The sequence below is a fragment of the Prionailurus bengalensis genome, chromosome D1 (genome assembly GCF_016509475.1).
Source record: "Prionailurus bengalensis isolate Pbe53 chromosome D1, Fcat_Pben_1.1_paternal_pri, whole genome shotgun sequence".
Taxonomy (NCBI): Eukaryota; Metazoa; Chordata; class Mammalia; order Carnivora; family Felidae; genus Prionailurus; species Prionailurus bengalensis.
Window position 1 is genome coordinate 108688114 of NC_057346.1, and position 273787 is coordinate 108961900.

At 51.9% G+C, this 273787-nt stretch overlaps 18 protein-coding genes and 1 long non-coding RNA gene across 33 annotated transcripts; 13 read left to right on the top strand and 6 right to left on the bottom strand.

Moving 5' to 3' along the window:
- Window positions 1-431: 431 nt before the first annotated feature.
- ARL2 (ADP ribosylation factor like GTPase 2) lies at window positions 432-7396 on the top strand. Its single transcript, XM_043581650.1, has 5 exons — window positions 432-958; window positions 4077-4187; window positions 4283-4445; window positions 5949-6029; window positions 6925-7396. Exons 1-5 carry the CDS (start codon window positions 894-896, stop codon window positions 7057-7059), a joined length of 555 nt encoding a protein of 184 aa, XP_043437585.1. The 5' UTR covers window positions 432-893; the 3' UTR covers window positions 7060-7396.
- A 3527-nt stretch (window positions 7397-10923) lies between these two features.
- Window positions 10924-21931, top strand: SNX15 (sorting nexin 15). The gene is made up of 8 exons (XM_043581653.1): window positions 10924-11160; window positions 17107-17142; window positions 17343-17463; window positions 18994-19109; window positions 19210-19357; window positions 19684-19827; window positions 20804-21061; window positions 21384-21931. Exons 1-8 carry the CDS (start codon window positions 11062-11064, stop codon window positions 21488-21490), a joined length of 1029 nt encoding a protein of 342 aa, XP_043437588.1. The 5' UTR covers window positions 10924-11061; the 3' UTR covers window positions 21491-21931.
- Window positions 21932-22237: 306 nt separating this feature from the next.
- SAC3D1 (SAC3 domain containing 1) lies at window positions 22238-32493 on the top strand. Of its 2 annotated transcripts, XM_043581652.1 has the most exons (4): window positions 22238-22461; window positions 22638-23218; window positions 24323-24812; window positions 32466-32493. In XM_043581652.1, the coding sequence occupies exons 1-4, from the start codon at window positions 22358-22360 to the stop codon at window positions 32476-32478; spliced, it is 1188 nt and encodes a 395-aa protein (XP_043437587.1). In that variant the 5' UTR covers window positions 22238-22357; the 3' UTR covers window positions 32479-32493. The 2 variants fall into 2 exon arrangements, with proteins under 2 accessions (XP_043437587.1, XP_043437586.1); XM_043581651.1 differs by lacking the exon at window positions 32466-32493 and having other exon boundaries at window positions 22241-22461; window positions 24323-24926.
- NAALADL1 (N-acetylated alpha-linked acidic dipeptidase like 1) lies at window positions 25288-36186 on the bottom strand. Its single transcript, XM_043581654.1, has 18 exons — window positions 35972-36186; window positions 35718-35890; window positions 35512-35633; window positions 35029-35151; window positions 32844-33127; window positions 32653-32757; window positions 31862-31947; window positions 31635-31754; window positions 28920-29005; window positions 28772-28835; window positions 28620-28687; window positions 28303-28394; window positions 28131-28221; window positions 26778-26859; window positions 26521-26694; window positions 26358-26445; window positions 26158-26250; window positions 25288-25811 (listed from the first exon to the last, which is right to left on the bottom strand). The coding sequence occupies exons 1-18, from the start codon at window positions 36169-36171 to the stop codon at window positions 25625-25627; spliced, it is 2238 nt and encodes a 745-aa protein (XP_043437589.1). The 5' UTR covers window positions 36172-36186; the 3' UTR covers window positions 25288-25624.
- A 6005-nt stretch (window positions 36187-42191) lies between these two features.
- CDCA5 (cell division cycle associated 5) lies at window positions 42192-54347 on the bottom strand. 2 transcript variants are annotated; one of them, XM_043581655.1, is made up of 10 exons: window positions 54180-54347; window positions 53871-53965; window positions 53727-53792; window positions 53612-53647; window positions 49805-50239; window positions 44421-44534; window positions 44105-44211; window positions 43811-43909; window positions 42770-42836; window positions 42192-42619 (listed from the first exon to the last, which is right to left on the bottom strand). In XM_043581655.1, exons 1-10 carry the CDS (start codon window positions 54223-54225, stop codon window positions 42440-42442), a joined length of 1245 nt encoding a protein of 414 aa, XP_043437590.1. In that variant the 5' UTR covers window positions 54226-54347; the 3' UTR covers window positions 42192-42439. The 2 variants fall into 2 exon arrangements, with proteins under 2 accessions (XP_043437590.1, XP_043437591.1); XM_043581656.1 differs by lacking the exons at window positions 42192-42619; window positions 42770-42836; window positions 43811-43909; window positions 44105-44211; window positions 44421-44534 and adding an exon at window positions 48032-49617 and having other exon boundaries at window positions 54180-54342.
- Window positions 54348-54439: 92 nt separating this feature from the next.
- ZFPL1 (zinc finger protein like 1) lies at window positions 54440-58770 on the top strand. Its single transcript, XM_043581658.1, is given in 9 exon segments — window positions 54440-54611; window positions 54928-55037; window positions 55334-55445; window positions 56841-57034; window positions 57143-57215; window positions 57289-57351; window positions 57354-57434; window positions 57685-57808; window positions 58316-58770. Coding segments are annotated over 8 exon segments (936 nt in total). The 5' UTR covers window positions 54440-54611; window positions 54928-54935; the 3' UTR covers window positions 58503-58770.
- On the bottom strand, window positions 58741-59435 carry TMEM262 (transmembrane protein 262). Of its 2 annotated transcripts, none has more exons than XM_043581660.1 (3): window positions 59220-59435; window positions 59001-59100; window positions 58741-58893 (listed from the first exon to the last, which is right to left on the bottom strand). In XM_043581660.1, exons 1-3 carry the CDS (start codon window positions 59379-59381, stop codon window positions 58817-58819), a joined length of 339 nt encoding a protein of 112 aa, XP_043437595.1. In that variant the 5' UTR covers window positions 59382-59435; the 3' UTR covers window positions 58741-58816. The 2 variants fall into 2 exon arrangements, with proteins under 2 accessions (XP_043437595.1, XP_043437594.1); XM_043581659.1 differs by having other exon boundaries at window positions 59208-59435.
- A 4417-nt stretch (window positions 59436-63852) lies between these two features.
- On the top strand, window positions 63853-85053 carry VPS51 (VPS51 subunit of GARP complex). The gene is made up of 10 exons (XM_043581661.1): window positions 63853-64361; window positions 64828-64957; window positions 80560-80706; window positions 80787-81006; window positions 81141-81858; window positions 82258-82473; window positions 82663-82881; window positions 83546-83667; window positions 83757-83844; window positions 84669-85053. Exons 1-10 carry the CDS (start codon window positions 64137-64139, stop codon window positions 84927-84929), a joined length of 2346 nt encoding a protein of 781 aa, XP_043437596.1. The 5' UTR covers window positions 63853-64136; the 3' UTR covers window positions 84930-85053.
- Window positions 85054-85171: 118 nt separating this feature from the next.
- TM7SF2 (transmembrane 7 superfamily member 2) lies at window positions 85172-89867 on the top strand. 2 transcript variants are annotated; one of them, XM_043581669.1, is made up of 10 exons: window positions 85172-85425; window positions 85821-86017; window positions 86101-86155; window positions 86524-86718; window positions 86801-86904; window positions 88275-88394; window positions 88482-88650; window positions 88863-88943; window positions 89038-89160; window positions 89480-89867. In XM_043581669.1, exons 1-10 carry the CDS (start codon window positions 85374-85376, stop codon window positions 89638-89640), a joined length of 1257 nt encoding a protein of 418 aa, XP_043437604.1. In that variant the 5' UTR covers window positions 85172-85373; the 3' UTR covers window positions 89641-89867. The 2 variants fall into 2 exon arrangements, with proteins under 2 accessions (XP_043437604.1, XP_043437605.1); XM_043581670.1 differs by having other exon boundaries at window positions 85231-85253.
- A 156-nt stretch (window positions 89868-90023) lies between these two features.
- ZNHIT2 (zinc finger HIT-type containing 2) lies at window positions 90024-91442 on the bottom strand. Its single transcript, XM_043581672.1, has one exon. It carries the CDS (start codon window positions 91267-91269, stop codon window positions 90073-90075), a length of 1197 nt encoding a protein of 398 aa, XP_043437607.1. The 5' UTR covers window positions 91270-91442; the 3' UTR covers window positions 90024-90072.
- A 2193-nt stretch (window positions 91443-93635) lies between these two features.
- On the bottom strand, window positions 93636-94995 carry FAU (FAU ubiquitin like and ribosomal protein S30 fusion). Its single transcript, XM_043581674.1, has 5 exons — window positions 94886-94995; window positions 94549-94631; window positions 94302-94446; window positions 93981-94036; window positions 93636-93807 (listed from the first exon to the last, which is right to left on the bottom strand). Exons 2-5 carry the CDS (start codon window positions 94621-94623, stop codon window positions 93682-93684), a joined length of 402 nt encoding a protein of 133 aa, XP_043437609.1. The 5' UTR covers window positions 94624-94631; window positions 94886-94995; the 3' UTR covers window positions 93636-93681.
- An 88-nt stretch (window positions 94996-95083) lies between these two features.
- Window positions 95084-98665, top strand: MRPL49 (mitochondrial ribosomal protein L49). Its single transcript, XM_043581673.1, has 4 exons — window positions 95084-95233; window positions 96172-96322; window positions 97119-97243; window positions 97356-98665. Exons 1-4 carry the CDS (start codon window positions 95156-95158, stop codon window positions 97500-97502), a joined length of 501 nt encoding a protein of 166 aa, XP_043437608.1. The 5' UTR covers window positions 95084-95155; the 3' UTR covers window positions 97503-98665.
- Window positions 98573-106140, bottom strand: SYVN1 (synoviolin 1). 6 transcript variants are annotated; one of them, XM_043581663.1, is made up of 16 exons: window positions 105782-106140; window positions 104787-104935; window positions 104466-104558; window positions 104222-104374; window positions 104033-104081; window positions 103519-103622; window positions 102759-102885; window positions 102559-102658; window positions 102399-102464; window positions 102187-102303; window positions 101930-102093; window positions 101524-101652; window positions 101270-101428; window positions 100997-101183; window positions 99847-99995; window positions 98573-99767 (listed from the first exon to the last, which is right to left on the bottom strand). In XM_043581663.1, exons 2-16 carry the CDS (start codon window positions 104916-104918, stop codon window positions 99661-99663), a joined length of 1836 nt encoding a protein of 611 aa, XP_043437598.1. In that variant the 5' UTR covers window positions 104919-104935; window positions 105782-106140; the 3' UTR covers window positions 98573-99660. The 6 variants fall into 6 exon arrangements, with proteins under 6 accessions (XP_043437598.1, XP_043437599.1, XP_043437597.1 ...); XM_043581664.1 differs by having other exon boundaries at window positions 105921-106119; XM_043581662.1 differs by having other exon boundaries at window positions 105587-106119.
- Window positions 106141-106147: 7 nt separating this feature from the next.
- Window positions 106148-114340, top strand: LOC122484001. The gene is made up of 2 exons (XR_006297514.1): window positions 106148-106466; window positions 112810-114340. It is a non-coding gene; the product is annotated as an uncharacterized LOC122484001 (long non-coding RNA).
- A 16963-nt stretch (window positions 114341-131303) lies between these two features.
- Window positions 131304-180519, top strand: CAPN1 (calpain 1). Of its 5 annotated transcripts, XM_043581680.1 has the most exons (23): window positions 131304-131309; window positions 136536-136539; window positions 153988-154255; window positions 154417-154486; window positions 154763-154881; window positions 156619-156752; window positions 156843-157011; window positions 157861-157944; window positions 158298-158383; window positions 158726-158800; window positions 158940-159100; window positions 173835-174016; window positions 174744-174755; window positions 175565-175776; window positions 175881-175920; window positions 176487-176552; window positions 176643-176700; window positions 177471-177535; window positions 177923-177991; window positions 178226-178304; window positions 178893-179009; window positions 179329-179387; window positions 179726-180519. In XM_043581680.1, the coding sequence occupies exons 3-23, from the start codon at window positions 153989-153991 to the stop codon at window positions 179750-179752; spliced, it is 2151 nt and encodes a 716-aa protein (XP_043437615.1). In that variant the 5' UTR covers window positions 131304-131309; window positions 136536-136539; window position 153988; the 3' UTR covers window positions 179753-180519. The 5 variants fall into 5 exon arrangements, with proteins under 5 accessions (XP_043437615.1, XP_043437614.1, XP_043437611.1 ...); XM_043581679.1 differs by lacking the exons at window positions 131304-131309; window positions 136536-136539 and adding an exon at window positions 152401-152518; XM_043581676.1 differs by lacking the exons at window positions 131304-131309; window positions 136536-136539 and adding an exon at window positions 152895-153157.
- On the top strand, window positions 140866-146178 carry SPDYC (speedy/RINGO cell cycle regulator family member C). Its single transcript, XM_043581681.1, has 7 exons — window positions 140866-141572; window positions 142421-142606; window positions 142865-142923; window positions 143630-143715; window positions 143817-143988; window positions 144071-144413; window positions 144606-146178. The coding sequence occupies exons 1-7, from the start codon at window positions 141542-141544 to the stop codon at window positions 144638-144640; spliced, it is 912 nt and encodes a 303-aa protein (XP_043437616.1). The 5' UTR covers window positions 140866-141541; the 3' UTR covers window positions 144641-146178.
- Window positions 180520-181625: 1106 nt separating the features above from the next.
- On the top strand, window positions 181626-205860 carry LOC122484004 (solute carrier family 22 member 20). Its single transcript, XM_043581682.1, has 10 exons — window positions 181626-182610; window positions 182686-182789; window positions 184227-184381; window positions 186743-186911; window positions 187420-187543; window positions 188920-189035; window positions 195869-196083; window positions 196271-196379; window positions 196574-196777; window positions 205301-205860. Exons 1-10 carry the CDS (start codon window positions 182236-182238, stop codon window positions 205395-205397), a joined length of 1668 nt encoding a protein of 555 aa, XP_043437617.1. The 5' UTR covers window positions 181626-182235; the 3' UTR covers window positions 205398-205860.
- Window positions 205861-223228: 17368 nt separating this feature from the next.
- LOC122484005 lies at window positions 223229-230566 on the top strand. Of its 2 annotated transcripts, none has more exons than XM_043581685.1 (2): window positions 223229-227462; window positions 228094-230566. In XM_043581685.1, the coding sequence occupies exon 1, from the start codon at window positions 223404-223406 to the stop codon at window positions 224928-224930; it is 1527 nt and encodes a 508-aa protein (XP_043437620.1). In that variant the 5' UTR covers window positions 223229-223403; the 3' UTR covers window positions 224931-227462; window positions 228094-230566. The 2 variants fall into 2 exon arrangements, with proteins under 2 accessions (XP_043437620.1, XP_043437618.1); XM_043581683.1 differs by having other exon boundaries at window positions 228261-229201.
- A 14137-nt stretch (window positions 230567-244703) lies between these two features.
- On the top strand, window positions 244704-271857 carry POLA2 (DNA polymerase alpha 2, accessory subunit). Its single transcript, XM_043581686.1, has 18 exons — window positions 244704-245524; window positions 248721-248845; window positions 249334-249425; window positions 250018-250075; window positions 254634-254740; window positions 256742-256935; window positions 257810-257898; window positions 259139-259294; window positions 260155-260217; window positions 260997-261039; window positions 264377-264501; window positions 264799-264837; window positions 265568-265641; window positions 268662-268770; window positions 269279-269385; window positions 270190-270249; window positions 270507-270633; window positions 271355-271857. The coding sequence occupies exons 1-18, from the start codon at window positions 245446-245448 to the stop codon at window positions 271505-271507; spliced, it is 1800 nt and encodes a 599-aa protein (XP_043437621.1). The 5' UTR covers window positions 244704-245445; the 3' UTR covers window positions 271508-271857.
- Window positions 271858-273787: the final 1930 nt, after the last annotated feature.

Here is a 273787-nt window from a genome sequence, read left to right on the forward strand (position 1 = left end):
CATAAGCTTAGCTCACCCTTCTGACTTTACAGTTTGCCTGGCCCTGGCCTCATTTTCTTCACTTCTTCAGGACTTGAGCGCTAAGGTAAAGAACCAAACTCTTGGGACAGTCATTCATTCAATAACAAATATTGAGTAACTACCATACGCCAGTCATTGTGCTAACCATCGTGTGCGTCTCAATATTCTCACTGGCAAAATGAAGACCAGTCCTTCTCAAACGAGAAATGATGGGCATCCGAGGCAGAACAACTCTTTGTGTCATCTAAACAACAGGAACTGTATCTTGTCATTGGGACAAGCCCAAAATGCTCCCGCACATTTCGAAACGGCCCCTAGGGGGCATTTTCGCCCGCGACGAAGAATCCCCGGCCCACCCTCTGCGAGTCCAGGAGACGGGGAAAAGGGGAGGCCCTGTAACTGGCAGGTTTAGAATGATGCCGAGACCTAAGATGAGCAGGACCTGGGTCATGTTTCCGGGGAACAGGGCCTTACACTGGCCCCCGGACGAGCTTGTCAACATCCTTGGGGCTGTCGATTCCGACTCCTGAGTCACAACTCCTACCCCCTGTGCAGCCAAGATACAATCCAGGTTTCCGTTCCTGGCCGAGTCTGGGTTCCTGGGGAAGAAGGAATGGCGGTGCCCTCGTCCCCCAAGCCCTCGGGAAGCGAAGGGTTAACGCAGGTGGCCCCGCAGAAGCCCCTAGCACCGCTAGAGGGACCATCTCGGCCCCACCGCCAGGCGGCTTCGCGGTCACGTGGGAGCGAGGGCGGGACCCAGCGACAGGCCGACCAATAGGTTGCGCTGTCGGTGGGCGTGATAGCCAATAGGAGCAGGGAGAGGGGTCCCGGGACTAGGAAGAAACGGCGGCCGGGAGGGGGCTACTGGGACCATGGGGCTTCTGACCATTCTGAAGAAGATGAAGCAGAAAGAGCGGGAGCTGCGACTGCTCATGCTGTATCCTCCTGGACGCCGGAGCCGCGAGGGTAGCGGGGGCCCCGCCGGGCGGGCGGTGCCAGGCGCCCCCTACCGGGCGCGGGGTGCGCGGCCGGCGCGTACCAACTGCCCATTGTGCGTCACGCACGTGGGCCCTACCAATCGCTCTAGCGGGGTGGGGGGGCGTGAGGAGGTCGTACCACCGGCTCGGGGCGGGGGGTCTCCGTTGCCAAGGCCAAAGGTGAGGGCCTACAGGCGCAGCGGCTAGACTAGATATCCCTATGCAGGGGGCGGGGAGGAGGGCCGGAGGCGACTCGGATGCCACCACCCGTCGGTCTGGCCCGAGCGTGAGGCCGCTGTCCTCCCTGGCTCTGACCTTCCTCCCCTGTCCGAGGGTGCCAGACCCCGGCCCCGCCCTCAAGGTCGGAATCCCGGGGGCGTGCGGGCCCCGCCCTCGCTTTGGGGGGGGGGGAGGCGGGTGTAGACGCCTCGGGTTGTTTTCACCCCTGTGTCCAGCTGGCCGTCTGTGTGGCCCCGCGGCCGGTCGTTATCTCCTGTCCCTTCCCCAGGCTGACTGCGTGTAGGCCCGAGGGCCCCGCCGACCTTCCGAGTCCCGTTAACAGGCGCCTGCACGCCTTCTGCCCCCTCTTATCCTGGCCGCGTCGGGACTCCGCGATCCCCGAGCTGGGCGGGTTTCACCCAGAGCTCCCCTAGCAGGGGAGAAAAGACATTTAAGTGTAGACATAACTATAATAGTCCCATCATGTCTCTTTTAAAAAGCTCTCTTTTAGAAAGGCGCCGAGAATCCACCCATCCAATTAAATATTTACTGAGTGCCTACTATGTACTAGGCACTCTCCTAGGGGCTGGGGTAAAACAGCAAAACCAAACCCCACCGTCTTGGACGGTCCATAATGCTGTGGGGAGAAAGCAAATAGGTAAGCTGTATAGGACGTATGGGGGGGAAAATGCAGTTTAAATAAAGTGGTCAATGAAGGCCACAATGGAGAAATTGACAGTGGAGTAAAGATGAGGCGGTGAGGACTGAATCACGTGGATATCTAGGGAAATTTGTTGACGCAAAAGGAACTGAGCGCAAAGGTCTGGAAGGAGGAACTCAACGGGTGTGTTCAAAAGAATGTCAAGGAGGGCAGTGTGGCTGGAGAGAGTGATTACTAGATTACGAGATGAAGACAGAGGGGACTGAAGGGCCTTTTGGTTTTTGGCTTTTCCTTTCGATGAGAAGTGTGGAGAGGAAGCATGATCTCAGGTTAGGTGTGCCATTGCTCCGCCACAGGCGAGATAGGATGATGGCTTGGATCAGGGTGGAAGCAGGGAGGTGATGGAAGATGGGGAACATTTTGCCTACAGGCCTAGCAGGAATCGCTCCTGGATTGGGCACAAAGTGAGAGGGAGAGCCAAGTCAAGCCTGACTCTGGGGTTTCTGGCCAGAGCGGTTCGAAGAATGAGGAACCACTTGCTGAGATGGGGAAGGGGGGCAAGGAGCAGGTTCAGAAAGAGGAGAACTCAGGTTTGGCCACGGAAGATGCCTCTGAGACATCCTCTAAGTGCCAGATGGGCAGCTGAAGAGAGGGACTGAGTCCAGGGGAGCAGCTGGGTGGGATGTGTACTTTTAGGAGTCATTCGCATAAAGGTGGTATTTGCGGGGCACCTGGGTGGCTCAGTTGATTGAGCTTCCGGCTCTCGATTTGGGCTCAGGTCACGATCTCTTGGTTCCTGGGTTCGAGCCCCACATCGGGCTCTGCACTGGCAGTGCAGAGCCTGCTTGGGATTCTCTCCCTCTCTCTCTCTGTCCCTTCCCTGCTTGTGCATGTGCTCTTTTTTTTTTTTTTTTTTTTTTTTGGCATGTGCTCTTAAAATTAAAATAAAATAAGCTTAAAAAAGAAAAAAAACCCAGATGGTATCTGAAGCCATGGTCCTGGGTGAGAGCTCTAAGGGATGAGTGTGGACAGAGGAAAGGACCGAGCTTACCTAGATAAGAGGTCAGGGCGATGAGAACCAGGTGAGGCAGTGGAGGAGGGGGCAGGCCACTGTGTCAGGTGCTGCTGATGGTGCGGGAAGACGAGGCCTGGTTACTGCCCAGCAGGAGAAGAACACGAGGTGTTTAGGTACCTTGGTAAGAGCTGTTTCAGGGAAGCAGTGGCAGCAAAAGCCTCAAGAACGAGCAGGAAGGCAGAAATTGGAGAGGGTGCTTACAAACAATGGTTTTGAGAAGATTTGCTGTCAAGGGAAGGAAGTAAAGGAATAAGAGGGAGAAGGGATCAAGAGAGGGTGACGTTTGCTTCTCCTAAGGTGGGAGAGACACCAGCCTGTCTGCTGATGGGAATGATCCAGTGGATGATGGAGTTGGAGTTGGAGTTGGATAATCGGAGGTGAAGGCTGGGTCTCAGGAGAACTTCTTGGTTCCCCCTCATTCCACTGGTTTGAGTCGCCTGGGCCCGCTCCCAGCTGCAAGCCCCCTCGAGCGTTGGAAGGACAGAGGAGTGTGGTTCCCATTTGTTTGCGCACTCGGCAGCAGAGGGTTTGGAATGTTCCAGAAACAGAAAGGTGAGGCTGGCTACCTCCAGATATTTGCTCCTGCTGTTCCCTCTGCCTAGAATGCTCTTCCCTTAGCCCTTTGGAAAGCTGGCTTCTTATCGTTTGGGCCTCAGCCCAAGACCCCGAGAGGGGTGCCCGAGCTAACGGAAGCTCCTGCAAAGGCCCTCCCCGAAAGCCTCTTAGCTGCATTCCTTACTCACCAGGAGCTGACGGTACCTTGATTCTCATTTGTTTGCACTCTGTCGCCTGTCTCTACACTGGACTAGAAGGTGCACAGGGTGGGGACTTTGACTCTGGGGTACCCCCCCCCCCCAGCACCAGAGGAGGGCCCGGCACATAGTCAGTATTCAATAAATATTGTAGAGCGAATGAAGGAATCTTCGGTCAGGACGAGATGATAAAATCTTTATTTCTTGATACCTTCCCATTTCTCACGGGCCGATAACTTGGGGCTCAGGCACGTGCTCAACTCATTTGATACGTGGCGGGAAACGCTTGGTCCCCTAAAAGAGGGGCACGGCGGTGATGTCACCACCCTGGGCAGAGCACGGCGACTTCTCCTTAACCTGGTGTGCCCCAGAGGCCTGGACAATGCTGGCAAAACAACCATCCTCAAGAAGTTCAACGGGGAAGACATCGACACCATCTCCCCGACACTGGGCTTCAACATTAAGACCCTGGAACACCGGGGGTGAGTGGGGGCCCTGCAGCGGGCTGGCCCAGAGTAGGGCAGGGAGGGCGGGCGAGGGGCCAGGCTGACCCTCTGGCCACCCCGTTCCCGCCCAGATTCAAGCTGAACATCTGGGATGTGGGCGGCCAGAAGTCCCTGCGGTCCTACTGGCGGAACTACTTTGAAAGCACCGACGGCCTCATCTGGGTGGTGGACAGCGCCGACCGGCAGCGCATGAAGGACTGCCAGCGGGAGCTCCAGAGCCTGTTGGTGGAGGAGGTGGGCAGGCTGGCTGGCCAAGCAGGGGGGAGCCAGGCTTCCATCCAGGCCCCCACATTCTGTGCACATACGTGGATGTGTGAGCAGATTGCCTGAGGGGTCCGTGACCCCAAAGGAACACCTGGGGGGGGGGGGGAGGGCTCTGTTCCTTCACTGAGCCCTCACCAGGGACCCACCCTCGGGGAGGCAGAGACAACCTGTACATTTGGCCCAGGGAAACCCGCAGTGCTGTGGGCAGGGCATGCTATGAACTGGGACCTGGGTTAGGGTTAGGGTCCCCGCGATGTCACCGCTCCACCACCCTGAACTTCAGTTTCTGCACCGTGAATGGGGCTCTCGGGAGGCTCATCTGAGGCCAGTGGGTGGAGCTTTGGGAAGCAGCGGAGCCTGGCTCGGGAGTTGGCCTCTCCGCTGTGTGACCTCAGGCAAGGCACCTACCCTCTCTGAACCTCTACTTCCTCGTTTCTGAGCTGGGCATTATAATTAGGGTGCTCTGCTAACTTATTAGCTGGGCCAAAACGCTTTAAGTAAAATTTTAGTTTTACAGAAAAGTTGCGAAGATAGCGAAGAAACAAATACTTTTCACTCCGCTTCCCCTGTTAACCTCTTATGCAACCACCCTGCATTTGTCAAAACTTAGAAAGTAACATTAGTAAGTCACTCTTAACTAGAGATTTTACTTGGATTTCACCAGTTTTCCCACCAATCTCCTTTTTCTGCTGCAGGATTTGTCCGGGGTACGACACTGCATTTAGTTGAAAACAAGGACACTTTTACGAATGAAAGAGGAAGTTGTTAATACTTACGCAGGGACAACAGACAGCAACAGGACTGTTCTGGGCACACAGGGACAGGTCACCTGGGGTAGCAGGAGCCACCTCCAAGGGGTGTCAAGCAGGTTCAGTGAGATCATGGATGTCAGTGCTGAGCCCTGGCCTGGCACCTCGAGGCCATTTGTCAGGGCTAGACCCACCTGCTTATGTGGAGGGACTCCCGGCGGAAATACACACGTGGAACTAACTGGAAGCAGAGGCCAAGAGTGAGGCCTGTGAGGGTAGTGCACAGTTAAAGGGCAACATGAACTTGGAAGAGGGAAAGGTCACTTCCAGCAGACCCCGTGGTCTCCAGGACAGTTGCATTCATCGCGCATATCAGGTCATGGGATATGGGAGCCGTTTAGAACCAGAGGGCTTGGGGATCATCGTGTCCGTCACCCCCTCCCCATTTATGGAGGAGGAAACTGAGGCATAGAGGGGAGAGGTGCCCACTGGGCCCCAGCCTAGGGCTCCGCACCCCCCCCCCAACCCGCTCCAAGTATGGCTGGACTCACAGACCATGGCCATGGTGCTACCCCACTTGGGCCTCTCCTACCACCCCAGGGCCTTGCCTTGATCTTCCAGGTAGATCTCTGACCCCACCTGCTCTGGGTGATGAGGGGGAGGGGCCGGGCTGCCCTCTGAGTCCCCACTCCCAACCCCCCCCCCCCCCGTTTTTTTCCCCCAGCGCCTGGCTGGAGCGACCCTCCTCATCTTTGCCAATAAGCAGGACCTACCCGGAGCGCTGTCCTCTAACGCCATCTGTGAGGTGAGTCCGGGCCTTGGCACAGGTTTGTGGAGGAAAGGAGGCACACGTTTTCTTTGTTAACTTGTTCGACAAGCATTTAGTAGCCTCTCCTGTGTGGCAGGGCCTATGCAGGCCACCGGAGAGTCAGTGATTAATGAGACACGGTTGTGCCCCACAGCCTGGGGGAGGGCAGGCCTGCGAACATGATCCGTCAGGACAATAGCAGCCAGCCAGTAGTGAGTGCTCCCATGCCAGGCTCTCTGCGTGGATTATCTTGACATTCAGTCCTCACCCCAGCCTCACGGACTAGGAACTGTTACTATCACTCTGTAGATGGCGAAGCACGTTTAGAGAAGCTAGGCGACTCACCCAGGGTCACACAGCCAGGGAGCAGACAAGCCCGGATTTAAACACAGGCCTCTGTGTCCCCAAATTATATCGATCCTACTTCTGATTCTAGAGCTTGAAGCAGCAGCATGAGAAAGAGTAGGGTTAGAATCTTGGTTCTGTCACTTACTAGCTGTGTGACCTGAGGCAGGTTGCTTAAGCTCTCTGAGGTATTCTAAGTAAAATGCCCAACAATCCCTGGCTCCTTGGGCCTTGGGAAGAGTGGATGGGAGGACGTTTGTGGGGCTCGTAGCACAATGCCTGGATCCTAGCAGATGCTCAGGAGCCTGCGTCCCTGTTCAGTTACTGAGGGGTAGCGCCGGTGGGGTTGGGTGCCGCCGGTGGGGTTGGGTGCCCAGAGCCCAGGTGCCCTGAGGGGCTGACAGATCTTCCCCAGGGGCCAGGGGAGGCTCCTGAGAGCAGGCCCTAAAGGGAGGCATGGATTTCCCGTGGGCCAGGAGAGGGAAGAGGCGGTGAGTGGGCAGGGCCTGTGGTCCCCAGGGCCCACCGTCATCTTCCCCCCTCCCAGGCCCTGGAGCTGGACTCCATCTACAGCCACCACTGGTGCATCCAGGGCTGCAGCGCCGTCACCGGGGAGAACCTCCTACCTGGCATCGACTGGCTCCTGGATGACATTTCCAGCCGCGTCTTCACGGCCGACTGAACCACTCCAGACGTTCCCCCCCCCACCCCCACACCTCACAGTCCAGCCCCCTCCCCCGGCCCTCATCAGGCACCATCCACGGGGGGGATGGCAGTCGGCCAGGCTGACTAACACCCCCCGCCCCACTCCGTAACCTGCTGCTGCTAACACTACCCACTGCTTCTCGGCGGCCGGCTCCCGTGGCCGGAGGGCTGCCTCCCTGGCTGTCACCCTGGCTCCTGACCCGGCCCGCCTGCGGAGGAGAGGGCTGGGGCTGGGAGGGGGCCGCCTCTGCTGCTACCAAGGCTGTGGGCCTCATCCTTTGCTCAGCTGTGAGAATAAACCGTTCCCTGCCCCACTTCCTGGTAGAGTCGTGCGTTGATCCAGCAGCTTTAAGACCCCCACCCGGAGCCCAGGGCGCAGCAGGGCACAGAAAGGAACGGGTCATTTCAATCAGAGGGTTAACCGCGGCAGTGTCACAGGGACAGACAAAGAATGAGGGGAGCACAGGACAGGGCGGCAACGAATCCCACTTGGAAGAGTCCAGGCAGGCTCCCCAGAGGGACTGACGTTAAAGGCGAGAAAGACACAGAGATTTGCTCCTAAACTGGTGTTAGGATTCCTTCCTGGAGAGGGAATGTGCAAAATCCGGGCTCTGTTAGGGTGGACGAGGGGAAATTGGCGTCAGGTAGACAAACTCAGAACATAACCTGTCCTACCGTGTCCTCTGTGTGAGACACTCTGTGGTCCCCGCGGTCCCAAGCCCTATGGTGCGTGAGCACACCCAGGCTCCAGAGCCAAACCCCAGCTCTGCCACTCAACGGATGATGCTGAGCAAGTTGCCTAACCTGTCTGTGCCACAGTGTCCCCGTCTGGGGGAGAGATCCGTGGCACCGACCTGCTAAGTTTGGGACAAGGACCAAATGGGTGGGTGTCTTGTGTGTCACAAGCACTGCACAGTGTTAGCTATAATTATCACTATTTGAACCGGTAAGAGCCCAAGCAGATCCAGTGGATGTGAATTCAGCCATCCACTGATCCAGATGAGTCATCGCAGGGTTCAAGTCCTCCGGGGGCGCCCTTAGTAGTAACCAGCATCCTTGATTTAAAGCATGAATTATGCATGGGTGGAGAAAAAGAAGAAAGTAACAAGGCCATACTCATTACCAAGGCTTGCAGATGGGGAGTGTGAGCTGTGGCAGAAAGCCTGCATCCTGCACTCAGCCCGGTGGGAACGTGGGGAGCCCTGCTGGCAGCGGGAATCTGCAACTTGCCTCCCTCTGCTCCTCCCGCTGATGGAAATGGTGGTGCTCCTCCCGTCGATGGAAGTGGTGGAGCTGGCGTCTGAAGGCCGGGGGCGGGGGGAAACTGATCTAGATAGGAACGGGGCTTTGTGGAGTTATTTCTAGAAAATGTATTGTAAGCCCCGGAGGGTGAAGGGGGCAACAGCTGAAACATCCGCAGTGTTCTGGTCTCAAGGCTGTCGAACGCGACAGCATCACGAGGTACAGAGCCCCGTGCTCCCCCAGAAGGCAGTTAAGAAACAGACCCACTGTAATTGCCTGGCAGTCCGTGAAACTGCACGCGCTCCCTGCGTGCTTGCACATAAACACCAGATGTGGGTCTCGTTAATGTTTAAGACCCTTTGTGCTCCCTTTCATACTTTGAGGCTCTTTGCTTATTTATATCTAATGGAACATGAAATAAAGGCTACGTGCAGACCCTGGCTGCCGCTACCCTCTCGCAGAGGCTCTGTGCCCCGCTTAGAGCCTGGAGCCTGCTTCAGATTCTGTGTCTCCCTCTCTCTCTGCTCCTCCCCCGCCTGTGCTCTCTCTCTCTCTCCTCTCTCTCAAAAATAAATAAATAAACACTTATAAATAAACAAAGCAAATGGGTCTGCAGAGGTGTGTACCGTTCAAGGGGATATCCCATCTCAGCGCCCTCCCCCACACCTCCTGGTTATCTACCCTCTGCCTGAGCCTCCACAAGTCTTATTTGGGAGTTTCCTTGACCTCTGTCTGGAGACCGGCAGTACGGTGGCCACACATCTGAGTTCCAGCACCAGGAGTGGCCATGAGCACTTGAGGGCCTGACTCACACTACTGCTTTTAAGCTTCACACCCTGGCGGCGGTGGTTATCAGTCAGGGTTCTCATCGGCCTGCCCCAGATACTGATCACAACTGCCCCCAGCCAACTGGATGGTTCTTGGAAGGACACCCGGAACTCATGGTCTCCCCGACGGAGGTCTCAGGATGCCAGACGTCAGGAGTGCCCAGGGGCTGGGCAGCTAAATCTGCGGCCAACACTGCACACCAGGAACAAATTGGTCCCCTTGCCAGACACTGTGCCCTCGGTCCCTCACTCAAGGTACTCAGGCTTCAGGAGAGAGTCCCCCACCCCGGCCCAGGAGCTGGGGCAAGGAAAGGAGCCAACACCTTCGGATTCTGCGGCAGGAGGCTGAAGGGCTACACATATAGAGAACTATCTTCAAACAAAGATATGGTGCTAACAGAGAGAAGGGGGTGAATGCTGGACAGGCCCAGAAGAGAAAAAAAGAAATATCCACTGCAGGAGATTCTATTATAAAACACCCTCTATTATAAACCTAGAGATGAGAGATTTAGGCTCCAGTAATTAAAGGAAACCCATACAGCTGGTAAGAAGTGTGACCTCAGGGGTGCCTGGGTGGCTCAGTCATTCTTGAGCTCAAGAGCCCCAACAGGCTCTGTGCTGACAGCTCGGAGCCTGCAGCATGCTTTACATTCTGGGTCTCCCTCTCTTTCTGCCCCTCCCCTGCTCACACTCTCTCTTTATTTATTTCAAAAATAAATAAACATTAAAAAAAAAAGTCATTTGCAACTATGTGGATGGAACTGGAGGGTATTATGCTAAGCGAAATTAGAAAGACAAATATCATATGACTTCGCTCACATGATGAATTTAAGATACTAAACAGATGAACAGAAGGGAAGGGAAGGAAAAATAATATAAAAACAGGGAGCAGGACAAAAGTAAGAGACTCTTAAAAATGGAGAACAAACAGAGGATTGCCAGAGGGGTTGCGGGAGGAGGGATGGTCTAAATAGGTCAGGGGGTGGGGCGCCTGGGTGGCGCAGTCGGTTAAGCGTCCGACTTCAGCCAGGTCATGATCTCGCGGTCGGTGAGTTCGACTTCAGCCAGGTCATGATCTCGCGGTCGGTGAGTTCGAGCCCCGCGTCAGGCTCTGGGCTGATGGCTCAGAGCCTGGAGCCTGTTTCCGATTCTGTGTCTCCCTCTCCCTCTGCCCCTCCCCCATTCATGCTCTGTCTCTCTCTGTCCCCAAAATAAATAAAAAAAACGTTGAAAAAAAATTTTTTTTAAATAAATAAATAAATAAATAGGTCAGGGGCATTAAGGAATCTACTCCTGAAATCATTATTGCACCATGTGCTAACTTGGATGTAAATTAAACTATAAACAAATTAATTAATTGATTAAAAAAATGAAAGAAAATGCTATCAAAAAAAAAAAAAAAGAAAGAAAAAAGAAGAAAAAAAGTGTGACTTCAGAACTTGTGAAGCCATCCTGCCTCTCTGGAATTCTCTTTTGCTTCCCCTACGTTTCCTGAAAACATGAATTATCGAATCCTATGGAGGGAGACAGGGAATGATTTGGCTACAACTGGCACACTTTGGACACAGTGAAAGGTGGGTGGATAGATGAAAGCAGAGAATTGGGAAGCAGAGGGGAAGCTGGCGATGCTTGATGGGGCGGGTTTGACCTCGGGTCCCAGCTGAACGATCCAACCTCCCCAGCTTCAACCCCCCAGTTCACGCTTTACCAACAACCGTGAACTTTTTAGACGCTCCCTGGCCGCCCGCCTGGGCCGAGAACTGCGCCGTCACTTGCGACTGCTCCCTAGGCCCCAGGAAGGAGGGCGCAAGCCTGGCTGAGGCGGTGGCTGGCGGAGGCTGACCCGGAGGGGCGGGGGCGGCGTGGAGGAGGCAGAGGTCGGCGGTCAGCTCCGCTCCAGCTCGGTTGCCATGTCCCGCCAGGCGAAGGACGACTTTCTGCGGCACTACACCGTCTCCGATCCCCGGACCCACCCCAAAGGCTACACCGAATATAAAGTGACCGCGCAGGTGAGGTGGGGCCCGGCGGGGACCTTTACCCTTTTAACTAGAGGGGGGCCGGGTTTTACCTTAAGGCAAGGAGCAGCTGGAAGCTCCCTTTTTAGACGACAGAAATGGATTTCCCCTTTAAGGGGAGGCTGCGGTAAGAGCCTTCGTTTACTTCTTTAGCCTTCAGGGGGCGAGGCCCTGGGAGGGCGCTGTCCTTTTAAAAGGGCGTGGACGGCAGTTCTTGGAGTGGGAGGGGTGGGTTCCCACGCCGGACGTGTGGTGTCTTCACTTCAGGCTGTGAATTTCTCTAAATTAAGAGGAAAGCTCTGTTCCATCCAAATATCAGTTCTCCAGTCTCTTGGAGTTAAGTTTTGTTAACTGGTTTGTTTGATGTTTACATAAAAGTTCCTTTTTAAAAGACTTTCATTTTTAATTCTTCAGAAAACACCGCTCTATGGCTTTAAAAATTCATACAGTTCAAAAGAATCTGAAGAGTAAGTCTCTATCTTCACGGTCCTAGCAGGAGGTCAGTAGATAAAGACGAAAGTTGACGTATGTAGCAGTAACAACGTTTATAAGCACAGTTTATAGATACTTGGGGGAAACCAAGAGAAAAATTAAAAAATGGAAGCAGTATAAAAGAGTACCTGTAGAATGACATACAAGAATTGGTTGGGGAAGACTTCGCTATAAATTGTTTTGTACCTTTAGAATTTTGAACTAGGCAACTATTAAACTGGTGCATTAGTAACTGTTAAAAGGATGCAGAAACTCAAAGATACTTCCAAAGTGATTTAAGTGCAGAATCCTAGATGTTTAAAATGAGCTTTCCCCATATCCTTTATGCCTTAACTTTGGCCTAAAAACACAAAAAGATTGCCCTTAGAAAGATGAGACGGAGGGGGGTGGGAAGGGTGTGGCAAGGAGCTGTAGCCTTTTCCTAGAAGTCTTTCTGTTGAAGCACTTTTAAACAAGTAAATGCATTGTTTTGATATATTTTTTGTAACTTTTAAAGATAAATAATTTTCCCTCCCTTACCATCCCCACCTGTCTGCCATTTTTGTGAGAGCCAATGCAGCTAGTTTCTTATTTATCCTTGCAGATAAACCCTATATTTAAAAGCAAATATGTCAGAGGCGCCTGGGTGGCTCAATCCGTTAAGCCTCCGGCTCTTGATTTAGGCTCAGGTCATGGATCTACTCCCGAGGTTCATGAGATCAAGTCCTGAGTCAGGCTCTACACTGACAGCTCAGAGCCTCCTTGGGATTCCCCCCTGCCCCGACCACCTCTGCCTCTACCCTGTTCGTTCTCTCTCTCTCTCTCTCTCTCTCTCTCTCTCTGCCTCCACCCTGCATTCTCTCTCTCAAAATAAACAAACTTAAAAAAAATGAGGTATGTCACAAAATTCTACTGACACTAATATTACACTTTATATTAACTTTATGTTGAATTTAAATGAAAACTTACAAAAGAAAAAAAAAAGATAATCACCTGACAAACCAAAAAATAATAAAAATTTTTAAAAAGACTATTTTAAAAAGCAGATATGTGTATCATTTTATTATTGACACACAGTGACGTACTACAAGTCACTTGCCGGTATTCTTCCTTTTTTTTTTTTTTTTATTTCCCCTTGTAAATTTTTAAAAACTGACACATAATTTACATACATATGCCCAAATCTCAAGTGCATAGCCCAGTAATTTTTACATTACATATGTATACGTCTGTGCAGGCAGCGCTCAGACCAGGATATAGACAGTCTTTTTTTGTTCCTTCCCAATCTATAGTCCTACTCCCACAGAGGTAACCACTGACCTGACTTCTCTTGCCACAGATTAGTTTTGTCTGTTCTTGAACCTCATACAAATGGAATCATCCACAGCAAGTACTCTTTTGTGTCTGGCCTTCGTCACTGTCTATATGGTGTTTTTGGAATTCATCTGTGTTGTTACATGTATAAGTATTCTTTTTTCACTGCCATGTGGTATCAGTCCCTTGTATAAATACACCACCATTTCTTTATTCGTTCTGCTGTTATTGGACATTTGGGTTGTATCTAAAAAGTGTTTTAGTTGCTACAAGTAGAGTTGTATGAACACATGTACAAGTCTTTTTATGGGCATGTGCACCCATTTCTTCTTGGTATGTACTTAGGAGTGGAATTAGTGGGTCATTTGATAGGTACCTGTGTAGTTGTTCTAGAAATTACCAGTTTGGGGGGCACCTGGGTGGCTCAGTCGGTTAAGCATCTGACTCTTGGTTTCGGCTCAGGTCATTATCTCCCGATGGTTGGTGAGTTCGAGCCCTGAGTAGGGCTCCGTGCTGCCAACGCAGAGCCTGCTTGGGTTTTTCAGTCTCTCCTTCCCTCTCTCTCTCTCCCTCTCTGCCCCTACCCGGCTTGTGCTCGCCCACACTCTCTCTCAAAATAAATAGACTTTAGAAATTACCAATTTTCGGGGCACCTGCCTGGCTCTTTCAGTAGAGCTTGGGGTTGTGAGTTTGAGCCCCATGTTGGGTGTAGAGATTACTTAAAAATAAAATCTGAAGAGGGACGCCTGGGTGGCTCAGTCGGTTGAGCGTCCAACTTGGGCTCAGGTCATGATCTCACGGTTCGTAGGTTCGAGCCCTGCATCGCGTTCTGTGCTGACAGCTCAGAGCGTGGAGCCTGTTTCAGATTCTGCGTCTCCGTCTCTCTGCCCCTCCCTTGCTTGTGCTCTGCCTCTGTCTCAAAAATAAACATTAAAAAAAAATTTTTTTTTAATCTGAAGAGAAGAGAAGGAAGAGAAAAGAGAAAGAAATCACTGGTTTTTAAAAGTGGTTATACTGTTTTATACTCCTGTTCTCACCAGCACTTGATATCATGAGCATCTTTAATTTTCAGCATTCTAGGCTGGTGGATGTGTAACATCTGATTGCACTATAATTTGCATTTCTCTGATGACTAATGATGTTGAGCATAGTTTCATAATCTTATTGGCCATTCAAACACCTTCTTTTGTGGAAGGTGCCTGCTCAAACATTTTGCCCAATTTTAATTTTTTTTAGTGTGTGTGTGTTTTGTTTTTTTAGAGAGAGACAGAGCACAAGTCGGGGAGGGGCAGAGAGAGAAGGAGACAGAATCTGAAGCAGGCTCCAGGCTCTGAGCTGGTGGCACAGAGCCTGACGTGGGGCTCGAACTCACAGACTGTGAGATCATGACCTGAGCCAAAATCAGACGCTTAACCGACTGAGCCACCCAGGCGCCCCTATTTTGCCTAATTTTAAAAGTTGAGTTATCTTTTTAGTATTGAACTGTAGGAGTTCTTTATATATTCTGGATATGAGGGTTTTTTTTTTTTTTTTTTTGTCAGGTATATATATTCCTCAAAAGTTTTTTTTTTTTTAATTTTTTTTTTCAACGTTTATTTATTTTTGGGACAGAGAGAGACAGAGCATGAACGGGGGAGGGGCAGAGAGAGAGGGAGACACAGAATCGGAAACAGGCTCCAGGCTCTGAGCCATCAACCCAGAGCCTGACGCGGGGCTCGAACTCACGGGCCGCGAGATCGTGACCTCTCCAGGCTCTGAGCCATCAGCCCAGAGCCTGACGCGGGGCTCGAACTCACGGGCCGCGAGATCGTGACCTGGCTGAAGTCGGACGCTTAACCGACTGCGCCACCCAGGCGCCCCTCCTCAAAAGTTTTTAAATCTAGTTTCTTTTACCCAACATATTTCAGGCAAGTTTGTTGTGAAAAGCAAAAGCCAGGGTTTTGGTCCTAGCTGTCCCTCTTACTTGCTGTGTGATTTTTAAAGAATTTTTATTTTTATTTTTTATTAAAAAAAAATTTTTTTTTCAACGTTTATTTATTTTTGGGACAGAGAGAGACAGAGCATGAACGGGGGAGGGGCAGAGAGAGAGGGAGACACAGAATCGGAAACAGGTTCCAGGCTCCGAGCCATCAGCCCAGAGCCTGACGCGGGGCTCGAACTCACGGACCGCGAGATCGTGACCTGGCTGAAGTCGGACGCTTAACCGACTGCGCCACCCAGGCGCCCCAAGAATTTTTATTTTTAAATTTTTTTTTTTCAACATTTATTTATTTTTGGGACAGAGAGAGACAGAGCATGAACCGGGGAGGGGCAGAGAGAGAGGGAAACACAGAATCGGAAACAGGCTCCAGGCTCTGAGCCATCAGCCCAGAGCCTGACGCGGGGCTCGAACTCACGGAGCGCGAGATCGTGACCTGGCTGAAGTCGGACGCTCAACCGACTGCGCCACCCAGGCGCCCCAAGAATTTTTATTTTTAACTGAGGTTTAGTTGACAGACGGTATTATGTTATTTTCAGGTGTACCACATAGTGATTCGACGCTTATGATGAAATGTTGACCACAATAAGTGTAGTTGACCATCTGTCGCCATAGAAAATTATTGCAGTATTGGGGCACCTGGGTGGCTCAGTCTGTTAAGCGTCCGACTTCAGCTCAGGTCATGATCTCGTGGTTCGTGACTTCGAGCCCCGCGTCGGGCCCTGTGCTGATGCCTCGGAGCCTGGAGCCTGTTTCAGATTCTGTGTCTCCCCCTCTCTCTGCCCCTCCCCCACTCCCACTCTGTCTCTGTCTCTGAAAAATGAATAAATGTTAAAAAAAATTTTAAAAAGGGGCGCCTGGGTGGCTCAGTCGGTTAAGCGGCCGACTTCAGCTCAGGTCATGATCTCGCGGTCCGTGAGTTCGAGCCCCGCGTCAGGCTCTGTGCTGACGGCTCAGAACCTGGAGCCTGTTTCAGATTCTGTGTCTCCCTCTCTCTGACCCTCCCCCGTTCATGCTCTGTCTCTCTCTGTCTCAAAAATAGATAAATGTTAAAAAAAATTTTTTTTTAAATAAAAATAAAAATAAATTAAAAAAAAAGAAATATAATACAGTGGGGGTGCCTGGGTGGCTCAGTCGATTGAGCTTCCGACTTCAGCTCAGGTCATGATCTCACAGCTCATGAGTTCAAGCCCTGCGTCGGGGCTGACAGCTTAGAGCCTGGAGCCTGCTCCGGATTCTGGGTCTCCCTCTCTTTCTGCCCGTGACCCACTCGCATTCTGTCTGTCTCTCTCAAAAATAAATAAACATTAAAAAAATTAAAAAAAAAAAAAAGGTGGGGGGGGGCTCCTGAGTGGCTCAGTTGGTTGAGCGTCTGACTTCGGCTCAGGTCATGATCTCACAATTTGTGAGTTCGAGCCCCGCGTCAGGCTCTGTGCTGACTGCCCGGAGCCTGGAGCCTGCTTCGGAGTCTGTGTCTCCCTCTTTCTCTGCCCCTGCCTCACTTGCACTCTGTCTCTCTCTGTCTCTCAAAAAGAAATAAAAATGTAAAAAAAAAAATTTTTTAATTAAAAAAAAAAAAAGAAATGTAACATAGCGAATACAGGGCCTTCTTTCCACCTCAGACCCCAGTCTGCCCTTCCAGAAGGTCACAACCCCAGTGATGGTTCTTCTGTGTTCAGGCGTGTTTGCCCGCAGCGTCTCCCTCACTTAAGGAAGGAGGGGCTCCTGGGACGGAACCTGATTCTTTGGAGAACCTGAGGTTCTTTGGTTTCAGTATGAGATTCAGGGACTTGGCCCTTTGAAGGAGCTGAAATAGTGCTCACTTAGGTGGTACGTAGGCCACAGTTGGAACGACGCAGAGAAGGTTAGTGTGGCCGCTGCATGTAATTCACGAAGGAACTGAGATCAAAGTTGGGCCGAGGACCGAGGGGTGTGGACGGGTCCTTAGGGACCCTCGCGTTGGGCAGATGACGAAACTGGCGTATGGTCGAAAAACTGCTCCAAGCCACACAAAGCCTCAAAGCCAGGACACCTTGATAGCCGTGGTCAACAGCCAAAGGCCACTGCCCTTTTGAGAGGGGGCTGGGAGGTACCTGGGGCCTCCCTGGATTTTACTGGGTGATGGGGTGTCAGATGTCAGTCTCTGGACTCACCTGGTTCTTGCCTTTCTTCCTCAGTTCATCTCAAAGAGGGACCCAGAGGATGTCAAAGAGGTGAGGCTCCTCGGAGGAAGGGGGACCATTCCCCGATTCCAGATGCAGGAGCAGTAAAGGAACAACTGATCACTCCGCAGCCCTGGGAGGAGGGGTGCTACGCCCCAATCTGCACACCCACGCTGGGGCCAGGCGGGAGGGGGGCGGGGAAGCCTCTTTCCACTGTTGCCGGCCTGGGTCAAGTCTTGTGTCCCCCTTAGGTGGTGGTCTGGAAGCGGTACAGTGACTTCCGCAAGCTGCACGGAGACCTGGCCTACACCCACCGCAACCTCTTCCGCCGCCTGGAGGAGTTCCCGGCCTTCCCCCGTGCCCAAGTGTTTGGTGAGTGTTCATCCTGGCATTCAGGCCGCAGATGGAGGGACAGGTGGGCAAAGGGGAGCCCTGCTGGTGGGGGCTGGATGAGGGGAACCCAGACCGCCAGCAGAGACACTTTTGGGGAGCTGAAGGGCCCCTCGAGACAGCCTCCTTCCACACAGGGGGAAACTGAGGCTCAGAGCAGCCTAGCCTTTAGTGTGCGTCTCAGGCCCTTTAACATTCCGTCTTCGTTAGCCCCATTTTCAAGACAAGGCCGCTGGGACGCAGGGTCATGAAGGGGCTTGGCCTGTAAATGGCTAGAACCAGAATGCCTCCCCACAAGCCGGTGTTTCCTCCAGACCCTCGCTGTCCAAAAGCAGCAGCTGTGAGCCAGACGTGGTGAGTCTGAGCTGAGGTGTGCCTGTGGGTTGAATGCGCACTGAAATCGAATGTAAATTATCCTGATAGCTTATCTATGGATCCCGTGTCCAAAGGAGATTATTTTGGTTGCTTGGGTGAAGTGAAACATATATATAAAGCATTTCACTTAATTCAATATAAAGATATTTATTTATATATTTATATTTATGTATTTATTTATATATTTTGTAGAGAGACTCTCTTATTTATTTATTTTGAGAGAGAGAGAGAGAGAGTGTGTGTGTGTGTGTGTGTGTGTGTGTGTACAGGAGAGGCAAGAGAAGGAGAGAGAGAATCCCAAGCAGGCGCCACGCTGATGGCTGACACAGGGCTCGAACCCATGAACCTTGAGATCGTGACCTGAGCGGACACCAAGAGTCGGACGCTTAACCAACTGAGCCCACCCAGGCGCCCCAAATGGAATATATTATTAACACCGAGCTAACCTGTTTCTTTTTACCTTTTTTTTTTTTTTTTTAACATGGTGACTAGAAAATGACAAATTACGTATGCCACTCGTGGTGTATTTCTGGGTGGCCGGGACTGATCCGTTACTTGCATCTGTAGACTCGCGTGAGCTACCCTTTCACAGCAAGAAGAAGGCTTGCTGCTGGCAGGTCATGCCAGGCTGTGGGCAGCGCAGCCAGCTGCTCCCCTGGCAGCATGATGACGAGGTCAGAGCTAGGTGACTCTGCAGGACATCTAGAACAGAGCAGGGCAACCGTAAACACAGAGCTACCTGCTCTGTGACCTTGGCCGAGTCACTTCTCTCTCTGAGCCTTACTTTCCTCTCCGTCACATCAAAACCGTCTGAAACTATTTTGTTTCTTGCTGGCTGTCTGCCCCGCCTGTCTAGGATGGGATATCCATGAGAGCAGAGGCCTTGCTTTTCTCTCTTTCGCCTTCTCAACACCAATCTAGCGCATTAGTAGGTGCTCGATAAACATCTGGCAAATGGATGACTAGGGAGCTCGGTCCCTGCTTGCAAGCACCCTCACCCCACCTCCCCGGGAGGAGCCAGGGAAGATTATGGGGAGGACGGCAGCAGGCTGCTGGGATCCTCTCCGGCTGAACCAGGAAAGTGACCCCTGTGGATCACTGCCTCTCTCCCCACCCCTTGCCTTGGGGCGGCTGCAGGCCGGTTCGAGGCCTCAGTGATTGAGGAGCGGCGGAAGGGGGCCGAGGACCTGCTTCGCTTCACGGTGCACATCCCTGCACTCAACAACAGCCCCCAGCTCAAGGAGTTCTTCCGGGTGCGTGTACCTGCTGTCCCTCTTCCCGGGTACCTGGGAAACCTACCTGCCCTCAAGGCCGCGCTGGAGATTTCCCCATCCCTGTCTTTCTCTCCCGCAGGGTGGGGAGGTAACCCGGCCCTCTGACATGTCCAGGGACCTACATATCCTGCCACCCCCTCTGATCCCCACACCGCCCCCTGAGGAACCCTGGTTGCCCCAGCCGCTCCCTGCAGAGAGGAGAGGCCTTGAGGAACTGGAGGTGCCAGGTACATGGCGGGTGGGGAGGGCGGCAGGGCTGGAGGGTCTGGGGGTGGTGATGGGCACACACTTGCTCCCCAGTAAAGATTTTCCCCAGTAAAAATTCTGGGGTGTGTTCCAGCCCCTCTACCATTAACCTGCTGAGGAGCTCTAGCCAGGCCATTTTCCTTCTCTAGGCTATAGTTTCTTAATCTGTACAAGGGGTACACAGCCCTAAACGTGGGCTTATCTGTGCCCTTGGGTGCCACAAGGATTTAATGAGAGGCAATTCCATTTTGAAAGCTGGGAAATGATAAGGACAGGCATGAAGTGTCACCAATGATCTATTCCTCAGCGGATCCCCCACCATCCAGCCCTGCCCAGGAGGCCCTGGATCTCCTCTTTAACTGTGGGAGCACCGAGGAGGCATCCGGTTCCCCTGCCCGAGGCCCCCTCACAGAGGCTGAGCTTGCCCTCTTCGACCCCTTCTCCAGGGAAGGTAACAAGCTGGGACAAGCAGAGGGGGGCTGATGTGGGGGCAAGGAGAGTAGGCAGAGCCACCAACTAGCTTGTGTCGTGCCTGTGTGAATCCTAGAAAGGAGCCCCCCTTCGGGCAGCTGGCAGCCTTAGAATCGGAAGCAGGTCCCCACCCCCCATACTCCCCCCTGCCCTGTGCCAGGGGACATAAGCTGGAGGCCCTTGGACAGTGGGCAACCACAGAGGAAGGAAATGAGCCACCTCCCACCGTGGGATCTCCTCCCCCCTGAGAAAGCTTTGGAACAGGCAGGGGTCACCCTGTCTTCGGAGGGTTTGAGTTCCTTTCATTGGAAGCCCAAGGTGGGGGTTTCCGGGCTGGCTTGGGGTCATGCTGCAGATCTTGAAGGCAGGAGAGGCCTGTTGATCGGGGAGGGGTGAGGCTTGGGCTCAGAGAGCAGCACGGGAGGCCCTGCAGCAGCTGCTGGCAGGTGGAGGCACCACAAGACCCCCCTGCCCCCGTGGAAGGGGGAAGGCCCCCCATGGAGGGGGTTCTCAACTGAAGTTGTAAGACCTGAGATTCTCTGAATCCCTTATTCTAACGTTCCAAGGTTTGGAGCCTTTCTATCCTTGGCCTGGTATGGTTGCTCTAGCATCCTTCCATTAAACTTTGTGGAGAGAATTCTTACGTTTGTAGATCAACTATAGTCAGGAGAGGAGTAGGCCCAGTGACCCAAACCTCACAAACTAATGTTAGTGCGCCCCCAAGGAAAGAATTAGGAAGGTCATTGTTTTTGTTTTTACAAAAGCAAAGGACTGCATCAATTAAATAGGTCATGGCTAGTTTGCTATGCACAAATGGCTCTTGAGTTGCTCAGGCACTGCTTCCCTCCACGTGGAACAGGTTGGTACCTTGATGGGCAAGAGGGTTCTGGGGATGGGCAGCAGGCCCTGGGAAAAGGAGGGCCAGTCTGGCCTGAGTCCTCCATATCTGATTGTAGAAGGTGCGGGCCCCAGTCCAACCCACCTGGGTGAGCTGGCAGCAATGGAGGCGGGGTCTGAAAGGCTGGACCAGGAACCCTGGGAGCCTGGAGGGCAGGAGGAGGAAGAGGAGGAGGAAGAACGGCCCGTCCCTGCATATCTGAGCCAAGCCACAGAGCTCATCACCCAGGCTCTGCGGGATGAGAAGGCAGGTGCCTACCCTGCAGCCCTGCAGGGCTATCGGGACGGCGTGCACATCCTGCTACAGGGGGTTCCCGGTGAGTAGGCCTGGAAGGTGGAAGGTCAGGCCCAGAGTCTCAGATGGTGCAGCGAAGGTGCGGGAAGGTGCAAAACAAGCAAGTCCAGGGGAGAAGTGTTGTCCCTGACCAGGTATATAACCTTGGGCAGTTTCTTTACCTCTTGTGGCCTCAATTTTCTTATTTGTAAAATGGGGAGAATAGATCTGATTCCCAGGGAGCGGGGGAGCAGCGGGGCGGGTGGGGAGGGGGGGAGATGCACGCTGATGCTCTGTGAACTGTAAGGGGCTGGACCAGGGGTTCTGAACCCAGGTGTCTCAGCTGAACCATTCTCTCTCCATAGGTGACCCATCACCTGCCCGCCGGGAGGGTGTGAAGAAGAAGGCAGCTGAATATCTAAAGCGGGCAGAAGAAATTTTGCACCTGCGTCTGTCCCAACTCCCCCCGTGAGAGGACATGAACCCCTACCCAGGACTAGCTCCAGCACTGCCAGCTACTCCCTTTTACTGTCCCTGGGGCCTGGCCCTATATCCTGGTCTTGTAACTCTGGGGGTCATTTCTGTATGTAACTGGACCAAGAAAGAGACAAATAATGAATTTGAAGCTCCTTGACCACATCTGCCACCTTGGAATCGGGACTCCTACTTGTGAGCCTGTCTTGTGTGAGCAGCATCTCTGGCCCTAAACGAGCTGTTTACCCATCTAGAACAGGGTTCTGCAAACTACGGCCAGCAGCCACATTTTGCCTAAGTGCCTTTTTCTGTAAGGCCCATGAGCTAGAAAGGTTTTTACATTTTTTAATAGTTGAAAAAAAAATCAAAAGAATAGTATTCTGTGACAGGTGAAAATTCCACGAAATTTAAGTATCTAAGAATAAAATGTGGAACACAATCAGGCTCATTCGTTTAATACTGTCTGTGGCTGCTTTCCCACTACACCAGCTGAGGTGAATAGTGGCAGAGTCGACTAATTCCAATCCGCAAATCCCAAAGCATTTACTATCTGCCCTTTGCAGAAAAAGTTTGCTGACCCCTGATCTAGAAAATAGGGAGAATAGTCTCCAGGGAAACAAGAGTAGAGAATGATAGCAGGACCGACTGAACCAGGTTATTGGGTGAAAAGGATGATGAAGAGGAACCCAAATTAGCGTTAGCCATCTTGGGAGGTGCCCAGACGCGAAGAGCGAGGGTTTGGCAGGCAGAAACCTGGGAAGGCGTGGCTCTATTCCTTCCCCGCCCCTCCTGCAAAGCGGTTGGTTGCGGAAGGGACTACAAACTGGTGTGTCATGGGAGTGGGCGGGGCTGCGCGCGGTGCATCATGGAGGCTTCAGGGACGCCTGAGCCGGAGATGGTGGCGCTGAACTACAACGCGGGGCGTCTCGGGAGTCCTGCTGGAGGCCTTGTGGGAGGGGACAAGATTCGGTGAGAGGACGGCGCTTGCCAGTTGGGCGGTGGGGACGCCAGGCCCCGGGCGGGGAGGCGGGGCCCCGCCACAATCAGCCAGCTCCGCCGCCAGAGTCCCCGCCAGCCCTCGCGTAGAATGGAGCGATTGGCCGCCGCGGTCCCCGGGATGCTGAGAGCCTGTCCTTTCCCCTCAGCCCACCCATGTCCGGCTGCAAGCTGCCGGTGGGCACGTGCCCGGACATGTGCCCGGCCGCCGAGCGCGTTCAGCGCGAGAAGGAGCGCCGCCTGCACCGCTTCGAGGTGGCGCCGGGGTGCCGCGGCGACCGGCCCCGCGCGGACCCGCAGCGCGCGGTGAAGGAGTACAGGCGGCCGGCCGCCGGCAAGGCCCGGCCCCCGCCGAGCCAGCTGCGTCCGCCGTCCGTGCTGCTGGCCACCGTGCGCTACCTGGCCGGCGAGGTGGCCGAGCGCGCCGACGCATCCAGCGCCGAGGTGGCCAGCTTCGTGGCGGACCGGCTGCGCGCCGTGCGGCTGGACCTGGCCCTGCAGGGCGCGGGCGACGCCGAGGCGGCGGGGGTGCTGGAGGCGGCGCTGGCAGTGCTGCTGGCCGTGGTGGCGCGGCTGGGGCCCGACGCCGTGCGCGGGCCAGCGGACCCGGTGCTGCTACAGGCCCAGGTGCAGGAGGGCTTCGGTTCTCTGCGGCGCTGCTACGCTCAGGGCGCGGGGCCGCATCCCCGCGAGGCCGTCTTCCAGGGCCTCTTTCTGCTCTACAACCTGGGTGAGTCCGGGTCCCGGCGGAAGGGCAGGGGGCGGGGGCGGGGGCGGGGTGTGGGAAGGGTGCCTCCCTGTAGACGGACGGTGGAAGCCAGGGAAGGAACGGGAAGCTCTACAATCTCACCATTAGCTCCCTCCCCATCCCTGCCTTCTAGATGTCTGTCGAGTCAATGCGCAAGATCCGCCGAGCCCCGACGTGGGCCTTCCGGACTGTCCATTCCCATATTTGGGTCTCGGGTGTTTTTGTAATAAAAGTGGAGAGGACAAGGTTGGAACGGGAAAATTCACCTAAGTGATTTTCAAACTTTTTTAAACCTGCAGTTCAGTGTTGCAAAGCAGCCATGAATATATGCCCATGAGACTTCTGACACAGAAGTTTCAAGACATTAGATCCTCCCTGTGGGTGGATGGTGCGTTCTAATACTATCCTATTTAATTGTAATAAAATGCTCTTGATTTCACAACCCACTAATGGGTCAGAAGCCTTAGTTCACAAAAGAGGCCCGAGGTTCCATTGTCTGTGATTCTCCTGGAAGGGAAGCAGGGGCAGAAGCTCTTTGAAGAAAAGGCCTCACCAGGTAGACAGGGAAGGTGTGGCAGAACGAGCTTCCTCATCTGTATCGCAGCTAGGGCAGTGGAGAAAGAGCTGAGTTTGAAGCCAGAAAACAGATGTGTGTGTGTGTGTGTGTGTGTGTGTGTGTGTGTGTGTGTCAAATTCTACGTACGGACTCAAGGACAGCCTCAGGCCAAGTCGTGAAATCATCTGGGCCTGGCTCCCTCATCCGAAAACAATGCTTCACTCTGCTAAGAGGATCCAGACTGTTTGAAGGGGCTCTCTCTGCACCTCATTCCAATAAGACTCAGGAACGGGCTGAGGGAGAAAGGGGGAGGGAAAGTAAGCTTGGCCCAGGGGAGGGGCGTGGCCAGAGCGGAAGGTGGGCGGCCCAAGGTCGGAGAAGGGCTTGGTGGTAGGCCAGAGGGGGTGGGCGTGGCTGAGGACCTTAGCAGGTGGGAGGCTAGGGTGGGGGAGAGGCCTAACCGGAGGCCACGGAACGTGGACCTGATCAGAGAAACACACTGAGCTGTCCCCCGGCTTCCGCCCCAACAGGCTCCGTGGAGGCCCTTCATGAGGTTCTGCAGCTACCTGCCGCCCTGCGTTCCTGTCCCGCCCTGCGCAGGGCCCTGGCTGTGGACTCGGCCTTTCGAGAAGGCAACACCGCCCGCCTATTCCGCCTGCTCCGGATCCTGCCCTATCTGCAAAGCTGCGCAGTGCAGTGCCACATAGGCCGTGCCCGCCGGGGAGCCCTGGCCCGCCTCGCTCGTGCCCTGAGCACCCCCAAAGGCCAGACCTTGCCCCTGGGCTTCATGGTCCACCTGCTGGCCCTGGATGGGCCGGAAGAGGCACGGGATCTGTGCCAGGCCCACGGACTGCCCTTGGACGGACAGGAGAGAGTTGTGTTTCTCAGGGGTCGCTACACGGAGAAAGGGCTGCCACCTGCGGGGACCTGCAGTGTGTTGGTGGCGAGCAAACTGGGAGCGCGCACCCTGGAGGAGGTGGTCATGGCGGAGGAGGAAGATGAGGGTGTGGCTAGAGGGAAGTCCCCTGCGTGAGGAGCTGTGCGCTCTCCCAGAGCCCAGGAATGGATCCAAGCACTCAGGTTTCTTTTCTCATCATTCCTACACAATAAAAGGAATTTGTTTTGTAGGGACAATAACTATAATTGATTTATGTGGGGGAGGGCAGGGGGTTGTTGAGACACGATAGGTATGTAGGGAGAGAGGAACCCAGCCTGGGCAAGGCCCTAGCCATCTTGGGCCTCACTTTCCCTGCTGGTCCCTGAGGGGTGGGTCTCGTGGTCGCTGGTTGGCATTATGCATCCCTTCCTTGCCTGCGTACCACCAAGAGCAGCTGGTGTGTTGTTTTTTTTTTTTTAATTTTTTTTTTTAACGTTTATTTATTTTTGAGACAGAGACAGAGCATGAACGGGGGAGGGGCAGAGAGAGAGGGGGAGACAGAATCGGAAGCAGGCTCCAGGCTCTGAGCCATCAGCCCAGAGCCCAACGCGGGGCTTGAACTCACGGACCGCAAGATCGTGACCCGGGCTGACGTCGGACGCTTAACCAACTGAGCCACCCAGGCGCCCCCACCCGCTGGTGGTTTTGACACTCCCCACCATCCCCGTCTCCGGATCTTCACCCTCTGCCGACCAAGATCCAGGACGAGGAAGGCTTGTCACTCCCTTCAGGGGTCCACAACTGGCAGGACCCTGAGCTGTTGTCTCAAGCTCTGGAGGGTCCAGTGATAGTGCCTTAGGTTGGCATCAAGGACGACTGGGGCACACCCAAAAAGAACTCGGGTGGGAGAAGGTTAGGATAAAGGATGGTGGGAGCTGGAGAATGAGGGCTGGGGTCAGAAGTCAGCCACAGGCCGCAGGGTGGCTGCCGCGCCCTCCAGGGCCACCACCAAGATGCTGAGCTGCCTCTGCACTTCCGCCCAGGCTGCAGATCCTAGGCTCGTGTTCATGGCCCTGGAGCAGGCATTGGCCAGGCCTGGGAATGTGGCTACGGAGCCCGTGCGGGGTGCCCAGAGCACATGGCTGCAAGCAGATATGGGGGAGATGCAAAGTCACTCAGGGACCAGGAGAGGAGGGAGCTTCAGCCTGGAGGGGCCCCTCTCTGTACAGCTAGGCACAAAAGCGCCTCCCCGCCGCCTCTGAAACCTGCGGCCCTTGTTGCAGTGGGGGTGAGAGATGTACGTTATAGCCCCAAGGTGACCTTGATTGATTTGCCTCCCCTCCTTTGAGGCTGATTCCCCACCTGTTCCAAGGGGCTGTCCTGTGCTCTAAAGGCCAGCAGAACTCTGACATCTCTCCGCCCTCAGATGGGTGCCCCTTGCCCGGCCCCCACCGCACAGCACTTCCCAAGAGCCCTGAGCAGGCTCACCTGTAGTATCGTTCCTCTGGGAAGGCTCGCGGGTTTAGGAAGGTCCGTTCCAGCAGCATCAGCTGGTCGTTGAGCATCCGGACCTGCAGGGGGCTGGAAGTGGCAGGACCTTGTCACCCTGGAACCAACAGCCCAGCTGCCAGCCTGCATCCTGCCCCGGAGGCCACCCTCCCAGACACCTGCTTGCTGCCCTTTCTCACTCGGGGGTGTCTTTCTGCAGCGCTGATACGTGTTGGCCCAAGGCCGCGGCTGCCCCCTCGAACTTCTCCACTGCAGTCACCAGAGGCCCTGTGGGCAACAGGCAGCATCTTAGCCCTGGAGGTGCAGGGCTCCCCACACCTCCATGTTAAGGGGGCTCCATACCCAGGCTGATGCTGTGCTGCTCCAACAGGACCCCAAGGTCGCGCTGGGCAGCCTGCAGAAAATTTCGGAGGGTCTCTCCGTAGTCACTGACGTTAAGAGGCAGAAAGAGGCTGTCACTGAGCCTAAGCAGCACACTCCCTGCTGTCCGGGCCACAGCCTGATGGCTGCTGAAGCCTGCAAGGAATGCCATCAGGCCAGGGCTCAGTCTTCAGCCCACCGCCCTCCAGCCTCAGGATTCCCCCTGCCCCCTTCCTCACCAGGATCCACAAATTTGTCCACGTAACCAAAGGTGTCGAAGGCTGTGTGGTAGGTGGGGTAGATCCTGGCCGAGGTCTTGCTCTAGGGGAACAAGGCCAAGCGACAGGCTTGAGAGGAGAAGCGGGAGAAGGCGAATCAACAGCGAGCTACAACACAGGGACATTATCTCGAATCATCGCCACGGGTATGAGGTAGGTTCTAGAATTCCTACTTTACAGAGGAGGAAACTGAGGCTCAAGAAGTAAAGTCACCTGCCTGACTCCAAACAGCTAAGAGTAGCAGAACCGGGTCAGGTGCCAGTTTCCTATTTCACGTGAAGAAGAGGGCTTGGGAATCAGACAAGAGGATTCAAATCCCAGCTCTACTGCCCTGCAGCAGTATAGCCATGGATGAGAGAAGTGGCTTCTTGGAACATCAAGCAGGGAGACGCAAGCTGGGCACTCCATATCCCTTATCCCATTTGACCCTCACACCAGTGCTATGAATCACCCCTGTTTTATACTGTTACTTAGTCTATTCTGGGGTAAACATTTTTGTCGTATTTTAAGATCTCTGGAATCAGGATGCCTCTTTGGTGGTAAGATTTGTTTCTCGGGGCGCCTGGGTGGCTCAGTCCGTTAAGCGTCCAACTTTGGCTCAGGCCGTGATCTCGCAGCTCGTGAGTTCAAGCCGAATCTGTGCTGACATCTCGGGGTCCGGAGCCTGCGTCAGATTCTGTGTCTCCCTCTCTCTCTGCCCCTCCCCTGCTCGCACTCTCTCTTAACAATAAATGAACATTTAAACAAATGTTTTTTAAATTGATTTTTTAAAGTAATGTCCACACCCAATGTGGGGCTCAAACTTACAACCCTGAGATCAAGAGTTGCATGCTCCGCTGAGCCAGCCAGGAGCCCAGGATGCTTTTTTTTTGAGAGAGAGAGAGAGCACAAGTCAGGAACAGAGGATTCGAAGCAGGCTCTGAGCTGTCAGGGAGCCTAATGTGGGGCTTGCACTCACGAACCATGAAATCATGACCTGAGCAGAAGTCAGATGCTGAACCTACTGAGCCACCCAGGTGCCCTGCCCCAGGATGCTTCTTAAGTCAATGTCACCCTACAACTAACTGGCAGTGTTGCTTTTTTTTCCCCCCTGAATAGTGTACATCACCATATTATATCTTAAAATCAGTAGTATCTTAAATTTGATAAATTGGCAGGTGAGCATAAACATGTTCAGAGAGGTTAAGACACTTGGCTGAGGTAGCACAGCTACTGAGTGGTGGAGCCGGATTCAGTCTGCACTAGAGCAGCTCTAAAAGAGGAAGGGGATTGTGGAGCAAGGTACGGAGCTGGGAGACAGGAGTGCCTGCTCACCCGGTCATAGGTGTAGGCGATGTCCATGGAGGAGATGCCCAGGAAGTGAATGAAGGGTGCGTAGTCGCTGCCGGCACCCAGAGAGCCCAGGCTGTGGAAAGAAAGATGGTCGGGTTGGAGGCCTCTGGGCCAGCCTGCCCTTCCCGGGCCCCTGTCCTGGCCCTGGGCTCACCTGGGAACCAGGCCGTATGCTGTGCTGCTACGGTTGAAATACCGGATCCAGTTGTCGTAGATGCTGAGGCCGTCGAGGCCCGGTGCGGGGATCTGACCCGGAGAGGAATCCAGTCTGGGGCTGGCCTTCCCCAAGGCCCAAGAGGCTGTCGTCCTCCTCTCTACCCACTAGAGTCTCCTTCCTATGCATAGCCCTGCGGCTCCTACAAAGCCTGCCCCCAGCCTCAGTCCCAACGCCAGGACCCTCTAATAAGTACCAGCTCCAGCCCCGCCCACCCCTCCTGGGACAGCCCTCCTCCCGGCCCCACCCCCTTTCACCTGTTTGGCCGCGGAGAAGATGACGCTCTGGACCGGGGGTGTTCCCTGAGCCCTCAAGGTGGCATTGGCTGTAGGAAGATCAGAAAAGCCTCTATTCAGGCCCCGGCCCCTCATTACCCGCCTCCCCCAGCCAGCCCAGCTGCCCTCCATACCAAACACGGAGATGTCCACGTTGATGTAGGCCACGGTGCGCTCTTGCAGCTTGCTGAAGAATTCCTGAGGGTGGGAGGACCGACGTCAGCTCAGCGGTGCCCTGCCTCGGGAATCCCCTTGACCGCCAGCCTTGCAGGGCTCACTCACCTCGGTGAATTCTGTGGAGCCAATGAGGCCAAACTCCTCTGCCCCCCAGCTCGCAAACACTATTGATCTGCGGGGCCGCCAGGTTCCTGGGGAGGGGGATAAAGGGCTGGAGGACAGGGTCCCCGGATCTTGGGGTCGCTTGGAAATATCGAGAACGTGGAGAGGAGGAAGGGCTGGACGGGGCGGGGCTGCCAGAAACAGGAGGTAGGTCCCAGCTACTCTCCAGCCCAGCCTTCTGGCCCAGGCTCCCTCTGGCCTCCTTTTTCCAGCCCCCGCCCTGTGCTGTGACCCCACCACAAAATTGCCCCCAATACCAATCTCAGGTGATCCCTTCTGCCAGGATGCCCTCCCTCCCCCTTCCTTATAGGCATGCTTTGGGTAGACATCCTGACCCTCGGCCCCCCCAACTGTCTCCTTCAAGCATCCTATGCCAAACTCTTCCGGAACCTTCTCCACTTGATAATAAGACACTGATGTTCTCCTTAGGGCATTATTCATATTAAGCCAGCCCTCAATGCCTTGAGGGAGGGACTGTTACAGTCTCCTTTTCGCAATTGACACTGAGCCACAGAGAAGTTAAATGACTTGCTCAGGGTTACACAGCTGGTAGGAAGCAGAGCCAGGGTTCAAATCCACAGCCCGGCTCCAGAGTCCAGGGGCTTCACTAGCTGCCCACACTCCCTCTCACTGCCTCTGGCGACCGCGTTTCCATCTCCAATCTCGATGCCACACCGCTCTTGCCGCAGTCTCCAGCCGCCTCCCAGAAGCCTTAGCAGCCCTCGCTTGCCCCTTACCTCCTCCAGACACCCCCTAACCCTCCACAGATGACACATACCACTACCACACGTGCAATGTGTGATCCGGGATTGGCCCTTGAACCAGAAATTTCTTTTGCTCTAAAGGTCATTATGAGAACAACTGGGACCATTGTTAATTTCCTGATTCTGGTCATTGTATGGTGGTCATGAAGGGAAATGTTCTTGTTTTTAGGAAATACACAGTTTATGGGTAAAAGTCCAGCATTTCTGCAACTTTCAAACACTCCAGAAAACAAAAAGAGAAGGAGAAAACAAGGTAAAAATCCTAATATCAGGAGTATCTGGATGAAGGGTGTCTAAGGCTTCTTTGTACTATGTTGGCAAGTCTTTGCGTAAGCTTGAAATTATTATTTTTTTTAATTTTTTAATGTTTGTATTTGTTTTTGAGACAGAGAGAGACAGAGCATGAGCAGGGGAGGGGCAGAGAGAGAAGGAGACCCAGAATCCGAAGCAGGCTCCAGCATCTGAGCCGTCAGCCCAGAGCCCGACGTGGGGCTCGAACTCACGGACCAAGAGATCATGACCTGACCCGAAGTCGGATGTTCAACCGACTGAGCCACCCAGGCACCCCGGAAATTATTTCAAAATAAAAAACTTGAACGGCAACGACAGAGACAGAAATTCCTGCCCTTGTAACGAAGGGGATAAAGCCACCAGCTCAGCCCCCCTCCACTTATCAGTTGATCTCTACCACGCCTGTGATCTCACATGCCATTTATGCCACCAACTCCCCAGTTTATCTCTGGAGTCTCTATTCTGACCTGGAGATCAGCACTTTCAACTGCCTGCTTGCCCTCTCCCCGGGGGGAATGTCTCCTAGGCCCCTCAAAATCCATGTGTGAACGGGCACGCATGTATAACTATGTGATTTGTGACATCAGTCATGTAAAGAGGAAAGACAGCGCTTTATAGCAGTAGAGTTTCCTATGAGATTAACTTGGTATCCATTCAAATTATGGAGTGATAACTTTAGGATGTTATAGGTAACGGAAGACGAACCAGTTCCAGAGATGCATGGGGGTGATGGTTGTACAACACAGAATATCCTTAATGCCATAGTTGTACACTTAAAACTGGTTAGAAGCGCAAATTGTATGGCACGTATATTTTACCACACACACACAAAAGCTAAAAAAAAAAAAAAAAAATCAACATGTAAAGAACTAACCTCACGTTCTTCCCCCTCGATCTGCCCTCTGACCCCAATTTGTTTTTCGTAAATGGCACTGCCATATATAGGTAGCTCAAACCAGCAATCGGGGAGCCAGGAGTCCTCCACTCGTCCTCTCCCGCACCTGTGACACCCACAGACCTCCTTCCCATTGCCCCCACCTTGGCCCAAGCCCACTATCCCTCCTGGCCCTGAGGATGCCAAGGCCTCTGACGGGTCCCTCCATGTAGGGTCTTCACTCCCCATAACCTCCCCATTTGGAGCAGGACAAACTGTGACCACGGTTGTCTTTACACACAGCCACTCAGGTGTTCACTGTGGGGTCTGCTGTGCCTAGAACTGGCTTGGCACGTAGTAGGCATACGGGACATGTTTGTTGAGTTAACGACTGCCTGTCATCCCTGCCTCAGCTAGGCTGAAGGCAGAGCCCGGGCACTGCCTTCCTTACGGTGGCACCCGGCTTCCCTCCACTGGAGGGACACAGGAGGCTCTCGGAAGCCACCGCGCGAGCTCCCCATGTCCCACTGGGCGACCGGAGCAAGGCCAGGGCTGGTGTCCGTGCAGGTCGTCCCCCAGGGCCCTCAGGGTTGGCACAAGTGGGCACTGGAGAGTGAGAGAGAGGAGGTGGGAGAGGACTGGGGGGGGGGGGGAAGCTGGGGGAGGAGTGGGCTGCGGGTGACCTCCTGCTGGGAGAGTCCCTAGACCGGGGACCGGGGGTTGCCTCACCCTTCTTTAGCAGGGTCCCCAGGACTCGGGAGAGCTCCAAGAGGACGGCAGTGCCACTGCTGGGGTCCACGGCCCCGTGTACCCAGCTGTCCCGGTGGTTTCCGTACAGCACGTAGCGGTCTGGAGAGAGGAGCCCAGGCTCAGAAACCAGGGAAGAAGGAGGGTGGGCGGGGCCAGCCGGGCGGAGCGCAGGGGGCGTGGTCAGGGAGCCCCGACGGGGCGCTCACCGGGCTCCACCGCCCCGCGGATGATCCCCAGGACGTTGGAGGAGTTCCGCAGCTCCAGGCGGTTGTGGATGCTCACGTTCACCTGGCTTGGGGAGCCAAGGGGGCGAGCAGAGTCTTGGCCCTGCCCGCTCCCCTCACAACCCAATACAGGGGAAACTGGGACCCAGAGCGAGAAAGGGACACCACGAGGTCACTTGTCCAGAAGTACCTGGAGAGGCAGCAAGGCTAGAGCCCCGCTCTTTAGAGTCAGTTCTTTTCACGGACTGACTTACTCAGGTGAGAGTATTTATTGGATACTTAGTGTATGCCTGCACCGTACTAGGCTCCGGGCAGGGCCTGAGACAGACACAGCCCCGCCCTTGGGGGACCTCCCTCCCCTGAGCGAGAAAACCACGAGGAAGACAGCACCTGCAGGCGGTGAAGGGGTGTGGCGAGGACACTAACAGGTTGACCTGTAAGAGGACACCTGGTGGCAGATGGGGGGAGGACAGGCCAGGAGTGGCAGGAGCGTGGGGAATGGTGTTCAGGCAGAGGGAGCAGCAAGCAAGTGCAGAGGCCTTGGTTTGGGAATGAGTTCAAGAGAGAGAGGGTGGCTGGAGAGTAGAGGGTGTAGATGAAGGGCGGGTGGAACCCCACAGGGCCTTGTGGCTTCCCCAAAGACAAGACAGATATTTTGGAGTCAGGGGAAGGTTGGGAGAGAGAAGAAAGGAAAAGGCCAGGCCTTGACGTGGGCAGAGAAGCATAACAAGGGAAGAGGAGAGGAGCCTTGAGGAAGCGGGGCCCCACCTCACCTGTCTGCTGGGAAGTCTCCATCAGGTCGGAAGCCAGGCCCCAACTTGTAGTCACAGCCCAGTGCTCCCTGCCAGGCAGCTGGGGCCAAGGTTCCCTGGAGGTTACTGAGGAGGAGGTGGAGGGTGTGGGGGTTGGAGGTTGGGGGCCACTGGATTGCGGGCAGGGGTCCCCGGGGGGCACCAGAGCTTACCAGAGAAGGATTTTTGCATCCTCAAAGCCAATGGGCTGAGTGGGAATGGGAGGAAATCCAGGGACAGTATCAGGGTTCAGGCGGAAGGAAGAAGGATTGGCCGGAAGGTAGGGAGTCAGAGGATCCCCAAAATACTCATAGTAGGAGCCTCGCTCCACCCCTGAGGGAGGCAGGCGCCAAGAGTTCGGAAAGGTCTGGCTGGCGGAGCTGTGCCCATCGTTGATGTCTGCGGGGTCCGTGTACACCAGCACCCCAGCTACCCCGTGCTTGGCCGCATTGACAGCCTGCGGGAGGGGGATGAGGCTGTGTTTAGGGGAAAGGAGAGGGGATGTCATGTCCTGTTCCGCTCCCTCCCTCACTGCGGCAGCCAGGATGGACCTGTCTTCCCACAGGCAAGATGATGCTCGCACAAGTCATTTACTGCAGCCCTGCTCGAGGGAGCAAAAGACCGCTGGACGTAGGCAGGTCGATGCTCATCAGCAGGGCTGTCACGTGAACAGAGGCATCGCACAAGGGCACCCTGGGCAGCTGCGTAGGAGAGCAGGGCCACCGCTCACAGGAGCCAAAAGGCAGAAGGAACCCAAGTGTCCATGGGCAGAATGAATGGATAAGCCAATGTGTGGTGTACAGCATGCAAGAGGCAATTACTCAGACTTGAAAGGCAATGAAGTTCTGATACAACATCGATGGGCCTTGAAAACATTATGCTAAGTGAAGAAGCCAGGCACAAAAAGTCAGTATTGTGTGATTCCTCTTATATGAGGTTTCTAGAATAGGCAAACTCATACAGCTGGAAGGTAGAATAGAGGTCACCAGGAGCTGGGGAGGGAGAGAGGGGACGTTATGTTTAATGGGCACAGAGTTTCGTTTGGAATGATCGAGAGCCCTAGAAATGGACGGTGGTGATGGTTTGCACAGCATTGTGAAGCTACTTAATGCATCTGCATTGTACTGTTAGAGATGGTTAACACAGTTTATACTGGTATATTTTAGCACAATGAAAACATAATAGTACATAAAAGAAAGAAAGAAAGAAAGAAAGAAAGAAAGAAAGACAACAAGGACACAATTTATGTGCCGATGGAGAATTAATCTCCAGGATGTATTAAGGTGAAAAAAAAGCACACCTTGAAAAGGTGGGTATAGTATGCTGCTTTTATACAAAAAGAGGGAGAAATAAAAATATATATTCATATGCATTTCTTCCAAAAGAAACTGTGGATAGATTCCTCTTTGGAGGATGGCATGACAGGAAAGCTTTTGCACTCTAAACTTTTTTTCTTTTTTAACTGGAAATTCTATAGTTTGTGTAATTCCATTATGGCTCTTCCTCTTTTCTCTTTTGCAGATCTTATTATGGGCACTTCTCTTTTTTTTTCTAAGTTTATTTATTTATTTTGAGAGAGAGCATGTGTGCAAGCGGGGGGGGGGGGGGGGGGGGGGGGGGGGAGGGGGCGGGGCAGAGAGAGGAGAGAGAGAGAGAGAGAGAGAGAGAGAGAGAGAGAGAGAATCCCAAGCAGGCTGGGAGCTATCCCACAAGGAGCTCAATCTCCCAAACTGTGAGATCAAGACCTGAGCCTGTGACCCCAGCTGAAATCTACATGAAATTTACTACCCTAACCATTTTATAGCCTGCTGTTCAGCGGCAGGGAGGACATCCACATTTTATTGCACTACCATCACCCCCACCCACTTCCAGAATTCTTCGTCTTGCACATCTGAAACTCTGTACTCGCTAAACCCTAACTCCCTATTCCCTTCTCTCACTCTATACGTTTAAAAAAAAAAAAATCCCGCATTTTTGAAAAACACACATGTGAACTACTCAGCCAAAATGTTTAGTTGAAAAGATGCAAGCCGGGAGGGAGGGCAACAGGAGGGACTTAAGTTGAATATTCAGGAGAACTTAGACCCCCAGAATATCAAAGTTTACCTGATCCATTTATTTCCTAAGGCTCAGAGAGGTTAGGGGAGGCACCCAGGGTCACACAGCACATCATGAGTGGTAACAGCACAAATATAGCTCACCTCTTGTGCCCCAGCCCAGGGCTCCGCAGGCCACTCAACCCTGCTCCTTCCTCTTCCCCTCTCTTCTTCCTGTCCTCTGCTGACCACCCCATCACACACACACACACACACACACACACACACACACCAGTTTCCTGCACTGGGGGCTGCTGCTCACCTTGGCCCCACGCCCTGTACCCCCATAGCGGGTCAGCGCGATGGTGCCTTCCAGTCTGATGCCCTGAGTCTGTAGCTCCATAAAGTCTTCTTCCGTTCCCCGGTTGGCGTAGACGAGGAGGCCCTGGTCCCAAGGGGAGGTGATCCTCAGAGCCAGGCCCAGGAAAGAGGGGGTGAGGAAAGGAGAGAGGGAGGCCGAGTGGCAGAGTGAAGGATTTTGATTCTATTTTCCCCGCCTCACCCAGAGCTTGTAAACTTCCCAAGAACGAACGGAGTCACATCTCGTTTCCTCTGGGTCCAGGTGCCCTGTAGTGGGCCTGACCTTGAACATGGGGCCATCAGCGTTTGTAAAATGGCTAGGCGATGGGCAAAAGGTGTGTCAGTGGAGTTTAGGGGGAAGGGCCCTGGGTCAGGAAGGGAGAATTTGGGGTGGAGCCAGAGGGGACTGGGCCTCGGCAGAGGGGAGGGAGTGTCCCAGGCCCACCTGTGGGGTTCCAGGGGGAGCGTAGGCGGCATAAGGTGGCACCACATCGGGGTCCCCCTGCTCCCCAGTCAGGTTCTGTTCACTCTGGCGGCAGGAGAAGAGGATGGTCCCAGTGGGACCCACTGTGGAGGAGGGGCAGCATCAGAGCTGGGCCCGGCAGGTCCCGCCCCATGGGCATCCCCAGACCTGAGTGGGAGGGACCTCACCGACAGCCACCCGGTTGGGCTGCTCCCGGCTGGGGAAGGACAGCAACACTTCGTACGTGGGGGCCTCCGCCGCGTCCAGGCCTGACTCCGGGTCCCGCCAGCGCTGCAGCAGGAGCTGTGCCAGCGCCTCATCCCGGGGGCTGGAGGCTAGGTGAGGCTCCCTGGAGAGTTCTCTGCGGGGAGACAAAGGGCCAGGCCCAGGGTCAGGGAGGCGCCTCTGGTGAACAGGAGGGGAGGGTAGACAGCCCTCTCACCTAAGGTTCTCTCGGATCTTGCTGGCATCCAGCTGCTTCATGACGGTCTCAAGGATCTCCAGATCCAGGTCCTGGGAGACCGAGATGCCGGGAGCTGGTGCGTCGGCCCCTTTGGGAATGGCAAAGTGGCCCAGGATGATCCCCAGGCCCAAGAGGGCAGAGGCCCCCACCAACCCCCCAAGCACCTTCACCCACTGCATCCTGTGGAGTCTTGGCCAGCTGGGGTCACTCCTTATAGATGGGTGTCAGGTCTAGTTAACCATTACCCCATGGGTGGCCCTGCCCTTTGGCCCTCCGCTGGCGGGGAGAGTCAGGGAGCATCCTGCAGGGAGGGCCGTGAGCTGTTCCTATCCACCTCCATATCTGCATCATTCACCGAAGCAACCCCCAGGGTATCAAGTCCATATGGGCACACTGAGGCCCAGAGAGGCACCAGGTCTCAGCCAGAACTGGAACTCAGAGCCACTGTTCAGAGCAAGGCTGGGCCTGCCCCCAGCCACCCCTGCCTCTGTCTCCTCAGCGCCCTTTGATTTCCAGCGCATTCAGCCCCCGCTGCTTGAGCAGGTTTTGAGTTCAAATGCCGTCCTTGCCGGATGTAAGCTGTGTGACCCTGAGCAATTCGTTTAGCTTCTCTGACTCTGTTTTGTTTTGTTTTGTTTTGTTTTTTTAAAGCTGTCAAACGGGGATAATAGATCTGTTTCACAAAACTGGTGCTGTTTTCATTAAACAAGACCACGTCTGCAGAAAAATCTAGCCCAGTGTCTGGCACATCATGGGAGCTCAGTACATTTTAGCCACTCCTGCCTCATCTGACTCCCTAAAATGCAAAACCTGGGGCTAAAGGAAGAAAGGGGATCCAGAAGAATTCTCTGTGTGTATCCTGCAGGGGTCCCAGCTTATGTGAGGAAGTGGAACTCTTAGAAAGGGAAGCCATTTCTTCCTTTGCAAGGTGACTTCCTCCTCCATCCTCTAACCCTATCTGCCCTCTCTGGAATCCATTCACCCGTTCATCCATCCATCCATCCACTATTTATCCACCCGCTCTCCTATTCCCCCACCCATCTATTCTCCCATCCAGCCACCCATCCATCCATCCATCCATCTACCCACCCAACTACCCATCCATCCATCCAACCATCCTTCATCCATCCATCCATCCATCCATCCTTCTATCCTTCTATCCTTCCATCCATCCATCCATCCATCCACCCATCCACCCATCTACCCATCCATCCATCCACCCATCCATCCATCTACCCACTAACCCATTTACCCATCCATTTTTCTATCCACGCATCCACCCACCCTCCCATCCATCCATTCCTTTATTCACTCCTTCTCTTATACCTGCAAGTATCCATTCATCCAGCTCTGTGCAAGACCCGTGTTAGGGCCTGAGGAGGAAGAGGTGCCCAAGACTTCAGGTCCAGAGGGGAGACAGGCAGGCTTTGGGCTCAACCATGTGGTCAGTGCCCCTATAGAGGGAGGACCAGTGTGTTTCCAGTGGGGAGAATGAGAAATTCTAAGAGGGAACATTTGAGGGGATCTTCCAAGGATGAGAAGGCATTCAGCAGGCAGAGAAGGCAAGGGGTAGGCCATCCGTGCAAATGGCCCAGCATGTGCAAAGGCTGAGAGGGAGAGGAAGACACCAAGTTCTCACTACAAATGTTGATTGGGCCCCTTCTGGGCCTCAGAGAGCCAGGCAGGGTGGAAAGATCCCTGGGGCTCAAGCTGTGACTCCTCCTACCCCCATGACCTATCTTGCCTTGGGCCTCTCCCCCGCCAGGCTGCAGCCCATTGATTGTCCCACAGATGCCCCAAGAGCTGGGCGAGCCGGGCAGGGTAGACTTGGTGTGTGTGTGATTTCACAGCCCACTCCCGGAGCAGCCCCCTTCCTGCTCACAACCCTGTTTTGTGGGCACCACCTGCCCCCCACCCTCCTGTGTCCATCCCCCCTGGTGCTACTGGTCAGGAGGACAGCATGGGAGGGCTATGGGGGGGTTTAGTGTGATCAGTGGTTCAGGGAGGCACACCAGGAAGCCACAGTTTTTGCAAGGTGGTTATCAGCATGCCAGATATGACCTTGGATCTTATCAGAAGCCTGTTAGTGTGGGGAGCGTACACATTCCTGAGGACCAGGAGGACTGTCACCACCTGGCAGGCAGTGGGAGGGACGTCAAGATCGGCTGATAAGTTGAGGAACAGACACGGTGACGACGGCACGAGGAACAGCCCCACGGTCCCACACCACCCCCTCCTGGAGGGATTTAGCCACTTGAACCTGTGAAATTACAGATGCAACACGTGGACAAGGGCATGTGACATCTCTGTGTGCCATCTGAGAACCCCAGCTCAGGCTGTTGGAGTCAGCTGGTGTCTATGCTGCATTCTGCACCGGATGTAAACCTGGCCAGTTTTCCTTTCCCCATCTTGGCTCGGTGGCTGGTGTGGCCCCTCCCTGAACATTTTGGATTGTGGTGTTGATGGAACCACTTAAGGTAGCTACCGCGTTCTCTTTATTTTCCCACCTCACTTGTTGATCCTGCTGCCTGCAGGAGTTCTCCTGTCCCTCCAGGACCCCTGATCCATTGATGCCAGCTCTTCCCACTTTCCCTCTCCTCCCTCCTGGTCTCGCCCAGCCCCTTACAAAGCCTCTCCACCACCGGCTTCCTCTTCTGCTTTCGTCACATTCGCTGGGGAAAAAAACCTGGCGCTCTGCCCACTCTGCACCTGCACCCTTGACCCTGAATGGGCCTGCAGAATCACGTGACCTCACTGGTCTTGCTTTACCTTTATGAGCCCAAACCTCAGGCAGGCTCTCAGCACTGCCCAGCGGTCCTGTTGTCTTTCCCTGGTCCTGGCCTGCTCACCCTTCCCCGCTCCCGGATGGAAGCTTCGCCCTCACTGAATCTCACTGAATCACCCTCGCTGAATCTCCGGAGCCCAGGACAGAGCCTGGTACGTAGGAGGCACTCAGCACATGCCCGTCGAATGGATGGAAAGCCGCCTTGGACCAACGCACCTCCTCAGCGTCGGGCAATCATGGCCCAGCTATCTGGGATTTAAGGAGCAGAACGCAGGGGGCCCGGGGCAACCCCAAGGGATACAAAAGGTGGGCTCAGAACCCCTGGGAAACAGACCCCATCTGAATGAGCCCCAGTGGGATCGCTGAGGTGGCCATGGGTGGGGGCCTGCATGACACAAGTGCCCTCGTGAGACGGGGATGTGGGATCTAACAGTCCTCCAGGGTGGGATGTTTCCAGAGGGTGCTGCTGCTGGGCCGCGGGATCAAGCTACCCTCACAGGCAGGAATAGCAGCCCCTTCAGGTGGGGGTGGGACTTGGGAGCCTGCTGGGGTACCCCACTCCACCCTGCTTCCACGGGGCCCCCGAAGCCACGTCAGAGGCGTGGGTAGATGCACCGGAAGTAGGCTACTTGCCAACCCTCGCTGCATGCTGACAACTCTCCGAGCCTGCACTGGGTCACCGGTCCTCGTGGGGGCCTCTGAAGTGGGCATGTTGCAGATAAAAGAAGCACGTGTGGTTACTCGGTCGAGGCCACACGGGCTGGCACGTGGCGGAGCTGAGGTTAGAACCCGGGAGCAGGACCTCTTCTCTCCAAAACTACACCACCTCTCAGGCTCCAGGCGGAGAGGGGCATCCCATTCTGCTCCTCACAAGGCGGAATCACGGGGACGTGGTTTGCCAACCCAGCCTCAGTGCCTTGAAGACAGAGAGGCCTGGACGATCGGGGGGGCACAGCTTGTGAATGGCACAGTAGTGTGTGTGTGTGTGTGTGTGTGAAAAGACCTGGGAATGTCCCGGGGCCCACATGGCTGTGCTGTGGGACCCCCTCCTTGGGAAGGCCTCCCTGCCTTGCTGCCTTGCTGTGTCAACAGGAGCGGCTGTAGGGACGGAGCTCAGGGCAGGACAAGGCTGGGGCCTCCGGGGCACCTGTCAGCTCTTCTGTGGTTTGGAGACAAATGCGCAGAGAGGGCTCTGTGGCCGACTCCATATCCTGCAGTGTTCACGTAGCCGCATACCTTTGCTTTCCCAGGCTGAGATGCTGGAGGCTTTCGGGGGAAGCAGGCTCAAAGGGGACCATGCTTCCGGTCCAACAGCCGTCTGAGCATCAGATGATTCCCTTCAGGAAAATGGCAGGATTGCTGTTTTGTAACAGCTGGGCCGCCTTCAAGAACAGGTCAGGAAGTGGGGGGGAGGGGCGGGGGGCACCTGGGACTCCTAGAACCATCCAGGCCCTGAGGGTGGAGTCCTGGGGGAGGCGGCTGCTAGGTCAGAGCTCAGCTCAGCTCTGATCAAATCAAACCTTCACTAATCAAATCTGTCGGGAGTTACTGGCCTGGGCGTGATCCCACCGGGGCTGGTGTAAGTCAGACTAGGTCTGAAGAGGGGCCGCAAACCTGAATTTCCAACCTCTTGGTTAGTGTTCCCTGCAGTGGGTATGAGGCAGAAAGATGGCCCCGGTCCTTTCGTGTCATACTAGAGAATTTCTGCCCAGTACATTTTATCACCCTTAGGGGTCATGGGGCTTTGAAAAACATTGCTCTTTTTTTTTTTTTTTTTTATTTATTTTTGGGAGAGAGAGACACACACAGAATCAGAAGCAGGCTCCAGGCTGTCGGCACAGAGCCCGACACGGGGCTCGAACTCACAAACTGTGAGATCATGACCTGAGCCGAAGTCAGACGCCTAACTGACTGAACCCCCCCTGGGTGCCCCTGAAAAACACTGTTCTATAGGATATTGACCAATATTGATCTAATTTAGAAATAGCAATCTTATTTCAGGATTCCTCCTGCTTCCCCCATTGACCCCCCCCCCCCCCCCCACACACACACGTGTCGATTTCTTGTATCCTCCTTTAAACTGGTTTCATCATCTTGATCAGGGAGCACGAGGCAAGCTGACAGGCCGCAAACACCCCCCTCCCCCACCAAGGTGGGACTTGTGAGACATTCCTTGGGCACTCCTGGCTGCCCGAGAACAAAGGAAAGGGGAAAAACAGATGGTTAACTGATAGAGATTAGAGTCCCGAAGGACCTAAAAGTCTCCATCACCCCTCCATAGTGAGGTGGGGAACAAAGGCAGAAAGAAATGGCAGCTAGAACTCAATTTCCTTCTAACCAGCAGCCCATTGACAAATAAATACTTGAGGCAGCAGAGTAAAACGTTTCTCCAGAAACTCCTTACAGTCTTAATGCTAATGATTTGCTGGAGAGAAAACCGCCTTAGCTTGACAATAGCTAGGCCTCCGGTAACCTTTGAGTCTTTAGCATATGAAAATCTCACTGGAAACTTCCCTGGACTTTAACCAGTCTCTCTTCAGGGTCCCGGGGCAGCTCTTCCTGCCCACGGGTCCTGTCTTTCTTGGTCGTCGGCTCCGGACCCCACGAGTCCCACAGTCACCCCAAAAACCTCATCAATCTTGCTGGCTCTGTCCTCTTCCTCCTTAAGGAGTTGTTTTTCTCTTTTTTTTAAATAAGTTTATTTATTTTTGAGAGAGACAGACAGCACGCAGGAGGGGCAGAGAGAGGGAGAGAGCATCCCAGGCAGGCTCCGCACTGCCAGCGCAGAGCCCGACTTCCGGGCTCGATCCCACGAACTTGAGCTGAAATCAACCGACTGAGCCACCCAGGCACCCCTCTTTAAGGAGTCTGAACACCAAACCAAATGAACCATGCTCCTGTCATACAGGAAGGCAGCCAGCCGCAGCCAGGGCAGGAAGAGTCCCATGGTTGTAGGGCAAGAGGTCTCACGAGTGTCAGGTGTTGGACCCCTGTGGAGCTCCCACTACCAGCCCCCACCCTTGCCCATGATTGGACTCATAAAGGAGAAGAGACTTATCCCAGGTCGCAAGGTGGGTAGTGGCTCTTCCAGACCTTCCCTAGTCTCTTTCTGCCCTTTGGAGTTAGACCTGTGGCCTCCATCCTTGGCGGGGGGGGGGGGGGGGGGGGGGGGGGGGGGTTGCTTCTAGTCCCACCCCAGTGCTTATCACAGGGACATTGCCCTTGAGGCTGACACCACCAGGCCTGGAACCTCTTCCAGGGTGATGGGAGTTCAGGGCCAGGGAACCAAGGCGGGGGGGGGGGGGGGGGGGGGCGGGGGGGGGTGTCTTAGAGGGGGCCCAGGGACCAAGCTCATTTTGAAGCTGGTGACCTCCCACCCTACCTGATTCCCAGGGCCCACAAACACGCGGGGAGTGGCTGCTCAATGTCGGAGAAGTTTATTGCTGGGACCTGCAGAGGAACTGCTGGAACGTCTTCCCGAGGAGACGACCAGTTTCCAGCCTCGGGCCTGGCCAGGGCTGACGCTGGTGTCTGTGGGTGGCGGGAGCACCAGGCTGCAGGACGAGTGCTGTCTCCTGGGAGCTGGGTTGCTACAGGCAAGGGGAGCTGAGTGAGCGGCTGGGAAGGCCTGCCCTTGCTCCCCACGTGCCGCAGGGGTGCTGTCAGGGCAGTGGGGAGAGCGCCACCCCCTGGACGGCCCGGGCATCCTCCGGGACAGCCTGGGCCTCCTCCGGATCGGCCTGGGCTCCCTCCTGGATGGCCTGGGCTCCCTCGTGGACGGCCTTCACCTCCTCCTGGAGGGCCTCTGCTTCCTCCTGGAGGCTCTTATATGACAAGTTCAGCTGGAACAAAAGGTTGCAGGGCCCAGAGGTGGGTACTGACCCCGGACAGGACTGTCTAAGGCCCGCTATGAGGCCCTCTAGCTGGGCTGAGAGGCAGGGAGGAGGGGGAGGCACAACGAAGAAAGGGGGGTCCCGGGCTGAGGGGCTCACCAGCCTTTGCAGCTTCTCCCCCAGGGCCAGGTTGTCTGCTTGGATGATGCTCAGTGACTCCCGAAGTCTAGAATGGAAAGGGACCTGCGTCAGCCCCCAGGCTCTTGTCCTAAGCAGCTTCCCCGCAGCGCCCAACACGCGTCTCCTGCCTGGGCTGTGTGACCTGGAAAGGCCACCTGGGAACGGGCTTTCACCAAGGGTCCTCTTGTCCTGGCAAAGCCATAGGTGGGGGCGGGTTCCTCTCCCCCCCCCCCCCCCCCCCCGCCCCAGTGACTCACAGCAGGAGACCCAGACCGAAATGAAGAGTGTGTCTTCCTCTTCTCCAGCAGGAGAAGGGCCGGCTGCTCTGTCCCACAGGCTAGCCATCCCAGCCTGTTGGGCTGCAGCGGGGACCATGACAGAATTCTGTGTGGTTCCAGGCCAGCAAGAGGGTCGGCCCCGGAAGTAGCCCGGCCCGAGTGCTCTGGGTATGAATCAACGTGCCCACCCCTCGGATCTCTGCTATGGGAGCCCACGTGCAGCCCGGAGGGAATGTGTCCCCCTGCCCCACTCCCCAAACCACCTGTCTCCAGGCAGAGGTCTGACCCTGGCATCACCATGGAGGGCCAAGTGGCCACGGAATTACACAGACTCCAGAGCCTGGCACCCAGAGAACAGAGCCCCACCCCCGTTGCTCCACAGACCAAACTGCTCCCTCAAGTTCTTGGACAGTTAAAGGTGGGGGTCCCCTTGCAGGCAGCCTTGCTGACCAGGCATGCGGGCACCCAGTTGCCCGATGGGAAAGAGCGGTCGCCTCCTGCACCTGTGGGGCAGGTTCCGCTCACACAGAAGGAGGGCACCGATGCTGGGGAGGGAGGGGACCTGCTGGCCAGTGAGGAGGTCATCCAGTGCAGAACGGTGAGCAGGCAGAAGAGGGGAAGGAGGAGGGGCACGCGAGGGTGCAAACCCACCGCTGTCAAGCCCGAGGCCCTGACCTCAGTGGGGGGGGAGCGGGGAAGCCCTGTCCCCCCACCCGCCCCCACCTGCTCCGGCCCAGCTCACCTCATGCAATCATTGTGCAAATGGCTGATTTCCTGTGAGGTCCGCCGGGCCCCCCAGTCTTCCTTGTCCAGGAACTGGTCCTCCTGGATCTCTGCGTCCCTGGGAAGAGTGCACAGCAAGGGTTGGACCAGAGGGTCTAGAGGCTGGGGGAGGGTCTGGGGAGGGGGGCAGGCCCAGGCCCAGGCCCAGGCCCAGGTCTGCGCATCTCAGGGCCGAGTCCTGGCCCAGGTCTGAATGTTAACAGAGAGAAGCACCCTCTGCCTCCCTCCCCTGCACACACTCACTCAGCCTTACCCCTCAGGGTCTTTGGACTCCTTGGGCTCCGCTGTGCTCAGGAGTATAAACAGGAATGTGACGGTAGGTTCTGGCTGCAAGTTCCGCGGTTGCTCTGAAGAAGACGGCTTTGGCAGAGAAGGTGCCATGGTGACTGAAGGGCAGAAGGCTGGCGGCCAGGGAGACTGGGTCCCCTCACACCGTAGAGCAAGACAGCGGGGCTGGTGGCCGGCAGTCCAGAGCTCCTCTCCGGCAGGGGAAGCATTTCTCCAGCCACCTGCCACCCTCCCTGCCACCCCTGCCGTCTGCCTTGGGAGGCCCTGGTGCTTCCTGTCACCTCTAAGACTGGCTCCCCGGAGACCTGAGGGTCTTCTGGCTCCTGCTTCTCAACAGGCTGCACCTCTGGCTTCACCACGGGTGTAGAGTGGGCTCTTCGTCTGCCCCTGAGAGACTGAAGGAGACAGAAGCCCGGTTGGTGAGGCGCGTCCGCCATCCTGCTGGTCTCCCCCTTTCCAGCCTTGTCTGGTTTTCTTTTTTTAATTGTTTATATATTTTTGAGAGAGACAGGGAGTTGGGGAGGGACAGAGAGAGAGGGAGGCACAGAATCCGAAAGCAGGCTCCAGGCTCTGAGCTGTCAGCCCAGAGCCTGATGCGGGGCTCGAACCCACGAACCGCAAGATCATGACCTGAGCCTAAATCGGACGCTTAACCGACGGAGCCACCCAGGCGCCCCTTGTCTGGTTTTCTTGACGTAGCCTGCGGTCTGGAGAGCCTCCACCACCAGTTCTGTCTAGCAAACCAGACCCCTCAAAGTTAGGATTACCACATTTAGCAAATAAAGCACAAGGAAGGGTACCAGGGAAATTTGAATCTCACATGAAACCGAATACTTTTAAAAGCGTAAGTATGGCCCACGCAGTGTTTGGGAAATACTTAGACTAAAAAATGATTCATGGTTTATCTGAAATTCAAATTTTACTAGGTGACCCGCATTTTATGTGGCAACATGCTACATGCTGGTAATAGTTTAGAAAACCGAACCCTTGCAAATGCAAGGTATAGGGGGTGGGGGCGTGACGGGCACCCTGTTGAAAGGAATCCTATAGAAGCTTGTAAAAGAGTGGAGAATCCCTCCCGTTTTGGGCATAGAAATCATCTATCAATGAGACACCGAGAAACAAATAGTGTGGCATTCAAGACCCTCTCTTATGTACACCCCTGTTTCCAACCCCCTTAATACGCCACTGTCCCTGAACAGGTCTCTGCTCAGACCGGCCAGGAGCCTCACTTCCCAACACCAGCCTGAGCTGCCCCCACCGCCACTCTTGCCCGTGCTGTTCACCCCCCTCCTGTTCCCTCCCTGCTCTGTAATCTGAGCTGAACCCCACTCTTTTCTCTGCTGAGCAGATGTACCTCCCCGGGACCCCCGTGGACGGGTTCACATCCCTGAGCCTAAATATGCATCTGTCTCTACGAAGTGATGTTACTAGCAGCTTCTCCCCAAGTGACAGGAAGTCTTTAAATATATATTTTTCAGTGTTTATTTTTGAGAGAGAGAGAGAGAGAATGCGATCGGGGGAGCACAGAGAGAGGGAGACGGGCTCTGTGCTGACAGCAGAGAGCCCGATGCGGGGCTCGAACTCACGAACCCTAGGATCATGATCTGAGCCGAAGTCGGATGCTCAACTGAATCACCCAGGCGCCCCCCGCCCCCAGGTGACAGAAAGTCTTCAGTCAATAGACAGAATTGTCGCCATTTTTCACTTTCAGATTTTCCAGAATCTTGCACATCGGCTGGCCTAGTGATAGAGGACAATCCAAGGAGAAGGCAAATAGTGACCTCCCGTGTGTCCTTCATACCGAGCTCCGTCTGGGCTTTTGACAGGCCCATGGGTCGTGGCAGGGATCCTATGTGAAGTCCTCTCTGCCGTACATTGAGCCTTTCCAGGTGGCCTAAAATATTATAATTCCTGTCCACATGATGTAAACAGAACCTTCGTGGCTGGCAATATCCTGCAGGAGTTCCTGTAACTCTCCAGTCATACCAGCGGTCCCAAGCGGGTAGCTCTGTCACTGGGTTTGATTTGTGTCCTGGGGGAAGTTGGCAGCGTATAACAAGATCTACAAAACTAGCCGGGACCTTTGCCCCTGGTAAGGTTGCTTTGGTAATGAGGCTTAAAGACACGACTCCCATGGAAATAAAAAATAATTTACACAGAGTAGCCGATTTATACCAAAGGGCGAAACTGGAAGCGGCCTCAAGGGCCCAAGTATAAGAAAAGGTCAGTAATCAGTGGCATGAACGTGACAGAACGCAGCTTACTCTGCAGTTAGTGGTCCCCAGTAAACTGTGCCGAGCTGCTTCCTGTGGGACAGGTCTGGGCAGGGTCCCGAGAGCACACAGATAGGTGATCGTGACCCGGTTCTGCCCAGGAAAAGCCCCCGGGGCTAGGGAAGGTCCCAGGTTCCCAGGTGAGCGCAGCACAGGGAGATGTGCCATAACAGAAGCCTGTCGACAGCCCCGGCCACGAAAGAAGGGAGCCACACATTTGGTTCAAAGCTCCAGCTAGATTCCGCCGTGAATGTGATGCTTGACTGTCCATAGGAAATGGGGTATCTTGGCACGGGGAGAGCGATCCAAAAGAGGGAGCGGCTTGGGCAGGCCGGTGCTGAAGGGCACTCCCACCAGGGCACAGTGTGAGCTGGCCTGGGCTGTGGCCCCCAGGTGACAAGGAGGCATGGAGAGACCTTTGTGTGTCTGTGGGTCGTCTGGGCCGTAAGTAGGAGTGTGGGGGGGACAAGGAGACACGGGGGGGGGGGGGAAGCCAAGGGCCTTGGGAGTGGAGAGGCAGGCGCAACTGACCCCCCTGCCAAGTGTCTACACCGTGTGGATACCGGGGAACAAGTGCAGGAGACGCTGTGACACCACAAAAGCCAGCCTCTCAATGGTCTGTACGAATGATTATCTTTTATCCCTTCGAGACCCTACTTTCCATTCTTTTGGGTGTTACACTCAGAAGTGGAGTTGTGTAAAGGGCTTTAAGCAAGGGAGAGACGGGCTATTTTTGTCTTCTAGGAAACTGAGTCTGGCCCCAGTGTGGAGTTTGGAAGTGAGAGGTAAAAAGGAACTAGACCTGCCAGGCCAGTGCTGTCCAATGGCCTTGGGACAGAGGGAGGCTGAGGTTAGGGCTGATGGGATGGGGCGAGGGCGAGCACAGAGTTGCAGATGACCCCCTGGGCCCCTTGACAGCAGAGCCCGACGCTGGGCTTGAACTCACAGTGAGACCATGACCTGAGCCGAAGTCGGATGCTTAACCAACTGAGCCACCCAGGCACCCTGAATTTAAGGAGTTAAAGCCCTTAATTTGTTCTAAGGGCCAGGAGGCAAGGACAAGTCTAAAGAGGAGCTGGAAGGGAGACTAGTTCGCGTCACAGGCCATCAAGCGGCACACGCGTCCCTGGGCGTCCTTCAGCCGGATGGGCGAACTGAACCTGTATCTTTGACTAGCCCCCAGGAGGCTCTGCCCCTACTGTCGTAGGGCACGGCGGCTGGGCCAATGTGAGAAGCTGGCTCCTTCGCAGGAGCCTCACAGGGGAACAGAGGCCGGCTTCTGTGAGGAGCGGGTCCCCAGGCACCGGGTGAAGCTGTTAGCAGCCCCACCTCTTTCCTCCTGGGACTGGAGGGGCTGGGGCTCCCTGGAGGCCCCCTTTCTAGGCAGTCCTGCCTTGAAGAAGCAAGTCCTGCCTTGAAGGGCCTGTTCTTGACTGGACAGAAAAAAACAAATGTGAGAGCAGAGCAGTGATCACGGGGCCACCAGAGGCCAGGCTGGCAGTCCCCTGCACAAGGGGACAACCCTGGTGACAGAGGTCAAAGAAGGCTTGGCTTCCTGGGCCTCCCACCCTCGCCTCTGCCTCTATAAAAACAGCAGTCTACGAATGAGCAGAAACTTTGTAATCAAAAAAATTTTTTTTATTAAAACGACAACACAATTTCCCCTTAAACTCTAGTCTTAGTTTTTCAGGAACAGCGAGAATTTGCAACGATGCCATCAGCACAGCACCTGGCTACTCTCGACTCTGCTAAGACACTTCCCACGTGTCCCACCCCACCAGCCATGAGGACAAGAATTCTTTAGCTGTCCAGCTGTGGAGCGTCCGGGCCCGTCCGAGCAAGGGGGCTTGCTTGCAGGGTCTGACGAAGCACGAAGTGTTGAACAGGAAGCCCGGGATTCCCAGGCCTTTTGAGGGCTTTCACGGGTGCCCACCGGGCCCGCGCCGGATCATCAAGTACCCTAACCCAGCATGCGTGCATCTCCCCTCTACCTCCACGGCCCCGTAAATGTCAGAAGACGTATGGCAGAAATCGTGGGAGGGCAGCCTCTGAGAGCATGCTCTTTATCAGCATTGAACCAAGAGAAGCAGGGGAGCAGGGCTCCCCAGAAACAATGAGACAACACACCCACGCTCACGCGCCCCATCTGTTCCTAACATCTCGTCAGGCAGTGTTCTCGTGTGAGCAGACACTAAGGAAGCTAAAACTGCCTCTGACCCCTGTGCCTTTCTGGCAGGCGAAAAGGCACCTCCTAGAACTTTATGGGTGTAGCTGCAAAACGCTAGCAGGACTAGGATTCGGATTGCTTGACCCTGTTTTCCCTCTACAGTGGAGTAGACTCTGCACTTATTTTGTAAGAAATAGGCTAAGCGACGATAAGGGCACCTCCCACCACAGCCCCTTCCCGGCCCTGTGCAGGCGTCCCCGAGGCCCGGGCCTCAGTTCCTGTGGCACCTAATGGCCACACCGATAAACGCACCCTCCTGGCCTCCAGCAGCCTGGCATTTAACTGAACAATCTCAGCAGCAGAGCAGACCTACAGAACAGCTTTCATAGTAAGAGCTATGGTCTCAGACCCAACCGAGGCTTCCCTCCCTCCTTCACAATGTAAAACTCTACAGTGTCCAGCTTCTTCCTCAGAATTCTCTCCTGGACCATCTACAGAATCTGAGAGGGAGCCCAAGCTTCTTGACGCAGATGGGCTCGTGGCCGGGAACCAAACCCCCAGGAGAAGACGATGCAGGGTGGGGGGGATGCCTGAGGCTCGGTGCGGCTGATGCAGAGCAGCCTCAATCCCCCACAGCGGCCCAGGTCCCCTCTCACCTGCAACCCCAGCCTTTCACCTCCTCTGGCTGTGCCAGTAATCTCTACTCCCTGGTGTGGAAACTGGCTGGACTCCCCTGGGAGGGAAGGAGAGGCCGGTGGGTCAGAATAGACATGGGACAGCAGTACGTTTCCTGAGATGCTGTCGCCGCTGCACAAGCTTTCAGAGGAGGACAGGCTTTGTGTGGTGACGGCACATGCACAGGTAACAAGACCAGGGGAGGTGACCCCAAGTGTCTTCTCTGCAGGGAGGAGGAGCTATGTACAAGGGAGGGGAGAATACGGCCCCCACGACATCTCATTCAACCAGGAGATCAAACTGCTCAGCAGCTTCGAACTCGGCATTCATGGCTGCAGCCCATTCATCCAGCTCTGATTTCTAGAGGAAGAGAAATGGGGGGGGGGGGGGGGGGAGGAGGGGACAGGTGAGTGAGGAAAGGGGCACGTTGGCCAGGGCATTTCTACCTATACCCTGCAGGTGCTGAGCCCCAGGCCAGCCTGAGTCCCGGCATGTCTCCCAGTGTGTCCCGTGTGCCAGCAGAGGAAATGCCCTGCCCCTCACTCACCAGGATCTCCGGAACCTTCTTTTTCTTTCGTTTCTCTTTCACAGCAGGTGGAGAGATTCCGGGGAGAGTGGTATCTGGGGCCCAGGGCTTCACAGGGACCCTGGGGACTTCGGTTAACTTTGAACACCTCACAGGTGAGACTCTGGCCAAGTCTTCTGACCCCAGCAGGCCCTCGAAGCCAAAGCAAGACCGGCGGCCTGGGGTGGAAGTGGAGGCAGAGCCGAGGGTCTCCAGCCGGCTGTAGGATCGCCTGACTTTCTTAGACATTTCCAAGTCTCTGGCGTCCAGGTCTTCCCTGGAGTTGGACTCGACATTCAGGGGGCACAGCACAGGAGTAGGGGTGGGGGTGATGGGGACACTGCTTGTCTTGAAGGGCTCCTCCCTAGCAGGCTCCTTGCTAGAAGGGTTGTTTTCCTTCTCCAAGAAAAAAGCAATCTGTACCAGGGCAGAAGAGAGAACAACTCCTTGTTACTTAGCTGTTATTACTTACTTCCAGAAAGGTCTGAGGAGATTCAGTGTGGAAAGACGCATAGAACACTTATAAAGGAAAAGACAGGACGAGCAACAAATCAGACCTTGAGACAAATTTGGGAAGGGGAAGAACAACCTGCCATCGCTTCTGAGTGCACTTCTGTAACGCAAGAGGACTTATCACCGCTTGGTGTTGTCGGCTCTGTCTCCAAACAACACGTGACCAGAAGCTGGCCAACCTCTACTGATGCAGGCGTCCATCACGGGTCGTCCTGACCAGTGCAGTAACCTCTTGACCTCTCTTCCTGCTTCTGCCTGTGCCCTCTGTGGTCTATATGTCACACAGCTGGCAAGAGTTTTCCTAAAATGTGCATCCAGTCAGTAAGTACCTATTGGTCACGGGCCCCGTTCCAGGCCCCGGGAGAACAGGGAGTAGAACAGAGAAAACCCGGTCTCCATGGGGCTTCCGTTCCCGTGGGAGGAAGACAGAGCTAACGAACAGGGAAAAATCACGTAGCACGTCAGAGGTACTAAGCGCTTCGGAAAAAAAAAAAACAGGACAAGATAGGACTGGGGGTGGGTTGGAATTTTAAGTAGGTGGAGCCTGCTTGGAATTCTCTCTGCCCCTCTCCTGCTTCAAAATAAAGAAATAAACTTAAAACAATCAAGAGAGAAAAAGAAGAGAGGTCCACGCGTTGGCTCCTTAAAAATTCTATTCTCAGCTCAACCGCGGCTTCCTCAGAGAAGATATTTCTTACCATAGAGCAGAGACCAGCCCCCCCTACCACTGCGATTTACTGCTGCCACCCTGACCTATCTCGTCCGGCAGCCACCACTCTCGGATTTTGGCTTGTTCACTGGTCAACCATCACCCCAACTGGAATATGAGGTTCTTGACAGCAAGGGGTCTTCGTCCGTCTGGGTGACCCTGCCTACGCCCAGCACCTTCCGCACAGCCCTGCGTGCAGCAGGCATTCCATAAATGCTCACTGAACAAATGTACACAAAATTCCACACTGAGCTTTCTGGCAGCCAAGACAAGGTAGGAAACAGGACAAATTCCGCCACTCTTGTGGTCTAACAGAAGTATGTTGGTTATCAAGAGAGACACTTCCTAGCTACAAGCACTAGAAATCTGCCCCAGGAGTCTTAGTAAAGGGGATGCTGAATACGGGTGCCTGGGTGGCTCAGTCAGTTAAGCACTCGACTCTTATTTAATGTTTATTATTGAGAGAGAGAGAGAAAGAGAGAGAGAGAAAGAGAGAGAGCGCGCATGAGCACACGAGTGGAGCCGAAGCAGGCTCCAGGCTGTCAGCGCAGAGCCCAACGCTGGGCTTGAACCCACAAGCCACGATATCATGATCTAAGGTGAAGTCAGACGCTCAACCGACTGGGCCACTCAGGCGCCCCGCATCCGACTCTTGATTTCGGCTCAGGTCATGATCTCATGGTTGGTGAGATCAAGCCCTGCTTTGGGCTCCACACTGTCAGCGCAGAGCATGCTGGAGATTCTTGTGCATGCGCGCTCTCCCCCTCTCTCTCCCCCCTTCTCTGCCTCTCCCCCACTTGCACTGTCTCTCATATAAACTAAAAAAAAGGGGGGATGCCGAACAAAATGGGGGTCACCCTAGACTACTTCCTCCTCATCCCCTACAGCCAAACAGCCGTCCAAATCCTTGCAGTTTTGATCAGTATATCATCAACCTAGCGTTCAACCAACAAGAATGAGGGATTACCACGGGGAGGCAGAAGTCCCCGCCCTCAAGACCACACGCAAATATTCTCAGGTATCTGTAAGGCCTAACGAGAACTACGAAGAGAAACACAACAGCGGCAGGGTACAAGTGATCAGGGAAGGCTTCCAGGAGGTGTCCTTTAAGCCGAGTCCCGTGTGATGGGATGGTCACGTGGTGAGCCGAGGGGCAGAGCATCACTTTGCCCTTCCCTTCCTTCAGGCCCCCGCCACGTCACTTCAGTCAAGTCCTCCTACCTGGCCTCGGGTCCCCAGCAGCAGGCTTTTTCCAACCCGGTCTCCACCCAGACCCAGGAGGGATTTTTCTGAAACACGCCAGCATGCCTCGGGGACTACCGACTCCCCAAAGGCTCCTGCGGTGCCAAGGATGGAGCCCAAGCTCCCGAGTGTGGCTTTCATGCTTCAGGAACTGCTCTGTCTTAGCCTGCTCCATCCCCTAACAAGATCGCCAAAGGCACGCTGAGCAAGCTGCCCTTCTGTGCGCCTCGGGATTTTGTGAATTAAGAGGTCGCGGCAAACACGGCTTCCTGTGCCCAAACACTACTGTCTTTAGAGACTCAGTTGAAACCTTCCTTCTTCTGTGACACAATCGCAGGGACAGCTAGTCTGGGTTAGGTGCCTTCCTGACCTCTAGTACTTTTCTTATTGCAGTTCTCAGCACACCAGGCTACTATCGCTTGCTCATCGGTCTTTCTCCCCGCCTGACTGGGAGTTCTATGTGCTCCTAAAAGGCAGCTAGCGTTTTCCATTTATTGCATCCCCAGGCACAGGTTTTCTGTTAACGAAACACCCTTAGTAACTCCTGCTGAACCAGGACAAATGCTGTACGTTTCTCTTACAACAACCAGTACTCACAAACAGAGCAGACAGACTGGAAAGGAGGAGGAAGAGTTGGGACACAGCTCAGTTCCTCAAGGAAAACAATATAGACTATTAGAACGCCACAAGGCCACGATGTATTATTAAGTCCAGAAAGAGTGCGCAACACGGGCGATGTATGTAGGTTTCCAAAGGCAACCTGTTTCCAAATACAGATGGTTCCCAACTTACTGATGGTCGGACTCAAAATTCTTCAACCTTATTACCGCGCAAAACTGATACACATTCAGCAGAGATCACAGTTCAAATTTTGATCTTTTCCCAGGCTAGTGATACGGGGTAAGATACTCTCTCGTCAGGCAGTTCTCGATACGCGATCACGGAGGGTAAACAATGGATAGAACGTACAACCATCCCATTGTTCGCTTTCATACAGAACTCAAGAAATTAAATGGTATCCAACTCTTTGTTATAAATAGGCTTTGCGTTAGATGGTTTACCCAACGGCGTGCTAACGTAAGTGTTCTGAGCCCGTTTAAGGCAAGCTTCGCCAAACTATGACGTTCAAAGGATTACGTGTATGAAATGCATTTCTGGCTTAGGATATTTTCAACTTACGATAGGTTTGTTAGGCTGTAACCCCGTCCTAACGGGAGGAAGATCGGTACCTCAAAACAGTTACCTGGGCAGATGGGAGCAGCCAGTATGCCCTGCCCCATTTCTAGAGTGCTCCCACTCAACTAAGCAGATGAAAATGAACTCACCCTTGGGCTCCTTCGAGGCGTGTGCACAGATGGGGTCTGTGGAGACAGTAATAACCGATCGCTTAGCCACCCCCAATTTTGGCTCCCAACCCACAACCCTTCTGTTAGCCCTCACCTTTACGGTATGGGCTACGATCTTCTTCAAAACGATGGGCTTTCTGACAGGAGCCGCAGGGGATGCCTGGAAAAGAGGAGTGAACATGAACTACACATTACTCCACCGGCCTCCGAGGCAGAAACTGAGGAATCCCGGGCTCACCTTGGGCCAGATTTCAGGGAGGGTGTTGGGGAGATCAGGGCCTGATTTCCGCTGGGACCTCCGCGGAGACTGAGTAGAAGACGGGGTCCTGGGCCCTGGGAAGAGAAAAAAGTTAGGAGGTAGGGGAGGGCTCTAAACCTCAGAGTCTAGAGAACAAGTTCAGGAGAGGGCGAGAGAAAGTTCCCAAACAAGCCCTTTGGGGCTTCTTCCCGGGAAGGAGCCTCCTAGAGCGGTGGGGGGAGGGCCTTCCTCACGGGGCTCCGTCCCTCAAACGGCTCGGCCCCAAGCTCCCGCGCGCCTTCCGCTCACCGGAGCGTTGGGCGGCCCCTCCGGACCGCGTTCGCCTCTCGGACATATTAGCCTTGGTCTCGATCTCCGCCACGGTCTCCGCCGCCAGGGCTGGCGCCAACCCGGAGGGCCGACGGAGACAGAAACGTTCGAATTACCCGCCTGGCTGGGAGGAAGCGGAAGTGACGCAAGGGGGGAGGGCCGCCGTGCTCAGTTTTCACCTCTTCAGCCGTCTTCACGTCTAGCGTCAGCAGGGGCGGGGCCAGTGGCAGGCTAGCGTCATCAGAGCGCGCCGCACCCGGAAGAGACGTGGCAGCGGAGGGATAATCAGAGCGGTCCGGGGTAGAGAGCGCAGAGCTCGGCTGAGCGCGGTGTCTGTCCTTCCGCGCCTCGGGCCAGCTCTCGCGTCTGTCGGGACCGGTGCGGCGGTCGTTCGGGAACACGAAGAGCGGGGTCTGTATTGAACGTGGGGGCGGGGCTTGGAGGGGGTGGGGCTCAGGCGGAGCCCCTGGGGGCGGGGCTGCTGGTATCGGAGAGACGCTGATGGAGGGACGTGGCGGGGGGCGGGATCCAGGAGGAATGGGGGGTCGCTAGAGGCGGGATTTGTTCAGGGGGCGTGGCCAGGGATGTAGCGGGGCAGTGGGCAGGAATTGGGGGTTGGGGCGATAATGAGAGGTGTCTAGAGGAGTTCAGAGTGGAAACCATCTGGGCTTGTGAGTTCGTAGTGGCGGACAACAGAATTCTCTGTTAACTCAGACTCCTTTCTCAGGGTCGAATATGGGACTTTGCAAGTGCCCCAAGAGGAAGGTGACCAATCTGTTCTGCTTCGAACACCGGGTCAACGTCTGCGAGCACTGCCTGGTAGCCAATCACGCCAAGGTGCGTCCTTCATGGGAGCGGCTGCGCAGGGCACTGGGTGGGCAGGCAGTATTGGTTTTCTCCAAATCTCTGAAGGGCCTGGGCTGGAATGGAAGCTCCAGGAGGGGAGGAACTTGGTTTATTTTGTTCTCGGCTCTATCCCCAGCCCTTAAGACAGACTCTATCTAGCACACTGTGGGCTCAATAAATGTTTATTGATTGGACAAAAGAAAGGATGATTCTCCTTTGTGATGAGAGACCAGCAGCTGGGCCTTGAGAAGATGGGCCCCAGTTGTGACCTCTCTCTCCCTCTGCAGTGCATCGTCCAGTCCTATCTGCAGTGGCTCCAAGATAGCGACTACAATCCAAATTGCCGACTGTGCAACATACCCTTGGCCAACCGGGAGACCACCCGCCTCGTCTGTTATGGTGAGGCCTGAGCACCTTGGGAGGGATCAGGACAGGCCCAGCTTGGTGACCAGTTTCCAGGGCCTCTCTAAGCAGCAGGGCAATGGAAACCACCCCCTCCCAAGCTTGGGAGGCTGGAGCCCAAAATTCTAGCCCTGCTACATTATTTACCTGCTATGCGAGCTCAGACAAGTCATTTTCCCTTTCTAGACCTCAGTGTTTTGCCCTAAATATTAAAGCTCCTAGGGTTTTTTTGTTTGTTTGTTTCTCGTTTTTTAAGTTTATTCATTCTGAGAGAGAGAGCGCGCGAGAGTGGGGAAGCGACAGAGAGGGAGAGGAGAATCCCAGGCGGGCTCCACACTGATGTCCCCCAATTCGGGGCTCGAACTCACAAACCCGTGAGGTCATGATCTGAGCCGGGGTCAAGAGCTGGACGCTTAACCGACTGAGCCACCCAGGCGCCCCTAAAGCTCTTCGTTGCTTACCTGCCCGTTTTGAGGATTGAAGGAGAGTCGGTCAAACCTGTGGTTATCATCATGACTGTGGGCAGTAGCTGGCTGGACCAACAGTGAGCTGAAGGGAGAGAGGAAGGGAGTTTCCCACAGTAAATCAGCAAGAAGAAGTCAGCAGTCACATGTGTCGTGACCTTGACCTGACTGCGGTGTAGGAGTCTTAGTTCCACTTTTTTGAAGGAGTGCGTGCAAGAGAGCTCCGTGTATGTATTTCTCGTTGTGTGTATGTGTGTATCTATATCCGTGAATTTAACGTGGGTTATGTTTTTACATGTGTTAACGGGTTCCTTAGTACTTGGGGACGAGTAAACGGGTAAATCGTGTGAACATGCGAACACAGGTGCGTTGTGGGGTCGCAGGAGTATGTGTGGGTGACAGTGCTTGAATTTTAGCAAACGTGAATGTATAGATGTGTACATGTGCGAGTTAGTGTGCCCACGAGTACAGATACAGGGGACGGTACTTGTGTTTGACTGTAGGTGTACAAGCGCGCGTACATTTGTGTCCGTGGGTGTGTGCATGCATCCCTGTGCCTGTGTGTGTTTAGGAACTTTTTCTGAAACTGTTCTTGATTAGCTGTTAGCCCGAGGATCTTGTGTTCAGTGCAGGTTCAGAGAGGACTCACTTTAAGGGTCGCTGGCATCTTCTTCCCACCCTGGTGGGCTTCTCCCTCCTAGTGGGCTGGGGATCTTGGTAGCATCTACCTTGACTGGGTCAGTGGTGACCAAGAAGGCTCAAGTCTTAGGGGACACTGCTGAAATGGACCTAAGTGAGGACAGGAAGGCTGCAGGCTTAGGTGTATGTGCGCCTATGTCCCTAGAGCAGGCTGGGGGCTGTTGCTGGGCTAGGGGTTCTAAGTGTCTTCTTCCTCTTGCCTCTCCTCCCCTATCTCATGGGCCCTAAGACCTCTTCCACTGGGCTTGCCTCAACGAACGCGCCGCCCAGCTACCCCGAAACACAGCGCCTGCTGGCTACCAGTGCCCCAGCTGCAGTGGCCCCATCTTCCCCCCGACCAACCTGGCTGGCCCTGTGGCTTCTGCACTGAGAGAGAAGCTGGCCACGGTCAACTGGGCCCGAGCAGGACTGGGCCTTCCTCTGGTGAGAATCTGTCTGTCTGTCTGACCATCTGCCCTGGGTGCCACCTGGGCCAGATGGGTGGGGAGGGACATAATTAGGCAGGCCGATGACACAGGCTCCTTCCTCCAGATCGATGAAGTGGTGAGCCCGGAACCCGAGCCCGTCAACACCTCTGACTTCTCCGACTGGTCTAGTTTTAATGGTAAGTGGTGGCCCGCACTGCCTTTGGGGGCCCTCGCCACCCTGCTCTGCTGACAGCTCTCTTCTTGCCATAGCCAGTGGTGCCCCAGAACGAGAGGAGGTTGCCAGCGCTTCCGCCGCCCCAGCCTTCTACAGCCAAGTCCCCGGCCCCCCGCTTCCCCGAGCCGGCCCGAGCAGCACACGGTGATCCACATGGGCAGCCCTGAGCCCTTGACTCACGGTGAGCCGGGGCACTGTCCAGTCTAGAGGAGGATAGAAAGGGAGTGGGCTGGCTTGTAAGGAGCTCAGGGTTCCAGAGTCCTCCCCGGGGGGGCCCTCCCCTCTCACTCTTACATGGCCATCACCTCCCCACGATTCTGAGGACATTCTGTCAGGCTGAGAGGGCAAGGAGCTCCTGCCCTCCCCACCCCCCACCCTGCTGCAGGCCAGTTTCTCTGAGCCTGTGGATACCGGTGGCTCTGCCCCTGCAGCCTCAGCCCCGAGGAAGGTGTATGACACGCGGGACGATGACCGCTCACCAGGCCTCCACGGGGATTGTGACGATGACAAGTACCGTCGCCGGCCTGCCCTGGGCTGGCTGGCCCAGCTGCTCAGGTACACAGGGTCAGGTGGGGCAGCATGGCAGGAAGGGGGAGGGGAGGAAGTGAGAGCCAGAGGCCCTGGGCGTGATGGTTTCATGACAAAAGGGGCCTGTTCTGGGCAGTGACACCTCGTGTTGGGCTGTGCAGGGAGGCCGCAGCTTGGCAGCAGGAGTCTTGGGTCTGCTCTACTCGCGGGCTGTTTCCTTGCCCGTTAGGTATCTGGGGCTTGAACTTGGGCTCTTTGAGGCCCCTTCCTGCTCTGGCACCACCTGACCTTAGTGACTCTACCATGCCTGACACATTCCAGTTTCCAGAACAAGTTGTTGCCTCAGCTGGTTTGAGCTGCACAGTCACCTGTGTAACGGGCAGGTGCAGGGTTGACCCTGCACGCATGAACAAACAAAGCTCAGGAATGGTGGCCCTAGGGGCAGAAGACAAGTGTCGTGACTGGGGTTCCTCTCCGGGCTGAGGGGCCGTCAGGGATTGGGGACCTGACCTGCCTTTCCCCTCGTCCCCCTAGGAGCCGGGCTGGGTCTCGCAAGCGGCCGCTGACCCTGCTCCAGCGGGCAGGGCTGCTGCTGCTCCTGGGGCTTCTGGGCTTCCTGGCTCTCCTTGCCCTCATGTCTCGCCTGGGCCGAGCTGCAGCTGACAGCGATCCCAACTTGGACCCGCTCATGAACCCTCACATCCGTGTGGGACCCTCCTGAGCCCTTGCTTGGAGCTGGGCCAGCCTAGGACCTGGGGGGCCTGAGGTGGGGAGGCCTGGGGGCTTTTTTTCTCCGCTCCTCTCCTTCAAGCTTGAGACACTAAGATCCCAGGCCCAGCCAAGTCCACTAGAGTGGCTGCTGGCTGGGCTTGGGGCCCCTGCAGTTCAAACGTTTGTCTTGACCTGCTTACCCTGGGTCTCCAGCCTCCCACCCTCCTCCCCACGAAGGAGATGACAGGTGGAAATAAATGACAGACTTTATTAAAACACCGAAGCCTCCTTTTCCTTCCCCCTTCTCGGCCCGGTCCTCTGGCCTCAGTGACTCTCCTCCCGGTATTGGATGGCCAGAAACTCCAGAGACAAGCGGTTGAAGAACATGGCTCCATTTAGCACTGGGCAGAGGAGAGAGCCCCCATCAGCATTCCCTGCCTGCTCTTTGCCAGGTCTCAGGGATCCAAAGCTCCCCCTCCCCCTTAGCCCAGCTCCCACCCCCACTCACTCAGGATGGTCAGGGAAAAGCACCGAAGAAACTTGTTTTCTGTCATCTCAGCGTAGAGTGACCCCATGGCGGCCCAGCAGATGCCGATCACCTGGGAGAACTGTAGGCCCCATCCGGTGGGAGAGTGGCCCCCTGAGACAACAGCGGGGTTTCCGTCAGCCCCTGGACCTCCCCCAACCACGCCCTTGAGCCCCGGCCCCGGTCTACCATCAGGACAACCGTGTAGTGGAAGCTCATGCGGTCGTAGTGGTGGGTGACACAGAAGTTGTGCACGTCGCTGGCAAAGACACTCAGGTGTACAAGGAAGAGCATCAGTGAGGCCACAGTGAGCATCATGCCTTCTGGAAAGAAGAGCACAGCCAGCCGGTCCCGCCACCGCATCCTGGCGGCAGCGTAGACTCCAGTCAGACGGCGGAGTTGAGCAAGCCGACACTGTCCAGGAGAAGCAGCTGGCCCTTCTCTTTCTAGAGTGGAATAGCGGTGGGGTTCCAGGGCCACAAGGACATTGGAGGGGACAAGATTCTAGAATCCAGGCTGGTTCCAGCCAATAGAGGAGTGGTTCATGAGGGGCCAGGGGAGCTCCCAAGTTAAGGGAGGTTGGAGGGTGACAGGTGCAGGCCAGCAGGAGCCTGTTGGCTTCATCGGGTTGATGAAGGGACAGCGTCCCGCATCATCTTGCCCGCACACCGTGTACGCTTCTGCGTACCTTCTCGCTGAGTCCCCTCGACAGTGCCACAGAGGAGGCAGTGTGGGTACTTGGTACAGAGCCGGGGCTCGGAACGGCGGAAGGGCATGTCGCAGGTCCACAGCAAGTCTTCGGCCAACAAGAGACTAGGCCCCAGAAGGGTAGCTGGAGGGCATTCCCAGGTGAGGAGGCCTGGGCTGAATTGCAAGCCCCAAGTATCTGCTCCATCCCCTAATGGGGAGGAACGAAGGGAAGGGAAGAGGTGAGAGAGTGCCCATAACTGTTCTGGCACCTTCCCCGGGCCTTCCGTAGGTCCAGAGAGCACCCGGCTCTTCTATCCTCTTCTTCAGGGGCCTGATGCTGACCAGCTTGCCCTTCTCTGCCACCTTCAAGCACGCAGCACTTTCACCCCCATCATCTCTGTCCTTTCCCGGAGTCCCAGGTGAGACTCGTGGCATAAATCCTGTTTTGTGCACAAGTTCGAGGTAGAGAGAGGGAGTGCCGGCTCAAGTGCTCACGGCCATGAGTGAAGGAGTCCATACTGAGACTGAGATCCAGTACTGAGACTAAGTGGGCAGGGACACTTCCAAGCCAGAAGAAAACATTTCCTCCATACGTGTAAGAGGTGAAAACTCCAGGACTCTCAACCACAGAATCCAGAAAAACGGGCAGAAATGGTGTGGAGGGACATGAACACTCCCAGGAACTAAAGTGGAAGGACAACATGAACTTGGCCACTCCCATGGCCTCCTTCCTGTCTCTCTGCCCCAGAAGTAAGGTTCAAGGTCTGGCCAAGACCCAAAGTCTCCTGCCACACCATGCTTGCTGCCCAGTGTCCTTAATCACAACCGTCCCTGAGACCCCGTTCTGACACATCACAGGGGTGACACCCAGGGCCCAGCCATGGGCCCACTGCTGAAACAATAGTTTGCAGCTCGGTTCTCTGGTGAATACACATGAGCTTTTATGCACTAGGGTTTCTGGCTCCGTGTCATTAAAAAAAAAATTTTTTATGTTTATTTTTGAGAAAGAGCACGTACTAGTAGGGGGGGGGTGGGGAGAGGATCTGAAGCAGGCTTTTCACTGACAGCAGCAAACCCGATGTGGGGCTTGAACTCATGAACCATGAGATCGTGACCTGGGCCGAAGCCAGCTGCTCAACTGACTGAGCCACCCAGGCGTCCCTGGCTCAGTGCCATTGAAGGAAGTATCCAAGTAGTGTGTGAACTTGTTCTTGTAAAAGATTTGCATGATGGGTGCCTGGGTGGCTCAGTCAGTTAAGTGTCTGACTCTTGGTTTCAGCTCAAGTCATGATCTCATGGTTCGTGAGTTTGAGCCCTGCTTCCAGTAAAAACAAACCCCACTTCAGATGAGCCCCACTTTCTCTCTCTCTCCTCTCTGCCCCTCGCTCACTTGCACCCTCTCTCAAAAACAAAACAAAACAAAACAGATTTGCATGATACACAAGCATACAGAAGAAAAGGCAAGAGCCTTCCACCTTCTATGTACCTAACAGGTAACCCCCTCGATAGTTTGGTGAGTGGGTATCTTTTGGGTCCCTTCAAAAAAATTTTTTTTCAATGTTTATTTATTTTTGAGAGGGAGAAAAGACAGAGTGTGAGTAGCGGAGGGGCAGAGAGAGAGACAGCACAGAATCGGAAGCAGGCTCCAGGCTCTGAGCTGTCCGCACAGAGCCCGATGCGGGGCTCGAACTCACAAACCGTGAGATCATGACCTGAGCTGAAGTCAGACGCTTAGCCACCTGAGCCACCCAGGCGCCCTTTTGGGTCCCTTCTTGATGTAACTACATGTGCGTACATGTGCATATACATGCATAATTTAAAAAATATGTAGAGAATCACAGCATATGTATTGTCAGAGTATAATCTTCAAAATGTTAAAAGTCCAATGCTAGATCTGGAATGAACATGTAACCAAGCTGTATTAACCCATCAGTGAGGGGTTCCCCCTCAGTAAGGTGGTAATACGTCTTGGGGAGCTGGATTTAAAAAAAATTTTTTTTTTAATGTTTATTTTTGAGACAGAGAGAGACAGAGCATGAACAGGGGAGGGACAGAGAGAGAGGGAGACACAGAATCGGAAGCAGGCTCCAGGCTCTGAGCCGTCAGCCCAGAGCCCGACGCGGGGCTCGAACTCACGGACCGCGAGATCATGACCTGAGCCAAAGTCGGCCGCCTAACCGACTGAGCCACCCAGGCACCCCGGGGAGCTGGATATTGATAGGCATTTAAAGAGGAGTGTTAGAGTATGATTCTAGGTTAGACACAAAATTGGTTCATGTCCTATAGGGCGATAAGAAATACAACTTTGGAAGTTATTTTTTCTACTGGATATAAATGTTTTGTGTCTGCACAACATCTACTTGTAATGTCTGCATCTGAACACTTAGTAAATTGCAAAATCAAATGTTCATCCCTATGGGGATTTAAATAGTCCTTGGATGGCTATGGCACTGGGAGGACATGTTCCATTTTGGGTCTTATTTCCAAATTTTGGGTCATTTTTCTCACCAGTGTTCTGCAACCTATTTTTTTTTTAAGTTTATAGACTTCTTGGAGTAGATCTAAATCTTTATACTCTTTTCTTCATTTTCTTAAGATTATAGCTTCATAGGCCGACACTGTATTTTTTAAAATATTTTTTACATGGGGCGCCTGGGTGGCGCAGTCGGTTAAGCGTCCGACTTCAGCCAGGTCACGATCTCGCGGTCCGTGAGTTCGAACCCCGCGTCGGGCTCTGGGCTGATGGCTCAGAGCCTGGAGCCTGTTTCCGATTCTGTGTCTCCCTCTCTCTCTGCCCCTCCCCCGTTCATGCTCTGTCTCTCTCTGTCCCAAAAATAAAATAATAAACATTGAAAAAAAATATTTTTACATGTTTATTTATTTTTGAGAGAGAGAGGGAAGGAGAGCGGGGGAGGAACAGAGAGAGAGGGAGACACAGAATCCGAAGCAGGCTCCAGGCTCTAAGCTCGGCACAGAGCCCCACGCGGGGCTCGAACTCACAGACCACGAGATCATGACCTGAGCCAAAGTCAGACGCTTAACTGACTGAGCCACCCAGGTGCCCCCGACACTGTGTTTTTTAAACAGCCTCTGAACATCCTTCTGAATATAGATTTCAGGGGTCAGCAAACTTCCTTGAAAGGACCAGATGGTAAACGTTTTAGGTTTTGCCAGCCATATAGCCTCTGATGCAACTACTCAACTCTGCTGTTGTCGTGCAAAAGTGGGCATAAATAAAATGTATACAACTGGTCATGGCTGGTGTTGAAATAAAACTACAGACACTAGATGGGGCACCTGGGTGGCTCAGTTGGTTGAGTGACAGCAGCTCAGGTCACCATCTTCCAGTTCGTGAGTTTGAGCCCCACCCACATCAGGCTCTCTGCTCTTGGCCTGTCAGTGCAGAGCCTACTTCGGATCCTCTGTCCCCCTCCCTTGCCCTCCCCCGCTTGTGCTCTCCCCCAAATAAGTAGATACTTTAAAAAAACTATAGACACTGGAATATTTCACATAACTTCGTTAGTTTCAAGCGTACAACACGATGATTCGCTATTTGTGTATATTTTCAAACGGATCACAGTTAAGTCTAGTTAACACCCGTCACATAGCGCCACATTTTTTCTCATGATGAGAACTTTTAAGATCTAGCCTGATTATATGAACTTAAATAATTTTCATGTATCATCAAACATCAGTCTTAATTTTTTAAAACCAACGAAAACACAAAACAACACTCTGAGCTCGCCGGCCATAGGAAAACACATGGTAGGATGCGTTGGGCCCGCAAGACCCCCGCAAGGTGAGTTCCCTTCCAACACTTCCCCTGCCCTCTCCTCCCCGCCGCGAGCCCACCACAGCCCATCATAAGCAATGTTCCAAGGACCACGACGTGAAGTCGTTTTCTCCGTTAAAGCTCATCGTGATCTCAGTTTGAACTTCAAGTCATTACCTGTCCTCTTGTGCGGGCATTTAATACTCGCAACCCCACTGTGAAGTCTGTCCCCCAAGTTTAGGAATGGGGGAAACGGAGCCGCCGCCGCCCAGGTAAGGAGCCAGTGCCAGGACGTCCGGCACACGCTCTCTGGCTCCGCGGCGGGAGCTCCGTCCCCGTATTCCGGGGGTCCTTGCCCGCAAGGGTGCGCGGGGTTGGGAGCCAGGACCCGCCTTCCATCCGGGAGGGAAGCAACCGGACCAGTTCCACTCACTCCTTCCCTCCACCCGAGAAGCTGGGGGAGCCCAGGCTTCTCCCGGAACCTCTTCGCTCGGGGAGGAAAGGTGCGGGGGAACTCTAGTCTCGAAGGACCCAGGGCTGCGGGGGGACGTTTCACCTGCAGGACTGCCTCGTTTCGACAAGAACTTTATGGCTCCCGGAAGTGCCTCCTCCCGGTCCTCTTCCCAGCCTCACGCCCGTGGGCTGCAGTTGGAGCGATGGCGGCGGCAGCCGCTGGGCCTGGCCCGGGGTCTGGACCCGGGGACTCTCCGGAGGGGCCCGAGGCAGAGGCTCCGGAGCGTCGGCGGAAGGCGCACGGGATGCTAAAGCTTTACTATGGCCTCTCGGAGGGGGAGGCGGCGGGGCGCCCCTCGGGGTCGGACCCCCTGGACCCGACGGATCTCAACGGGGCGCACTTCGACCCGGAAGTGTATCTGGACAAGGTGTGTGTTTGTGTGGTGGGGGGAACCAGGCTCCCGATACGTTGCACCCCCAGATCGTGCCTTCGACTTTGTTGCGGGGGGAGGGAAGCAGGGGTTCATAAAAAGACGACGACGGTCGGGCAGGAAGCAGGGGCAGAGCTGGAGTCTAGGGGGGCATGGGCAGATCTGGACTGGCCTCAAGTGATGCGGAGTCGGAGGTGTCCCGGGCTGACGTTCTGACGGGCCCCGGGTAGGGGGCGTGGCCCAGGCGCTGACAGGCATAAGGACTGGGCCTTGGCCGGGTCTGAGCGTTTGAAACGCTGACAAATCCCAAACAGGACCGAACCTAGTAACTCCCGACCCGTGCCACTTATAGGCTCTATGTCTAGGATTCCGGACAGGGGTGGGATGCGGGTTTTCGTGCTCTGAAAGCCTCAGGGACCTGAGTACCCCCTGACCTGAACACTAACAACCCCATTTACTCCAGCTGCGTAGAGAGTGCCCCCTGGCCCAGCTGATGGACAGTGAAACAGACATGGTGCGGCAGATCCGGGCTCTAGACAGCGACATGCAGACCCTGGTCTATGAGAACTACAACAAGTTCATCTCAGCCACAGGTGATTCGCACCGGGACCTTACCCTTGGCAGTCCCGCTGACCTGTTCCTCCTGTGTTGGGGAAACCGGCAGGGGATTCCGGGGGAGAAGACCCAGATTCTAGTCTTTCCCTGACCTTAATCTACGCTCACCTCTCGCTCAGAACCTTTGTGGTCAAACGACTATAGGCTTAATAGCTGCTCTCAGAGGGTCGTTCTGAGGGTTAAAGGAGAGAAAACTCAAAGACATTTTTAAACTGAAATGGATTTATCTTAACCACTCAGAATCCGTGACACTAAGGATGTCTCAGTAAGGATTAGTTTCTGTCATTAGTGGTAGCTTTCTTCTCTTGTCCAGGTCCTTCTTGAGGGGGGGCTTGTTTCTGTCTCTCCCTCCCTCCCTTCCTCCCTTCCTCTCTCCACCTCCCCCCTCCCTTTTAAATGAAGCAAAGAGAAAATTTATGACATTAAGGGACACAAAATTCATGTAAAGGTTTTCTTTTCTTTTCTTTTCTTTTCTTTTCTTTTCTTTTCTTTTCTTTTCTTTTTTTCCCCCTCCTGCCCCCTTTATTCTCTGTCCAGGACAGTGCCACACAATGTTTAGCTATCATCCACACTAACTTCTGTCTTATGTTGGTGAGATGCACTACTCAGAGTTTTGTGATCATTTTGGACCCATGTGTACTTAGTCCTAGAGGCAGATCCTGAGGAGTCTACCTGTGGCCCACGAGGATGTTGCATGAACCTCTGTGAGGTTCACTGTGACATCGTTTACTGTACTAAGTGTCACAATGCCAGGTGTAGTAACACATAGTTATTGTTCTTTTATCTGATTGGGAGCCGGTTCAATGAATAGGCACCTCTGTGTTTGCTAACACCAATGTCAACCAGCAAGAAATCATAATTCCTGTGCTAAGAAATTTCTCACGGGAACTTTGCAAACATTACATTTTCCATTTCTTAGAATTTGTATAGTTTTGACATTTAGCACTTGCTTAAATAAGGATGGTTTGCTGTTTTATCTTTTTCCTATGAAGGGGAGAGAGTTATAAACTGAGCGTTGGAATCAGGGGTCCTAAATCTATAAATACTGTAAAGTTTTGTATCCATTCAAGAAGTTTTCATTGAATGCCCCTTCCTTCCTGCCTTCCTGCCTTCCTGGCTGGCTTTTTTTTTTTTTTTTTTTGCCAAGAGCTGTTCTGCATATTGGAGACACAGCAATGAACCAGCTAGATCAAGCTCCTTCCTGGAGCCCACATTCTAGCTGGGGAGACAGACAATCAGTGAATGTACAAATAAAGGTGTAGTAAGTACTAGAATAAGGACACCGAGTAGGGAGAAACGAGTAATATATCTTGGGGTCTGCCTTTAGCTAGGGTAAGTATGAGAATGCCTCTTTGAGGTGGTGACATTTGAGCAGGGCTTTGATGAGAAAGAACCAGCTACTGTGGGGGAGGAAACAGCGGGGGCAAAGGCTCTGAAGAGAGGGGCATGTTGGGTATATTCAGAGTGCAGCAGGGAGTTTAGGGGGGAGGCAAGGGAGAAGAGTGGTAGGTGACTGGGGTAGATAGTTAGTGGGAACCAGATTTTAGGGACTTATAAGTGGTTGTGGGGATCCTGCACTTTACTCTGAGTGAGATGAAATGACAAGAATGGGGTGACCTGACCGTGGTTTTAAAAGGACGCTCACTGTCCAGTGAATGAACTCTAGGGAGGCAGGGGTGGCAGAGACATGCATTAGGAGGCTACTGGAGTGGTCCAGGCAAGATGCTGGTGGCAGGGACCAGGAAGCATGTCAGCAGTCGAAAAGTAGAATGATTCAAGATTTTTTTTTTTTTTTTTTTTTTTTTATAATTGATTAGGTGAAGGGTCTGGAGTTCAGAGAAGTCTGGACCTCGAGGTCCCCTGGAATAAGATGAGATCTCCTAGGGAGGAAGTATACAGAGAGAAGAGAAGAGGTCTAAGGACTGAGCCCTGCAGCAGCCTGACGTCCGGAAAGTCACGAAGAGAAGGGAGATCTCACAAAGGAAGCAAGCATTTGGGGAGGTTTGAGGACAGTCAGGAGCATGGGTGTCTTCAAAGCCAAATGAAGAAAGCATTCCAGGAAATAGAATTGATCAGCATGGGCTCAATGTTAGTGTGGGGAGTGCTTATCCGTGGTGCAAGAGCCAGGGAGAACCGCAGGAGCCAAGCCCTCAGGGAAGGGAGAGGGGACGAGAGCAGGCCAACTACTGTAGAAGGGGAAGCAGAGTGTGGGCGGAGCCAGTCAGGTGGTCAGACACGGTAGAGTGTAACCTCCTAGAGCGTATTAAGGAATTTTGCCTTTATCCCTCCTAAGCGCTAAGCCACACAAAGGTGATTAGATACAGGAGTCACGTGGCAGATTTGTGTTTTGAGAAGATCCCTCCAGCTGCACTGGGAGGAATGGGTTGGAGAGGTGGCTGGAGAGAGGTCTTTTCACTAGTCCAAGCCAGAGATTTGGGGAGTTTACCCCAGGACGGGAGTGGTGGAGAAGGACCGTGCTGGGCCAGCTGAGAAGTATTTGCAGCAACTTGACGGGACACGGTGTTGAAGAGCTTTGGCCATAAAGAATGACCCCTAGGTTTCAGCGTGACCCCTGGATGGTGGATCTGGTGCTCCAGAAACTACAAGAAGATCAGGTGTGGGAACAGGGACAAAGTGAGCTAGGTTGGTGTTTTTGTTTGTGGTTTTTACTCTCTGAAAGGGAGCCAGACGTGAAACAAACCTGGAGGACCCTGGGGCCCTTGTATCATGAAGGCTCTTGTAGATCATGAGAAGGATTTTGGTCTTCATCATAACTCTGGAGATCCATGTCAGATGACAACAGTGTCTCAGGTTAGAAGGAGCCTTGACAGATCTAGTCCAGTCCCTCTCTTCTGTCCTCTGAGCACCTCTAAGGAGTGGCCTTCTGACTCACGCTGGAGGTGGGGAGCCTTTATCGAGGGGCGGGATCTCAGAACTCGGAGGCTAAGGGAGTTAGGTTTTGAGGTGCTAGGAGCTGACGAGACGGCAGATACATGTGTGGGTCTGGAGCTCAGAGGGGAGAGCTAGGCTGGAGGGATAAGCCTGGGAGTCTGCTGTGAAGAGGAGGAGGTTTTAAAGGGAAGTGTGGGTGGGACTGCCCAAGGACAGGATAGAGCCTGAGAAGAGGAGAGAGCCCAGAACAGGCCTCTGAGGAGTGCGTGTTTGACGGCCGTACAGAAGAGGGTGAGCCTGTAGCAGAGAGAGGAGCGGTCACAGAGGGAACGCGGTATCAGCACGAATGTACATCCATTCGGCTGATTCATTCGTTCGTTCACTTACTTGCCAAGTATTGGATTGCCTGTGCGCCGGGCGCTATGCTAGGCCCAAGGATATAGCTGCAAACGAGACAATTTCTCAGCCGTCACAGAACATGCATTCTAGAGAAAGAGACAGAAGATAGGATCGTTTTCCCTGTCAGGAGCCCTGGAGAAAATGAAACAGGATAGTATAGAGAGAGTGGGCGGTTGGGAGTGGTTTCGAATGGGGTGGCAGAGAAAGGGTTTTGTGAGGAGGGGACAATGAAGGTGAATGTCGAAGAGCTGACCGTGGGAGGATTTGGAGGCAGAGTGGCTCAGGCTGAGGAAGCGACCTGTGCAGAGGCCCTGAGAACTCTATGACCAGAGTAAGAGTGACGGGATGATGGGAACAGGACCCAACTGCATAGGATGTACATGAGGGGGGGCAGGCATTTTCTGGGTGGAGGAAATATTTTAGGCTTTGTGGGCCACCTGGTTTCTGTACTCACCTCTGCTATTGTAGCCTGAAAGCAGCTATAGACGCTGGGTAAGCGTATACATGGTTGTATTCCGGTGAAACTCCTTTCCGCCAACAGCTGTGACATCCAGAATATCAGCGAAAACAGTGGAGCAAGTGTATTTGGAAATCTCCCTGCCATAAAAGGAACCAAAACACTGGCCAAAACGGTCAGAGTCAACTTTTTCAGACTTCTAGAAATTAACCAAATGCTTGTAGCAATCTTACGAGCCTTTATTCAAGAAAAACAGCTGAATCTTGGTCAAAGTAGTGAATTCTTTGTAGTAGTGATGTTTTAACTTGGCCCACCATTTCCTCTCCAGCTCAGCAGTAGCCTTGGAAAATAGCCTCTATTTCTAGTTCTGGAGGGACCGGAACAGGACTGGACCTGTTTCAAAGCCTCATGCTGAGAGAATTGTCATTATGTAACCTGTCTGGTGCTTTCCTGAAAGATTCTACTCCCTAGATTTGTCTTTATTTGTCCTGACCCTGAGGTCACCCAGTACTAAAAGCCTTTCACCAGGGGGTGTTTGTCAAAAACAATTACAGACAGGTATTGTGTCTGCCTGAAGTGATGGATAATATTTGGGGCGAAAAATAGACTTAAAAAAGCTTAAAAAGAAAAAGCTTAAAAGAAAAGCTGAGAAATGAGACATCCATATTGGGAATCTTGAAGGTCACATATATATGACATGCTTTTTTTTTTTTTTAAGTTTATTTATTTATTCTGAGAGAAAGGGGGAGAGAGAGTCCCAAGCAGGCTCTGCACTATCAGTGGAGAGCCTGACATGGGACTCGAACTCATGAACTGCAAGATCACAACCTGACCTGAAACCAAGAGTCAGATGCCTAACTGACTGAGTTACCCAGATGCCCAGTACACATGCTTTTAAGAAAGACCTCAGGATGCCCTAAGCTCTCACTTCTGGCTCATCTTCGGGCTCTGCACATGTAGTAAGTGAAGGCTGAGGCAGAGTTGTAAGCTGCCTGGTTGAGTGTTTTAAGGTATACCCCAACACACACACACACACACACACACACACACACACACCCCAAAAGGGAACTAAAATAGCACACTAGAAAATATCTATTTAATGCAAAAGAAGGTAGGAATAGAGGAACTGGGGAACAAAAAGAACATAAGACAGAAAATTAGTAACAAAAAGACAAATGTACGTCTCACATTATGAGTAGTTACAATAAATGTAAAAGGATTAAACTCTCCAATTAAAGCAGAGATAAGCAGAATAGATTTGAAAACCTCACATGATTCAAGAGTGCCTCCAAGAGACACTCTTTTTTTTTTCTTTTTTTTAAGTTTATTTATTTTTGAGACAGAGAGAGACACATCATGAACGGGGGAGGGGCAGAGAGAGAGGGAGACACAGAATCGGAAGCAGGCTCCAGGCTCTGAACCATCAGCCCAGAGCCCGATGCGGGGCTCGAACGCACGGACCACGAGACCGTGACCTGAGCTGAAGTCAGACGCTTAACCGACTGAGCCACCCAGGCGCCCCAAGAGACACTCTTTCAATTCAAATACATAAATAGCTTGAAAGAAAAAGGGCTGATAAAGATATTCTAGGGGCGCCTGGGTGGCGCAGTCGGTTAAGCGTCCGACTTCAGCCAGGTCACGATCTCGCGGTCCGGGAGTTCGAGCCCCGCGTCAGGCTCTGGGCAGATGGCTCGGAGCCTGGAGCCTGTTTCCGATTCTGTGTCTCCCTCTCTCTCTGCCCCTCCCCCGTTCATGCTCTGTCTCTCTCTGTCCCAATAAATAAAAACGTTGAAAAAAAAATTAAAAAAAAAAAAGATATTCTATGCAAACAATAACCAGAAGAGAATTGGAATTGTGGTACCAATGTCTGACAAAATAGCATTTAAGGCAAATATTGTTAGTAGAGACAAAGAAGGGCATTTTGTAATGATGACAGGGTCAGTCCATGAGGAAGATTTAACAAATGTAAACATTTGTACACTTAGCAACAGAGTCCCAAAATACACAAAGCAAAAATACACAGAATTAAAGGGAGAAAAAGAAAGTCAACAATAATAGAAGCACCAATATCCCACTTTTAAAAATGAATAGAACAATTGTATAGAAAAACAAGTAAACAGAAGACTTAAAAGATCACTTGAACCAAATAGACCTAACAGACTCCACCAAGCAACAATAGAAGACACCTTATTCTCAAGATAAATGGAGCATTCTCTAGGATAGACCATACGTCAGGTCATAAACGAAGCCTCAATAAATTTAAAAGGATTGAAATCACATGAGATATGTTCTCTGATCATGGTGGAATTAAATTAGAAATCAGTAACAAAGGAGTCTGAGAAGTTCACAAATATGTGAAAATTAAATAGCATGCTCTAAAATGACCAATGGGTTACAGAAGAAATTGCAAGGAAATTAGAAAATACTTTGAGATGAGTGAACATGAAAACACAGCATTCCAGACCTTATGAGATGTAATAAAAGCAGCGCTCAGAGGGAAATTTATAGCTATAAAAGAGAGAGAGAGATTAAAAAAGAGAGAGAGATGGGACACCTGGGTGGCTCAGTTGGTTAAGCATCCAACTTTGGCTCAGGTCGTGATCTGGTTTGTGAGCTCGAGCCCCGTGTCGGGCTCTGTGCCGACAGCTCAGAGCCTGAAGCCTGCTTCAGATTCTGTGTCTTCCCCTCTCTCTACCCCTCCCCTGCTCACGCTCTGTGTCTGTCTCCTTCAAAAATAAATAAACATGAAAAAATTTAAAAAGAGAGAGAAAGAGGGAGGGGCACCTGGCTGTGGCTTAGTTGGATGAGCATGGGACTCTTAATCTCAGAGATGGGTGTAGAAATTATATACATACAGACGCAAGTAAAGAAAGAAAGAAAGAAAGAAAGAAAAGATCTCAAATAAATAACATACTACCTAAAAAACTGGGAGGGGGGGGAGTACAAACAGAACCCAAAGTGTGTCAAAAGGAGGGAATAATAAAGATTAGAACAAAGTAAATCATGTAGAAAATCAATAGAGAAAATAAATGAAGCCAAAAATTGGTTCTTTGAAGAGTTCAGCAAGATTGACAAAACTTTAGCTAGACTGGCCAAGAAAAAAATGAGAGAACATTCACATTACTAAAATGGAATGAGGAAGAAGATGTTACTACCAATGTTGCAAAAATACAAAGGATTATAAGAGCACACTGTGAGGAGTTGTATGCTCACATATTAGAAAATGAGGTGAAATGTACAAATTCCTGGAGAAATACAAACTTCCAAAACTTTCTCAGGAAGTCATAAAATATCTTGGAAGATGTATAACAATGAAAGACATCAAGATTGAAAAAAACACTTCCCACAAAGAAAAGCCTAGGACTGAATGGCTGCACTACTGAATTCTACCAAACATTTAAATAGTGCACAAACTCTTCCAACAATGTGAGGAGGCTAACTAATTCTATGAGGCTAGTATTAGTCGAACGCCAAAACCAGGGAAAGACAACGTAAGAAAACTACAGACCAATATCCGTTATGAATATGGATGCCAAGCCCTCAACAAAATACTAGCAAACTAAACCCAGCAACATAGAAAAAGGATTACATACAATGACCAAGTGGGATTTATTCCAGGAATGCAAAGTTGGTTCAACATGCAAATCAATCAGTGGAATGCACCATATTTGCAAGGCATCTTTGGTAATAATATTTAGTTTTGTTTCCAGTTCCTGAAATAACCCCAGATCAATAAAGGCAACATAGATGTCTTTTGTTATTCATATAACAGACCCCTTTCAACCACACCTAAGTTTATGTTAATGGGATGATTTTTTGGAAAGCCCCTTGATAACCAGAGGATAGGGGCAGGTTGCTAGGGGAACCAACCACGTGACTAATTAGAGGTTTGGAACTTTCAGCTCCGCCCCCTAGACCTCCCGGATGTGGAAGTGGAGAGGGGCTGGTGATTGAGTTCAGTGACCAATAGCTATCGCTTTGATCAGTCATGCCTCGTCGGTGACGCCTCCACTAAACTCCCAAAAGGAGAGAGTTTGAGAGCTTCCAGGTTGGTGAACATGCGGAAGTTGGGAGAGTGGCATGCCCAGAGAGGTCATGGCAGCTCTGTGCCCCTCCCACATATGCTGTCCTATGCCTCTCTGCCATCTGGCTGTTTCTGAGTTGTATCCTTTTGTAATAAACCGGTAATCTAGTAAGTAAACTGTTTTCCTGAATTCTGTGAGCTGCTGTAGCAAATTAGTTGAACCTGCAGAGGGATCATGGGTGGGAACCCTCCAATTTACAGCCAGTTGGTCAAAAGTACCAGTGACAACCTCAACTTTGGACTGACGTTTGCGGTGGAGGTAGAGTAGTCTTGGGTGACCGAGCCCTGAACTTGTGAGATCTGACACTAACTCCAGGCAAATAGTGTCACAATGAAGTTAAATCGTGGGACACCCAGCTGGTGTTGCAGAATTGCTTGATGTGTGGAAACCCCACACACGTGGTGTCAGATACGAAGTCACGTTGGAGTATCGAGCGTGGAGGACAGGCACCAGAGTGTCTTTTCCCCTTACAGACACCAAAAGCTCAAGTAACTAAAGGAAAAAAAAAATAGGTAAATTGGACTTCATCAGAATTAAAGTTTTGTGTTTTAACGGATACTGCCGGGAAAGCTAAAGGACCACTCACAGAATGGGAGAAAGTATTTGTAAGGCATATATCTAAAAAGGGTCTAATGTCCAGAATATATAAAGAACTTTTGCAACTCAGCACTAAAACGACAACCCTATTTAAAAATGGACAAAGGATTCAAATCGACATTTCTCCAAAGAAGATACACGAATGACCAATGAGCACACGTAAAGATGCTCAGCATCATTAGTTATTGGGGAAACGCAAATCCAAACCACAGTGAGATACCACTGCACCCCCCACTGGGATTTCCAGCAAATGGGATATAACAAATGTTGGAGATGTGGAGGACTTGGAACTCTCATATGTTGCTGGCAGGAATACAGAATGGTGCTCCTGACAATAGTCTGGCCGTTCCTCAAAGAGCTAAGCACAGAGTTCGCCTGTGTTCCAGCAGTTCCACTCACAGGAATATACTGAAGAGAAAATGTCTGCACAAAAGCATGTACATGAATGTCCATAGCAACATTATTCATAATAGTCAAAAGAAGCCAAATGGCTACCAACTGGTGGATAGAACAACAAACGTGGACCCGTACAGTGTAAGATTACTCAGCCATAAAAAAATATAACATACCGATGTCATAGACTCTGGGTCTGGAGTTCTGTCTTGTCCAGCAAGAGAGCAGACACAGGATTAAAGTGAGAGAGAGGCTAAAGTCCGGGAGGAGACAAGCCCCAAGTAAGGGTCCTTGCTCTGTTTATTAGGATCAGGAAAGCTTACGAGCCTGAAGGATGAGCCTGAAGGATGTGCGCGAAGAGACAATGAAACTGTGAACATTAACTCATGGGTGTGAGGGAAAGGGGGTTTTGAAGACAGATGTGCAGTGTTAGGGGTTTGGGTCAATACAAAACAAAATCCTGGCCGGGGGGGATGGTTGTTTAAGGCAGGCATGAGGCGCCACCTCGGTTTATCTTAACTTGACTCAGGGACAAGACAGCTGGCTACCTCAGGGTCAACAAGGCACCTGCTTTCTTTTGCTAATTGGCCCCACTGTCCTGCTGTGGTCTATAGCTCTGTTTACCTGTTTACCTATTTTGGCCCTTCCTTCCCGTGAAAGCAGCTTTCTGCTATTGTACTAAATTGGCAGTGGGGGGGGAGAGGGGGGTCTGCCCTGAATACCTAATCTTGCCTACCTAATCTTGGATGCTTTTATCCTGGGGCTTCCTATTCCTGTATGCCTTGTTAACCCATGAGTGCAAGCTCAGGGAATTCCTATGCTTACTCCCCACATACGGATACATGCTGAAATGCAGAGAACCTTGAGATCATGCTAACTAAAAGAAGCCAAGCTCAAAAGGTCACATATTGTATGCTTCCATTTATGTTAAATGTACACAATGGGCAAATTCATACAAGCAGAAGACAGATTTGTGGTTGGCAGGGACTGAGGCATGGGGAGAACAGGAAGTGACTGCTGAGGGTCTTTTTGGGGTGATGAATGTTCTGGAAATAGATTGTGATATCGGTTGCACAATCTTGTGAATATACCAAAAATACTAAAACCCACTGAATTTTATGGTATGTTGATTATATCCCGGTTAAAAACCAACCAACCAAACAAACAAAAAAAAAACCCAACCAGGGATCAAGTCAGGTTTGGCCTGCGGGCTAAACTTTGCCAGCATCTGGCCTCAACCTTGAGTTTATGTAATAATGCGTTTATCTGTTTCAAAATTGAAAAGATCTCTCAAAGGTTGTGCAATGAAAAGCCTCTTCCCATTCCTTTCTCCAGGCAAAGACAAAGCAGTCTTTGATGGTGAACTTGACTGAAGATTCACAGACATACAGAAAAGCACACAGGTCATAAGTGGACAGCTCCATGAATTTCACAAACAGAACAGGTCTATGCAGTCAGCACCCAGGTCAGTAAGCTGCAGGCTAGCAAGGCCCCCTCCAGTCTCCTACCAGTAACCAGTTACCCCCCACTCCTCCCCCAGGCTGGTATATTGGTGTCCAAACAGCTAACCATTTGCCCTAGCCCAAGCTGGTTCAGTTAACAAGCTTGAAATAGTTCAAAGATACACAGTGTAGTATTTATTACTTGGTGGTATGAAGTTGTTTTTGTTTTGTTTTGTTTTTTTGACATGGTAGAACTTTAATTTCTAATTTTGTGGCTCTGGGCCTGTGAAATCAGCAACAATGACACTAGCGGTAGGTTTTCTTTTACTCTGTGTTTTTTTTTTTTTTAATGTTTATTCATTTTTGAGAGAGGGAGAGAGAGCGTAAGTGGGGGAGGGGAGGAGAGAGGGGGAGGCAGAGGATCTGAAGCGGGCTCTGCGATGACAGCAGGAGCCCAATGCGGGACTCGAACCTGCAAACTGTGAGATCGTGATCTGAGCTGAAGCCGGACGCGCAACCGACTGAGTCACCCAGGTGCCCCTCTCTTACTCTGATAACTTAGTTTGGGGATTTTTTCCCCCCTTTGGAAGTCAGATTCAAGTTTCCTTTTTGAGGTAGCACCTAAGTATCATGGGCCTAAACACCTAATCCAAAAAAGAATCTGCTCTTTTGATGGTATGATTTGACAGACCTGGGAGGAGGTTGTATCACAGGTTAAACTGTTAACAAGCAAGAACAAGAACGGGGGGGGGGGGGGGGGGGGGGGGGGGAGGGGGGGGGCTGAAATGCCTCATGACCTTCCAAGGACACCCATGACCACTGGCCCTGCATTCTCTCCCCAAGTTGGGTTGCTACTCCAGTCCTGCTCCAAGAATATTCCCCTGGCCCAGGAGCCACACACAAACCAGCGGTGGGTGCGCGAAGCCTCACAGATGACCGCAGTTAGATGTTGCCAGGTTCCTTTCCGTACATATTGGTCAGTTTGTGCAACCACCAGCAACTAAGAGAAGAGCTCTTTCTATACACCCTGGCCAACGTTGCTGCCAAAAGTTTTCATCTTTGGCCATCCGATAGGTGAAAAGTGGTATCTCTGTGTAGTTTCAATGTCTCTTGTGAGGTTGAAAGTCTTTTGCCTGTTTAAGAGCTGTTTGGTATCCTTGTCTGTGGACTGCCTGTTCATGTCCTTTTCCTATTTTTCTATAGACTTGTTCTTTTTCATAATGATTTATTTTATTTTTTTCATGTTTATTAATTTTAAGAGAGAGAGAGAGAGAGAGAGAGAGCAGGTGGGAAAGGGACAGGGGGAGAGAAAATCTGCACTGTGAGCTCTGAGCCTGACGCCACTGGGCTCAATACCGAGAACTGTGAGATCCTGACCTCAGCCAAAATCAAGAGTTGGACGCTCAACTGAATAAACCACCCAGGCACCCCAATGATTTATTTATTTAAAAATTTTCAATGTTTATTTATTTTTGAGAGAGAGAGACAGAGTGTGAGCAGGGGAGGGGCAGAGCGAGAGGGAGACACAGAATCTGAAGGAGGCTCCAGGCTCTGAGCTGTCAGCACAGAGCCTGACATGGGGCTCGAACTCCACGAATTGGGAGGTCATGATCTGAGCCAAAATCAAGAGTCAGATGCTTAACCAACTGAGCCACCCAGGTGCCCCATGATTACATTTGAAATCACATTTAAACTTTGATCCGTCTGGGGTGTGTGTGTGTGTGTGTGAGAGAGAGCATGTGGTCTGAATCCAACTATATTTTGTTTCTTTGTATTAACTCCATACTTAATCACCTTACTAAATTCTCTTATTGTTTGTTGTAATGTTTTCGGTGATTCTTTAGGGTTTTCTATTTATACAAGTCTATCGTCTGCAAATATTGATAATTTCACCTCCTTTCCAATTTGTGTATCTCTATAATATATTTCTTGAGTCCAATCGAATTGGCCAGTATCTTCAGAACAACCTTAGATAGTAGTGGTGATCATGGTTATCCTTGTTATCTTTCTGATTTTAAGAGGAATGCTTCTAGCATTGCTTCATTAACTTGATGCTGGGTTTTGGAGGTTAGAGAAATACTCAGCTGTTCATATTTTTTAATTTTCATTTTTTAACGTTTATTTATTATTGAGAGACAGAGAGACACAGAGCGTGAGCAGGGGAGGGGTAGAGAAAGGGGGAGACACAGAGACTGAAGTAGGTAGGCTCCAGGCTCTGAGCTGGCAGCACAGAGCCCGACGCGGGGCTCGAACTCATAGACTGCAAGATCATGACCTGAGCCGAAGTCGGTCGCCTAACCAACTGAGCCACCCAGGCGCCCCTGTTCATATTTTATTGAGAGACTTTTTTTCAAATTCAAGAATAGATGTTGAATTGGCCCTCTTTCACCTTTTATATGGGTGAATTATTATTGAAAGTTCTTTTTTAAAAAATTTTCTTTAATGTTTATTTATATTTGAGAGAGAGAGAGAGAGTGGGCAGGGGAGGGGCTTCTAATGTTGAGCTGTCTTTACATTTATGAAATAAAAAAAAACATTTGGACATATTTTATCAATTATTCTTTTAATCCACTGCTGGATTATGTTGGCTAATTTACCTACACATCTCCATTTATTAATTTATGCATCTCTATTCATAAGAGACATGAATGTACCATTTTCATCTTTGAACTTTTTATTAACATGCTCATGTCAGTGTTAGGTTTGTTCCACAAATTAACGTGAAAGCTTTTCTAATGTTTTCTGTTTGAGCATTGCTTACACAGAGCATTGGAACGAACTGCCCTTCTGAGCTCTGGTAGCCGCCCCACGACATCCCCTAGGCCTGGTGCCTTTGTGTGGAGGGGAGGGAGAATCTTTGATTGACAACATTCTCCCTTCCCTCCGTTTGTGTTTTCTGTTCTTCTGGAATCCACTTAGGTAAATTCTGTTTTTGTAGCAAATTATTCATTCAGGTTTTCAATTCTTTTATGTGGAATCGAGCAAACTTGTATCTTGTGATTATTATAATTTGTGTATTTATGATTATTTCACCCCTTATTTCTTATTTCGTTTTTTTCCCCTTTAAAAAAATTAGGTTAGCTAACATTTTATAAATTTTATTTTATTTAAAAAAAATTTTTTTTTCAACGTTTTTATTTATTTTTGGGACAGAGAGAGACAGAGCATGAACGGGGGAGGGGCAGAGAGAGAGGGAGACACAGAATCGGAAACAGGCTCCAGGCTCCGAGCCATCAGCCCAGAGCCTGATGCGGGGCTCGAACTCCCGGACCGCGAGATTGTGACCTGGCTGAAGTCGGACGCTTAACCGACTGTGCCACCCAGGCGCCCCTATAAATTTTATTTTTTATCCTTGTATTTTCAGTGATCCTGATCTTTTTTATTTATATTGCGATAAACTTACTCACTGTCAGCGAGTAACCCGATGCAGGGCTCCATCTCATGAACCGCGAGATCATGACCTGAGCCGAAGTTGGATGCGTAACCAACCGAGCCACCCAGGCACCCCATTTAAAAAGTGTATTAATTTCTGCTTTTAGCTTTACTAATTTCTTTCTGCTTTCTTTTGTAGTACTTTTTCTTCTAACTTCTTGAGTTGAATGTTTATTCTAATTTATTAATATAGGGATTTAGTTTTTATTTTTTTTTTCAACGTTTATTTATTTTTGGGACAGAGAGAGACAGAGCATGAACGGGGGAGGGGCAGAGAGAGAGGGAGACACAGAATCAGAAACAGGCTCCAGGCTCCGAGCCATCAGCCCAGAGCCCGACGCGGGGCTCGAACTCACGGACCGTGAGATCGTGACCTGGCTGAAGTCGGACGCTTAACCGACTGCGCCACCCAGGCGCCCCAATATAGGGATTTAAAACTGATTTCCTCTGAACATTGCTCTAGAGAGCTATAGCTATAGGTTCTGATTTCTAGTGTTCTCGTTGTTATATGCTGCAGTTTAGTTTGATTTCCCTTTTGACCCACTAGCCGATTAAGAATGAAGTTTTCTTTTTTTCTCCAAATGATGGGGTCTCTTTGCTTTCTAGTTTTGTTATTAATTTCCAATTTAATTGCATTGTGATTCTGTGTCTCCCTCTCTCTCCACCCCTTCCTCCCTCTCTCTCTCTCTCTCTCAAATAAATATTAAAAAAAATAAAGGGAGGCAGTTGGCATGCTCTTGTGGCGTGGTTTTAGCTGTTCCGATGCATGGGATAGGTGGCTAGTTGGGCTTAACCTGCGGTAGAGTTTCACTAGCAAGTAATGGAGGGAGAGGACAAGAGAGGCAAGGGGGCTTGTAAACATGTGATGACACTGGTGGTGGGTCAGAGTTCCTGGGGAATGAGTAGGGAATTGCAGCTGTGAGAAGTGTGATGAGTAGTGACCCTGAGCTAGGGGCAGGGGTCCAGAGTTCCTGAAAAGGCAAAGGATTGTTAGAGTGGGTAGACAGGGTGAATGATCAGAATTACAGAAGGTGCGAGGCTTGAAGCTGAGATTGACAGGTCTTGCCGAGGACCAGGAGAGGTGGCACAGATGAGGCAGAGGCAAGGGTGGGTGGGACTGAGGAGATTGTGAACGGAGAGTCGGGAATGTCTGAAGCCTCATTCACGTGGATGGTCATGTCCACAAGGAGGTGACAGTGACCAGGCACTGAGAGGTGAGGCAAAGAGGAGGGGAGGGACAGCAGCAAGAGGGATGCCGTTTGACGGCACAGTCTTCGACGAAGCTGGGGTCTTTAAAAGGGAAGAAGAGTAGAAACTATCTAGAAGTGTCAAGGGGCCAGGCCCTGAGGCACCGGTTGTGAAAAGAAAAACTCTTAGGCAGGTTTCCCCTGAGACAAGAGAGCTAAAGGACCCTTCAGAGAAGAGAGGACATGTTCCAGAAAGTGGAGTGAAATGGTTTGGGAAGTCTGCGAAGGAGATAAGGGCGAACAGATATTTATTGTCTCCTCTGTGCCGCATAGTGCGCTGGGCGCGGAGGATGCCCCTGGGAAGGAGCAGACAGGCTCCTGCCAAGTGCTCTGTGCCCCCTTTTGGCATCTTCTGAGCGCAGGGACTGTGGCTCCACGGGCTGTCTCCGCACCAGGGCACTTGTGCTCAGAAGATGCGGCCTTCCCTCCCATTTACTGTGACCAAACACCATTGCTTTTTGCACTGAGTCATCAACGTGACCCTTAAGGAGCTGGCTCAGGGGCATTTGGGAAGGAGGGTTGTGCGCGTGCATGTGTGTGCATGTGTGCATGTGTGTGTGGTTGGGGGAGCAGTCGGACCCTGTGGCAAGCTGACAAGTCGCCTCCTTTCCCCTCCCCCGCGCCCTTCCCCGCCAGACACCATCCGGAAGATGAAGAACGACTTCCGGAAGATGGAGGACGAGATGGACCGGCTGGCCACCAACATGGCGGTGATCACCGACTTCAGTGCGCGCATCAGCGCCACCCTGCAGGACCGCCACGAGCGCATCACCAAGCTAGCAGGTGGGCCCTGCCCCCGAGCGGGTGCCGGAGCGGCCTACCCCGAGGCTCTGGGGCTGACACCACCTGTCCCCGGCCCCCAGGGGTCCACGCGCTGCTGCGGAAGCTGCAGTTCCTCTTCGAGCTGCCCTCGCGCCTCACCAAGTGCGTGGAGCTGGGCGCCTACGGGCAGGCGGTGCGCTACCAGGGCCGCGCGCGGGCCGTCCTGCAGCAGTACCAGCACCTGCCCTCGTTCCGCGCCATCCAGGATGACTGCCAGGTCATCACGGCTCGCCTGGCTCAGCAGCTGCGGCAGCGCTTCAGGTGTGGCCCCCGGGACCCTCTCCCACCCCCAGCCGGGGCCCTGGGCCTGCCAGTTGCGGTCCAAACTCGTCCCCCTCCGCCCTCCCGCCCGAATTCGATCAGCCTGCCCTTGACCGCCGCCCCCCACTTTGCAGGGAGGGCGGCTCCGGCGCCCCCGAGCAGGCAGAGTGCGTGGAGCTGCTGCTGGCCCTGGGCGAGCCAGCGGAGGAGCTGTGTGAGGAGTTCCTGGCGCACGCCCGCGGGCGGCTGGAGGCTGAGCTGCGGAGCCTGGAGGCAGAGCTGGGGCCTTCCCCTCCGGCTCCCGACGTCTTAGAGTTCACCGATCGCGGAGGAAGTGGCTTTGTGGGTGGCCTCTGCCAGGTGGCCTCGGCCTACCAGGAGCTCTTTGCGGCCCAGGGCCCGGCGGGTGCCGAGAAGCTGGCAGCCTTCGCCCGGGAGCTGGGTGGCCGCTACTTTGCACTAGTGGAGCGGCGGCTGGCGCAGGAGCAGGGTGGCGGTGACAACTCCCTGCTGGTGCGGGCGCTGGACCGCTTCCATCGGCGCCTGCGGGCTCCTGGGGCCCTGCTGGCCGCTGCTGGGCTGGCCGAGGCGGCCACGGAGATCGTGGAGCGAGTGGCCCGCGAGCGCCTGGGCCACCACCTGCAGGGCCTGCGGTCGGCCTTCCTGGGTTGCCTGACCGATGTGCGGCAGGCTTTGGCTGCCCCTCGCCTGGCTGGAAAGGAAGGCCCGGGCCTGGCCGAGTTGCTGGCCAACGTGGCCAGCTCCATCCTGAGCCACATCAAGGCCTCGCTGGCAGCTGTGCACCTCTTCACCGCCAAGGAGGTGTCTTTCTCCAACAAGCCCTACTTCCGGGTATGGCCTACCTTCGGGCTTTTATCTCCCTGCCCCACCCCCCATTCTGGGCATTGTTTCATTCATCCCGTAGATTGGCAGCTGTTGGAGCACACAGTCCTTGCCCCAGGCCCTCTGGGTGTGCTTTGAGGGAGTCACGAGGAAGGCTGGCACTACCCAGAGGGGGGGGGGGAAGGCTCCGAGGACATCTGCAAGCAGGGTCCCCAGTGCTGGCTTTGTCCCCTTTGCACTCCCGCGCCCCCCCTCCCCCCGGGGGGAGCTGCTCTTGGGGACCGGAATGCAGGACCAGGCTGTCCCTTGGAGAGGGGCTAGGGCACGTAGGGCCCCAGTAGAGGGTCGCTGTTGGCCCCCGCCTGGAAGAGGGGACCTGCTGTGTATCTGCGGCCCTCCTCCTCACAGGGCGAGTTCTGCAGCCAGGGTGTTCGCGAGGGCCTCATCGTGGGCTTCATCCGCTCCATGTGCCAGACGGCTCAGAGCTTCTGTGACAGCCCTGGGGAGAAGGGGGGTGCCACGCCACCTGCTCTGCTCCTGCTGCTCTCCCGCCTCTGCTTGGACTACGAGACAGCCACCATCTCCTACATCCTCACCCTCACCGATGAACAGTTTCTCGTGCAGGTGAACCGCTCACTCATAGCAGGGAAGGGGACGGTGGTACCGGGAGTCCAGGCGGCTGGGCGGTGCCCTCACGGTCAGACCCGGGCCAGCTGCACGTGCCCAGCCCGTGCCCCGCCCCTGCTTGGCGGTGGCCCCCGAGCTGCCCACCCCGTACTCACTGCCCCTCTGTCCTCTGCGTCCCCGGCTCAGGACCCGTCTCCAGTGACCCCCGTGAGCACACTGTGCGCAGAGGCCAGGGAGACGGCGCGGCGGTTACTGACCCACTATGTGAAGGTGCAGGGCCTCGTCATATCACAGATGCTGCGTAAGAGTGTAGAGACACGGGACTGGCTGAGTACCCTGGAGCCCCGGAACGTGCGTGCTGTCATGAAGCGGGTGGTGGAGGACACAACGGCTATCGACGTGCAGGTGCTGGCCCTGGGCTGGCCGGGAGGGGTCCTGATGCAGGCTCGGGGGGGTTGGAAGATAGCCGCCCTCAGAGGATCAAGACGGCAGGGCCGAGCAGTGCCTGCGTCCGTGGCCTCGTTCCTCCTCAGCCCTGGGTTGTGGCATCATTGCCCGCACGTCACCTATGAGGGGGCTGAGCTCTAGAGTCACCCAGGGCATCAGGACAGGGTCAGCACTGAAGATTGAGCCTCAGCGCCAAGTCTGATGTCCTACCCTTGCCCCGCTCCACCGGTTCTATGAAGAGCGACCGGGTACCAACCAGATGCCAGGTCCCCACTACCCTGTGGTGCTTCTAACAGATGAGTTTGTAATTTATTTTTATTCTTATTTTGTTTAATGCTTATTTATTTTTGAGAGAGACGGAGCGTGAGTGGGGGAGGGGCAGACAGAGGGAGGACCAGAAGGGGGCTCCGTGTCAACAGCAGAGAGTCTGATGTGGGGACCGAACCCACAAACTGTGGGATCACGACCCGAACCCCAAGTCAGAAGCTTAATCCGCTGAGCCACCCAGCCTCCCCAGAGTTTGTAATTTAGAGTGTCCTTGGCCCTCACCCTGGGCACCTGGTGGGCTAGAGGGTCCCCTTGCTCTGGCCTCCTTACAGTGAGTGCCTCCTTCCACCACCAGGTGGGTCTTCTGTACGAAGAGGGTGTCCGCAAGGCCCAGAGCAGTGACTCCAGCAAAAGGACCTTCTCCGTGTACAGCAGCTCTCGACAGCAGGGCCGCTACGCCCCCAGCTACACGCCCAGGTCTGGCCGGCCAGGGTAACCCCAGGGGAATGGACAAAGGAGGATGTGGGTGCAGGGTGGGCTCTGACTGCTTGTCTCCCCCCATCCAGTGCCCCAATGGACACCAATCTCTTGAGCAACATCCAGAAGCTGTTCTCTGAACGCATCGACGTGTTCAGCCCTGTGGAGTTCAACAAGGTCTGAAGTCCCCTGTGACCCCACCTTCTAGGGGCCCTTGGGAAGGTTGGCTCAAGCATCTGACTCAAGGAGTCTAGGACTCCTCTGCTCCCCTGCCCCCTGCCACCAGGCTCTATCTCTGGGCTGTTTCTAGGAGTGAATGGTCATCTACAGCCCCGCCATTGCCATATCCCATGGCCCTCTGCCCTGACCTTGGTGCCCCCAGCCTGGGTCTCGATGCTGATCTGGAATGCCTCTTTTATCCTTGTCCTTGTTGCCACAGGAGTTCTGGGTCCTCATCAGGGATTCCTGTCCACACGATAGGCCCTGCCCCAACCCAGCCCACACTCGGGGACCTGGTGTTCTTCTGCCTCTAACTCAGCAAGCCTTCCCGCTCCTGGTGTCAGTGCTGACTCCCATCTCTGCTTGCCTTTTCTTTTTGAGAGCGAGAGTGAATGGGGGAGGGGGCAGAGAGGGGGAGAGAGAGAGAATCCCAAGGAAACTCTGCACTGTCAGCACCGAGCCCTATGCGGGGCTCGAACTCACGAACCATGAGATCATGACCTGAGCTGAAACCAAGATTTGGACACTCAACCGACCAGGCGCTTCTCCCATCTCTGCTTCTGACTGTTGGGTTTTCCCTGTCTGTTCCCCCTCCGGATGGTGGTGCTAACCTTGTATCCATCCCTCCCTCTCAGATGGGTCCTGGGACTTTTACACCCCGTCACAGCTACTGGCCTCTTACTGTCTCTCTGGCCCCTGCCCAGAACGTGGGTGCCCTCCGGGATCCAGTGCCCCTACCCAACATCTGCTGTCCCAGAGCAGCCTCCTCTCCTTGCCTGCAGGTATCGGTGCTGACCGGCATCATCAAGATCAGCCTGAAGACGCTGCTGGAGTGTGTGCGGCTGCGCACCTTTGGGCGCTTCGGCTTGCAGCAGGTGCAGGTGGACTGTCACTTCCTGCAGCTCTACCTGTGGCGCTTCGTGGCCGACGAGGAGCTTGTGCACCTACTGTTGGATGAAGTGGTGGCCTCAGCCGCCCTGCGCTGCCCGGACCCAGTGCCCATGGAACCCAGTGTCGTCGAGGTCATCTGTGAGCGCGGCTAGGCCGGGCCGCCGCCAGGCACAGGCTCGCCCAGTTGCCCCAACCCTCCCATCTCCTGGTCTCCCGCCCGGGCGGCCCTTCCCCTCCAGCCTCAAAACCTGCCAAATAAAGACGCGCTGCCTCCTCCTCCTCCTTGTCGCTTGCGGGGGCGGGGCTTGCCCGGGGTGGAGTTGTGAGGCTACGGAGGTGGCTTCGGAGGCCCTCGCGTCAGGCCCGCTCCCGAGAGCCGATTGGCTGGATTGCTGGGCCTGGAATGGGCCGGGGGCGGGTCCATTTAAAGAGCTCGGCACTCGGGCGCTTGTAGTCCGAGCTCGGGGACCAAGCAGGTGCTTGCGTGAAGCGGGCCGATCCTCTGCGTCACCAAGCTCATCTCCTGGGGGATGGGGTGGACAGTGTTCCTTTGACGGACGCTTGTGTATCCCCCGGCCCCGGGTGGAGTGGAGACCATGGCCTATCCTCAGGGCTCCCGGGCTCCGCTGGAATTCGGGGGACCCCTGGGTAATGGGGCAGGCGGGGCTGGGACCAGAGGCTCGGCGGGTACGGGGTGAACTGAGAGATGGGGGAGGGTGCAGGGTCTGAGAATGGAAGGCTTTGAAGGGTATCCCGAGGCAGAGGGGTCCGGTGGGGGGTGGGGGGAGTGTCTGGGGAGACGGCTGCAGAGTGCGGCATCTAAGGAGTGGAGGATTGGACGGAGGATGGGGAGCAGGGGAGGATCCTTGGGCGAGCGTGGGGCGGGGACCAAGGTGGAAGTCAGGGAAGGGGCTGAGGGCCGAGGACGGGATATGGAAGAAGGCAGTGGGAATGCTGAGGGGGCCCTGGAGGCAACAGGGCGCCTGCGGGTGCCGTGGGCGAGTTGCGGAGCGGACCCCCGACGCGACCGCCCCCTTCCCCAGGCGCCGCGGCGCTGATGGTGCTGCTCCCCGCCACCATGTTCCATCTGCTCCTGGTGGCCCGCTCGGGCCCCGCGCGCCTGCTGGGCCCACCCCCCTACCTGCCGGGTCCCGACGTGCTGTGGAGCCCGCGGGTGCTGCTGCTGTGGCTCACCTGGCTCGGCCTTCAGGCGGCTCTCTACCTACTGCCGGCGCGCAAGGTGCGGACTCGGCGGGCGGAGGGAGGGGGCGCCCCCGGAGAGAAGGCACCCTCCCCCCTTACAGAGTCCCTTTGTGCCTGCAGGTGGCCGAGGGGCTGGAATTGAAGGACAAGAGTCGCCTGCGCTACCCCATTAACGGTGCCTGGGGGATCCTTGCGCCGGACTTGCGCCCGGTGGGGGTGGAGATCCAGGCCCAGTGGCGATTAGCCCCCGACCCCAAGCTCCGATAGATGCCTATTTCATGCCATGTGCCCAGGCCGACGTGGGGGATCTCACTGTCCCTCTGCACGTCCCTTGTTCCTCCACCCCTACCCGCAGCATTTGCTGCTACTCTGTGCACCAGAGCAGTGGTCGGTGTGACCCACTGAAAGCCAAGGGCAAGGTCCCTGACCTCCCTGGGCTTTGGACTGTGTGTGTGTGTTGGGGTGGGGGTGGGGGTGGCATGGAGGGGGAGGGCAGGGGTGTAGGGGCGCAGCCCCCAGGACTCATCGTGGACTGCGCTTCAGGCTTCCAGGCCCTGGTGCTGACGGCCCTGTTGGTGGGCTTGGCAGTGTCCGCGGGGCTGCCTCTGGGGGCGCTCCCGGAAATGCTCGTGCCCTTGGCGTTTGCGGCCACCCTCACCGCCTTCATCTTCAGCTTCCTTCTCTACCTGAAGGCTCTGGGAGTCCCTCCCTCCGCCCTGGCACCTGGGGGGACCTCAGGTGAGAGGGGGCCCTGTAGGGAGCGGATGGGGGCAGGTGGGGGTGCTTTCGCTTGCGCCTTCATCCATCGGCTGTTCTCCAGGCAACCCCATCTACGACTTTTTCCTGGGACGGGAGCTCAACCCGCGCATCTGTTCCTTTGACTTCAAATATTTCTGTGAACTGCGGCCTGGCCTCATCGGCTGGGTATGCTGGGCCCGGCTAAGGGGAGGGGTGGGATGGATAAGCTTGCTGAGGCAGGCAGGGCCAATGCTGTGCAGATGTAAACCATTAATCATCCATTCCACAAATATTTGTTGAGTCCACTGTGTGCCCTGGGCACTGCTCTAGGTCCAAGGAGACAAAGGAGAAAAAGTTACAGGAAAGCAAGGAAAAAAAAAAATCTCTGTCCCCATGGAGCCTACCCTCTATTGGGGAAGGCAGACAAAACAGAAGTAAAAAATATATAGCATGGCTCGGGAGAAAAGGCACGGAGGGAGTTACGTGAGCAGGTGCAACTTTCAATAAAGCAGTCAAGTTCAAGATCTATTTTGAGGACAGGACAGGGTGATGCTATGCTGCCTGCCGGTCCAAGCGGTGCCCAACTTAAGACTGGTCACTGGGTGCGGCAACCTGGTCGTCACCAGTGGCCTTGATGACATGCCAACTGTGGTTTTCGGTTGTAATCCCCCATGCTGGACTGTGGTCAAGATTTCCCAAAGGGTCCCTCGGGCAAGGTCTCTCTGGCCTCTGAGGCCATTTCCTCATGTGTGAAATGGAATAAAGTCAGAGAGCTTCCTGCTGAGGTTCTTGTGGGGATTAGAAGCGGGGACGTTAACGGCGACACCAAAGCCACCGCTACCAGAATGGGGCGCTCGGCACAGGCTGGCTGCCAGCCAGCCGTTACTGAGTGTTTCCTGGGTGCTAGACTCATCGTGCTTCGTGCTGTCCATGCGTCAGGTCCACTGGTCCTCAGCTCCATAAGGCGGGTCCACGATCATTTCCCACATGGGGTGGGGGAAAGGAGGCTTTGAAGAGGGCCAGCGGCTTGCCCAAGTCGCAAAGCTGAGATTCAAAACTAGGTCTGTTTTGAAGAGTTTGTGTGTGTGTTTTAATGTTTATTTATTTTTGAGCCAGAGCGAGCGGGGGAGGGGCAGAGAGAGAGAGAGGCAGAGAGAGAATCCCAAGCAGGCCCCGCCCTGTCAGCGCAGAGCCTGACGTGGGGCTCGAACTCACAAACTGTGAGATTGTGACCTATGCCCAAATCAAGAGTCGGACGCTTAACCGACGGAGCCACCCAGGCGCCCCCAAACCACATCTGTTCTAATCCTTGTCTGTTGCTCTCCCAAAAGGAATATTATAGGACGAGGCAAGAGTCAGCCAACAGGCAGGGAGCACTTCCAGAAACATCTATTGCAGTCTTTCCCCTGGGTACAGGGCCTGGATCCATTCGACAAAGGCCTGAGGACTGAGAGCTGTAAGGGGAAAGGCTGGCTCCTCTCCCATGTAGGTGCTGCCACCTCTGTAGAGACGGGCTGGGGACACACTGCCCTGTTCTCCTTCCCCCACGACCCCAGGTCCTCATCAACCTGGCCCTGCTGATGCAGGAAGCGGAACTTCGGGGGAGTCCCTCACTGGCCATGTGGCTGGTCAACGGCTTCCAGCTACTCTACGTGGGTGATGCTCTCTGGCATGAGGTGAGGCCCGACTGGGCGGAGAGGCGGGGAGGGCATTTGAGGACCTCGTGGGGACTGAGCCAGTGTGTCTGGGTCCCGTCCCTGCAGGAGGCTGTTCTCACCACCATGGACATCACACACGACGGGTTTGGCTTCATGCTGGCCTTTGGGGACCTAGCCTGGGTACCCTTCACTTACAGCCTGCAGGCCCAATTTTTGCTGCACCACCCGCAGCCCCTGGGGTTGCCCATGGCCTCCGCCATCTGTCTCATCAACGGTCAGTCTGGAAGGGGCTCCTCCCCCTGTCATTCATTCACGTCATGTTTATTCAGCACCTGGTAGGTGCTAAGCCTCAGGCGCTTCTCTAAAGCCGGGGCTTGGGGGGCTTGGGGAGGACTGGGTCCGAGGTCTCCGGGGCTGTGCGGGGAGGGTTAGGGTCAGGTAGAAGGCTATAACCCTCAGCCCTGACCACTTGGTGCTTTCCCCTAGCTCTTGGTTACTACATCTTCCGAAGAGCCAATTCCCAGAAGAACACCTTCCGAAAGAATCCTTCTGACCCCAGAGTGGCTGGTGAGCTGGGTTCCCGGGCTGCCACGAGTGAAGTGTCAAGGACAGCTGGGCTTCCAGCAGTCCCCCCGCCCCCTCATGCCCTGTCTCTCCCCAGGCCTTGAGACCATCCCCACGGCCACGGGGCGGCAGCTGCTGGTGTCCGGGTGGTGGGGTATGGTCCGCCACCCCAACTACCTCGGGGACCTCATCATGGCTCTGGCGTGGTCCTTGCCCTGCGGTGAGCGGCTCGGGTGGGCACAGGGCGGGCACCACGCGTGCGGGGGGCAGAGATGGTGAACACAGGAGGCCCAGTCTGGGTGTGGAATGCAGAGCAGGGGTGCGTCCCGGTGGAGGGAGCCGTCAGGGGGCTGGGGATGGACTGAGTGGCCGGGGCCGACCTCCATCCAACCTAAGCCGTGCCGGCGCCTTGCTGCAGACCTGGACCTTTCACCGTAGAGCCCCGGGGTCCCCGTGAGCCAGTGGGTGTGGAAACCTCTGTGAACTGGGGCGGGGAGGGGGGGCGCTGCTGAGGGGTCACAGCCTCCGCTTCCCCACAGGGGTGTCTCACCTGCTGCCCTATTTTTACTTCCTCTACTTCACGGCGCTCCTGGTGCACCGGGAGGCCCGGGATGAACAGCAGTGCCTACGGAAGTACGGCCTGGCCTGGCAGGAGTACTGCCGGCGCGTGCCTTACCGAATCCTGCCCTACGTCTACTGAAGCAGCTCCACCGACCCCGGGTGGGGGCGCGTGCCCACCCGCCCGGCAGCGCACGCAGCACCAGGAGCCTGGACCCCTCCCCTGCTCTGAGCTCCCGCGGGCAGGGGTGAACAGCCTCAGGGAGGTGCTCCGGAGAGAGGAGAAATGAAGCCAGTGCCCCAAAAATGGGGGTGGGGTGGGGGGGGGGCTGCTCGTCCTCCTCGGATAAACATCTGGAACCCTTGGTACCACTTCTCTCCCTTTCTGGGGTTAGGGTGTTTAAAAACCGGCTGGGTCAGCTCTGATCTGGGAGAAGCTGAGAGGTGGTTTGTGGGCCCCAGGGGTGGGGGTGGGGGAGGGGAGAGGGGGTGGGACAACAGCTGTTACTCAGAAATGGGCACCGATGCCAGGGCACAGCAGTCGCGGCTTTATTCATGACAAAGAGATCCCAGTTCAGCCAGGGAGTTCCTCAATGAGAATTCTTGGAGCAGGTGGCAGGGGGCCTCCCCAAAGCCGCTCCAACTCCCCAGTGAGGGCTGCCACCTCCTCGGCGGCCACAGCGTGGGCTCGGTGGGCCCTGGCACAGTCTAGAGCCAGGGGCGTGAGGGCCACCTCATTTTCATTGGTCCAAGCCAGCAGGAACTGGCACTTCTTCCGCGCCCGATAGAGGCGATCTCGCTCTTCGGTAGCCACAGCTTGCCTCCGGGCCTGGCCCAGGGTCCGCGCCAGGTGCCCCAGTGCCGCCAGCGTGTAGCCTTTCTGGTTGGCCGGGCCCTCGCCCATCAGGATGCGGGCGGCCTCGCGCATGGCGCCCCGTGTGCCCAGGGGCCCAGGAGGATGCTCGCCGGCTTCGAGCACCCGGGCTGCGGCCTGCAGGGCTTCCTCGGCCGAGGCGAAGACCTGCTGCGCACCCAGGGCGCCGGAAACGCCGAGCAGCGTGGCACAGAAGTCGGAGAGCAGGGCGTCGTCGCCGCCGCCGTGATACAAGGCAAGAGCGTGTGCGTAGGCGAACAGCACGTTGGGCAGCTGGAAGCGCACGAGCGGCGAGGCCGGGCCACGGCTCAGGCTGGCCAGCGTGGGGATCCGGGTGGGCACGGTGGGCGCGCAGGCCTCGGGGGCGTCTCCGAGAAATGGCTCGGCGGCGGCCTCCTTCACGGGTTCCGGTGGCGCCCTCGCGGGGGTGGGCTCCAGCCCCACGGGGTCACCGCCCGCGGCATCGCCCACCTCCTCCAGGAGCCGCGGCCCGGCCCCGCGTCCCCACCACCACGGCCGCCACGGGGGCAGCAGCCGCCCGGCCTCGCCCCGGCTCAGCAGCCGCTCGAAGGCCGCCTTCTCGGCCGGGGCCAGGAGCTCCCAGAGCCCCGAGAGGCCGCCGGGCGCCGGGCCAGGCCTCAGGCCTGCGTCCTCCGGGTCGTCCTCGGTCTCGCGTTGCTCACGCAGACGCCGCAGGGCGCTGGCCAGGCGGCTGGGCGAGGCGCTGCGGCCGCGGAGCTCCCCCAGCACCTGGTCCCGGTAGAAGTCTTCGGCGCAGGTGCCGTGCGCCCGGTAGCAGCGCAGCGAGCAGTAGGGCACATTACAGCGAGGGCAGGTGTAGCGCGCTGGTTGGGCCTCCCCCGCCGGGCAAAAACCGCACGGCCCGGCCGGCTCCATGGCAACCGGCGCCCGGTGCCACTGGCGAACACGCGCAGGCGGCGCGGGGCGACTTCCGGCGCTAAGCGGTTGCTTCCGCTTCCAAGGGAGGCCAACGGGGCGTAGCCAAAGCTCCCGAGGACTCTCGGCAACTTCCGCCCACACTCGGGAGCCAAACCCCACCTCTCGGTCAAGTAGGGCTCGGGCAGGCGCAGGAGAGGGTTCCTGACGCACAAGCCCGGCCTGAGCGGTGAGGAGGGAGCGCAAGCGCGCTCGGCGGGAGCTCCGCCGGTACCAGCTCGCCCCCTAGTGGCTCCCTTTTTGGCACCAGAAAGCGCGGTGGCGGAAATTATCCTCGGCGAGGCACCTAACTCTAGGCGGCTAATTGCCCCAGGCCCTCGGGGGATGAGATGCGTCCCTGCGCTGGGAGGGTAGCCATTCTAACTAGGGGACACAAAGCGGAATAGAAAAAGAATGAAGATAGATTACTTGGCCTACAATGTGTGTGTGTGTGTGTTGGAGGCGTTTCCCCTCTGGAGAAGAAAGCAATTTTGAAGACTGAACTTGTTAGAATCCCCCTCCTAATCTGTGGTTTATCCAACTTTTAAGGGCAGAATCCACAGCAGGTTCCAAAATCACACTGAGGGGCAGAGATGTGGTCCCTGTCCTAAAGGAGCTTATTTGTGGCAGAGTGGGCGTGATAACCCACACAAACCGTGGCAAGTGTCCTGAAGACCATCCATGGCACCCATCAAAGTGAGCTCTGGTTCTTTAGTCCCTCACCTCCATCTAGTCCCAGCCTCAGTAAGTTGTATTTATCTCAATGTGGATCACTTCCTTCCCTATCAAGATCTGGATGAATTTGAGGACCTTCAAGTCTGCTCTTTCTCTCCATCCCCACGACCACTGGTCTAAGCTACTGGTCCTTAACTGGTTTCTGTTCTTGCCAGCTGTCCGGAAAAATCAGGCAGAGAAAGTACTGGATCACAAGTCAGATCACATCAGGCACGTGCTTAAAACCTTTCCCTGTACTCGGGCGACGTTCCACTGGCACTTGGGACTCAAACCCAAACTCCTCCATGTTAACAATACCACATAGCTTTGCACACTGTTCTCCTGGCTGGAACTCTGGTCATCTGACTTGACAGGTTGCTTCAGGTGTCACACATCCTCAGAGCCCTTCCCTGTGATGTTATGTCTGCCCACCACCCCCTGCCCCTCTTTCATTACAACACCCTGCTTACTTTCTTTGAGGCTCTAGCACTTGAAACTAACTAGCTTCTGCACTTAGCCCACGAGAATCCAAACTCCTAGAAGGGAGGGGACGTCTTTTTTCTAGAAAGATTACTAGAGATAAAAATAGCCAATATACTTGCACACTTTCTATGTGGCAAGTACTGATCTCAGTCTTTCACATCCTTTATTAGTCTCCACAGCAACTCTGATGATGACAGAGATTAAATAGTTTGTCAGTCAGAAAATAAATGCAGCGAGGATTAAAACTCAAGGCAGTCCAAGTCTAGATCCCGAGGTCTTTACCTCATGTTATACTGTATTCCAAGAACAAGCAGATTGAAAAACCTTATCAAAACAAGTGGGTACCCACATAGCTAAGGGACCTTGAAATGAATCCCAGAGAATTCCGCTTCTGGGAACACAGAAACAACCCACCTGACCTGTGATTAGGTGAGCAAAGTTACACAATGCCAAAGTAATCAGGCAATGCTTTCTGTACAAGCCGCTTTTGGGCAACAAACAGGCCCATCAGATGACCCAGCTCAAAATATCCATACGTCTTGGCTGACCTATGGGCTACTTGCAACCAGGCACAGGTTGCAAGAAAAGAAAATGCCATACATTCCCCTACCTCCTCACCTTATCCCAGCCCTCCCTCCCTTGCACTGTGTTCAATAAACTTCTATCTCCTTTGTTCTGCCTGGGGTGAATTCTTTACACTGCTTTGCCCAAGTCACTGGCCTCCACCCAATGGGGTCACCCCACCTTTCTAAAGTGGGGACAGGCCCGACCCTTGCCAAGGACTCCACTAAGGCCATACACAGCTGGTCCCATCTCCAAGGGAAGGTCAGAATGGCCCTCCTGATAGATCTACTATTCAAACCCCCCTCCTTTACCACGGCCTCCATAATCCTCCCACGATTCTTGCCACCTTCTGTTTAAAGAACAACAACAAAAAAGGACTCGGGAGAATTACCGAGTTATTTTCATGGCAAGCCTTTTCTTGTAGTTTATCGCTTTTTGCCCACGCCAGCCCAAGGGTCCCTGCCTCTTCCAACTAGACAGTGCCAAGAAACTAATGAACACACCACCGACCCTGGGAGCCACGTATCCTCCCGAAGCCCTGCAAGTGAAGGTGAAACTATGAGATGTCTGGACTAAGTGGCTTTATTGGGGAATGCCAGGATCACGACAGACTTAAGAGTTGGCATTGGGGCCCTTCTTCTTCCCAAAGGTGGGCACAACGTTGACAAAGCGCCGGTTGTACTGCATCCGCCGCTTGGCACGACCCGTCTTCTTCTTCTTCTTCTCCTGCTTGGCCACCTGGGCAAAGGAAGGAACGATCAGACCCAGGTTGACCTCTTCCGTGCCTTCCCTCAGCCCAACTCCAAGAAGAAGGCAGACAAGAGGAAAGGCCAAAGGTCTTGGCTTAACTTTGATAGAAGGAAAACAAAACAAAACAAATTCCGAACACCACCACCAATACTCTCACCTACCTTAGGAGTCTGCCCTCTTACTTTCCCAGCACGGGCCAGGGAACCGTGGACTTTACCTGTGATGGTAAAGGACAGCCAACAGTCAGGGGAGCAACAAGGCCCCACCCAGCAGAATCCTCTCTCTCTCAATTCAAGCCTTTATAGGCTCTAATAAATGACTGAAAAGAGAACTAGGCTCTGGCTCAGTCTCCCACGGACCTCTCAGGAGTTCCTTCTAAGGGAGGTAAACAAGAACCACCCTGGATTGAGGACAATGAACTCCACAGCCCACACTCGTTATGAGCTTACAAACAGTTCAAAGGACAATCCTCCCCAACTCACCTCCAAGCATGCGGCCGGCTACTTCCAGGGTGGTCAGAGCCTCCACTCCACACTGACCCAGGGTAGCCTCATCTTCTAGGGGCGTGCCCGCCAGGAGCACGACTTGATCTTCCGGAGCGATGCCCTCCAGAGAGGCTACATGAGCCTACCGGGAAAAAGATTCGTCATTGTTCCCGAGGGAGGGGAGATTGGAAAAAAAAAAAAAAAAAAAAGAGGATGAAGCCTAGGAAGCACCAAGCAGCCTTACCTTGATCTGGGCGACCGTCTCCTGGCCGGTCACCTCGAGGGTGTGTAGCTCCTGGGCGCGGACAAAGAGCTGCATGTCGGCGACTGAAGAAAGGCTTGTATGAGAAACAATGCTCTAGAGGGGTCGGGGGATGGGTGGTGGGCCGGGGCCGATCGCTCTGGGATTTAGGTGGTCGCGGGATCTCACGTGGGTAAGGCCGGGCCTTTCAGGGAGGTCGGGTGGGGAACAGAACTTGGCCCTCAGAACAGCCCCTCTGCCTCTACTTTTCCCGTGCCCTCTGATCTCGCGGCCAACTTACTGTTAAGCTCTCCAGATCCAGCGGGGACCCAAATCTTACCTGAACTACGGCCACCGCAGCCGCAACCACGAAGATGGAGTCGAGAAAGAGGAAGGAGGAAGGGCGCGCACGTCCTCACCGCCTGCTGCGTGCTACGTCACTGCTGAGCGACCGCGAAGGTCTCTGGTTTTTGTACGGCCCACCGCAGTCCTAGCTCCGCCTCTTTACGCTTTGCGCAGGCGTTCTTTCGGTCCGGGGCGGTGCGCTCCCGAAGGGGCGGAACCAGGCCGGTTGCGCGCGCAGAAGGCCAGTGTACGGGAGCGGTGCAAGATGGCAGCGTCCTTGTTCCGAGCTTCGCTGAGGGGCTGGAGAACCGGCGTCCAGCCGGGCTGCGGGCTACGGTGGCTGGTGAGGGCGCTGAGCCTGGAGGTGGGGGAAGAGGGCTGCGTGTGAGTCTGGTTGTTACTCCTATAACCCTGAAGCTCACATACAAGGTTGAGAGGCAAGGTGCAGGGCTGACGACGCGCCCGTGTGTGTGGGGCTTGGAACCTGATTGGTGGACAGCTCGGGTTGGTCAGAACTGGGAGAGGCTACACATCAACGCTTGCTGCCTAATTTTAAAAAGGGATAGCCGTTTCACGGGGTAGGGGTCGGCCCCAGATCTTTGGCGACACTTAGGGAACCTGGGGTTCATGATATACAGGCCACTTCATTCTGCTTGTAACCCCGGGGCCCATCAGGACTCCAGGATTATCTGTTGGAGGATGGAGAGACAGCGGAGAGTTACCTTAGGTAGACTGTTTATTAATGTCTTAATTTTTCCTAGATGGAAAAAGGGGGTAATAAAATACCTTACTGTGTCATTGTAGGAATTAACTCAAAACAGTACCCATAATACATTAAGTCCAATGCCTGGCGGTGTTTATATGAGGCCAAAACGTTCCAGGTAAGCGAGGGTCACGTCAGATGATTGTGAGTGGCATTATCGAGATTGCTGAAAGTGCCTCATCCAGAACTAGAAACATTTCAGCAGGATGTTTAGAGGAAACTTTAAAATACTGAAAAATGCTGTATTGGCCAGACTGACAGTGATTTGGCTTTGGGTTTTGGGTCCCACAGAAATCCCAAGAGAGGCAGATGCTTCAGGGTGCCTGAACTTCTTTTCCAGCCCTACCTCTATCCTGGCAAACAAGTCTCATGCTTTCCTCCCTCCAGTCTTTTATTTATCCCAGTCTCTGCACCTGTAGTGTTTCTACCTACTGAAGTTCTGCCTCTCCTGTGGTGGGTGGGTGTATGGTGGCTGGGCCAGTAGAGCAACGGTTGTTTGCTTTTGATTTTGGCCGCAGAGCCAGACCCAGGGGCCTCCTGATTACCCCAGCTTTGTGGAGTCTGTGGATGAATACCAGTTTGTGGAGCGCCTGTTACCCCCTACCCGCATCCCGAAGCCCCCAAAGCATGAACATTATCCCACTCCTAGTGGCTGGCAGCCACCCAGAGGTGAGCTGGGTGATGGGGATGGCTTGGAAGCTACAGGGAACCCCCCCCAGTGGTGTACTTCCCCAGCTGAGGCTCTGGATTCCCCAGTGGGTTCAGGATTTGTGTTGAGGGCACTCAGGGCTTAGCACCTATCTCATGTTCAAGGAGGGGCCTGGGAATGCAGCCCTGTTTTACTAGTACCCATCCATCAACGCTGTTGGGATGAGGTCTTCCCATTCAGGAACAGTGAAGCAAAGAGAGAAGACCCAAGAGCTGGGACCTCCATGCCCCGACTCCAGTAGGCCTCGTACCATAATTGAGAACATAGCTTGGGAGTTGGGCAGTGCTGGGTTCGAATTTGGCTCTGTTATTCATTGCCAGCGTGATCATTAGTCACTCGGTTTCTCAAAATGGAGATAATCTGCTCAGTACATAAAGCACTTAGCACAGAGCCCAGCATGCGGTAGGTAGGTGTTCAGTGCTTGTAAATCCCCGTTTCTTTGTGCCAGAGATTCTTTGTGCCGGGGGAGAAGTGCAAGGATTGGCCCCAGATGAGGATCCAGGGAGGCATGGCCCTAACTTCGTTTCTTCTTGAGCACCTTCTGGTGCCAGGCCCTGTGTTGGGCCTGCGAGATTACCAGGGTGAACAATCTGGCCCTGGCTCTAAACTTAGGGAAAGAGCGGGTCTTCTGATCTGAAATCTAGAGGTGGCTTTGCCATTGGGTGCACTGACTCTGTGTAGACTGTGAGGGGAAGGGTGTTGGCTAAGGTGGCATAAAGCCTGGGGAGATTTGACTTCTCACCGTTCCTGTCACAGACCCCCCACCTAACCTGCCCTACTTTGTGAGGCGCTCTCGTATGCACAATATCCCTGTCTACAAGGACATCACACATGGCAACCGCCAGATGACTGTGATCCGAAAGGTGGAGGGGGACATCTGGGTAAGCAAGGGGATGGGTTAGGGCCTGATTCTGACCTTTTCAGGGCTGAAGGATGGGGAGTCTACTAGAGGGGATGGTCTGACCGGGCTTGATTTGTCCTCTCTCCACCTAGGCCCTGCAGAAGGATGTGGAAGATTTTCTGAGTCCACTGCTCGGGAAGACACCAGTCACCCAGATCAATGAGGTGACAGGTACCCTGCGGGTCAAGGGCTACTTTGACCAGCAGCTCAAAGCCTGGCTCCTGGAAAAGGGCTTCTGAGGCCCACCTGAGCAGCCTGCCTGACAGCGTTCCCCACAACTAGAGTCTGGGGTGGGGGCGGGCCAGGAGGGAGATGGCTGTAGGACCAACCAGGACAGCAGGTATAAATGGCAGGGCTGAGAGCGTAGACGGGTTAAATGAGGGCTGAGGGCTTCAGAGCAGGCCTTGCTCACATTAAGGGGGAACGGGACGCTCTACACAGGGGCCAGCACTGGGGGCGGGGTGTCTGACATTGGACCCTACCTTCATTGGAGCTCACTGGGCTCAGCTCTTCAAATTCTGGAGGTTGCTGACTGCCCCTCTGGGGGAATAGCCCAATCCAGTTCAGGGCAGGGTGGCACAGGGCAAACGCACTGAGCACCTGCCTTCCTTGGCCCTCAGACCCTCACTACCACAAATACCCTTAAGCCCTTGCTCCAGGCCAGACCCGGCTTGGTGGAGGCTATGGAGGACACAGGGAACTCAGGCGTGGGTCCTAGAGGTCTTCAGTTCCCGGCGCAGTCCTGGGCATAGGCATAAAGCACCCACGTCAGCCCCTTGGCTCGTTCTTTTCACCCTTGGAGAAGGTGGCCCAGTGGCCTTTGCTCCATTCTAGGCCAGAGTTGGGCGTGAGTAGGTTTCTAGCTCCAGGAAGCTAAGTGATTAGCTTTAGCTGGGCTGTCCACGAGGGGGTGCTTGGGAGATTCTAGCGGTCCAGCGCAGAGCAAGCCATTCTTGCCAGCTTCCTGACCTGGTGTCAGGAGTGGTCAGGGCCTTTGCAGGAAAAAAGATGCTGGCCTTCTGCCCCTGTCATCATTCCCATCCCACTCTGGGCCCGTGGGCCTTCACACTTGCCCCGTCCTTGGGAGTTCTAAAAGCTTAACTCTCTGGGGCTTGGTTTCTTCATCTGGAAAATGGAGATACTGTTGTAATGGTTTAATGTCTCAAGAAACCGTCACACACACTCCCCCCCCCCCCCCCCCCCCCCCCCCCCCCCCCCCCCCCCCCCCCCCCCCCGGGATTCTCCAGTCTACAGCCTGAGCAAGAAGACCACTCCCGGCACACTGACCCCATGACACTAGCTCCACCGGTCATTAATGCAAGTCTTTATTTGGCGGTATATACAATTTGAGCTATTAAAATGTGTACAATATTTACAAATTAAATAATCATCTGAAACGGTCTCCAGCAACTCTTGTAACACAAAACCAAGGGAGAAAGAGACAAGGGCAGGCAGGCCTCGGCTCCTGTGGTCCCTACCTGGCCCAGTGCCTTTTCTAAACTGGAAAGACCAGGAGTCTGACACTCCTGCTCCTCTTTCCTAGGGTCAAGCATTCAAGTTCAAAGACAAAATTTAAGCCAAGAGACAATGGCAAGGAAGTAATTCCAATTCTTCTCAACTCAAGAAAAGTTCTGTAAGTTGAGAAGTGGCCTTCCACAGATTCTGGGGCTTGCAGTGGTTCAGGGGCAGACACACGAGCCCTCAGCCTGGAGTGAGGCTGGGCAGTGGTTGCTGGGTGAGACCAGGAAGTCTCACGTTAGACAAACTGCAGGGAGAGGGGCGTGGACACCTCAATGCTGCCCACCTGCTCGGCACTCCTTTCCCAGAGCTGTGCGGTTGCCACTAAGACGCGGAAACACCACAGGGCGTAAGTGACACAGTCACCGTCACAAAGAGCTTCTAGGGAGTTCAGGGTAAGAAAAGGGAAATCAGTACCAATCTTGGTGGGTGGCCCAGGAAGCAAGTTCCTGGCCTGCCTCCAGCTCCTAAAGTTCACACGTGGGACTGGGGAGCTAATACTGTTCAGCACTGAAGCGACTTCACACACACACGCACACAAGTGGGCTTAGAAGGGCTGCCCCTTCTCCCAGAGGGGGGTAGAGGGCTTCTCAGAGACTGCCTTTCTGCCTTCACGGCCCCAGCAGAAAAGGGTGACGGGTTGGAAAGAAAGGCTGGGACTGACCCGAGATCCCCGTGGCTGCCGGGGACTGAAAGGGCTGGAGTCAACTGGGGCCTCAGGCTTCTTTCCACTCGGCCTAGGGGATGCCACCTGCTTTGTCTCAGAGCTGGGGGTTCTTACTCCCTGGTGCACACAGAGGGAGCTGGCACTTGGTGGCAGGACACGTTACAGCGAGGGCTGCTCAAGAGAGTGGAGGCAGGAGTAGGACTGGGGTCGTGTCAGTGGGCAACAGGGGACTCCAACTTCTGCAGGCGGCGGCGGCGGAGCTCTGCGGCGTCAGGCTCCCCGTCCTCAGGCAGCTCCTCCGTGCCCACGGACTCGGGAGCTGGGGACAGAGTTCGGGAGTGGCACCCAGAGAACTTCCCTCCCAACCCCCACCCCCTCCCCACGCTCGCCCAGACTACCTGGAGGCTTGTCAGGTTCAGGGGCCAGCGGGGAGTCTCCTGGGGATGGGGTGGTGGCCTCCGAGCTGGGGACGCTGGTGGTGGTGGCAGCAGTGACGACTCCAGGGGTCTCCTCAGTGGGGCTGACTGAGGCGGCAGGCCGAGGGGGCCTAGGAGAGAAAGACGAGGGAGGTGAGGCCTGGACATGTTGGCATGATTGAGAAGATTCTGCCCTTGGTGGGCCTTGCAGGGTGGAGCCCGCGCCTCTGCAGCCTCAGTCCGCAGCAGACGCCAGCGAGCGTGTGTGAGTTCTCGGGATTTCATACTACAGACTAAACTACTTGCGGGCAAGAATCGTTGGCCTGTTCGCTGGTAAACGGCGGTCTCTAGCGGGGCGCCACGCTCCTCACAGAGTTCCCACCTAAGATTTTCCACTGAAGAAAACCGTACTCCGGTTGCTCAGACTCAAACTCCCCTCCAAGCCTGTGCTCTGTGTGCCAGACACTCTGTGTGTGTGACCCGTGAATAGGAGCTAGGACCCTTCTATTCAATTAAAGTGACAGTGGTCACGAAGCAAATGAGTGGTGGGCACCATAACTTACACTTAGGCCAGGCTGGTTCTGGGTGACTTTTTGGGGGCGGGGGGAGGGGAAGAGCAGACGGAGGGCGAACGGGATTTGAAGTGGCCTCGGTGCTGACCGCAGCAAGCCCAATGCAGGGCTCGAACTCACGAACTGTGAGATCGTGACTTGAGCTGAAGTCGGACGTCTGACTGAGGCACCCAGGTGCCCTTGGGTGACTTACGCGCGGTCTCAGATCAGGGGCAGTGTTTCCCGGGCACAGAGTCACCACACGTGAGAAAGGTGTATGTGATGAGCTAAAGCGGTGACGATTATGAGTGAACTGACTACAGAAAAATATAAAGGAGCAGGATTCAAAGTCAACTCTCTGCTAATAATAAACACCAGCCCTCCTGAGACCCAGGCAGGCCCCCTGGAGCGAGAGAACAGAGTCATCGAGAAACCCAGAGATCCTGCTGCGCCTACACACAGGTGACGTGAACCAACAGGCATCACAGGGTGGCCGAAGAGAAAGGCCCGGGACCGGGGCCGGGGGCCTCGCTGGCAGCTCCAGGCTGCCGCCACGTGTGCTGGCCCCCGTGCAGACGTACCCCAGGGAGGCCAGCACGGTGAGGTACTGGTTGATCTGCAGCATGGCGGCGTCCAGCAGGGTGTGGATGTTGCGCAGGCTCTGCAGCCGAGCCTCCAGGTGTTGCCGCTCGTGGCCCTCCAGAGCCCGCAGCTCCTCCGGAGTCAGCCCAGCAAAGCCCGCGGGGGGCACGGGCATCGGGGGGAAGGCTGGAGGGAGGCAGAGGCTCAGCCGGGGCGGCCTGGGCCCGCCGCCCAAATCCCTCCAGATCAACCCCGAGGGCGGCTCGGTTTACCAAAGGGTGGAGGCAGTGGCATGCCCATCCAGGGTGGAGGGAAGGGGAAGCCCGGAGCGGGGCCGGCCTCGGGGGCGGGGGCAGAGCCGGGTGCCGAGGCAGAGGCGGAGGAGGCGGCGGCAGCTGTGGTCGTGGCTGCTCCGCTGGGCCGAGAAAGGGCTGGTACAGAGTGAGAACAGGAAGTTGGTGAGAGCTGAGGCCTCGGCTCTCCATTCCTCCCGCCCCCTGGCTGTCGCCGTAGCCAAAAGACTCACCTGCACTAGTGGGTGGAGGGGCCACAGCCTCTCCTGAGCTGGGGGGAGGCGGGACGGGTGGAAAGGGGCCCATGGGGGGCCACAGCGGGAACATGCCTGGAGGAAAGGGAGGCAGGAGGCCCTGGGGGACTGCAGAGAGAGGACGAGGCAGTGAAGAAAGGTCCGGAGTGAGATAGCTCCGAATCACGTGTGAGAGACTGGTTGTTAGGAACTCTGTCCCTGCTCCCACGGGCCTCTCTGAGCTCAGCACTGATGACACGTGACTTCAGTCCACGGAGGTCTCCTTCTATGACCCCCTCCCCTATCCAGACTGAGCTTCTGGAGGATTCACCTCCGTGTTTCCCCTACCCAGCTCCGGGCAAGTACTCAACAGTGTGTTGGACGGCCAAATGAGGGGGCCACTCACAGTTAGGGGGCTGGGGCAGGAGTGGTGGGGGATGAGGAGCAGGTGGTGGCCCCTGATCCGCAGGTTCAGGGGGCGGTGGTGACTGGGTCGGCAGTGATGCCCGAAGGACGTCCATACGGCAGGTAGGGCAGGTCTGCTGCCGCTGGAACCAGGAGCGCAGGCAGCTGGGGGTCAAGAACAGGCGACGGTCGGCAAGTCCCCAGGAGCCTGCCTTCCAGAGCCCATCCCCTGCAGTCAGGCTCCCAGGCCCCTCCCACCTGGTATGGAAAATGTGGTTGCAGGGCAGTCTCTTGGCGCCAGTCACCATCTCTTCTCGGCAGATGATGCAGACGTTGTCCGTTGCCTGGAGCTCCTCCGGGGTGGCATCTGGATACCTAGTGAGGACGGGCCAAGGGTATGTCCAGACCGGAAGTGGAGACAGAGGAACCTGGGGCAGAGCTAGGGAGAGCAGCTGGACCGACCCACTTACAGCGTGTTCATGTTGCGGATGGCTCGGCGAGACATGATGGCGTCTGTCACGGCCTTTTTGAACTGCCTGAAAGGAGAGTTGCAGTGAAAGTTGGGTGAGGGAGAAGAATCAGGTGTGGGGCAGGGGCAGGACGGGCTGGGCTGGGCTGAGCTGGGCTTACCTCATGGCCAGGTACATAGGCCGAATGGCAAAGAGAGGGAAGGTGTGCACCTTGATCATGATAGTCATGAAAGCCATGTACAGCAAAACCTTGATGAAGCCTGGGGGGCAAGGGGAGGTGCAGAGAGCAGCAGTCACAGGGCCTGGGAGGCAGGGCTGGGGACGCTGGTCCAGGTCAGGGGAGGCCCAGGCTCTTCTCACCTGTAAACAGCTCCGTGTAGAGCATGTACACGGCCTTATTGTCCCAGGGGTTCTCGCTCTGGAGGTCCACGGAGTGCAGCACGTACTTGATGAAGATGGTCAGCACCATAGTCATCAGGATAGCATACTGGAGGGAGGAGGGGGCGCGGGGACCTAAGCACACGACACCTCCTTGCTCTGGTCACCCTCTGCCACACCCAGGCCGCTACAGCAGAGTGCAACGACGCAAGCGTGGTACTGGACACAGCTGGGGTCTTCCGAGCGCCTGCACTCACTAGCTGGTTTGACTTCTAGCGGCTCACCAGACCTCTCGGAACGTCAGACACTTTGCTCGTCTGCCAAGTGACGGCATTAAATGTTCCTTAGTGACTACGTTGCTTTGCCGATTACAAGACGCAGCCAGTGCTCAGCACGGGGTCTAGCGTACGGTGAGCTGCTATTGCTGAACACCCCTCCCCAGCTGTCCATCGAGCTAAGTGCTTCCGTCCCAAGGACAGCCAGCTCCTCTGGCGTCGCCTTCCAGGAGGCCTTCCCTGAGCGCCGGGTCAGGGCTCCCCCAACACACACGCCTCTTTCTGTGCCTCCCCTGCTCTCCTAGGCGTGAGAGCGCACGAGGCGGGAGCGGGACTGACGGCTGCTCCTTGGTGGCCTGCACGGGCCTGGCCACAGAACAGGTGCCCAGGGAGGGGCCGTTGGGTTATTCGAGGCACACTCGGGGCCACCTCAGGCTCATCCTCCCCACCTCCCGAGCCAGTGTTACCTCAAAGCCAAACACCAGCTGCACAGAGGCCCCACGGGTCAGGATGCTGTGATAGGCATGGCTGACGAAGAGGAAGTCCAGGATACCCAAGAGGAACATAAGGGCTGTGGGGACCCCCCAAATAGGGGGTTGGTGGGGTCAGCCCAAGGACTGACAGCCACTTCCCGCTTTAAGACACCTCCCACCCTCAAGCCCTAGCCATCTAGTCAGGTGGCTTGACCCCGGCCCCCTGGGAGCTCCAGTTTTGCCTAGGAGGGTTTTAGAGCAGCCCAAGTTCCAGGTGAGGAGACAAAGAACTGAGGGGCTGGACAGTTGAAAAGCCCTGGGGTGGAACAGGGCAGAGATGATGCAAATTAACTTCCCAAATTATCTTTCCTGTACAGCTGCGGGTCGAGGGGGAAGCCTGCGCTCTACGGCACGGGTCCGCAGTTCGTGACTTATCACGTTCCAATCCTCCCCAGAGCCTCTTACTCCCTCCAGCTCCCTCCTCTCCCTTCCCATGGATCTCACTCACAGACGATGCGGCAGTGAAAGAGCCAGGAGATATTGGGGCTGCGTTCCATCTGAGGCAGAGCAGAAAGGGGGCCTGTCGGGAAGGCTGGGGCTCACGCCCCACCCCCCCACCCAGCCTTCACTTCACGAGCCCACCTACCAAGCCACTCCCTGGCTCCCATCTGCTTTGAGAACCCCCGACCCAACTCACAAAGTCCACACGGTCCTCAGCCAGCCAGTGGAAACACTTGAGGAAGAGAAGGAGAGTGAAGAGTGCGACAAAGCGGGGGCTGAAGTCGTCCCGAAAGACAGTGAAGGCCAGACAAGTCTCAGTGACGGCATACCAGGAACGTTCCAGAAGGTGCTGGGGATTGGGCAGAGAAGGACGAGGAATTCAAGACATTCTGCTTGCCCAGCTCCCTGGCCCTCACTTTTGGGAGTCGTGAACATCTTACCTCCATCTCTGCTGCCCTCAGCTGTCCAAAGAACACCTTGCCCATCACTTTGCCCAAGAGAAAGACAAGGACAAAGGCCTGGATGTAGAGGACCTAGGAGTGAGAAGAGGCTATGGTTTGAGGTCACTTTCTGCTCTGCTATGTCTGGGGCTCATGATTCCGGAACCTCCCTATGTCCCCGTCCCAATTCGTTCAAAGTTAGGCGGCTGGTGGCAGCTTCACGCCTCTCCCGCTTACCTGACCCCCCAGTTCCGCCCCTGTCTCAAGCAGACGACTCCTTCCCTCCCAGGGAGCTCCTCCCACCCTGAGCCCTGAACTCACTGCCATGCTGGGGCTGGACTTGGTCAGGTACACCACGGTGGGGTAGAACTGGTGCTTGAGGTAGTAGGCATGAGCCACGACGGCCCCGGTCAGCGCCAGGCTGGCCGCCATCATCACTGCGGTGCGGAACATCGCTCCGGCCTGGAGACCTGCGTGGGGACAGGGAAGGAATAACCTGAGTGTTGCGCACACTGCGCAAACCCTGAACAGTGCCCAGCGCGCGATGTCACTAAACACCAGGGAGAGACCCCCCCCCCCACCTCACCTCTCCCACACAATCATGACGTCAAATATAGCAAACGCCCCCCCGCCCCCTCATTTTACGAACAAGAAAATGGAGGCTCAAAAGGGTTAAGCGATCAGACTGACGCAAGGCCTGGAGCCTGGGTCAGTTTTGTTTCAAATCTAGGGCTCTTTCCACGCCGCCTGCCAAGCCACCGCCTCCAGGGAGGAACGGGGAAAGGCAAACGTGTTGCAGGAAGGAGAACTGCTACCACGGGCTCTACCGTGAAGGTGATCGAGAGGATGCAAACGCAGAAATCTCCAGAAGCGGTTACGTGCCGCCTGGACTCGGAGAAGCCAGGCGCTGGGGGGCGCAGCCGGGCAGGCGACGGCGCCGGTGACAGCTCGGCCGGGGTGCGCAACCCCGCCGCGCGCCCCGCGGGAGCGGGCGGGATACGTCAGCCTGGAACCCTGGCGTCCCCCACCCGCCGGGGCAATGTCCACTCGGGGCACCGGAGAAACGGCCGACTGGAGGGATGCAGCGGCGGCACGGAGAGGGACCCGGGTCGCCCCCGCACCTGTAAGCTCCGGGAGCTGCGAACGTCGCAGGTGGGGCCCAGCCTCCGGAGAGCGGCCGCACGGGAGCCTGAGGTCTACCGCCAGCTGACAAGCCGCAAGCGGGGCTGAGGGGGCGCGTCGACCCCGGAGACCGCAAGGGGAGGGCCCAGGTCCCGACTAAAACCACAACCCGGGCCCCACCCCGGCCGACTCACCAGGAGCCCAGCGCCGCGAGCCCGCTCAATCCCCGCGACTGCGGAGGCGGCCCCGGTTAACAACACTCCCCACCCCCTGCGAGCCGGAACTTCGGGGAAGAGACACCTCACTTCCGGCGGGGCGCGGCGTGGATCGTACCAAGTGCACCCTTCCTTTGGCCGCCCCGCGCACCGTCCGTGGTGCCGGGAGCGGTAGTCCCGCCACTGTATCTAGGCTTCGTGCCCACGGCCGGAGCGAAAGACGCGAGAGGTGGTCGGAGCGGAATAGGACTACCCGGGAGATAGTTGGAGTCCCCCCATCTATCAGTCAAAGATGGTATCGCCTCCGCCGCTGAGTGTACTCAACCTAGCGGAGGGCTCAGGCTCTCAAAGAGGCTGGAAGGTGGGGCTTCGTGTGGGCCGTACCACTTGGAAGGGGGAGTGTGCAAGGGACAAGCATTACGGGCTTAAGAGAAATAAAATGTTTTAGAGTCTCATTCCAGAAGATTTCGCAACAACTTCACAAATAAGAGGCTTCCTTGGAGAACTGGGTTCAGAAAAGAAAAATTTGCTTCTCCGCGATCACCCCCTATTTGTGTGGGAGTGAGTTGGGTCCCCGTGGCTGCTACTAATTGGCCTAGATAGAGTTACGCGGACCAATAAGAAAAGGAAGGACATTTGCTGGCCGGTGGAAAGAGAAAAGCAGGTGAGCGGTTGCTAGGGACGGAAGGCAGCGTTGCCTAGGTCTGGGTCCAACCCCAGTGGGCGGACAGCTGGCAGGGTTGGGGGGTAGGGGGGGCGCAGTCCGTGGGCGGGTGATCTGTGTCTGCCCAGCGGGAACATTTGCTGCGCCACAAAAGGGAGGGGCAGCCTGATGTGTCTGGGATTAAGAAGGCAGACCTTTAATTCCGGCTAATGTTGGGATGGTGTTCAATGCAAAGGGATTGACTTCAGCTTCCCGGCGCCTACAGCTTTGCTCTCCTTGTGTTCAGCCCCGGGCCGTAATCGCAGCTACTACTGATCTTGGGCTGCGTAGTATTTGTTTGTGTCGCAGTCGCAGCCAACCCAGTCGGCTCGTTGACAGAATGAAGCCGATACACCCAATTTGTGCCTTGCGTTGTCCTCCGTCGCATTTAACGTCCAAGCACTACAGTTCATGAGCTAGAAGGTGCTATACTCATTTTGGACTTGGGACTGTTGATGTTCAGAGATTTAACAAGACCTGTCCTGGGATTGGCATCGGGTGTGTCTGATTCTAGATTCCCGTGCTGTTGGTTGGCCTCATCACCTTCACCACCTCCCCGACTGGCCTGACCAATTTAGCTGTCACAGGGATGGCTCCCCCGCGAGGCCATCTATTACTTTCTAGTGACTAAAACCAATGGTCAGCTTTCGGTTCTCGCTTGACTCGATCTCTTTCCTCTTGTAAAAAGTCTCCTCCTTCAACTTCTGTGATCCCACAGGCCTCTGCTTTTCTCTCTGGCTGTACATCTGCCCCTTTCCTCCCTCTGTCCTTTTATTTAAATGTCGGTGTCCACGTTGGCCCCTTCTGTTTGTTTTGTGTACATAATGTCCTCTGCTCCTGTGGATTCCATTTCCCCACCCGAGTGGGGATGACTCCCACGTCTGGTCTTTACTAGAATATCTCCTGTTTTTAAAACACTTCAGTGTCCCTAGTCATCCCCTCTTTCCCGGCTCCGGAAACGTGGGCATCTTGTTCCCCTGTCCCTCTCCCGTCTGTCCCCACATCCCGACTGGTAAATAAGTCATTTATTCAGTTGTCTGCGAGTATGTGTCAGATGCAGCCTGTTCTAGGAACTTAGGATGTCCGTGAACAAAACACAGATCTCTGCCTTTTTGGCGTTTTATTCTGGTAAATGTGCTGGATGATAGACAATACGCATGATGTGAGTGAATTCTCTACTACGTTGGGAGGCAATGAATAATAAGTGCTCTAGGCAAAAAAAAAAAAAAAAAAAAAGGCAGAACAAAAGGGGGTCAGGAGTGCGGTAGGGTGCTTGAAGCACGTTGCCATATCAGTGAGAAGCTGGACAAAGACTTGAAGGAGGTAGAGGCGTGAGCCAAGTGGATATCTGGGTAAAGAGTTGCAGCTAGGTAAGAGTCGACCTGTCCTGGTTTGTTGGAGGACGTGGGTGTGGCCAGAGTGGAAATAGCAAAAGGGTAAGGAGGAGGAGGAGGCAGAACCAGGTGGCATTAGCCATTACCAGGACTTTGGCTTTTAGTCTGAGTGACATGAGGAGCCATGAGCAGAGATATTGTAAAAGGCTCTACTTAGGTAAGAGGGTCACTCTAGCACCTGTGCTATTGAATGGAGTGGGGTTGCAGGCAAAGCGGGGGGGGGGGGGGGGAACAGGAGGCTCTTACGGTATATTACTCAAGAGATGAAGTCCTGGGGGTGGGAGGGGCACCTGGCTGGCTCAGTCGGTTAAGCAGCCGACTTCGGCTCAGGTCATGATCTCGCGGGTTCCGGTCATGATCTCGCGGGTTCCGGTCATGATCTTGCGGTCCGTGAGTTTGAGCCCTGTGTCGGGCTCTGTGCTGACAGCTCAGAGCCTGGAGCCTGCTTCGGTTTCTGTGTCTCCCTCTCTCTGCCCCTCCCCTGCTCAGGCTCTGTCTCTCTCGCTCGCAAAAATAAATAAACATTAAAAAAAAGAGAGAGAGAGAGAGAGATGAAGTCCTACTGAGTCTGCCTTCGAAGTGTTTCCATCGCCATCTCCTGGCCTTCTTAGTCCAGGCTGTCACCATCTTATGCCTGGTCCAGTTTAACAGCCACCCGACTGGTCTCCTTTCCTATTCTCTGCTCTCCACTTATTGCCCCTACAATGGCCAGAAAGATCTTCTGACACCTCCGTTCACGTCTTGTCTCCTCTCCCCACGCTCTGCCTGTCAGGCATATGCCCTATTTGTGGGGACCCCAGATGTGTCATGCGTATGACTCGTCCTGTTCCTGATCCAATAAGCGAATTTAGTAAGGTTACAGGATAGAAACTCAATGTACAGAAACCCACTGCATTTCTATACACCAATAATGAAGCAACAGAAAGAAATTAAGGCAGCAATCCCATTTATAATTGCACCAAAAATAATAAAGTATCTAGGAATAAACTTAACCAAGGAAGCGAAAGACTTGGACTCTGGAAACTACGAAACGTTGATGAAAGAAATTGAAGATGATACAAGTGGAAAGATATTTCATGCTCAGGGATTGGAAGAACAAATATTGTTAAAATGTCCATAGTACCCAAAGCAATCTACAGACTTAATGCAATCCCTATCAAAATACCGATAGCATTACTCACAGAACGAGAACAAATAATCCTAAAATTTGTATGGAACCACAGAAGACCCCAAACAGCGAAAACAATCTTGGTAAAGAAAAACAAAGCTGGAGGCATCACATTTCCAGATTTTAAGTTATACTACAAGCTGTAGTAATGAAAACAGTGTGGTACTGACACAAAAATAGACACATAGAGGGATGCCTGGGTGGCGCAGTCAGTTAAGCGTCTGACTTTGGCTCCAGTCCTCAGGTCATGATCTCACCGTTTGTGAGTTTGAGCCCCGCCATCAGGCTCTCCGTCAGCACGGAGCCTGCTTCGGATCTTCTCTCTCTCTCAAAAATAAACATTAAATAAATGGAAAGATATCTGATATCTATGGGTTATAGGACTTAATATTGTTAGACGGCATGGTCCCTAAAGTTGATCTAAAAATTCAGCAGTCCCTGTCAAATTCAAAAGACAGCATCAAGAAATTGAAGAGACAACCCACAGAATAACAGAAAAGATTTGCAGACCATATATCTGATGAAAGACTTGTATCTAGAACATAAAAAGAATCCTTCCAACTCAATAATAAAAAGGCAGATAACCCAATTCAAAAATGGCAAAGGAGTTGAACAGAAATTTCTTTCAAAGAAGAAAAGGCCAATAGGCACACGAAGGAAATGCAAACCAAAACCACAATGAGATCACTTCACGCCCAGACGGTTATAATAAAAGAGACACACACAAAAAGCCCCATAATAACAAGTATTAGCAAAGATGTAGAGACATTGGAGCCTTCACGCATTTCTAGCAGGGGAAAATAGTACAGGTCCTTTGGAAAACAGTTTGGCGTTTCCTCAAGAAAATGAACGGAGAGTTACCCTATGATCCCGCGATGCCACTCCTGCTTACATCCCCAGGAGAAGTGAAAATGTCTGTTCACATAAACACTTGTACATGAGTGTTTGTAGCAGCATTATTCAACATAGCTGAAAAGTGGAAACCCAAAGGTCCGTGAACGGAAAAACAAAATGTAACATATCTATACAATGGAGTATTATTCAGCTATAAAAAGGAACGAAGTGCTGATTCATGCTATAACACTGATGAACCTTGAAAACATTATGCTCCGTGAAAGAAGCTAGACATATTGTATCATTCCATTTATGTTAAATATCTGGAAGAGTAAAGTCCACATAGACAGAAATTTAGTGGATGCCAGGGGCTGGATTGGGAAACGGGGAGCGATGGCTAATGGATGTGGGGTTGCCTTTGGGGGTGATAGAAATGTTCTGGCATACGTACTAGTAACAGTTGCCCAACTTGGTAACTATACTTAAAATCGCTGAATTGTACACTTTCAAATGGTGAATATTATGGTATGTGAATTTTACCAATGAAAAAGTCAAGGAAACAGCAAAGTAGAAATTAATAAAATAAGTAAAGCTGAACTAGAGATTAACAAAGGTGAAAGCTGGCACTTTGAATTCGCTAATAATAAGATATGTAGAGGCTGCTTTTAGGCAACAGGCTTGAGCAGTGGGAACCTGAGAAAGGTAGAGGGGGCCCACCGTGACCACCTATCAGGTGCCACACCTCAAAATACCCATAAGCCCTAGCTGACCAAGGGGCTACTTACAACCGGTCATAGGCACCAAAAAGAAAATTCCACACGAACCTCCCCTACCTCCTGACCTCCTCCCCTTAACTACAGCCCCCCACCCCGCCTCCAGGCAGACAATCTCTTTGCTGTCCTGCCCTCCTTCCCTTGCGGTGTATTCCATGAACTTCTAACTCCTTTGTTCTGCCTTGGGTGAATTCTTTCACCTCTGAGACACCAGCCTCCACCTGATCGGTCACCCCCCCAAGATAGACTGCTGTCAAGACTGATCAAAAAAGGGGGCACCTGGGTGGCTCGGTCAGTTAAGTGTCAGACTTCGGCTCGGGTCATGGTCTCGCGATCTGTGAGTTCGAGCCCTGCGTCGGGCTCTGTGCTGACAGCTCAGAGCCTGGAGCCTGCTTCGGATTCTGTCTCCTTCTCTTCCTGACCTTCCCCTGCTCACGCCCTCTCTCGCTTTCTCAAAAATAAATAAAAGTTTTTAAAAAATTAAAAAAAAAAACACTGATAAAAAAAGAGTTGAGGTCCAAATAATATAAAGAATGGAAACCAGAAATAACCACAGACACAGCAGAGGTTTTAAAATAATATAAATAGAGTAGGTGGAATTTTATGGCAATACATTGGAAAACTTAGGTGAAATGGACAACTTCTGGAAAATAAAAGATGTGCTAAAACTGAGAACAAAAATAGACCAATAAATATTTTTAAGATGAGTCAGTTGTTAACTATCTCCATTCCTCCTCCTGAGATACAGACAACAGAAGACTTTATCAGGCCCAGAGGGTTAACAAGCTCAGGGTTGTAAAACTCTCAATTCTTCTCCAAATGGACCTAAAATTTCAATCTAGATCAAAAAGGTTTTTTGGTGGAATTGTATATTCCACTGCTTTTAAAATGTATATATACAATCTGGGTGCCGGGGTGGTTCAGTCGGTTAAGCGTCCGACTGCGGCTCGGGTCATGATCTCACGGTTCATGGGTTCGAGCCCTGCGTCGGGCTTTGTGCTGACAGCTCAGAGCTCAGAGCCTGCTTCGGATTCCGTGTCTCCCCCTCTCTGCCCCTCCCCTGCTCATGCTCTGTCTCTCAATAATAAATAAACATTTAAAAAAATAAAAAAAAAAAGGATAAATTGAGTCCATTGTCACTGCCATGAAAAGTTGTCCACCCCATGTTATTATGGCAAAAAGAGATTGTACAATGGTTATACAGTAAGATTTCAGTTTTGTGAACCGAGGGGGGAAAAAATCCCTTAAAATATCCGCAGGAATATTCACCAACGAGTCCTGGTGGTGATGTGGGTGGAAGGTAGCGATAGGATTGTGTCTGTATTTATGGGTTAGACATTTCTGTAAGGTTTGAATTTTTCACCAAGAAAGGGGATTCCTTTCATACACAGAAAAATAAATAAAGATTTAAAAACAAAGGCAGTAGCAATTCCAGGTCGCTGGGAGCTGGGTGGCCAGGTGAGCCTGAAGCTTCGTGGAGAAGGGCACCACTGACAATCTGGAGGACAAGCAGCCTTCAGATCAGAGACTGGAGCCACCTGCCCACAGGCACATCCGACCCTGGGTTGAGTTTTGTTTGACCTGCGCAGCACTGACAAGTTTTATAAATTAGTCGTCGTTGCTTAAAATACATGATTTCGCACAAGAAGTAAGGATTCGTGGCTTCTCCAGGAGCCTCACGGGGCCCACCTCCCCAGTGAGAGCTGCTTCCCGTCCCCAGCGGCCAAGTTCACTCTTGCTCATTACCTGTCCCAGCTCCTTGGGCATTGGCTTCCTTACCTGAGGCAGGCGTCGAAATGGAGACAATTCTGGGCACTCCTTGACGAGCGCTGCCCACTCCTCAACTCAGCTGGGTATCGGCTCCAGGGGGCACACGTCAGGAATTCCTCCCATCGTTTATCTGACACGCATTTATTCGATTCTGTTTCTTCTCTCTATGGAGCCCCTGCCCGGGTGAGAAGGGATGAAAGGAAACCTCATTAGAAGGGAGCCAGGAGGCCAGCAGGGGGAGCTCTCACGCCCAACATTAGCTGTCAACTGCAGAGCCAAAGGGGAGGGAAGGAACTCGAAGAGCGGATAGGTACTATTTTACCGACCATCCCAGCGGGAGGAAGGCTCATTTCTTCTTCCTCCAGCCACAGCCCAGCCAAGGACAGACAGTCGCAGCTCAGCCACTGAGAAGCCACCATACGTCAAGCTCCCCGTTTATGACTCCCGACGCCCCACTTGCCTCTATCAAAGAACGGCCCTCTCCCTTGTTCGGGGACTTGCCTGCGGTTTCACCGTGGCAGCTGGCTCGTCCCAGATTGTAAATTCTCAGCGATTCCCGAGCAAGCCCCTCCTTTGCCGGGAAGACAGCTGGCTGTGCCAGATGATGCCACATGGGGGAGAAAAGAGTTGTGCGCTTCACTCAGCCTTGCCCAAACTGCAAAACGGTGAGGAATGAAACGGCGGTTGTTGGTGCAAACCTTTAGGTTTTAGGCTGGTTTGTTTCACAGCGATAGACGGCCCAAACAGTGGGCATCGTACCCGGTTTGTCTCCCCGTTCCCAGCCCCAGGTCCAGGGCCTGGTGGGCCCTCCGTAAATATTGAAGGAGTAAATAAACAAACGTTTGGGTAGATGAATAGATGGGTGGATACGTGCATTGTCTTGGGCCTGATGGCCCTGAAGTGGTCGGTTCTGGCCGAATCAGGGACACAGAGGGCAGCAGCTGCGTGGAGAAGCGAGGGGACAGTCCCTGTTGCGATTGTTTGAAATCATTTCCTCCTGCACAGGGTTCCAGTCAGAGCCACTTGAGGTGGCATACCACAGGCAGTGGGGACGCGGCTGTTCCAGTGAGATGACACTGCCATCCAGGGGCCTGGAAGGCTCCGCGGTGCCCCGGTTTGGGAAGCACAGGGACAGAAGGAATACCGGGGCGGGGGGGGGCTCTATTTCACTGGGTTCCAGAGTTAAGTCTCCCGTGGTTGCCACGGAACAGCTGAAGCATATGTGGTTTTGTTGTTGTTGTTGTTTTGCTCTGTTTGGCTTCGTTTGATCATCCCAACCTCTGCAGTCCAAGAAGGCAGCTGGAAGGAGCCTGGGACGGCCGCCACGTGAGCCAGATGGCTACACCCGCTTCCACTCGTCTGAGACACTGCCAGGCACCGGCTGTGAACCCAAATGAATCCCTCCCTCCTCTTGGCGCCCGTGGCACCGAGCCAGCGTGGACACAGTCTCGTACGACCCCGTATTGTAATTGCTCCCACGTCTGTGGCCTCCGTCGGCGCAGGGTTTGAAATAATGAAAATTGCTCCCCTGTGGATGCCGCAAATCGTAAGGATTATCACACAGCCCGTGTGTGCTGGGCTCCGACTGGATGCCGGGCGTGGTTTGAATTCTTACAACGGCCCCACGAGCCAGGTTCTGTGATCGTGCGCGGTTCGTGGACGAGGAGACCGAGGTACAGAAAGACTGAGCAACTCGCCCGGGCTTTGCAGAGCTGCTAGGGAAAGACCGTCAGCCCCGAAACCCAGGCAGGGTGGCCCCGTAGCCCTGTTCTCACCCCTTTTACTTTATCCCTTGTCCATTTTCTCAATCCCTGTCCTGTGACAAGCTGCCATTGTTTTTTGTTTGTTTGTTTGTTTGTTTGTTTGTTTGTTTTCTAAAGTAAACTCTAAGCTGAGCGTGGGGTTTGAACTCATGACCCCAAGATCAAGAGTCGCATGCTCTACTGACTGAGCCAGCCAGGCACCCCGAGGTGCCATTTTATTTATTTATTTATTTATTTATTTATCAAATTATTTTTAAGTTTTTATTTATTTATTTTGAGAGAGAGAGAGAGAGAGAGAAGGAAAGAACAAGTGGGGGAGGGGCAGAGAGAGGGGGACAGAGGATCTGAAGCAGGCTCCGTGCTGACAGCAGAGAGCCCGACGCGGGGCTTGAACATACGAACTGGGAGATGGTGACCTGAGCCAAAGCCGGATGCTTAATTGACTGAGCTGCCCAGGTGCCCCGCAAGTGGCCATTTTATTGCTGAGAAAGAAAAAGCTCAGAGAGGCCAGGGAACTTAGCCAGAGTCACCCTGCTGGGTGTCTCTGAGTCCTGGCCGAGCCAGGTTCCCAATGCACCTTAGCACTTCTTGTGAGCCAACAGGCCCCACCGTCCGGACCCAGGTCCCCCGGGGCCTGTGGTGAATTACGCCCCTAACCCAAGCAGTGTCTGGGCTAAGCCTTTCCTCACAGTCTCTGGGAAAAGCCAGGGAACGGTCACCACCAGGCTAGACAGCCTGAGCGTCATCGGAGGGCAGAGCAGAGACCGGGAGCCATGTCGTAACTCTGAACGCAGGTCCTGAGGGCATCTGTAAAGGGACGTAGAATACAGGCGTGGGCTAAGGACAGGTCCAGGGACAGCACCTCTTACCCAAATGTACCAAAAAAGGTATTAGGGGTGGGGCACCTAGGTAGCTCAGTCAGTTAGGCATCCAGCTCAGGTCACGATCTCATGGTTTGTGAGTTCGAGCCCTGAATCAGGCTCTGTGCTGACAGTATGGAGCCTGCTTGGGATTCTCTCTCTCCCTCTCTCTCTGCCCCTCCCCTGTTTGCGCGTGCTCTCTCTCTCTCTCTTTCTCTCTCTCTCTCAAAAATAAATAAATAGGGGTGCCTGGGTGGCTCAGTCGGTTGAGTCTACGACTTCAGCTCAGGTCATGATCTCGCAGTTTGTGGATTCGAGCCCCGCATCGGGCTCTGTGCTCACAGCTCAGAGTCTGGATCCTGCTTCAGATTCTGTGTCTCCTTCTCTCTCTGCCCCTCTACCATTTGGGCGCTGTCTTTCTCTTTCTCTCTCAAAAATAAATAAACATTAAAAAAAAAAAAAGAGGGATGGGATCCACACAGACAAACACAGGAGAATGTAAGGAGGTGCGTGCCCAGCGACTCCCGTGGCCCAAGTTCACAGTCAAACAGCCTTCTGGTTATCATATTTGCTTCTCCTCAGGTGCAGGTACCTCGTAGGTGGGTGAATGGGTTCAGCCAGGGCATGGTGCGTCTGGGAGGTGTCCATGCGTTCTGGATACTCCTCTAGGCAAGAGGCGGTCCCTAATTCTCCTCCCTTGAGCGGGCGCTGGGCTGGGTCATGCACTTCTAATGAGTAAATGGTGGCTGAAAAATGTGACATCCAGTCACAAGAGGCACTTTGGCTTCCTGCTTGCCCTCTGCCTTGGGTCACTCACTCTGGGGGAAGCCACTTGCCATGGCGTGCAGACACGCAGGCAGGACCACAGGGTCGGAGCTGAGGCCCTGCAGCCCACAGCCATGAGAGTGAGCCCCCAGGGAAGGGGACCCTGTAAACAAGCCTCCGTCCCTACCAAGCCTTCAGATGATGACAGCTCGGGCCAACATCTTTTTTATTGATTGATTGATTGATTGGCGTCTCTCTCTTTTTTTTAATTTAATTTATTTTTAAAATCTCCATCCAAGTTAGTTAGCATCTAGGGCAACAATGATTTCAGGAGTAGATTCCTTAGTGCCCCTGACCCATTTAGCCCATCCCCCCTCCCACAACCCCTCCCGTAACCCTCAGTTTGGTCTCCGTATTGAAGAGTCTCTTTTGTTTTGTCCCCCTCCCTGTTTTTATATTATTTTTGCTTCCCTTCCCTGATGTTCATCTGTTTTGTCTCTTAAAGTCCTCATAGGAGTGAAGTCATAGGATTTTTGTCTTTCTCTAATTTCGCTTAGCATAATACCCTCCAGTTCCATCCACGTAGTTGCAAATGGCAAGATTTCATTCTCTTTGATTGCCGAGTAATACTCCATTGTATCTATATACCGCATCTTCTTTATCCATTCATCCATGGATGGACATTTGGGCTCTTTCCATACTTTGGCTATTGTCGATCGTGCTGCTATAAACATGGGGGTACTTGTGTCCCTTCGAAACGGCACACCTGTATCCCTTGGATAAATGCCTAGTAGTGCCATTGCTGGGTCGTAGGGTAGTTCTATTTTTAGTTTTTTGAGGAACCTCCACACTGTTTTCCAGAGTGGCCGCACCAGTTTGCATTCCCACCAGCAGTGCAAAAGAGATCCTCTTTCTCCGCATCCTCGACAAATCTGTGGTTGCCCGAGTTGTTAATGATAGCCATTCTGACTGGCGTGAGGTGGTATCTCAGTGTGGTTTTGATTTGTATTTCTATGATGATGAGTGATGTGGAGCATCTTTTCATGTGCCTGTTGGCCATCTGGATGTCTTCTTTGGAGAAGTGTCTATTCATGTCTTTTGCCCATTTCTTCACTGGGTTATTCCTTTTTTGGGTGTTGAGTTCGATAAGTTCTTTATAGATTTTGGATACTAACCCTTTATCTGCTATGTCACTTGCAAATATCTTCTCCAATTCTGTCGGTTGCCTTTTAGTTTTGCTGATTGTTTCCTTGGCTGTGCGGAAGTTTTTATTTTGATGAGGTCCCAATAGCTCATTTTTGCTTTTGTTTCCCTTGCCTCCGGAGATGTTTTGAGTAAGAAGTTGCTGCGGCCAAGGTCAAAGAAGTTTTTGCCTGCTTTCTCCTCGAGGATTTTGATGGCTTCCTGTCTTATGCTTAGATCTTTCATCCATTTTGAGTTTTTTTGTGTGTGTCTGGTGTAAGAAAGGGGTCCAGGTTCATTTTTCTGCATGTCGCTGTCCAGTTTTCCTAATACCACTTGCTGAAGAGACTGTCTTTATTCCATTGGATATTCTTTCCTTCTTTTCAAAGATTAGTTGGCCATATGTTTGTGGGTCCATTTCTGGGTTCTCTATTCTGCTCTATTGATCTGAGTGTCTGTTTTGTGCCAAGCTCTGGCTGACATCTTGATTGCAAACCTCACGAGAGATGGTGAGTCAGGACTTTTATCTCTGTTGCTCCTGAAGTCCTAACCCACGGAACAGAGAGGGAGTAAATTGCTTTTTGATCGAAACCACAAAGCTCTGGGATAATTTTTCTACAACAACAGGTAACTAACACACCAAGTGTCTTTGATAGAGGGGCCATCGGAGGGCAGGCTCCCATCTGTTTATGCAAGAACCCAGGCTCTTTCCACTTTGTGGCTCTGCCATCCCCTGGGGGCCCACGGAGTGCCCTGGAGACCCTCTGCATTTGGCTGGAAGTCAGGGATATAGAAAGCGAGGGAGATTGTTAGGGAGCTATTTAAATGCCACACCTCGTAGTGAATAATAAAATACAACGAAACATGGGATGAGGAAGTGACATTTAAAATGGGAGCGAAAGAGGGGCGCCCGGGTGGCTCAGTCAGTTAAGCCTCCGACTTCGGCTCAGGGCATGATCTCGCGGTCTGTGAGTTCGAGCCCCACGTCAGGCTCTGTCCTGACAGTGCGGAGGCTGGAGCCCAGAGCCGGCTTTGAGTTCTGTGTCTCCCTCTCTCTCTGCCTCTCCCCCGCTCAAGCTCCGTCTCTGTCTCTTTCTCAAAAATCAATCAACATTAAAAAAATTAAAATTGTGAAATACTTGATATGTACAAAATAGTTGTCAAATGTACATAAACCATGGAGTGCGATAATAAACACCAAATTTGAAGAACAAAACATTGGCAACATTTCTGTTTCTCCATTGCCTCCTCCCAACACATCTCCCTGACTTCCACACCCCTACTTTTTATTATTGTATTTTTTATTTTTTTATTATTTATTATTTAAAAAATTTTTTTTAATGTTTATTTATTTTTGAGAGAGAGAGACAGAGAGACAGAGGGTGGGCAGGGGAGGGAGAAGGGCAGAGAGAGAGGGAGACACAGAACTCGAAGAGGGCTCCAGGCTCCGCACTGTCAGCACCGAGCCTGACGTGGGGCTTGAACTCACGAACGTGAGATCATGACCTGAGCCAAAGTTGGACGCTTAACCCACTGAGCCACCCAGGTGCCCCATATTATTTTATTTTTTACAGTTTATTTCTTTGAGAGAGACAGAGAGAAAGAGCGCACACACGTGGCAGGAGAGGGGGCAGAAAGAGAGAGGGAGAGAGAGAATCCCAAGCAGGCTCTGAGCTGTCAGCGCAGAGCCCAATGTAGGGCTCGATCCCACCCACTGTGAGATCATTACCTGAGCAGAAAACAAGAGGGGGAGGCTCAACTGACTGAGCCACCCAAGCGCCCCTCCATTTCCCATTTTCAGTGACACATTGAGCAGATTCCACATTTTTTAGTGCCTAGCATGGGACTTGATAAGTGATACTTATTTATAATAAATGGTAACTGTCTCTGACCCTCCTTTGCTTGGACGCATTCTCTCTCTCTCTCTGTCAAAATAAAAAATAAATACTTTTTAAAAAAATAATAAAAACATAATTGTTCTGAATCAATCTTGCCAGAGGTTTGTCGATTTTCTTGGTATTATCAAAGAACCCAATTTTGACTTCAAAATTCCTTTTCTATTTTATTCATTTCTCCTCTTGTATTTGTTAAGTTTATTCCTTCTACTTTCGTTAGGAATATTTTTCTCTTCTTTTTTTAAAGCTATTGATTTTGAAATCATTTTAGGCTTGCAAGAAATTGCAAAAACGGTGCAGAGAGTTCCTGTATACCCTTCACCAAACTTTTCTTAATGCTAACATCTTACACAACCACAGGACTGTTATTGAAACCAGGAAATTAACAGAGCCATAATACTATTAGCTAAACTATAGACCTTGTTTTATCTGTGTCAATGGTCCCACTAATGTCTTTTTCCTGGTCCAGGAATTCCAGGATTCCAGGATTCCAAATTGCATATCACTGCTGTATTATTTATTGTTATGTGACAATTACCCTAACACTTAGTAGCTTAAAACAACAAATATATATATATATAATATATATATATATATATATATTTTTTTTTTATCTCATAGTTTCTGTGGGTCAGGAATTTGGGAGCTGCTTAGCTGGGTAGTTCTGGGTCAGGGTCTCGGAGAATGTTGCGTTCATGATGTCAGCCTGGACCGTGGTCATCTGACGTCTTGGTGAGGACTGGGGGATCCGCTTTCAAGGCGGCCTATTCACGTAACTGCAGGAGGCTCTAGTTCACGACCACGTGGGGCTCTCCAGGGTGCTGCTCGAGTGGCCTCTGGCTTCACCCAGAGAAAGGACAGCTGGAGTTGCAAAGTCCTTGATGACCTAGCTTCAGAAATCACGCTGTGTGGTTTTCACAATATCCTGTTGGTACACAGGTCAGGCGTGTTCCATGAATAGCAGCCTCTCTCAGGCCATTTTGGAGGCTGGTTACCACCCTTGTCATGCCTCCCTGGTCTCCTCCAATCTGGAACAATGTCTCAGCCTTATCTTTCTTCCATGAACCTGACCCTTTTTTTGTTTTTTTTAAAGCGTACTGGCCAGCTATTTTCTAGAATATCCCTCAATTTGGATTTCTCTGATGTTTTGTCATGCGTACTTTGAGATGATTCGCTTTGGGTAAGAATACTCCAGAAGTGAAGTCCTCGTGTAAGTCCTGCATCTTACATGGTCCGTGATGTTGGTACGTCTTATAACTGGACACGTACGCTTTGACCACTTGGTTAAGGTGGTGCCTTCCAGGTTTTTCTCTTCGTGATTAGCAAACATCTCTGGGGAGATACTTTGGATTGATGTAAATATGTTGTTTCTCACATACTTTACTTACTAATTTTAACATCCATGAGTGATTCATGCAACAATTATTACTGTGGGGTTTGCCTGATGATGATTTTCTACTTCTTTTCATTTTTTAAATGTTTATTTATTTTGAGACACAGAGAGAGAGAGAGAGAGAGAGCTCGCGCATGTACAAAAGAACAGGGGAAGGGCAGAAAGAGAGGGAGAGAGAGAGTCCCAAGCCTGTTGTTCCTGGCTGTCAGCGCAGAACCTGACTCGGGGCTCAAACTCACAAACCATGAGATGCTGGCCTGAACCGAAATCAAGAATCAGACGCTTAACCGACTAGGCCACCCAGGTGCCTCCTGATTCTCTGTTTCTATCATTCCTTCCGCATTTATTTATTAGAATCCTACTTAAAGAAGAGCTGTTTCTTCTACCCCATTTATTTATATGAGTATAGGCTCACGCATATTTATTTTATTTTATTTTTTCAACGTTTATTTTTATTTTTGGGACAGAGAGAGACAGAGCATGAACGGGGGAGGGGCAGAGAGAGAGGGAGACACAGAATCGGAAACAGGCTCCAGGCTCTGAGCCATCAGCCCAGAGCCCGACGCGGGGCTCGAACCCACGGACCGCGAGATCGTGACCTTGCTGAAGTCGGACGCTTAACCGACTGCGCCACCCAGGCGCCCCATATTTATTTTATTTTTAAGTAACAATCGATTACTATCTGCGATGGTTCATTTTATGTGTCAACTTGACTGGATCACGAAGTGCCCAGATATTTGGCTAAGTATTTTGGGGTGTGTCTGGAGTGGGTTTCAGGATGGAATGAACGTACGAATCAGTGAATTCAGGGAAGCAGTTAGTCCTTCCCAAAGGGGGTGGGCATCATCCAGTCCAGTGAGGGCCTGAAGAGAACAAAAGGTGGGGGAAGGAAGCATTTGCCCCTTGCCGGACTGCTTAAGCTGGACATCATCGTCTGCTCTCGATGCTTCTTCTTCTTCTTTTTTTTTTTTTTAATTTTTAAATGTTTATTTATTTTGGGAGAGACAGAGTGCAAGTGGGGAAGGGGCAGAGAGAGAGGGAAACACGGAATCCAAAGCAGGCTCCAGGCTCTGAGCTTGATCAGCACAGAGCCCGACCTGGGGCTCAAACCCACGAACTGCGAGGTCATGACCTGAGCCAAAGTCGGACGCCCAACCGACTGAGCCACCCAGGCGCCCCGATGATAAGTTTATATTAAAAAAAATTTTTTTAATGTTTTTATTTATTTTTGAAGGAGAGAGAGAGAGAGAGAGAGACAGAGCATGAGCAGGGGAGGAGCAGAGAGAGAGGGAGACACGAAATTCGAAGCAGGCTCCAGGCTCTGAGCTGTCAGCGCAGAGCCCGACGCGGGGCTCGAACTCATGAATGGCGAGATCATGACCTGAGCTGAAGTCAGACACTTAACTGACTGAGCCACGCAGGCGCCCCCATAAGTTTATATTTAATGTCTTTGATTCCAATCCAACACTACCCTTTTCCTTATTTGTAACTTCTTATTTCAACAGTGACAAATCTGGGTCTCTTCATCCACAATGTATTACTTACCTGCTCAATACAAGTATATACATATTAGATAGTTTCAGAATTTCTAACCCATACCGCTCTGAAAAACAAATATTGTAATTGAAGTGCAACCTTTGTCTTTTGCTTTACTGTATGTAATCAAAATACTGCCAGGCGACCTTCAGTATGGTTATGTTACTCGTTTTTAATGCAGCTAAGTTTATGTCTTACTGTTTATTTTCCTTATTAGGTACCCACCCCCCCCCCCCACCACATTCTGGTTGACTTTATTTATTTCTTGTTTTGGGGAGCAGGCGGACCTAAGAGTCAGCACTATACAAAAATTGTACTCAGATTCTTCCCTTACCCCTTCTATGCCAGTTTCATTCCTGAATTCTTTCTTTCTTTCTTTTCTTTAATGTTTATTTATTTTGAGAGAGAGAGAGAGAGAGAAAGAGAGAGAGAGAGAGAGAGAGAGAGAGAGAGAGAGTGGGAGAGGGGCAGAGAGGGAGAGGGAGAGAGAGAATCCCAAGCAGGCTCTGCACTGCCAGCACAGAGCCCGATGTGGGGCTCGAACCCACGAACCGTGAGATCATGACCTGAGCTGAAATCAAGGGTCAGAGGTTCAACCAACAGAGCCACCCAGGCGCCCCCTGGATTCTTTCTAACCCGTTTCCCACCTACTCCATAAAAGTAATAAATGTCATTCATTCTGGCTTATCTTTCTTGTCTTTCTTTTTGCACAAAGGAACAGATGTATGTCTATTTTCTTAAAATCTCTTCCCTCGTATGGGTAGCACCCTATCTGCTGCTGGAAATTACTCCCTCGTGGTTCATAGAGATTTTTCTCATTTTTTTTTTTTATAGCTGCATTGTCTATATGTACCAAATCTATTCACCCACCTCCCACATATGGTATAGTATGCAAAGTTTGTTTCAATTATTTGCAATGACAGACAAAGCTGCAGTAAATAATCTGCATGTATGGGGTGCCTGGGTGGCTTGGTCGGTTAAGCGTCCGACTTCGGCTCAGGTCATGATCTCACGGTCCGTGAGTTCGAGCCCCGCGTCGGGCTCTGTGCTGACAGCTCAGAGCCTGGAGCCTGTTTCAGATTCTGTGTCTCCCTCTCTCTCTGCCCCTCCCCTGTTCATGCTCTGTCTCTCTCTGTCTCAAAAATAAATAAATGTTAAAAAAAATTAAAAAAAAAATAATCTGCATGTATGCTGTCGTATTGTTGGAGATGTATTCTCAGGGGAATTTCCTAGAAGTGGCATTGCTGGGCCAAAAAGTAAGTCCATATGTAGCTTTGCTAGAAGTTGCCAAATTTCCCTGGGGAAGGGTTGTTATACCAGTTCCCGTTTCCCCTGGTGACATATGAGGTCTGTTTCCCCACAGCCTCACCAACAAAATATGTTGGTATTGTTTACTTTTTTTTACCAATCTGATGGTTGTTTCGGTGTTGATTTAATTTGATTTACTTAAGTGAGTTTGAACATGTTTTCGCGCGTTTGAAAAAGATTCTTACTTTTTGTTTTCAAATTTATTTTTATTTTAGAGAGAGCAATGTTGAAGAATAAAACATAGTTAACATCCCAGCGTCCAAGAATAAACTATATGTGAACCTAAGAGGACCTTAGGACCTGGGATACCGAGCCAATGTTTACGTTGGGCTTCCACAGAAATAAGATATCGTCGCTAAAATGCGGCGTTCCTATTCCCTGAATATTAGTTCTGCTTAAATCCACATTGCTGAGTTACTGACAATTAAAGCTTCCTCTTAATGGCTTGTTTGGCTTCCGTAAACTGCTTGGCATAATCATACTTCCCCATACTCGGTCACCCCATCCTGCTCTAACTAGATTAAAAACTAACATTACGAACAACATGATTCAGCGTTCAACTAGCTGGAGTCAGCAAGTTATGTTTCAAATAACTCTAAGGCAATGTGATTGGGGCCCGCCTATTTCTTTTTATTTAAAAAAAAATTTTTTTTTTTTAACGTTTATTCATTTTTGAGACAGAGAGAGACAGAGCATGAACAGGGGAGGAGCAGAGAGAGAGGGAGACACAGAATCTGGAACAGGCTCCAGGCTCTGAGCTGTCAGCACAGAGCCCGACGTGGGGCTCAAACTCACGGACCCGTGAGATCATGACCTGAGCCGAAGTCGGACGCTTAACTGACCAAGCCACCCAGGCGCCCTGGGGCCCGCCTATTTCTTTTTTTTTTTTTTTTTTTTTAATTTTTTTTTTTCAACGTTTATTTATTTTTGGGACAGAGAGAGACAGAGCATGAACGGGGGAGGGGCAGAGAGAGAGGGAGTCACAGCATCGGAAACAGGCTCCAGGCTCTGAGCCATCAGCCCAGAGCCCGACGCGGGGCTCGAACTCACGGACCGCGAGATCGTGACCTGGCTGAAGTCGGACGCTTAACCGACTGCGCCACCCAGGCGCCCCGGGGCCCGCCTATTTCAACTACCACCTTTCGTAACCTGATTGGTTTATGCAGCCTTTGTAAGAAATCTTCAAACCTAGTTCGGGGCCAGACTTTCGGGAACTGTTACTCCCCATCTGGCCCAGCCGTCATAAACTTGGTTTTGTGCGATCGCTCTTGGTGTTTTGGAGTTCGTACGCGACCATAACCTGTAACGGCAAGAATGGGGGAGAGGGGCAGGGAGAGAGAGAGAGAGAGAGAGAGAGAGAGAATCTCAAGCAGGCTCCACACTCAGCACAGAGGCCAGGGCTTGATCCCACGACCCTGGGGTCGTGACCTGAGCCAACATCAAGAGTGAGACACTCAACCGACTGAGTCACCCAGGTGCCCCTGAAAAAGATTTTTATGTCTTTTAGTCTGTGAATTTTCCGTTCAGATCTTTTTTCCTTTTTAAAAATCAGGGTTAAAAAGAATTTTTTTTAATAAAAAAATAAAATCAGGGTTTTGGTCTTTTTGTCTCTCAAGTTGTAATAGTTCTTTCTATATTAAGGATACAGGTCGACAAATTTTGTCTTCATTTGTCCGGTGTCTTTGGAAACTGTGAGAGGCTTTTGTTTTCTATTTTATATACAATGTTTCTATGGCTGGAATGTTTTATGGGGATCAAGTGTTAACACCAGGTAATTTCAACAGCAAGTAAAAGGCAAGTAAAAAGGCTTTAAAATAAAGGACATTTATTATTTCACATAAAAGAAGTCCGAGTAGGTGGTACATTCCTCTGATAATTAAGTGGCTCGATGATGTCATCAGAGATCTAGCATTTTCTTATGTTTCCACTCTGACATCCTCAGCGTAATGATTTTTGTCTCCCGATGTGCCCTCTGGTGGTCCTATGATGGCAGTCACAGCTTGTTTATGGCCTTTTTAATAATGTTTCATTTGTTTTTTAGAGAGAAAGAGCAAGAGCGTGCAAGCGGGGGAGGGGCAGAGAGCAAGGGAGACAGAGGATCTGCTGTGAGCTCTGCGCTGACAGCCCAGAGCCCGAGTCGGGGCTCAAACTCACGAACTGTGAGATCATGACCTGAGCTGAAGTCGGAAGCTTAACCGACTGAGCCACCCAGGCGCCCCTGGTTTATGGCATTTTTGCTGTGCAAAGATCTTCGTGTGAGGTAGTCAAACTTACTAATCTTCTCTTTTATTCTCTCTGGATTTTGAGTCCGAATTAGAAAGCCCTTTTCTACTCAGGGGTTAAAGAGAAATGCACCCTTATTTTCTTCTAGTGCTTTTGTGGTTTTGTATTTTACGTTCAGATTCCTGAGCCGAGGACTCATGTATAGGGTAAGGAATGGGTCTATTTTTTGTCTTTGTCCAAATGGTCAGTCAGTTGCCCCACACCATTTATTATAAAGGCCATCTTTTCCCTAGTGAGTTGAGATGCCTTTGTGCCTCCTTTCCTATACCAAATTTCCACGGTACTCTGTTCCATTGGTTTGTCTATCCGTCTAGCCCTGCTATGCTGTGTTCATTACAGAGGCTTTATAGTATGTTTTAGAGCCTGTTAGTCCTCTGTGTAGCGATCTGTCGTGTGATAGCTCTCGATCTACTGTGTTTTAGCAGCTTCTGGGTGTGCCAGGAATCTGGCGACAGTGTAGGGCTGAGGACTCTGGCTAATCTAGCTGTTAGGCAAGTGCACAGTCAACTCAAGGCTCCACGGAGGCTGAAGCCTGCAGAGTCACCTTCTAAGCTCACCCATGTGGTTGTGGGTTGGCCTCAGTTCGTCCCTATCTGGAGACCTCAGTTCCTTCCGGCGTGAGCCTCTCCATGGGACTGCTCACAGCATGGTTTCCCTCAGAATAACTGATCCAAGAGGGAGAAAGGAAGAGAGGCCCAATATGGAAACCTCGGTTTTTATAACCTAGTCTCAGAACTGACATATTATCACCTCTGTTGCATTTTTTTGGTTCAACCCAGGAACGGTGTAGGAAGGGATTACAAAAGGAAGTGACGTCACTGGGGGACACCTTGGAGGACGGCTCCCAAATCTTTCTTCCTAGTTGTTGTTGTTCCCAGTATTTTCCTGACTACTTTTTCAGCATGAACTTTAGCATCAAGTTGTCTAAGTTGCTGGCTATTTCTATTGGGGTTGCGTTAAAATAATAAATTAACTTGGGGTGCCTGGGTGGCTTAGTCAGTTGAGCGTCTGACTCTTGGTTGTGGCTCAGGTCGAGATCCTGGAGTTGTGGGATCGAGCCCCAAGTTGTACTCTGCGCTGAGTGTGGAGCCTGCTTGGGATTCTCTCTTCCTCTGCCCCTCTCCCCCACTTGCATTTTCTCTCTCTCAAAGAAAAAAAAAATTAACTTAACAATAACTGACATCTTTATAAAGGTGATGGGACCCCCATTCCACGAACAAAGATGTTTTCCCATTTGTTCACACCTACTGTTGTGTCTTCAGCAATATTTTACTTTTATTTTTATGTTTTTAGCAATATTTTAAAGTTTTCCTCATTTAGGCTTTACAGATTTCTTGTTAGGTTTCTTCCTAGGGAATCAATCTTCTTTGTTGCTGTTGTAAATAAATTTCTCTGCCATTACATCTTCTGATTATTGTTTATTGTGTATAAAGACTATTGCTTTCTGTGTGTTAATTTTCTATCCAGTCAACTTATTAGAAATATTTTATAGTCTGAGTTAGTTTTTATCATCGATTTCCTTGGGTTTTATAGGTATACTGTCATTATCTCCAAAAAGGCACACTTTTATGTCCTTCTTTATCATTTTTTTATGCTTCTAAATTATTTTTCTTATCTCCCACAAATGGCTAATACCTGTAGTAAAATGTTGAGTAGCAGAGAAAGTGGGCATTCCTGTCTTTGTTCCTGAACTTCGTGAAATGTTTCTAGTGTTTTCACTTTTAGTTAGATACTGGCATCAGAATTAAGATATATAATATTAGTGGAGTGCCCGGATGGCTCAGTTAGTTAAGCATCTAACTCTTGATTTTGGCTTGGGTCGTTGAGGTTCGTGAGATCGAGCCTCACTTGGACTCCGCACTGACAGCAAGAAGCCTGCTTGGGATTCTCTCCCTCCCTCTCTCTCTGCCCCTACCCTGTTCACACACATGCTCTGTCTCTCTCTGTCTCTCTCAAAATAAATAAATAAATAAATAAATAAATAAATAAATAAGGCATGTAATATTAATATATCATATTTTAGGATTATACAATTGCTGTTATACTTAATAATATGTGACATTATGTACATATCATACATCTATACATGCATATATTAACGTATACACATATATACTATATATATGCATCTATAAAATATCTTTCAATTTCTATGTTCTTCAATGTTTTTATGAAAACAGGGTGTTGAATTTTGTGGAAGGTTTTTTTTCATCATTAAGAATAAAACTGGGGTGCCTGGGTGGCGCAGTCGGTTAAGCGTCCGACTTCAGCCAGGTCACGATCTTGCGGTCCGTGAGTTCGAGCCCCGCGTCAGGCTCTGGGCTGATGGCTCAGAGCCTGGAGCCTGTTTCCGATTCTGTGTCTCCCTCTCTCTCTGCCCCTCCCCCGTTCATGCTCTCTCTCTCTCTCTCTCTCTGTCCTAAAAATAAATAAACGTTGAAAAAAAAATTTAAAGAATAAAATCATACGGGGCGTCTGGGTGGCTCAGTCAGTTGGGCGTCCGACTCTGGCTCTCACAGTTGGTGAGTTCGAGCCCCGCGTCGGGCTCTGTGCTGCCAGCTCAGAGCCTGGAGCCGGCTTTGGATTCTGTTTCTCTCTCGCTCTCTGCCCCTCCCCCACTCACACTCTGTCTCTCTCTCTCTCTCAAAAATAAACATTAACATTTTTTTTTAAAGAATATAATCATACAAATTTTCCCTTAAATCTATTAATATGCTGTGTAATATTAATGGACCTCTTAACATTGAGCCCAGCTTGAATTTCTGGAACAAAGCCCCCTTGGTCGTGTGTTGGAGGAGGTCATCCAGAGGACGTGACTGCCAGTCGCCCCGCCAGCTGGACCCAGGCAACTGGGGGCTCCTCACCCTCTCCCCCATCCTCGGAATGTGTGTTCTGCTTGCCTTCCCAGCCCGAGAAGCTGTCCAGGAACACAGCCTGATGATAGTAAGGTCATTTTAAATCGGTTTGGTTTCTTATTGTTGAGTTTTAAGGGTTCTTTGTCTATTTTGGACAACAGTCCCCTACCCGATGTGTCTTGTGTAAATACTTTCTCCCTGTCCTTGGCTTGTCTTCTCATTCTCTTGACATTATCTTTTTTTTTTTTCTTGACATTATCTTTTGCAGAAGTTTTTCATTTTAAGGAAGTCCAGCTTATCATTTCTTTCTCTCATGAATCGTGCCTTTGGTGTCGTATCTTAAAAGTCATGATCTTACACCTTCAATGTCACGTTCTATGTCAATTATACCTCAAAAGGACTGGGGGCAGGGGAGTCATGGCCAGACCCAAGGTCGGCTAGATTTTCTCCAATGTTATATTCTAGGAGTTTTATAGTTTCATATTTCACATTGAGGCGTATGATCCGTGTTTAGTGAATTCTTGTGAAGGGTGTGATGTCTGTGTCTAGATTCGTTTTTTTGCGTGTACATATCCAGTTGTTCCAGACCGATGTTGAAAAGACTGTATTTTCTCCACTGTATTGCCTTTGTTCCTTTGTCGAAGATCAGCTGTTTATATTTATGTGGCTCTATTTCTGGGCTCTCTATTCTGTTCCATCGATCTATATGTCTACTTCCCCCCCCCCCGCCCCCCACACCACACTGTCTTGATAACTGTAACTTTTCAGTAAGGCTTGAAATCAGGTAGTGTAGTCCTTCTGCCCTTCGATATTGAGTTGGCTCTTCCCGTCTTCTGCCTCGCCAGGTAAACTTTAGAATCCGTTTGTTGATATCCACAAAATTACTTGCTGGAATTTTTGTCAGGATTGCACTGGATCCATACATCAAGTTGGGAAGAATCGACATCTTGGCAATGTTGAGCCTTCCTAGCTATGAATATGGAATATCGTTCCATTTATTTTTTTTCCAACGTTTATTTATTTTTGGGACAGAGAGAGAGAGAGCATGAACGGGGGAGGGGCAGAGAGAGAGGGAGACACAGAATCGGAAACAGGCTCCAGGCTCTGAGCCATCAGCCCAGAGCCTGACGCGGGGCTCGAACTCCCGGACCGCGAGATCGTGACCTGGCTGAAGTCGGACGCTTAACCGACTGCGCCACCCAGGCGCCCCTATCGTTCCATTTATTTAGTCTTTCTTTGATCTCTTTCATCCGAGTTTTACAGTTTTCCTCATATAGATTTTGTATACGTTGTGGTAGATTTATACCTCAGTATTTCATTTTCGGGGGATGCTAATGGAAACGGTTTTGTGTTTTTAACTTCAAATTCGACTTGTCCGTTGCTTGTGTCTAGGGAAGAGATGGACTTTTTTTATTTAAAAAAAATTTTTTTTAAGTAATCTCTCCACCTAACGTGGGGCTCGAACTCACAACCCTGAGATCAACAGTCACATGCTCCAATTGAGCCAGCCAGGCACCCCAGAAAGAAATGGACTTTTGTATATTAGCCTTGTATTCTGTAAACTCGGTATAATCACTTATTCGTTCTAGGAATTTATTGTTGGTCCTTCCAGATTTTCTACATCGATGATCATATCATCTACAAACAACAATCAGGTTTATTTCTTCCTTCCCATCTGTACCCCTTTTATTTCCTTTTCTTGTCTGATTGCATTAGCTAATACTTCCAGTGGAATGTTGAAAAACAGTGATGAGAGGGCACATCCTTGCCTTGTTCCTGATCTTATTTGCACAGCTTTGAGTTTCTCACCATTAAGTGTGATGTTATCTGTGGGGTTTTTGTCGATACTCTTTATGAAATTAGGGAAGTTTCTCACTACGCCTAGTTTACTGAGAGTTTTTATCACGAATGGGTGTTGGATGTTGTTGAATGCTTTTTCTGTATCTACATGTGATTTGATTTTATTATCTTTTTAATTTTTAATGTTTATTTTATTTTTTTGAGGGAGAGGGAGAGAGAGAGAGAGAGACAGAGTGGGAGCAGGGGAGGGGCAGGGAGAGGGAGAGGCAGAATCCGAAGCAGGCTCCAGGCTCCGAGCTGTCAGCACAGAGCCCGACGAGGGGCTCGAACCCATGAACCGTGAGATCAGGACCTGAGCTGAAGTCAGACGCTGAACCAACTTAGCCACTCAGGCGCCCCCTATTTTATTTTTTATTTTAGAGAGAGAAATAGCAAATGGAGGAGAGGCACAGAGAGAGAGAGAGAGAGAGAGAGAGAGAATCTTAAGCAGTCTCCACCTCAGCACAGAGCCCCACCCAGGGCTCGATCCCACGACCTTGAGCCGAAATCAAGAGTCTGAAGCTCAACCAACTGAGCCACCCATGCACCCCTGGAGCTCTTCACCCTCACGGCCTGCCTTTCCGCCTGGGCAGAACCTCTGCCCCACACTGCTAGGTGGTATTTTCATTATCGGTACTTTTTAGAACTTTGTATTCCGGTTTGTTTTCCCCAAATTACTTTTGGTTTTGTGTTTATGAATAATTTCTCATTTTGTTGTGTCGTGCTCAGAGAATACTGTTGGCATTTCTACTTTATCGAACTTACCGATGATTTCTTTGCAACTGGAGCGTGATTAGGGTTTGTTTGTTGTTGTTTTGAATATTTTGTTTCTTTGGATTCATGGTTGTGTTTTCTTGGGGGGGGAGTTTCCTCAGTTGATGTGTTTCATTTTCTGATTTGGGGTTCTTTTAATTAATGAATTAAAAAGTTTATTTATTTTGAGAGAGAGAGAGAGAGAGAGAGTGTGAATGAGCGGGGGAGGGGCAGAGAGAGAGGGAGGTGGGTATGGAGGATCAGAAGCGAGCCCGATGTGGGGCTTGAACCCATGAACAGTGAGATCATGACTGAGCAGAAGTCCACCGCTTAACCAACTGAGCCACCTAGGTGCCCCTATTTAAGTAGGCTCTGCACCCAATGTGGGGCTTGAACTCGTGACCCTGAGATCAAGAGTCCCGTGCTCTCCCGAGTCGGCCAGGTGCCCCCCACCTTGTTTTGGTTTTTACTAATAGCTCCATACAGATCTGTTAATGATCTTCCTTTTCATTTTTGTGGTAGTGAGTGTTTTACAAGATTTCTAGTTCAACAGCACTCTCTCCTGTCAATATAGCAAAGTCCACAGTTGAGTGGATTTTCATTTGTTTGGTGGGGGGAGGGGCTTGTGGCCTCCAACTTTTCCCTTTTTGCATTGTAAGACCCTGAATTTTCCCCTTTTGTTTTTTACCCCCTCCACCACCCAGTTGCTCAAGGACACCCCTTGCTCATTTTCGCCTTTTTTTCCTTCTCCCAGAACCTATTTTATTTTATTTTATTTTATTTTATTTTATTTTATTTTATTTCTTTTTGAGAGAGAGAGACAGAGACAGAGCGTGAGTGGGGGTGGGGCAGAGAAAGAGGGAGACACAGAATCCGAAGTAGGCTCCGGGCTCCGAGCCGTCCTGGGGCCCGAACTCCCCAACGGGGAGATCATGACCTGAGCTGAAGTGGGAGGCTTACCCGACTGAGCCAGCCAGGCGCCCCCTTGTTCATTTTTCTAAGTAAGTTTTATGCTCGACGTGGCGCTTGAGCTGATGACCCACAGATAGGGTCCGGTTCCATCAACTGAGCCAGTGGGGCGCCCCAGAACCTATGCGTTTTAAAGACTGACCCCCCTCCCCCAAATCCCATCCACTTTTAAATTCCTTCCCGGTAGTGTAAGCTCTGACCTCCCAGGACATTCTCCCAGCATTTTCAGACTGTGGCAGAACATCTTAGCGGCGGAGTTTCTGGATCAACCTTGGGCCCTGTTGCCAACCCCTTGCCCCTGGTTTCTCTGAGCGCGCAAGCCTGGTGGCCGGCGGGGTGGGGTCCGCGCTGTGATTGGGCGGGCTTTCTTATTATTTACAGTTATTTTCAAGTTTGGACACTCTCTACTTTCAAGTTATGCTGAGGCTGTGGTTTCAGCAGAGTTTTAATCCCCACTCTCGTTATTCTGATTTGTTTGGGGAGGAAACACCGAGAAATGGGGATCCAGGCAGCTCCTGTGGTCCTCAGCTACCCCGAATTTCCCCCCCTTTTGTTTTGTGACTTTTTAAGACAGAGTTTTGGTCATCAGCTTTCACCCTTTCTTACGTTCCAATATTTGCGTTTGAGGTCATAACTTCCTCTCTGAGAATTATTAGCTGTGTAGCCCAACTTTGATACGTGATATTTTCATTATGATTGCAGTCTAAAACAACACAAATCTATTACCTATTTTCTAACTTTCGTTGTGTGTGTGTGTTTTTCCCTTAGCCCGGAAATGTCATGAAACGTTTCTTAGTGTCTAATTTTTTTTTTCTATTTATCTGTTTATTGGTGATGTTTAACTTAATGGCACTGTGGCCAAAAGCCACAATGATTTGAGTACTTTGAAATTAGTTGAGGTGCATTCTGGTCTAGAATTTAATCAATTAATTTATTGGAAAATGTTCTGCGTATGCTCTTCTGCATTTAGGTGCACCGCTCCCTATTTGTCCACTAGGTCAAATTCATTAACCACTTTCTTCATATCTCTTATAGCTTTGCTAAATTTTTTGCCTGCACACGCCATCAAATCTACAACTGTGATTTGTCTGTTTTTCCTTGTGGTTCTATCCATTTATATACATATATATATATATATATATATATATGTTATGTGTATATGTTATATATATAAATTTACATACTTTTATTGCTTTATTGCTATTTGTTTTCCCTTGTGGTTCTATCTACTATGTATATACTTACATATCTTTATGGCTTGTGGACTTTATTTTTAAGAGTAAATGAACTTGAAATTGCTATATATTTTGAAAATCATGATGCAAGCACCCTCTTTCTGTCAAGTAATGCTTTTAACCTGAAATTTATTTTTTTTTCTGATACTAATGTAGCTACTCTAGCTTTCTTTTAGCATTTGCTTGATTTTTCCCCTATCCTTGTGCTTCCAAACCCTTTATATCCTTCTGTTTTATGTGTATCTTGTATAAATAGCATGCAGTGCTGATATACTATTTTATAAATAGTAGATTAGTTAGCATAGTGTAAATTATGCTGTGATAAGTGCGGTAGGCAGGATAATGCCCTCTCAAAGATGTCCACATCCCAATTCCTGGCAACTATGACCATTTTCCTTACGTGACAAAAGGTACTTTGCAGGGGTGCCTGGGTGGTTAAGCGTCTGACTTTGGCTCAGGTCATGATCTCACAGTTTGAGTTTGAAGCCCAGAGTCAGGCTCTGTGCTAACAGCGTGCAGAGCCTGCTTGGGGTTCTCTCTCCCTCTCTCTCTGCTTCTCCCCTACTTTCTCTCTACAAATAAATAAAAATTTTATTACTTCTTAAAATTTTTAAAAATTTTTATTTTTGAGAGAGAGAGAGAGAGAGAGAGAGAGCGTGTGCAAGCTGGGGAGGGGCAGAGAGAGAGAGAGAGGTGGAAGGTCCGAAGCAGGCTCTGTGCTGACAGCAGACAGCTCAATGCAGGGCTTGAACTCACGAACCGCAAGATCATGACCTGAGCCAAAGTCAGATGCTTAACCCACGGAGCCACCCCGGCGCCCCATAAATAAAAACTTAGGGAAAAAAAAAAGGTACTTTGCAGATGGGATTAAGTCTAGGATCTTGAGCTGGAGAGACTATTCTGGATTAACCAGGTGGGCCCGATGTAATCATAAGGGTCCTTCAAAGTGGAAGTGGAGTCAGAGTTAGAGATGTTCTCTCTGCTGCTGTCTTTGAAGGTGGAAGAGGGAGGCTGAGCATCAAGGAACGCCGGCCACCTGCACAAGGCATGGGACCTTCTTGACACCTTGACTTTAGCACAGCGAGACGCACTTTGGACTTCTGACCTCCAGAACTGTAAGGTAATAGATTTGTATTGCTTTAAGCCGCTAAGTTTGTGGCAGTTCATCACAGCCGCAAAGAGAGATCCAATGCGATAAAAAGCAGCTCCAAAAATCTCAGTGGCTTTCAAAAACAAAAGTTTATCTCTTGCGTAAATTGCATGCCCTTTTGTGAGTTTGACTTTGGATCCATTTCGTGTCTTCTTAATTTTTTTTTTTTTTTAACGTTTATTTATTTTTGAGACAGAGAGAGACAGAGCATGAACGGGGGAGGGTCAGAGAGAGGGAGACACAGAATCCGAAACAGGCTCCAGGCTCCGAGCTGTCAGCACAGAGCCCGACGTGGGGCTCGAACTCACGGACCGCGAGATCATGACCTGAGCCGAAGTCGGCCGCCCAACCGACCGAGCCACCCAGGCGCCCCTCGTGTCTTCTTTATTCCCGACTCTGGGCTGGAGAGGCTGCCCAGTGCAGATGGAAGAGAGCAAGGGCAGAATCATCCTGGGGCTCTTACAGCTTCTGCTCAGATGTGGCACAAACCATCTCTGTTCAAATTCCATTAGTTGAAGCAAGCAACCTGGGTAAGTATCAGATGGGGTAGGGAGTAGAATTGTCCCAGAGGAAGGACGCCTGTCTTATTGGGAGGGACTAGCATGTATAAAGGCCCTGGGGCAAGCAGTGGAGGGACAGAGTTGACCGAAGAATTGACAGAAGCTGGTCTCCCTGGAGGGCGCTTGGAGGGGCAGGGCCAGGGATTGGTTGCAGAGAGGAGCAAGGCCAGACGTGCAGGGTGGCAGGGCCTGGTAAGCCATCTATTCATCCAGTGAATATGAACAGAGTGCTTACACAGTAGGCTCTGAGTCAGAGCTGGAAGTCTGGGGACAGACGAGGCCGGCAGGGTCCCTGATCTGAAGGCACTGACCTAGTGAGAAGTAACAAGGAAGCGAGACGATTGCAGACAGTGATCCCATAAGGACCACAGTTAAGGAGTTTGTATTTTGTTAAAAGGACTATTTTCTTTTCAATTTTTTAAATGTTTATTTTTGAGAGAGAGAGAGAGACAGACAGACAGACAGAGTGTGAGAGGGGGAGGGGCAGAGAGAGAGGGAGACACAGAATCCGAAGCAGGCTCCAGGCTCCGAGCCATCAGCACAGAGCCCAGCGCGGGGTTCAAACCACAAACCGTGAGATCATGACCTGAGCTGAAGTCAGACGCCTGACTGACTGAGCCACCCCACCCAGGCACCCCAAAAGGACTATTTTTAAAAGATCATTGCAGCTGTAGAGAGGGTCCAAAGCACAGGACGTCAGAGACTGTCCAGCGGACCACTGGGGTAGTCATGCCGGAGCTGATGCCCAGGGAGGCAGTGGGCAGGAGAGGTGGGCGTGAATTAGGGAGGATTTTTGAGCTAGAATCCATAAGATACAGTGATGAAATGGATGTTGGGGGTGAGAAAGAAAGTAGAAATCCTTCCAAATTCTCCCCCGAGAGAACACTGCCCAGCAAGGGGAATGAAGAAGCAGCTTGGTGGTGGTGGGGGGGTCCCTACCCCAAAGTAGACCTACTGTGTGCTTCCCATTTACATAAAGTTAAAAGCAGGTGAGACTAAAAACTAACCTATGAGGATAGACTCCAGAATGGTGATTCGTCCTGGGGGAAACAGAGAGGGAGGGGACACCAGAGACCGAGCAGGGCACGTGGGGCCGCTGGCTACACAGGCGTGTTCTGAAAATTCATCCAGCTACTCTTTTCTATGCGGCTGCTGTGCTGCAATAAAGTATTACATAAATAAATAGAAAGAATAAAGAAAGCATAAAAAAATGAAAAGCAATGACCTCCAGGTTTTTGCTGTGGCCCTGTTAATTGAATTTCATTTTAAAGTTTATTTATTTATTTTGAGGGAGAGGGAGAGAGAGAGCACGCACAAGCGAGGGAGGGGCAGAGAGAAGGAGAGACAGAATCCCAAGCAGGCTCCGCACCATCAGGGCTGAGCCCAGTGTGGGGCTTGAATTCACAAAGTGTGAAATCACGACGCGAGTGGACAGCAAGAGCCAGGTGCTTTGCCAACGGAGCCACCCCAACGCGCCTGTCGCCATGTTAATTTTAAACAACTATTGGTAAGTAGGTGGGGAAACGGAGGAAGGGTCAGGTTCATGGGGGCAGATGAGGAGAAAACAAGCAGAGATGTCCGAGAGGCAGCCAGGGGCACAAGTGTGGATTTGGAGGAGTGTCAGGGCCGGGAAGAATCTTTGGAGCCTCTGGAAGGATTTACAGCTGGTGGAAAAAATAAAGCAATTCAGGGAGCAAATCGGGAAGCAGGTGCCGAGGCAAGGGGCCCAGAACCAGGCCTGGAAGTCTGGCTGTCCTCTGCCTCTTGGATCCACGGTAACCCTCTGGGCATGCACACTCGGGGCTCATGTCCAGCTCCCCCCTCCTCCTATCCCTGCCCGCCCCTGCCCCCCAGGCCTGTGTCTCCATCCAAGCCAGCCCCCTACAGGTCTACCCAGGGCAGCTTCAGCCCCCAGCCTCTGGCTCTTTCTTCTCCAGGGGTCTACCCTTGGCTGCCTCTCCTCTTTGGCTTTTTTTTTTTTTTTTTTTTGGTCTCTCTCTGGGGCTTCTTGAGGCCCTTGAATGGGAGAATCCCTCCTTTTGAAATCCCACAATCTATTTTTAAAAAATCGATAACTGAACATCATCACAATGAAAAATTTCCTCTGTGAAAGATAATGCCCAGAGAGGGGAAAAGATGAGCTATAGTTTGGGAGAGAATATTTCCAAATCATATATCTGACCAAAGCTTGGATCTAGAATATGTAAAGAACTCTTTAAATTCGACAGTAAGAGGGGCACCTGGGCGGCTCAGTTGGTTAAGCGTCCAGCTCTTGACTTTGGCTCAGGTCACGATCTCATGGGTTCATGAGTTCAAGCCCCGTGTTGGGATCTACGTGACAGCGTGGATCCTGTTTGGGATTCTCTCTCTCCTTCCCTCCCTGCCTCTCCCACACTCGTGCACCCCTCCCCATCAATAAATAAACATTAAATAAAAATAAACTCGACAGTAAGAAAACAAACCATCCAATTAACAAACAGGCAACAGACTGGAACAGACACTTCGCCCGAGAAGATGCATGGATGCAAAAGTGTCCCGGGGCTGCCGTGTAACAAAGTAACACAACCCCAGGGGGCTTTGAAGATACATCTCATCTCTCACAGTGCTGGAGGCTAGAAGCCCAAAGTCAAGGTGTTGAGGGGCCATGCTGTCTCTCTGGTGGGTGCAGGCCATCTCTGATGTTCTCTGGCCTGCCACCACAACAATCTCTGCCCCTGTTGTGACCTGGCTGTCTGCCCTCTGAGTGTCGGTCTTCACCTGATGTGCTCCTCTGTGTGCCCGTCTGTGTCTCTTCTCTTCTTCTAAGGACACCAGTCATACTGGACTAGGACATACCCTAATCACCTATAACCTCATCTTAACTTGATTACATCTGCAGAGACCCTATTTCCAAATTACATCCCATTCACAGGAAACGGTGGTGGCGGGGAGGGGGGTGACCTCAACACATCTTTTGGGGTCAGCAGTTCAGCCCACGACAGAAAATAAGCGCACGAAAAGATGTTCAATATCATCAGCCATCAGGGAAATGCGAATCACAACCGCGCAACTAAGGAAACCGAGTAAGAAAGACGCAGAAGTAATGGGAGAGAGCCAAAGCATAAGAGACTGTTAAAAACTGAGAACAAACTGAGGGTTGATGGGGGGTGGGAGGGAGGAGAGGGTGGGTGATGGGTATGGAGGAGGGCACCTTTTGGGATGAGCACTGGGTGTTGTATGGAAACCAATTTGTCAATAAATTTCATAAAAAAAAAATTTAAAAAAATATTGTACACTAAACCAAAAAAAAAAAAAAAAGACGCAGAAGTATGTAACACATTATACAAAGAGTTCCAGTGAAGACTGTTTCATTAAAATTTGTCGCCTCGAAACCCAACGATCGAAAGTTTATATGTGGATGACGTCCGAGTACTAAAAAAAATGGTGAAGAAGGTGCATATTCATTTAAAGGTGGAAATAACTAGAAGGGTAGAAGGGGTGCCCAAAACAACAACAACAACAACAACAACAACAACAACAACGGACTAAAAGAGAAGATTGGTAATTCCAAAACTGTCTCTGAAAAACGGCCACTCTGAAAAACAGCTTGGCAGTCTCTCATAAAGTTAAACATACATTCAGCACAGGACTCCTCCTAGGTGGTTAACCCTACAGAAATAAAAACCTGTGTCCGTGTAAAATCCCGTACATACATCCCTATCGATGTTCATAGCAGCTTCGTTTGTAATGGCCCATACTGGAGATCACCCATTCCATACAGTGGAATACTAGATGGTAATAGAAACGTTTGGGAATAAAAAGGAAGGAACCGTTGATAACATGCAACAACCTGGATGGGTCTCAAGCACCAAAAAAAAAAAAAAAAAAAAAAATCAAAAAGGGAGCGTTTGTAAAAACTGATGAAATCCGAATAATATGTAGAGTTTTGTCGTGCCAACGTCAGTTTCCTGGTTCTAACTGCTCTCTGGTTCTGCAAGATGTTACCCTTGGGGGAAGCTGGGTGAAGGGGGCACAAACACGAATGAAAGAGGAGAGATCACAACCAACACAGCAGAAATGAAAACAATAATAAGAGAACATTAGGAGCAATGATGTGCCAATAAAATGGGAAATCTGGAAGAAATGGACAGATGCCTAGAAACGTATAAACTACTAAAACTGAAACAGGAAGAAATAGGAAAATTGAACAGACCCATAACCAGTAAAGAAATTGAACCAGTAATCAAAAGTCTCCCAACAGGGGCACCTGGGTGGCTCAGTCGGTTGGGCGTCCGAGTTCGGCTCAGGTCAGGATCTCACAGTTTGTGAGTTCGAGCCCCGTGTCAGGCTGTGTGCTGACAGCTCAGAGCCTGGAGCCTGTTTCAGATTCTGTGTCTCCCTCTCTCTGCTCCTTCCCCACTCATGCTCTGTCTCTCAAAAATGAATAAACGTTAAAAAAAAAAAAAAAAGTCTCCCAACAAACAAGAGTCCAGGACCGGATGGCCTTCCAGGGGAAACCTACCAAACATTTGAAGAAGAGTTAACACCCATTCTTTTGAAGCTCTTCCAAAAAATAGAAATGGAAGGAAAACTTCCAAACTCATTGTCTGAGGCCAGCATTACCTTGATTCCAACACCAGACAAAGACGCCACTTTCCTTACCTCTTAAGCAACATCTGTGCGAGTCTAAATTCTTTCAACATAAAAAGTGAAAAAAAAAAAATTCTCCCCAGTGTGGAGTGTCAGATGCCCAAGGCTGTCACCGAGGGGATGGGCCTGAAGCACACCCGCAAGCTTTTTTCTACCAACCTACTGAGGGGAGGGGTCAAAACTACAGCTGGCCTGGGGGAGTCATTCATTCATTCATTCATTCATTCATTCATTCTGAACACCTCCTCCATGTCAGGCTCTAGACCAGACAGCCAGGCTCCCTGCCTTATGCTTCAATGTGGGGCCTGAGGCCAAGAGACCCCAAAACATCCAGATACCCAGAAACTCGGAGAGATTGAGAGACAGCAGAGAGATCAAGAGATTAAGCGGCTCAGAAACCAACAGAGCCTGGGGGACACAGAGCAGGAGGGGCAGTCCCTAGGAATGAAAATTCACACTGGCAGCCGGGGCCGAAGCCTGAGCCTGGGAGCAAAAGCAGAGACGACTGCTGGGTGTCCAACCAGTGACGAGCAGCTGGGTCACAGGAAGGAGCCTGCATCTGGGGTCCCGGGACCTGAGCTCCAAACCTGGTCCAGTACTCGCCACCCATGTGGCCCAGCCACATTCCCTTCATCTTTCATTTAAATGTCAGAGGCCGAGGCCCTGAGCCTCAGTTTACCATCTGAGAAATGGCAATGAGAACCACAAGACCTACTTCCCACGGGCAGGTGTGTTGGTCCTGTGACTTGAGCCCACTAGGGACTTGGAGCATAAACGATTCAGCTTCTTTCTGGCCTCCGTTTCTATTAAAATATGTATTTTATTTTTTATTCTATTTTTTTTTTTTAGGTTTATTTGTTTATTTTGAGACGGGGAGAAGCAGAGGAGGGGCAGAAAGAGAGGGAGAGAGAGAATCCCAAGTAGGCTACGTGCTGTCAGCACAGAGCTCGAGGCGGGCCTTGATCCATCGATGGATAAAGGGATAAGCAAACTGTGGTCTATACACAGAATGGAATATTATTCAGCTGTAAAAAGGAAGGACATCCTGACACATGGTAGGGCGTGGATGAACCTTGCAGACATGCTAAGTGAAGTAAGGGCATCACAAAAAAAGCCAACCCCTGTGTGATTCCACCTGCATGAGGTCCCTAGAGTAGTTGACTTCACAGACGCAGAAGTAAAATGGTGGTTGCCATGGACCATGGAAGGGAAACAGGGAGTTACTGTTTAACAGGTAAAGGCGTCCAGTTTTGCAAACGGATGGTGGTGATGGTTGCACACTATGAATGTACTTAAAACTACTGAACTTAAGGGGCGCTGGGGCGGCTCAGTCGTTTGAGCGTCCGACTTCCGCTCAGGTCATGATCTCGCAGTTGGTGAGTTTGAGCCCCGCGCCGGGCTCTGTGCTGACAGCTCGGAGCCTGGAGCCTGCTTCGGATTCTGTGTCTCCCTCTCTCTCTGTTCCTCCCCCGCTTGCACTCCGTCTCTCCCTCTCTCTCAAAAATAAATAAAGATTAAAAAAATTTTTTTTAAACTACTGAACTTAAGCATGGCTAAGGAGGCAATTTTCATTATGTATGTTTTGCCACAATAAAAAAAAAAATTGGGAAACAAAGCGTCACCCGTCAAATGTGGAAAGTAATGCAGGTGCTGACTGTCCCATAGGGTTGGAGAGGGAGTAAATGAAGCGGTGAAGACGAAAATCTTAAGGGCAGCTAGGGGCGAGGAGAGGGCTTGACCGTCTTTGGCAAAGGCCTCCTCTCCAGGCTTGGAGCCACAGGCCCGGCTCCCCCAGCCGCTAAAGGATCTTGGGAAGGGGATGTGGACTCCGGGAATTCTCGTGCCAGGACACTCTCTTCTCTAGCTCCGAGGTTTTTGAGATTCCTGGATCTGAAACAAACACAGACACAGCCAGCGACCCTGCCCCAGCAAGGCGCAATCAGTGAACGGGGCCCAGGCCTCATTTCCGGGCCCTGCACCTTGGCTCCACCTTTGTAAAGAGGTGGGGAGGGGGCCGTGTCGCCATGCAGGCCCTGGGGTCCCGCCGGCCTGCCTTTACCCCTCTTGAAGGTGGTGCAGCTTTGGAGAAGCCCTTACCCGGGGAGCCGCAGCTGGGAAGCGAATGTGGAGACCCGAGCTGACTCCAGGCAGAGGTGAGCGGTGATGCCCCGAAGCCCCGCCCCCTCCCCAGGAAGGGACCTGATTGGCGGAGGGCTGCGAGGGCGGGGCAGCGCCGGGGCTCTATAAATACAGCCGCTCTGGGCCGGGAGTTATGCTGTAGGTAATGCCGTAGCTCAGGTAAGGCTTTTTGGAGGAGGCTGGGCTGCTTGTGGGAGCCTAGGTGGAGGCCCCCAGGTTGGCCACGGGGTGCCGGGCCGCACCTTCTGAACCCCGTAGTTGGCGTCTCTCCCCGTAGCTTGAAACGTTTGAGGTGCCCCCCGCTCAACTTGCTCTAAAGGCACTCCCCCCACCCCCCCACTCCCGGGCCTCAGTTTCCTCTCCACGAAGAAAGGGGTTGGTGGTCCTTCCAGGTATGCCACTTCGGCGTGGGGTGAAGGGGTAGTTGGGAGTTGGGGAGCAATTAAACTCTTCGGCTTTGGGGGCGTCAGACAGGCCCCACAGTTAAGTAGCCGCGAGTCTTGCCCGCTTCGGCTCCTGTGTTTGCAAAAGGGGTATTGGGGTGTACCCATCTTCTGGGGTTTAGCGCTCAGCGGCGCCAGAGGTGCCTGTCGCTCCCATTCTTGCTCTCCGGCCTGGCCTGGTTAGGGGGGTGGGGGGGGGGCTGGGACGCGGTGCGAGAGCTGCAGCAAGTCGGCTGCGTTTCTGGCCTCCCCAGCCCACGCGTACCCCAGTTTCTGCCTGCTCCGAGCGCCGCCCCCACCCCCATCTCCACGCCCGACTCTCCATCTTCTGGAGGCCCCCTGTCTGGCCACCCTCGACCCCCTCGACGGGTGGGGGGCAAGGGGGTCGGGGCCGAGTCCCGAGGCTACTTTCTCCACAGGCCATCCTGCCCCACCGCGCCCTACCCGCCCCCACCCCCATGAAATGAGCGACACTCAAGACTTTGCCACTTTCCCCGTGGTTGCCACCCAGGTGAAGCTGGGGGGCTGGAGCCGTCAGGGTGGGGGCAGCGTGTCTCTCCGCCCGCGCCCGCACCAGGAGCTCCAGGCCTTCCTCAGCCTTCTGGGTGAGTTCCCCAGGGGTGGGAGTGGGGCGGGGTGCTGGGGGGCTGGGGGGGACCCAGTGTGAGCCAGTGTGAGAGGTGGGACCTGCCCAGGGCAGGCATCTGAAATCTCTGTCCCTTCCCTTCCCAGGTGACCCCAGGGAGAAGGGGGGGGGGCATGTCAGCAAGTGGGTTGGGTGGAGGCTTGGGCTCTGGGGTGCCACTCTTGGCTTGTGTGGGGGTGTGGTAACCCCAGTCCATCATTTCTCTTCTCTACTCCAGAGCACAGTTTGCTGCAGGAATTCCTTTCCAGAGATCCCTGTTTCCAGATTTCAGATAAGGTGAGGTGACACGGAATAGAAGCCCAGTCACAAGAGGCTTGAATGCTGCTATTTCACTGAGTCTCCCGGTCTGATGGAGGGAGCACCTCCCTTTTAAATCCTTGTTTTGTTTTGTTTTTTAAATTATTTTTAAGTCTATTTATTTATTTATTTATTTATTTATTTATTTTTATTTTTGGGACAGAGAGAGACAGAGCATGAACGGGGGAGGGGTAGAGAGAGAGGGAGACACAGAATCGGAAGCAGGCTCCAGGCTCTGAGCCATCAACCCAGAGCCTGACGCGGGGCTCGAACTCACTGACCGCGAGATCGTGACCTGGCTGAAGTCGGACGCTTAACCGACTGCGCCACCCAGGCGCCCCAATTAAGTCTATTTATTTTTGAGAGAGACAGAGACAGCGTGAGCAGGGGAGGGGCAGAGAGAGAGAGGGGGAGAGAGAGAATCCCAAGCAGGCTCCGCACTGTCAGCCCAGAGCCTGACGCGGGGCTTGAACCCAGGAGACCGTGAGATCGTGACCTGAGCTGAAATCAAGAGTCAGATGCTTAACCGGCGGAGTCCCCCAGGCGCCCCTAAATCCTTGTTTTCACCCCACTACTTCCCCTGGGTTCTCTAACCTGCACCACGGCTTCCTCGGGTGCAAATGGCCCCTCACGGCCCCCTCTCCCGGTGCCTAACTGTCACCTCTGCCCCCCTCTGTGTCTGCAGTATCTCCTGGCCATGGTGCTGGTCTACTTCCGGCGTGCCAACCTGAAGCTCAGCGAGTACACCCACAGCAACTTGTTCTTGGCGCTGTGAGTGCCCAGGGCAGGAGGGGGGGACCCTTGCTAGGAGTTGTGGGAGGGGGCAGGGCAGATGCTTACTTCTGCTTTCCGCCCCCTGCCTCCGAGGCCAGGTTTCTTGCAAATGACATGGAGGAGGATCTGGAGGACCCTAAATGTGTGATTTTTCTGTGGGCCCTGGGAAAAGATTGGCGTCGTCAGGTGGCGGACTTCCTGCACCAGAGGGATAAGCTGTGGGCCCGGATGGGCTTCCGGGCCATGGTGAGCCGCCAGTGCTGTGAGGAGGTGAGGCCCCGCCGCCATCCTGGGGCGGGGGAACAAGGCCGGACCTCCCACCCCCATTGACTGCCCGCTCTCCTCATGCCAGGTCATGGCCAAGGAGCCGTCCCATTGGGCCTGGACTCGAGAGCGGCGTCCCCACCACGGTGGAGCTCAGAGGGGCTGCCCAAAGGCCCGGGTGCCCCTGCCTGGAGGCCCCGGCCTCTCACCTCCTCACTGTTCCCTCTGTGGCTTGCTCCCTGCCCACGGCCTCTGCAGCCACCAGCCCCGCCCCTTGCCTGTCTTATCCAAGTGCCCTTCCCCAAACCCTGAGTGCCATTGCCCTCCCTCCCAAGCTTGTCTCTCAGTGGCCGAAGACCCCTTGGTGGGGGGCTTCCTCATCATCCTGCCCCCCCAACTGCAGCTGGAGCCGGGCACCTACACTCTCCACAGTGAGTTGGGGACAGGAGCGGGGGGTGGGCTTGGGAGCTTGGGAGGCAAATGTGGGGCCCAACAGAATGGGAAGTAGGGGCACAGGGCCTGGGGTCCAGCAGGCCTGGGCGCACGTCCCAGCTCTGCCACCTCCTAACCGTGGGCGCTTGGTGGGTTTCCTCTCTCAGCCTCTCCCTGACCTTTCTCCCCAGTCCTCCCGAAGCCTCCACCGTGCCCTAGGCGCTGATATTTGCAGGGTGAAGAGCAGCCCGCCTGCTTGTCTGCTGACCCAAGCCCTACCGGCTGCGGGCCCCCCCGCCCCCCCCCGGCCTTCTGTCTTATTGGCCACGGGCTGGCAGTGCTGCCCAGGCCCCCCAGTCCCCTCCTCCCAACTGTACCCACTCTGACCCTGGCCCCTCTAATAAACTCGTGTCTACAGGACACCGACTGTGCTTAGGCCCTGGCCTGGCTCCTTGACCCAGGGTAGGGGTAGGGAGGGAATTGGAGGGGGGGGGGGTCTGCCAGCTTTAGGTATCAGTGATTGAGACTCACGAGCAGAGGCTCTGTAATAGCAGTTTTCCTTTCCATTGATGACCGGTCATCCTGAGCCTCAGTTTCCCCTCTGTAGCATCACCTATGCATGATGAACCGTACACACAGTGTAGCTGGGGTTGAATGAGATGAAAATACACGCAGTCCTTACAAGGCCCTGGAACCTGTAGGACAAAAGAAAGCTTAAATGGAGAAGTACTCTGTGGTTAGCTCAGACAGGGCTGCAGGGCCTGGTCTGTTTAGGAATGACACTTGGTGACTGCCCTGGGCTGCAGTCACGTATAAGGTAATTCTTCTAATACATCTACCCCCCCATCCCCAAAAGTCAACTTGTTAATGAGGGAGCAGAGAAGGCTTTCCAGAGAAGGTGGCCTTTGAACTGGGCCTGGAACAATGTCAAGTTTGCCCATGAAGGGACAGAGATTGGGAGGTAGGATATTCTTGGATAGTCCAGAGTCGAGACGAGCACTTGGTCTCTGATGTCAGACAGCTTAAATCCAAATCCCAGGTTCCTGTGTGGCCTTGGCACGTTCCTTAGTTTCCATCGCCTCCTCCGCGAAATGGGTATTACTCTGGGATGGGTGTTGTGTGAGGTTTGAATTGCATTAATCCCAGAAGGTTTCAAGCTGTCTCGGGAACAGAGCTCAGGGGCGCCTGGGCGGCTCGGTCCGTTAAGCGGCCAGACTCCATCTTGGCTCAGGTCTCGATCCCAGAGCCTCTCAGGATTGTGAGTTCAAACCTGAGTTGGGCTTCATGCTGGGCCGGAAGCCTACTCAAAAAAAAAAAAAAAAAAAAAAAAAGGAACAGAGCTCAGATGGAAGCCCCAGGTGTTACCAGTAGAGGGAATGCCTAGGGAAAGCCTGGAGGGGAGGGTGTGTTTGGGGAAGGGCTGGAAGTGAAGCTGGAAAAGTCCACATGGTCAAACCGGGGAGTCTGGGCACCATTACCTCGCATGCTCTACGAGTGGCTCCCAAAAAGTGTAGAAGTAAGAAAGCCTGGAGGTTGAGCCCATTAGAAGCCAAGACGAGGGCTACAAAGTATTTTTAATTTGTTTTTCAAATAAGTAATATATTCACCTGTACCTTTTAAATTCTTAACCAAGAGTCACCTCCTACCCCTGGCTCCTCTCCCTGGAAGCTATAAAACTTGTCGTTTGTGTCCTTCCACAGAAAGAATATAAACATCCATAACCAAATGTGGTGTAATAAAAATATGTATATGTATTTGGTCTTAGTCCCTGGTTCCCGGGACAGAGTTACGAAAACCCTTACAATGTTCTGAGTCACAGGAGTGACTTCTGTTATTCACGGTGAGCCCCTTTGGGCCACACCTGAATTTGTGTTAATGAGGCAACTCAGGGTGGGGCCCCCACTTATCTTCAGAGTGGGGGCCGGTCATCCGAAAGACCAGTCAAGAGTGGGAAATGGAGGAGAGGACAGGACTGGACATTGGAACATTTCTGGGTTGATGAACAGAGACTGTACCCGGGGCGGGGGGGGCATGGGGGGTGGGGAGGTGCCGCCTAGAAAGGCCAAGGAAGCTCTTTCCCCCTCTCCACCATACCTTGCCCTACACACCTCTTCTATCTGGCTGCTTCAGGGTTGTATCCTTTATTTTTTTTAATTTTCTAATGTTTATTTTAGTTTAAAAAAAAAATTTTTTTTTTCAACGTTTATTTATTTTTGGGACACAGAGAGACAGAGCATGAACGGGGGAGGGGCAGAGAGAGAGGGAGACACAGAATCGGAAACAGGCTCCAGGCTCCGAGCCATCAGCCCAGAGCCTGACGCGGGGCTCGGACTCACGAACCGCGAGATCGTGACCTGGCTGAAGTCGGACGCTTAACCGACTGCGCCACCCAGGCGCCCCAAGTTTTGAGAGAGACAGACAGACAACACAGCGTGAACGGGGGAGGGGCAGAGAAAGAGGGAGACAGAATCCGAAGCAGGTTTCCAGGCTCTGAGTTGTCAGCACAGAGCCTGATGCAGGGCTCGAACCCACAAGCTGTGAGATCATGACCTGAGCTGAAGCCGGATGCTTAACTGACTGAGCCACCCAGGCACCCCTAGAGTTGTATCCTTTAAACAACTCGTACACAAAGCACTTTCTTGAGGTCTGCGAGTCTTCTACCAAATCAGCAAAGCTGAGGAGGGGTGGTGGACACCCCAGATTTGTAGTAAGCCAGACAGGTGTGTGGGTCACCTGGGCATCCCATTTGTGGCTGGCATCTTGTGGGACTGAGCCCTTAACCTACAGGATCTGTACTAACTGGGAATTTATGTCAGAACTGAACTGAACTGTAAGCACCTAGTTGGCATTGGGGAGTTGGAGAATTGGTGTGGAAAAGTCACATGTATTTGGTATCTGGGAAGAAACACATCTGATGTGAGAAGCGGTGTCAGAAGAAAGACACCACACCAAATATATACATATGCCCCCCTCCCTTTTAAAAACTCAAAGGGAAGAATTCCATGCATCCTGGTGTGTGCTTATCCACATATTTTGAAGACGGTTCCTTATCCGTGTTTCTTTTGACAGCTCTATAGTACTCCTCTTCATGGATGGACCAAAATGTAACTTGTTCCTTATTAATTGACATTTAAGTTGTTTCCAGAGTTCTGCTATTCCCAACAGTACTACAGAGTCACTAAGACTGGGTAAGGATATCATTATTCAAAAGTGAAAAGATATCTGTACTCTGGATTCCTAGAATTGCTCGAAGGCTACATCAAAATAGTCATTACAATTTTTGCCAGAGGTCCCTCTATAGAGGCTGTACCCATATCGATCCCCACTTCCAGCAGTACATGTGAACGCTCTCTTCCAGAATATTCATGAGTCAGTAACCTACCAGATCTTTTTATCTTTGGGAAATGATCTCTTGGTGAAGTTCAAATTTGCATTTATTTTTCTTTTGAGTGAATTCAGAGTCATACCTTTAAGAACTGTTTATCTCCTGGGGCGCCTGGGTGGCTCAGTCGGTTAAGCGGCTGACTTCAGCTCGGGTCATGATCTCACAGCTCGTGAGTTCGAGCCCCGTGTCGGGCTCTGTGCTGATGTCTTGGAGCCTGGATCCTGCTTCGGATTCTGTGTCTCCCTCTCTCTCTGCCCTCACCCACCCCTGCCCTGCTTGTGCTCTGCCTGTCTCTTTCTCAAAAATAAGTAAACATTAAAAAAATGTTTTTAATTAAAAAATAAAAATTTAACAATCTTTAAAAAAAGAGCGATTTGTCTTTTTTTCTGTGAACTACCCTGTTCTTTGCCCATTTCTCCTGTTTTCGGTTTCTGATTGACATAAAAGGGTTTGCAGGAAAAATAGCCCTTCAAGATGTAAATTGTAAGTAGTTTCTTCAGTTCATTACTGCCTTTGCTGTGCAGATTTTTTAATGTAGTAAAATAAGTTTTGGGGGGCTTTTGGGGTTTGTGTCATGGTTGAAAAGACCTTTTCCACACTGACATGACTAAAGAATCTTCTCCCTTCACTCTTGGCTACATTTTTGTTTTCATTTTTTCCTTTTAAATCTTGGGTTCATCTGGAATTTATCATATACAAAATTCCTTCCTATATTCCTAATGCCTTTTATTAAAAAACTCAACTTTTCTCAACAGATTTGAAATGTTACTTTTATTATATACTAAATTCCTGTGTGCATTTGGATCTATTTCTAGATTTTTCTATCTTCCAATGATCTATGCGTGTCAATACCCCTCTTTAATTACATTAAATTATCATGGATTTGTTGTGTTTTAATATCTGGTAGAGTTAGTCTCCCCTGATTTTTCTTTGTTTTCGGAAATCTCCTGGTTATTCTTATTTAATTTCCCTATGAACTTTATTTTTTTTAAGGTTTTTAAATTTATTTTCGAGGTGGGGAGGGGCAGAGAGAGAGGGAGAGAGAGAATCCCGAGCAGGCTCTGTGCCAGCAGCGCAAAGCCCAACGCAGGGCTCGAACCCGTGAACTAGGAGATCATGACCTGAGCCGAAATCAAGAGTCTGAGGCTTAACCAGCTGAGCCACCTAGGTGCCCCTCCCTGTGACCTTCAAATCAGCTTTTCTAACCACCTCCCTATCAGAATATTAATTGTGATAAATCTGTAGATGACTTTAAGGAGAACTGACATCGTTGTGAAGTATCTTGGTATCCAGAATAAAGCGTCTGTCCCCCGACTTCTGCTTCTTTCAGATGGCACCAGTGGCCAGTGGCTCCCCAATTTGTACTTCTGAGAGCTGTTCCCTCCTCAAGCATCTCTGCTTGGAGGGATTGTTCCCAAAGGTCTTCCACTGTCTCCCCAGCTTGGTGAGTCCCCCTGCCTCATTAATCCACTTAAGTGGTCAAGCCACATCAAGGGTTCAGTGTTATCTTTGATCCCTCCCGGTGTTCCAAGAGCCAGATCTAATCAGTAATTAGGTCCTATTGGTGTGTGTGTGTGTTTTTAAGACTAATTTTTTTTAAGATTTTTATTTTCTGAGTAATCTCTACACCCAACGTGGGGTTCAAACTTACAACCCCAAGGTCAAGAGTCACATCCTCTACCAACTGAGCCAGCCAGGCACTCCAAGTCCTGGTGGTGTTTTTAACAGCTTATTGAGGTCTAGTTGACGTACAATAAACCACATATACTTAAAATGTACATTTTGCGGGGCGCCTGGGTGGCACAGTCGGTTAAGCGTCCGACTTCAGCCAGGTCACGATCTCGCGGTCCGTGAGCTCGAGCCCCGCGTCGGGCTCTGGGCTGATGGCTCAGAGCCTGGAGCCTGTTTCCGATTCTGTGTCTCCCTCTCTCTCTGCCCCTCCCCCGTTCATGCTCTGTCTCTCTCTGTCCCCAAAATAAATAAACGTTGAAAAAAAAAATTAAAAAAAAAATGTACATTTTGTTTTGACATGTATACACCCATATTACCATAATTGAGGTAGTGAACGTAACCATCACCCCAAAAAGTTTCCTCGAACCCCTTGTCCATCCTTCCCTCGCACCCTTTCCTACCTGCCGGCCCCCACTCTCGCCTCCAGGTAACCACTGATCTGCTTTCTGGCACTCAATTGGCATCCTTTCTCTGGAATTTTCATATAAGTGGAATTACACAGGATGAACTGCCTGGCTTCTTACATTTGTTGTAATTCTGAGATTCGCCTCTTGTTCGTCTTTACTGCTGGGTAGTATCCTGTTGTACATGCATACCACAATTTGCTTATGCATTCACAATGCGTGGATGAACATTTGATTGGTTCTAGTTTGGGCTGCCACAATTACAATTTCTGTGAATAGCTTTCAGCTCTCTTGCTCTGAGGAGGCCCCAGTGCAACTTTCGTCGCCAGTCCCGAAATCATCCGGCACTAGCCACCTCCACCACGCCGCTTACATTCGAGCCCCAGGAGATCAAAACTGTATACCTAAAGTGCAACTGGCAGGGAGGCCGGTGCCGTGTCTGCCTGGGCCCCCAAGATTGGCACGTAGGGTCTGTCCCTCAAGAAGATTGGTAACGACATCGCCAAAAGAAACTGGTGATGGCAAGGGCTGGGGATGACAGTGAACAGATAGGACGCCATACGGGCAGTGCCTTCTGCCTCTGCCCTGATCATCAAACCCCTCAAGAAACCACCCAGAGACAGAAGCAGGAAAACATGAAGCACGGTGGGAACATCACTTTCGATAATATTGTCAAGTTACTGGACAGATACCGCACCCACCTTTAACTAGAGCACTTGGAACCCACTAAAGAGATCATGGGGATTGCCCCGTCTGTGGGATGCAGTGTGGATGGCTGTCACCCTCACGACACCCTAGATGTCAGCAGTGGTGCAGTGGGATGCCCAGCTACAAAGGAAAAGATCTCAAGGAAAGATCGTTTGATGACCGTCCCTACCAAAGCTATGAATATTCATACACAAGTCTTTGGACATGCGCTTTTATTTCTCTTGGGTAAAAGCCTAGGAGTGGAATAATGGGTCATATACGGTAGGTGTATGTTTTAACTTTTTTCTTTTTTTTAAGATAGACTATTTTTTAGAGCAGTTTTTGGTTTACAGAAAAACGGCTCCTTAAATACCGAGAATTGGGCACATACCCCCCTCTTTCTCCCTTACATTGTTTCTCTTGTTGTTAATATCCTACGTTTGTGTGGTATAATGTCATGTAACTATCATTGTAGCATCAGACATAAGTTTCAGGCCCTCAAGATGCCCCCAGTTTCATCTGTTATCCCTCCCCACCTCCACCAAACTCTTGGCAACCACTGATCTTTTTTTAACTATCTCCAGTTTTGTCTTTTACAGAATGTTACATAGTTGGAATCCTACACTACATAGTTTTTTAATGGCTTCTTTTTTTTTTACAAGTTTATTTATTTTTGGGGGGAGGGCAGAGAGAGAAGGAGAGAGAGAATCCCAAGCAGGCTCTGCCCTGTCAGCACAGAGCCCCATGTGGGGCTCAGACTCAGGAACCCATGAGATTAAGAGTCAGACGCTCGGGGCGCCTGGGTGGCGCAGTCGGTTAAGCGTCCGACTTCAGCCAGGTCACGATCTCGCGGTCCGTGGGTTCGAGCCCCGCGTCGGGCTCTGGGCTGACGGCTCAGAGCCTGGAGCCTGCTTCCGATTCTGTGTCTCCCTCTCTCTCTGCCCCTCCCCCGTTCATGCTCTGTCTCTCTCTGTCCCAAAAATAAATAAACGTTGAAAAAACAATTAAAAAAAAAAAAAAGAGTCAGACGCTCAGCTGACTAAGCCACCCTGATGCCCTGTTCTTTTACTGAGCAATAGGCATTTCTTTAAAGTTTATTTATTCCTTTTGAGAGAGGGGGAGGGGAGAGAGAGAGAGAGAGAGAAAGATGGAAGCAGGTGCATTTGAATGGGGGAGGGGCAGAGAGAGAGAGAGAGATGGGAGCAGGTGCACTTGAATGAGGGAGGGACAGAGAGAGAGAGAGAGAGAGAGAATATCCTCATCATCTGTGCTGTCAGCGCAGAGCCCCGGGTGGGCCTCCTTCCCCCCAACTGTGAGATCATGACCTGAGCAGAGATCAGGGTTGGAGGAGGCAAGAGAGGAAACGGCGCGTGCAGATTAAAACAAAACAAAACAACAAAACAAAACAAAACACACCAGGGGGCCGGTGGCTGGAACTAGGGAATGAATCGTAGGTTCAGGAGAGAAGTAGACGGATCTGATAACTATTTAGGATACATCATATCAAAGTCTAAATCAGCCCGGATTATACACCTAAATGTAAACCCTAAAACTATATAGATAAGCCTAGTGTTGCTTGAGCAGAGCGTTAGGGCAGGGCTAGGTGAACCATGGGCGTTTCCATTACACTCCACTTGGGGTGGAAGACTGCTCAGATCTGTACAAAAGGAGGCTGCAAGGGAGTGGGGCGGAGGGGGCAAGAGAGGTCAGTGCGAAGCCCGGGGCTGGGGGAACGCCGCTAGTCCTCCTCCCTCCCTCGGTCTTCTGGCTTCCCCAACTTCTCCCGGCGCAGCTCTGCGGGCGGGAGGCGGGATCTCCCGGCCTTGGGTGGGCCTGGCGACCGGCTCGCAGCCTCTGCCGCCCCCTCCTGGGGGAGGCGGCACAAGGGCGCTCCCAGGTGGGTGGGCCGAGGGCCTGGGGGCGAGGGCAGGGACGCCCACCCTCGCAGGGTCCGGGCTCCGGAGACCCCAGAGCGCGCGCGAGAGACGGGTGCCCGCAGCGGCTCACCTCCGTGCCCTTCGCGGCGCAAACGGGAAACCGAGGCCGAGAGGGGCAAGGACTCGCCCAGGGTCGCGCGGCGGGGGTGGGGTGGGGGCGGGGAGCCGGGGGGGGGGGAGCCCGGCCGCTGCCGGCCGAGCGTCCCCCCCGCAGGCAAGCGCCCTGCCCGGCCCCTCCTTGGAGCGGCTGCTGCCGCCGCCGGGGGTAATCTCGGCTGGGCGCTGGGGGCCGGGGGCCGGGGCGGGGGCGGAGGCGGCCCGGGGAGGCCCGAGGGGCAGGGAATGCCCTCCGGGGGCGCCGCGTGGGGTGGGGCCGCCCGGCCCTGCAACTCGAGCCGCTGCCCCGGGTTAAAAATACCCCCGGCCCTGCCCTCCCCGCACCCCTCCCCCTCCCCCGCAGTGCCCTTCCGTCTGGGCGCCGGCGGCCCCTCCCGGGGGACAACTCCGCCTTTTACTAATTTGTCCTCTCGCGGAGCTGGCCGCCGAGGGAGGGGCGGGGAGACACCGCTAGAGAGATAGTCGCAGAAGGTGGCGGAGAGGTAAGGGAGAGCGGAGAGGAAGCGGGGGTCGGAGCCCGGGAGGGGAGGGAGAAGGGGGAGGAGGGAGGGGGAGAGGAGGGCGGAGGAGCAGCGGGAGGAGGGCGGGGAGGAGCGCTCTTCCTGGTTGGGCCCTGCCCTGAGCCGCCACCCGGGAAGGCAGCCGCGGGGACCGCTGCGATTCCCCCAAACACTGCTCCCCCAGGTAAGGAGCTGCATGGCCGGGCCGGGATTCCCCGACCCTTGGCCACTGCTGCCGGCCGAGGGGCTGCCCCTACCCCGGGGCCTTCTGCGTGCCTGGGACAGGGGCGGGGGCTGGGGAAAGCCGCACCGCCCGGGCCACCGGCCCAGCCTGCGCTCATCACTGTCTCCAGGGTCTGAGCTGGGGGAAGGCCAGAGGGGAAGGGGTCCAGCAGCCCTGAGCACCCAGCCTGCCTCAGGGGTCTGGGGACGGGGTCCCTGGCTGCCCGAGGTTCTCAGCCTCCCAGCCAGGGAAAGGGGCCAGCGCCTAGGAGCTTGGCTGTTTGGGGAGGGGGTTACCGTGTTATTATCTCCAGGCTCTGCCCTGCCCCACCTGGCTGGCTGGCCACAGCACTGCAGGCCCAGGACAATGGGAGTCTGGGAAGGGAGAGGTGGTAGCCTTGTGTGTGGGGAGGGGGGGGGGGTAGGGAGGTGGTGGCCAGCACACCTAGGGGCAGAGAGGCCCCTCTCCTGGATGCTGGGAGCATAGAGAGGTGGGGAAACCCCAGGTTTGGAAAGGAAGGGTGGGCAGGGGACCACAGGCAGGAGCCCTGGGAAGGCCTGGGTTCTGAGCAGGGTGGTCTGTCCTGCAGGATGGCCGAGGAAATCATCACCCCGGTGTACTGCACGGGGGTGTCTGCACAAGTGCAGAAGCAGCGGGCCAAGGAGCTGGGCCTTGGCCGCCATGAAAATGCTATCAAGTACATGGGCCAGGATTATGAGCAGCTGCGGGCTCACTGTCTGCAGAGTGGGGTCCTCTTTCGTGATGAGGCCTTCCCCCCGGTGCCCCAGAGCCTGGGCTACAAGGACCTGGGCCCCAACTCCTCCAAAACCTATGGCATCAAGTGGAAGCGTCCCACGGTGAGAGGGACCACCACCCTGGGTGGGACTCAGTTTACCCCCATCCTGGGTGAGGAATGGGAACAGGACTCCAGGTCCTTGGTGGGGAGTGGGGTCTGGGGTGGCTGGGTTCCAGTGTCTAGGAGGGCTGGCCCAGAGACAGGACTCTGGGTCTCTTGCAGGAGCTGTTCTCAAACCCCCAGTTCATTGTGGATGGAGCCACACGCACAGACATCTGCCAGGGAGCACTGGGTAGGCCCTGGAGGGGGGGGGGGGGGTTCTGGGTGTTTTTTCCATAATAGTTCCCCATGCCTGCTCCTTCCGGCTCTGCCCTAACCCCTCCCTCCTGCAAGCTCAGACAGGCTCTGGCTATCAGTGCTGGGCTGGTTTGCCTAGATTCCTGGGTCTCTTCTGTAAGTCGAGGGACCCGGCACCCAGGGAATCCCAGTTTCTCCCCAGCATGGGCCCTCGTGCATCACTGGGAGCAGATTGGCAGAGCAGGTCTGATGTGGGTCCCTCCCATCCCAGGGGACTGTTGGCTCCTGGCTGCCATTGCCTCCCTCACCCTTAATGACACGCTTCTGCATCGAGTGGTTCCACATGGCCAAAGCTTCCAGAATGGCTATGCCGGCATCTTTCATTTCCAGGTGAGGAGCCCCGAATCCACGGGGGACCAGGGCGTGGGGGAAGGAGGGGTAGCAGGCACCGGAGGAGGTGAGGACCGGTGACGCACAGCAGTCTGCAGTTAGGTGGCTTAAGTCCACACCCTGTGGGGGCCAGTTCTTCCTCTAGAAAGAATTTGACCTCCTGATACTATCTCAGATCTGTCATGTGTGAAACGATTGGGCAGGGCAGGTATTTCAGCTGGCAGTTTCCCTGTGCGTCTCACGGAGAAAGCGCTTGGAGGATAGAGAGATCTCTGTGTTATATCCTGTGGGACAAATCCTTTTCCTCCACAGGGCCTCAGTTTCCCCATCTGAAAAATAAATAACGTTCCACGGGGAGAAACGGAACAGCACATGTGGCCGTTCCACCCAAGACGTAAACGTCTGCACCCACCCACCCCCACCTCCTCTTGTGACTTGGTCAGTCTCCAGCCTCTGACAGAGCCCTGCAGAAAAGAAAGACAGGATTTAAGTCTGTTTAAACCAGTTATTCCTTTCTTGCACACAGGACCCATTTCTCAAGTGACACTAAGGAATTCTCAGTCAGCTGATGGTGGGAGACACACACCTCCGGGAATCCTGGATTAGACCCTCTGACCCTGGTGGCCCCAGCCCTGCCCTCAGGACTCCTGGGGGCCCTCCCCTTACACCTAGTCAGGGAGTCCCTTACCCTATTCCGAGCAGACCAGCCTACAGGACCCACGGTGCCATCTACTTAGGCCAAGTGCTGCACCTGCTCCCCGAGCTCGTATGCAGGGGTGTGGCCTCGCTGCCCCTTCCTCCGCCCCCTTCCCTCACTCCTCTAATCGGCTCCTCCTCAACCTCTTGATTGGCCCGTTCAACACTCCCCCTACAACCCTCACTACTGGGGTCCACCTCCTCCCTTTGTCCCATTGTTCTGCCCTCCTTCCCGCCTCCCTAGCCCTTGGCCGCTTCTGCCCCAGGGTCCTGACTCCTCTGGGCCCTGGGAAACCCGTCTCTCTGGCCATCCCTGAAGCAAACTCATGATTGCGGGGAACGTCACCCATCTTGTGGTCGAGATGCCACATTTTTGATCTACACTTAATTTACACATTCACCCCGTCCCCCCATACACACACACACACACACACACACACACACACACACACACACACGTCCGGACCTAGCTTGGGGAGAGGAGAGATAGGGGGCTGGTTCCATGGAAGCCAGGTCCCCAGGGCTTTCCAACCTCTCCATACCTGACAAAGCACCTTGGTCTGTTTCAAAAATATCAGTAGTGCTGCCCTAAAAGCTTTACCTTTGTGATCGCGTTTAGTGTTCCCTTGAGGATGGCCCTGCTGTTCCCTTTAAAAAAAAAATTTTTTTTTTTTAGTGTTTATTTATTTTTGACAGAGAGAGACAGAGCATGAGCGGGGAGGGGCAAAGAGAGAGGGAGACACAGAATCCAAAGCAGGCTCCAGGCTCCCAGCTGTCAGCACAGAGCCCGACGCGGGGTCGAACGCACAGACCGGGAGATCATGACCAGAGCCCAAGTCGGATGCTCAACCGACGGAGCCACCCAGGCACCCCCCTGCTGTTCCCTTTTATGGATAGGGAAACTGAGGCTCAGAGAGGATAACTTGTTCAGGATCCTGGATCTAGAGACGGTCACGTCTCTGGTAAATGGCAGAGTTGAGACTTGAGCCGCGGCCTGGGAGATCCCAAAGCAGGTGTTCACTGTGCTCTCCCCCCCTCCAGCTGTGGCAGTTTGGGGAATGGGTAGATGTGGTCGTGGATGACCTACTGCCCATCAAGGACGGGAAGCTGGTGTTTGTGCACTCCGCCCAAGGCAATGAGTTCTGGAGCGCCCTGCTCGAGAAGGCCTATGCCAAGTGAGTGGGGGCCCGGGGCAGGGCTCCAGGCACCCCTGGGGTCTCGGGTCTCGTTTGATGTCAGAGTGCTGACCTGGGGCTGCCCTGCAGGGTGAATGGCAGCTACGAGGCCCTCTCCGGGGGCAGCACTTCGGAGGGCTTTGAGGACTTCACAGGCGGAGTCACCGAGTGGTATGAGCTGCGCAAGGCACCCAGCGACCTCTACCAGATCATCCTCAAGGCGCTCGAGCGAGGTTCCCTCCTGGGCTGCTCCATCGACGTGAGTGCGCCCAGCCCTGCCCCTCGCGCCCCGACCTGTGACCAGTCTCCTCTTGCAGCCTGGCCTCGTCCCTTGTCCCGGGCTTGGCTCCAGACCCTGTCCTTCACCCCACACCGTCTCTGGATGCTCCCTGGCCTTATCCATCCCTCCGGTCCCATCTGCCTCCGTTGTGTCTGGCGTCATCCCTGCCCCCCAAACCTCAGACCTCAGCTTGCCTTCCCGCCCTCCCGCTGCTTGTTCCTGTCATCTAATGCTGTGCCCACCCGCCGTCCAGCTCACCAGCCTCCGACTTCAGCTCTTTCCTAGCCTCCGCTCCCGCCCAGCCTCCTTCACCCTCTTTGCTGCTGTTCTGTTCCCACGACTCACCCTTGATCTCAGCCTCCTCCCCCTACATCACTGCATCCTCGACTCTAACCCCGTTCCCACCTTCCACCTTTCCCCGGTCCCGGCCGCCTCTAGCCTGTCCTCACCCCCTCCTCTACCTCACTGCATCCCTCCTCGCGAGGGCCTTGGGGCTCTGGGGGAGCTATGGTGACTGTACGTGTGTGGACACACGTGTTTGCACAGAGTCCGGTCAGCTCTGGCCAAAGCAGTGTCAGTGGGCTGCCCAGGTCCCCTACCGGCGGTAATGTGGATGGAGTGCCCAGACGGCCCCTCTTCTAGGGGCACCGTGTGAGGGGCTATTAGGCGGAGTCAGGGTCCCTGCCTGCCACTCCCAATAGCTGTCATATGTGCGTGGGGAACATTCAAGACCCGTGAGTGTTTGGCACTCACCTCCTGACTGGGGATGGGGACGCCAGCCTGGTCCCAGGAACCTGGCCCCTGACCACAGCACGTGTGTCTCTACAGATCTCCAGTGTCCTGGACATGGAGGCCATCACCTTCAAGAAGCTGGTGAAGGGCCACGCCTACTCTGTGACGGGGGCCAAGCAGGTACCACCGCACGTGGGGGCTGTCCCTGCAGGGTGGTTCCTGCCCCCTTGCTTGCCTTTGCCTGTCTGGCCTGTGACCAGGGCTGTGGGAGGGGCTGGCTCTTCCTCTGACCTCCTGGAGCATCTTATTTGTCTCTTGGGGCCACTCGTCCCGAGATGTTTATCTTACCCTGCCCTGATGTTCTGTAGTCTTGTGCGTAGCTGCCTCCCTCCATGGTAAGTTCCTAGAGAAAGGGCTGTACTTTCCCTGGCATGGTGCTGGGTACCGAGCGGGGCTCCTGAGGGTGAGGTGGCGGGCAGGGGTGTTTAAGGTGCGTGCCAGGAGCAGGTGCTGACGGGAGCTCTGGGGCACAGGTGAACTACCAGGGCCAGATGGTGAGCCTGATCCGGATGCGGAATCCCTGGGGCGAGGTGGAGTGGACGGGAGCCTGGAGCGATGGGTGAGGGGCAGAGGACGCTGGCCGGGGAGGCTGGGGAAAGTTGGTCAGTGCCACTGGCATTTCTGCTGGGGCTCTGCTCGGGATTGAACGGGGGTGGGGAGGGGTGGCATCTCCATGTTACCGGGTCTGGGGGGCTGTCCCGACAAAGCTCAGGCCCAACCGGCCTCTGCACCCAGCCTGTGAGCATCCTCAGAGCTGGCCATGACAAGACAGCCCCTGGGATGGAATCTCGGGCTTGACCATGCAGAGGTCTTCTGACCTGGGCTGAGAGCCCAGGCCCCAGGAACAGAGGCTGGCGGGTCAGTTCCCACCAGCCCCCCGCAGCACCCTTCTCCCCGCCAGCTCCTCGGAGTGGAACAACGTGGACCCTTACGAGCGGGAGCAGCTCCGGATCAAGATGGAGGACGGAGAGTTCTGGTGAGCGCCCCCCCCGTCCTTAGTCAGGTCCCTCTCGGGGCCTGGCGCCCCAGCTCCCAAGCTGCACAAAGTCCGCATGTGCCTCCTCCCTGGGTGCCCTGGCTGGGGACCATGGCTCATCCCTGCACCGTGACCCCAGGATGTCCTTCCGAGACTTCTTGCGTGAGTTCTCCCGCCTGGAGATCTGCAACCTGACGCCCGACGCGCTCAAGAGCCGGTCCATCCGCAAATGGAACACCACGCTCTACGAGGGCACCTGGCGGCGGGGGAGCACCGCGGGGGGCTGCCGGAACTACCCAGGTGATCTGACCTCGCGGCCAGCGGGGCGCACAGGGGCAGGGAGCACGGGGTGGCAGTCGGGCCCTGCTGCCTCCCGGCTCGAGGGCCTCGCCCACCGCAGGTCCCCTGGCTGGGCCTCAGTTTCCTCGTTTGTAAGATAGCATGAGATAGATTGTGCTGAGCTCTGGGATTTGCTTTGAGACCTACAGTGTTGAATGTACTTGTAAATTCTGAAGAGCCATGCTGGATTCCCCATCCTAGGGCCTGAGCCCAGGGAGTTAACAAGTGGAGAAGCCTCTGTTGCCATCCAGCCACTTTTCTGTCACTCCTCATTCTGGAACCTTCTCTCCTGGCCCACTGTCTTCCTCCCTGGGCCTCCATCACCTTTGCCTGGGCTTCTGAATCTACGTGGGTGACTTGGTCCACGGCCTGGCCTCTCTATTCTTCCCCGTCTTGACCTGCAGTGGCCTTTTTTTCTTCCACCTTAGTTCAGCCACCCCCTGAGACACCCGGGAGCCCAGCCACACCTTCCGGTCTGACCTCTGCCTTCACCCGTTCAGCTCCCTTATCCTGCAGGCCTCAGCGGCGTTTTATTATCTGGTCCGTTAAAGCCACTGTTGTGGTGTCCTTTGTCTCCCGTCTTGTCTTCTCATCAGGCTGGTGTCGTTGTTGTAATCTTGTCCCTGCAAACACTGTGGCTCCTGCCTTGTGGCTCCCTCTGCTCCTCCCCCGCCTCCCCCGGCACAACCAGAGTCCTAACTGAGCCCCCTTCATCAGCTTCAGGACCACCGAGTGTGGCTGCAGAGAAAATCACACACCTGGGGCTGCACCTGCCCCGTGAATTCACGGCCACAAATCCCAGATGACCACCTTTCGTGGTCCCCAACAAGTCCACTGCTGATGAGTAACGTTCCCATGCCCTCAAACTGGCCTCCGTGGTTCCTCCCATCTGTGGACTCGGCCTTGTACTTCACTGGAAGATAGCTGTCTTCGCGCAGGGCGCCTCCTGGATTCGCCCCGCCTGTCTCAGCCTGTGCCTGTCATTACTGCCTTCCCGACTGTGACAGTGGCAGAACTGTCCATGCTCATGGGGACCACGCCCAGCCCTGCTCTTGCTCGTGTTCTCCCGTGTGTCTGGAAGCCTTTGGTTCCTTCATCCTTCACTTCTGGCTCCTGGGTCATTATGGAGAACCTCCTGGCTTAGAGCAATCCTCTTTTTGACCCCGCTTTCCTACCCATTTCTGGGCTCCCCTTCGAGGCAACAATGTCCAGCTTGCCACCCTCCTGCGTTTCCTTTCCCACGCCCAGCTCACGTTGTAACCCACGCCCGTCCAGCTTCCGTCCTCACCATGCTACTGTCACTGCTGGTTTGAAGGCCACACCGGAGCCTTTGTCTTTGCCAAACCCACCTCCGCTCTGTTCTCATGTCCTGCGTTCTCCACCTTCCCAGCATGGCTCACAGCCCCGTTTTGGTCTTCTTCTCCCTCATGGGGATCCAATTTGAGCTTTTCCTCAACTAGAAGACCACTGTTCCCTGCATCATTTAGTGCGAAATCCGTCCTTGCCTCGCTGTCCTGGAGTGACAGCTGTGTCCTGTAGCTCCCGTGTGTGTGTGGCTCTGTTTCCGGGCTCACCATTCCATCCCTCGGTCTGTCCCTCCGGCTGATAGCACGTTGGTTTCATTGCTACAGATTTATAGCTTTTGGGCAGGGTGAATGCCTTCAAGAGTCTCTTAGCTATTCTCGCCCTTTGTTTCCCTGCGTGAATTTTAGAATCAGCTACCAGGTCGTACAAAGAATCCTTTTTGAGACTTTAATTTGAATTGCACTGAATCTATAGATCGATTTGGGGAGAAAGGACATCTTTCTGGTGTTGAGTCTTCTTATCTAAGAATGTGGTATATCTCTTTCTTTATTTTGGTCTTCAGTGTCTCTCAGTAACGTTTTATAATTTCTATTTAAAGGTTTTGAGATTTATTACTAGATATTGTATCATTTTGTTGCTATTATATTAATAATATTAAAAAATGTAATGTTTATTTTTTGAGAGAGAGAGAGTGGGGGAGGGGCAGAGAAAGCGGGAGACACAGAATCCCAAGCAGGCTCCAGGCTCCCACCTGTCAGCACAGAGTTTGACACGGGGCTTGAACCCACGAACCGTGAGATCGTGAACTGAAGTCAGACACTTAACCAGCTGAGCCACCCAGGCACCCCAGTGTTTATTTATTTTTGAGAGAGAGAGGGAGCACAAGCAGGTGAGGGGCAGAGCGAGAGGGAGACACAGAATCCAAAGCAGGCTCCAGGCTCTGAGCTGTCAGCACAGAGCCCAACGTGGGGCTCGAACCCATGAGCTGTGAGATCATGACCTGAGCTGAAGTTGGATGCTTAACCTTAAGACTGAGTCACCTAGGCGCCCCAGTATCTCTTTTTAAAATTTCATCTCCCATGTAATAGTGGCTGATAAACAGTAACATGCAGTTGACCTTTTAAATGTATTTTGTATCCAGCAAACTTGTTCCACTATAATTAATTTTACTGATTTATCTATAGATCCTTTTTGATTTTCTGATCGCAAATAATGATAAATTTGTTCGTTTCCAATTCTTATAACTCGCACACTCCCCACCCATTTTACTGAGCCAGCCAGGCGCCCCCTCCCCCCACCCCCACCCCCACCCCTTAGCCCTTTCATAAAGGGCAACTTTTTACTACTGGATGTTTACTACAGATTTTATCCCTAAAGTTTTTTCTGTTCTAGTTTTTCTGTAGATGCCTTTATCATGTTAATGAGGTTTTAATGTCATTGAGTGCTTTTAGGTGTATTTATTATTGTAATATGCTTCTTATCTCTTAAAACGGCAAATTACGTTAATCACTTTTCTAATATTAAATCAACCTTACAGGGGCGCCTGGGTGGCGCAGTCGGTTAAGCGTCCGACTTCAGCCAGGTCACGATCTCGCGGTCCGGGAGTTCACGATCTCGCGAGATCTCGAGTGATCTCGCGTGAGTTCGAGCCCCCCCCCCCCCCCCCCCCCCCCCCCCCCCGTCGGCTCTGGGCTGACTGCTCGGAGCCTGGAGCCTGTTTCCGATTCTGTGTCTCCCTCTCTCTCTGCCCCTCCCCCGTTCATGCTCTGTCTCTCTCTGTCCCCAAAATAACTAAACGTTGAAAAAAAAAAAATTTATAAATCAACCTTACATTCCCGAGTGAAAAAACAACAACGCGGTCATGACATAGGTTTTTAAACCGTAGTTTTACGTCCAAGTTCACAAATGAGATTTGCCCATAATTTTCCTTTCTCATACTGACCTTGTCTAGTTTTGGTACAGGTACTATATTTGGCTCAGAAGGTGAACTGGGAAGTGATCTTCTTCTATTTTCTGGAAGAGTTGCATAAGATGGGATGATTTGTTGCTTAAATGTTTGGTAGACTTGATCTTTAAAGCTATTAGCCCTGCTCTGTTCTTGGCGTGAAAATTAACATTTTGATACTGATCTTTAATGGTTATAGGATTATTCAGGGTCCTTTATTTCTTCTTGAACCTATTTTGACCAAGTTGTGTTTTCTAGGAGTTTATTTATCCTTTGCCTCTGTTTTCAAAATTAGTAGCATAAAGGTATTAATATATTCCGATACCTCTTCTGTAATGACGTCCTCTCTTATTTATTGTATTATTTATTTGCACTTCCCTTTTTTTATATATCTATTTTTTTAACGTTTATTTTTGAGAGAGGCAGAGAGACAGAATGCAAGCAGGGTAGGGGACAGAGAGAGAGGGAGAGACAGAATCTGAAGCAGGCCCCAGGCTCTGAGCTGTCAGCACAGAGTCTGATGGGGGGCTTGAACTCATGGACTGCGAGATCATGACCTGAGCCTAAGTCAGTCGCTTAACCGACTGAGCCACCCAGGCGCCCCTGCACTTTCTTTCATCTTTATTAATTCTGTGAGAGGTTTGTTAGTATTATGCTTAAAGAAATGACTTTTGACTGTTGATATTTGTATAGTATTATTTTCTTTTTTTTATGTTTATTTTGGTGGGGGGTGATTGCGATCAGGGAAGGGGCAGAGAGTGAGGGAGAGAGAGAATCCCAAGCAGGCTCTGCCCTGTCAGCATAGAGCCTGATGCGCGGCTAGAACTCAGGAACCTGTGAGATCAGGACCTGAGCTGAAATCAAGAGTCAAACACTTAATGGGCTGAGCTACCCAGGTGCCCCTATAGTATTCTTTTCATATGACTGATCTCTGCTTTTCTATTCATTATTTCATTCCTTTGCTTTCTTTAGATTTATTTTTAGACCTTATTTTATGACTTCTTAAATTAGTGGCTTATTTCACTAATTTCGATTATTTTTTTCTTTGTAAACACCTGAGGTGATACATTTCCCTTCCAAGTGCATCTTTGAGTCACACAATTTTGATAATGTTTTGAATAACTGGTATAATACGCTATAAAATTCCCACTTTTAATGTATACAATTCAGTGGCTTTTGGTATACTGGTAGTGTTGTGCAATTATCATCACTAATGCCAGAACATTCTCACTACTCCCAAGAGAAACCCTGTATCTGTGAGCAGTCACTCCCTGTCTCCCAATCTCCCCCTAAACCCCTGGCAAACACTAATCTACATTTTTTTTTATCTCTAGATTTGCCTCTTCTAGACATTTCTTATAAATGGGATCACACAACATGTGTGGCCTTTTGTGCTTCTTTCTTTATTGTGATGTTTTCAAAATCTGTCCATCTTGTAATGTGTGTCAGGACTTGATTTCAGTTTTAGGGCTGAATACTATTCCACGATTTGGAGATACCACATTTTGCTTATTCATTCATCAGTTGACGGGCATTTAGATTGTTTCTGGTTTTGGGGTATTATGAGTAGGAATGCTGTGAACATTCATATACCTGTATTTGTGTGAGCAAAAGTTCTCTTGGGTCTCTAAGTAGGAGCGAAATTGTTGGGATCCATGGTAACTCCCATGTTTAACTTTCTGAGGAACTGCCAACTGTTTTCCAAAGTGACAGCACCATTTTACGTTCCCGCCAGCAATGTGTGAGTTCCAACTTCTCCGCATCCTTGTCAACACTTGCTGTTGTCCATGGTTTGTAGCCATCCTGGTGGGTATGAAATGGTATCTCATTGATGATGTGCATTTCCCTAATGACGAATGATGTTGATAAGAATATCTTTTTATGTAATTATTGGGCACTTGCATATATATTTCAGAGTTTCTATTCCAGTAGTTTGCCCATTTTTAGATTGGGTTGTCTTTTTTTTTTTTTTTTTTTTTTTTTTTTTTAATTCATTTTGAGAGAGAAAAAGAGAGCAGGAAAGAGAGATTACGGGGTAGGGGCAGAGAGACAGGGAGAGAGAGAGGATCCCAAGCAGGCTCTGTGCTGTCAAGGCAGAAGTCTACGTGGGGTTCCATGCCACGAACTTAGAGATCGTGACCTGAGCTGAAACAAAGAATTGGACACTTAACCGACTGAGCCACCAGGCACACCGAGTTGTATTTTTTATACATTCTGGATATGACTTTGAGATTGATGATTTGCATATAATTTCTTCCATTCTGTGGATGTCTTCATTTTCTTGATAATGTCCTTTGAAGCATGGAAATTTTTAATGGTGATGATGCCCAATTTTCAATTTTTTCTTTTGTTGCTCATGGTTTTGGTGTCATATCTGAGAATCTATTGTCAAACCCAAGACCATGGAGATTTATCCTTGTGTTTTCTTCTGAGAGTGTTACAGTGTTAACTCTCATATTTAGATTGTTCATCCATTTCAAGTTAATTTTTGTATAGGCATACCTCAGAGATAAATACTGTGGGTTCATTTCCTGACCACCAAGTAAAGTAAATACCACAATAAAGTGAGTTAAATGAATATTTTGGTTTCCCAGTGCCTATATTATATGTATGCTATACTGTATTCTATTAAGTGTGCAATAGCATTATAACGTCTTAAAAAAAATTGTATACATCCTTAATTTAAAAATACTTTATTGGTGGGGTGCCGATGCAGAGCTCAAACCCACAAAGCCATGAGATCATGATCTGAGCTGAAACCAAGAGTTGGATGCTTAACTGACTGAGCCACCCAGGTGCCCCTAAATCACAAATGTTCTTAATGGCATCTAGAATGGCGAATCCTTTCCAGAAGGTTTTCAATTAATTTTGCCAGGATCCATTGGAGGAATCACTATCTTCCTCACAAGATGTATTTTTTTCTTTTTAAAAAATGTTTCAATGTTTATTATTGAGAGACAGAGAAACACAGAGCGTGAGCAGGGGAGGGGTAGAGAGAGGGGGAGACATAGAATCTGAAGTAGGCTCCAGGCTCTGAGCTGTCAGCACAGAGCCTGACGCGGGGCTCAAACTCACAAACTGCGAGGTCATGACATGGGCCGAAGTCGGTCACTTAACCAACTGAGCCACCCAGGCGCCCCAAGATGTATTTCTTAAGTAGTAAGACTTGAAAGTTGCAAGTATTCCTTGATCCAGGGGATGCAGGGCGGGTGCTATGTTAACAGGCATGAAAACAACATTAATCTTGTTCTGTCTCCATTGGAGCTCTTGGGTTACCAGGTGCATTGTCAGTGAGCAGGTCATATTTTGAAAGGAATCTTTTTCTAAGCAGTGGGTCTCAACAGTGGTCTTAAAATGCCCAGTAAACCATGTTGTAAACAGGTGTGCTGTCGTGTAGGCTTTGTTGTTCCCTAAAGAGCACAGGCAGAGTAGATTTGGCAAAATTCTAAATAGCCCTAGGATTTGGGGAATGGCAAATGAGCATCGCCTTCAACCTAAAGTTACCAGCTACACTAGCCCCTGATTAGAGAGAGTCAGCCTGTCCTTTGAAGCTTTGAAACCAGGCATTGCGTTCTCTCTAGCGATGAAAGTTCTGGACGGCATCTTCTTCTGATACAAGGCTGCTTCATCTACATTGAAACTCTGCTGTTTAGGGCAGCCGCCTTCCCTAATTACCTTAGCGAGCTCTTTTGGTAATTTGCTGCAGCTTCTGCACGGCCCTTGCTGCTTCCCCCTGCACTTTCATGTTACGGAGTTGGCTTCTTTCCTTAAACTTCACGAACCGGCCTCTGCTACCTTCACACGTTAATCCTGCAGCTTCCTCACCTCACGCGGCCTTCATGGAATTGGAGACAATGAGGGCTTTGCACTGGATTAGGCTTTTGCTTCGGGAATGTTGGGGCTGGTGTGATCTTTCATCCAGACCACTAAAACTTTTCCATATCAGCAGTAAAGCTGTCTCACTTTCTTATCATGTGTGTTCACTGGAGTAACGTTTTTAGTTTCCTTCAAGATTTTTTTCCTCTGCACTCACAGCTTGCAGTTTGATGCGAGAGGGCTAGGCTTCTGCTTATCTTGACTTTTGATAAGCCTCATCATTTCTAGCTTTTGATTTGAAAGTGAAAGACAGGACTCTTTCATTGGAACACTCAGAGACCTTTGTAGGGTTATTAATTGGCCTCGTTCCAAGATTTTTGTATCTCCAGGAATAGGGAGGCTCCAGAAGAAGGAGAAAGATGGAGGAATGGCTGGCTGGTGGGTGGAACAGTCAGAATGCACACAGCAGTTTTCTAAGTTTGCTGTCTTACGTGGGTGTGATTTTTGGTGCCCCCACACAAGCACAGTAGCGATGTAAAAGATCACTGGTGTGAGATAGGTGCCCAACTTCATTCTTTTGCATGTGGAAATTCATTGTTTCAGTATCATCAGTTGAAAAGACTATTCTTTCCCCATCGAATGGTCTTGGCACCCATGTCAAAAATCAGTTGGCCATTGATGTCTGGGTTTATTTTTGGACTCTCAGTTCTTTTAGTCTGTATGTCTGTTTTTATGCGAGTACCACACTGTTGTAATTACTGTAGCTTTGCAGTAAGGTTTGAAATCAGAAAGTGCGAGTCTTCCAACTTTTGGGTTTTTTTCATAATCTTTTGGCTTCCGGGACCCTTATAATTCCATATGAATCTGAGGATATGCTTTCCACCTCTGTGAAAAGGCTGCTGGAATTTTAATAAAGATGGCATTGAATCTGCAGATCACTTCAGGTAATGTTGACATCATAATACTACTAAGTTTTCCGATCCATGAACATGGGATGTCTTTTTATTTTTTCATGTCTTTAATTTCTTTCAGCAACGTTTTGCAGTTTTCGGTGTTCAGTCTTTCAACTCCTTTATTAAATTTATACCTAGATATTTTACTTTTTTGGATACTATTGTAAAGGAATCGTTTCTGTAATTTACTTTTTCAGTTGTTCATTGCTGGTATGTGGAAAAACAACTGATTTTTGTGTCTTGGTCTTGTAACCTGCAACTTTGCTGTATTTGTTATTAGTTCTGGTAACTTTTTTGTGGACTCTATGTTTTTCTACCTACAGGATCATGTCGTTTGCAGTTAGAGATAGTTTTCTTTTTCCTTTCCAACTTGAATACCTTTTTTCTTTTCCTTGACTAATTCATCTAGCTAGAACTTCCCATACAGTGGTTGTGTAGCAACGATGTAAGCAAGCATCTTGTTCCTGATCTTAGGGTGAAAGCTTCAGTCTTTCGCCACTGAGTATGATATTAGCTGGTTTTTCCGTAAACACTCTTTGTCATATTGAGGACATTCCCTTTTATTCTTAGTTTCCTGAATGTTTTTATCATGAACATGTGTTGGACTTTGTGAAATGCCTTTCTGCATCAATTAAGATGATCATGGGGTACCTGAGTGGCTTAGTTGGTTAAGCTCTTGATTTAGGCTCAGGTCATGATCTCACAATTCGTGGGTTCAAGGCCTGCTTCGGGTTCGGTGTGGGCAGTGAGGAACCTGCTTGGGATTCTCTTAATCCCTCTCTCTGCCTCACCCCTGTGCGTGCTCTCTCTCTCTCAAAATAAATAAACTTTAAAATATATTTAAAAAAAAACCATGATCATGTAGGTTTTTCCCCTTTGTTCTATTAATGTGGCTTACTACATTGATTGGCTTTGTGTTGAACTAGCCTTCATTCCTGGGATAAATCCTATTTTGTTCCATCTCGTCCTTTTAATATACTGTTGGACTTGATTTACTAGTATTTTGTTGAGGATTTTTATGTTGATATTTATAAGTGATACCGTCCTGTAATTTTCTCGTGATGTCTTTATTTGGTGGGCTTTGGTATCAAGATAGATAGTGTTGGCTTCATAGAATGAGTTAGTTTGTCAAAAAGAAATGATAATGTAAATGAGAAAACAGGGGTGCCTGGGTGGCTCAGTCGGTTGGGTGGCCGACTTTGGCTCATGCTTTGTGGGTTTGAGCCCCGCGTCAGGCTCTGTGCCGACAGCTCGGAGCCTGGGGCCTGCTTCAGATTCTGTGCCTCCCTCTCTCCCTGCCCCTCCCCTGCTCATGCTCGCTCTCTCTCTCTCTCTCTCTCAAAAACTAAATAAACATTTAAAAAATGCAGAAATATGAGAAATCACACAGAATGGTAATTAAAACAGTACGTACCTATGTTAGAAAAGAAAGATCTCAAATCAACAACCTGATCGTCTACCTTAAGAATGTAGTAAAGGGTCAAACGAAACCCAAAGCAAACAGAAGAATGGAAATAATAAAGATGAAAGTACACATAAATGAAACAGAAAATGGAGAAACAATGGAGAAAATCAACGAGACCAACAGTCAGTCCTTAGAAGAGCTCAGCAAAGTTGTAAAATCTTTAACCAAAGTAAACAAGAAAAAAAGAAGACTCAGATTACTACAATCAGGACTTAAAGAGAGACCATCATTATCAAACCAACAAAAATAAATGGATTATAAGGAAGTACTGTGAACCATTGTGTGCCAACCAATGAGCTAACCTAGGTGAAACGGACAAATTCCTGGAAAGAAACAAGCTACCGAGACCAACTTAAGAAAAAGAAAAAATCTGGATAGACCTGTAACAATTAAGAGTGAATTAATAACCAAACGCCCCAGTTATAACCTGCTAGTTACCGTTTTATTGTTGGTTTCTAACTTGATTTCCTTGTAGTCAGAAAACACGGTCTTATGAGATCGCAGCTTTGAAATAAACAGAAGCTGGTGCTACGGCCCAGCGCGTGTTCACATGTTCTCAGAAGACTGGTTCACGCTTTTGTGTGTGTGTCTTATATGCCAAGCACTCCCCTAAATATTTTAAGTGTGATAACTTGTTTAACTTTCACACTGGCCCTGTGAGGCTGGCACTATTATGATACCTGCTTTACAGGTAAAGAAAGTGAGGCACTGATAAGTGACAGAGCTGGGATTGGAACAGAGGCATCGCAGCCCTACAGTCTGTTCTCTTGAACGATCCGAGTGTCACGCAATTCTGAGTGTTAGGGGGAATGTTTTATAATTGTCCGTCAGATCACACTTAATATTTGGTCGGCTTAGTCTGTCAGTTACTGGAAGAGGGAAGATAAAGTCACACGCCATGCTGATGTTTTTGCTAGTTTCTCCCTTTATATCTGTCATTTTGCTTTACAGATTTTGCGTTATGATATTAGCTGCATCAAGCTTAGACTTGTTATAAGTTCCTAGTGAGTCAGACCTGTTTCGTTGTTGTTATTTAATGGCTGCCTTCTCCGGGTGTAATTCTTTAACTTTCTAGTCCCTCTCAGTCGCTGTCACTATAGCTGTCCCAATGTTCTTTCCGCTAGTATTTTTGTGGTATATTTTGTTATACTTTTTGATGTCCAGTCTTTCTGTAGCTCAGTGTTTCGGTGGTTATCTCTAGTAAACAGCACACCACTGGCTTTTTGATCATCCGGTTTGAAACATTTTGCCCTTGGATTGGAAAGTTTAGTCCATTGACATTCATGGTGATTGCTGATGACTTTGTATTTATTTCAGCAGACTTCCTGTGCGTTTTCTGTTTGTCCCTCCTGTTATGCCTTATTTTGGATTTTGAGTTCTCTTGCTTTTCCCTCTACTAGTTTTCCCGTCTCTGGGTTTGGAGGACCGAGGTGTTTGCTCCGTATCATTATTTGGTACAGCCCATATTCACCGGCTCACCCATAGAAGAACAGTATTTATTGCTCACCATTTCCACAGCTTTTATCTGAGCTCATTTCCATCTGCCTAAAACATAAGCCTTCGTATTCCTCCTTCTCCTTCCCCTCCACCTCCTTCCCCCTCTTCTCCTTCTATAAACTCTCTCCACTCTTCTGAAAATACCTCTGCGGCGTGCTCGTTCTTGACAATTCTCTGAACACAAAATTCTGGATTGCATTCCTTTTAGCCCATTGGAAGTACCGTTACTCTTCACTCTGCCTCTCTGGTTGCTCTGTGAGCCGAGACTCTGTCTCCCACGCCTTCTGTGATGCTTTGTCTTTTCTGTTTTAAGATTGTTCATCTTTTTTTTTTTTTTTTAACGTGTATTTATTTTTGAGACAGAGAGAGACAGAGCATGAACAGGGGAGGGGCAGAGAGAGAGGGAGACACAGAATCGGAAACAGGCTCCAGGCTCGCTCTGAGCTGTCAGCACAGAGCCTGACGCGGGGCTCGAACCCACGGACCGTGAGATCATGACCTGAGCCGAAGTCGGCCGCTTAACCGACCAAGCCACCCAGGCGTCCCAAGATTGTTCATCTTTGAGGGGCACCTGGGTGGCTCAGTCAGTTAAGTGTCCGACTTCGGCTCAGGTCATGATCTCACGGTTCTTGGGTTCGAGCCCCGCGTCGGGCTCCGTGCTGACAGCTCAGAGCCTGAAGTCTGCTTTGGATTCTGTGTCTCCTTCTCTCTCTGCCCCTCCCCTGCACACGTTCTGTCTGACTCTGTCTCTCAAAAATAAATAAATGTAAAAAAAATATATATATATATATTTTTTTAAAGATTGTTCATCTTTGATATTCCGTAATTTCACCAAGATGTATTGAGGTGTGGATTTCTTTTTATTCTGCTTTGGATTCACGGGGCTCCCTGGGCCTGCAGGTTGATGTATTTCAACAATTCTAGAAAATTCTTAGCCATGGTCTTTTAGAATAACAGCTCCTTCTTACACTCTTCATTTTTTCCTTTTAGAATTCTAATCAAACGTAAGCTGGAACTCCTCGCTCAATCATCTAGTCTCTTACCATTGCTCAAATTTGCCGTCTCCTAATTTCCTTGCATTGCCTTCTGCTTCTGGGTAATTCCTTCCGATCCATTCTCATTTCACGAGTTGTCTTTTTTTGCTGTGTCCAATCTGGTGGTTAATCCTTCTAACAAGTACTTAGTTTTATTAAAAAAATTAATGTGTAGAAGTTCCAGTGGCTCGTTTTCAAATCTGTTTATTCTTGCTCATATTCCCAGGCTTCTCATTTATTTCTTTAAATATAATAAACCCAGTCTTTTATATTCTGGCATCTGATTATTTCAATATTTTTAGTCTCAGAGGGTTGGTGTTTTGGTCCATTGTGGCTACTGGTTCTCACTTACTCATGCCTGCTTTCCTTGTGAGATTTTTGTCTCCTTTGGCCTAGAAGTTCATCTGTGGGAGTTCTTTGAGTCCTTGGGTGAAGTTAGGTTCTTCCGGTGTTTCTATCAGTCACCTGGGATGACTCTTTGAATCCCAGGACACTTCTAAAAATAAATTATCTCCTGAAGGTTTCCTTGACTTCATAGGCAGAACGAATTGAAACTGGGGGCGCGTGGGTGGCTCAGTCGGTTAAGCGTCCAACTTCAGCTCAGGTCGTGATGTTCTGGCTCGCGAGTTCGAGCCCCGCATTGGGCTGTGTGCTGACGACTTGAAACCTGGAGCCTGCTTTGGATTCTGTGTCTCCCTCGCTCTCTGCTCCTCCCCCACTCACGCTCTGTGTCTCTCTCCTTCAAAACTAAATAAACATTTTTGAAAGATTTAAAAAAGGGGCGCCTGGGTGGCTCAGTCGGTTAAGCATCCGACTTCAGCGCAGGTCATGATCCCACAGTTCGTGGGTTCAAGCCCCATATCGGGCTCTGTGATGATAACTCAGAGCCTGGAAGCCTGCTTTGGATTCTGTGTGTCTCTCTCTGCCCCTCTCCCGCTTGTGCTCTGTCTGTCTCTCTCTCTCAAAAATAAACATTAAAAAATTTTTTTTAATTAAAGAAAAGAAGGGACAAATTGAAACTGCAAGATCACGTGAAGGCTTGTGGTTATAAATTCTTGGGGAGAATTTTTTTTTTCCTTCCTCCCAGTGGGGTTTATTTTTCTTTCCTACGTATGCTGTTGGCATTCCTCATAGGGGTCCCAGTTTTGTTGCAAAGATCTCCTGCTAGATTTTGTCTCCTGTCCCTGTACCCAGGGCTCAGGGTCTCCAGGCATCTGCAGGAGTCCTTCGGCATTATATACCTCGCGGGGCTCCTAGTGGCCATGTTTTAAAAAAGGCTTTATTGAGTTATCACTCACATACGGTCCAGTTCACCAACTTAAAAGTGGAAAATTCAGTGTGGTTTTTATATATTCACAAAGTTGTGTGTCTATCAGTACATCAATTCTAGAGCATTTTTATAACCCCAAAAAGAAACCGTCCACCCTACAGCTGTCACTCCTGACCCCTCCTCCTCACTCCCAGGTAACCGCCAGCCTCCTCTCTGCGTCTGTGGATCTGCCCGTTCGTAGGCTTATCTGTGTTAGAGCCCACATCGGTACTCTCTTTTTGTTGCCGAATAATATTCCATTGTTTGGTTATACCACGTTTTTAAAAATCCATTTCTCCGCTGATGGACGGCTTGGGTCACTTCTACCATTCGGGTATCACAAATAATGCCACTGTGAACATTTACATCCACGTTTTTGTGTGGATGTACGTTTTCATACATTGCAGTATTGAGTATCATTGCAGGGTCATAGGATAATTCTGTGTGTAACCACTTAAGGAAGTGCCAGACTGTTTTCCGAAGTGGCGACCCCGTGTTACATTCCCACCAGCAGTGTGTGACGTTCTGATTTCTCCACATTCCCGGCTAACACTTGATATCCGTCATTTTGGTTAATGTCAACTTGGGGGGGGGGAGGGGGAGGGGAATGCTGTGGCTTATTAGTGCCTCTAAAAAGCCGCTTTGCTTACTGTGTCCAGCACCTGGTTGTTTTAGGGGGTCGTGGGCAACTGAGTCACCAGACTGCCAGAGACGCAAGTCTCTGTCACCCTTTGCAGCCGAGTGGCCTCCTATCAGACCCTGCCTTATCTTTTTCTCTCCTAAGTCATCGTCCACACAGCAGCTGCAGCTACCTTTGCAAATCCGAATCCATTCATGCCACTCCTGGTGCAAGCCTGTTGGGGCGTGGGGAGGGCCTCTTGCCCTTTGATTCAAACCACCCTCCTCACTGCCCACCCAGCTCCTGCCGACCTTTGCCACTGTCCACATCTCCCGTGCTTGCCGGAGCTGGATGCTGCATTAGACAACGGCTGTCTCCCTCGTGTGGGTCCTTGTTTCTCCCTCCTGCTTCCCAGTGTCTTCCCAGGGCTTCTCCTTCAGATCTCACTCAAATGTCACCTCCTCAAAGACGCCTTCCCTGACCGGCTCCCAGCTCCAGCTTGCTTACTCTTTGTAATTGTTCTCATAAGCGCCCCGACTTGCTCAGACTTGGCCTCCCCTCCTGGAATGTGAGCTCATGAGGGCAGGGACCGCGTGTGCCCCCCACTGCCCGTCTGTCACACGGCGGACACTTAGTAATAATACTTGTGGGACGAATGAACGAAGGGACACGTGGGGGAGGGGAAGCCTGGAGGCGGGGACCACTCTGCTCTGCGCCTCCCCTGACCCCTCCCGCCAACCCACCTCCTACAGCCACCTTCTGGGTCAATCCCCAGTTCAAGATCCGACTGGAGGAGACGGACGACGCGGACGACGACTACTACGGGGGTCGAGAATCAGGCTGCAGCTTCGTGCTAGCCCTCATGCAGAAGCACCGCCGCCGCGAGCGCCGTTTTGGCCGCGACATGGAGACCATTGGCTTCGCGGTCTACGAGGTGAGCCGATCACACGATCACGATGAACCGGCGTCGAAAGCCGGCCTCCCGGTGCACCGTGGGCGAGCCCCACCAGGGGGCGCCAGAGGACACTGCCGCCACAGTCCTGAGGCAGGTGGCCCTGGCCACTGTCCCCAGGAGGCGCCTGCCGTGGCCCCTCTTGGGCCAAGGGTTCTGGCTTAGCTGATGACTGTGAGGTAGCTTCTGGGGGACAGACTTTGGCTCGGCCTCAGAAAGAAGTGGGCAAGTGGGCGGCCCTGGAGGAGTAGTGAGCTCACTGTCTTAGTATATAAGCAGAGACTGGCCTGGGAGGGCCCTGCTTCACTTGCTGTGTTCAACACAGAAACTTCTGGACCTTCCTGGCAGGGAAAGAGAACCGCTACAGTCTCGGCCCAGGCCCGGAGCTCCCGACAGCAAACTGGTGGGGGCTCTGATGTCCCTGGGCTGTAGGACATTGCAGTTGGCCGCTCTGGGGGCTGTGCTGGGTCCGACTCAGAGCCAAGGCCCAGGGTGTTCCAGGGGTGAAGAGGACCTTGCCCGGGGCCCTTTCCTGAGGTCCTGAGGTGCCTCTCTGGCGTGAAGACAGGTCTGGGCGGCCAGTGGCCCCGAGCCCTGCCTCCCGGTCTCCTCAGATCCCATGATTCTTAAGAACTCAGGGCCTCTGTCCAGCACACGCTGTGCCTGTAGGCCAAGCACACATCTCTAACTTCTTCCGTCTCTCTGGCAGGTTCCTCCAGAGGTAGGTGACATCTGACACCTGGATTTACATACCCCTGAACACACAAGGCCTGTTGGTGCCCAGAGGGGAGCAAGATGGCAGCAAGCCCACACGTAGAGAGTTAAGAAGTCACCTCGTTTTATTGTTCGCGAACCGTCTTCCCACCCCCCCCCCCCCCCGGAGGGGGCAGATGTTGCTGTCCCAGGGGGTCAGGACAGGTAGTAAGTGAGAGAGCTGGGTCTGAACCCAGGCCCTCAGAGTCCCGCCCAACACGCACACACGAGGCTCTTCCCGCCTTACTGTTTCCGCTGAGTTAGTGCCGGCGGAGGATGCCTCGGGCATCGGTTAGGAGCAGGGCGGTGGACAGGCTGAATATTCTGCACCCTCGAGCGAGTGGCTTAAGCTTAGGCCTCGGCGTCAGTATCTATAAAATGGGCACAGGGCGCCGCCTCACGGGGCTGTCGTGAGCTTTGAATGAGGCGCCCCGTGGAGGGTACCCCGCGGTGTCTGACTCGGGGGACGCTCTGGGTAACGATAGCGGGAATGTTATTTCGCCGGAGTCCTAGTATTCATGTTCACCTCCAGAGTATGTCCTCACCTCCGCCCTGTGCGGTAGGCAGCGTTGTCCCCTCCATCTTGCGGACGGGGAAACTGAGACAAGATGATCTGGCGGGGCCGTGCAGCCCGAGGGCGACCGGGCCGAGACCAGCCTGCCGGCCGCTCGGCTGGGGCCCGGGGCCTGCGGCCCGGGTGTGCGGTGTGCGGGCAGCTCCCCGAGGGCGGGCTGAGCGGCCGGCTGCAGCCCTCACCCCCTCCTCCCCTCCCGCCAGCTGGTGGGCCAGCCGGCCGTGCACCTGAAGCGGGACTTCTTCCTGGCCAACTCGTCGCGGGCGCGCTCGGAGCAGTTCATCAACCTGCGGGAGGTCAGCACCCGCTTCCGCTTGCCGCCCGGGGAGTACGTGGTGGTGCCCTCCACCTTCGAGCCCAACAAAGAGGGTGACTTCGTGCTACGCTTCTTCTCGGAGAAGAAGGCCGGGACCGAGTGAGTAGAAGGCCCCTCCCCGGTGCCCACTCCCCCCCCCCCCCTCCGCCGGGCCCCCCTGCACCCCCACCCTGACTGGCCCCTCTGTCCTTCCACCTCTGCAGGGAGCTGGACGACCAGATCCAGGCCAATCTCCCTGATGAGGTACGTGCCCTGCCCGCCGCCCCCCCACCGCCCAGGTGCCTTCCTCCTCTGCCTCACCCCTTCACCCTGGGCGTATCGCGGGGACCTGGGTGTCCTGGCTCCTGGGAGCCCCCCCGGCAGAAGCCTTAGGGGTAATACCAATCCCTCATCTGCCCAGCACTTTACGGTTTTGCAGAGGGCTTGGTGATAATAGTGACGCGAGGTCCCTGAGCTCTCGCTGGTCTCTGCCGGCTCTGTGCTGAGCCCTTTACCCCGTTGCCTCCACAACAACCCTGTCCGGGTGAGGCCACCATCTCCCCTTTCAGCGAGAAAGTCAAGTTCGGGGAGGTTAAGGAACTTGCCCAAAGCCTCCCCCCGCCATCACGGAGCTGAACTGCACTCTCCTCAGGCCGCAGAGCCCCGGGCAGGGCGAGAGTGACTCCCACTTTACTGGTGACCAGAGGGAGGCTCAGAGACACGAGGAGGCAGGCGTGTGGTGATGAGTGGTCCCGGCCTCGCCCCAGCTGCTGCCCATGCGGGGGCCTGGCTGGAGCGCCCCTCACCTGCTCTCCCCCTTCTCCATCTAGCAAGTGCTCTCAGAAGAGGAGATTGATGAGAACTTCAAGGCCCTCTTCAGGCAGCTGGCAGGGGAGGTAGGCAGGGTGTGGTGGAGCGGAGGGCGGGGAGGGGGCGCAGGGGCGCAGCGTTTCTCCAGGGTGGGTGCCTCCTCCCTCTTCCCCCAGGACATGGAGATCAGCGTCAAGGAACTGCGGACCATCCTCAACAGGATCATCAGCAAACGTGAGTGTCCCAGGACAGCAGCTCTCCACCCTGTAGTCGGCACCCCCCCTCCTCCAGACTCCAGAATCGAGGCTTCTACTCTCACACGGAGCCCAACCCAAGCCCTTGGTCTTCATGGGCAGGGGAAGCCCCCACTCTCTTTCTGAGCCCTGCTCACCCCCATTTTCCTCCCAAACTCTTTGCACCATCTTGCCGGACCCCGTTCTCCGTGCCCAAGTGCCGTGACCTGGTGTCGTTAGAAGCCGAGTTGGTGACGGCACCGTAGGAGCAAGGAACAGGCCTCCCCTTCCTCTGGAAGATACGCCCCAGGGCCAGGCCGAGGGGCTGCCTGCAGAACGGGGCTGGCTTCACTCCCCCGCGTGCGCAGCTCTAGGCAGCCCCGCCCCCCAACCTTCCCTTTGCCCCTGCCTCTGACCTCCATCCCTGCTGTTCCCTCAGCCCAGACCCCTCTCCTCTTGTCCCCCTTCGGGGCCTGCGGCCAACCTCACCCCCGCCCTGGCCGCCTTGGCCTCACGTTTCTACTGCGTTTCTCTCGCTTTGGTGGAGCACTGATCTCCTTTCATTCTTGGTTCTTCGTGGTGTAGACACCGGCTCGGTTGCTAAAGTACTTGACACTGTGCCGATAAGAGTGACCTGACGCACCCACTCTGCTAGGCTTTGCACACCAGGTGCCAGGAATCGAACTTCCCTGGTCCCCATCCCGCCCAGTGCCCCCGGGGGCAGGCCCCGGAAGCCTGCTGCTTGAGGTGTTGGAACCGATTTTCTTGCAGACAAGGACCTGCGGACAAAGGGCTTCAGCCTGGAGTCGTGCCGCAGCATGGTGAACCTCATGGACGTATCTTTTGCTTTCGTTTCGTGAGGCTGCTTTGGTGTGGGGGACGTGGTGGGGAAGGACGCCCTGTGACCTTTCCCAGAACAGTGTTCTGTGGAGTGTAGAGGAACCAGTCCTTTTCCCAGGCCATTTCCCCATGATTGGGGGGGGGGGGGGGATAGCGGGGAGGGGCAACCGAGGCACAGGCTTTGTGTTGAGTGAGAGGTAGAGCAGGGCCTGGGTCCTTGAGTCACCTTAAGGCTGGTGCTGGTGGCACCCCTCCTTGTCCAACCCACCTGGCCCTGTGGGCGCCTGCCCTTCCCCCTCCCCTCGTCTTGCTGTCAGTCTCCCCTTCTCCCCATTGTTCCCTCACCCTGTGCGGGTTTAAGCTTCCTAACGGTAGCCCCCCAGCGGGACGGCAACGGGAAGCTGGGCCTGGTGGAGTTCAACATCCTGTGGAACCGCATCCGGAATTACCTGGTAGGTGGTCCCTCCCTCCTGTGCGGCCTCAGTCCCAGGAGGGGTCTGCTGCGGGCTCCCAGACGGGCTGCGTGGTCTAGGCCCTCCGCCCTGGGTCTGCCGCTCCAGACCCCAGCCCCCGGCCCACCTTTCGGGTCTTTGCCCTCCACCCGCAGCAGCCCCCCACCCTGGGGTGGGCCGGAAGGGCTGGGTGCCTCCCTCGGCCTGGCCCTCACCCTCTGTTCCCCACTCTAGGCCATCTTCCGGAAGTTTGACTTGGACAAGTCGGGCAGCATGAGTGCCTACGAGATGCGGATGGCCATCGAGTCTGCGGGTAAGGCCTGTCCCCAGGCAGACGGCCCAAGGCCGATTGCCTGTCGGCGGCTACCCAGAGTGGCGGCCCGCTGCACCGGCCCTGTCCCCGGGGTGGAGATGGTGATGGTGTGGCGGTAACAGCCATCTCCTGCCTTCTTACTGAATTACTGAGCTAAGTGCTTTATCAGCGCTTCCCCGTGTCCTCACTGTGGCCTAACGGGGATAAGGTCTTTTACTGTCTCCATTGCGCCCGGGAAAAAGCACGATTGGGGACAGTGACTGGCCTGCGGCCACACAGCCAGGGAGAGGTGGAGCTGGGCTCCAGGGCCTCCAGTGAGAGAGGTGCGGGCCTCATCTTCACAGTCCCGTGTCAGGATGAGGCCAGGGCACTCGGCACAAACAAAACTGGACCCCCGGGCCCTCCTTGGCCGCTGATTCCCTGGGGCGGTCTGGGCTCCCGCTCCCTCGGACTGGCACTTGCTTGCCCAGCACCCCCCGCCCCCCGCACCCAGCTCCTGGCCCTACTCAGGTGGGGCTCACCCTGCCCAGGCCCCAGCCCCCCTCCCTGGCCCCGCTTCCCTGGCCTTCACGCACTCTCTTGGGCCAGGCTTCAAGCTCAACAAGAAGCTGTACGAACTCATTATCACCCGCTACTCGGAGCCCGACCTGGCCGTGGACTTTGACAACTTCGTGTGCTGCCTGGTGCGGCTGGAGACCATGTTCCGTGAGTGTCTTCATCTGGCTCCTGCCTCTGGTTCTGTCTCCCATAAGTTGATGGGAATGACAGCTACAGATGGGACCTATGTGCCATGGCGTGTCCCAGAGAGGCGAAGTACCTGGGAACCTGAAGGCCGAGTCGGGAGACTGGGGGAGGGGGGAAGGCAGTAGGGGAGGGGGAGGACAGCAGAGAGAGCTGCTTCCCAGTGTGACGGGTGAGGGCTTGGGGTGCCGTGGGGATGTGCGGGGGAGGGGCAGGCGGCAGGGTGGTCCTGCATGAATGTCCCACTGGTTTCTAATGCCAAAACGTCTTCTTTTGAACGTAGGGTTTTTCAAAACTCTGGACACAGATCTGGACGGGGTGGTGACCTTTGACTTGTTTAAGGTGGGAGCTTCCCTTGGCCGTGGCGGGGGAGGGTATTCGGGTGGTGATGCTTTCTACCCACCTGGGGCAGGAACTTGTGGCCTCAGAACCAGACCCCAAAGGGCAGGCCTCTGGAAGGATGGAAGGATGGGATGGGGTGGGGGTGTCTGGATCTTGGGAAGGGAGGTGGGGGGCATGCTCCTGGAGGTCTTCGTGGGTGCCTGCGCCCTGGTCTCCCGGGGGTAGAGGAGGTAAGAAAGTGCCCCTCCCCAGAGACGGTGGCCCCTGGGCTAGGAGGCTGGACTGGGCGTTTCTGCTGTCGCTGGCTGACCTCTCTCTCTGCCCTCCTCTGCCGGCAGTGGTTACAGCTGACCATGTTTGCATGAGGCAGGGGCTCCGGTCCCCTTGCCGTGCTCCTCTCCCTCGTCTGCCAAGCCATGCCTTCCCGCCATGCCGCCCCGGGCCACACCAGCTGCAAGTGCCTTCCTTGGAGCAGGAGGCGGCCTTGTCCTCCTGTCCCCTCACCTCCCAGCTGCCACGGTTCCTCTGCTCTGCGCAGAGCCGTGTGGCCTTCCCTGCCTTCGCCAGTCACGGGCTCAGATGGACTCCCCCCCCCCCCCCGCTCCTCCTGTCGCCAAACGAGGAAGGCCACTTTCGCTTGTTCCTGCCTCGGGATGAGGCTGCCAGGGGAGCTGACGGCCCCCGGCCTCCGAGCATCCTGACGTGTCCTGTCCCCTCGCCGCAGCCAGAGGGCACCCGCCCAGCCTACCCAGCGGCCTCACCTGCAGACTTTACACCATAACCACTAACTCTGCACAGTCTGCCGTCTAGATGTGCGGAAGCCCTTCCCAGCCGAGGCCTCTTCCTGGGTCTGGGAATGCCTGTTCTCCCCCGTGCAGAAGCCAGTGCCCCTCACCTCCGTGGCCTGCCCCCCAGCCCTGCCCCACCTGCCGACCAGGAGTCACCTGGACTGAGGGGTGGTCAGGTGCTCCCTCCCTCGCTCCCTCCTTTTTTATATCGGTGATTTTACAGGGGACTCTTCAGGGACCGGTGTACCAGTAACGGGGGTGCCAGAGGCACCTGGGTGTGGGGTGGGGGTGGGGTCTCGGGTTTCCATGCAGAGAGACCCCAAACAATAAAGGAAAAGGCCCCACATCTGTCTCTGGAGTGTGTTTCTGTCCAAACCTGCTGCCCAGGAAGGCATCAGCAGGCCTTGACCTTCAGGGACAGCCCGGGACCTCACACCACCCCTGGCTGCCCGCTGTCTCCTTCCCCAGTACCCTGGGGGCTCGCACCCCTGCCCGAGTACTGGGTATCTAGGACGTTGCGGGGGGATGGGGCCCCAGCTGCAGGGACGGGGCCAGACTGCTGAGGTCCCATGTGACTCTGCTGATCCTCTGTGCCCTCCTCACAGCCCGGTCCCTGCCCTCCCTGTATACTCCAGCCTGTGAGGCTCTGGCTGACACCCAGACTCCCGCTGAGCACAAACCTGACCTCCCAGGAAGCTCCCAGCGCACAAGAGCCTCCTTCACCTAGACACCTGCAGCTTATGTAAGCTGCCCCAGCCCCTCTGGGGTCCTGGCTTTTCTTCCCATAGATAAGGGTGGGTTGCAGTGAGGGTGGAAGAGGAGACAGAGTGGGAAGGGGGCGGGGGGGACCAGGGGTAAGCCACAAACTAGGATAGCATCTGCAGGGCAGAGGCTGACAGAGCCTGGGTCGGAGGTGGGAGCTGCCCTCAGAGCCCCAGGTGGAGCCCCAAGTGCAGACTTTTGGGACACTGCTTGCCACAGGCTGGCACAGGGCCCGGACCCGCTGTCCTGAGCCTGTGTGTTGTCCTTGGGAGTCCTAGACCAGGTCCTGGGCCTTGGCGTCCTGTCTGTAAGGGGAGTGGCCATCACTTCCTGGGAGCCCGGGCTGATTTGGGAGAGGGCCAGGTCGAGGGCTGGGAGGGCAGGTGCACTGGGCCCCGCCCTCTTAGTTCTCTGTATTGGGTTTTGTCTGATGAGACGGTTGGAATGCTAAGGGTCTGGATGATCTGGCAGCCCTAACCCCTCACGAACCCCCACCCTGGGGCTGAGTGCCTGGGGCGGAGGCAGGGAGATCAGGGCTCCCCCTTGGCTGCCTTGTTTGAGCATTTTCAAACTTTTTTCTTTTTTCAATTTTTATTTATTTTTGAGAGAGAGAGCATGAGCTGGGGAGGGGCAGAGAGAGGTGGGGACAAAGGATCTGAAGCGGGCTCTGTGCTTCCATGCTCAATCGGATGCGGGGCTCGAACTCACCAACCACGAGATCAGGACCTGAGCCGAAGTTGGACACTTAACCGACTGAGCCACGCAGGCGCCCCTGCCCTGTATGAGCATTTTTAAAGGACTTCTCCCCCGGCCCCCCACCTCAGGCTCTCCTGTGCAGCCAGCCCCTGACTTCTTGAGGGTTGGGGGACAGGGACTGGATCCCATGTGCCGAGGCTGGAACCGGGTTCTTGAGGATGCCTCACAAAGGCCTCCAGAATAAAGGGGAGCGTGGTGATGGTGCCCCATTTACTGCTGGGGTCCTCCTGGCGAAGGCAGGGGACCGGTGGCTGGGCCTGCAGACCTGAGCGGTGGGCAGTGCGCTGTGAGATGGCCCCCTGGGACCCCTGGTCTTCTAACTGAGAAGTGAGATTAAGAGAAACAAGGACAAAGGGCTGGGGGGCGGGGGGCCTGCAGACCTGGGGACACTCGAGGCCTCCTGTGAGGTGTAATTGGATCCCTCCGACCTGCCAGACACGGGGCATCTGCGGTCCTGACCCCGGGCCTGTTCCTCCACCTCCCAGGGCCCCGTCCTTTACATAAGGCCCCGGCAGGCTGGGCCGTAGGCCAGGCCCGCGGCCATGGCCTTCACAGACCTGCTGGACCGCCTAGGCGGAGTGGGTCGCTTCCAGCTCGTCTACACGGGCCTGCTGCTGCTGCCCTGCAGCCTGCTGGCCTGTCACAACTTCCTGCAGAACTTCACAGCTGCCGTGCCTCGCCACCATTGCCAAGGCCCCTCCAACCACACCGCGGCCGCCACCAACGACTCGGGGGCCTGGCTCAGGGCCGTCGTACCCCTGGACCGCCTGGGGGACCCCGAGCCATGCCGGCGCTTCAAGGAGCCTCAGTGGGCCCTCCTGAGCCCCAACACGTCTGTCGGCGGGGCGGCCACGGAGGGCTGCAGGGACGGCTGGGTCTATGACCGCAGCGTTTTCCCGTCCACTATCGTGACGGAGGTCAGCGGGGGCCGGGGGCGGGGTGGGGGGCTGCTGCCCGAGGCGGAGGCTGGAGCGTCCCTCTCTCCCCTGCAGTGGGATCTGGTGTGTGAGGCCCGCCCCCTCCGCGACCTCGCTCAGTCCATCTACATGGCCGGCGTGCTGGTGGGCGCCATCGTGTTTGGTGGCCTTGCGGACAGGTGAGCCTTTAGGGAGGAGGGTCCCAGCCACCTGAGCCTCTTCATTAATTTTTCTTATTTCTGTATTTTTAAAAAATAGTTCTTAATGTTTATTTATTTTTGAGTGAGAGGCCGGCACGAGTGGAGGAGGGGCAGAGAGAGACACAGAGTCCGAAGCAGGCTCCAGGCTCCGAGCTGTCAGCACGGAGCCCGATGTGGAGCTTGAACCCACGAACCGTGAGATCTTGACCTAGAGCTGAAGTCGGATGCTTAACCGACTGAGCCACCCAGGCACCCCTAATGTTCCTTTATTGAGGCTTATTTGTGTATACATAACACATTCACACGGTTCAAAATTCCAGAAGGTGGGAGAGAGCATGCAGGGACGTGTCCCTTTCCCACTCCTGCCCCGCCGTCCAGTAATTTCTAGAGGGCGGCCTGGTTTCTGTGCATCCTACCAGCGATAGTTTATGACTTTATGCAGTCCAAGCCAACATGGACCCGTGGGCACCTGCTGTGTCCCACCTTCATTATACAAATGCTGGCCCACCCCACGCATGCTTCTGTGACCGGCTTTTTCTTCACTTCGAGGTCTCTGCGTATTTCATTAGAGAGAGCCCTCCCCGGGGCGCGTTCGTGGCTCAGTCGGTTAAGCGTCCGACTTCAGCTCGGGTCATGATCTCGCGGTCTGTGGGTTCAAGCCCCGCGTCGGGCTCTGTGCTGACGGCTCGGAGCCTGGAGCCTGCTTCGGGAGTCTGTGTCTTCCTCTCGCTCTGCCCCTCCCCCCCGCCCTCTCTCCCCCTCCCCCACAAAAAGAATGAATGACTGAATGAGTGAGTGTATCATGGGGTGTGTGGAGAAGAAATGTTGCCCGCCCCCTTGATGGCCTGCGGCCCTCCCAGCCCAGCTAGAAAACTCTGGCCCTGGACCCTCACTGAACAAACGGGGCAGTGTCAGAACCAGACTGGGATAACCCTGCTACCCTGAATCCTGACCTTTGACCCCTTTGTGGTGTGACAAGGCCCCAACCCACCCTGGCCTCCCCAACATGATCAGTTTCCGTGAAGAGTTGACCCGGGGGTCCTGCTCCCAGTGGCCCGTGAGTTCCAGGGTGAGGCTTCCAGCCAGCCAGAAGTTCGCGCAGGGGACCCTCTCCCCACCTGCTGCGCCTGCCTCTGGACCTTGGCAGAATCCCTGCCTTTCCTTAAGCCTGAAGATTAGGAGGTGGCGGGGGGGGGCAGAGATACTCCTCGAATGAAGGGGCCAAAGAGGAAATACATCTCTGTGTCTTCAGTTTTCTCCCACACCACGCTTCTCCCTCCCTGACCAACCTCTGCCTCCAGGGCCTGGGGCCCAGCCGATGTTCTGTTATGAGGGACGGGCCTGGGGGGCACTTCCTCTTGCCCTCCCTGCTGCTGCCACCTCCGACCCTAACCTCGTGCCCGGCGCCTGGCTCAGGCTGGGCCGCAAGGGCCCCCTGGTCTGGTCCTACCTGCAGCTGGCAGTTTCGGGGGCTGCCACGGCATACTTCAGTTCCTTCGGTGCCTACTGTGTCTTCCGGTTCCTGATGGGCATGACCTTCTCCGGCATCATCCTCAACTCCCTCTCCCTGGGTGAGTCTGGCCGCGGAGGGGCCTGGCGGGGAGGGGGGCTCGTGGAAGGGGGGATGGCCGCCCTCTTAGTGCAGTCTTTCCTGTTGTGTTGTGTTGGGAGTCTCACCCGGTAACCTCCACTCAGAACCCCCAGCCCGGGGTTCTTGGGTGACCTGGGCTCTCAACCACGGCCCTGTCAGCAGTGAGCTGTGGACCCTGGGTTTCGATTTGCCCACCTATATGCTGAGAGGGTTGAATTATTTCCTGTGTGAATAAGTCAACGATAACCACTTAGTAAGCGCCTACTGTATGCCAGACTCGTTGTGGGCTCAGGGCGGGGACCCAGAAGGGAGGTGAGATACAGTGGCCCCCAAGGCGGCGGGACTTATGTGGCTCCAAAGGGGCAGGATTCACCCAGGCCGCAAAGGTGGTGACTCCACAGCGCCATGGTGGAGACCTTACGCCCTGGAAGCCAAGTGGGAACGTCCCCCCTGCCCAGGCCGAAGTAACAGGGTCCGTCCTCACTCCAGGCTGGTTTCAGGCAGCTCCCGGTGGCTCTGGCCCGGTGCACTGTCAGGCAGCAGGAAACCCACGGTGGATGCAGGCTAGCCACCTGCGTTTGCTGATGACTTAGTTTGCTCCCGGGACAGGCTCAGGGAGGGTCTGAGGCATCCAGACGGCTGCCAAACACGGAATGGATCTTTCGTTTCAGGGGTGGGGGAGATCTCGGGGCTGGAGAACCGGGAGGTGCCAGGCCGGCGCACCTGACAGCCCCCCTCCCTGAATCAGGACATCGAAGGTTGCACGAGCTCACTCAGGATCCCAGCAAATCCCAGCCCACTCGTCTCAGCCTTTGGGATGGGGTGTCAAGCCACAGCCCGTGGGATCTGAAGGCAGGAATGGACATGCATGGCCCATCTCATGCTAGAATCGCCTCTATGACACACACACACCCCTACATACACATGCACCCCTACACACACACCCCTCCCCACACACATACACGCACCGCCGTGTACCCGATGCACCTCTAAGTACCAGAGACCGAGCAACGAACAAGGCAGATCTCTGCTCCCGTGGAGCCCGTGCTCTTGTGCAGGAAGAAAGATAGAAACACAAATAAGTAGGTTATATAGTATGTTGGAAAGTGATAAGTGCTACAGGAGAAAATTAAAGCCCACAAAGGAAATAAGCTTGCGGTGGGGGGCAGAGGGAGGGGGCAGTGGCCCGGGAAAGTCCTCACTGAGAGGGGTCACTGAGTAAAGCTCGCAGGAGGGAGGGAGGGCATCTGCCGCTATCTGGGGGGAAGGACATTCCAGGCAAAGACCCCGAGGGGTGTGTGTTTCTAGTGGGCTCCAGAGGAGGGGGTCCTTGTGGCTGGAGCAGAGCACGGGGTGGGCAGGGGGCAGGGGAGTGGTGATGGATGAGGTCAGGGAGTTGGGGGGCAGACCCTTAGGCCCTGTGGCCATTTACAAGACTTTGGCTTTGACTCTGAGCAAGACGGGGGCCACTCGAGGATCCCGAGCTGCGGAGAGGATCTGGCTTAGCATTTGCCAGGATCCCCGTGGGGGCCAGTTCCGGGGCTCCCGTGCCGGTCAGCAGGCTGCAGACGGGCTTGGGCCAGGGGGTAGCAGGAGGAAGCAGGAGGGGTTCTGCTAGATTCTGCCCGTGGAAGCAACAGGATTTGCTGATGGCCTGGACACACGATGGACACAGGAGCTGGCTGCTCACGGGGAAGACGTGTCCTCGTTAATCTGTTGTGGTTGCCTCCTCTGAGCGTGCATGATTCAACCAGTCCCCCATAGATGGGCTTATAGGTTGTTCCCAAGTTTTGCTGTTTACAAAACAATCATGTAATTAAGAGCCATTCTATTTCCTTTCCTACCAACCATGTACATCTTTTGCCTGTTTTTGTTCGTTTGTTTTGCCTTTTCTTCCGTTTCCTATTGATTTGTAGGAACCGGTCCAGTGTTAGGGAAATTCACCCTCTATCTGTAATTTGAGTTGCAAATTTTTTGTTCCTTTGCTTGTGTTTGCTGACCCTGTGACCTGGCTCATGGTGTTTGTGTTTGTTTATATTCAGACGTTCCTGTGTTTATAGAGTCAAGTTTTGTTGATCTTCCCTTTGGTTGCTTCTGGGTTTTGTGACTTTCTTAGAAAAGCCTTTCCTGACTCTAGGATTGAAAAAAAAAAATGTGCCGTGATTTTTCCTAACATCCTTGTGGTTTTCTTGGTTATGTCTGATTCTCTGGTGCTCCCTGTGTCTCAGCAGATCTTGGGAAAAATTTCGGGTGTCCACAGAGTCCCTATAAAGGGCACAGGTGAATGAGACAACCCCGTGGGCTATGAGTCCCACTGATTCTGTCCTGCTTTTCTCTGCAGTCGTGGAGTGGATGCCCACCCGGGGCCGGACCGTGGCGGGGGTCTTGCTGGGGTACTCCTTTACCTTGGGTCAGCTCATCCTGGCCGGAGTGGCATACGTGATCCGCCCCTGGCGGTGGCTACAGTTTGCTGTCTCTGTTCCTTTCCTCATCTTCTTCCTCTATTCTTGGTATGTCCTGACAGAGAGGGGCGTGGGGCGTGGGGCGGATGACAAGTTTGGGGTATGCAGTGACCCACGGAAGAGGGTCGATGCCCGTGGAGGCCACGGGCTCACAGGTACGGCCCGTGGCTTATTGGGAAGCTCCAATAAAATCCCTTACGCTAGCGTGGGGCTCCAGAATATTACAGCGGTTTTGCCTCATCAGTTCCTTTGCAACTCACAACCAGTGGGGAACCGAGGCACAGCCCAGGGAGGGCCCGTGCCTCATTTAAGCTACACACCAGCGTCAGAACCAGATTCAAAACTGGATGTGTGGAAGTTACTAGATGCCCTTCAGGGATTCCCTGTCTGGTGCGCGCTGAAAAAGGCAAGCTGGCATGTCCCAGTCTTCCGGATTCAGCAGGCAGCAGGAGACGTCACCTTTCAGGGTCCAAAGGAAGGGGAACGAAGGTGTACTTGGGTCTGGAGAGTGGGTTCCGCCCAACGCTGCCATTCTTTGTCCTTCTTTCGGTCACAGGTGGCTGCCAGAGTCATCCCGATGGCTCCTGCTCCATGGCAAGTCCCAGCTAGCTGTGGAGAACCTTCGGAAGGTGGCTGTTATGAATGGGAGAATGGACGAAGGGGAAAGGCTGACCAAAGAGGTGGGCAGCAAGGGTACAGGAAGAGTAGGAACCATTTCTAATCTTGCTGGTGGCCGGCCTCAAGATGTACCAGGATTTAGTAGCTTCCCAGGACTCGTCCACCATCCAGGTGGAGAGGCGGCGGAATAAGGGTAGGATGAGTTCCGGTCTGGCCAAAACGTTCTCCATCGAACGGCTGTGTGATCCGAGATAAATAATTTAACTGCTTTGTTGATCAGGCCATCCATCTATGCAAGGGAGGGGCGGGGGGGGGGGACCCCATTCCCATCGACGCCTGGCTGAAACTTAAATACAATAACAAAATAAAATGAAAACATTAACATAGAAATCATAAAATGAAATTATCGAAGAATCAGTAATAGAAGCACCATGTATTACAAATACCCTCATAAGATAATTACCATTTATAAGACAGTCACCAGTTATTATAAATTAAGTACCATTTATCGAGCCCCGTGCTAGGCACCATGCTAAGGTACATAATTTCATTTCTTTATTTACCTATTTAATCTGAGAGAGAGAGAGAGAGCGCGCGCACACGAGTGGGGGAAAGAGGCAGAGGGAGAGAGAGAGAATCTTAAGCAGGCTTGATCCACCCTCCTTTGACCCGTGACCTGATCAAGAGTCCGACACTCAACCCACTGCGCCACCCAGGTGCCCCCATAATCTCATTTACTTGTCACTGTAGCAGATAAGGAAACTGAGGTTTGAATGCCTCACGTCATTTGCCTAAGAACACACGGTGGCGAGTGGCAGAACCACGAGAAACCCCTACCCCTGACCACTGGCCAAGCCAATCTCAGATCCTCTACCAGAAGTGAGGCATGAGCGGGGCGCCTGGGTGGCGCAGTCGGTTGGGCGTCCGACTTCAGCCAGGTCACGATCTCGCGGTCCGGGAGTTCACGATCTCGCGAGATCTCGAGTGATCTCGCGTGAGTTCGAGCCCCCCCGTCGGCTCTGGGCTGACGGCTCGGAGCCCGGAGCCTGTTTCCGATTCTGTGTCTCCCTCTCTCTCTGCCCCTCCCCCGTTCCTGCTCTGTCTCTCTCTGTCCCCAAAAAGAAATAAACGTTGGGAAAAAAAAAAATTAAAAAAGAAGTGAGGCATGAGGGTCTCTCTTGAACCACAGGTGGCTATTTCAGCCTCAGCAGCAGGCAGCTCAGGAGTCTTGGAACTCGCATGAGAGCCTCTGCTTCATTCTAAAGCTCGGGACACAATCTGTGGAGGGCCATTGGTCTCAGGACAGAGAGGAGACTGGCAACAGCCATCTTGCCAGAGAACTCAACCTTGACCTTCCTCTCCACAGATGAAGGGACTCCTGGCAGGAAGATAGGATCCCAGATCCTTCTCTTCTGCTGATCAACCTTTCCTTGCCCAGGTGGTGAGCTCCTACATCCAGAGTGAGATAGCAAGTGTCTGCCCCTCCAACTCAGTCTTGGACCTCTTCCGAACCCCGGCCATCCGAAAGATCACGTGCTGTCTCATGGTGGTCTGGTAGGTGATGTGCTCAAGCCCAAGTCCTTGACCCGAGGCCGGGACATGCCTTTTATTCCCACTTCCAAAGTCTGTTCTTAAATACTCTTAACGTGAGCTTTGTGAATTCAATCTTGTTTCGTATTCTTTCTCTAGGGTCCTCTGACCCTCTGCTGGGCGCTGACATGTGGTCATAGATGAGACATCTGGGCTGACCTAGGGACCCCAAATCTGGGCAGTGGGTCTCACCTTGGTGGAGGGCCACCTGTTGAAATCACTCACACAACTTTTCCCAAATGCACCTTGTCCCATCCTGATATGCCCTTGGGGCTCTCCAGGAGATTCTGGGAAGTGTCCCGCTCTAGAAAAACACTTGTGGGTCCAGAAGGGGACAGACAGGGAAACAATAATGTCTATGAGGTATGACAAGCGTCCTTATGGCAGTTCTCTTGGCTGGGGATGCTGAGTGCTTCATGCAGGAAATGGCATTTAGGGGGATTTTACAAAATGGCTGTGGAGTTTGCCACATGAGCAGGAAGAAATTCACAGCAGCTGTGTAGATGGGCCTGAAGATGTAAAAAGGATAAAAATACAGGGACGCCTGGGTGGCTCAGTCGGTTAAGCGTCTGGCTTTGGCTCAGGTCATGATCTCGCGGTTGACGAGTTCCAGCCCCGCGTTGGGCTCTGTGCTGCCAGCTCAGAGCCTGGAGCCAGCCTCAGACTCTGTGTCTCCCTTTCTCTCTTCCTCTCCCCTGCTCGTGCTTTGTCTCTCTCTCTCTCTCTCTCTCTCAAAAATGAATTAACATTAAAAAAAAAGTTTCTTTTAATGGGTAAAAATACAAAAGCGATCCGTTCCCCTTGGCACAGACTGGAAGCTGGCAAATCCTCAGATAAGGAGCTGATTTAAAAAATGGGAGGGGACCATTGTCATTTCACTTGGCAGAATAATAGTAAGTGTGAAGTAGGGAACACAGGCTATGAATGACCTGTTCTCTGGAGCAGAACCAGCCCTTGGGTTTAGTGGGAACCAGCCAGGCAGTGATAGAAGACAGACTCCCTGGGTGACCTTGAACAAGCCAGCCAGCCTCCTGGTGCCGCAATTTGCTACTTAGATACCTACCCCTCAGGTCCTTTTGAGCACTAAACGTTTGGGGGCGCCTGGGTGGTTCAGTCGGCTGAGCGTCTGACTTCAGCTCAGGTCACGATCTCGCGGTTCACGAGTTCGAGCCCCGCATCAGGCTCGCTGCCATCAGCCTGTCGGCACAGAGCCCGCTTTGGACCCTCCGTCCCCCTCTCTCTGCCCCTTCCCTGCTTGCGCTCTCCCAAAACTAAATAAGTGTTTAAAAAAAAAAAGAGAGAGAGTGAGAGAGAGAACACAACTTTTGGACACGTAACCCCACACCTGGCTGGGGTTTAAGCGCTCAGGTAGATTCTATTCTCTGATTTAAGTCTTGAACTGTATCTGCTGTGCATTGGGAATGTGGAATGGTCCACCACTCTTGACCTTGAGAGGGCTTCTGCCCCAACAGTGTTGCCCGTGGGGCAGTTCTGGCTCTGGGCAGCCAGAGAACTCCTCGGAACCCAAGTCAGGGAAGGGACGCCCTACCGCGGTCACCCAGCTGACCCAGGCTTTCCCCTGGCCTGCAAGCTTCCAACTTTCCTGTCTTCTTCCCACTGGGAAGAAACATCACAAATTAAAAATTCCAGGGTGGGCGTGCCTGGGTGGCTCAGTCAGTTAAGCGTCCAGCTCTTGATCTCAGGCCTTGATCTCAGGGTTGTGGGTTCAAGTCCCACGTGGGGCTCCACTCTGGGTGTGAAGCCTACTTAAAACACCAAAAAACAAAGAAACAAAAAAGTTCCAGGGTTGAAAGTCCCCTCTTGGATCCCTCTGGGAAGAATAAGCTAAGGCCCGTTTCTGTTAAAAGGGAGGAACTTGGACAGCTAGTGACTGGGCCGCCCAGACGGTTTTTCTGTCAGCGGGTGGGGAGGTTCGGGAGGAAGGTTAAGTGCTGGGAACTGGTGGACTTTCACAAACTTCTGTTGTAAGTGCTTTCTGTTAACTTGCATGTCTCTTTCTTCGCTGGCTTTTTTCCTAGATAAAAAGTACGGCGTACTCATTGAGAAAAATATTTTCTTTTCAAACAGCTCAAAAACATACAGGCAGTACAGTGTGTTGGTTAAGAGGCAGGACTCAACTGTACTTCGATTAAAAAAATAAAACAAAACCAAAAGAGGCGGGACTTGGAACCCGATCGCTTGGATTAGAATCTCAACTCTTGCCACTTGCTGTCTGTGTGATCTTGGGCGAGTTACTTAGCCTCTCTGTGCCTCAGTTTCCCCATATGTAACATTGATGTCATAAAAGTACCTACCACATAGGTTGCCTGTGAAGATTAGAATTAAAAAACATTTTTTTAAGATGTTTTATTTACTTTCGAGAGAGAGAGAGAGAGAGAGAGAGCATGAGATGGGGAGGGGGCAGAGAGAGAGAGGGAGACACAGAATCAGAAGCAGGCTCCAGGCTCCGAGCCGTCAGCACAGAGCCCGACGCGGGGCTTGAACCCACTAAATGTGAGATCGTGACCTGAGCTGAAGTCGGATGCTTAACCGACTGAGCCACCCAGGCACCCGTGCTGCTTACTTTTAATAACTTAATCACATATGTAAATATTTGTACAGTGTTGTATGAATCCAGCTCATGGCACATAGCAGCTTTGCAATACTTTTTGTAAATTTTTACTTAAATTCTAGTTAGTTCACATACAGCGTAATATTGGTTTCCGAGGTAGAATTTGGTGATTCATGTAAGTACATACAATACCCAGTGCTCATCATAACAAGTGGCCTCCTTAATGCCCATCACCCATCTAGCCCATCCCCCACCCACCTCCCTCCATCAACCCTCAGTTTGTTCTCTATTGTTAAGAGTCTCTTTTGGTCTCTCTCTCTCCCTCTCTCTCTCTTTTAATGTTGATTTCTTTATTTTTGAGAGAGCGTGTGCACAAGCAGGGGAGGGGTAGAGAGAGGGAGACACAGAATCCGAAGCAGGCTCCAGGCTCCGAGCTGTCAGCACACAGCCCCACGCGGGGCTTGAACTCACAAACTGTGAGATCATGACCCGAGCCAAAGTCAGATGCGTAACCGACCGAGCCACCCGGACGCCCCCAGAGTGTACTCTTTTGCAACGAGTTTCTCTTGTTCAAGATCATGTTTGTGAGGTACCTCCAGGTTGCAGGATATAACTTAGTTATTTTCGTTGTGTAACATTCCACTGTATGAATATACTACTTGTGGGGGGCTGAATAACGACCCCCCCAAAGGCGTCTAATCTAACTTTTCAAAGTTTCTGTGAATGTAAACTTTTTCCAAAATGTAAACAAAAAACCAACATCCGACAAAAACTCTACCCAGAATATAAATATATATTTATATTTATTTAATCATATGTTCTCTCTGTATATAGTTAACTCATGAGTAGTATCGTTCCCTGTCCTAATCCCAGGAGACTATGAGTGTTACCTTACGTGATACGAGATAAGAGAAAGTGTATAAATTGGTTTCTGCTCCCAGTTCCTCCCACAGAACTCCTAAACCCCTCATCATTTCTTAAATGATAAAATGACTAGGAGGCAAGTAAGAATTTTGCCTTTGTTTTAGGCCCCTCCTCTTCCTGTTGACGTCATAGCCTCATGTGACCCAGTCAAGAGTTTTCTAGGTTCACCATCTTTGATGACACAGGATGTGGTGGTGGCAGGGGCCACGAGGAGAAAAATATCATTTGGGGTTGTCGGACTCTAGACTGGTTTCACATAGGGGAGCAGGGATGAGGCCTTTGTCTTCCCCACCCTTGGAAAGTCATTCTTACCCCAAGATGAAAATAGGGCACATGATAAAGAGCAAACTGTTTTGGTTGGAGGGGGACAGAGATACTGAGCTGCTAGATGGGGGCTCCTGGGCGACTCAGCCGGTGATGCGTCCGACTCTTGGTTTCAGTTCAGATCGTGATCTCACAGCGTGTGAGTTCGCGCCCCGCGTTGGGCTCTGCACTGACAGCGCGGAGCCTGCTTGGGATTCTCTCTCTCTCTCTGCCCCTCTCCCGCTCTCTCTCTCCAAATAAATAAACTTAAAAAAAGAATAAAAGCTGCTAGACAGCCAGGCTCCATCCATGACCCCTCCCTGAAATACGAGAGCCTTTCCGAAATGCCATGGGGGAGGGGTATGGCCTTGCAGCAGACCCCTGGGCAGAGGAGGGGAGATGAGGAGAGGGATGGAAAGTGAGAGTCTAGGGCTTTTTCCATGAGAGTCTTTGTCCTCATCTGAGCCCTTCCCTGCTGTCCTTGGGGTCCAGGTTGCCCCACGTTCCTGCCAAAACCATGCCAGAAAGGAGGCCAGGGGCTCTGGAGGCCTTACTAGGAAGGGAGCCCCAGTGTCCGCTCAGGAGACGGCAAGGCAGGGAAACACGAAGGATAATTGTGTTGTGCTTGGATAACGTGACAAAGCTGTTTCCACGATGGGGAGAGGAGCGCGGTTTCCTTCCCACAATGCCTGTCTCCCCACCAGACCGGAAGTCCCGGGAGGGCAGGCCGCGTCCATCTTGTTCACGGCCGTGTGCCCGGACGTGGTGGAACATTTATTTCCATGCTGTGAAGGAAGAAAGGCAGGAACATGTACACCGGAGAGAACGAGGAAGGGGGAAGAAGACAGAGAAATACCAGACAGAGGGGGAGGGAGAGCATGAGGGCTCAGCGTCCGGGAAGCCGAGGCAAGAGGAGCCCACCAGAAGGGAAGGGTTGGGGAGCACCGGGTGGGGACAGAAGGACATCGAGAGGGGGTCCGAGCAATGCCCCTGATGTCCGGACAGGTAAGGAGACTGATGAGGCAGAATTGGTCTTTCCAAGGTCAAAGTATCTACGCTAAAGCAAACAGGGACGCCTGGGTGGCCCAGTCGGTTAAGTGTCCCACTTCGGCTCAGGTCATGATCTCGCGGTCCGTGAGTTCGAGCCCCGCGTCGGGCTCTGTGCTGACAGCTCAGAGCCCAGAGCCTGCTTTGGATTCTGTCTCCTTCTCTCTCTGTCCCACCCCCGCTCACGCTCTGTTCTGTCTCTCAAAAATGAATAAACGTTAAAAATAAATAAATAAATAAATCATAAAGCATAGCAAACAAAGCCTACATCACGCTGCCTTCCCCTCAGTATTAAGAGCCACAGGGTGTTTTATCCTGGGTTTGTTTGCTTTCCAGAGTGGTCCAAATAATATGTTGGCGGCCTTGCCTCTCAGCTCCACCTGGGAGGAGAAATCAGACCCGGATTTCCCGTGGACTCCCTCAGACCTGCCCAACAAGAATTACCGGGTCACCTTTCCAGAAGCGTCTTTGCTTTTTCTCCATCTCCCCTGACTCCTGTGGCCGGGGTGGGTGGGAGGGATGGTAGGCGTTTCTCCGTCGGGGGCAGGGGGCAGATGCCAGGCCCGCTTGGGGAGAGCCCACCGCCGGATTCTGTTTCCCACCTCCCCTCCCCATACGCTCCTGAGGCCGCGTCAGCATGTGGTCCGCCGGAAGCAAAACCAGGCCGACCCACAGGGCTTCATGAGGGTCGTCAACCCCAAGCCCCCTTCCTCTGGACCTTGTTTTGTTTCGCTTTCCGTAAGTGTGGTAAAATACACGTAACAAAATTCAGCATGTTGGCCGTTTGTGGGTGTGCAGTTCAGCATTGCTGCGTTCCAGAACCCTCCTCACCTTGCGACACTGAAACTCTGTTTTAACCCATTAAACAAGTGCTCGATCTCCCTCCACCCGGCCCCTGGCAACCGCCGTTCTTTCTGTCTCTACTTTTGTCTGCTCTGGGGACCTCGGGGAAGCGGAAACGTACAGTATTTATCTTTTTGTGGCTATTTTATTTCACCTCAAGCTTCATCCATGTTGGAGCACGTGTCAGAATTTACTCCCTTTTTATTTTTTGTGAGAGAGAGAGAGTGCGCAAGTGGGGGAGAGAGGCACAGTGGGGGGGGGGGGGAGAGATGAGAGAGAGAGAGAGAGAGAAAGGGAGAGAATCGGAAGCAGGGTCCATGTTCAGTGTAGAGCCTGATGCGGGGCGCGATCCCACGACCCTGGGGTCATGACCTGAGCCGAAAGCGAGAGTCAGACGCTTCACCGAAGCAGCCACCCAGGGCGTGCCAGAATTTCTGCCTTCTTAAGGCTGAGTAGTTGGCCTCATACACCACACGCTGGTGTCTCAACTCATCTGTCGATGGACAGTTGGGTTGCTTCTGCCTTTCGGCTGTTGTGAATAACGCGGCTAAGCACATGTATGTACAAATGTCTCTTTGAGACACTGCCTCAGGGGTGTCGTAAATTTCTGCGAAGACCCCTCCCCCCCACCGGGTGTGGGAACTCTACCCCCCTTTGCTGTCAGATTGGCCGTAAACCCCCTTGCCGGAAGCAGCCCATCTTCAGGTGCCGATTTCTCAGTAAACGCTGGGAGACGCGGGGTGGGGGGGGGTGGGGGTGTCCCGTGGAGTCTTTGCCTTGTTGGAAGGCTCTCGTTTATCTCCCTCCAGCTCTTAGACGTGAAGCTCAGATCAGCCACTGAGGGCTGGAGGTGGAGGGGACAGGGGAGGACACTCACATTCCAGAACCCACGGGCTTGGGGGAGCAGGTGGCTGGGCAGGCAAGCGGGGGGAGGGACCAGGGCTCTAAGACTCAAGTCGGGAGACTTGGATTTGGTGGCGGGGAATGGGAAGTCGGGTGATATTCCCCCGGGAGAGGAGTCCTGTGTCTTTCATCCCGTGTGCTGTCCCCCCGGGTCCAGAACAGTGAACCCCGGGCTGGAGCAGGACCATTCTGCTGCCTCTTCCAGGTTCTCCAACTCCCTGGCTTACTACGGGCTGGCCATAGACCTGCAGAAGTTTGGACTCAGCGTATACCTGGTCCAGGTCCTGTTTGGGGTCATAGACATCCCGGCCATGCTGGTAGCCACCACCACCATGATTTACGTGGGCCGCCGGGCCACAGTGGCTTCCTTCCTCCTCCTGGCGGGGCTCATGGTGATCGCGAACATGTTTGTGCCAGAAGGTGAGCCATCCCTCACCTTCCCGGCCTCCCTCCCCCCTTTCCAGGCTCCAAGCCTCTCCCTCTGCCTCCTCTCCATGCCCCAGCCCCTCCTGAGCGCCCTGCTCCCACCACTACCCCCTCTGCCTCCCTGATCCCCTCTGGGGCTCCGAGCACCCCCGACCCTCTGCTCTGCCTCCCCCCTCTACAGACATGCAGGGCTTGCGCATGGCCCAGGCGGCACTCGGCAAAGGCTGCCTGGCCAGTTCCTTCATCTGTGTGTACCTGTTCACGGGCGAGCTGTACCCCACAGAGATCAGGTGGGTGCGTGGGGAGAAGCCGAGCAGCACCTGCCCCAGCCTGGAAGGCCCGGGAGCTCCAGGTCGACACCTGCTGGGCTTGCTGAAGCAGGACCCCCTCTCCTCTCTGCTCTGCCCCCTGGCACCCAGGCCCTGGCACTCCCAGCCCCCTGGGAGGTCTGGGCCACGGCCACTGACCGGTCCACACTTTCTAGGCAGATGGGGATGGGCTTTGCTTCGGTCAGTGCCCGCTTTGGGGGTCTGACTGCACCCCTGGTCACCACGCTTGGGGAGTTCAGCACCATCCTGCCGCCCTTGGGCTTCGGGGCCACCTCGATCCTGGCCGGCCTGGCTGTCTGCTTCCTGGCTGAGACCCGCAACGCGCCCCTGGTGGAGACCATCGAGGCCATGGAGAGGAGGTGAGGAGCCTCTGGGCACGGTGGGGTGGGGGTGGCCAGACAGGCCCAGGTCCCCCGTGACAACCCGGGGCGAGTGTCCTCCTGCGGCTGCTACGATGTCATGGCGAGCGGGGCCGTACTGGGAGACTCGTGTAGGCCGCGCCTACGCTTGTGTCTGGGATCTCGGCTTAGCGTCCGACAAGGACAGAGCCGGCAACCAGTGTCAAAACAGAGCCCAGAATAAACCGTGGACCAGGCAAAGCAGGCACGTGAGCTGGAGTAAAGCGGGGCAGAGAAGCAGGGATGGCAGTTTGTGGGGAGGGGAGGTATCACATCCTGACTCAAAGACAGGCCCGTGTGGCTGCCGTGGTGGCCTTCAGGTTTGGCTCAGAGATTCCTGGCAACAGAAAGGGAGAGCCCGTGAATGCCTTTTGTCCTGCTGTCAGAGAGACAAAGTGATACCAGTTCTCTGGGGGAAGTGAAACTTTTCTCAACAGTTGGCACCAGATGAAATATCTCTAATGATCTCCTTAGAGAGGTCACGGAGTAAGGTGACCATGTCTTTGACGATGTTTCTAAAAGTGCCAGGGTGGGGGCACCTGGATGGCTCAGTCGGTTAAGCCCCCGACTTCGGCTCAGGTCATGATCTCGAGGTCCGTGAGTTCGAGCCCCGCGTCGGGCTCTGGGCTGACAGCTCAGAGCCTGGAGGCTGCTTCGCATTTTGTGTCTCCGTCTCTCTCTGACCTTCTCCCGCTCCCACTCTGTGTCTCTCATTCTCAAAAATAAATAAACATTAAAAAAAATAAATAAAAATAATCCCCCGTGAGCATCCTACATCTAACCTGAGCCATGGCCTAGGGCTGGACTCACATAGATCAAGGACAAGGACATATGCTTTGGCAAATCCTGCCAATTCTGCCTCCAAAATGTCTTTAGAACCTGTCCGTCTCTGTCACCCCTGTGACCATCCCCCTCCTGGTCTAGATAACTATACAAGCCTCATAGCCTCCCCTGTCCCTTCCACTTTCTTCTTTTTTTTTTTAAGCTTATTTTGAGAGAGACAGAAACAGCATGAGCAAGGGAGAGAGAGAGAGAATCCCAAGCAGGCTCTGTGCTGTCAGTGCAGGGCCCCACGAGGGGCTCAAATCTACGAAACCGTGAGATCATGACCTGAGCCGAAACCAAGAGTCAGACGCTTGACCAACTGAGCCACCCAGGTGCCCCTCCACTTTATTCTTCATATGGCAACTGGTGCAAAAGGCTTGCCATGTAAAGAAACACACCATTCCTCCTTGGAACCCTTCACTGGCACCTTTTTACATTAAAGGTAAAATCTGAAATCTCGGGGTACCTGGGTGGCCCGGTTGGTTGAGGGTCCGACTTTGGCTCAGGTCACGATCTCATGCTTTGTGGGTTCAAGCCCCATATCAGGCTGGCTGCTGTTAGCACGGAGCCCGCTTTGGATCCTCTGTCCCCCCCTCTCTCTGTCCCTCTCCCGCTGGAGCTCTCTCGCTCTCAAAAATAAATAATAAAAACATTTTTTAAAAATGTGAAATCTTAAAAAAAAAAAAAAAGAAAATCTGACCTCTTACAAGGCTCCCAGGATCTGGCCCCTGACGCCACCGAGGCTGTTCTCTCTGTCTGGAATGTTCCTCCCCATGCTCTCTACCTGTTTAATTCCCACCCACACTACAGATATAGGTCCAGACGCCCCAGATGCTGGGTAAATATTTGTCGGGAACCCAAGCCAGAGCCTGTTTGCGGGAGTTCTGAGATGTTGCCTGAGGGACCCAAGTACATGAAAATGCAGCCGGAGAAGTGCCCTCCCCTGATATTACTGCAATGGTTCTGATCCTGGGCATGTTTAAGATCACATTTTGCTTTCCCTGGCTATAGAGAAATCGCACCAATGCCAAATGAAATTCTAGCTGGGGTAACACCGCTTCCTTTGATCCTGCCAGGAACATTTATTCTTTTTTTTTTTTTTAATTTTTTTTTTTTAACGTTTATTTATTTTTGAGACAGAGAGAGACAGAGCATGAACGGGGGAGGGTCAGAGAGAGGGAGACACAGAATCGGAAACAGGCTCCAGGCTCTGAGCTGTCAGCACAGAGCCCGACGCGGGACTCGAACTCACGGACCGTGAGATCATGACCTGAGCCGAAGTCGGCCGCTTAACCGACTGAGCCACCCAGGCGCCCCAGGAACATTTATTCTAAAACTACCGTAGATTGTTATGGATATGAACCAACAACTAAAAAATAATGGAGGCCATCTACTAAAAATAATTTTAATTTTTATAAAAGTTGATAACAAGGCCATTTTTCCCACAACAATTTGCTGACTGGATCTGACCTAGCTGGCCCTGCCAGGAGTGTGGAAAACTAAGTGACCTCCAAAAAGGCAGGGAGCTCTCTTAAGCTCAACAAATGTTGCTGTGCTAGACAAGGAACTTTTTGTCCGAATCATAGGAGAGAAAGTCACTGAGACATCTCTCCCAAAGACTCGTGTGTGTATTTCCTTAGAACAAGGATGTTCTCGGGGTGCCTGGGTGGCTCAGTCAGTTAAGTGTCCGACTCTGGACTTCTTTTTTTTTTTTTTTTTAACATTTATTTATTTTTGAGAGAGAGAGAGAGAGAGAGACAAAGCTCAGGTGGGGGACGGACAGAGAGAGAGGGAGACAGAATCTGAAGCAGGCTCCAGTCTCTGAGCTGTCAGCACAGAACCCAATGTGGGGCTCGAACCCACAAATGGCGAGGTCATGACCTGAGCCGAAGTCGGATGCTTAACCGACTGAGCCAGCCAGGGGCCCCTATACCCTGTTTACTTTGCTCAATTTGTTCCAAATTTGACAAGTAGGACCCCTTTGACTTCTGTGTTCCCTTAAAATTCTTTTTTTTTTTTTTAATTATTTAAAAAAAATTTTTTTTTCAACGTTTATTTATTTTGGGGACAGAGAGAGACAGAGCATGAACGGGGGAGGGGCAGAGAGAGATGGAGACACAGAATCGGAAACAGCTCCAGGCTCTGAGCCATCAGCCCAGAGCCTGACGCGGGGCTCGAACTCACAGACCGCGAGATCGTGACCTGGCTGAAGTCGGACGCCTAACCGACTGCGTCATCCAGGCGCCCCCCCTTAAAATTCTTTAAGCACGTCCCTGTTTTCTGGCACAACCAGATATTCTAGGCTCATCACTTCCCTGTAGCTGTCCTGGGAGCGGCCATTTCTCTGAGCGTCCTGGTTCATTTAATAGAGAATGGTATTTAGAAGCCAAGATCCAGGTGAGAGGGGCTCACCGTTACTGGGGGTTTTCTACTCTCAAGCCCTCTCAGGGAACAGAAGCGGCGAATATATGAATATACATATAGAGCACACACCTGTATATCTGTTTTTCCATATCCAGAGATCATACTGAGAACGATGACTCACACCATTACCTCCAACCTCAATCTGACACCCCCCACCGCCCGTTTCTCCCTTCTCATATTTAACTCCCTTCCCACATAATGGCTTGAAGACTGAATTGTTCAGGAGGGGAAAGGAAAAAAGTTTTCCATATATTCTCGGTGGCACAGGTTGTTCTCCTAAATAGATAAAGGACAATCCCCTCGGCCTCCCCACTCCTCCAGCCTCACATCCCTCTATCCTTCCCCTTGAGCCAGTGTAACCATGCCAAAAGGCAGACTAGCGGCACTCAAAGTCTATTTGCATTTCATATAAACTTTTGCACACAAGGGGCGCCTGGGTGGCTCAGTCGGTTGAGCATCCGACTTCAGCCCAGGTCATGATCTCGCGGTCCGTGGGTTCGAGCCCCGCATCGGGCTCTGGGCTGACAGCTCGGAGCCCGGAGCCTGTTTCAGATTCTGTGTCTCCCTCTCTCTCTGCCCCTCCCCTGTTCATGCTCTGTCTCTCTCTGTCTCAAAAATAAACATTAAAAAAAAAAAAATTTAAACTTTTGCACACAAAATTGAAGCCTGTGACTTATTAAGGAGGAAACAGCCAGATCTGGGGCAACAAAGCCTGCTTTCGAGTAGGCACCAAGCAAGGGCACGTCCAGATGGAGCCCTGCCATAAGTGAGCCAAGAAGAGTGGAGGACACAGGGAGATCTGGAGAGTTCTGGAAGTCAAAGATTTGAGCTGGTGTTTAATTTAGGCTCTTTGACATCTGATCTATGTATTAAATTATTATTCACTGAGTTCCTACTATGTGCCAGACACAGTGCTCAGTGTCGGTGTAGAGCGAACAAAAAAGATGTGATCCCTGCCCTCTTGGAGGTTACAGAGTTAAGAGAGGCACATAGAGAACAAATACACAAAAATAAATATGTAATTAAGAGAGAATAATCGAGGGGCGCCTGGGTGGTGGCTCAGTCGGTCAAGTGTCGATTTCGGCCCAGGTCATGATCAGTTTGTGGGTTCAAGCGCCGCGTTGGGCTCTGTGCGGACAGCTCGGAGCCTGGAGCCTGCTTCGGATTCTGTGTCTCCCTCTCTCTCTGCCCCTCCCCCACTCACGCTCTGTCTCTCTGTCTCAAAAATAACATAAATGTTAAAAAAAAATTTTTTTTTTTTAAAGAGAGAATAATTGAGTGGTTGGGGATGCCCCTAGACTTGAGAGAGATGGAATGAGCCAGGCTGAGAAGGGAAGGCGTGTGTTCGTGGAAAAGGGAACACCCAGTGAAAGCCCCTTGAAGTCCCAGAGAGCTGGGAGGAGCTGAGTGATGAACTTGAAAGGCCAGCCTGGAGAGGGGCAGGGGCAGCCTTAGAGATGACCGAGAATTTAGGCTTTTAAATCAGTAGAGAAATGACCGCAGGACTTGGAGGAAGGGATTGATGTGATCTGATTTTTAAAAACCCTTTCTGTCTCCTTTGCGTTAGTAAATCTCAGCCTAAATGGGGCCTTGGGTTTAGGAATTTAGATCTTTCTACATTATCACCCCCACCCCCACTGCAGAGACCTTTTTGTATATACATTTTTTTCCCTAATCACACCCCCTCCCTCCCAATAACATTTTAATGCCACAGATGTACTGTGTATCTATTCACGAACCGTGACCCTTTGGAAGACCACAAGCCATTGTAATATCTCAGATTTTTTGTCCCCTCCCCTGTACCAAGAACCACTTGTTGCCCCCTGGGGGCAATATCTCCCCCTCGAAGATTCATAGACAATGATAGCCTGTTCCGTCAGCCGTAGGACTCCTTGTAGTTAAGATCTTTAGACCCTCTGAGGGGCTTATAATTAGATCCACATTCAGCATGTCTCTGCAAGGTTCCCGAGTGTTCTGGTCCATGGGCTTCTTCAGGAACTTGTAAGGAGCTCTTCTTGGCAATTCCCTTCCAACCAAATATGAGACAGAAACGACTCAACTTGTTCTGGTTTGGTAGGAAATAGTGATGCTGGGGAACCAGAGACAAGAGATAGCCTCTCTCATGAGTCAGTCGAGTGGAGTTTTTGATATTTGAGACAATAAGAATTCAAGAACTCCTCAGCCAATTTCGTTTTCCTCAATTTCTAATCTCATCAACTAATTACGAGTGCTGGTCACAGGCCTTGGGTGTCGAGGATTAAGAGAAGAAAATGGCTTGTCCAAGGTTCAGGTTACCCATCTCCAAGATGGCCGCAAGCTGAGAGGGATTCCCTGTAACATACCTTCTAATGCTGGTTCCCAGAGTAACGATGGAAGGGAACTTCCTCCACTTCACAGGCTGACGAAAACCCATTTGAAAATAAATTATTTCTATGTACGTTACCAGATCCTTCATGAATCACAAGACTAGATAGTGTTTCTTCAGAATGGTCTAAATGCCTGGTGTGGGGTTGAGTCAACCTCTGTGACCCAGTTGGACTTCTGCCCCAGATTTTGGGGGCAACATAGCAAGGGAACAGTTGACGAATAACCCTGTTCAAAAAACCCTTTTAAGTAAGACTATCACATTCACAAAGAAGGAAATGCTGATCGAAAATAAACAGGAGAGAGGTATTGAGGTCAGTCATAATGAAAGAAATGCAAATTAAAACAGGGGAGAGGTCATTTTAAAATACCCAATAAGGAAAAAAAAAAGTGGAAACATAGTAGCAGTTGATTAAGATGTAGGGACAGGAAGGAGGAAAGTCCTGCAACTTTTCTGGAAGTTTCTTTGGCATTGCTGTTCATGAGATGGAAAATTTTTCATATTCTTCTAAGCAGCAATGACATTTCCAGGATTCTGCCCTGAGGAAATAAGCTGAAATGTGGCCATTGTATGTGACGTAAAGGTTTAGTTACAAGGCTATTCATCACCATGCTTGATGTATCAGGAAAAACATGTCAACTCTCCAGATCTCCAACAATTTAAATAGATTATGATATATTGTGCAATAATTAAAAGTTATGTTGATGAAGAGTTTTTAAGGGCATGGGAATATTTACAATATACGGTTAAATAGTATGTTAAAATAATTATGATAGTTTCTTAATTATATCCGGAAATAGAGACTCGAGGGGTGCCTGGCTGGCTGAGTCGGTAGAGCATGTGACTCTTGATCTCAAGGTCATGAGTTTGAGCCCCACGCTGGGTGTGGAGATGACTTAAATAAATAAACAAAACTAAACAACAAAAAAGAAATAAAACAACAACAACAAAAAAATAGGGGCTCAAAAGAGAGAAAGAAATAGGTTGAAATGGTGACAGTGGTTGCCTCAAAGTATGAGTGACATTTAATTTTTTTTCCTAGCTGGTTTACATTTTAAAAATTATCTCCAGGTGTCTGGTTGGCTCAGTCAGAAAAGCATGCGACTCAGTCTCGGGGGACTGAGTTTGAGCCCCAAGTTGAGTGCAGAGACTACTTAAATAAATAAAACTTAAACAAAATTTTTCAACATAAAAATTATCTTCAAATTGTCTATATTGAGCAGGTTTTCTTTGGTAATTAAGGGGGAGAGGCACACAAGGAAAGCATTTATAAGCATTCAGTTAAGTCGTTTCCCAGACACAGGGTAGCCCCTCTGGGGGCCTAGAAGCTAGGGAAGGGTCTGACGCTCCTTAAAGCCTGCCATGATCTTGGAAAGACCCAGATGAGAGGCAGCAGGGCCCGGACAAAGTACCAAGGATCCAACCAGTGACCTTCCATGGAGCTTCTCCCATTGGTACCGGGAGCTTAGAGAGGGGAGGGGTGGGGGATGGGCTCTCAGCCTTGCAGCAAGAGGTCTGGCGCTCCACCAAGGCCAAAGCCCAGGCCATTGGTTAGCTGGGACCTCCTGCCGCCCTCTCCTCCATGGTGAACACCAGTTGCATGGCTGACCCCGGCATGTTTTTAACGCTGACTGTATTGTATTTCAGACATTAAAAAAAAGAAAGAAGACCATGAACTCCAGGTCACACAACAGGCTGCCTCTGGTCATTGTTGCTCATAAGATGACTTTTAAAAGTGATATTGAGCAAGCCTAACCATTGTAGCAGTTGGATCTGGAGAATGTGTGCCTCTGGGTTTTTCGGAATTATCTTTGAAAGGGATGGGGACTCTGTCGCCAGAACTGGGGAGAAACTGGCAGGCGGGACATAAGGGCCGTCCGTCAGCCCCCGCAGGCACACAACAGATATAACAGATAAGATGGATGGACCGAAGGGGCAGAGTCAGGAAAGGCTTCAAGTGCAGAAAAGACACATGGAGGACAGCAAAGCCAGAAGAAAAGTGTTTCTTTGTGATTATCGAAGCAATAATCACACGCAAAAATGGCTTAAACGATTGAACTAAGAGATTAGAAATAAAAGAGTTACAAGGTAAGGATAAAAACACTGATAAAACATTTTTTTTTTTCATATTTCTTTTGAGAGAGAGAGAGGGAGAGAGAGAAAGCATGAGCAGGGGAGGGGCAGAGAGAGAGGGAGACAGAGAATCCAGAGTGGGCTCCAGGCTCCCAGCTGTCAGCCCGGAGCCAGACACGGGGCTCGAACTCACGAGCCGTGAGATCATGACCTGAACCGAAGTCGGACACATAACCGACGGAGCCACCCAGGCGCCCCAGACACAGATCCTTTCAAAGAAACACGGATTAAAGAGAAAAGGGCAAAACTTCAGCCGGTCAAGCAGAAAGCCCCAAGGGGCAGCTCTCGGACTTGGAGGCTTTCCTGGTGACCTCCCTGCCATCTCCCCTCCCCTCACTCTCCTCCCTGCCTCCAGGGCTGGCTGACTCTCTACCTGGGTCGGGGGAGAAGGGCCTTGGTAGTGCCCACTCCCCCAGGGTCTCTGCCGGAGCGCCTGGTCCGCAGGGAGCCAAGCCCGGCACCTGCAAGTTCGTTGAACCTCATGCCCCATTCACCAGTTGGGTGACCTTGGCACGTCCTCACTGGAAAACTCTTTGACCTTGCGCTCTTTCCCGGAGGTGCCCGTGAGAACTAGAGGGAGGGCTGCTGCGGCCCCCACCTCCCTGGGGACAGCAGCGACGCATGCCTTGCACGTAGCACAAACACACCCATGAATGCTGTGCTCACACCGTCTGCTTCTCACCCCTTCTTTTCTGCCTCTCCGTCTCATTTTTCCATTTGCCTTTTCATTTCAACAGAGTCCGACAAGGTCTTCGCAAGGAGGATGCAGAAGAGAAGACGGAAGAAATTTCTCTCCGGCAGCTGGGAGCTTCTCCCCTCAAAGAAACCATCTAAGCTGCCAAGAGCCTGGAGCCTGCTGGCCGCACCTTCTTTGGTGTTGAGACACCGCTGGGGCTTTTCCTGACAATGATCAGGGGTGAGGTTGGCCAAGGACCGTGGTGGCCCGGCGAGTCCGTGCCAAAGAGCTGCCCACAAACCAGAGCTGTGGCGACTGGAAGAAAACCGGCCAGCAGCAGCCAACTGGCGTCCCAAACATGCAGAAAGTCAAGAGAAATATGCCCAGGCACCAAAGGAGGAGCTGTTTTCCCTTCCGTCCTTGAATCCGCCCCCTTAAGACCTCTGTTCATTCTTATCCCGCCTCAAAACAACGTCTCAGCGTTAGGGTGGCTGACATTTCTGCCCCTGGTTGTCCCTGGAACAGCCCCACCCGGCTTGTTCTTGAGAACCCATTCTGCCCCACTCATGGGGCCTTTCCTCTTTCTGGCCGCATATGCCATTAAAGCTCTCTTCCCCTGTGTCTGTGACTTACCTTCTCAACTAGCAAATGTGGGACTTGCACGTGGTACGTGCTTTACGTGCTTAGTCAGCAGTTGGTGCATAAGCGGTGAAACCAGACTTAGGAGCCGGAGAGACCTCTAGCCCTCAGCTGCATTCCCCGCCGCACCACCTTGCAGAAATGGGCTGCGGTTTGCTTCTCCACAAGTCTTGCAGAGAGACGAACCCCGGGTGTGGGACGGCATCCCTCTGACCTCGTGCCTGCCTCCCTGACCTCGACCTTCACCGGAATTCAGATTAGATTTTCACCAGGGATTCAAGTCCTGGCTCATTTCGTAGTCTCAGGCAAACTTCCTTGTCTAATCCCTTCTTCCTGGAGCGGCCAGGGAATCGACGAGATCAGTGTCCCATCCCCGTAAGCCCAGGGAAAAGCACGATCTGGGGGGGAAAGTAAGACTATCACAGTGTGGGCAGGAACCACCTCAACCTGCCATTTTGCCAAGGTCGTCTTTCAGCAGCTCAGCCCTTGGAAGGGAGCTTGGATGAGAATCCAAAAAGCTGTCCCAAGGTATCCGCCTCGAGGTACTGACTCCTCAGTCCCTCCCACAGAGTGAACCTCTCATTCAACGATCCTCCACGTGGGTTTTCCTGTTTGAGTTCTTCTCAACCCGCAGCCCTCAACAGCTCAGTACATTTGAAAGGTGGAAGGTTTCTGTGCCTGATCATACTTTAAGATTCACCTTGGGAGTCATCTCCTCCAGGCAGCCCTCCCTGACCTCCCCTGCCTGCCTCTGGGCTCCCATGATTCCCTCCTCACATTCCCCCTACTGTGTCGTAATGGATCCATTCCGTACTTACTTAGTGGCTCCTTGAAGACAGAGTTAGGTCATCTTTTTTTTTCTTTAATTGGTTTAACATTTATTTATTTTTGAGAGACAGTACGAGCAGGGGAGGGGCAGAGAGAGAGAGAGGGCGACACAGAATCTGAAGCAGGGTCCAGGCTCTGAGCTGTCAGCACAGAGCCCAATGCGGGGATCGAACCCACGAATGGTGGGATCATGATCTGGGCTGAAGTCGGACGCTTAACGGGCCAAGGCCCCCAGGCGGCTCAGTCGGTTAAGCGTCCAAAACTTATTTCAGGCAAGGCCACCTTCCTTTGGGGGAAGGACAGGGGGTCTATCAAGCAGATGACCTCACTAGTGTTGATCAGGAAATTCTAGACTGATTGGTTTAAAAGTCCACTCCTGGGAAAGGCTAAAACTGCAGTTAGGTTAAGTCTTGGCTTGTTGGTGTAAGGCTTAGCACAAATGACTCTATTTTGGCCTGTTTGGGTTTTTTTTAACGATTCTCCCCACCCCACCCCCCCATCTTTTTTTTTTTTTTTTTTTTTTTTAGAGAGAGAGAAAGAGAGAGAAAAGCAGGGTTTGAGCTCACCTGATGTGGGACTTGAACTCACCAACCGTGAGATCATGGCCTGAGCCGAAGTCAGATGCTTAAGAACTGAGCCACCCATGCGCCCCACGATTCCCCTCTTTTGATTAGACTGTCACCCTGAGAGATGTGGTCAAGATTCTAGGCATGAGCGTCATTTTCAGCTACCACTCTGTAGTTCTCCCAGCCTTTATTGATCCTCTGGGTGACACAGAGGTCACAGGTCATGACGGTTTTTTTGCTGAACCTCTCTGGTATTCACAGGTCATGACTTCAGGTTTACAATTTTTTAGTCTTTGTTCCTTCTCTGATGCTCCAGTCTTAGGGAGATCATTTACTTGATGGTTAGCCGTTGCCAACACGCATTTAAACCTCTTGAGAGAATACAGCATGCCCGGCAGATTCCCATGGTCATTATAAACCGGATAATTCCCAAAGCCTGGAGCACGCTTCAGAGCCACGGTCCCCAGTACCTAATCCAGTCAAAATCAAATGAGTCAAAGACCCTTTGGAAGCAGTCACCTTTTTAAGCCTAGCAGCTTGCTCAGTGTGATTATGTAATTGTACATAATGGGGTATGGCTGAGTTTATGTAATTGGGTTTCAACTACACCCCTGCAGGTGTAACAGGTTGGCCACAGCACAGACACCTTGCTCAGTGAAAAGATCATAAAGGGTTATCCTATCATCAAGAACAAACTTTGGCCAGAGAGTCTAAGGATTTTTGTTGGGCAGCTATTTATTTATTTATTTAAAAAAAATTTTTTTAACGTTTATTTTTTTTTTAATTTTTTTTTTTAACGTTTATTTATTTTTGGGACAGAGACAGAGCATGAACGGGGGAGGGGCAGAGAGAGAGGGAGACACAGAATCGGAAACAGGCTCCAGGCTCTGAGCCATCAGCCCAGAGCCCGACGCGGGGCTCGAACTCACGGACCGTGAGATCGTGACCTGGCTGAAGTCGGACGCTTAACCGACTGCGCCACCCAGGCGCCCCACGTTTATTTATTTTTGAGACAGAGAGAGACAAAGCATGAACGGGGGAGGGTCAGAGAGGGGGAGACACAGAATCGGAAACAGGCTCCAGGCTCTGAGCCATCAGCCCAGAGCCTGACGCGGGGCTCAAGCTCCCGGACCGCGAGATCGTGACCTGGCTGAAGTCGGACGCTTAACCGACTGCGCCACCCAGGCGCCCCAATTTATTTATTTTTTTTAACGTTTATTTATTTTTGAGACAGAGAGAGACAGAGCATGAACGGGGGGAGGGTCAGAGGGAGGGAGACACAGAATCCGAAACAGGCTCCAGGCTCTGAGCTGTCAGCACAGAGCCCGATGCGGGGCTCGAACTCACGGACCGTGAGATCATGACCTGAGCCAAAGTCGGACGCTTAACCGACTGAGCCACCCAGGCGCCCCTCAATATTTTAAATAATAACTGGAGTTATGATGTTAACATTATACCAGGACATACCACTTTAAGAGTTTCACACAATTTCTGGGACACTTACCACATGGACCTGTAAAATACAACTTGGAGAATTAGTATTACATCTTATTTGACAGTGTTTCCCATGTAATTTAACATATCCAATTAGCCTAATTAGTTTCACATCTCCCTTCTTATGAAGAAAGAACAAACCTTTTGAGACGTTCCAAGGACCTCTGAAAAATCCCAAAGTGAGTTCAAGGTCAGACTTCATTTAAGAATTTGGTTTTTTGGGGCGCCTGGGTGGCTCAGTTAAGCATCCGACTTCAGCTCAGGTCATGATCTCACAGTTCTTGAGTTCCAGCCCTGCGTCGGGCTCTGTGCCGACAGCTCAGAGCCTGGAGCCTGCTTCCGATTCTGTGTCTCCCCCTCTCACTTCCCCTCCCCTGCCGGAGCTCTGTCTCTCTCTGTCTCCCAAAAATGAAAAAAAAACATTAGGGGCACCTAGGTGGGTCAGTCCATTGGCGGCCGACTTCAGCTCAAGTCATGGTCTCCCGGTTCTTGAGTTCGAGCCCCGCATTGGGCTCGCTGATGTCAGAGCAGAGCCTGCTTTGGATCCTCTGTCTCCCTCTCTCTCTCTCTGCCGGTTGTGCTCTCTCTCTCTCTTGAAAATAAACAGTTTTTAACAAGTTAACTGTTTAACAGTCACTCCATAGTGGAAAAGGCAGTTCAGGCAGGATTGGTACAGTCTCTTGTTTTAGGTACCTTTTATATCTTTGATCTTTCATTAGCTTTTTCCCATGAATCTTTCAATGAAGCTATTTTGTAGTTTTGGAAACTTTTGGAGGCCCCTGCATGCCACCTAAAATAGGTATGCCCGTTCTTTGTGTTTAATTTGAAAACCTCTACTTTCAAATGCACTTTTTATTTATTTTATTTATTATTTATTTATTTATATATATTTTTTTTTTTGGAGAGAGAGAGAGAGCAAAGGAGGGACAGAGGGGGAGGCAGACTCTGAAGCAGGCACCACACCCACACATCCAGCTCTGAGCCCAACACAGGGTGCGATCTCACCCCGGTGAGGCGGTGACCTGAACGGAACTCAAGAGTCGGATGCTTAACCAACCGAGCCACCCAGGCGCCCCTCGGTTGTGTTCTTTAAATGAATAGTCTAACCACACGTTGCTTTTATTTATTTATTTTTGTTTTATTTTTCTGTACTTATTTTGAGAGCGAGCACGCGCGTGCGCGTGCAAATGGGGGAGGGGCAGAGAGTGAGGGAGAAAGAGAATCCCGAGCAGCCTCTCCACTGTCAGCGCAGAGCCCGACGTGGGGCTTGAACCCACCAACCGTGAGACCGTGACCGGAGTCGAAATCAAGAGTCAGGTGCTTAACCACCTGAGCCACCTCGGGTTGTTTTTAGTAAAGTTTTGTAATGTTGTGTAGCTGTCTGAAGTTTCAGGGACCACAGTTCTTAGATATTAAAATGCCAGAAAAGGGTATAGTCAACTCTATGGAATTCAAAGATCCAATTTTATTATTATTACTTTTTTTTTTTTTAACTAAGGCTTAGGGTATCTTGGAGCCAAACTAACACCCAAAAAGGACGTGCCACTGGGTTGGGAATTGTGTGATGTTTTTCAGCGTACCTTGTTGCACAGTTTTCTTGAGGTTGGTAGGTAATCTAATATCAATCTGACCTGTTCCATGACCAACGTGCCCTAATACAGACTCTTTGGGTTAGGTGGCTGGTGTTCTAACAGCTTTTAAATGCTTCACTTAAAAAAAAAAATTTTTTTTTAATGTTTATTATTTTTGAGAGAGCGAGAGAGACACAGTGTAGGCAAGGGAGGGGCAGAGAGAGAGGGAGACACAGAATCTGAAACAGGCTCTGGCCTCTGAGCTGTCGGCACAGAGCACAACACGGGGCTCGAACTCATGAGCCATGAGGTCACGATCTGAGCTGAAGTCGGTTGCTTAAAGGACTGAGCCACCCAGGTGCCCCAGCTCTTAATTGCTTTAAATGCCCACCAATTTTTGTGGACTTTTTTGATTTCTGGAGTTCTCATTAGCAACTAGCCTTTACCTCTATGGGACAAGACAAACCAACAGTAACCAAGAGATGTCAAGCGAATGACCCTGGCCAAGTGAATGACCCGTGGGCACCACCACCAATGCCCTTGAACTTTGGACTGGGGAAAGAATTGAACCAGCAGATCTCAACAGGTGGGACTGGGGACTGCCACTAAAGGTTCCCACGTGGATCCTCAGAAAGAATTAAGGGCTGGGTGTTGTCCGCTCAAAAATCGGGGAAGTGCAGTGGAAGAGGCCGGACGCTTGGCTTGGGCAGAACCACCTGCCAGCTCAGATGGGCTCCGGGCAGAGTTGTCCGCCGGTTCAAGCTGACCTGCCGTGTAGCAGAGGCCAGTGAGACCAGGAGCTGGACGCAAAGGAAGCAGAGCTCAGAACTGAGAGGCACTTGCCCGTGGCTTCAGAAACAGCAAGAAAGACAAAGAACTCAAAAGCTTCAGGGTGCCACAACCTACGTTTCTCGTGGTCCCCAAATGCCCTCGAAAATTGGGCTTCGGATCCTATCCCTGCTGCCAAATTTGTTAAAAAACAAAAAAAAAAACAAAAAAAAACAAAACAAAACAAAACAAAAAAAAAAAAAACCCCAAAGTTGAAAGAGTAAATTTGAAGATCTAAGTGGCTGTATTCCATGATTCATGAAGCGGGCAGCATCCCGCCTAGCGAACAGAAAGGAGCTCTGAGGAGCTGTACCGGCTAAAAAGCTTTGTTATAGGCAAAAGGGGGCAGCAGCATCGAATTCACAGACCAAAGAAATGATTATTTCAGTCACTTTCCTTTTGGCGGGGAAGGGCAGAGGTCTATCGAGCGGGTAGTGTTACCAGGAAATCACTAGTGTTATCGGGAGTTGCTCCATTGATTGGTTTAAAATTCCACTCGTATGAGAGGCTAAACCTGCAATTAGGTTGGCTCTTAAGTCTTGGTTTCCTGGTTTTCTTTAGCTTTTATTTATTTATTTTTTAATTTTTTTTTCAACGTTTATTTATTTTTGGGACAGAGAGAGACAGAGCATGAATGGGGGAGGGGCAGAGAGAGAGGGAGACACAGAATCGGAAACAGGCTCCAGGCTCCGAGCCATCAGCCCGGAGCCCAACGCGGGGCTCGAACTCCCGGACCGCGAGATCGTGACCTGGCTGAAGTCGGACGCTTAACTGACTGCGCCACCCAGGCGCCCCACTTTAGCTTTTATTTTTGGAGAAAATTTAAAATAGTGACTCCCAATCCTGGAATCACTTGCAAACTTTTGAAAAATACCAGTGCTAGGAAAGGCCCGCTCCCAGGGGCCCTCGCGTCATTATTTGGGGTTGAGAAACATTGATCTGGACATAGTTTTCCTAACCAGCAAGAAAACGCACACAGCTTAACCTAGTTGATAGGGTTATTATGGCAATACTCTCCGAATACCTGGTTAGTGGAGTAGTTGCTGTGAGGTTATGTGATTTGTCAGGACAAAGGGTATACGTCTCTCTAAGTGAACAAACCTGATTGTCTCCAACAAACATCCTGACAAGGAAGTTTCCGATGAAAAACGAGGATAATCTTGAGGTTATAGGTCACAGTCTACGGGATAAAGCCACGCACCAAAAATACTGGCCGGAAACTAAGGGAAGACAAGTTCTTGATCACGATACGAGCGCGAACTGTTTCAACAGAACTCCCCCTGCCTGCTGTCCCCTAGAATCATTTTCATGGTAACTGGCAAACGGCCTCCAGACTTTTTTTTTTTATCTTTTACTCCCCCAGGCACTAACCAGCCGGGGCCCTCGTTTCTAGGAGCCCTTGACAACAATGTTCTGGACATCTCCCGCTGTGGCTCCGGAGAGATGGCTCTCCGAGGTGCCCAGGGTCCGAAGATCAAGGAATGCCTGCACCAGGCAAGATCGGGAAAGGTCAGCTGAGATAAGGGCTGGTGGTATCCCGGCTTCTGAGAACTGTACGTGGAAGAGGAAACTCAGCTCACTGGGCAGATTTGGGGGCTATGGTGCTCACCCCGGAAAGCAGCCCCCACAATGCACCTGCTTACATCTTCGCTGACCCACAGGCAGCGTGGCCTGGTGCCTGGCAGCGGGAGGACAGGAAGATGTCACCAGGCCCACGACCCCCTCTCCGTGACCCAGACGCAACATGAATGGGATCTACATGCTGATCCAGCCTGCGCTGCTGGATGGCAGGAGCCACCAAAGGGTAGACTTTATTTATCTATTTATTTATTTCAGTTTTTTAGCGTTTATTTATTTTTGAGAGGAAGAGACAGACAGACAGAGACAGAGAGACAGAGCATGATTGGGGGAAGATCAGAGAGAGAGGGAGACCCAGAATCCGAAGCAGGCTCCAGGCTCCGAGCTGTCAGCACAGAGCCGGATGTGGGGCTCGAAACCACAAGCCATGAGACCGTGACCTGAGCTGAAGTCGGATGCTCAACCGACTGAGCCACCCTTATATTTTTTAATTTTTAAAAAAATGTGTATTTATCTTGAGAGAGAGAGAGAGAGAGAGAGAACACACATGCACACAAGAAGGGGAGGGGCAGAGATACAGGGAGAGAGGGAATCCCAAGCAGGCTCCTTGCTAGCATATCAGCACAGAGCCCGATGTGGGGCTCAAACTCACGAACCGTGGGATCACGACTTGAGTCGAAATCAAGAGGGGCGCCTGGGTGGCTCAGTCGGTTAAGCGGCCGACTTCAGCTCAGGTCACGATCTCGCGGTCCGTGAGTTCGAGCCCCGCGTCGGGCTCTGTGCTGACGGCTCAGAGCCTGGAGCCTGTTTCAGATTCTGTGTCTCCCTCTCTCTCTGACCCTCCCCCGTTCATGCTCTGTCTCTCTCTGTCTCAAAAATAAAATAAACGTTAAAAAAAAAATTAAAAAAAAAAAAAGAAATCAAGAGCCGGGCGCCTAACAGAGCCGCCCAGGAGCCCCTAAAAGGCGAAACTGAAAAAGTCAACTGGACGTCCAGGGCTCAGCACACACACTGTCAATCCAAGCCCTAAATTCCGTAAAGAATTTTACGGAAAGAATTCCATAAAATTCCCAGCCCTAAAGGGTTCCATAGCTTTAATAGAGTGCTTGATTATGAAGCTAGGGAGGGGTGAGGCGGTCCAGACTGGCTCTAAGAAGCCCAACCACATAACTAACCCGTCACCCTCTCTTTTTCCCTTCCCATGCCTACCCCTGGACAACCAGGTCACTAGAATTTGCAAGTAGCAAAAAAGAGGGTGGGGTGGGGGACTCGAACCTGGTGCTTCTTTTGCAGCCACTATGGGCGCTGCTTTGGGCAATCAGTAGTGTTGATATTTATGCTAATGATCAAGAACAAAAGGTGATGACTCCCGAGGTGTCCTGGCGTGGCCCCCAAGGCAGGCGGTGGGAGATGACTTAGGGTGCTACAAGGGACATACAGAAGAAACTGCTGAGCCCCCGGGGGACCAGCCTGGGCAAATGGTGTGGGTAAAGACTGGAAAAGGATGTGATCGTCGCAGGGACCAGGCATGGGGGTCGTAGGGCTGTGGAAGGAAGGGACCAGCTTCGAGTCGGGAGGTCAAGGCACAGACGGGGACACCAATCTCTTTCTCCAGCTCTTGTGCACAGGACGTCTGGCCCGTTTCACCCAGGCGTCCACGGCCACCCTCAACTTGACCACTAACGAATAAAGAGTCTTAATCCCACGCCTGCCGGCAGCTACTGAATCCAGGAGGAAGCAGCCTCCACTCGGTTGCGAAAGTCATAAATGCTGTCGTTTCGAGAAGAGGGGAAGCCACAAAGCGACGACCGCGAACGAGAAGTGCAGTTACGTGGTGCAAAGTTTGCAAACCATACCAAGCCATGTAGTGTTTAAAGCGACAGGAGGCATTCAATATGGGGGTCGCCGAACAATCGTTGTCTTTACGTTTGTTAAGGGGGAGATACAATTTGAAAGATTACAGCGGGTACAGGGTACATGATATTTGTTAGCATACCTAGAGGTATTTGAGGAATTATAATCTCTTGAGGTTAAACATGCATATGGAGGTTGCAAGCAAGCTCGTACCTGATATCTGCCCTGATTTTCCGGCCTGGGCAGCGTTACCGGTTTTCGACAGCAATTGCACACCATACTTCAGATTGAAAATACCCTGCCTTTTTTGTAGAGATAGCCAAGATGCTTGGCACCCATGCATTAATATGCCATCTATTAACTGGCATGGGGCGGGGATATATTCATTTTTCCAAGAGTATCTAACATGAGCTGATCCTAAGAAAAGTCTATAATCTACAGAAGGATCTGCACACCTTTTATCAGTTAAGGTCAAATTTGTTCCAGGAATAGCAATACGAATCTCATTTTTATAAGCACAGTGCCTCCACTTTGGGAAGCCTAGCTTGGGGCTCACAAAGACCCATTCCTCAGTAGTGTCATCCCTCTTTGGAGGAGACGTGGCTCAAACAGGAAAGGCTTTAGAGTGATCTTCAGGAGGAGACATTCTAGGAGAAGAGTCTCCAGGTAGAAACAAGATTAGAGACCATAGGAGTCTTTTGTTTACCTCTGCATCATTAGGAGAACCTGTCAACAACCCTTTATAAGAAGTTGGAGCACAACCATCAATGGAGGGAGCCTCATCCTCCGTAGAATTGGGGATAAGAAAGCAGACAGCAACAGAACTTGAGACTCCATCAAAGGAGAAGTTCTTTGTATTAACAGCCTGTCCCAATTGAACAGGAGCCTGAGGTCCCCCCATCCAAAGAGGAATGTTCGTGTAAACTGGGATAACCTCATTTTCCCAAGTTACCGGTTGAAAAGAAGGAGGGTGGGGCGCCTGGGTGGCGCAGTCGGTTAAGCGTCCGACTTCAGCCAGGTCACGATCTCGCGGTCCGGGAGTTCGAGCCCCGCGTCAGGCTCTGGGCTGATGGCTCGGAGCCTGGAGCCTGTTTCCGATTCTGTGTCTCCCTCTCTCTCTGCGCCTCCCCCGTTCATGCTCCGTCTCTCTCTGTCCCAAAAATAAATAAACGTTGGAAAAAAATTAAAAAAAAAAAAAGAAAAGAAAAGAAGGAAGGTTAGGTAAATAAGCCCAAATGCGAAGCAACCGGTTCAACACCATTTACCTGACGCGCCAAGATAGCAAGCATAGCAACAAAGGGAGTAGAAGCAGAAACTGAACTCCTTGGTTGAGAACCACACCTTCGGCTTCTTTGGTCAGCTTCTTCAGTTGGCCCCAAGTTGGCGGACTGCTTTCTCGAGTCGTCTGGGTCGGTCCCCGCCGCGGCGCCCGTGTCGGTCTCAGTGGCTGCCAGTTGTCCTGAAGGCGAAGCTCTCTCGTGTGATGTGTCAGGGGTTCTCTTAGGTGCTCCTCCGGAAGATGTCTCTTGTTTGAGTCAGCAAGTGGTAAGGCGGAGGAGGCGGTGGGTTGGACAAGTCCGACGCGCCTGTCTGGAATCCACAAAGGTAGATCTGAATCCTGTGGAAGAATCCTGTGCTGTCTCCCACAGGTCAATAAGACATCAGGCCCTTTCCACGTTCCTGTAGGAAGATCCTTCCATTGTACCAATGGTTTAGGAGCCTCAAGATCAGGGTTCCGGTGACGCTGCATGGCAGACATGCCCGCAGTATCCATATTGAGATTATTTTTTTTTTAATTTTTTTTCAAAGTTTTTTTTTTTTTTTAATTTATTTTTGGGACAGAGAGAGACAGAGCATGAACGGGGGAGGGGCAGAGAGAGAGGGAGACACAGAATCGGAAACAGGCTCCAGGCTCCGAGCCATCCGCCCAGAGCCCGACGCAGGGCTCGAACTCCCGGACCGCGAGAGCGTGACCTGGCTGAAGTCGGACGCTCAACCGACTGCGCCACCCAGGCGCCCCCATATTGAGATTATTGATAACAAACATGGCATGGCTTAAAATATGATGAGGGGAACTATATTTGAGCTCTCTTTCTTGCAGGTTGGTAATTTGATGTTTTAAGGTCTGATGTGCTCTCTCTACAATAGCTTGTCCCTGAGGATTATAAGGAATTCCTGTCGTATGTTTAATGTTGAAGGTGTTACACAATTGCTTTTTAAAAGCTTTTGAAGGGTAGGCAGGTATTGGCCGCGTCCTCACCTGTTATGACTCTTCACTGCCACCATGAGGCGAGAGACAAAATCCTCAAAAGGCTCGTCTGCCTTTTGTCTCACACTTCGTAGTGCTGTTGCTTTTCCAGTGGTGACCGGCAAGGACTTCCAAACATTGCACAGGAATTTACTTCTGCAAGGACATCCTTGTCTAAATTACATCGGACTCCGGGCACTATCATATTCTCCTTTCCCTAACAACATTTCTATAGTCATAGGAGCATCGTTAGGCTTTCTTTTTATGGAAGCCTGCTTTTTTAGCCAATTCTTCATATTCCGCCTTCCACGGTAGATGATCGCCACCAGACAAGCAGGCCTTGGCCACTTGCACCCAATCATAAGGTGTCATCCATCGGTTAAGCAGTGTGCCCGAAAGAGTCAATGTATAGGGAGCAACAGGACCCTAGTCCTGACGTGCAGCCTTTAGTTCCTGGAGTATTTTATATGGCGGAGGTTCCCAAGTGACGTCCTCATCAAATTCTCCTCCATACGTGACAGGAAAACAGTGAGCAAACTCAACATCCCTGCAAGTTCTGCCTGTCTTTTTTTTTTTTTTTAACGTTTATTTATTCTTGAGACAGAGAGACAGAGCATGAACGGGGGAGGGGCAGAGAGAGAGGGAGACACAGAATCGGAAGCAGGCTCCAGGCTCCGAGCCATCAGCCCAGAGCCTGACGCGGGGCTCGAACTCACAGACCGCGAGATCGTGACCCGGGCTGAAGTCGGACGCTCAACCGACTGAGCCACCCAGGCGCCCCAAGTTCTTCCTGTCTTAACGCAGCTGAAAAACTTGAGGATCCATGGACCTTTTGTGGTGCCAAGGTCATTGGAGGAGGGGGACGAGCTGGCAGACGTCTAAACAATTTATCACGGTGTGAAGGACCAGGGGGAGCCCGAAAAGGCTTCGCAGGCTCTTTATTGTTTAGCTGAGCTGCACAAACCCCTATAGGGCTTCCCTCATCATGATACTTGGCTGCAGCATCCTCCAAATTCTGTTCCTCCTCGAGTGTAAGCTTATCGTCATCAGGCGGGGCCGAAGCCAGCATCGCCTGAGACTTAGCAGGAGAAAGCCAAGGAGTGCCTTCTCCTAAAGAAAAATTCTCCCGCTGGGGAAGTTTCTCCACCTCTTGCTGGGGTTCTAAAGCATCTTTGATTAAATTCCAAAAAAGAGCAAAGGCATCGACAGGTACCTTTTCTGGTCCATGGAGAGTATAATATTCTCTAAGCTGATCTCCCACTCTATTCCATGTCTGCAAATTTACCGTACCTTCCTCAGGAAACCACGGACAACATTCCTGAACAAAATGCAGGAATCTAGCCAACCGGCTGTTGGTGACTTTAATCCCTCTTTTTCCTAGCATGCGCAATGGCACTTCAATAAAGAGTCTTCTCTCTTTAGACTCAATAGGGCCCGTGACTTCTCAACTTCTGTTCTGAACTGTCCACCCTTCGCCTACCTACTTATCCTCTGCAGGGGGCTCTGCAGCACCCCAGGGGGAGTCCTAGCCTTCCCGAATACTCTCAATTGCTTACTTTCTTAGTTGCTTACCTTCGGGTCCCTGTTCGGGCGCCACTTGCCGAGGTCCAGCCCCAGCAGGTCCAGGGGTTCCCGAAGGATGAACGGCGTCGGCGAAGATGACAGACGGACACAGACAACAGCAGAGTGTTAGACTGGCCGTTTTATCGTGGCGAGCGTGGCGTTATATTTGTTAGCAAATTCCTTGTAGCGGGCGTTCTCTATGTTTCTCGGCGTTACCTGATTCTAAAAAAAGTTCCTTTGTGTGATCACCCATAAGGGAACAACAGAGTTATTTTCTTAGAACATTCCCTCCTGCCCTTTCAAGGTCATCAAGCTCTCAACACCTCAAGTGGAATGTTTACAAGGACATGACTCCTTAATTGTGCCTTTGTGCCATTGGCGGTACCAGGAACAAAAGTATTCGCTTTGGTCTGGGGTGCCGGGAGGGAGCCAAGAGGGCCCTGGGGACCCACGCCTTACGCGCTCCCAGAGAGACAAAGTATACTTAGGAACTAATGAACCATTCTGTACCTTAACCCACCAGGTCCGGTTAGCATCTGGAATGCCTCCTGGGGGCCAAGGGGGCCTAGGGGTTGGAGTAACTTGTATCCATAGATACATTCCTTTGTTGCCGGAGTGGGGATTTCAAACCCGTTTGTCCCCTCCTTGGCTGGGAAATATATGGGGCTGTCCTTCCTTTAGGTAGAGGAGTCTTTATAGGGGGTGGCAAGGGCTGGATGTACAATTTCCCTGCGGCATCTTATTTCTTTCCCCAGTGGTTCTTTTCCCGGGGGGGGGGGGGCCGTCATGGGCAATTATCCAACCGGCAAATCCCTAGGTACTTTCACTGGTAGGGGGGCCGCCCCGACCAACGCTAAGGCCAAATGACATGACAGCAGGAGTACAAGAAGCTTCACTGTCGCCGGGCCACCATGTGGTCCCCATCCGTTCCCCGCCTGGGCCCGGACATCAGGCTGGTTGGATAGCTTGGCTTCCGGCATGGCGGCTCCTCTGAAAAACCAAAATAGAATTACCTAATGATCCCACAATTCCACTTTGGGGTATGTACCCCCAAAGCGCTGAAAGCAGGAAATCCAAGAGATACGTGTACATCCGTGTTTATTGGCAGCATTATCCAGAAGAGCTAAAACGTGGAAGGAAACCACGTGTCCGTTGATTGATGACTGGATAAACAAAATGTGGTATATACATCCAATGGCATATTATTCAACCTTAAAAGGAAGGAAATTCTGAACGGGCTACAGCACGGGCGAACCACAAGGACGTTATGCTAAGTGAAATAAGCCTGACACAATAAAATAAAAAATAAGCCTGTATTCCTCCATTTATATGAGGTGCTTAGAGCAGTCAAAATCATAGAGACAAGGGGCGGCTGGCTGGCTCCGTTGGTTAAGCATTCGACTTTGGCTCAGGTCATGATCTCGCGGTTCGTGGGTTCAAGCCCCGGGTTGGGCTCTGTGCTGACGGCTCAGAGCCCGGAGCCTGCTTCGGATTCTGTGTCTCCCCCACCCGCTCTCTGCCTCTCCCCTGTTCGCACTCTCTCTCTGTCTCTCTCTCTCAAAAATAAATAAACACTAAAAAAATTTTTTTTAATTAAAAAAACAATTTTACCACAATTTTTTTGAAATCACAATTTTAAGCATTGAAAGAATACTTAGTTCAAGCCCCTCCCTATCCGTACGATTAATGTCGGTATCTGATGGGGCGGCCTTAGCTGCAGGTGAAAGATCGGGGGCAGAGTTTTAGGGGAAGGTGTTCCCCCATGGCGCCCTGGTGACACTGCACATGTCCCCACAGGCCACGCAGGCGGAGGCTTGAACCACAGCTCCTCCAAGTCTGGGCAGGAAGCTGTGGTCGCCCGAGCCACCAGAGGGTGGGAGGACTATGGGAGCCTCAACGAGGTCATCTGTCATTCGCTCACTTACCGACCCTGAGGCACCATGAGACTTTCTTGTCACTTTCATGCTCTGATGTGGCCCAAGGCCTCCAACCTGCCTCCTCAGGAGAGCTGCCGGATATAAAACACTCAGCCAGGGGCTGGCGCGGGCTTCCCGCCTGTCAGGCAGCCCGCAACTCACCTTGCGGCCCATTGGCCCCTTTGGTTTTGAGGTCGTCCTTTTTGGTACATGCGACCGGGACCCCAGGAAACTGGCACCTTTCACTAATTCCCCTTCTCACTATGTGAGTAATCACCCTTACATCTAACGGGGCTCGTTGTGTCTGTAGCAGCTACATCAGTCAGGCTTGACCTTGGCCTGGCACTGTCTCCCGGGCGAGTTTGACCGTGGCCTACGGTTTCACCTCTCACTTTAACCAAGGCTGTCTCAGAGAATTCGTCACTTTTTGTCATCTCACACACAGCGGAAATGAAACCCCTGAGCCCGGAGGGGTGACGGGTCTGCAGGTCTTTGATAGATATCGACAACTGACTTACACAATTAAGATTCAGGGAACTTAGGGGCGCCTGGGTGGCTCAGTCGGTTAAGCGTCTGACTTCAGCTCAGGTCAAGATCTCTCGGCTTATGAGTTCGAGCCCCGCGTCAGGCTCTGTGCTGACAGCTCGGAGCCTGGGGCCTGCTTCGGAGTCTGTGTCTCCCTCTCTCTCTGCTCCTCCCCTGTCCACACTCTCTCTCTTTCTCTCAAAAATGAATAAACATTAAAAAAAAAAAAAAGATTCAGGGAACTTATCGGGAAGGCTTCCATTTAAATGGTCACATGAAAAGTTTATTCCCTGAAGAAATACTCTTATGTAGAAACACCTTATTTCCTGATGGAGAGCAAATAAGATGTGATTGTATCATGGCGCTGGACAAATGCCCGGAAGCTCTTCCCCGAGAACCCACTAGAAGAAGGGGTAAAGAGAGTGCATAAAACAGGCCATGAGTGTGTGTTCTGTGAACACCTGCAGCGGAGAGAGACGCGATGGGTTTCCGGAACTTCTCCACGCTGCTTGGGCCATGGGGAAATTCCAAGTCGTCTGAACCATGCTTATACTCTTCCCTGCCATCCTGGCCTCCTGTAACAGCCTCCCGAAGACCGTCACAGCCATGACCCCAGAGCATCACTGCTGGCCAGCCAACTGGACCAATCGGTCCCCTGTCCCGGATGGGACAGCTTTGTGTTGACACTGTAGCTTGAAAAATAACAGCTTTGTTCTGACACTGAAGGTCAAGAGATAACAGTCTTGCTTTACTCTTGTACATTACGCTTCATACTCTTGTAAATCAGGCTTCACCAACTAAAGAAACAAAAGTTCAAAGGGGATGGGGACCGGCTGAGAGTCTTCATCCCGCTGGACAAGGACCAGAAGCCTGAGCGATGCCTGAGGTCCTCCGAGCCCCCCTGGCAGATCGTAAACCTCAGTGACTCCTCCTTCTTGAGTCCGGACACCGAGCCCTGCCTGGATGGGTGGGTGTACACGTAGAGTGTCGACTCGTCGATCGTTTCTGAGGGGAGGCAAAGCCAGAGCCAAGTGCTGAGCCTTCTGGTGATTTTTTTGGTTGGTTTGTTTTACTTTAATCAAGATATAACTTAACTCCATTAAATGCTCAAAATTTAAGTGCGCAGCTGGGTAAGTTTTACACACGTAAACACCAGATCCAGATACAGATGATTTCCGGGACCCCAGCAGCCTCCCTCGCAGCCCTCTGCGTCATTACTGGATCCCCGCTATAACCGCCATTCAGACCTCTATCATCATCAGTTGATTCTGCTTATGTTTGAATTTCACGCCAGTGGAATCATACGGTATGCGCTCTTCCGTGTGTTGGGATTTTTTTGTACTCATTACAGGTTTTTAGGAGTCATCCATGGTGATATAGGCTTTGGGAGTTGGTTCTTTCTCAGCGCTGCAAAGCATTCCATTGTACGAATGTACCACAGTGTATATATCCATTCTCCTCCTGAAATACATCTGTCCTGTCTCCAGGTTGGGGCTGTTATGAACATCATGGTCATGAACATTCTTGTACAAGTATTTGGGTGGACACAGCCGCTCATTCGTGCTGAGTGTATGCCCAGGCGTGGGCGTGTAGGATCACAGAGTGGCCCCAGATTCTGCCAAACAGTTTTCTAAGTGTGTAAGACGTTCAGACGTGTCTGATTGCCTCATCTCCTTTCCCACACCTGGTCCAACTGTAAGGGTTAAATTGTAGTGTAGGGCTAATGCGTAGCTTGAGAGATAACAGCTTTGTGTTGACACTGTAGCTTGAAAAATAACAGCTTTGTTCTGACACTGAAGGTTAAAGAGATAACAGTCTTGCTTTACTCTTGTACATTACGCTTCGTACTCTTGTAAATCAGGCTTCACCAAGGAAGGAAACAAACGCTCAAAGAAAAGAGCATCAGAGTCAGGGTCAAGGAGATCCACTGGTTGCAACTTAGCGGCAGAAAGTCTAAAATAATCACCTCATTCAGCAACTGTTTCTAACTCAGCTGGGAACCGTTTCTCTGTTCTGTTCCCGGGTGATGATAAAACGGTGTGATCGGCCATAAAAACTCTGTACCCTGGCTGTTCGAGGCCACGCTCTGATCAAGAGTGTTGGTCCCGATCGGTCGGCCTTGCCTCTCATTGCAATAAACTTTGTTGTGACTGTCACTGGTGCCCGTAGCATTCTGTTTCAGGAGTCGTGTGGATGCAACATTCGGTGCATTGGCCGGGAAAGTGAAAGGTCTGAAACAGGGCCCTTTCCTCGGACTGCTCCGCCGACCCCTGGGAGGAGGCTTGGGATTGGGAGAGGTAAGGAATTCTTGGAGCGCGCCATTTGAATGACTCAGGAGGGTCTGCTGGACGCGGCTATAGACCCAGAGTCAGGGATCCTACCGGGACGCCGGTGGGCCCCATTTGGTTTGGTTTTTGTCAAGAAGGATCCTATTTTCAGGTGGCTGCCACGGCCTACTGGCCTTGAGATCTCGAACTTGTGTTTTCTTCGTGTCTTAATTGTCTTCTTCCTGTTGACTGTTTGTGCGTCCTTGTCAGTTCTGCCTATCTTTGTCATGGGTCAAAATCAGAGCACCCCCACCCCTCTGAGTCTCGTACTAACCCATTTCCAGGACTATAAAAAAGCTGCCTCAGTGTTTGGCCTCCATGTTAAGAAGCCAGTCCTTCGAACTCTCTGCGAGGTGGAATGGACCAGCTTTCAGGTCGAATGGCCTCCACAGGGGACCTTTGACCTTTCTTTGGTATATAAGGTTCATGATATTGTCTTTTCTAGGCACGAAGACAAAATCCCATACATTGGAGCGTGGAGAACCCTCATTGAAAACCCTCCAGATTGGTTAAAACTTCTCCTTCCCCTTCCCCTTCCCCCTCACCTCCCTAAAGTACAGGCTTTGCTGCTCAAAGGCCGCCCATTTGGAGCTCAGAATAAGAATCTTGATGGGACTAAGCAGCCACCCCCTCTATCACCTGCACCGGAGGAAGAAAAAGAAACTTACCACTCGCCGCCCTATAGTTCTCGCTCAAAGAATATGGGTCAAGATGCTTCAGATCAGGAGGCAAGCCCGAGTCGGGACACTCCCCTGAGCCCGTCTCACACCTGGTCAGGGACTCCCTTCCATCCCCCTCCCGCTGCCCGACCCCTTCGTCCAAGGCCACCCCTGCAGGGTGATGTCCGACCCTTTATGACTTATGTACCCTTCTCCACTAGCGACCTTTACAATTGGAAGCTTCGAAACCCCTCGTTCTCAGAGAAACCCCAAGCATTAATTTCTCTCCTTGAAACTATATTTGTGACCCATCAGCCAACCCGGGATGACTGCCAGCAGCTGTCGCAAGTTCTCTTCACCACTGAGGAGCGAGGTAAGATCCGTCGCGAGGCTCAGAAATTAGTGATGGGACCAAACGGGCAACCCACCGAGGATCCCGCTGTAGTCGAGGAAGCCTTTCCTTCCTCGCATCCTGAAAATTGGGACCCAAACACTCCTCACAGTAGGCGATCATTGACTCTATTTCACCAGACTCTACTGGGAGGTCTCCGAGCGGCTGCCCGCCGGCCCACAAACATGTCTAAGGTAACAGAAGTCATACAGGGGACCGAGGAAAGCCCCTCGGCCTTCTTAGAAAGGCTCGTGGAGGCGTACCGCACCATTACCCCTGTAGGCCCGGAGGCACCTCAAAACAGAAGGGCATTAAATCTGGCCTTTGTCTCACAGGCAGCCCCAGACATTCAGAAAAAGTTACAAAACTTTGATGGGTTGAAAGGAAAAAATTTATCTGAGTTAGTTGAAATAGCCCAAAACCTTTTTAACAGTAGGGATTCTCAGGAAGAAAGACAGACACAAAAATTGACTAGGGGGGTAACACCCGTCCTGGATGCCCGCGAGGGAAGAGGACCCCAAACGCCCAAAGAATTCTGGTCTGGGCCAAAGAAAAAAGACAGACAAAGGGTTAGAGCGCCACTAGGAAAAAACCAATGTGCATATTGCAAACAAGAGGGACACTGGAAGAAAGATTGCCCCAACTTAGCCCAACGCAAAACTCGGCCACCCCAGGCGTCGATAATGACAGTTGATTCCGACTGACGGGACCACGGCTCGGTGGCCCCTTCTGAGCCTTTGGTTACTGCTAATATAGGGGGCCAGCCTAAGACTTTCTTGGTGGACATTGGGGCAGCCTTTTCAGTTCTAAAACAAGATCCTGGCCCCACCAGGCGAGGAGCAACCCTGGTGCAAGTCTGGGTCCCAGACTTGTAAATGGACCACCGAACGACGAGTAGATTTCGGCCGTAAAACTGTCACACATTCTTTCCCAATCATGCCTGAATGCCCCTGCCCTGGATTACTAGGTGGAGACCTACTACATTAACTAACGGCTTCTTTGAAATTCACTAAAGGGGGTATGCGTATTAAAGTCGGCCAGGATGGCCCAACAACCGTAATGGCGACTGTGCCACTTGGGGAAGAGGACCTGCTCACTCCGGTGCCTAATGGAAGTGTCCATGCAGTCGATCCCCTCCTCAAAAGCCTCCAGGCGGGCTTCCCCCAGGTATGAGCTGAGACCAATCCACCCGGGGCTGGCGATTCATCAAGCTCCGATAATAGTGGAACTTAAGGCATCCGCGCTTCGGGTAAGACTAATATCCCACGTCCCGGGAGGCTCGGCGGGGAATCGCCGTTCACATCAAGTGTTTGCGTGACTCCAGCATTTTGATCCCATGCAAGTCGCCATGCAACATCCCGCTTCTCCCTGTCCGGAAGCCTAACTCATCCGATTTCCGGCCAGTTCAGGACCTAAGAGCAGTAAACGCCAGGGCAATGGACATTCATCCCACTGTACCCAACCCTCATACTCTCCTTAGTTTGCTTCCCCCTTCTCAGGTGTATTATATACAGTTCTGGACTTAAAAGATGCCTTCTTTGCCATCCCGCTGGCCCCACAAAGCCAGCCACTATTTGCATTTGGATGGACTGATCCTGAAGAGGGAAAAGCCGGACAGCTCACCTGGACGCGACTCCCCCAGGGATTTAAAAATTCTCCTACTCTTTTTAATGAGGCCCTGCCCCAGGATTTAGAGCCATTTCGAATCTCGAACCCGCAGGTAACTCTATTGCAATATGTTGATGAGATCTTGTTGGCGGCCCCCTCTCGTTTAGGATGCCTGAAGTGCCACCAAAGGACTCTTGAGTCTTCTGCGAAAACTGGGGTACCGAGTGTCAGCCAGAAAAGCGCAGATCTGTCGTGCTGCGGTGACCTATTTAGGTGACAACCTTAAACAAGGTAAGCGCTATCTCGGTGAACAAAGAATTCGGGCTATACTCGATATTCCTCAGCCTAGAACTCGCAAACAAGTCCGCGAGTTCCTTGGGGCGGCAGGCCACTGCAGACTATGGATACCTGGCTTTGCTGAACAGGCAGCCCCTTTGTATGCCGCTCTCAAGGGGTCTCCGGAGTCCTTCACATGGGGGGAGACTCAAACTAAAGCCTTCCAGGCCTTACGAGATGCTCTCACGACCCCACCGGCCTGGGCCCTGCCAGATCCCACCAAGCCATTCCATTTGTTTGTAGCCGAAAAAGGGGGGGTGGGGTAGCCAAAGGAGTTCTGACTCAGCGCCTGGGAACTTGGCACCAACCGGTGGCCTATTTATCCAAACGGCTGGACCCAGTTGCTTCCGGGTGGCCCCCACGCGTTCGACAAATTGCCGCCACTGCTCTCCTAGTTAAAGCCGCAGACAAACTAACCTTGGGGCAGGCATTGTCTGTCACGGGGCCCCACGAAGTGGAGGCTTTGCTGCGGGCTCCCCCAGAGCGATGGCTGTCAAATGCTCGGATTACCCAATATCAAGCATTGCTCCTCGACCGGCCCTGAATACGTCTTTGTGCCCCCGCGGCCTTAAACCCAGCCACTTTGCTGCCCGAAGGACAAGGTCCCCCTCTGCACTCTTGCCCAGAAACCTTGGCGATGATCTCGTCCCTCCGCTCCGATCTTACGGACGTGCCCTTACAGGACGTTGATATCAACAGGACCCTGATATCAGCATGTTTTCAGGCGGCAGTGGTTTGGTGTTTCAAGGGCAAAGGCATGCCCGCGCTGCAGCGATGACAGACCGCGAGGTTCTATGGCAACAGAGCCTTCCCCCCCACCCCGGGAACTTCAGCCCAGCGCGCAGAGCTCATGGCGCTAACAAAAGCCCTAAAACTCGAAAGAAACAAGGCAGTTAATATTTATACGGACCGCCGCTATGCTTTTGCCCCCGCCCATGTGCACGGATCCATTTATCAAGAGCGCAGCCTCCTCACGAGGGAAGGCAAGGCCGTCAAAAACAAAGCTAAAATTTTAGACCTTCTGGCTGCCGTCTGGGAACCTGCAAAACTGGCGGATCATTCACTGCCGGGGACATCAAAAAGGCGACTCCCTAGAGGCAGTCGGAAACCGCCTGGCTGATGCAGCAGCCCGAGAAGCTGTCCTAACTAAAAGTGAAAGTGCCTTGCAGCTACCCATCTTGACCGGTCCTGCTTCCCCCGGAGCCCAGTTGCACTCCTAAAGATTTGGAGCGGGTTTCCAGAAAAGGGGGGAAGTAAGATGCCGGGACAAAAGTGGTTTCAGGATCCTGAAGGTAAGATACTCCTACCCGCGGCACTCGGGCGGCGCATGGTGGGTCAGCTCCACCAAGGGACTCATCTGGGGAAGAGGAGGATGGCGCTTAGTGCGGAAAAAGTTCAGGGCGCAAGGGCTGGGAGAAGAGATTGAAGAGGTGGTTGAAAGATGTGTAAGTTGCGCCCAAGTCAATCAGGCCGGTTGGGGGAAGTAGATTTCACTGAAATTAAACCAGGGGAATACGGGTACAAATACCTGCTTGTTTTTGTAGACACCTTCTCCGGGTGGGTCGAGCCTTTCGTCACTAAATCAGAAACGGCTCAGGCGACAGTTAAGAAATTATTAAATGAGATAATTCCTGGATTCGGGCTGCCTCTGAGCATAGGATCGGACAATGGCCCGGCCTTCACGGCGCAGGTGTCCCGGGGTCTAGCCCGGGCACTGGGAGTAGATTGGAAATTACATTGTGCATATAGACCCCAGAGCTCGGGTCAGGTGGAAAGGATGAATCGGACCCTAAAAGAGACCTGAACCAAATTGTCCCTTGAGACGGGCGAAAATTGGGTCGATGTCCTGCCTCTTGCCCTTTTGCGAGCGTGTTTTACTCCATTTGTCAAGGGATTTTCCCCTTGTGAAATTTTATTTGGCAGACCTCCACCTATCCTGCCGAGGCTAGGAGACGACAGAATGGAACAGTTGGAACAGGACCAGTTGCTGGCTTCACTCGTGGCCCTGCAACATGTACAGAAGGAAATAACCAGGCCCTTGAGAGAAGCCTTCGCTCATCCTCCTGTTCTTCCCCACCCCTTTCAACCAGGAGACTTAGTCTGGGTCAAGAGGCACGAGCCTAAAACCCTGGAGCCACGCCGGAAAGGACCGCACGCTGTGATCCTGACTACACCCGTGGCCGTGAAGATAGACAGTGTCCGAACCTGGATTCATCACTCTCAGGTCAAGAAAAACTGCGTGAAGGCGGGAACACCCCCAGACTGATACGGAACCGGATAACGAACACAGTGGAAGGTCCGAAGGCACCCAGAGGATCCTTTAAAGCTAAGACTGATGTGGGCGTAATAATAATAATTGTCTGGGTTTGTATAATGGTAAGCGTGGGGGACTGTACAGAATTGCATCCCTTATCTTTTTGGCCATACCAAGGGGAACTCAGGGACACTGTCACAGGGTAGGTGATAGCATCTAATACCTCTTCCCTGTGCCTTGGTTTTTGTTTGATTTATGCGACTTGGTGGGGGACTCATGGGGGACTTTAATTACTAATTATAAACAGCCAACGGGCTTTGCTCCTCCGGTCCCCCAAAACCCCTATATGGTTACGTATGGATGTGGACACAGGGATCAAGAACAAAAATTGGCTGACATACCAGGGTTATACAGTTGCCCTGCAAATAGAAAGGTCAAATGCGAAGGAAAAGGCCAATACCATTGTGCAAAATGGGGTTATGAAACGCTGGCTCCCTGGCTGGCGGGACAGGGCCATGACCCCTTAACCACCCTCCTTAGAACTCCAGATCCCAAATGTAAGACCCAAGGAAAAGGCAACCCAACAAAAATATGTTTAAAAAAGGTTTCTAGTTCCCGTACCTTTTCCTCTTCCTGGGACACTGGATACGCTTGGGGTCTCAGGATGTCCGCTCCAAGAGTTGACAAAGGCATTTCCTTTACTATACAAAGGGTTAAAAAAAAAAAAAACTCCACCCAATCCGGTAGAGCCAAACAAGGACATGATTTTACACCCCCTGCTCTTTCCGACTGTTCCTTCCCAACCTACCCTGCGATCGGATGCCCCCACAAAGTCAGAATTACCAACTACAGGTCATATCCAGAACCCATTCTCCCCTGAGACGCATTGGCCAAATGCAGTAGATTCTATGTATGCTTGGCTAAATTCATCTCACACCGAGATTGTACAAGATTGTTGGCTGTGTTTAAACCCTAACCCCCGTATTATGTGGGAATGGCTACAAATGCCAGCATTAGACAAGACATAGAAAAGCCTGTCATAAAATTGCTAAATCCAAGCATGTCATTGTCCCCTTGGGGTTCACAACCAATTTTAACCCTAGGAGACCTCCAAGGACAGGGTCGGTGCATAGTGTCCCGAGAATATAATTCCACTCCTAGTGGGACTGGGAATTGCGGGACCCACAGCTATTGGAACTGCTGGACTCATTGTGGGGGACGAAAATTTCAAAACTGTAAGCGAGCAAGTAGACCGAGACCTAGGCTACTTGGAAACTTCAATTTCTCGGCCGGAACACCAACTAGACTCTTTAGCCGAGGTTGTATTACAAAACAGAAGAGGGCTTGATTTACTCTTCATGAAGGAAGGGGGCCTCTGCATGGCCCTCGGAGAAATGTGCTGTTTTCATGCCAACAATTCCGGAGTAATCCGAGACACTCTCAGTTTGGTCAGGGATAATCTTAGGACCAGGGAACGTGCCTTGGAGGCCAGCGATAATTGGTATCAGAGTTTATTCTCTTGGTCCCCCTGGCTCACATCACTGCTCACCGCCGTAGCTAGGCCATTGCTATTGGTACTTCTCGGGTTAACTATCGGCCCGCGCATTATCAATTGGTTAGTACAGTAGGTCAAGAGGCGAGTTGGTGAAACAAAAATAATGATGATTAGGTCCAACTATGTCCCCTTAGTTCCTAACAATGAATCGAGGGATTGATTCACTGACAAGAAAAGGGGGAAATGTAAGGGTTAAATTGTAGTGTGGGGCTAATTGTAGCTTGAAAAATAACAGCTTTGTTCCCACACTGAAGGTCAAGAGATAACAGCCTTGCTTTACGCTTGTAAATTACGCTTCGTACTCTTGTAAATCAGGCTTCACCAAGGAAGGAAACAAACGCTCAAAGAAAAGAGCATCAGAGGCAGGGTCAAGGAGATCCACTGGTTGCAACTCAGGGGCAGAAAGTCTAAAATAATCACCTCATTCGGCAACTGTTTCTAACTCAGCTGGGGACTGTTTCTCTGTTCTGTTCCCAGGTAATGATAAAACGATGTGATCGGCTTTAAAAACTCTGTACCTCTGCTGTTTCGGGGTCACAATCGGTCAGCCTTGCTTCTCATTGCAATAAATTTTGTTGTGACTGTCACTGGTGCCCGTAGCATTCTGTTTCAGGAGTCGTGTGGATGCAACAAAGTGTTTTTATTTTTTTTTAATCGGTAGCTTTATGTGGTTGTTTTTCATAACACCTTTTTTGAGATGTAATGCACGTACCATAAAATGTAACCTTCTAATGTTTACAATTCTGTGGACTTTGGTATATTCACAGCCTTGTGCAACCATCCCCGCTGTGTAATTGGAGAACATATTCATCACCCCAAAAAGAAGCTCAGTAGCCACCAGCAGTCCTTCTCCTTTCCTCCCTTCCCCCCAACACGTGGCATTCACAGGTCTACTCTCTGCCTCCATAGAGTTGCCCATTTCGGATATTTCACGGAAACGAAATCACGTAATACGTGGCCTTTTGCGTCTGGCTTCCTTCACTTCGCGTCATGCTTTCAAGAGTCGCCCACACTGTAGCATCATCCTGCTTCATTCCTTTTTTACGCCCAAATAATACTCCATAGTGTAGATCTACTACCCTGTGTCCCCATTCATCACCTCTCGGGTCATTTGAGTTGTTTCCACTTTGGGGCTATTGTGAGTTGGTTGCTATGAACGTTGGTGTACAAGTATTGGTCTGAATACCTGCTTTCAATTCCTTTGGTTGTACGGCGGCTAGGGCAACTATCGGGGCATAGGGTAACTTTGTGAGGACTCGCCAGGCTGTTTTCCACAGAGATGGCACCTTTTTACATTCCCGCCGGCAAGGTGATGGATGAGCCTTCTGATTTCTCCACGTCCTTGTCAATACCTGTTATTATTATTATTTTTTTGATTATAGTCAACCCAGTGGGTATAACGTGGCATCTCACTGTGGTTTCGATTTGCATTTCCCAAATGACTAATCTGTTGAACCTCTCTTGCAAGCCTCTGATTAATTGTGATTAATTTTCCGAGTTCTGAAAAAGGTGATTTTTATATCTCCTTGTAAGTACTCACATTGTTTTTCGGTGAGGGGGGAGATTCGTGGAGGTCCCCACTTTGCCATTTCAAAAGGGCCACTGTCCTTGCGGACCTCTTGGTGGATAACACGGGCCACGGTACCGTCATCACCCTGTCTTAGGGTTGTTTCTACAACACAGCCTAACAGCATAATCAGGAAAGGATGAGGGGCTCCTGGGTGGCTCAGTCAGTTAAGCGGCTGACTCCTGGTTTCCACTCAGGTCATGATCTCCCCGGTTTCGTGAGTTCAAGTCCCGTGTTGGGCTCTGCGCTGGCAGCATGGAGCCTGCTAGGGATTCTCTATCTCCCTCTCTCTCTGCCCCTCCCCCACTCTCCCTATGCCTCTGTCTCTCTCAAAAATAACCATTAAAAACATTATTTAGGGGCGCCTGGGTGGCTTAGTCGGTTAAGCGTCCAACTTCGGCTCGGGTCGTGATCTCGCAGTCCGTGAGTTCGAGCCCCGCGTCGGGCTCTGTGCTGACAGCTCAGAGCCTGGAGCCTGTTTCGGATTCTGTGTCTCCCTCTCTCTGACCCTCCCCCGTTCACGCTCTGTCTCTGTCTGTCTCAAAGATAAATAAAGGGTAAAAAAAGTTTTTTAATTATTTAAAAAATAAAAACAAATAAATAAATAAACTTTAAAAATAAATAAATAAGACAAAATTCAGTCCCTCGGTTTCACTAGACACAATCCAAGTGCCTAGTAGCCATATGTGCCTACTGTATAGGAGAGCACAGATCTAGAACATTTCTGCCATTGCCTCTTCCAGATACATCCTCTCCAGCTGTCTTCAAGCATGCGATGGGTTTTGGAGTCCAATGGCTCAAGAAGCCCAGGGCATCAAGTCTCCTTCATTTTCGAGGGGGCACCTTTCCTAATGGGTGCTGATTACTTTTAATGAACAAGGTAATGAATGTTTGAAGAATATGACTTTTCTGGGTCATTTCCTACTCCTTCTAGATGGAAATTTCCAGAGCAGCTCTGCGCAAGAGAAGATAACAAAAGAAAATACCCTCGAAAATATCTTAAATAGTGCTACCGTTGTTATTGGCTCCCGGGTCCCAGGACCATTTCTCTCTTTAGCAAGCCCTCGCTCAAGGGCAACCCGAGGTCCGTTGTCATATAATCCTAGACAGGTCTCCTGGTTCCCCAGGCAGGGCTGTTGCCAGCATAACCACCTGCCTCTCATAGACCAGCAGCTGGTCTCAGAAGGATTTAGTAAGGGTTACAGTGATAAAGTTTTTTTTGGGGGGGTCGGTTCATGGGGTCCAGAGCTGATGGCCAAGAAAGAATTCTTGAAGACGTCTTTGGTACCAAAAGGTGGTTTTATTCAAGCACGGGGACAGGACCCATGGGCAGGAAGAGCTGACAGGTAACTAATTATATACCCTCAGGTAGAGAGGTGGTCAGGGATAAAGTAAGTCTCGGAGGTATTTTGGAAGCAAGGTTTAGGGGCTAGCTGTTGCTAGGGAAACACCACTTATTACTGGTTAATAAAACCCCAGTCATGAGACTCTTCAGATGTATATCAGGGGCCATAACCTCGGGGGTATGATTGCCTGCACATATCTTGGGGCAGTGGAGATAAAGGAAGTAAACTTACAGGGTCCTTGAGGTTGGGATAATGTTGAGCTAAGGTTCTCTTTTGCCCCCAGCAAAGTGTCATCCTTACGGCAGCTGAGCTCCTAGAGGGAGGTCACTCTGCCGGTTTCAAGGACTTGTCAGGGGGCTGCCGGCAGTAAGGGAATTTCGTTTTTCATTTGCCTTAGTTTCCCATATTACCGTGGTAAGCACGTAAACACCTCCCCTTGGTTCTTGGGTAGCCAGGAGTGTCCGAGGAATATCACCCATATTCCGCCTGGGGGTTGGGTGGGGGGCTGCTAGCTTGTGCTTTGCCCCTTAGCTTGCCCCACGCTCCCTCATCAATAATGTAGATCCATTCAGATGGGGCTCCTGGATGGCTCCGTCCATTAAGTGTCCGACTTCGGCTCAGGTCAGGTTCTTGTGGTTCGTGAGTTCGAGCCCCATGTCGGGCTCTGTGCTGACAGCTCAGAGCCTGGAGCCTGCTTCAGATTCTGTGTGTGTGTGTGTGTGTGTGTGTGTGTCTGACCCTCTCCTGCTCACACTCTGCCTCAAAAATAAATAAATAAACATAAAAAATTACAAAATCATACTATAGATCCATTGAGGAGAAATGCAGCAGCTGAGAGGCCCAAGTCAAGAGAAGGGCGACCAACAGCATGGTCCTGGCCCAGCGCTGGCTTCAAGGAAAGGGACGCTGTGACTTTAGCTGCGAATGACTGAACGCAGCCACCCTGAAGGATGTGCAACCTGTCCCCACACTCGGGGGGGTCCCACATTTGGTTCAATGCTCTGCTGCCACATCTGGGAATTCTTTTTTTTTTTTTAAGTTTATTTATTTATTTTGAGAGAGAAAGAGCACGAGCGAGCCAGGGAGGGGCAGAGAGAGAAGGGGAGAGAGAGAATCTTCACCAGGCTCTGTACTGTCAGCGCAGAGCCGGACGCAGGGCTCAAACTCACGCACCGCGAGATCATGACCTGAGCTGAAACCAAGAGTTGGACGCTCAACCGAATGAGCCACCCAGGCGCCCCGCCATCTTGAAATTCTTAATCATCTTGGAACAAGGAGCCCTGGGCCCTTCAACTCATGCGGCTGGTCCCATCCGCAGAAAGTCGAGTCTTTTCCGTGGGAGGCGTTAATCTGTGAGCAAGAGCCAGAACTGGCAAGAGAAGAGACATGGGGAGGGACTGGATGGGGCTCTGAGGGAAGAGCTGGCCCACAGGCTCTGTCTCTCTCTCTCCTTCAAAAATAAACATTAGAAAAAACTTTTTTCATTAAAAAAAAAAGAGAACAAAGAGAAGAGGTGGGGTGCAGGGGGGCTTCCAGCCACAGAGAAGACAAGGAACAGGGGCTGACTGCCCATATGGGGCCCACGTCGAAGGCATGATGAGTGAGAATGGGCCCAACCCCCGGCCACAGGAAGGGCACTCTGCTCCAGGCACGTGGGCAACATTTCTCTCCTCTGCTGGCCTCAGCTTCGCCAGTTAAGGGGATTTGCTTTTTCTCACCCTCCCAACCCCAGTCAATATGCCTGTGGTGGAATGAACTTTTATGTGTCACCTTCCTACGCCCACTGCTGCAGGTACGACCGTCCTGCTACTCAGCCTCCCCTACCACATACACTCTCCGCGCCGGCAGATGTGACATCACTAAGATGAGTAAAGACAGGGAGACTTGGTCTGCATGTTAACACATCCTGATCAGGTCCTCCCTGACGAAGGGAAGAAAGAAAGAAAGAAAGAAAGAAAGAAAGAAAGAAAGAAAGAAAGAAAGAAAGAAAGAAAGAAAGAAAGAAAGAAAGAAAGAAAAGAAAGAAAGAAAGAAAGAAAAGAAAGAAAGAAGAAAGAAAGAAAGAAAGAAAGAAAAAGGAAGGAAGGAAGGAAGGAAGGAAGGAAGGAAGGAAAAAGAAAAAGGCTGATTTGTCTTAGAACTGCTTAACACAAAGTATCTGAAGGACCTACGAATTCCTCCCCTTAAGGTACAAGCTGTCAAGGGGGCACTTGGGTGGCCCAGTCAGTTAAGCCTTCCACTTCGGCTCAGGTCATGGTCTCACAGTTCGTGGGTTCGAGCCCCGCGTCGGGCTGTGTGCCGACAGCTCGGAGCCTGGAGCCTGCTTCGGATTCTGTCTCTCTCTCTCAAAAATAAATAAACGTTAAAAAAAAGAAAGATACAAGCTGTCAAGGATCTGTTATTGCCCTTCCAAGACACGGGCAGTGGCAGAGACGCAAACAAAGCAAAAGAGAATTGAAGGTGAGGGGGGGAGAGAACTTGCAAAGGTCTCCAAAGTAGCCACTGGAGGAACTTCTTGGAAGGACGGGACTCCAGTGGAAGTGTGCATGGTCTGGGGACCCGCAGAGCCGCCTCAGGGGCCCCCGGGGGTTCAGGCGTTTAAGGGGTAAAAGCTTGCTTGCCGCAGAAATGTGACTCTTCAGAGAAACTCTGATAACATATAACAAAGGTTTCTGTGTTGTAAGTTGGTTTTACCAGAACGTGGACAGTTTATTCTCTTCCCCAGCTTTTGCTTAACTTCATGTAAACCGGTAAAAACTAAGAACTGACAAGACTCCTTTAATGTCCATTTGAGGCAAATTTTTTTTTGTTTTAATATTTAAAAAAAAATTATTTTAATGTTTATTTTTGAGACAGAGAGAGCCAGAGCGTGGGTGGGGGAGGGGCAGAGAGAGAGAGAGAGAGACGGGGAGACACAGAATCCGAAGCAGGCTCCGGGCTCCGAGCTGTCGGCACACAGCCCGACGCGGGGCTCGAACTCACAAACCTCGAGATCAGTGACCGTGACCCGAACCGAAGTCGGACGCTTACCGGACTGAGCCAGCCAGGCGGCCCTGAAGCAAAATTTTCAGCAAACTTAAAATGATCATTCTTCATTCAGCGCGCCAAACGGGATAACCATTACTTCTCGGCAAGCCAGGCAACATATTTCTGATGTTTAAAAAGTGACCGAGTGACATCAGAACATAAAGAGAGACTTAAATCTTACACACAGAAGTGGAAATAGCTAAATGTCAGCTTTTATCTGAAAAGGGCTCCAAAGTCGACTTTTTTTTTTTTTTTTTTTTTTTTGCCGGATTAGGAGAGGAGATATAACTATTGAAATAGACAAGAAAACAAGGTACGGAATCGTGAAAGAACAGATCGTCAGAGTCAGTCTGATAATTACGAAAAATACGATGTCAGAGTAAGCTCATTCTGACTGTGAGGACGAGTTGAAAACTGCGGTCTACCAAAAGTAGGACAAGGTATAAAAACCGTAGCTTTAATTCCACGTAAATGGACCTGAAAATGCACCATAGCTGCGTGGCCACTCGCTAGCTACGTGTGTACATTCAGGGTGTTGGCTTTGTTCAGTAATAAACAATCAGCTAATTCTAAAAAAGGAAACAGAAAAAATTCGCGTCCTTGAGAGCTCCGTCTCCCGGGCCCACCTTGCGCACCGTCTCGTCTTCCTGAAAATGTATTCTTTTCCCAGGATGAGCCAGAGGAATATTTGAATTTCTTTTTTTTTTTTTGAAACTTTTTAACTTTTTTTGAAGTTTATGTTTTGAGAGACAGAGTGGGGGGGGGAGGGGCAGAGAGAGAGAGACAGAGAGACAGAGACAGAGACAGAGAGCATCCCAAGTAGGCTCCATACCACCAGCACGGAGTCCGACGCGGGGCTCCAACTCACTAACTGTGAGATCGTGACCTGAGCAGAAACCACGAGTCAGACGCTGAACCGACTGAGCCACTGGGGCGCCCCGAATATTTGAATTTCTTAAACTTGTCAGACTGTCCGTCCCGAGAAAGCTAGAGCGTCTGGGCCAACAGCCCTCCTGTTAGGGTGAGCACTTAGGCTCAGTCTAGCCCTGGTTCTAGAAGGACAGTTAACACGACGCCCTAAAGAAGAATGTCCAGCCGGTGAGAGCCACCCACCCTGAAGGCTGGACTGGGAAAGTGAGAACAACTGATGTCCTTTTCATCTTTTCCCGTTCATACACGACACTCCCCAAATACACAAGGACCCTTTTCTTCCGAAATTGCTACAGCAGAGCAGGCTTTATTCAGTTAAAACACGCAGGTGGGCTAAACATAAATCCAGGGCCATCTAGACCACACGCCACCCTTGAGTGACCTTGGGAAAGACACTCCCCTCTGGGCAGAGGCAGCTCCCTGAGCAACCAGCTTGGTGAGTGAAGGGTGCCTTGGCACAAGCTGGAAAGAGTCCCAATCCCCACCCCACCCTGGGGGGATACAGCTTCACGGCAAGATGCACAGCTTGGCCAGCAGAACCCAGGCTTAATTTCACCACCTCATTCCCACCCGTTTGGCCAGGTGCGCTTGCTCAGTGAACCGCCTGCACAACTGTACTCAGTGGTTCTGCTTAATCACTAAACAGGAAGCTGTTCTACAGTAGGAGGAAAAGCAGTTCACCTAGCCTGATTCTGATCATGTGCAATGTACTGACACTTCTTCAAATGTCACAGCAATAATTACTTGAGGCCGGTTGACTCAAGAGAATCCCAGGAAAGTGTCAGGTTATATAAAAGGAAGTAAAAAAAAACGTAGACAAACTCAGAAAGACATTTGGGCCTTTGCCAAATAACAGAGGGATAGATGATGTGTCTGTATAGTCAGCTGGAGGTGAGTTCAGTTTCTGCTATATGACCTTAGGTAAGTCATTTAGCCTCAGTTTCCTCATCTGGAAAATGAAAATAAAAGTGTGTACCTCACAGGATTATTCTGAAGATTACAGGAAGTAACATTCCTTCAACTAATACTTACTGAAATACTGAACACTTCTCACATTCCATGCACTGAAACACAACTGTGAATACATAGGCAGGGTTCCCACCATTTAGCATGGGGTCAAAAATAATATAAAATTTCCTGGGGCACCTGGGTGGCTCAGTTGGTTGAGCATCTGACTCTTGATTTCAGCTCCGGTGATGATCCCAAGGTCATGGGATTGAGCCCTGCATCGGGCTCTGCCCTAAGCACGGAGCCTGAGATTCTCTCTCTCTCTCTCTCTCTCTCTGCACCTCTCCGCTGCTCAAGCTCTCTCTGTAAAGTAAATAGATAAGTAAATAAAACAAAAATAATATAAAATTTCCATTAGGATAAGAGTTATGCGAGGGTATAATGGAGGGAAATTTACTTGGTCAAGTGGATTGGGGATAGTTTCCAGTTCGTCTGTGATCTGAAAAAAGAATGGAGGCTACCAAGCAATGAGAGGGGGAAAGAGACACCCAACCAATGGGAAGGGAATGTGCAAGAGTCCTGTGGCAGGAGGAAGCTTGGCTTGGTCGTGGAAGCAAGGCCATTGGGGCTGGAGCACAGAAATCAAGGAGAAGAGTAATATCATTGTTGTATCGCTTTGTATGTTGGCTTTTTTTTTTTAAGTTTATTTATTTTGAGGGGAGGAGGGGCAGAGAGAGAAGGAGAGAGAGAATCCCAAGCGGGCTCTGTGCTGTCAGCCTGCTCAACTGACACGGGGCTCAGCCTCACAAACTGTGAGATCATGACCTGAGCCAAAATCAAGAGTCGGTCGCTTAACCAACTGAGCCACCCAGGTTCCCCTATAAAACATGATTAATGAGATCATTTACGTTCTTTGATGGGTCTCTATCCAACACTCCAGGGCCTAGAGGCTTCACCCGCATCAACTCATTTCATTTCACAGCTGCCCTGGAGCCCAACAGCCCTTCCTTGTGGTTTTATACTCATTTGACAAACTAGGAAGCTGCAGTGCAGAGATCAAGCAACCTGCCCAAGGTCACCAAGGGCTCAAAGCCAACCTGAATGGATAGAGTGCAAATCTGCATCCACTCTAGGTTGGGATCTCTACTGGCTGCGGGACCCCAAGCAAATGCCTGCAACTTCCAGCTTCTTGTTTCCTTGGTTCAGGCAACCAAGAATTGGAGTTAGCTCTGCAAAGGTGGGCGCCACCCAGGGGATGAAAGTCCTGTGGCAGACAGACCTGTAGGCTGTAGAAGGAAGAACAAAGGGTGAGTAAAGGTGGGGGGTGGGGGGGGCTTACTGTCTTTGTCACCCACCTCCCTCTCCACCACAGATCAAATCCAATGCCTCAGACAGGATAGGAACTCGGGAAACAGTAGTTCGTTGGTTCAAGGCTCGGGCCCTGAAAGCCCTAGCTTCACATAGCTACGGAAGGGGAAATCTGGGCAGGACGGTTTGAATAGCGATCCCGGATCGCGCCACGCTGCTGCCACCTGGTGGCGCCGTGCCTAAGGGGTAGAGCAATGCCTCCGGGCAACATTCGTGTCCCAAGTAAAGAGAACGCTGATGAACGGTATGCTTGAAAATGGTTAAGATGGTAAGTTGTACGTTATGTGCCTTTACTGTGATATAAAAAAAATAAATAAATGGAAAAAATGAAAGTGTAAAATAAATTAAATTTAAAGAGTGAAATAAGTCCTTTCTCACTCGACTCAGGAGGTAACATTGCTTCTCCTGAGATTAGGTTATAGCATATCATTATCACGTGACAGTTCGAAGTGTTTCTGTCCTGTCTCTGCGCTTCCCTCAAGCCCTTTAAAATTTCCCTTTGGCATCCTTGGAGCAGGGGTGTGATGATCTATTACTGATCATACATACATAGATGTATGATCTAACACACATATATGCCATTGTTATAAATATTATATATTTATGTATACTGCCGCTCTTTGACTCGATTCTCTCAAAGCCTTTATTCAGTTTGCAGTTTCCAAAGATGAAATCTCGACCCTCATGTTCCATCTGATTCCTACTTTGCATCTGCCCCTGCTAAGGTACAAATATATGTGGCATGGGAATGCAAGCTGGTGCAGCCACTCTGGAAAAAAGTATGGAGGTTCCTCAAAAAAACTAAAAGTAGAACTACCCTATGACCCAGCAATGGCACTACTAGGTATTTATCCACGGGATACCTGTGTGCTGTTTCAAAGGGACACATGTACCCCCATGTTTACAGCAGCGCTATCGACAATGGCCACAGTATGGAAAGAGGCCAAACGTCCTTTGATGGATGAATGGATAAAGATGTGGTATATCTACACAAGGGAGTATTACTTGGCAATCAAAGAGAATGAAATCTTGCCATTTGCAACTACGTGGATGGAACTGGAGGGTATTATGCTAAGGGAAATTAGTCAGAGAAAGACAAATATCATATGACTTCACTCACATGATGACTTTAAGAGATAAAACAGATGAACATAAGGGATTGATGATATAGGATCTCATATTAAAGAAAAAATGAGCATTTATACTAGACTGTGTTGCTTATAACACACATAACCCTGTTAAAAATAAAAGTTTTCTTGAGATAATTCACCCTTTAAAATTGTACGATTCAGGGGCGCCTAGGTGACTCAGTCGATTCATCGTCTGGCTTCCGCTCAGGTCACGAACTCGTGGTTCGTGAGTTCGAGCCCCGTGTCCGGCTCTGTGCTGACAGCTCAGAGCCTGGAGCCTGCTTCGGATTCTGTGTCTCCCTCTCTCTCCGTTCCTCCCCCCACTTGCATTCTGTCTCTCTCGTTCCCTCTCTAAAATAAATAAAGATTAAAAAAGTTTTCTAATTGTACAATTCGGTGGTTTTTAACACATCCACCGTGTTACGGATTCACACTGTTGTGCAGCCATCACCACCATCAAATTTTAGAACATTTTCATCACCCTGAAAGGAAAGAAACCCTATACCCGTTAGCAGTCACTCTGCATTCTTCCCTCCCCCAGCTCCTGGCAACCACTAATCTGTCCTCTGTTTCCACACTTTTGCCTCTTCTGGGCGTTTTACGTAAACAGAATCATATACTATGTGGCCTTTTGTTTGTATCTTCTTCCACTTAACATAATGCTTTCAGGGGTCACCTATGTTGTGGCATGTGTCAGTAACTTTATTCCCTTTTATGACTGAATAATACCCCATTGTATGATATACCATATTTTATTTATCCATGAACAGTTGATGGGTATTTGGGTTGTTCCTATTTTGGGTATTATAAACAGTGTCACCGTAAACATTCTTGTAAGCGTTCTTGTATGTTTCAATGCCTCCAATTCTCTTGGATATATACCTAGGAGTGGAATTGCTGAATCCTATGGTAATTCTGTGTTTCCCTGTGTGAGGAGCCGCCAGACTATTTTTTTCACAGTGGCTGCACCATTTTGCATTCTCACCAGCGTGTTTGAGGGTTCTAATTTCTTCATGTCCTCAACAACATTTTCTTATTGCTTATCTCTTTTATTATAGTCTTCCTAGTGGGTGTGAAGAGATAGGATTTGCATCTTCCAAATAACTGATGAGGTTAAGCATGTTTTCATGTGCTTATTGGCTATTTGCATATCGTCTTTGGGGAAATGTCTATTCAAGTCCTTCGTCACCTCTAAATTGGATTGTCTTTTTTTTCTAACATTTATTTTTGAGAGACAGACAGAGACAGGGTGTGAATGGGGAAGGAACAGAGAGAGAGGGAGACACAGAATCAGAAGCAGACTCCAGGCTCTGAGCCGTCAGCACAGAGCCTGATGTGGGGCTTGAACCCACAAACCGCGAAATCACGACCTGAGCTGAAGTCGGACGCTTAATGGACTGAGCCACCCAGGCGCCCCAGGTTGTCTTTTTGTTGTTGAGTCGTAAGAATTCTTTATAATTCCAGATACTAGACCCTTATCACATATATGATTTGCAAATATTTTCTCTTATCCTGTGAATTATCTTTTCACTTTCTTGATAGTGCTCTTTGATGCACAAATATTTTTAATACATGATCTTTTAAAGTGCATTTTTTACAATGTTTATTTATTTTGAGAGAGAGAGAGAGAGAAAGTGTGCATTTGCGCACACATGAGTGGGAGAGGGGCAGAGAGAGAGAGGGAGAGAGAGAACCCCAAGCAGGCTCTGAGCCATCAGTGTAGAGCCTGATGTGGGTAAAATCTTGGCCTGAGCCAAAATCAAGAGTCAGACGTTTAACTAACTGAGCTACGCAGGCACCCCAAACATTTGTTTTATTATCAGAAAAGTGATAAGTGACACACTTCATGACATCCATGAGTTAAAAGAGGAAACTGTTCTCTTGCGGTGTTGGGTACAATTTAGCAGCCATTCTTAATAAACTCTAAGTAAAACAGAACTGGAAGAAAATAACTAAACACTGATAACGTATTCTTAACAAAACCAGTAACAACCATTCAACCACATGAGGCCATGCCGAACCCACTGCCCTGAGAAACAGGAAAAAGGCTAGATGTCCATTGTGATTCAACCGTGATTTCAAGGTTTGGATTGATGCACTGAGACAGGAAAATAAAAGTATTGGCACCAATATTTGAAAAGAAGGGGAGGGGCACCTGGGTGGCTTAGTCAGTTGAGACTCTGACTTCCGTTCGGAACCAGTGACTGACTTCCGATCTGGAACCAGTGCATCTTGCAAAGGATGCAAGATGGCGAAAAGGAAATCCAAATGGCCACTAAGCATTTATAATAGGATGTGGAATGAGATTCTTCCTGTTATCTGAGCACAATATACGACAAATAACCCCACATTCTAGAGAGAGTATTGACATGCTCTTGAAAGTTTTCTATATTGGGGCGTCTGGGTGGCACAGTCGGTTAAGCGTCCGACTTCAGCCAGGTCACGATCTCGCGGTCCGCGAGTTCGAGCCCCGCGTCGGGCTCTGGGCTGACGGCTCGGAGCCTGGAGCCTGTTTCCGATTCTGTGTCTCCCTCTCTCTCTGCCCCTCCCCCGTTCATGCTCTGTCTCTCTCTGTCCCGAAAATAAATAAACGTAGAAAAAAAAATTATAAAAAAAAAAAAAGTTTTCTATAAAACACCAGAGCCAGTCTTTTGACAATCAGCCCCATCCTCCGCCTCCAGATAATAACAAGCAATTAATAATTCAGGAAAGGACTGAAAGAAGGGAGGAGAGCCGGTGTCATACCTAGTCTATTTTTTAACACCCATAGCAGATGATCTAAGTCCTCCTCTTTCATACTACATTATTTTTAGCATTTATTTTTATCACAAATGAAACTATACCCAACATCAAAGGCCTTACATATTTCAAAATAGATACAAACATTCAGTAACTTCCTCCTTTGCTCTTTATTTTTCTTTCTTGGGCTCTACGGAGTCAGTATCGTTCCATGTAAGGACAGCACCGTCTTCACACTAACCTAGGCACTACTGTAAAGTTATTTCGTAGATGTAATTACGGTCCCAAGTCATTTGGCCTCAAGAGAGGGAAATTATCTGGGTGGACTTGCCTTAATAAGCCCTTTAAATTTTTTCTTTTTTAACGTTTATTTATTTTTGAGACAGAGACAGAGCATGAAGGGGGGAGGGGCAGAGAGAGAGGGAGACACAGAATCGGAAACAGGCTCCAGGCTCCGAGCCGTCAGCCCAGAGCCCGACGCGGGGCTCGAACTCGCGGACCGCGAGATCGTGACCTGGCTGAAGTCGGACGCTTAACCGACTGCGCCACCCAGGCGCCCCTTAATAAGCCCTTTAAAAACAGAGTTTCTCTGACTGGTGAAGAAACCCCTAGAAAGGAACCCAGCTTGGCCAACACCTTGATTTCAGCCTCACAGAGCAGAGAACAGAGACATGCTATGCCCAGACTTCAGATCCGCAGACGCTTGGGCTACTAAATGGATGCTTTAAGCTGCTAAATTTGTGATAAATTATTACATAACAAGAGAAAACGATGACACCCTTTATTGTTGGTACCCAGGTGGGCCTGCCCTTGGTACCCACCGGCAAGAGAGGCCTTAGGGGAGAGAGAGTAAGGGTTTTCCCTCTCCATCCTGCCCTTGACTGCTCTACATTGCCTGGCTGAGGCCAAGACAGGGGGCTCTGGCTCTGCCTGGCCCTGCCTCAGCTCATTCGTTGGGGTGACCCCTAGAAGCCTTTGGCCTCTTTGGCAGTCTTGAGAATCACTGTGTTGGTAAAACCATACGTTCCTTAATCGGCCTCTACCTTTGTATGTTGGAAACGTTTCCATTTTTTATATTGTAAATAAGGCGACCACAAACATCTCTGTACGTAAAAGATCTCTGTCTGGATCTTGGCTGGTTTTCTTAGGATAAGACATGCGGAGTTAAGAGCAAATGAACATCTTTAGGGCTGATGTATATTACATGAACGTTTCTAGGAAGCCCAGCGCCCCATCAGGGGAGTATAACGTCTAAGGTTCTTGCCCTAAGCTGAGCCAATAGACTTCCTGGCTCAAAGGCTTAGCTATTTCAGGGGGAAGACCACCCCTTCATTTTACCTCCACACTCTTCCCCTCAGTGACCCACCCTCACCCCTAAGCTTTCAGTCGCCCACTGGGAAAGGCACCCAAGCCCAACGCGCTCAAAAACTTAAGGCACTTGTCACCATCCCCTCCATCCTCCACCAAAATGCCCCAGATCGAGAAAACAGACCTAGCGCTATGGCTGGGACCAAGCTGACAACCACTGACGACGACCAACCAGATTCCCCGAAGAAATCACCCTCTTAAAGATAAGCGACAGCACACCGACTGCAGGGTCGAAGACGGGGACAGAGAAGGAAAGACTTGCCTTGCCCTCCCTCTCCCGCGCGGGGGCACAGGTCTGGGAGGCTGGCGGGCGTATACACAACAGCGCCTGCGCACCAAGGCACGAGACAAAAGGGTGACGAACTTTCGTCACCGAGCTTCGCCCAGCGGGCGGTGCCCGAAATGCAGCAACCGCGGCTGGCACGGGGACGCGATTTCGATCCGGGGAGTCAAGGACACCGCGCGCCGGGGCCCAGCTTTCGCGCCTTAAGAGAGGCAAGCGCGCAGCCGCGACAGGGTCGGCCGCCCGCGGGGCCCGGACGCGAGCGCGCGGGCAGGCGCGTTGGCGTTTGTGCGCACGCGCCCTCAGACGCGCGAGCGCGCGCGGCGCCCGGGAAGGTGAAGAAGGAAGCGGAGGGGAAGGGGTGGGGTTGAACCGGGCCTCGCGCCTGCGCGCTCCGCGCACACCATTTGGCGGGTTTTCCTTGATTGCTCGGTTTTGCTCCAGTCCTCGAGATGCTCCGCCGTAGCTTTTAGGAAGCAGGACGTTCTCTCCAGAAGAGCGAGTTAACGAGATTTCCGCTTCCTCCCTTCGGGTGTTTGGGGCTTCTCCCAATTAAAATAAGGCGCTCCTCCGTGACTGACGCCTGGGACCTTCTGACCGCCTGAGGGCTCGGGCTGTTTGACCCCCCTTCCGTCTCGGTCTCCCGAAGGGTGAAAGGATCAGGGGAATCTCGTCCTGCCCCTCGATCTCCACGCCGCGGGTTCCTTAGACTCCGGTCCGAGCTCGGTGGGCCGGACCCCCGGCCGCCCCCTGGGTCACCATGAGCGTGTCGGCCCAGCGCCTGGTGGAGGAGTTGCAGATCTTTGACGTGGATTGCGATGAGGCTCTGGCTGAGAAATGTGAGTCCCTCGCCTCCGCCCCGGACCCCAGCGGAGGTCCGCGCTCGCGCTCCGTGTTCCCGGTCACGTAGAACCCAGAGGGGGACCGCTTCCAAGCCCCACCTCCCCTAGATCGGACCTCTTGGTCGTTGGGAGGTGAAGAGTGAATCCAGGTGTTGAGATTCGGGATGTGGGGACTTTGAAATGTTTGCAGCGTGCTCTTGGATCCCAACTCAAAAATAAAAATACGAAGCACCACTTTAAATCAACGCAGTTTCGGAAGGGTGCACTTGGGACATGCCAGGTTCAGACTAGGCCCGGTGGCAAGAGCTGGGAAATTATTTACGCCTCCATAACAGAGCAAGAGTTGGGGGGGGGGGGGGGGGTTGCAATATGGCTTTTTATTCCTGGCTCCTCCCTTTCCAGCCTCTTTAAATTTCTGCTGATCCGTCGTTTCCCATCAAAGCCGCTGGTGGTCTGTGCTAATATGCCTCCCTTGAGGTGGGTTTCCAGAATTGAATTTGAGCTTTGGTAGGAACTGTGGGAAGCTTGTCAGCAGTTTACAGAGGGAGAAACAGCCTGAGCTGGTCCCTGAACCCCAGTCCCCTCTCCTCCGGTCCAGTGCTCCCTGTTATTGGTCAGGCTCTGGGCCAGGAGCAGTTTTCAATACATAAAACCAGGATGCAAACATGTTAACTTAACGTGAGATACCAGAATAGTCCACGTCCGTATGCCCAGTGCGTTCTTCTCCAAAATTCCTGTTGCTTCCATTTCCCAGAACTACTTTGGTAGTGACGTTGGCACGCTAGGCTTTGAGTTCATAATCACTAACCTCACTGGGACTCTAACATTGCCGGTCAGACCATATTTCCCTGATCTGTTCCCCTCTGCGTGTCCTGGATGACTGTTTGCCACCTTTGACATCTTTCTGTCCCACTCAAAAGCTGATGAACTTGTTTCACCAAGGAAATAGAATTGGGAAACTTCCATAAGTTACCACCGTTCCTTCTTCCCACCTACCTCTCCTTCCGTCCTATTATAATGAATAAATTCTCCATATTCCTAGCAAAATCCAGACCCTCCACTTGAGTCCTAAATCCCATTCTTTCTCACCTTCTTAAGAACATCACCCCAGTAATTCTAAACTCTTTATATTTTCCCTTTTTCTCGCTCTGAGAGCTTTTTCCCCTAATAGCGTAGAAATGTGGTTCTCGCTCCCCCCCCCTTTTTTTTTAATGTTTATTTATTTGTTTTGAGAGAGAGAGTGTGAGCAGGGGAGGGGAAGAGAGCAAGGGAGGTAGAATCCCAAGCAGACTCTGTCTACACTGTCAGCACAGAGCCTGATGCAAGGCTCAAAACTCATGAGCCACAAGATATGACCTCAGCGGAAAACAAGAGTCCGATGCTCTACTGACTGAGCCACTCAGGCTGCCCTTGCTCCTCTTTTAAAACATTCTAGGGGCGCCTGGGTGGCGCAGTCGGTTGGGCGTCCGACTTCAGCCAGGTCACGATCTCGCGGGCCGTGAGTTCGAGCCCCGCGTCGGGCTCTGGGCTGATGGCTCAGAGCCTGGAGCCTGTTTCCGATTCTGTGTCTCCCTCTCTCTCTGCCCCTCCCCCATTCATGCTCTGTCTCTCTCTTTCCCCCCAAAAAAATAAATAAAAACGTTGAAAAAAAAATTAAAAAAAAAAAAACATTCTATTGACCCCCCCCCATTCCAATTCTCTCCTCCCCAATTACACCAAACCTCCTCGAAAGGGTTGTCTATATTTGCTGTCTTCATTTTTTTCCTCCCTCAGCCCATTTCAGGAAGCTTTTTCATCCCCAGCACTTTGCTGAAACTGTTCCTCTCAAGGTCACCAGTGACCTTCACCTAGCTAAAGTCGGGTGAATTTTCAGCCCTCGTCTCAAATTAGCAGCCTTTGACGGTCGTGTCCTCTTTGAAACACGTTTTTCTCTTCGCTTCTCAGACACTACACCTGGTTGTTTTCTTACCTTGGTTGTCACCACTTCTCAGCTCGCCCTGAGCCCCAGACGAGCCCCTTAGTCATCTCAGCCGGTCTCGTGGTTTTTCATCCCATGTGTTGCTCGTGATTCCCAGGTGTACATCTTACCCCAGACCTCTTGCAGAACTGCAGGCTGGTCCATTCTGCTGCCAGCTGGATATTTAATTGGCATCTCAAACTCCATGTGTCTAAAAGCCAAGCTCCTGTATGTCCTCACCCTTCCAGGGGCTCAGGCTGAAAACAGCCTCATCCTTGACTCCTTTTTTGCTTCACATCAGCGAGTCCCACTGGCCTTACGCTCAGGATGCCTCCCATCTAGAGCCCAACCACTTCTTCCCCACCGCCGCTGCCACCACCTTGATCCCAGCCACCATCACCTCTCACCTGCATTTTGCCGTAATTCTCTCTCTCTCTGTCTCTCTGTCCCTCTCTCTTTTTTTGAGAGAGAGAGACAGAATGAGTCTTCAGCAGGCTCCACGCTCTGCGCACAGCCCCGTGTGGGGCTCGATCTCATGACCGTGAGATGGTGACCTGAGCCTAAATCAAGAGTCAGACGCTTAACCAGCTGAGCCACCCAGGCACCCTGCCGTGATTATCTTAATTGGTCCTTCTGATCTGCCCTTGTCCCCTTTAGTCTATGCTTAACACAGCATCCAGAGTGATCCTGTTCTGTCCAGACTCTCTAGTGATTTTCCAAGTTACTCAGAGTGTTAACCAGGGTAATTACAGTGGCCGGCAATCTGCACCTTCTTGACCCTTCGGCTCATCTTCTGTCTCCTTCCTCCCTATGTTCCAGCCGTAGCGGCCTTGCTGGTCTTGCTTCTACCTCGGGATCTTTGCTTGAAAGCTCTTTCCCTGAATACTGCACGCCTCACTTCCGGTCTTCACTCACTGAAGCCTGCTCTAATCGTCGTGTTGACAAATACCAACCCCTGATCCCTTCCCCGGCTTTATTTTTCTACACAGCACACGTAACCGTCTAACATCCTACAGATTTTTACTTACTTGTTTTCTGTCTCCAATAGTAAGCTTCGTGGAGACCAGGATTCTTCTGTTTTGTTCACTGCTGTAGTCTCATGCCTGGAACAGTGCCTGGCCCTAGTGGGTGCTGAATAAATATTGATTGAATAAATAGAGGATTATTTTCACTTTTCAAGGGGAAGGCTGCAAGCAATGAACTGAGTTCTTACTCATCCGGTTTTCCTTCCTACAGTGGTAGAGCTGTGCATTCTGTACGGACAGAATGAAGAGAAAATGGCCACTGAGCTTATAGCCTTCTGCACCAGCATAGGTAACGTTCGCCTGACCTCAGAGATCCTGAGCTCTTTTGAGCATGAGGTAAGAACAAAATGTAAGGAAACTAATCCTGAAATTCTCTATTTTTGCTCTTGAGGGAAGGCGTTGGGATGTGTTGAGAAGCACAGGCTGTAGAATCGGGTCTGGATTCTGGTCCCGACGTGCACTTGGGCAAACTATGGAACGTGTTTCTGGGCCTCCGTTTCCTCTTCTGTTAGTGGTTCTAATCACCCATATTTTTTACGGTTACTGTAACAATTACAGGAGAGTGGGTATAAATCACCTAAAACTGTATGTCGGGTGGTAGGTCTTCAAACCATTGGTTTTGTTATTAGAATTAAGTTCTTAGAAACAAACAGTCACGGGATAACTGTTCCTTTTTAGTCTATCGTGCATCCTCTTAATTCTTACTTTGAGGAATTTTAGATATATGTGATTACGTTTTGAACGCCTCCTTCACGGCTGTGAAAAACACTTTCTCTGTTACTGGACTACACAATAATATATATTCATTATCTTTTATTCCTCAGTGTCTGAGCAAAAGATTGCCCAAAGCCTCGCACAGAGCCTCCGGGGATGGTGGGCACGCAGGAGCTAGAGACATTGTTTCCATACAAGAACTGTATCCTTTTCTGCCCAAGGTCTTTGCATCAAGCCACATGCTGTGTTTCATAATTTGTGTAATTTTAAAGCAAACAGTAGGGGCACCTGGGGGACCCAGTCAGTTGAGCATCCGACTTCAGCTCGGGTCATGATCTCGCGGTTTGTTGGTTGGTGGGTTTGAGCCCTGCATCGGATTCTGTGTCTGCCTCTCTCTCTCTTTGCCCCTCCCCGACTTGTGTATATGTGTGCACGTGCTCTCTCTCTCTCTGTCTCAGAAATAATAAATGAATAAACTTAATAAAATAAAAACAAATAATAAAAAGTATGTACTGGGGCGCCTGGGCGGCTCAGTTGGTTGAGCATCCGACTCTTACTTGGTTCAGGTTATGATCCCAGGGTTGTGGGATCAAGCGCCGCGTCAGGCTCTGCATTGAGCACGGAACCAGTTTGGGATTTTCTCTCTCTCTCTCTCCCCCTCTGCCCCTCTCCTCCACTGGCTGTTTCTCTAAAATAAAAAAAAAAAAAAATTTTAAGTACCTACTGCTTAGATTTCTTATCTAATCAACCATCGCCTTAGATTTTGGTTGTTTTCCTTAAACACTTTTTTTTAGAATCGAAGTGGAGGAAGAAGAAGAGACCCTCTTGAACTCTTACACCACACCCTCTAAGGTGAGTATAGTGTTTGGAAATGCTTTCTACAAGTAGCATTTTTTTTTTTGTCTTTATTCTAGAAACAGTAGAACATTATCGCAACATTTGAAGTTCTAAGGGAGGGGATGAACCACGTATACGGTGGGATGAACCACGTATACGGTTCCTGCCACGTCTGCCTTTCCCATCACGGGCATAGATGCGCTTACATAACAGCAGTCCTTGCGACCACGAAGCTACCCTGCTTTTTTTTTTTTTTTTTTTTTCAGGTAGCATATCATAAAATGTTTACAAATACAGTCTCTCCATAATGACTCTCTGTAAAAGTTACACAGTGTTGTGTCAGGCAGAAGTCCTACAATGGAGTAATGCAGTTCTGGTGTTGGATCCCAGCGGAAGAGGCAGGATAGGATAAGTGGAATAGTGTTGCCCTCCAAGCCTGAGTCAAAAGACCTAGGTGACCTGGGGTGAGTTGTTTTATCTGAGCTGCGGTTTCCTCAGCTCTACAATCGGGGTGCTTTTGTTCATTTACTGAGCAGCTGCTGAGTGCCAGGCACTGTACGAGACCCCGGGTGAACAGTGGTGAATGAAGCGAGCATGGCTGGGCTCTGCCCTCGAGAAGCTTAAAATGTGTAGAAATTCATAAGCACGGAGCAAGCCTTAATGTTTCAAAGCAGGTTACCCTGTGAGAAGGAAGGTGAGTAGCTCAGGGGTGCCTGCGGCGAGCAAGAAAGCTAAAAACGTGCCCCGTGGAGGTGCTGACACAAAACAGGCACACACCACATACCCTGTGAGCCTCCTGCGACTTCCCTTAGCCTAAATTGAAGAGATCCGAAATCCGCACTTGACTGTCCCCCTAGAGATGGGCTTGTCCGGGAGCCCACACCTTACTAAAAGGTACCTCCGCTCTTGTGTTCGTTCGGGCCAGGAACCCTGGAGACCTCCCCCAGTCTTCCTTCTCTCTCACGCCCCACATCCAACTCCTCCACCAGTCCCGTCGGCCCTCCTTCCAGAATCCGGGTCCTCGCCGAGCCCTGTCCGCCAGGACCTGTCACCACCAGGCCTGCAGCACCGGCGTCTCCTGAGTGAGCGGGATGGCTTCCCGTCCTGGCTTCTTTCACTCTGTCCGCCTCCAAGCAATTCACACAACAGTCGGTGCTCCGTGCCCCTTTCGGATGCAAGTCGGACTAGGTTTTTCCTGCTCTCGGCTCTCCCCTGGCTCTGCCATCGTCCCTGATAACGTTCAGAAGGCGCGTGAGCGTCTGTCCGGAGTTGGCCCCACTCCCTTGTCTTCCCACCCTCCTCCCCACTCTGGTGGTCTTGCTGCTCTTGAGACACATCACACGTGTCCATCTCCTATGCCCCCTGCCTGAGGGAACAGCTCTGCCTGCGAGAGCAAAGCCCCCTCCTCTTTCCCTCCCCCGTTTTCTTCTCTTGCTCTGTTCTTCTCTGTGGAACCCATTGCCATGAGACCTGTTCTATATTTACTTCTTTGTTTTAGTCTGCCTCCCTCCCTTAGAACGGAAGCTCCCTGCAGAGACGTTGCTTTGTTCGCTGCTGTTTGAGCCTGGCACGTTGGTAGTTGTTCAGGGACAGCTCTTCTGGATGAGCACGGTTGCCTCGGCTCCCCGCGTAGGATCAGCCAGAATTGCGGGACCCAGCGGGGCTGTCACGTGTCGATCTGACGGACAGCTTCACAGCTCCAGAATTTATCTGATCTGTCTGTATGTCCGGAGCTGATCACGTTCTTGGGGACTGACTCGTGGTAACCCAGCTCTCAGTAGACTGACAGCAGAGATCAGATGCAAATTCACTTGACTTAATGTGGAAGTATGTACCCTCCCAGCCACGGAGACATCCTACCGAGGACACCCGTTCCTGCTACAGAGACATCTAGGAGGCTCAGTTAGGCATCACACTTGGTGACCAGGGAATCAGAGTTGAGTGAGTCGGACTGAAATGAGCAAACAATATGAAATGTATCTGAAGCTCAGGGGAGACGCCGTGTGGGCTGAGCTAGAGGAACGTAAAATACTCAGAACAGGAGCTGCCACACAGAAACTGCTTGATCGTTGTTAGGCCACACATCAGTGGCCTCCTGACAAAATAGTCATGGTGCCGAACGTCGGTCTTTCCCACACGAGCGGTGCCACAGTGAGGTTGCCAGGCCCTTGTCGGGTCTCAGAGGCAGGTGTACCTGTGCTATAGGGGGTGAATGTTCCAGTGGCCTTGGTTTATCATCATTATTTGCCTTGTGCAGTTGACAGCCACTCTCTGCCTCCAGGCTCACCGTAAATCCAGTGGCTATAGTCTGGCTTTCCTCATGTCCTGCCCGACAGGGGAGAATGTGTTAGCCCAAGGATTTGAAGTTCCCAGGCCGCGAGCGTTCTGTTTCTAGCAAGTTAGTAAACTGGCATCCTTGGCCGTAACTTGGGTTTCTGTGGGGCGTGAGCATGTGCTCACCCCAGCTTATGGGAATATGGTACCCTCAGTCACTTGTCCTCGCTGTGAATGAATACTGGCCTGTAGTGTTGATAGACCTCATGAGCTTGGTCAGAGCGCATCCCCAAGAAGCATGACTGGAGTTGGTTTATTGACACAATCAGCTTTCACTGCGAGAGCTGAGGACGAGCACCGTGAGACTGCGTTGTCTCCCAGAGTAACCTCCTCTGGCCGCGTCCTGGGAGACAGACTGTCTTTCTCTTGAAATACTGCTACACGACCTTGGCCCCAGAGTTGGACAGCCCCTGTGTATTACCAGGGTCGTTTAAGAAAATAGTTTGAGAATGTATAGCAAAACCATAAAATCTTATCCATCCTTTGGTCCAGTAACTATCCCTAGTCAGACTCTCCCCTAAGGAAATAATCCAAATTATGGGAGACGCTATCTGTGTAAAAGTGGGCATCTCAGCATTATATATAATCACCCAAAACTGCAAGCATCCCAGACATCCAGCAGTAGAGAAGTAGTTATGTAAATTATTACGTAGCAATTTAATTAGCACAGCTACTAAAAAGGACAAAGTTTTTGATAATGTGGGGAACTGCTCATAATTAATATAGTGCAAAAAAAAGCAGTATATGTAATATTCAAATTAAGATTTGTATTTATTTATTTAAAAAAAATTTTTTTTAACGTTTATTTTTGAGACAGAGAGAGACAGAGCATGAACGGGGGAGGGGCAGAGAGAGAGGGAGACACAGAATCGGAAGCAGGCTCTAGGCTCCGAGCCATCAGCCCAGAGCCCAACACGGGGCTCGAACTCATGGACCGCGAGATCGTGACCTGAGTCGAAGTCAGACGCTTAACCGACTGAGCCACCCAGGAGCCCCAAGATTTGTATTTAAACTAAGATTAAATATTAGAATTTATTTTTTTTTAATTGGAAAAATATTAAAATACTATTAAAAAAGAGTTATTGTAGGGGCACCTGGGTGGCTCAGTTAGTTGAGCATCTGGCTTCAGCTCAGGTCACGACCTCACCGTTTGTGGATTTGAGCCCCGTGTTGGGCTCTCTGCTGTCACTGTAGAGCCTAGAGCCTGCTTCCGATTCTGTGTCTCCCTCTCTCTCTGCCCCTCCCCTGCTCATACTGTCTCTTTAAAAAATAAACATCTTTTAAAAATGGTTATTGTGGGCTGGGCTGCAGCAGTCTCCAGCCGTGGGCAGGAAGCAGAGGGGTGAAAAGAAAATGGTTATTGTATAAGAGTGGTAGCATAAGCGTCTTTTTAAAATCTAATTTCCATTCCAGCTACTTAATGACGGTCTTGAGTCCGTTCTCTTGTGTTCTGTCCCCAGTCATCCCCAGCAGATAGCCATAGTGGCATAACTTCTGTACACAGCCAGGAGGAGCCCAAGGGCAGGGAATCCACCGCAGGCCAGCTGGCCTCCTGGTCGTGGTCCCAGCAAGGGTTTTGTCTTTGCTCTGCCACAGTCGTCTGTCCTAGACTTTGGGGAGCGATGAATCTCTTGAGCTGTGGGTTTCATCCTCCTTCCTGGGCATATCTTTGGATTCTTGGTTGATGAGAAAAAACCAGAGAACAGAAGTGACCGTCAATGAGGTGTTTGCTAAATAGTCTCCAACTATGAGCTCAACCGTGTTATCCGCCTGGAGTTGTTCCTATCTCTGATTTTGAAAACGGGCGGGGGACTTTGCCAAAATGAGCAGTAACGTGGTCCCATCCCTTCTGAGGAAACCGTGGCCGCACAGGTCAAAACCGTACGCGTCGCAAAACTCAGCAGCTGTACTAAAGCAAAGAGGTGGGGGAAGAGAGCGACCACGTGAACAATTTGACAGGACAGATTGCCTGCTTGGCAGTCTTTTTCTGGGAAATGTTGGTACTTTTTCATTATTGCCTTCAAAATGGGGACAGGATTCTGATGGATCTTGGTCACAGCCACTACAGATTTCTATGTGGGCTTATACTTGGAGACGGGGCCTTAAGAACAGAACCAACCCCATCCTACCTCGTGCCCTACATTTGGGCACCATGCTTCTCTTCCTAAGGGGCTGTATACACTCGGTTAGCAACTTGCATCTACAGTGACTGGGATTCTGTCTTCTGTTTTGTTCCTAGGGTTCTCAGAAGCGAGCTATCACCACCCCAGAAACCCCCCTAACCAAAAGGACTGTGTCTACTCGGAGCCCCCATCAGCTTCTCTCGCCATCCAGTTTCTCTCCAAGGTATGGATCAGAATGAATCCAGCTGCCAGACAGCAGGCCTGCCCTCCCCTTTCTCTGGTTATCGCGTGGCTGACTCTACAGAGTGACCCTACAAGATGCAGGTGGACATGGACCTCCGCGGTGCCTGGCCGGAGAGCCTCGTTTCTCCCTGCCCTCCCTGCCTTCTCTTCCTGTGTGGAAAATTACCGTGTCTTCCAGTAGTTAAGGAAACTCACTTTCCACCCACTTTTCTGGGGCTCATTTCCTAGATCAGGAACTGATATCTTCTGTGGAAAACAACCTATCTATTCAGAAGTCCTGGAGTCTTAGGAGTCTTGCCAGTCGAGACAAATAGGTTTTCACCTGCCTCTGTTAGTTCATTTGTTGTTGGGTTTCTTCTTCTTCTCTTAAGCTAAAGTATTTAGTTTTTAAAAAGAAAAGCACGTCTCTGCGTTCGTAATGTTGTGTAACCCGCTTATTGTTCCTCTCTCAGGTTACAACTAGTTTCTGAGAGGTTTCTTGTCGCTGTGACTCTACACGGACTTAATTGGCACTTTTATCCCCGCTGCCACCTCTGCACATAAATCCACAAAGATCACATGTGATTTTTTTTTTGAAATCCGTAAATGACATGTCTTCTATTGGAGAATGCCATAGGTGAGGGCCCTGCCGAGTCGGAGAAAGGTTTTGGTGTTGCCACATCAGGATGAGGCTAAGAAGCGGTCACGTTAACCGTTTAGGGAAATACCGACTGCCATCGGCCACCACCTGTGCTTCGGATCACGTCTTCCAGATTCAGCAGAGCTTAAGATTTCCCAGCTCCTTCTCTTGAGAAAGCAGGTGATCACAATCATTCCAGATGAGCAGTCCTTGGACTCTGATGGACAGTTAACGCCAGTTTGGTCCACTCCTGCTCTCGGGTTTCGGACGTGAGCTTTCTAGACTTCCAAGGGCATCTTTGAAACTTGCTGTATAGACATGGTTCTCATGAGCTGAACCAGCACTGTCACGGCGGTTATAATCTCTAAATAAGCAGTCGCTCAAAGTGTCGTGGCGTTAAAGGGCCGGTGGTCATGGCTGTCCCACAGAGTTGCTCTGGGAGGAGCTTGGAAAAGTCGGCGATGCACCGCCTAGGCATTTTTTAATGCACGCTAATAAAGCTGACGTCAGAGACTGGTTTGGTAATTTATGAAAGTAACCTCTAAATTACTCCAGTAGAGGCGGCCCTGGAGAGCGAGGTGGTTAATTGAGCTCATTTTGTGTAGCCTGTCTGTCGAAAGAGGGACTCCTAGCCCCAGTTGCAACGTCACCCACATAAAACTGGCCCCTGCAGAGTCTCGGCGCATTAAATGAAGACCGTTTGAAATAGACCTCTCTGTGAGCTGTGTGCACGACCAGAGGATTAGAGGGCCTCGCTGTCATCCAAGCTGTTCAGCAGTATTTGTGTGTTTTTGTTTACCAGTCAGTGAGAGGAAATATGAGAACTTGTCAGTTGAGCCTTGAAGAATGGGAATATTTGTTCACCAACTGACTGAATTCATTACATCTCCACCTCCGTAGACACTGGGGAAAGTTGATTAATTCCTTTTAACTGTGTTTTATTGGGGTGTCTACCTTAAACTACATCGTGAGGTATTAGATGTGCACAGCAACTTTGGGCTTATCCACAGCCAGGCTCTAATGGTATTCTAATAAGTGCTAAAAAAAAAAATCATAAGAAACCAAGGAAAGTGATACTTGAAACTTGCTTCTTAATCAGTTCAGCGTTTGGTTTGGTTTGGTCTCGCTTTGTTTCATTTGAAGCCAGGAGAAAACCCTTTAAAATCTGTCTCTGTCTCTAAACTTACCCTCATTCCTGGAATTCCTTAAAGGTCCGGGTATGTGCGACCCCATTAAGCTGATTAGATTTAGACAATGTGAGGCCAGCTTGACGTTTGTCCAATCCCCAAGGTGACCTCATTGTATTCCCCTCTCTCTTTAGATACGAGTGTAGTAATATTCACCTGTTTTGCTTCCGATCAGTGCTGCTCCCTCTCAGAAGTACAACGCGAGAAGTAACCGCGGAGAAGTGGTTACCTCCTTTGGCTCAGCACAGGGAGGGTCTTGGTCTGGAAGAGGAGGGGCTGGCAATATCAGCCTGAAGGTCTTGGGGTGTCCAGAGGCACTAACCGGGAGCTACAAATCAATGTTTCAGAAGCTTCCAGATATTCGAGAAGGTGATTGTTTTTCCCTTTGAAATTCTGGAGCGGTGTCTGGGTGGCTCAGTCGTTGAGCGCCCAGCTTTGGCTCAGGTCATGATCTCATGGTTCGTGGGTTCAAGCCCCGCATCAGGCTCTGTGGTGACACCTGAGAGCCTGGAGCCTGCTTCGGATTCTGTCTCCCTCTCTTTCTGTCCCTCCCTCACTCACACTCTCCCTCCCTGTCTCTGTCTCTGTCTCTCTGTCTCGAAAATAAATAAAACATTAAAAAATTTTTGTAAAGAAAGAAAGAAGTTCCAGAAGCTATAGAACCACCTGGAAAGGTATAAAGTAACAAAACTTTAGCAAGGCTGGTAGAACGAGCCCCAAGGTTGCCTTTGAAAATAGAAGTCGGTAGGTGTCCTCCAGATGCCCCTGTTAGTGGAGGGACATGAGTGGAGGAGATGCTCTCAGTAATTCTCCCAAGTCACTTTGCCTCCCTGAAGAAAAGTGCTCAAGAAAAAGCACGCAACCATTTCCCAGTGGCAACCACTTGAACTATGTCAAAAAAGCCCAAGTGAGGTCAAAGACACTCACGGCTTCTTCCTTGTAAAGAATGGAAGACGCTCCAGGTTGGGCTTGACTTCCCCCAAACCTCACTGATGACCAAAATAAAAGGAAGACTGGGTTGTGGGGATCCGTGCTGACTCTCAGGGATTCTGCCACACGATATGTGGCCAAACGGAAGGCCACCCCAGCCACCCGATTTCGAGAGATTCGTCAGGCTTTAGAAAGACGTCCTGGGCGCCCTCCTGCTTCTGGCTGACTTTAATATCTTACAGCGTGCGGTATTTTCTCCCCTTGGCAAGCGGAACGTCCTAAACGCGATACTTTTTCCCCTCTGGGATTTCAGTTCTGACCTGCAAGATAGAAGAACTCGGCAGCGAACTTAAGGAACATTACCAGATTGAGGCTTTTACTTCCGTTCTGGTCCCAGCTCAAGTAAGAATTGTTCTCCCAGTTTCTCCCAGTTACTGTTGTATTTTTTAACTGACGGGGAACAGGCATCCTTCTTGCGTCCTTTTTTACGTCTTGTCTACATTCTAGTTAGAACATCCGTCTTGGTCGAATTTGATAAAATGGATCCTTCTGAAGAAAGACCTACAAGAACTGTCGGGTTTTGTGACCAGAGACGGTCATTTTCGGTGCACTTGGTTAGGGTCTTGTGCTCAAGCAAAGACCGAGGCCTTTTCCTTTTAGTGGTAAGGCAGGTGCCCCCTGGAGATTTCCTACAGATAGAAGCATTCGGTTATCAGGATATGAGGACAACGGCAAGGATAGGGAGTCTAGAAGCGGTGGCTCCTGGTCTCCCCTAATGTGGTCTCTGTCCTTAGGGGCCAACTGTTGCCAGTAGTATCTTGAATGGTGATATCATCTGGCATATATGGACCAGTGCTTTCTCTCTAAAACATTTTTTAACCTAAGGGGAAATGTGTTCTAGAACATTCCTTATGGTACTTCTGTCATTGTTTGCATTCGGAGAAGATTGACCAGTTGGGGAAGATATGCAAAACCATGTCATAGAAGGAAGTTTGGGAAAAGATTAGACTTCCTCAGTCGGCCCCCAGGAGTGGGAACAGGATAGAGGAAGCCCCGGGGAGAGAAATTTCAGCTCAATTCAGAGAAGAACTTCCTGTTAAGAGACAATATGGTATGTGGTTAAGGATATGGCTCTGGAGCCAAACTTCAAACCAGACTTTACCCACTCTTTGACCTTGATTAAATTATGTAACCTGTCGGGCTGATTTTTCTCATTTGTAAAGTGAGTACAGTAACAGTATCCACAGTTTCACAATTGTGAAAATTAGACAGGTTAATACACGTAAGCCTGTAGAACAGTGCCGGATGTTCATGAGCTCGATAGACCTGAGCTACTGTTGATAGTCGAAACTCTCCAGAGATGCGGTGGGCTGCCTTGGGGTGCAAGTTTCCCTTTACTTGAGATGCTCAAGCTTAGGTGGCCACTTAGAGGGGCTCAAGCATGGGGGGGGGGGTGCAGACAGACCAAATGCCATCTGAGTGTTCGTTCTTCTGCCGTGAGAGGCAGCGGTGATTCTCGTCAATATGATGCCCCGCCAAAAAATATTTGCCGTTTGGGATTTGCTTTGTGATTTATTCTGTTGACCTCGGGTTTTGAGCTCCTGTCCCAAAGACTGTCATTCTTTTGTTACACCTTCGGTAGGAGCCTGTCACTCTGCTGGGCCAGATTGGCTGTGATACCAACGGGAAGCTGAACAGCAAATCCGTGATTCTTGAGGGAGACCGGGAACACTCCTCAGGGGCTCAAATTCCAGTGGATTTATCTGAGCTCAAAGAATACTCTCTGTTTCCCGGACAGGTGAGATGGGACGCGCGTGGGCTGTTCACCCCGTAGTACGTGTAGCGGGCTGCAGCTCTGGGGACAAGCGTTCTGTCACCGGCTGCCTGTCACTTTCAACCTGTGGCGGCGGGGGGTGTAGCTAGAGCCCAGGCTCATGGGGATTCCAGCTTTCCCCCAGTGCTCTGACCTCGGCTCTGGGATCTGTTGCCGGGGTCCAGCTCCACCCCACAAGATGTGTCATTCTGGCCACATTCCTTATCCTCTTGAAGCCAGAGTGTCTTCGTCTCTAAAATAGGAATAATAATTCTTACCTCATAGGATCATTACAAAAAATTAGGTCATCTGTATAGCGCGTAATTATTACTAATACAACCTCTTTGTTTTCTTTCTTTTTTTTTTTTTAAGTTTTTTATTTATTTTGAGAGGGAGGGAGAGAGAGAGAGAGTAAGAGTGAGTGAGCACAAGCAGGGAAGGGGCGTGGGGAGGTGGCGGGGCAAGAGAGAATCCCAAGCAGACTCTACACTGTTACGAAGCGTGAGATCACGAACTGTGAGATCATGACTTGAGACGAAACCCAAGAGTCAGACACTTAACCGACTAAGCCACCCAAGCTCCCCAGCCCCTTTAATTTGTTTTCTAAAAAAAATACCCCCACGTTTACAACTATAAAATGAGATAGCTGGACTTAGTACCTAAGGTTTTTTTTTTTTAAGTAAACTACCCAACGTGGGACTCAAACTCACAACCCCAGGGTCAAGAGTCGCATGGTCTACCCACTGAGCCAGTCAAGTGCCCCGATACTTAATAATTTTTAACTGTATGAAAATAGTGTATTAGTGACTTGTCATTTATCTCCCGTTCTGCTTCTTGTCCTTCAGGTTGTCATTCTGGAAGGAATCAACACCACGGGTGCAAAACTTATTGCCACCAAACTCTACGAGGTACCCCGGCAGTTGCCCAACCCCCACCCACCCCCCACCCCCCCCCCCCGCTTTGCTGCCGGCACAGTACGTGCAGTTCTGACTGTCCTGGAAACTCATCCCTTTTGAGAGCCTATCTGTTTGCTTCCCAATTCTCTATAAAATGGGAAGCTGCCTCTAGGCCAGGGGTCAGCAAACCATTTCTGTAAAGGGCCCGAGAGTAATTATTTCAGGCTAATTTACAGGACATACGGTCTCTGTCACAATGACTCAGTTGTGCCGCTGTGGCATAAAAGTGCCATGGACCCCCCATAAGCCAATGAGTGTGGCTCTGTGCCAGTAAACTTGATTTATAAACACAGGAAGTAGCCAGATTGCACCCATAGACCCTAGTTTACCTATCCCTGCTCTAGGTGATAATCCTCCGCTGATTTTCACATAGTGCAAGCAGAAGTCTCAGATTCCCTGCTGTCCGGTCCTGGCCTAGGGAACTGGTACTTTAAGCACCTGTCTTGAGTTATATTATGAGATTAGCCGTGACCTCCCATTACGTGCATTTCTTGGTCACCCTGAGCCATACAGAAGAATGCAGGTATCATCAGATCTGTGAGCTTTTAGCTCCAAGGAGCAAGACTGAGGCTGCTTTCTTATGCATCTCAGCCCTCCCCCACCACCCTCCCTCCCACCTGCAAATGCTATCTGCCCGCCCCCCTCCCATGCCGGTCAGGGGCCACCCCTTTTTTTAACCAAAGATGGTGCCTGGGGTAAGGCCTCAATTTAGCTTTTCTCCTGTCTTTAAGGGTGTGCCGCTTCCGTTTTACCAGCCCCCCAAAGAGGATGAAGGTAAGTCTGGGTCCAAACGTTGTTTTGCTAACAGTGAATATGGTGGACGAGGTTCCTCAGGCCCTGGGAAAACTGCAGAAGCTGCCTGGGCGCACCCTGGCGGAGGCTAGGGGTGACAGCAGATTGGTGGCTTCACGGGCGCTTTGTGGAAGGCCGGGGTCCGAGCCCAGTGAGCGCTGCCACCTGGGTTCTGGCTACAAGAGGCATGCCATTTGTATCTGGAAGTTACTTTATGAGAGGGAAAATAGGAATATTTATATAAAAGAATTTCTTTGAATGCACTGTGTTATCCTAGATGGGATCCGGGAAGAGAAAAGGGACATTAGTGGAAAAGCTAGTAATACCCAAATAAATTCAGAAGCTAAGAGTAATGAGCCAGCGTTAATTGCTACGTTTTGACAAATGCACCATAGTCAGGACGCTGGGGGCATTAGGACGTTACGGGACGCTGGGGGAAAGGTATATATACAGGAGCTTGGTGCTGTCTTTACAACTTTCCTATGTTTCTAAAGTTATTCCAAAATAGCAAGTTTATTTAAAAATTAGACAAATTTAAGAAACAAAACATAGAGGAAGGGAAGGAAAAATATAAACAGAGGGAGGCAAACCGCAAAAGACTCTTAAATACAGAGAACAAACTGAGGGTTGCTGCAGGGGTGCTGGGTGGGGGCATGGGCATTAAGGAGGGCACTTGGGGTGGGCACTGGGGTGCTATGTGTAAGTGATAAATCACTAAATTCTCCTGAAACAATTATTACACTGTATGTTAACTAACTTGGATTTAAATAAAATTTAAAAATTGAAAAAAGTAGACAAATTTCTAAGGAAGCCCAGAGTCATTTGATAACTAATCTAGAGGGGAAGGGACAAAAAAGAAGTGTTAACAGACTGCCTCAAAATAATTCAAAGCATTTTTGAAAGCAAAGCAGAAGACTATTGAGGACTCACAATGAGATGGCTGACGCCAGGGTATTGTCAACCCCCTGTGCACATTGATAGTGATGAGGTCATTCTTGGAGATGACCTAGAATCAGGAATGCAGTTTAGGAGTTTGTGACATTGCCCATTGTATCAGCAGATAGGTGTTTCTGGCAACACGATTAGTTTGGTGATATTAGTCCACTTCAGGGGGTGAAATGAAATTGACATGAGATGCCCGGAGCCTCGCTGTATGCCAGGGAAGCCTCTGGAAGCAGTTGAACAGGTTATTAAGAAACATTTTTGACCAAGGTGTTGAGCCGGGCACTCGTGGAGACAGAGTAAGACAGGGGCCTCGTCCAGCTGGCACTTGGTATTTACTCCAGGGTTTACATCTCCTGTAGGCTCCTCAGAACCAAATTTAACTTTGTCCTCTGCCCTATCGTTGCATGAAACTTACTCTTCTCCCTGAACTGTCCATCTCATTTCATGGGGTTCCTGCTCTGGTAGACCAGTAACGCCCCCCCCCCCCAAGTCCCTGCAACGTGTGAATGTGTTACTCTATATGGCAGAAGGGACGTTGCAGGTATGCTTAATTTAAGAATCCTGAGTGGGGGGGTTAGCCTGGACTGCACAGGTGGGCCCAGTGCAATCACAAGGGTCTTTGTAAGGGGTGGGGGGGGGGCAGAATGATCCGAGTCAGAGACAGAAATGGTAGGCTACCGGCTTCGAAGGTAGAGGAAGGTTCACAAACCAAGGAATGCCAGGCAGCTTCTAGAAGCTGGAAAAGTCAAGGAAACAGTTTCTCACCTGGAGCCTCCAGAAGGAACACAGCCCTGCCAACACTGATTTTAGGACTTCTGACCTCCAGACCCGCGATAATAAATCTGTGTTGTCTTTAAGCCACTAAGTTTGTGATCATTGTCCCAACAGCCATAGGAAGCTAAAACACGTTGAGAAGGCAGGGATCTTCGGGTTTTGTCAGTGAGAGCCACAGAAACTGGTTTGGACTTAAAAAGAGAATTTGTTAGGGGAAATCCAGCTAGCCCACAGGTAAGAGAGGCAGCTAGGAGCGCAGATTTAGAAGCAGGGAAGGGCCTCACAACTCGAGGTATCCGGCTAGCAGGTATTCCCCAACTATGTCGCCCGGTTACCTCTGGCTGGAATAGGTCAGCTCCACCCTTTTTTCTGTTCTTGGATAGTTCACCTCAAGATTCCAGAACCAGGGAGAAGAGTGTGGATGGCTTAAACTGGTCAGACGTCTGTCTCCGGACCAGGGGACGACAGTACACTTAATTTGCAGCCCCCAGACTGCTTTACGGAGGAGAGGGCTGGCTCTCCCAAAGGAAAGCCGATGCTGTGGGGAAAAGGGCAGTGTGCGACAGGTGGCCAAACGCCACACCTCTGTGCCGCTCACGCGGGAATCCCATTCCGAGCCTCACACCCAGCCCATCTGGACTCCGTGGACTGCGTTCGGCAGCCACACGGGACCACCAGATGTTCCCTCACTCCAAACACACTCAAACTGCACGCTCTCCAGGAGACTGCTTGCCCTGGCTCCCGGAAAATCCTACTTACAAGCATAAGCAAAGCGAAATAAGCCAGTCACCAAAAGATAAATATTGGGTGGTTCCACTTACATGAGATACTTAGAACGGCCAAAATCATAGACAGGAGAATGGGGGCAGGGGAGGAGGAGTTAGTGTTTAATGGGAACAGAGTTTCAGTTTGACAAGATGAACAGAGTTCTGGGAACGAATGGCAGCGATGGTTGCCCGGCATTCTGGATTCTTTTAATGGCACTGAAACGTACACTTAAAAATGGTTAATATGGTAAGTTTTATGCTGTGGTTTTTTTTTTTTTTTAATTTTTTAATTTATTTTTGAAAGAGAGAGAGAGAGAGAGAGAGAGAGCATGAGCGGGGGAGGAGCCGAGAGAGAGGGAGACACAGAATCCAAGGCGAGCTCCAGGCTCCTAGCTGTCAGCACAGAGCCCGATGCAGGGCTCGAACTCACGAACTGCGAGATCATGACCTGAGCTGAAGTCGGACGCTTCACCGACTGAGCCACGCAGGCGCCCCTATGTTGTGCTTTTTTTACCCCAATAAAAAAGGGAGGCAGCGCATTAGCAGACCTCACCTTGATCACGTCTCTCCCGATTGCTTCCTCCCATCGCTCACGTGTGCTGCTAACAAACCGCCTGTCGTGCTCTGGCTATTCGCATACTTCCCCGTCTCTAGCAGCTGATGGAATATTCTTTGAGGCTGGGAATGAGGTCTTATTCTTGGATTCCCAGAATTGTACGCCTAGGGAGACTCTCAATCAATTGAATCCTGGGGCGGTTTTTTTTCCCTAATCGTCCTTTCTGCCACCGTTCCGTTTTCTTCTAATCAACACCTCGTGATCCTTTCTGTCTTAGATTTTGAGCAAAACATGGTCCTGGTGGCCTGCGGGCCATACACGACCTCCGACAGCATCACGTATGACCCCCTGCTCGATCTAATTGCCATCATCAACCGCGACCGGCCAGATGTCTGCATCCTGGTAGGAAACCCTCCTGGGACAGCTTCGCCTCGTTGGGTGGAGGGGGGGCGGGTACCAATGGGAAAACTGGGGAAGAGACTTTGGGAAAAGGCCCAGTGTTGTAGGAGGCAGCCCCCCCTCCATCCAGGGTCACAGCCGGGCACCCCCACCCCATCTGCTACCTGTCCTGGGCTCCACGCGCAGCCCGGAGGGACAGATAGATCCTGGGCAGAGAACCACTAGGAGGGTATGTGAAGGTGCTCACAGACACCGTGTGGTTCTGACACCTTTGTTTCTCTCCCCTTGGGCCTGTTGCAGTTGGGACCTTTCCTGGATGCTAAGCATGAGCAGGTTGAGGTAAGTGACCGGGGCTGGGATGGGCAAGTGCCGGATTCTTGCGTTCAGTTGAGCCCTCGCTGTTACTTCCAGATTTCGGAGTTTACGCTGCATCTGTAACAAACCTAAATTAATCCCTGTGGCTAAACAGAAAAACATTGTAGCGGGGCATTTTTGTAAAGATACGGAATTTGAAGGCTTCACTTCCCCAGCACACAAGGCCATTTGGAAGCTGGGGGAGGGAAATACAAAGCTGTGAGTCCCGGTGTCCCCTTGGGACACTGCATGCGGAGGCGCGGGGCACTAGCTCGGATGCAGGTGTCCGTGGGTCGCGGAGCCGCACGTGCAGAAGCGCCCCACCAGGCTGCTGCCCTCAGCTCCTTGCCCCACACCATGCTGTCCCTTGGTGCATAAAACACAAGTGGCCCTTCCCAGGGCATCTCTCGGCCGAGAGCTGGTGCCTCCTACCCTTCTCTCTGGATATTGTACCTTCCACAGAAAGGATTTCGAGACGCTCTTCCTTTTAGTCTTTGTCTCAGCTTACATTCCAGGGGATTTGGAATTCCTCCCCCATCTCCTCTCCTGCCCCCTGGTAGACTCCGCTCCTTGAGGACAGAGACGCGTCTCTTTCGTCTTTGTATCCCCTCCAGCTCCTCGCTCAACAGCTGGCCCCTGAGGTCACTAACGTGTTAGGCAGGTGAACAAAGGCCAACGCCTACCCTCTAGATCGGTGTCCCTTCTTCTCTTGCAGAACTGTCTGCTGACAAGTCCATTTGAAGATGTCTTCAAGCAGTGTCTACGGACAATTATTGAAGGGACACGAAGGTCAGAATTCAGAATGTTGGACAGAACCTTAAGCTGCCTAGTTTCTCCGGGGCTTCCCAGTAGGAAGCTGAAACTGATGGAAAGCAATGGTAGCCCTTACCCCCTTCATCCTTTTGAACTACAGAGATCGGATCCAACTCTTGACCCTCAAGTGCACCGACGCCAGGTTAAGAGGCATCTCTGTCAAACACAAAGATAAACACACTTGACAGGAAAACGCTTCATAGACTTTCGCTCTTCCCTTGCTTGTTCTTTTACTTCCTTCCTTCTTCTCGCTCGCCTTTGTATAAGCTCGTTCCATGGGAATCTTCCCAGCTGATTCTGAGAAGTGTTTGATGAGTTACCCAACAAAATCCCCAGGGGCCCCAAACATCTTGCTGCGCGAGTGATTGTTTTGGGGTGAGCCCAAGTCCTTCCCCGGCGTCAGAGCTTCCCTGGGTTTCGAGGGGCACTGCTGACGGCCAGGAAACCGTGGTAGAAACTCCCAAGAGGGTGGGACCCTGGATCCTCGCCGTAGACCAAGGGGAAGGGACGGTGAGAGGTCACAGTGGCGATGAAAGAGATGAGCGGTTCTAATTTGAGAGAAAGGGCACTGTTCCAGGAAGAGTCTAAAGCTGCATGTAGGAAGTTAATCAGGAAGCTGACCTCCTCACTTCCTGTCCCTGCCCTTCCAGTGCTAGGGTTTGAAAGGAATTGGGGCAGGTGATGGATCTTCTCCTCCAGGGATTTGCTCGCCTGTAGCTGAGCTCATAAAAAATACACATTCCTGAGGCTAAGCTTTTAAAAACGAGTCTGTAACAAAGGTGGTTCTCAAAACAAGATGTATAATCTTCCGCCCATCCGCCGTGAGAACTGATCCCAGAGTCGATTAGTCGTAATACTACCTTCTTGTATGGGCAGCACGGCCAGCGTGGTAGGCCTCGGGGATGGGGGAAGACACCCTCTAACTGACCTGCCAGTGGGGGACTTGAGTCGTGCCAGTGACGGCCTGCATGCGACTGGGTCTCCCCTTCCCCCCCTCCCTTCCACAAAGGAAGACCATACAGTGCCTGCCCTCTTGCCTCCCACGTTGTTGTGACCCTGGCCGGGTTCATCAGAGCTGGAGAGCGCCCAGTGCTCCTCCTCTGAGATCACCCCCCTGCCCCCTCCCGGCATCCGGGAGCAGGGCCGGTGTCCCCTTCTTTCGGGTCCCCTGGGGGTGGGCAGGGACCTGCATAGCAGTGCCCAGTGGGCCGGGTGCTGTCCCTGTGACATCGGGTTCTGGTTTTGGTTCCTCGCCCCGTGTGGTGGTGACAGCGGTGGGACAAACAAAGAACAAATGGGGCATTGTCACTGTGGGGTGAACACCCAGCGCCGCCAGGCACTTTCATCTGTGGCCAGTGTGCGCCTCAGGGCAGGGAGAGCCGCCCCCCCTTCCCCTAACTGTATATAAGTGGTCAGCGTCTCCTCGTTAGGGGAATTTATTTTTATTCCTGAGAGTTCAGAAACGCGGAGCACAAAGCTGATTTATCAGTAAAAGCCAGAACTATTGAGGAAGCACCCCCTCCACAGAGAGCTGAGCCGCAGAGGGAGCGGCCGCGGGGACCCTCCCACCGTGATGCCTGAGGGCTGTGCAATGCTCAGCATAGTTGGAATTTTCTTTCGGATCCCTCCCCCTACAGCCACTTCATAACCATGAGCGGGAGGGCTGTTTTCTCCTTAACCGTCGCTCTTCCAGAACCTTCGCTGAAACAGAGGGGCCAGCTGCACAGCCGCCTTTCGTGTCCACCACAGACTGAGCCCGTGGGGTCCGGAGCACGGCGAGTCCCATTTGGGTTCCCCCGCCGGGCCTTGGGAAACGATAGTGCACTTTTCCATGTCAGAGGGACCATAGCATGCAAAGTATCTGTGGTCTCAAGACCCTTATTCTCTGTTGCAAAAGTCTCAGTTCACACTCTGAGCAGGTATGACAAACAAGTGACAGATGTGACCACAATCACCAATGCCTTTATCCCTATACCTGTATCTGGGAAGGCCACACATTTTAAGCAAGAGAGGGAGCTGGCAGGGAGAGCTGTTGGTGAGTCTTGAACATGCCCCCAAAGTGACACTTTGCGCCCGTGTGGTTTGTAATAGGCCCCACTGCCAAGCACCGCTGAGGGAACCAGGGAAACAGGATTTTTTTTTCCCCCTTTCCTCTTTTGTGTGGCTGAGGAGGATAAACAGTTGGGTCCCAGAGTTCAGGGTTTTTCTTCGATTACATGTTGTCCCCTAGAGATTCCCCCCTTCTGCCTCCGTCAGGGGGAATCATTGCTTTTGCTGTTGCTGTTAAATATCCCTGTCATTTTGGCAACACGGGCTGCTGAGAAAAACTTGGGGCCTCGCTTCCGCACGCGAGAGGCACGGGGCTGGCTCGGGGAGAGGCCACCTGCGTTCTTCCCCGTCCCTCTGAAGGCGTTTCTGTCTCCGTCGTAATTCAGACCGAGCATTGTGTCGGGAGGGTCTGGTTTGATCCCTGAACGGGAGGGCCGTGTGTGCAGGCGGTCGGCAGGCCTGGCCTCTCCCCGGGAAAGAGCCCCGGTCAGGGAGACTAATGCCCGTGAGCTGCATCTGTTTGCGTAGCGCGAAGACACAGAACTTTGGGTTCAGCTCTGACTCTTTGGTCTAAACCTTGTCTTTCTAGATTTTCTATATCCCAACTTCTCCCCCTTTTCTACCAAACGGTCCCATCCCTTCCCCAGTAGAACCTCAGAAGAAAGTGGAACACCCGGAAGGAAGCATGTCCTGGGTGACCTGAGCCTCGTTGAGGTAGAAGGGTAGAGATGAGAACAGTCGTCTTTTGCTCACAGTGTCCCATGGGAAACAGCACCTCTCCTTCTAGAATTCAGTTCTGAAGTTCCTCCCTGGGTGCAGGCTCTCGTATTAAGCTGCGACATCTTCAGTCTGTCGTCCAGCTGTTCTAACGCAACTGCGCTCAGTTTTCTCCCTCTTCTGATGCTTTTTTTTTTTTTTTTTTTCCTGATGCTTTTTTGACAAAGTAGCTCTGGCTCCCACCTCGTCTTTGTCCCATCGCTGAGGGATGTGCACCACGAGTCCGTGTACCCACAGCCACCCTTCAGCTACTCCGATCTGCCTCGAGAAGACATCAAGGTACCAACATCCTTTCCCTGAGAAGCAGGCAGCCCGAATCCAATGTGCTGCGGGGGACCCAGCTCTTCCCCCTAAGCGGAGGGAGGGGGGTGCCTTTTGGGGGCATGGATAGGGCCTGAATTTTAAGCTTCTCTCTCTTTTTTTTTTTTTTTTTTTAACGTTTATTTATTTTTGAGACAGAGACAGAGCATGAACGGGGGAGGGTCAGAGAGAGGGAGACACAGAATCTGAAACAGGCTCCAGGCTCTGAGCTGTCAGCACAGAGCCCGACGCGGGGCCTGAACTCACGGACCGCGAGATCATGACCTGAGCCGAAGTCGGCCGCTTAACCGACTGAGCCACCCAGGCGCCCCTTAGGCTTCTCTTTTTAACAAGCGAATGTGATTTACTCTCTGTTGGTTTGCTCCCCCTTTCGGTGGTCTCCCCAGCCCTGGGAGACGCCCCACTTTCATGGGGAAGAAGTTTCTAGCTTTGGTGTACAAATGCTCGTCTCGCCCCTTCAATCTAGCGAGTGCGGTTCGTGTCTGAGCCCTGCAGCCTCTCCGTGAACGGAGTGGTCTTCGGCCTGACGTCCACGGATCTGCTGTTCCACATGGGAGCCGAGGAGATCAGTAGGTGAGAAGCAGTTCTGGGCCAGCAGGCAGGGCACTGGCTTTCTAGACCAGAGAATCGAGGGGCTGCTTGGCAGCCTTGCCTGGGAAGTCCCTAGAGCAGCACTTTGTGCCACACCTTTTGGCCATTAGAGTTTCTCTGTCCCCAAGACAGCAACTGGATACGTTTCTGCTACGTTCGTCTGCAGTGTCGGAGACCCCGAAGAACCATGTCTTTGTGCTTCCTTTATAATCCTAGAAGTTCACCTGCTTTCCTTCCCCTCCCACCTTCGTGACCTAGGCAGGAGTGGGCGCCCCTGCTCCGGGAGAATGAACGGGCAGCCTCCCTTACCAGAGCAGGTGTCGTTCTGCAGAATCAGACCCCGCCACACCTGCTGAGCATAGGTCCGGCAGTTCAGTTCCCCCGTCACCGGAAGGAGTGTGAAGCAGTTGGCGTGTTGGGCGAGATGGGTGTGCGCTTGCGGGCTGTGGTTGAGGGTCACCCCGACTGCACGCCCCCACCCACTGGTGGGCCCCTGGCCCATTCTTGCACGCTGCGGTTCTAGCCAACGGCCCGCTATGGTCTCGCCACCAGGGATGCCCGCCTTTTCCCTTCGCAGCCCGGTGGCCAGCTCCCCTCCTCAGGTGGGGACAGACCGAGCTCTTTGGGGGTGGGTCTTTGGACTTCCCCAGAGGTACCCTCCCGTCACCGCACACGGGCCGCGTAGCTTCCCCCTAGTTTATGAAAGCCTCGAGTCCTCCCCAGAGAGAAACAGAAGCTGAAAAACAGGGCTCTGCATTCCGTTTCTTGCTTCTCTTCCTTCCCCAGTTCTTCCGGAACTTCAGACAGACTCAGCCGAATCCTCAAGCACATCCTGACCCAGAGGAGGTGAGCCGGCTCGCCGGAATAACTGACCGTGAAGAGTGTGCTCCGGGGTCCGGGGCTCTGACCGATTTGATTGGGAGCGCCTTCCTTGGGAAGAGTTCCCAGGGAACTCTGCCCTGCCATGACAAGCCCGCATTCTGTCCCCCAAACACAGAGGAGCAGGAAGGACAATCTGAAAGCATGGATGCAGAGAGGGAAGCCATGCGGGAAGGGTGGGGCCCGGATCAGCCACTGCTGACTGTTTCTCTCCGTCTCTGTAGCTACTACCCGCTCTACCCTCCCCAGGAAGACATGGCCATTGACTATGAGAATTTCTACACCTACGCCCAGCTGCCTGTCACCCCAGACGTCTTCATTATCCCATCAGAGCTGAAATACTTCGTGAAGGTGGGTTTGGACTCTGCTTTTTCCCAGAAATGCCAGAACCGGTCTTTGACTTCCCCTTCTAGACCACTGCTCCTCGCTCTTCGTGCTGGGGACGGTGGCCTCATTTGTTTGGGGGGGGGGGGGGGGTAAACTAATCTGTTAGTAAAACGTGTAAGGAAAAAGGCATCCCCCTGCTCGCCTGCGCCCCAGAGCACGGTGCTCCGTCGGCCCAGCCTGGGAGTCCCAGGGGCGGGCAGGAAGCCCCTCAAACAGTGGCTGTCACCTGGGGCCATGTCAGGGTGACCTGGAGAGGTTTCACACTTGCACTTGCCTGCCCCCGCCCCTGAATGCGGATGTGACCTCCAGGGGGATTTCAGCCCTTTGGCTCTCTGTCATCTGTGCCATCCGAGGCCTGCTCCCCCACCCCCCCCCCCACCTTGCCCCGGGGTGGGTCCCTCGCAGGGGATCCTCCCGACCAGTACCCCTCTGGCCAACCCAGAGCCATTTCGCCCTCAGGAGGTAGACATTTGTCCCCAAGTCTGGGAGCCGATTGTTACCCTGCCTGTTCACCTCCTTCATTCTGTTTCAGAAGCTCCTAAGGAATTCAGGGTTTTCCAATAATAAGTTAACAGACCAGACTTGAGATGGGTTCGGCCTTCCTTTCCATTTTATAAACCCCTCGCTGGGGTCTGACGGTTAGATGATTCCAACTTTCTCACGTCGGCCCCTCTCCTTTCCCCAGGACGTCCTCGGCTGTGTCTGTGTGAACCCCGGGCGCCTCACCAAAGGGCAGGTGGGGGGCACCTTCGGCCGACTCCTCCTCAGGAGGCAGCGGGCTGAGGACGGGGAGGGGAGGCGGAGTCCGTGTGCGGCCGCCCAGGTGGTCAGGATCTGAGGCCCCGGTGCTCCATCATCCCCCGTCACGCGGCCTCGCGGACACGTGAGCCCAGGAGCGGCCTTCCCACAAGAGCCCAGGCGTGGAAAGGTAGAGGCAGCAGGCGGCGAGCTGGAGAAGAGGCTGCGGGGTCCAGGCCTGGCGGGCAAGGCCTCGTGCAGCTGGACCCTGGCTCTGAGTTGAACTTCTTGGGAGGAAAGCTGCTGTTTCTTCAAGTACACGCAGAGTCCAGAGAGAACCGGCCGTGGACGCGGCGTGCTCCGAAAACGCAAGAAGGCTTTTTGATTTTTCTGCTTGATATCAGACACGGAAACGACTTTTGGAGAAGTAAAAGTAAATTCTGAGGAGAACTCCTGAGTTTAAATCTTCTTCCGCTCTCTCTTTTTCCCGGTAGAACGAAGAACATTGCCTCCCTGACCTGTGCCCAGAGAAGGCAGAGCGTCTGTCACACTGGGTTTCTGTCCAGCCCCAACCCTGATCCCCGCCCCCGCCCCCGGCCCCTGAGGCCTCTGTGCTGAGGAGGTGTGCTGGGCTGGGGCCCTGGGCCCGGGCTACAGAGCAAGCAGCTGGCTGCGTGCCCGGCCCTCCCCGCGCAGCCCTCACATGCACGCTGTGGTCCCAGCCTGACCTCTCCATCTGGACGGGGCGGCCGCACGGAGCCGTGCCAAAGCTGGATTCCCTGGTGCCGACCCTGCCAAGTCGCACAGCGTGGCCCGGTGCTCGCCCATAACCCCGAGCGCTCGGACAGCAGGGCCCTCCGGGGTCCCCCAGCGTCCCGTGTGTCCTGGCATCTGGGGAAAGGCGGTCACTGGTCAAATGCGGGGTGGGTTTCTGCCCAAAGCTGGCAGGCTGCCCTGCCTCGTATGCCAAAGCCAAGACCGGAAACCCCAGCTCCTGGGCCGAGGGAAAGTGTGAGAGGGAGCAGCGGGTGTCAGTGCCTATGCCCTGAGTCAGAGATAAATAGGTGATTGAGCGGTGTCCAACCTTTGCCTCCCACCTGGGACAGTGAGGTGGAATCAACGGCAGGTCTGACCAGGCTTGGGTGAAACTGGTCTCCCTTTGAAAACAAGCAGCTGCGGTTTTGCTTCATTCACTTTATAGGCGCCTCGTCTGAAGACAAGAACCAGGGACAAGCCCCAGCTTGGGGAGCTGATTCTCCCTCAAGATCCCCTGCACGTGAAGCACCCAGCTGCGGGGTAGGGGACCTCATGTCTTTTGTCTCCGGATGTGGCATTTGGGGAGTCCCGGGCCCCTCTTCCACAACCTTGAACCCCAGTTCAGGAATAGCATTTGTACGTCTACCAATCCCAGGGTCGGCTAAAAGCCTGCCCCTCCCCGCCTTGGAAAGCCCTTGCCTGGGAAGATTCACCACCAGGCCCTTGGCCATGATAAACAAGCCTCTGAGCCCTTATCTCGTGAACCCATGTGTGGCTCTCAGGGAGCCACGGCTCTTGGCAAGTATCCGGGTGTTGCTGCTGAAGAAGCCTCCCGGGGAATTGTAGTGTCTTTGTCCTCACTTGGCAAGGTATGAAGCCCCTTTTCCCCTTATTACCGACTCAGCCATCTGAGTCCAGAGGCCCTGTGAGATGGGGCAGTTGGCAGAGGGGGAGGAAAGACCCGCGGCGGGGGGGGGGGGGGGGAGGTGCGGGGGGAGGCGTGTGCAGGGCAGACGGAGGCAAGGGGGTGCAGCCTCCCGGGTGAGAAAGCAGGCGCTCAGCATGAATGGGAGCGCGAGTCCGTTGCCTGGATACGAGTCGTGTGACTATTGGAAGTGATCGGGGAGGGCCAGGGCAGGCATCTAAAACTCGAACAGAAAGCAGGATGCGAACCCCAGATTGCAGACAGGTCTGGCGGGCATGGGCCTCTCTGCCACCAGACGGTCCCTTTGGCTCTTGTCAGGAAGTCGGTGCCCAGCTGAGCCAGCTGGCTGCTCCTAGGCCCCTTTTGAGCTGGGTCGCTAATTTCTGGAATCTTCCTCTCGCTCCCGCCTGCGCCGGGGCACGCGACCTCTGGAGTAAGGCTCTGGGTCTGGAGTGAGGCTCTGGGAGGGCGATCGGTGAGGAGGGAGGGTGGAGGAAGCCGAGGAGCCGGGGCCTGGCCAGAGCGCCAGGGATCCACCTGCTTCAGAACCCCCTTTCGCTCAACGGCACCTCCTCTGGTCCTGGGCGTGCCCGTGTCCTCGGGACACAAGCCTTAGGGTGGAGCAGATGGTCCTGAGGAAACAAAGTCTCTGTACTCTTACCCAGTTCCACACCTCCATGTCCCAGCTGTTGTGCCCCC

What these genes read in the sequence shown, in the direction of transcription:
- ARL2 (XM_043581650.1), top strand. Translation starts at nt 894, where the DNA reads ATGGGGCTTCTGACCATTCTGAAGAAGATGAAGCAGAAAGAGCGGGAG. An exon ending in AGAGCCTGTTGGTGGAGGAG is followed by an intron (nt 4,446 to 5,948) that starts GTGGGCAGGCTG and finishes TTTTTCCCCCAG; the next exon opens with CGCCTGGCTGGAGCGACCCT. An exon ending in CCTCTAACGCCATCTGTGAG is followed by an intron (nt 6,030 to 6,924) that starts GTGAGTCCGGGC and finishes CCCCCCTCCCAG; the next exon opens with GCCCTGGAGCTGGACTCCAT.
- SNX15 (XM_043581653.1), top strand. Translation starts at nt 11,062, where the DNA reads ATGTCCCGCCAGGCGAAGGACGACTTTCTGCGGCACTACACCGTCTCC. An exon ending in AATATAAAGTGACCGCGCAG is followed by an intron (nt 11,161 to 17,106) that starts GTGAGGTGGGGC and finishes TTTCTTCCTCAG; the next exon opens with TTCATCTCAAAGAGGGACCC. An exon ending in CGACCCCTTCTCCAGGGAAG is followed by an intron (nt 19,828 to 20,803) that starts GTAACAAGCTGG and finishes ATCTGATTGTAG; the next exon opens with AAGGTGCGGGCCCCAGTCCA.
- SAC3D1 (XM_043581652.1), top strand. Translation starts at nt 22,358, where the DNA reads ATGGAGGCTTCAGGGACGCCTGAGCCGGAGATGGTGGCGCTGAACTAC. An exon ending in GTGGGAGGGGACAAGATTCG is followed by an intron (nt 22,462 to 22,637) that starts GTGAGAGGACGG and finishes CTTTCCCCTCAG; the next exon opens with CCCACCCATGTCCGGCTGCA. An exon ending in CTTTCTGCTCTACAACCTGG is followed by an intron (nt 23,219 to 24,322) that starts GTGAGTCCGGGT and finishes CCGCCCCAACAG; the next exon opens with GCTCCGTGGAGGCCCTTCAT.
- NAALADL1 (XM_043581654.1), bottom strand. Translation starts at nt 36,171, where the DNA reads ATGCAGTGGGTGAAGGTGCTTGGGGGGTTGGTGGGGGCCTCTGCCCTC. An exon ending in GCTCCACAGAATTCACCGAG is followed by an intron (nt 28,836 to 28,919) that starts GTGAGTGAGCCC and finishes TCCCACCCTCAG; the next exon opens with GAATTCTTCAGCAAGCTGCA. An exon ending in GCATACGGCCTGGTTCCCAG is followed by an intron (nt 28,222 to 28,302) that starts GTGAGCCCAGGG and finishes TTCTTTCCACAG; the next exon opens with CCTGGGCTCTCTGGGTGCCG.
- CDCA5 (XM_043581655.1), bottom strand. Translation starts at nt 54,225, where the DNA reads ATGTCCGAGAGGCGAACGCGGTCCGGAGGGGCCGCCCAACGCTCCG. An exon ending in AGGGGCCGCCCAACGCTCCG is followed by an intron (nt 53,966 to 54,179) that starts GTGAGCGGAAGG and finishes TTCTCTTCCCAG; the next exon opens with GGCCCAGGACCCCGTCTTCT. An exon ending in AGAAGGTTCCGGAGATCCTG is followed by an intron (nt 44,535 to 49,804) that starts GTGAGTGAGGGG and finishes TGTCTCCTTCAG; the next exon opens with TCTCTCAGGGGCAGACGAAG.
- TMEM262 (XM_043581659.1), bottom strand. Translation starts at nt 59,381, where the DNA reads ATGCGGTGGCGGGACCGGCTGGCTGTGCTCTTCTTTCCAGAAGGCATG. An exon ending in ACTACACGGTTGTCCTGATG is followed by an intron (nt 59,101 to 59,207) that starts GTAGACCGGGGC and finishes TGGGGCCTACAG; the next exon opens with TTCTCCCAGGTGATCGGCAT. An exon ending in CTTTTCCCTGACCATCCTGA is followed by an intron (nt 58,894 to 59,000) that starts GTGAGTGGGGGT and finishes TCCTCTGCCCAG; the next exon opens with TGCTAAATGGAGCCATGTTC.
- VPS51 (XM_043581661.1), top strand. Translation starts at nt 64,137, where the DNA reads ATGGCGGCGGCAGCCGCTGGGCCTGGCCCGGGGTCTGGACCCGGGGAC. An exon ending in GCGCATCACCAAGCTAGCAG is followed by an intron (nt 80,707 to 80,786) that starts GTGGGCCCTGCC and finishes CCCGGCCCCCAG; the next exon opens with GGGTCCACGCGCTGCTGCGG. An exon ending in GCCCTGTGGAGTTCAACAAG is followed by an intron (nt 83,845 to 84,668) that starts GTCTGAAGTCCC and finishes CCTTGCCTGCAG; the next exon opens with GTATCGGTGCTGACCGGCAT.
- TM7SF2 (XM_043581669.1), top strand. Translation starts at nt 85,374, where the DNA reads ATGGCCTATCCTCAGGGCTCCCGGGCTCCGCTGGAATTCGGGGGACCC. An exon ending in GGCACCTGGGGGGACCTCAG is followed by an intron (nt 86,719 to 86,800) that starts GTGAGAGGGGGC and finishes GCTGTTCTCCAG; the next exon opens with GCAACCCCATCTACGACTTT. An exon ending in GGCGTGGTCCTTGCCCTGCG is followed by an intron (nt 89,161 to 89,479) that starts GTGAGCGGCTCG and finishes GCTTCCCCACAG; the next exon opens with GGGTGTCTCACCTGCTGCCC.
- ZNHIT2 (XM_043581672.1), bottom strand. Translation starts at nt 91,269, where the DNA reads ATGGAGCCGGCCGGGCCGTGCGGTTTTTGCCCGGCGGGGGAGGCCCAA.
- FAU (XM_043581674.1), bottom strand. Translation starts at nt 94,623, where the DNA reads ATGCAGCTCTTTGTCCGCGCCCAGGAGCTACACACCCTCGAGGTGACC. An exon ending in AGACGGTCGCCCAGATCAAG is followed by an intron (nt 94,447 to 94,548) that starts GTAAGGCTGCTT and finishes TTTTCCCGGTAG; the next exon opens with GCTCATGTAGCCTCTCTGGA. An exon ending in TAAGAGGGCAGACTCCTAAG is followed by an intron (nt 93,808 to 93,980) that starts GTAGGTGAGAGT and finishes TCCTTTGCCCAG; the next exon opens with GTGGCCAAGCAGGAGAAGAA.
- MRPL49 (XM_043581673.1), top strand. Translation starts at nt 95,156, where the DNA reads ATGGCAGCGTCCTTGTTCCGAGCTTCGCTGAGGGGCTGGAGAACCGGC. An exon ending in GCTGCGGGCTACGGTGGCTG is followed by an intron (nt 95,234 to 96,171) that starts GTGAGGGCGCTG and finishes TTTTGGCCGCAG; the next exon opens with AGCCAGACCCAGGGGCCTCC. An exon ending in TGGCTGGCAGCCACCCAGAG is followed by an intron (nt 96,323 to 97,118) that starts GTGAGCTGGGTG and finishes TTCCTGTCACAG; the next exon opens with ACCCCCCACCTAACCTGCCC.
- SYVN1 (XM_043581663.1), bottom strand. Translation starts at nt 104,918, where the DNA reads ATGTTCCGCACCGCAGTGATGATGGCGGCCAGCCTGGCGCTGACCGGG. An exon ending in CCCTCCACCCACTAGTGCAG is followed by an intron (nt 101,429 to 101,523) that starts GTGAGTCTTTTG and finishes ACTCTGTACCAG; the next exon opens with CCCTTTCTCGGCCCAGCGGA. An exon ending in GCCACTGCCTCCACCCTTTG is followed by an intron (nt 101,184 to 101,269) that starts GTAAACCGAGCC and finishes GCCTCCCTCCAG; the next exon opens with CCTTCCCCCCGATGCCCGTG.
- SPDYC (XM_043581681.1), top strand. Translation starts at nt 141,542, where the DNA reads ATGTGGAGACCCGAGCTGACTCCAGGCAGAG. An exon ending in CGAGCTGACTCCAGGCAGAG is followed by an intron (nt 141,573 to 142,420) that starts GTGAGCGGTGAT and finishes CTTTCTCCACAG; the next exon opens with GCCATCCTGCCCCACCGCGC. An exon ending in AGCAACTTGTTCTTGGCGCT is followed by an intron (nt 143,716 to 143,816) that starts GTGAGTGCCCAG and finishes CTCCGAGGCCAG; the next exon opens with GTTTCTTGCAAATGACATGG.
- CAPN1 (XM_043581680.1), top strand. Translation starts at nt 153,989, where the DNA reads ATGGCCGAGGAAATCATCACCCCGGTGTACTGCACGGGGGTGTCTGCA. An exon ending in GAGAAGAAGGCCGGGACCGA is followed by an intron (nt 175,777 to 175,880) that starts GTGAGTAGAAGG and finishes CCACCTCTGCAG; the next exon opens with GGAGCTGGACGACCAGATCC. An exon ending in GATGGCCATCGAGTCTGCGG is followed by an intron (nt 178,305 to 178,892) that starts GTAAGGCCTGTC and finishes CTCTTGGGCCAG; the next exon opens with GCTTCAAGCTCAACAAGAAG.
- LOC122484004 (XM_043581682.1), top strand. Translation starts at nt 182,236, where the DNA reads ATGGCCTTCACAGACCTGCTGGACCGCCTAGGCGGAGTGGGTCGCTTC. An exon ending in TGCTGTCTCATGGTGGTCTG is followed by an intron (nt 189,036 to 195,868) that starts GTAGGTGATGTG and finishes TGCCTCTTCCAG; the next exon opens with GTTCTCCAACTCCCTGGCTT. An exon ending in CTGTACCCCACAGAGATCAG is followed by an intron (nt 196,380 to 196,573) that starts GTGGGTGCGTGG and finishes CACACTTTCTAG; the next exon opens with GCAGATGGGGATGGGCTTTG.
- LOC122484005 (XM_043581685.1), top strand. Translation starts at nt 223,404, where the DNA reads ATGGGTCAAAATCAGAGCACCCCCACCCCTCTGAGTCTCGTACTAACC.
- POLA2 (XM_043581686.1), top strand. Translation starts at nt 245,446, where the DNA reads ATGAGCGTGTCGGCCCAGCGCCTGGTGGAGGAGTTGCAGATCTTTGAC. An exon ending in CCATCCAGTTTCTCTCCAAG is followed by an intron (nt 254,741 to 256,741) that starts GTATGGATCAGA and finishes GCTTCCGATCAG; the next exon opens with TGCTGCTCCCTCTCAGAAGT. An exon ending in TTGCCACCAAACTCTACGAG is followed by an intron (nt 260,218 to 260,996) that starts GTACCCCGGCAG and finishes CCTGTCTTTAAG; the next exon opens with GGTGTGCCGCTTCCGTTTTA.